The 248,440-nt window shown below is 33.7% G+C and overlaps 1 protein-coding gene across 11 annotated transcripts; it reads left to right on the top strand.

The window, feature by feature from the left end:
• The first annotated feature begins 44,908 nt into the window (after window positions 1–44,908).
• TULP4 (TUB like protein 4) lies at window positions 44,909–241,725 on the top strand. 11 transcript variants are annotated; one of them, XM_074309424.1, is made up of 18 exons: window positions 45,050–45,166; window positions 58,908–59,011; window positions 81,609–81,678; window positions 82,678–82,796; window positions 83,440–85,066; window positions 150,841–150,969; window positions 153,134–153,295; window positions 172,120–172,300; window positions 175,620–175,754; window positions 179,395–179,561; window positions 211,205–211,429; window positions 212,485–212,719; window positions 218,386–218,530; window positions 220,726–220,870; window positions 221,652–221,745; window positions 227,273–227,416; window positions 232,358–234,939; window positions 238,034–241,725. In XM_074309424.1, the coding sequence occupies exons 5-18, from the start codon at window positions 84,815–84,817 to the stop codon at window positions 238,148–238,150; spliced, it is 4,713 nt and encodes a 1,570-aa protein (XP_074165525.1). In that variant the 5' UTR covers window positions 45,050–45,166; window positions 58,908–59,011; window positions 81,609–81,678; window positions 82,678–82,796; window positions 83,440–84,814; the 3' UTR covers window positions 238,151–241,725. The 11 variants fall into 11 exon arrangements, with proteins under 11 accessions (XP_074165521.1, XP_074165523.1, XP_074165524.1 ...); XM_074309425.1 differs by having other exon boundaries at window positions 81,609–81,702; XM_074309420.1 differs by lacking the exon at window positions 81,609–81,678 and having other exon boundaries at window positions 44,909–45,166; window positions 82,678–82,820.
• Window positions 241,726–248,440: the final 6,715 nt, after the last annotated feature.

The raw sequence follows: 248,440 nt of genomic DNA, 5'->3' as shown, positions 1-248,440 counted from the left end.
TAAATGAATTTATGTAAATAGGTTTTTTTCAAACTTGCCTTATCAGTACCTTTATGTGATTTATGAAAAATTGAAATAGAGGGTAGAACCAGATTGAGAGAAAAATACTAATGGAGTTAATTTTTTTAAAAGAATTTTTTTTTTAACTGCCTGAGCTTAAGAACTTTTAACACTAAAAGTAACAAATGGAAAACTTCCCTGTAGGAGCAAAAACATCATACAAACAGACGCTTGATTTAGACTATGCTTTGTGTAAAGATTAGCTATATTGAGAACCTGAATTCATATAGCAGAGTGACTTTGATAAAGATTGGAGGAGACTAACTGCATCCTCCAAACTCAGCTCCATGCAGTTTCTCTTTCCTAAGCAGAAGCATAATGGAACTGAATTGTCAGTTATTTTTAAAAGCCCTAAAAATTATGACGTTAGGAATGTCTTAAATTCCCTAGGAATAAATCACCCAACTAAGTAGAAATTTACATGCCTAGATACGAATAATTACACTGCTATGGTTGCTTTTAAAGTAGACTACCTTCTAAAATTTTGAGTTTCAAATTAAAATACATAAGAAGAAAATATCCTGAGTGGTAACTATGTAGTCTTCTAATAAATATTGTCAACAGATAAAATTTACATTTCAAGCAAGGGATTTATGGTAAAGCATACCACCAAGAAGTATATTTCTCTCAAAAAATGCATTTGTGGTTTATTTTAATTAATTGTATCAATAAATAGGGAATCATTAGTGGCTGTGGGCCAAGGCAATTGCATTAAATTCTTTTCAAAGGCTTGGGAATGAAATTTCTATTTGAAGCCATGATCTAAAACCAAGCTCTTACCAGGTTTCAGTCAGGGAAAAGAATGCTAGCTTTGTATTGGTATTTTAGGAATCCTGAATATGCATCATATTTGATGTAATAATGTGTTCTAAGAAATTAGCTTTAGATTGCTTGATGAATGCTGATGGTAGCCAAAATGTTAGGAAGTCTCACTTGCTAATAAAAGCAGAAATGTAACCAGCAGAAGGTGGAGAAGACCTCAGATAGTTGGGCAGGTCCTTGATAGTAGGGAGAGACATTATCTGGAGAAAGCCTGCATTTTGAAACTCAAGCTACTTCATGAGGTGAACAGAGAGCAGCGCTGATTATATTGACCTTTTGATCTTAATTGGGCCTTTTGTTACTTATAAGTGGACTTTTATTATAGTCCCACTCCTAGTTGGATTCTTTGTATTAACAAAATCATAACTCCACAGTTACTGGATCAATCAGGAGTAATTTAGTTTATTAGCAACTTCCAAGCCATAATGGCATCTTCTCCTAGTTAATTGTGAGTTCTGCTAAGAACTCTGCTAGTGAGTTCATCTTTCCCCTTGTTAATTGTTAAAAACCATACAGATTTAGCCTGCTCTTTTGGGATCCAACACTCCTTCACCCCAATATTTGGTAGCAAACACCATCATTTGGTCACCCATATGGGGAGTCCTGACTTCCAATATTGAGGTAGGCTTCAGCACTTCTGTACCCCCGAAAACCTCATCATCACTACTGCATATGATGGGAAGAAAACATCTATACATCTAGGACTTTAAAATTTTGTCAAGCATAGAATCTTCAAATAACTATGTAATATAGAGCTTAAGAAAGGACTGAAATTTAAGACTACCTTGAAAGATCAAGGTAAGCCAACTGAGTACATCTGCATATCCTAGAGATAGGATGGAAATTTTTATTTCAAAGTAAAATTACATCTTCTTGTAATTATATTTGAAGTATGTTTGCTTAGCTAGGAGAAATTATAATAAAACTATTAAAAAAGGTTTTGGATTAATTGATATGCCCAGTCCTTCTAGTGTTGAGAAAAGTGATATAAGTAAATTTACTTTACAGGTGGAAGAAGTGGATTCTTGGAGAGTGATTTGCTCAAGATCAAAAAGAAAAGAAGTAACTGAGTCTAGGTTTTTTATTCTAAAACCAGTGGCATTTTTATTGTATTGTTCTGCCTCAATCTTCCTGATGGCAACCCCCATTCCTGAACATTAGGACAGATATAATTAGAGCTGTGAACCCTCATCACTAACATTCCAAAGAATCATTAACTGGATGGTTAATTTCAAGATAGGTGGGCATATCTCCTATCTCAGACTTAGTGGCTCCTAGCCCTTCCAAAATGTAATGCTGGAAAAACTGAGGCAAGATAGAGGTTAGAGAGTTTTTAATATTTTATTTGAGGGAAAAATTGAAATAAAGCAGGATTCATGTTGACCCCAGTTGTCTGGATTGGATTTATGTCTCAAAGTATCCAGCGGGAGCAAGGGATTCCAGGGATTCTTAGAGGCTCCAGCAATCAGGGGAACAAAGGCAGGGTGGGTTTAGAACTCTGGTGAGTGGGAACTTACAGGAATGGATTATAAATTCGGTTCTGACAGTTTGGGGGCGAAGAAGGATCATAAAATCTGATATATTGGGAGGCTAGGAGCCACTGAGTCTGAGATAGGAGATATGCCCACCTGAAATTAACCACCTGCAGTTTATGACTCTTTGGAATGCTAGTGGTCATGGGTCCCAGGCCTAATTATATCAGTCCTAATGGTCAGGAAGAGGGGTTGCTATCAGGAAGATTGAGGCAGAACAATTCAAGGAAACTGTGGCATAACAGTATCACCTGGAAATGTTAAATCTCTTAAAGCTTGGCAACTTCTTCATTTACAACAAGAATTTTAAATGTTGTAAATTTGTAAATTGTTTCTAATACAATTTTCATATCAAACACCACAATTTTATTAGAAAATCAAATGGCTATAACAAGTACCCTACATTTGTAACTTCAATACTTCCATAGATCTGTGATTTTATCAACAGAGATCTTTTCAACAGCGTTACTTGCAACCCTTTTAACTTCATCCTGTGTTTCTTTTTGTTCACTTCCTACCATAAATATTCCATAGGGGATTTGTCCTAGTTCTGGAAGAGGACTAATGACATCACAAGGGTGAGGTCTTGACTTGTTGCACAGATTGGAGTTAAGTGAGACAGAGCTGCCCAAAGTCATCACCCTCTATTGAAGTCAAACTGCAAGTCAAAGGTCTAGATGACTAGCAATGACTCAGTGGGTGACCTTGTTCTTTCTAAATTAAGGTCTTTCATAGGTCTCAGTTTGTCTGAGGACATGCTCATCCACTGACTAAAGTTAAAATAAGAATTAAGACAGAAGATGGCTGAATTTACCATCACAAAGATACTATTCTGGGAGAGGAGGATCCCTAGAGTTTCTGACTTCACAGAAAACAATTTCCCTTTGCTCTGATTCTAAGCCATCAAAACCTAAACAATGTGCTGAGGCTTGGATTGAGGCTCTTTTTGACCTTTCAATGAAATCCACAGTAATTTGGTTTAAAGATACAGTTAAGCAATTTGATTTAAAACACAAAAGGCTTTTTAAAAGTCATTTTCAGAGCTATATTTCAAGAAATCAAAAAGTATCCAGAACAAAAAGTAAATTATCCCAGGTTTTTATAAAAATAAAAAGGAGGAGAAAGAAAAGGAAAAAGATAAGAAAAAATAATAGCAGGATTTCCCAACTTCTGCTTGAAATGGCAGGTTGAATCCCCTAAAGACAGTTTACTATTACTCTCAGTTAACATAGTAAAGACAGTTAATACAAAACATTCATAAAAACTTGGTTCACTCATTCCCATAAATATATAAAGCATCCTTGGAAGGAGTAAGCACTTAAACCATAATAGCAGTGAAGAACACATGTAAGAAATATTTGTGACAAAGTTTAACTCACATCTCCTGCTCTGGAAGTCAGTGAAGTATAAAACTTGAGCTATACGAATTCTAAGAATGATTCATGTTTTCAAATTAGGGGGATGAACAGTATAAATAAATGGAATCAAGAAAATATAGAGCTATTCTCCAATGATAGAAAGAAGTGAAAAGAAATAATAAGAAATAAAGTTGAAAAGTTGGTAAGGTGGTATTAGGTTGTAAACAGGCAAGCTCTTATGTTGTTCAGTTGTTTCAATTGTGTCTGACCCTCCAAGCAAAGTTACAAAAGTGGTTTTGCCATCTCCTTTTCCAGCTCATTTTATAGATGAAGGAACTGAGGCAGTTAAGTGACTTGTCCAGGGTCACATAGCTAGCAATTGTCTGAAAGATTTTAATTCCATAGGGGATCTTCTCAATGCTCTGGAAGCCTTCCTCTATTTGTTTTTCATACTCCACTTGTATTGTCCATCTGCTATCTTTTTCTCACTATACAACTGGGCTACTTTTACTTTCATTTTTCCTAGATGTCTTTTAGATAAATACATAACTTATAGTCATTTATTGGACATATTTATTTTCCCCCAAAATTTCCTTTTTACTGCAATGGAAAAAAATTCCAGATTTTTACATCTCTAAGTTAGAGACCACTACTCTTTACATTAGAGTGGTAGAGAAAGCATATAAGATATTTTTCTTTTTCTAATTTCAGCATTTCAGTAGCCTATTCCACTAGCACAGCTGTTCTCATTAACTGCCAAGAGAAGTGCTGAGCATGCCCAGCAAGAAGCCTGATTTGGGTAAAACTTGCTAATTAGAAGATAACTGATTTCCCCCAGTAGTAGCTCATGCTATTTATTGATGGTAGTTATCTCATTTTGGATCCTTTAAGTAGTCTGAGGGATATCCTGGTGTTTTTTTTTTGTTTTTTTTTTAAAGTAGAGATTTCACTGTGAGTTATTTAGATCCCAAATATTTCTTCCTGTGTACTGAGTATTTCATTACAGGAATAGATAATGGAAAAAAAAAAACACCCTGTATTTGTGACATTGTACTTATCATTTTTCTATAAATCTCATTTCTTCTGTTATACTAGAAGGAATGGAAAATGGATGATTAGTTTAGCCATCTCATTTAAGAATTAAGGGAAACTTGACCCAGAGAAGTCAGGTGATTTGCCTTATATTCATTTCAATCCAATCAGTATTTATTAATTTCCTTTTATGGGCTAAGCACCTGCTAATAGTATGGTAAAAAAATAAAATCTCTACCGTACACTAAAGGAGCTTCCATTCTGCTGTAGTGAGAGAATGTAGTATGCATACAGATAAGTAAATACAATATAAATACAAAGTAATTTTTCTCAGGAGAAGAATAATAGTCAACAAGGCTTAAGCAAGACTTTGAAAGAAACTAAGTATTTTGAAAAGATCTTGTTTAGGAAGAGAGCATTCTAGACCTATGGGATATCTTGTTCAAAAGAACAAAAGTAAGCCAGTGCCTATAGAACATAGGCTACATGAACAGGAGCAATATCTAATCAGCTTAGAAAGATAGGTTGGGATTGGATTGTGAAGAACTTTAAATCCCAATCGAATTTTATCCACTTAAGCTTCTTGATGCCCTTTAGGACAGAACTGTCCTTTAGGAATATTAGTTTGGTAGCTCTGTGAAAGATAAATTGGAGAGAACTGATTAGAGACTATATTTATAGTGAAAAGATGATCAAAACTTTAAGTAGGATGGTACAATGTGATTACAGTAAAGGGTCCTGATTAGAGAGACATTATGGAGCTAGAATTGACAATATCTAACAATTGATTCTGATTTAGTGAATAAGACTCCAACAAAAGACCAGGTCCCTGGTAATTAGGTGGGCCATAGTAACATCTACAGGAGAGGACTTTGGTTGAATTTAAGTGGGCCTTTGTTGAATTTCTTGCATTGACAAGACTATTTTGATCCCACAGTCACAATATACAACCAGGAGACCAAGTTACAGATGTCATTCCTTCCCCTACCCAACCCCTTCTCTGCTCAGGTTATTACTTTCTGAGGGCAAGCATATCTTGGTTTGTTTTTTCTCATATAAAGTTCTATCTTCCTCTTTGTTAATTGCAGAAGAATCTTTGTCTCTCTATATATGTATATATGTATTCATATTTATACATATCCTCATATAAGATATATATTACACATATAATATATGTGTATAAATACATTTATTTTTATAGACATTATATGTATGTGTGTGTATGTATGAAATCTCATTCTGTAGTCTGAGTCCTTTATCTCTCATTCCTTTGCCTTAGTGATTGCCATCGTCATTTGAAAGGAGGATTAGAGGAGTGAGGAAAAGAAGGGTTGTTGTTTTTTTTGCTGAGGCAGTTGGAGTTATATGACTTTCCCAGAGCCATACAGTTAGGAAGTCATCTAGTTGTTTCAAAAAGATTTTTAAGTAATAATAATAATAATAATATATATGCATATATTTAAGTTGAATGAGAAATGAGACAGCAGAGACAAAAATATAGAGAGGTTATTCTAGGAGTATGGCTATTAAAAAGGAAATAAAGGATAATAATTTGAGGATATGGTAAGATCAAACGAAGGATTTTAAATTTTACCTTTTATTAATAAACTTAATCATTAATAAACAAATATTTTAGAATATAAAAAAGATTATATATGAAACTGAATTATTATATATTCTTTAACCAACTACTAATAAGTTCTAAGGTCTTCTTCACTTTTTTGTATATTTAAGCAATATTTATGGATAGTCTTCTTTTTCATTTCTAATACTTCTACATATTAACCACCTTCCTCTAGATTTCCCCAATAGAAGTCCTCCTTTATAACAAATACTTATTGTCAAACAAAACAACTAACATATTGACTATATATGACAATGCATTTTTCATTCTTCTTTACCTGTACCTCATTTCTTCTCTATCAAGAAGTAGAAGGTATAAATAAAATCAGATTTAAATAATTGGAAAGACATTCAGTGCTCTTGGATAGGCCGAGCGAATATAATAAAGATGACAATACTCCCCAAACTAATCTATTTATTTAGTGCTATACCAATCAGACTCCCAAGAAACTATTTTAATGACCTAGAAAAAATAACAACAAAATTCATATGGAAGAATAAAAGGTCAAGAATTGCAAGGGAACTAATGAAAAAAAACTCAGAGGAAGGTGGTCTAAGTGTACCTGATCTAAAGCTATATTATATAGCAGCAGTCACCAAAACCATTTGGTATTGGCTAAGAAATAGACCGGTAGATCAGTGGAACAGATTAGATACAAAGGACAAAAAAGGGTACATCTATAGCAATCTAATCTTTGACAAACCCAAAGATTCCAACATTAGGGATAAAAATTCATTATTCGGAAAAAACTGTTGGGAAAACTGGAAATTAGTATGGCAGAAATTAGATATGGATCCACACTTAACACCATATACCAAGATAAGATCAAAATGGGTCCATGATTTAGGCATAAAGAGGGAGATAATAAATAGATTAGAGGAACAGAGGATAATCTACCTCTCAGACTTGTGGAGGAGGAAGGAATTTATGACCAGAGGAGAACTAGAGATCATTATTGATCACAAAATAGAAGATTTTGATTACATCAAACTAAAAAGTTTCTGTACAAATAATACTAATGCAAACAAGATTAGAAGGGAAGTAACAAATTGGGAAAATATTTTTAAAAACAAAGGTTCTGACAAAGGTCTCATTTCCAAAATATATAGAGAACTGACCATAATTTATAAGAAACCGAACCATTCTCCAATTGATAAATGGTCAAAGGATATGAACAGACAATTCTCAGAGGAAGAAATTGAAACTATATCCACTCACATGAAAGAGTGTTCCAAATCACTACTGATCAGAGAAATGCAAATTAAGACCACTCTGAGATACCACTACACACCTGTCAGATTGGCTAAGATGACAGGAACAAATAATGACAAATGTTGGAGGGGATGTGGGGAAATTGGGACACTAATACATTGCTGGTGGAGTTGTGAAAGAATCCAGCCATTCTGGAGAGCAATCTGGAATTATGCCCAAAAAGTTATCAAACTGTGCATACCCTTTGACCCAGCAGCGCTACTACTGGGATTATATCCCAAAGAAATACTAAAGAGCGGAAAGAAACATATATGTGCCAAAATGTTTGTGGCAGCTCTTTTTGTTGTAGCTAGAAACTGGAAGATGAATGGATGTCCATCAGTTGGAGAATGGTTGGGTAAATTGTGGTATATGAAGGTTATGGAATATTATTGCTCGGTAAGAAATGACCAGCAGGAGGAATATAGAGAGGCCTGGAGAGACTTAAATCAACTGATGCTGAGTGAAATGAGCAGAACCAGAAGATCACTGTACACTTCAACAACAATACTGTATGAGGATGTATTCTGATGGAAGTGGAAATCTTCAACATAAAGAAGATCCAACTCACTTCCAGTTGATCAATGATGGACAGAGGTAGCTACACCCAGAGAAGAAACACTGGGAGGTGAATGTAAATTGTTAGCACTAATATCTGTCTGCCCAGGTTGCATGTACCTTCGGATTCTAATGTTTATTGTGCAACAAGAAAATGATATTCACACACATGTATTGTACCTAGACTATATTGTAACACATGTAAAATGTATGGTATTGCCTGTCGTCGGGGGGAGGGAATAGAGGGAGGGGGGGTAATTTGGAAAAATGAATACAAGGGATAATATTATAAAATATATATATATATATATAATAAAAAAAATTTAAAAAATTAAAAAATAAAAATTTTTAATCTTTTAAAAAAAAAAAAAAAGTAGAAGGTATGTTTCATCATTACTCTTTTGAAGTAATAATTGTTACTATGATAGGAGTTCTAACTTTCTTCCAGATTGTTTCCTCTTAAATTATTATTGTGATAGTCACCTAGATTTTTCTTTTGGTTCTGTTCATTTCCTAATAGTTATTATAAATCTTTCTATATTTCTCTGAATCTACCACATTTATCTTTTATGGTACAATAAAATTCTTTTATACTTATAAAATTATTTAGCCATTCCTTAAAAGGTTTTATTTGTTTTTAAGGATTGGTGTGTATAAGAGGCTTGTAGGCAGTAGCAACCATTAGATAAAGAGAGCTTGAAAATTAAGGGAAAGTTCAAAGGGGTAAACTTTTAGAAAATACAGGAAAAGAATGGGCCCAAAGGCACAAATAGAGGAGTTGGTGTTATCATACAGGTCTACTTCTTCCTTAAAAACTGGTTCAAATTACAAAGATAGGTTATGCTGGGAAATCAGGTCTACTAAATTTAGTACAACAATCAAGGCAAATGATCCCTCACTATGGCAAGGGGATGATCCTTTGTCAACAAAGCTTATGCTCTCTTAAGTCCTGTAAATTTAGAGCTACTTCTAATGTGATTGGTAACAGGAAGTCTAACAAAATTTGGAAAAATTAATCACCAATAATTTGATTATGGGTTGCTGAACTATTTAGTCATCCCTCTTCTAGACTGCAAGCCCTTTGAGAGCAGGATCTGATGATCTTATTTATCTTTGAATCCCTGTCCTATTCCTCAGATAATTGTGGAAACTTAAACCAAGTTTGTTGAAGGAGGAATACATTGCATGACATACCATATTATACTATTCATTGCTGGAGTTGTTTGTCCATTGTTTTCAAAGAGGCAATGATTCCACAGGATGATGTCTTTACAATTGGATTTAAGTGAAGCAGAGTTGCCTAAAGTTGTCTCACTCTCTCTTCCAGAACCATTGAAGTCTAAAGGAAAGACAAAAGTCAAGATTACTGATGATGGCCCATAATACAGTGGATAGCTTTGCTATCTTTCCAGCTCTGCACGCTCCACAATGTTTGCTTCAACTATCTTCCTGATTGTTGCAACAAATTGTTCTATCATTCTGTCATTAGAAAGTTTTTATGTGCTTGGGGTAGACATTTTCCTAACTTTAGGGTTTTTGAGACCTGTTGGTTACCCTCAACTTAATTTAGCTTGATGGTTAAGTTGTGTGGCTTCTGCAAATAATACAGCTTCTTGGCATCATAGGTGAGAAATGACCAAGGAAGACACCAAAGATAGATGAGCATAAAGGTCTCAGCAAGCCTTTCTACCTGAAGTACTAGTCCTACTTGAATACCTGATATATCCTCATACCATTCACATAAAGGAATAACCTTTTCTAAATTTAGAAAAATCTTATTTTCATGGTCTGTATTATCCAAATTTTAAAACGAAAGAATATTTAGATGCATTATTATGACTTTCTTGATGATTGAGCTAGCAGAATATTTAATAGACTGGTATAGATATACTGAAAAGATTAAGGAGGAATGAAATGTTCCTTCTTTTCTTTTGGTACAATGTGTTCCTAACTTTATCCTTCTTAGTAATTTTATATTTAACAACTGATTCTTTATGCTCTATTTTACTATCCCTTGAAATGCCATAGTTAACATATGATATCTTCTACCCATTTGAATGAAGGTTAGGGATTGTAGAAGAAGCCACTCCTTCTTTAATACAAGATTATTCTCCAAGGAAATCATAGGATTAAAGTAAAAACTTTCCATTAGAGTCTGGGAGTAGGATACATGATTTAATACTATGGAAACTTAATAGTCAAGTGGAGTAAACTTAAGCGTGAGCTTCAAGGTTAGATTTCCTTCTTTATAAACCAACTCTTTTTTATTTTTATTTACCTTTTTTATTATAGCTTTTTATTTACAAGATATATGCATGGTTAATTTTTCAACATTGACAATTGCAAAATCTTTTGTTCCAATATTTCCCCTCCTTCCCTCCATCCCCTCCCCCAGATGGCAGGTAGATCGATACATGTTAAATATGTTAAAGTATATGTTAAATACAATTATGTATACATGTCCATACAATTATTTTGCTGCACAAGAAGAATCAGACTTTGAAATAGTGTACAATTAACCTGTGAAGGAAATCCAAAATGCAGGCAGACAAAAATAGAGGGATTGGGAATTCTAGGTAGTGGTTCATAGTCATCTCCCAGAGTTCTTTCACTGGGTGTAGCTGATTCAGTTCATTATTGCTCTATTAGAACTGATGTTGTTGAAGTATATAATGATCTCCTGGTCCTGCTCATTTCACTCAGCATCAGTTCATGTAAGTCTCTCCAGGACTTTCTGAAATTATCCTGCTGGTCATTTCTTACAGAACAATAATATTTCATAACATTCATATACCACAATTTATTCAGCCATTCTCCAATTGATGGGCATCCGCTCAGTTTCCAGCTTCTGGGCACTACAAAGAGGGCTGCCACAAATGTTTTTGCATATACAGATCTCTTTCCCTTCTTTAAGATCTCTTTGGGATATAAGCCCAGTAGTAACACTACAGGATCAAAGGATATGCAGTTTGATAATTTTTTGATCATTGTTCCAAATCACTCTCCAAAATGGCTGAATGTATTTACAATTCCACCAATAATGTAACAGTGTCCTAGCTTTCCCAAATCCCCTCCAACATTCTGCATTATCTTTTCCTGTCATTCTAGCCAATCTGAGATGTCTGTAGTAAGTTATCTTAATTTGCATTTCTCTGATTTATAATGGCTTGAAGCATCTTTTCATATGGCTAGAAATAATTTCAATTTCTTCAAAAATCGAATCTTTTTATTTATAAAGTTTGAGAAAGTATTTTCCTACTCATAAGTGGATGGTAAAGTATATCCTAGACTTTTTTCTAACACAAGATTTTGTTACCTGGTATGAGTGAAAGAGTAAGCAGGTCTCTATATTTGCCCTCTTAACACTTTTTCTTCCTACTTCTTCCTAGCCAATAAAATCATGACATTCCTGTGCTGTTTATCTTCATCTGTCAGAACTCCCTTTTAGCTTTTCTCTCCCTTTCCCCCATATTATTGACTTTTCTCTCTCTTTTTTTTTTTTTTTTCCTTTCTACTTGAAGTTATTAAGTTCATGTGGCCATGTTCAGGAAGGCCACCTGGGCCAAACATAAAGGTATTGGTCCATTACTTATTATGTGTAATTAGATCTATTATTAAATATTCTTTATTAGTAATTGTATATTTATATGATGATTGTTGAATTAATAGTTTATCTAATAGTTCATGTGCTTGCTTAGTAGACAAACTCATTGTAGATAGATACATTTATTACTGAGCTAACAAGTTGAAAGCCCCATTTAATTTCTCTTACAAGCAAGCTACAGTTATTTTATGAATTTTGCTTTGCAAGTATATTATGACCCAAGATCTAAAATGATCTCAGAATCTCAACACACCTGAAGGTGAAGCAGACTCCACTATTATGAATTCTTTATGAACAGATTTAAGGAAGTGAATCTAATCAGGAAAAGTTTGACCAATACAATCACAAATTTGTTTTGCTTACCCTTATTTGTTTTAAGAGATGACTTCCATTTGGTGAAGAGAGAGGATGGAGAGTTATAAAGAAGAGTAAAAGTTAGGGAAGAATGATTGTAAAAAAGAATATCAATGAATCATTAAAAATGCAAAGAAGAAAGCAGAATTTCAGAAAGGGACAAAGACAAACAAGATACTATTTGTTCTACCACATTAATGCAAGTAATATATTCCTGATTGCATATATAAGTCCTGGGCTTCTTTGAACATACAAATGTTCATATTTGTTGATGATTGTTTAGTTTGCAATTTTAAAAAATTAAAGATACCATTTCTCACAAAAGTCAACAGAAGGAGATGAGATGGAATGAGATCAATAACTAAATGACTAAGCTATATTGTTGAAAATACATGAAACACATTTGGAGAGCCTCCTCTGGGCTATGGAACCAGATATTTGGAATAAAAGAAGAGTGAAGTAGAATGAAGGGAGGAAAACTGAATAATTTATACTACAGAGCATCAATAAAAGAATAATGAACAATTTTGAAAGACTTAAGAACTCTGATCAACTAAGTGATCAGTCAGGATCTCATAAGATTTTTTAAAAAGAATACTGCTTACCTTAGGACAAATATGCAGAAATAAGAAAACACTTTTCTTTCTTCCTTCCTTCCTTCCTTTCTTTTTCTTCCTTCCTTCCTTCCTTCCTTCCTTCCTTCCTTCCTTCCTTCCTTCCTTCCTTCCTTCCTTCCTTCCTTCCTTCCTTCCTTCCTTCCTTCTTTCTTTCTTTCTTTTTTTCTTTCTTTCTTTCCTTCCTTCCTTCCTTCCTTCCTTCCTTCCTTCCTTCCTTCCTTCCTTCCTTCCTTCCTTCCTTCCTTCCTTCCTTCCTTCCTTCCTTCCTTCCTTCCTTCCTTCCTTCCTTCCTTCCTTCCTTCCTTCCTTCCTTCTTTCTTTTCTTCCTTCTTTCTTTCTTTCTTTTTTTAACTGAGGCAATTGAGATTGAATGACTTGCCCAGGGGCACACAGCCAGGAAGTATTAAATGTCTGAGGCCCGATTTGAAATCAGGTCCTCCTGATTTCAGGGCTGGTGCTCTACTCTCTATGCCAACTAGCTGCCCTTAAGAAAACATTTTTCAATGACACTACTGTGGGATTGTTTTGTCTTACTATGCTCATGTGACACATGAATTCTATAATTCTTTCTTCACTTCTTTCTTCCCTCCCTCCTTCCTCCTCTCCCTTCCTTTCTTTCTTTTTTTCTTTCTTTTTCAATCCTTCTGTTAATTTCCTCCTTTTTTTATTTTTCCTTTTTTCTCTATGCCTTACTCTTTCTATCTTTCTTTCTTCCATCCTCCTTTTCTTCCTTCCAAGAGGGAATTAGGAGGGAGAAAAAAAATGAATGCTTAATCATAGAAAAAATTAAATTTATAGAAGGGAAGCAACAAACTGGGAATACATTTTTACAGTTAAAGATTCTGATAAAGGCCTCATTTCCAAAATATATAGAGAATTGATTCTAATTTATAAGAAATCAAGCCATTCTCCAATTGATAAATGGTCAAAGGATATGAACAGACAATTTTCAGACAATGAAATTGAAACTATTTCCACTCACATGAAAGAGTGTTCCAAATCACTATTGATCAGAGAAATGCAAATTAAGACAACTCTGAGATATCATTACACACTTGTCACATTGGCTAAGATGACAGGAACAAATAATGATGAATGTTGGAGGGGATGTGGGAAAACTGGGACACTGATACATTGTTGGTGGAGTTGTGAACGAATCTAGCCATTCTGGAGAGCAATCTAGAATTATGCCCCAAAAGTTATCAAACTGTGCATACCTTTTGATCCAGCAGTGCTACTATGGGCCTATATCCCAAAGAAATACTAAAGAAGACAAAGGGACCTGTACATGCCAAAATGTTTGTGGCAGCCCTTTTTGTAGTGGCTAGAAACTGGAAAATGAATGGATGCCCATCAATTGGAGAATGGTTGGGTAAATTGTAGTGTATGAATGTTATGGAATATTATTGTTCTGTAAGAAATGGCCAGCAGGATGAATACAGAGAGGTTCGGAGAGACATATATGAACTGAACTGAGTGAAATGAGCAGAACCAGGAGATCATTATACACTTCAACAACAATATTATAAGAGGATGTATTCTGATGGAAGTGAATATCTTCGACAAAAACAATATCTAATTCAGTTCCAATTGATCAATGATGGACAGAATCAACTACACCCAGAGAAGGAACACTGGGAAATGAGTGTGGACTATTTGCATTTTTGTTTTTCTTCCCAGGTTATTTTTTTACTTTCTGAATCCAATTCTCCTTGTGCAACAAGAGAACTGTTCAGTCGTACACACATATATTGTATCTTGGATATACTATAATATATTTAACATGTATGGGAATGCTTGCCATCTAGGGGAGGGGGTGGAGGGAGGGAAAGGAAAAGTGAGTGCAACGGATAATGTTGTAAAAAATTACCCAAGCATATGTTCTGTCAATAAAAAGTTTAAAAAAAAAAGAAAAAATTAAATTTATTTCTTTTAGGAAGAGAAAGGTAGGTGAACCCCCCCATTTTTGTCTTGAGTCTGAATTAAGATCTCTCTTGACAGCAGCTATATCTGATATTGTTCTTATTCCTTAACCCCTTATATTTCCTACCTGTGACAAAGACCATTTATTCTTCCTCTACATCTTATATTCTTATCCTTTCTTCCTTTCCCCAGAATTAACAGATCAGGATAAATAAAAGGAATTAGGAATTTATGTACAATTCATAATTGTTAAGAATAATAATTAAGTAGAAGCTCCTAAAGTAAACATTGAGTGCTTAGGGTTTTGTCTAAAGCACAAACTTAAATTTTTTTCCCCACAATAGTATTTTATTTCTACAATTACGTGTAAAAACAGTTTTCAATATTCATCTTTGTAAGATTTTGAGTTCCAATTTTTTTTCTCTCTCCCTCCCTTACTTCCCCCTCTCCCCAAGACAGCAAGCAGTCATAAATAGACTATATATATATATATATATATATATATATATATATATATATATATATATATATATATAAAAATATATATATATATATACTTATATATGTGTGTATATATTTATATATATAAAATCATTTCAAACATATTCCCATATTAGATTGACTTGAATGCTTTTTCTTAATAGCTTTTTATTTTTCCAAATACATTCAAAGATAGTTTTCAACATTCACCTTTGCAAAACCTGTGTTCCACATTTTTTTTTCTTTCCTCCCCCAAACCTCTTCAATAGACAGCAAACAATCCAAATAGGTTAAAGAATTATTTTAAACATATTGCACTATTCATCATGTTGCAAAAAAAAAAAATAGATTGAAAGGTGACAGAAAAAAACAAACATGAGAAGAAAAAAACAAATAAACAGCCACAACAAAAAGTGAAAATACTATGTTTTGATCCACATGCAGGTTCCATATTTCTCTCTCTGGATGAGGATGGCTCTTTCCATTAAGAGCCTATTGGAATTGTCTTGAATCACTGCATTGTTGAAAAGAGCCAAGCCCATCACAATTGATAATCACATCATCATCTTGTTACTGTGTATAAATTTCTCTTGATTCTATTTTTTTTAAATTAGCATCAGTTCATGCAAGTCTTCCCAGACTTTTCTGAAATCACTATGCCTATCATTTCTTATAAAACATTATTATTCTATTACACTCATACATCTTAATTTATTCAGCCATTTCCCAACAGATGGGCATCCAGTCAATTTCCAGTTCCTTGTTATTGCAAAAAGGACTGCTACAAACATTTTTGCATATGTGGGTCCCTTTCCCTCCTTTAAGATCTCTGGGATTCAGACCTAATAAAAACACTGCTGGGTCAAAAGATATGCACAGTTTGATAATTCTTTTTCAAATTCAGTTCAAAATTGCTCTCCAGGATGGTTGGATCATTTCACAACTCCACCAAGAATGCATTAGTGTTTTTCCACATCCCTTCCAACATTTATCATCTTTTCTCTGATTTGAATTTTTAAAAAAGTTGTTAAAATTTTTTTTAGCAATACCTTTTGTTTTTATATGAAAATTATTTCTGCAAATATACTTTTCTACCACTTCCCAATTAAATTAAATTAAATTCTTAAAAAGTTCCCTTGTAACAAAGAAATATAATTAAGAAAAAATACCTCATACACAGACCAAGTTTGACAGTACATATAATATTGTGTCCTCATTGTCCTCTACCTTGCCGACAAGAAAAAAATATGCATCATCATTGCTTTTTAGTTGCTTGAAGTCTGGTTTCCTTTTGGAGATGTGTTTCTTTACATTGCTATTGTTATGAATATCATTCTTTTGATTCTTATTTCACTTCTTCTGTTAATACAAATTTTTTCATGTTTCTCCAAATTTCTCATGGTTACCATTTTTATCTGTATATATATTTATTATGTGTGTTTGTATATCTAATGTATACATTCCATCATATTAATATGCCATAGTTTCTTCAACAATTTCTGGAATCTAGTTATCACTTTTATTTTCAATTCTCTGCCACCTCAAAGAGGGCTGTTATGAATGTTTTGCTATTTGAAATTTTTTTTCTTTCTTTGACTTTCTTGGGGGTAGATACTCAGTGCCAGAATCATAGGATTAAAAGTTATGAACAGCTTAGACACTTTTATTGGATAATTCCAAATTGGCATCCTAAATGGTTTAACAGTACTAGCAATGTGATTGTGTGCCTGTCTTGCCAGATATCAGGATACTGAATTTAGAAGGCATTTCCTTTCAGTCATATAGAATAATAGAACTTAGGATGACAGGAAAAGAGAATGATGAATGTTGCAGGGGCTTATATCCCAAAGAGATCTTCAAGGAGGGAAAAGGAAACACATGTGCAAAAATGTTTGTAGTAGCCCTTTTTGTAGTGGCAAGAAACTGGAAATTGAATGGATGTCCATCAGTGGGAGAATGACTGAATAAGTTATGGTATATGAATGTTATGGAATATTATTGTTCTATAAGAAATGATCAGCAGGATAATTTTAGTGAGGCCTGAAGAAACATGAACTGATGCTGAGTGAAATGAGCAGAACCACATCATTGTACACAGCAACAACAAAATCAGTTCTGGTGGATGTGGCTTCAACAATGAGATGATTCAAACCAGTTCCAATTGTTCGATGGTGAAGAGAGCCATCTACATCAAGAAAGAAAACTGGGAACTGAGTGTGGATCACAACATAGCATTTTCATTCTTTTTGTTGTAGTTTGCTTGAATTTTGGTTTATTTTTCATTTTTTCCCTTTTGATCTGATTTTTCTCATGCAGCAACATAATTGCATAAATATGAATGCCTATATTGGATTTAACATATATATATATACATATATATATATATATATATATATATTTTTTTTTTTTTTTTTTTTTTTACCATGTTTAACATATATATTGGATTACTTACCATCTAGGGGAGGGGAGGGGGAGAAGAGAGCGAAATTGGAATATAGGGTTTTTCAAAGATCAATGTTGAAAAATCCTTGCATATGTTTTGAAAATAAAAACTTCAATAAAAATGCATGTAGATCTCAATTTAAAAATTAATAGAGTTTGGTATATAGTAAACAAGAAGAGTTAAAATAGAATGGTTCCAGATTGCAGATAACCTAAGCTTCTTCCAGCCTCTACTCTTGCACTGAAGCCTCCCCCAAAGTGAAGGTCTTTGTTTCCTGCACTTTTTTCTATCACAACTGATTTCTTACTGAAAGTGTGCTTGTTCTAAATACAAAAATTCCTAGTTTTACTATGTTGACCAGGTTCTAATCCCCAGTTATGTAAGGTTATATTATTATTGCTTTTGTTTTGTCTCACTTTTTATTTCATTGGTATGAGGAACTTTAGTGTGGAAACTCTCTTGCTGATGCAAGTCAAAAACTCATTTATAACTTGGAGAGTTGTTTGGAACACTGAAAATCACATGATTTTTCCACATTCACACAGCAAGTATTTACTAGAGGGGATACTTGATTTTTAAGCTAGCCCATCTACTGTGCCATACTTCCTCTTAGAACTGAGGTACTTCTGAAGTAGTTATATGTATTTAAATTCATTTTTTTTCTTTTTTTTTAATTTTTTATTTTATTTTATAATTATAACATTTTTTGACAGTACATATGCATGGGTAATTTTTTACAACATTATCCCTTGCACTTACTTCTATTCAGATTTTTTCCCTTCCTCCCCCAACCCCCTCCCCCAGATGGCAAGCAGTCTTATATATGTTAAATATATTACAGTATAATTTGGATACAATATATGTGTGTAGAACCGAATTTTTTGTTGCACAGGAAGAATTGGATTCAGAAGGTAAAAATAACAGTTTACACTCATTTCCCAGTGTTCCTTTTCTGGGTGTAGCTGGTTCTGTCCATCCTTAATCAATTGGAATTGGATTAGTTCTTCTCTATGTTGAAGAAATCCACTTCCATCAGCATACATCCTCGTACAGTATCATTGTTGAAGTGTATAATGATCTTCTGGTTCTGCTCGTTTCACTCAGCATCAGTTGATGTAAGTCTCTCCAAGCCTCTCTGTATTTCTCCTGTTGGTCATTTCTTATAGAACAATAATATTCCATAACATTCATATACCATAGTTTACCCAACCATTCTCCAATTGATGGACATCCATTCATCTTCCAGCTTCTAGCCACTATGAAAAGGGCTGCCACAAACATTTTGGCACATACAGGACCCTTTCCCTTCTCTAGTAGTTCCTTGGGGTATAAGCCCAGTAGTAGTATGGCTGGGTCAAAGGGTATGCACATTTTGATAACTTTTTGGGCATAATTCCAGATTGCTCTCCAGAATGGTTGGATTCTTTCACAACTCCACCAACAATGCATCAGTGTCCCAGTTTTCCCACAGCCCCTCCAACATTCATCGTTATTTGTTCCTGTCATCTTAGCCAATCTGACAGGTGTGTAATGATACCTCAGAGTTGTCTTAATTTGCATTTCTCTGATCAATAGTGATTTGTATGTATTTAAATTCATACTTTTCAAAATTATAATTATGTAAAAAATGACATCTGGTTCTAGCCAAGTAGAAATATCTGCTACAAATTCAAATAAAGCAATGACATCAGGGAATTTCTTATAAGTAATAAATCAAAAATTTAGTAGTTGTAAGTAAAAACATGTGGCCCTTTAGTCTATAATCTTTCTGGATTCATGAAAGGTATAAAGGTATACAATTTTTAAGTTTAAATTGATTCAATTTGTTATTATATTTTAAATTTTTCTTCCATTTGAGTTTTGTATTCTAAATTTGTGGCTATATGCAGGTTTATTATCACTTAGTACTTTATTTTAAAGAATAAAAATGAAACGTGCTTTTTCTGTAGGATGTTCTATGTGCATTTTTTTTTTATATCTTCCCCAGCAAGCTGGGAAAAGAGATTCCAGTTTCATGGGCTGTGAATGGTATCTTCCTTGAAAGCTGATGGCTATACTCTCCTTTACTTTTTGGCCAGAATCAGAATAATCACATTGTTCAATCTCTACATTTTGTTCTAATGTTTATTTTCTTCTAATTGCTCTGTTATCAAGGTACTGCTAGAGCTAGTTTTCTCTTCTGAAAGTGACTTCCTTTCAAATCGCTGTAAATAAAAAATTTATAATATATTATTATATTATTTAATATATACTACAAAATAATAATTTTATTATTTACAATATATAATAATAATGCATAATCATTGTTATATTGACTACTTTCATGAAGATCACTGTGAAGTTTTAGTATTTAAAACACAGATTTCCCACAAATTGATAATAGGACACCAGATTGAACATGATGACAGAAGCCAGAAAACCTAAAAATAAATTTTCCTACAACTAAAAATGACAAATAATATTGCTTTACCTTCCCTTAGCTCCTCTCAATCATTTTGGAAACATGTCTAGGAGACCATTATTTGGTATAGACTGAAAAAAAATTTACTGACTATATTCTTTATTTTATTGAATTTTAGTCTGATATCTAAAAAAGCCTTAACTAAAGCATTTGCCTTTGATTGGATATCAAAGGACAATGCCTCTTAGTTGTCACAGAAGAGATATCACAGTACTTTGGTTTGTTAGCAAATGGCATCCAACAAGAAACAGTGGGTTTTTAATTGCCCTGAAGCCTGGTGTCTACTCAGGCCTATTCCCTTTGTACTTACAAATTCTAGGCATATAGATTTGGGCAGTGATCACTCCAGGAAGTTTCTGGATTCATACATACTTCAGAGAATTCTCATCAAATGTAGACTCCCTTATGTAATTCTCAAGAAAGGGAACGAGTTTTTAGGACCCTAGAAATAATTTTATTAAGCTTAGGGAGATCTAGGGGCCATTAAAATATGAATAAAAATATTATTAAAAGACACATTGTCCAGCAATAGTTCATGTTGCCATAGACAATATTTATTCCTCTGTCATTAAATCTTTGTTGCATATAGAAATGCTAGCATAAAGAAAGGGGCAAGTGAGAGCTGAGTATTTTTGTTTGTTTTATTTTTAAGGATAGTCTGATCAAAAATTGACCTTTTTGCGATACCAACCTACTATGAATAGAGGAGTATCTAATTCCAGAAAATTGGAAGCAAACTAAGTGCCCATCATTTAGGACCTGGTTGAACCAATTATAATGTATGAGTGATATTCCACATTCCATATCATTGTTCCATAAGGAATAATGAATATAGAGGATTTAGAGAAACATAGGAATGTGTGAATTGATAACAACCAAAGAAGTGTCTGTGGCCAGATTTTAATTTAGATCTTCTTAACTCCAGGCTCAAGCCCCTATTCACTGTGCCATCTAACTGCCATTAAGATCACAACAGAGGGGAGGTCTCATTCTAACAGTTCCCTGTACTGATGAAATCAAAGGTCCATACTCTCTCTTTCATACTCAATCCCTCAAAATTCTCCCCAAAAATATTTATTCCAAAATTTACTGGAAAAGTCTTATTATGGCATAGAAATGACCCTGGATTCCTGAAGGCTATCCAAATGAAACATTAGTTCTTTCAGATCTTACTAGTCATAAAAACTTCAAGTATATCTAGACTCAGTGATGCTTGTTCTTAAGACCAACCTAGCTAAGTTCATCAAGAGAAGGCCACTGGATGATTAATATCTTTAGGTCCCAGAAATTTATGAGGACTGTCTTCTAAGAGGGTATGGTAGATGGATATCCACATTGATGATTTTGTTAGTTTTCTAAGTATTTGAATGTTACTATTCATTTTGGAACTGACATTGAAGATAATGTTCTTTGCCTTTCTAGTCACCATAGAGAAGCTCACAATGTATTCAAATACCAATAACTACCATTTCTTCCTTTCCCCCCTCTCCCAAGAATTGCTACCCTTGCTGAGTCAGATTAGACTGACCAAACCTTGGAAAACTATGTGTACCCAGCCTTTGCTATAGTACTGACTAGTCGTCAGTTTTTTCATTTGTAAATTAAGATCTCCCCTAGCTCTAAACCTATGACTAATTTGCTGTCACTAATATCTAATTGGAAAGACAAGTTTGACAGAGCAATTCAAGTGCAGGATCTTTTTAAGAAAACATTCTGAACAGCCCAACTTGGAAATGTGATGAATGGTCCTCAAGAAAAAAAACTATGTAAAATAAAGATATTCCTCATTTTGATGGCAGCAAGACCCTGAAAATGTCTCAAATCTTTATAAAGCCATGCAAGTAGTCTGATCTCAAACAACTCTGGTAGTAACAAAAGTACGTGGTTGTTGTTGTTGTTGTTGTTGTTGTTGTTGTTGTTGTTGTTGTTGTTGTTGTTGTTGTTGTTGTTGTTGTTGTTGTTGTTGTTGTTGTTTAATAATCTAAGGAGCTGCTAGATGGCTCAGTGGATAGAGCACCACCCCTAAAGTCAGGAGGACCTGAGTTCAAATGTGACCTCAGACATTTAACACTTCCTAGCTGTGTGACCCTGGGCAAGTCACTTAAATCCAATTGCTTCAGAAAAAAAAAAAAAATCTACTGAAATTCTTTTCCAATACCTTACTATAACATAGAAATTATGGGGAGCAGAAATAAACAAAAACCAGCCTCTTTCAGAGCTTTATATTTAGGATAATAATACTATTAAGCTATTGTAATTTTTACTTTTTGTTCTTTTGTGGGTTTTTTTTGTTTTTGTTTTTTATGATATTTTGTTTTAGAGTAGCAGATTTCAGAGAATTCAAAGAAAGAATAGAGAATTCTTGGATTCAAAATTCTCCGGGGAAAATAACTCAAGAGAAATGGTATACTCTTTTTAAAAAAAAATTTAATTATAGTTTTTATTTACCAGATATATGCATGGGTAATTTTATAGCATTGACAATTGCCAAACCTCCTGTTCCAATTTCCCCCCTCCTAACAGAACAATAACATTCCACAATATTCATATACCACAATTTATTCAGCCATTCTCCAATTGATGGGCATCCACGTAGTTTCCAGTTTTTGGCCACTACAAAGAGGGCTACCACAAACATTCTTGCACATAGAGGTCCCTTTCCCTTCTTTAAGATCTCTTTGAGATATAAGTCCAGTAGTAACACTGCTAGATGAAAGGATATGCACATTTTGATAACTTTTTGAGCATAGTTCCAAATTGCTCTCCAGAATGGCTGGATGTATTCACAATCCCACCAACAATGTATCAATGTCCCTATTTTCCCACATCCCCTCCAACACTTCGCATTATCTTTCCCTGTCATTCTAGCCAATCTGACAGGTATGTAGTGGTATCTAAGAGTTGTCTTAATTTGCATTCTCTGATTAATAATGACTTGGAGCCTCTTTTCATATAGCTAGAAATAGTTTCAATTTCTTCATCTGAGAATTGTCTGTTGATATCCTTTGACCGAAATGGTATACTCTTAAGATTATATTCCATATTATTATTCTATAAGAAATGATTTCAGAAAAGCCTGGAGAGATTTACATGAATTAATGCTAAATGAACTGAGTAAATTCGAGAGAACATGGACACAAGATTATGTGATGATCAACTGTGGTGGACTTTTCAACAATGAGGTGATTCAGACCATTTCCAATGGACTTGTGATGGAGAGAGCCATTTGCATCCAAAAAGAGGACTGTGGGGATTGAATGTGGATCACAGCATAGTATTTTCACCTTTTTTTATTTGCTGGATTTTTTTCCTTTATTTTTCCTTTTTCCCCCTTTTTTGAATCTGATTTTTTTTTTTTTTTGTGCAGCATGAAAATGTGGAAAAATGTAAAGAAGAATGGCACATGTTTAATATATATTGGATTACTTGCTGGCTAGGGAAGGGGATGGGGGGCAAGGGAGGGAGAAAAATTTGGAACACAAGGTTTTGCAAAGGCGAATGTTAAAAATTATCTTTGCATGTATTTTGAAAATAAAAAGCTATTGCTAAAAAAAAAATACATCCCAGCAAAACATGCAAGGGAAAGAAAAGAGAGCTCTATCTAGGGAGACAAATGTAGATACACAGGGAATTCATTGACCAACTTTGATTTTTAAAAGATATGAAATAAAGAACAGACCATGGGTAATAATTATAAAAGAATGGCATAGGCATGTAATAATAGAGTCAGGAAGAACAAGTTAAGTGGTGCAGTCGATAGAGCATTGGCCCTGGAATCAAAAGTATTTGAGTTCAAATTCAATCTCAGATACTAGCTGTGTGACCCTTAACCCCAATTGCCTAAAAAAAAAAGTTGGGAATATTAAGTCTCAGAATGTTAATGAACACTAAGGATACACTTATAATCACAGCTTAAAGGGATGAGGCTACTGCTTGACTTGGATGGGATAGTTATAATGGGAGAATTTTATTTTTTCTACTTAATTCAATTCAACAAATATATAAGTGATGAAGGATTCAAAGATCAAATGAAAAAGTCCATTGCTTCATGAAACTTTCAGCCTATTGAGGAGAAACAACATGTTTACAGAGAAGTAAATACAGAGTAATTTGGAGTTCTAACAATTAGGAGGACTCAGTCAAAGTTTTGCATAGGAGGGGATAACTTAGCTGACCCTTAAAGAAAATTAGAGATTCTAAGGAGCAGAGATAAAGAAGTGAATTCCAGGCAGAGGGGACAGTTTGCAGAGTTAGGTGACATGTCAAAAATCAGAGTATAACTAGTATCTGTAATTTGACTGGAATATATACACAAAGAGGTATAAGATGAAACGTTTAGAAAGATGAGAGCCACATTGTAGAGGACTTTAAATGTCAGGCTAAAAAGTTTGGATTTTAAGAGGTAAAGTATGTGTGTGTGTATGTGTGTGTGTGTGTGTGTGTATCCATAACAGGAAGGAAAAAACAAAAAATAGTTAATTGGAAATCAAAACCTAAGCTAAATGAGAAGAAACCAGCAAAGTTCCTAGGTGCCCTCAATGAATTTAAATGATCAGACCCAGAAAAAAAATTCATCATAGAATACAGAAAGAACTAATATCAAATGTCAGTGATTTTTCAAAATTTGGGAATGATGAAAGAATTACTTCTAAACTGGGGGAAATAATATTTTCTTTTTGTTTTTCAAAAAGGGGATAAAGATCAAAACTATCTAATAGTAGCAAAAAATAGAAAGGTAAAATCAGTGGAACAGAGGAGACAATACACAATAATAAATGATTATAATAACCATGTGTTTGACAAATGCAAAAATTTACACCTTGAGAATAAGCATATATTATTTGGTAAATTGTTTGAAAAACTGGGTATAGATCAATCTATCTTGTACCATTTACCAAATATAAAGTCAAAATAAATAGATGACCTAGATATAAAGGGAGATAGTATAAGAAAGCTAGAAGAATATGGAACATATTATCTATTAGACATATGGAAAGAAGAATTTGCAAATAAATAAGTTGAAAGTGAGATGTAAAATTGATAATTTTATTATAGTAAAAAGATTTTTGGACAAATAAAACCAATATAGCTAATAATAAAAGAAAGCTTAAAATTAGAAAAAAAATTACAGATAGTTTCTTGGATAAAGGTCTTATATCTCAAATATACAGAGAACTTTGTTAAATTTATAAGAATGAGTCATTCCCCAATTGATAAATGGTCAAAGGATATAAACAGGAAGTTTTTCAATGAAGAAATCAAAACTATATATAGTCATATGAAAAAATGCTTTAAATCATCATTAGAGAAATGTAAATTAAAGCAATTTTGAAATATCTCCTATCTGTCAGATTAACTAAAATGATAGGGAAAATGACAAATGTTGGACTGGGAGTGGAAAAATTGAGACATTGTGAACTGATTCAATCATTTTGGAGAGCGATCTGGAACTTTGTCCAAGGAATTATAAAACTGTATGCCTTTTGACCCAGAAATACCACTAGTAGTTCTATTTCCCAAGGAAAAGGAAAACAATCTATATGTTCTAGAATATCTATAGCAGTTCTTTTTTGTGGTGGTAAAGAACTGGAAGCTGAGGGGATGCCAATCAATTGAGGAATGGTTGAACAAGTCTCCATTTACTATCTGTATGGCCCTGGATAAGTCACTTAACCTCTGTTTCCCTTAGCTTCCTCATCTATAAAATGGGGATAACAATAACATCTACCTCCCAGGATAGTTGTGAGAATCAAATGGGATAATACTTGTAAAGTGCTTAGTACAGTGTCTGGCTCATAGAAAGTGTTGTATAAATGTTATTTATTATTATTATTAGGTACCAGACACAGAAGTAGGTATACCGACAAAATTTACTTCATTACCCTAACAATCCCAATGTTCTTATACCAGGGTATACCTTATTGCTGCTATAGATGCCCCTCATTGCCAAATTCTGCCCACTGGAGAACACTTTTCATTTTTGAGTAGGAAAGATTGAGTAGCACAGGTTAAGCAATCATAGAGACATCACAATTTGCATTGAGATTGTCATTACAATCTTTTCACCTCTTCTGAATTTCTCTATTGAGATTAACACCATCCTTCTAACTTTGACGTTCTCAATCTCTTCCTGCCCTTGAATTCTCACTCAACTGAAATTACTGTCTTTAGTGTGATCAATGATCTCTTAATTGTCAAATCTAATAGTCTTTTCTAGGTCTTCATTCTTGATCTCTCTGCAGTATTTCATAGAGATGATCATCTTTTCTTTCTGGAGACTTTTTTTTTTCTTCTCCAGGTGGCTGAAAATAATGTGTCACCTGGTTAAAAATCTCATATCTACACATTAAAACCCCACAAAACCTTGGAAACAAAGTTTTCTAGCCTGTTTAAAAATCATTCAAATGAAGAGTTTTAGTGGGTTCAAAAGCATTTGTTGAAAATATGAAAATGTAACACATTCCACTTAATTTTCAAGAACAAATGACTGAGGAGGAATGATGGAAATTTACTAACTGAATTTCACAAAAAACTTGGTACAACTGGTTGATAGTATTGGAGAAAAAAAAGAGTATCATGATTCTGTAAGTATAGCTAATAATGCACTTATTCCATTAGGATATCTACAACTTTATAAGGCATTTTTTTCATCCAAGACAGCCATTAAAACCAAATAAATTGAAGTTAGAATCAATCTTTTGAATTGCTGTCACATAGTATTAAACAATGATTTTTTTAAAAGAACCATATTTGATGCCCATCAATTGGAGAATGGTTGGGTAAATTGTGGCATATGAATGTTATGGAATATTATTGTTCTGTAAGAAATGACCAGCAGGATGAATACAGAGAGACTTGGAAAGACTTACATGAACTGATGCTGAATGAAATGAGCAGAACCAGGAGATACTTGTACATGGCAACAACAATACTGTATGAGGCTGTATTCTGATGGAAGTGGATATCTTCGACAAAAAGACGCTCTAGGGGGCAGCTAGGTGGTGCAGTGGATAGAGCACCAGCCTTGAGTTCAGGAGGACCTGAGTTCAAATCTGGTATCAGACACTTAACACTTCCTAGCTGTGTGACCCTGGCCAAGTCACTTACCCCCAGCCTCAAAAAAAAAAAAAAAAAAAAAAAAAAAAGAAGAAGAAGCTCTAATTCAGTTCCAATTGATCAATGATGGACAGATTTGGTTCTGCACACATATATTGTATCTAGGATATACTATAACATATTTAATATGTATAAAACTGCTTGCCATCTAGGGGAGGGGGGTGGAGGGAATGAAGGGAAAAGTAGGAACAGAAGTGAGTACAAGGGATAATGTAAAAAATTACCCATGCATATGTTCTGTCAATAAAAAGTTATAATAATAATAAAGAACCATATTTAATTATATTGCTCTCATAAAAAAATTGTCATTTGAAACTTAGTGAAAGCAAAAAAGGTTTTGTACTGATAACAAATATTTAAAATTTTTTCCATTCTTTTAAAAATGTGTATTTTTGTAATGTACATAATTATTCATATATCTGTGCATATATACAATTCAGAATTAAGTAAACCCATATATTAGGGGAGGCACATGCTCAAATTTATTTTTATGGATAATTTTGCATTTAGAGATCACTGTTCTAAAATGAAGTGGAACTTCTTGTAATTCTGAACTTTCATCATCCTAGTCATGTGGATATCATCTCAAATAATGTAGGTAAGATCAGAAGTGATGTGTGATGTGAAGAATTCTGGGTGTGGGATTAGACAAATCTTTTTCTGCTCAATGCAACCCCAGCTGTAGCCCCATTCCCAGCCCCAGCCCTGACTCCAGTAAAGTAAGACTCTTGCTTTAGCACATTAGACCTAATGCTATGGTGGGGTGGGGATACTCTGAGTGTTTATGAGGAGAAGAATGCCTTAAAAATCAAAATTGGACAATTGGGGAAGAAGATACAAAAGCTCACTGAGGAAAATAATTCATTAAAAATTAGAATTGAGCAAATGGAAGCTAATGACTTTATGAGAAATCGAAATACCATAAAGCAAAACAAAAAAGAATGAAAAAATAGGAAAAAAATGAACTATCTCACTGGAAAAACAACTGACCTGAAAATAGATCCAAGAGACATCATTTAAAAATTATTGGCCTACTTGAAAGTCATGATAAAAAAAAAGAGCCTGAACATCACCTACAAAGATATTATCAAGGAAAATATTATAGAATCAAAGTGCAAAATAGAATTGAAAGAATCCACCTATCTCTTTCAGATACCAAAATAGAAATTCCCAAGAATATTATAGGTAAATTCTGGAGATTAAGGAGAAAATATTGCAAACAAACAGAAAGAAACAATTCAAGTAGCCACCGTCAAGATAATACAAGATTTAGCAGCTTCTACACTAAAGGATTGGAGGGCTTGGAAGATGATATTCCAGAGAGCAATGGAGTGAGGATTACAAACAAAGATCACTTACTCAGCAAAACTGAGTATAATCTATCAGAGTAAAAGGTGGTTATTCAATGAAATAGAAGATTTTCAAGCATTTGTACACAAAACGACCAGAGCTGAATGAAAAATTTTATTTTCAAATATAGGGCTCTGGAGAAAGATAATGAAGGAATCAGGAAAATAATATCTTAAGGGACTTAATAAGGTTTATCTTTTTTACATCCCTATATACGAGGATGATACTTGTAACTCATTAGAACTTTCTCATCATTATTCCAGTTAGAAGTATATTTAGATAAAGGGAACAGGTGTGAGTTGAATATGAAGGGATAATATCTTTTAAAATGATGAAATTAAAGGGTGAAAGAGAAAGGGTGAAAGGAAAAAGAGAAAGAGAGAAGTGGAATGGTGTAAATTATCTATTATAAAAAAAAAGACACAAGAAAAAACTTTTATAGTGGAAGGGAAGAAGGGAAGGAGAGGGTGAGTTAGTGAACCTTATTCTTATCAGAATTGACTCAAAGAGGAAATAACCTGTACATACCTATGGGCACAGACACATATCTTACCCTGCAGGAAAATAGGAAGGGAATAAGACAAGGTGGGGGTGTGTGATAAAAGAGAGGGCATATTGGGGATGGAATGGTCAGTAGCAAAACAGTTTAAAGAGAGACAGGGTAAAAGAAGAGAGAATAAATGGAGGGAAATGAAATTAACTGTTAGGATTACTGGGTGAGAACTCAGGTTTTCTGGACGGTTACAAGGTGAGAACTCAGGTTGACTTGATAGAGGGGGCAAGCTCATTGGCTGGGGTGGTTCTTCCCAGAAGCCCTTGCATTATCCCACGCCCATTCTCTGGGAGAATAAAAGAGAGAGCACTGGGCGCAGAGAGCAGATCGGCCTGGAGAAGGATAAGAGCTGGAGGAGATTCAGAGCCAGGATTCAAGAAGAAAGACTCTGCATTGCATCAGGCTTGACGGGGCTCTCTGCAGGAAGGGAAGTCACTTCTAAGGACAAGAGTTAACAGCAACTGCCTGGAGACAACGGTTCGTTACAGGAAGAAGAATCTGTCTGAGAGATTTGAGTAGTAGACACAGCAGATCTCTTCCCAGAGAGCGATCCGGCAGCTTCTGGAGACGACAGCTCGTTACAATTAACAATTATAATTGTAAAAAATAATTTTGAAGCAATTTTCTCTGATAAAGCTTCATTTTTCAAACATAGAGGGAATTTTATAAAAAATAAGAATCATTTCCCAATTGATAAATTATCAAAAGATAAAATCTATGCGCAAAGGGTTATAAATTCATGCATATTCTTTGACCTAAAAACATCTCTATTAGGCATGAATACCAAGAGATTTTTTTTTACAAAAGGAAAATGAACTATATGTACAAAAATATTTATAGCAGCTCTTTCTCAGGGAAAAAAATTGGAAACTGAGGGGATGCCCATCAATTGGGGAATGGTTGAATAAACTGCGGTATATGTCTGTGATGGAATATAATTGTTCTATAGGAAATGATGAGAAGGATACTCTCAGAAAAAAAAATCTGAAAAGTCCTCCATAAACTCAAAGTGAAATGTACTATGTACTATGTAGCAATGTTCTGGGATGACCAACTGTGAATGACTTTGCTATTCTCAGCAATACAATGATCCACAACTACTCTGAAGGATTTATAATGAAAAATCCTATCCATACCTAGAGAAGGAACTAATTTTATATGAATACAGAATGAAACATACTTTCTCTCTTTCTTTCTCTGCCTTTTTCTCTCTTTCTTCAACTCACTCTCTTTCTCTCTCCCTTTGTCTTTCTTGAGGTTTTTTTTTTATTTTAGGGTGGGAAATTTATGTTTTCTTTCACAACATGACTATTATGGAAATGTTTTGCACAACTTCACATGGGTTTTCTTAATTGGGGGGTGGAGATAAGTGAGGGAATCTAGAACTAAAAAGTTTTAAAAACAAATGTAAAAAAATTAAAATATAACTGGAGAAAAATATTAAAAATAATTTTTATCATAACTTTTTATTGACAGAACATATGCCTGGGTAATTTTTTTTTACAACATTATCCCTTGCACTCACTTCTGTTCTGACTTTTCCCTTCCTTCCCTCCACCCCCCTCCCCTAGATGGCAAGCAGTCTTATACCTGTTAATTATGTTATGGTATATCCTAGATACAATATGTGTGTGCAGAACCGAACAGTTCTCTTGTTGCACAGGGAGAATTGGATTTAGAAGGTAAAAATAACCTGGGAAGAAAAAAGTGCAAACAGTTTACACTCATTTCACAGTATTCCTTTTCTGAGTGTGGCTGATTCTGTCATTGATCAATTGAATCTGAATTAGATCTTCTCTTTGTCGAAGATATCCACTTCCGTCAGAATACATCCTCATACAGTATCGTTGTTGAAATACACAATGATCTCCTGGTTCTGCTCATTTCACTCAGCATCAGTTGATGTAAGTCTCTCCAGGCCTTTCTGTATTCATCCTGCTGGTCATTTCTTACAGAACAATAATATTCCATAACATTCATATACCACAATTTACCCAACCATTTTCCAATTGATGGACATCCATTCATTTTTCAGTTTCTAGCCACTATGAAAAGGGCTGCCACAAACATTTTGGCACATACAGGTCCCTTTACCTTCTTTAGTATTTCTTTGAGATATAAGCCCAGTAGTAGCACTGCTGGATCAAACGGTATGCACAGTTTGATAACTTTTTGGGCATAATTCCAGATTGCTCTCCAGAATGGATGGATTTGTTCACAACTCCACCAACAATGCATCAGTGTCCCAATTTTCCCACATCTCTTCCAACATTCATCATTGTTTTTTCCTCTCATTTTAGCCAATCTGACAGGTGTGTAGTGGTATCTCAGAGTTGTCTTAATTTGCATTTCTCTGATCAATAGTGATTTGGAACACTCTTTCATATGACTGGAAATAGTATCGATTTCATTGTCTGAAAATTGTTCATATCCTTTGACTATTTATCAATTGGAGAATGGCTTGATTTCTTATAAATTAGAGTCAATTCTCTATATATTTTGAAAATGAGGCCTTTATCAGAACCTTTAACTGTAAAAATGTTTTTCCAGTTTATTGCTTCCCTTCTAATCTTGTCTGCATTTGTTTTATTTGTACAAAATCTTTTCAATTTGATATAATCAAAGTTTTCTATTTTGTGATCAATAATGATCTCTAGTAGAGTTCTTCTTTGGTTATAAATCCCTCCTCTTCCACAGGTCTAAGAGATAAACTATCCTATGTTCTTCTAATTTATTTATAATCTCATTCTTTATGCCTAGATCATGAACCCATTTTAACTTTATCTTAGTGTACAGTGTTAAGTGTGGGTCAATGCTTAGTTTCTGCCATACTAATTTCCAATTTTCCCAGCAGTTTTTGTCAAACAGTGAGTTCTTATCCCATAAGCTGGGATCTTTGAGTTTGTCAAACACTAGATTATTAAAGTTATTGACTTTGAACCTAACCTATTCCACTGATCAACTAGTCTTTTTCTTAGCCAATACCAAATGGTTTTGATGACTGCTGCTTTATAACATAATTTTAGATTTGGTACAGCTAGGCCACCTTCATTTGATTTTTTTTTATTAGTTCCTCAAGGAGTATTTTTTAAAGAAGTTTTCCAAGTTACTAATTCTTTTTCCATATCTTTCTTTTTCAATTCTTGCTTCTTTTCCCATTTTTTCTTCTAAAACTGTCAACTAATTTTTTAAAAATCTTTATATTTTTTTTGGGGGGGAAGTAAAGCTTTCTCTAACTCTTCAATAATTCTTTTTTTTTCTGAGGCAATTGGAGTTAACTGATTTGCTCAGGGTCACACAGCTAGGCAGTATTAAGTGCACTTTATGCACTGGATCCATAACCCCAAATTGGGTAAATAGTGACAAAGATGCCACATAGTACCCTACACTAGTTCAAGCAATCTATTGAGATATTTTTCTTTCTTCCTTTTTTAAAGTTCAAATCTTCATTTATTATGTGATTAATTTTTTTATAAAATAGATTTTTTTATTTTTCAAAATTCATGCAGATAGTTTTCAACATTCACTCTTACAAAACCTTTTGTTCCAAATTTTTCTCCTTCTCCCCTCTACACAGCAATCAATCCAATATAGGTTAAACATGTGCAATTCTTCTAAACATACTTCCATATTCATAATGCTGCACAAGAAAAATCAGATCAAAAGGGAAAAAATGATAAAGAAAAAAGCAAGCAAACAACAACAAAAGGTGAAAATGCTATGTTGTAATCTATATTCAGTTCTCATAGTCCTCTCTTTGGATGCAGATGGCTATTGCCATCACAAATCTATTGGAATTGACCTGAATCACCTCATTGTTGAAAAGAGCCAAGTCCATCACAGTTAATCATCACATAATCTTGTTGTTGACGTGTACAATGTTCTCTTGTTCCTACTCATTTCACTTTGCATCAGTTCATGTAAATCTCTCCAGACCTTTCTGAAATCATCCTACTGATCATTTCTTAGAGAACTGCAATATTCCATTATATTCATATATCATAACTTATTCAGACTTTCCCAATTAATGGGCAAGCACTCAATTTCCAATGCATGTGGTTTCTTTATAGTAGAATGTAAGCTCCATGAAGACAGAATACATTTCAAGAAGAAAGGTCATTGCATGGAGAAAATGGCTCCTTTATGAGAGGTTGACTTCTCTCAGATGTCAGGGTAATGCATCAAAACCAAATTTTATTTGAACTAGTTATAACTCTGATTTGAAATAACCCTTAAAATATATTTTAAAAGTGCATAAAACAAGATAGGGAAGAATTGAAAGATTATAAGTAAAACAAGTAATTGCTTTTTAAACACTGCTTGAAGATTCATATCAACATAGTCTAAGTTCTTCCAATTTTATTAACTATTTTTAAAATAGATATGCCAATTTATATTATTAATTTTTGCTCTTTCTAGCTTTAAGCTTATGATGTAAATAAATCACTTGCATCTAAAAATAGAGTAACACTAGCTACATGTTAGGAAAAATGAAATAAAAAAGGAAGGTGGTTCATGAACTTTTAAAATGAAAAAAATTATTAATTTATGAGAAATATTCTTCCCAAACAAGTATTAAAGGTTTGTATAAGTACTAAAGCTTTGTAAGAAAATTGTGAATTTCACATCAGGTAAATCTAAATAATGTGCTGTAATATATGAGGAATGCCAGTAGATGGAACTCTAACCCAAAATTTTAGAAATTTTAATATATTCTCTGGTATTTCAGTACGCATTTCTCCTGTAGCCTAGAGAGCTTACCATCCCTTCTTTTCTCCATTAAGCATTACAATCCTGATATATCTGATGGGGGTTGAGGTCCCTTTAAGATTCCTTTCTAATTGCCCAACCCATGGCCGACCTTGATTCACAAATCCTGGTCAAAGGCACCCTTTGAATATCCGGGCCCAGCCCCACTATCAGCTCAGCTTCCCCCAGTCCTCACCTGATCTAAGCTAACTGAAAAGCCCACCAAGAATTTAGGGGTACCGCCCATCTTCTTCTAGGTATAAAAGAAACGAGCCAGAATGCCCTCTTTTGCAGGAGCCCTCCCAGCCAACACATGGTATCCTTCCAGCCATGTAAGTGTTTCTGCCCGCCCAGCGGCCACCTTTGGCCCTGGTGTCTTTCTAACTGAACTTTATTTCCAAATTCCTACAATAAACCTTTTATTTATCAATCTAGTTTTTCGGGCTTGTAAATTCATTTACAGGGGACACTGCGCCTCATGGGATCTATGCGCCGAGAAATGGGGTTCCCCCCTTTCCTTTCCCTCATTATATCTATCACCTCTATGAAATCTATTGCTCCTACAAAAGATTTTTTTTCTTAAAACAATGTCCCCTGAAATAAATGCATTTCGTTTCAACAAATTTCTCTTATCTCTTGACTCTACTCTTGACTCCTCCATTTCCCAACAATTCCTCTTCCCTTATGGCTTTTTCTTCTCCCCAATACTGAGTTCCTTCTAGAATGTCCATTTTCAGAAAGTGATCAGACCAGCAATGCTTATTTTCTCTTTCATTCCCCACTTGCCTCCACTCTAAAAGTTTATCTTCTTCCCTTATTTCATTCTTCCCTCCCACTCCTACCTCTCCACTGCTTTTTGAGTCCCTTTTAATGTGTCATCTTTTGCCATTAGAATTTAAGTTCCTTGAGACAATGGAGTTATGTTTCTTTTTGTTTACATTTATATACTTGACAGCACATTGCCCAAAACATTGTTGTTTAGTTGTTTTTCCACTCTTAGTGACCCCATTTGGGGTTTTCTTGGCACATAGTGAATGCTGAATAAATATTTATTGATTTGACTTTAAAGATCAAACTTGATAGCTAATTGACTAAGAAGCGTGGTTTATGTTGAAATGAGACTTTTACCAATGCATAAAAACAAATCCACATTTCTTTTCTACTTTTTTTTGAGGCTATTTTTAAAGGTATACAAAAATTTTTGTTCCTCAAATATTTGCTCATCTCTCTTTATGTGTATTCCTCTTTTTACTTTAAAACAATTATAGAGATTACAAGATTCTCTCCTTTATTCACAAAAAGGGATTGAATCATCACAAAAGAAGCTGTATCTGAGGCCAAGCATAGGAAGTCCTTTGTGTCTCCAAAGATACATGGAGATTTAATACAGATGTGTGGTTACATCTAGGGCCAGGGGGTTTCTCTGTATTCTTCACTGTGAAGTGTGTGAAGCAAACCTTTGCTCAGAATAAAATAAAAACCAGCTTTTCTTCAAATGGTGACAAAGCCTATTTGAAAATTATAAACAAAAATAAACAAGATGTAAAGAGTAGGAAATGCCCGACGATAAGAGAAATCACTTTTGCAGGCTTTGGTCTGGTAGAGGAAAGGGAGAAAATTTACCTAGTCTTAGTACCTAGCAAATTCCTATCAGGAAGATCATCCCCTTAAGCAGTTTAGTAGACTAGGCTAGGTTCCAACTGCTTGTGAGTGCATTCAAATTTGAGGTAGTAGTGCCCTTCCTTTGCAATCAGCAAGTCATTGGCTGCTTCATTCATAGTACCCTGGGGATCCAAATTTCCCAGGAGTAATTGCTTTCTTCTCTTTTGCTCCTCAGCACTTCATGGCATCTGCTTTTAGTGATCATTCAGTCCCTATTTCCTGCTGGGAAATGCTATATTTTCCATTAGTCCCCCTGGAAAAAGAATTTAAGTTCCTCTATGTCTATTTCCGAATTTATCAATAAATGGCTTAATGCAATTTTCCATAGATGTAAAAACAGAGATTAGAGAGAGATTTTCTTTTCATATATAATTTCATTCCTAGAATAATGTTGTATTAATGTGAAATATCTTAGAATTATAGAATATTAGAACAGGGAAGGATCTTAGAAATAACTTAGTCCAATTGGCTCATTTTACTGAATAAGAAGCAGGTCCAGAAGTGAAATGAATGATTTATGGGCATACCAACCAGTAAGCAGCAGAACCAGGACTATGACCTAAGTCTCCTAAACCTTAGACCAGGTTTTTCTACTATACAGCACACATTTTCCACTTGTTCTTAGCTTTTTTGTTATTCAGCTGTGTTCAGTTGTGTTTTTGTGACCCCATTTGGGATTTTCTTGGCAAAGACAATGGAGTGGTTTGCCATTTTCCTCTTCAGTTCATTTTATAGAAGAACTGAAGCAAACAATGTTAAATGACTTGTCCAGAGTCACACAAAACTAGTCTGAGGTTAAATTTGAACTCAGAATTTTCCTGCTTTTAGGGTTGGCACGCTATTCACTGTGCCACTTAGTTGACCCCTCTTTTTAGTTCAATGATTGTGCTGAATTTTTAATATCTAGTCAATAATAGGGAATATAATCCACTATTTTGAGGTTGCCAAGCAACTATTCTGGTTCCTTTTTATACGGTTTCTATTATTCAAAGGGTGTAGTGGGGCTGGAAGAAGACTCATAACTTTTAGGGCAAATCTGCATTCTTTGCTAATCAGCTCAAAGAGTATGATTTTTTTTTAAATTCTATTTCATTATATTAGTGTGTTGTAACAGAAAAAAATACTGATGTTGGAGTGACAAGATCTGGGTTTTCTTCTTGGCTGTACTAGTTAATAGCCTTTAAGTCCCCTTCCTTTTTTTCTCAAAAACAAATATTGGATTAGATTATCTCAAATGGTCCTTCCAGCTTCATTTTTCTATTTGGCATGGATGTTTTATAGACTAGGTCCTGGGACAATTTTTTCCACCCTTGGGATTACATTTGTGAAATCTATGGTAGTTCACTTTTCAAAACCTAGCTTTAACAATACCTTCCAAGACTGCTAAATTAAACAAAATTTAATGTGTGGAAAAAAGGGTAGAAAATGCTTTTTTCCTCCTTTATTATGACAGGGAATTGAACAGGAAGCCCATTGAATTAGTCCATCTCTCTATCTTCCTTCCTGCTTGATTGTCTCTCTCTGTGTATTGGTATTATTGTACAAAATTGATTAAAGAGCAAGAGAGACCTAGATTGAATTTGTGAAATGGTCTAGCACTTGTGGCAATCCTAAACTTTTTTGATGCAAAATCTCATTGTTATAACAGCAATATTGTCTTTATAATGCTGTATGGTTGCAAATCATACAATGATAATGACATATTGTTCACTTCTTGACAGATCTAGGATGCAGAAATGAGTTTTATATTTTTTGAACACAGTTAATTAGGAATCGGTTTCACTTGGCTATGCATATTTGTTACAAGGAAATGTAACAAATTAGTAATCCTATATTTTTTTTAATGTAGGAGAGGATGGTAGGTAGAAAAATTATATGTCTTTTAATAAAAAAATTAACATGACTGTTTAAAGTTCTTTCATGTGATATTAAAAACTCAAACATTAATGAATATCATTTTATGTGTTACTAATACAATTTTACATTATATAATTTTTATGATCTCCTCATAGTAACCAATCTTATACCCAAAACAAAAAAAGTTAAATAAAATTGACCTATATAGCAATGAAGACAGTATGTGACATTCTGCACTCTTAATCCAAACATGAATGGATACTTTTATTTTTTTATATTTAACTTATTTTTTTTTAATTATAGCTTTTTATTGACAGAACACATGCATGGGTAATTTTTACAACATGATTCCTTGCACTCACTTCTGTTCCAACTTTTTCCTTCCCTCCCTCCACCCCCTCCCCTAGATGGCAGGGAATCCCATACATGTTAAACATGTTAAAATATATCCTAGATACAATATATATGTGCAGAGCCATATAGTTCTTTTGTTGCATAAGAAAAATCAGATTCAGAAGGTAAAAATAACCTGGGAAGAAAAACAAAGATGCAAGTAGTCCACATTCATTTCTCAGTGTTCCTTCTCTGAGCATAGCTGATTCTGTCCATCATTGACCAATTGGAACTGAATTAGATCTTCTCTTTGTTGAAGATATCCATTTGAATGGATAATTTTTAAGAATGAAAGTCATATATAAGCCAAGTTAAGGTATCAAATGTTAATATTTTTATAATTAAATTATTTTAGAATATTGATTTTTGAACTTTCTGTAAAATGATCTTTTACTCATTCCTGAATAAAAACTGTGTGACTTTGCATTCATGAATAAAGCCACTAAGTCTCTGAATAAAAGTTAGATATTCATAAAATACATGGTTTGCTTTCTAAGTAAAAAGTCAAAATACTTTTGTGCTCTTTATGTACAGCTCCCAAAGGCCTCAAACTTCTTTATTTATATTCAAGTGTTCTCAGAATAAAAGCATCACATAAACCCAGAGTATTATAATTTCCATTTGCAGATGCATACTACTAGAAGCAAAAGTTAAATGACTTGGTCCAAAATGTACAAAAGAAAAGGGAACTGAAGATTTTCTTCTTTTTGCTCTGTCCTGTGGGATACCATTGAGATACTATTCCTTTCTCTCACAGAGAAATCGGCATAATGCTAATATTACTCTATAACCTTTCACAAGAAGTCATTCACTCAATATATTGATTAACCACCCAGGGCATAGTGCTGGGTATTATGGGAAATACAAAGATAGTCCCTAATTCCCAGAAGCTAAACATATTGGCCTTAAAAAGAATTATTAAACTGTATATATTTAAAAATTATATATAAACTATATCTGTAACTACTCAAAAGATATCAACCTAATTATCTCTATAGGAAAAAAACTAGGTGAAAATGTATATTTTCTACACTTATAGGCAGTTGAATGGGTAGCCCTTGCATTGCATTTGATGAAGTTGGTTAAAAGAGCAAAAGAGGTCTGCACTGAAATTTGTGAAATGGTCTTGCACTTCTGGCTATCCTAATTTTTTCATGATATAAAATTTTCTGTTTTAAAAGACAATATTCTCCTAATTATGCTATATGGCTACAAATCATAGAAGGAAAATGAAACGTGTTATCAATAAGTAAATTGTATATTTTGGAAACATTTTTTGGGGTAAGATGATTATTAGTCAATCAACCAACACTCATTTATGAAGGACCCTATGCCAGGTGCTATATAAGCTGTTGGGAAAAAAGAAAACAAACAAAAAAAGAAACAGTCCTTTTCCTTAAATTTTCTATCAGGGAGACAATACACGTATAAATATGTGAACCTCATATGTGTATATATTCAGAATAAATAAATATATATAGGCATAAATATAACAAATGCAAGGCCATTTCAAAGGTAGAGAGGCACTAGGGAGAATGAAGAAAAACTTCACATAGAAATGGGTACTTGAGTAAAGCTATGAAGAGAGTTGGGGATTCTAGGAGGCAGATATGAGGATGAAGAATATTACAGGCATGGAGGATACCTAGGATAAAGGAGATATAAATGGGATGGAAAGAAAATCAAATAGTTTTCTTACTTTTTAAGTCAAAGTTTAGACAGAGAGATTCAGTTTTTGCCCCCATCCTTTCCCAAGTATAGCCCCAGCAGGAGGAAAGAAGTTCAAAAGACAAAGCCTGTTTTATTTTTTTATTTTTATTTTTTATTTTTGGCGAGGAGAGATAAGGGAGGAAGCTGGCTCAGTATAGTTTCAGTAGCCCCTGAGATGATGGTTACAGCCCCTGAGATGATGAGACCTGGTCGGTGAGGTAAGATCTGTATGGCAGCTGCAATTTAGCAGAAGACCAGATGATGGTGGAAGAGGGCTCAAAGAAGAGACATGGCAGTTGAAGACCAGCAAATGCCTGCAGAGAACAGCAGCAACCTTAGAGATAGGTGGTTAACCCAGAGGAATAAGAGCAGAAGCACCAAGCAGAAACCACCAAAGGATCAAAACTCAGTGGAAAAAAAGAGTAAGAGGAGGAAGAGGAGGAAGAGAAGGACCTAATGACATCACCGCAAGACATCAGTAGTTAGTGGGAGAAACAACCAACAGCCCTGAGGGTGGGAATTGTCACAGCCATATAGATCCTCTGGCTATCCATTGTGTCCCTTCATGCATGTTTCCTGCTACTTGTGCTCTCTAGCCAAACATAATTACATGTGTGAATCTTTTCTCCCACTGATAGCTGGTAAGAAGTATAAAATTGATGTAAAGAAAAATTTTTCTAGTCACTTATATTGCTATGCTATTTGATTAAATCTCTTTAGCTTTAATCCATTGAGTCATCTAATTGGTTGAGTAAAATAAACACATTGATAGGAGGGTTTTTTTTTTTTTTTGCCATGGTTTTGAGTGGACGATGAACCACAAAGTGCCCAGAATGTGGGCAATCTAAGAACCAATATGCAAGTGAGGGCAGCCTGGTTCTATATCAGGTTATATTATTAACCTTAAAAAAAAAGTTTTTATATCATTCAATCCATATTAAGCAGTGATAACCTTGGTAAGGAATTGTGGGAACAATAACCTGACTAAAATCATCTGTCCTTATCCCCTTTGCCAAATTTTTTTCAAAATGGCATATGTATACCTTTTCTTCTTCTTCCTGATGCCCTATGGTATGGTGTAAAGACAGAGGACAGTTGCTTCTGTACTCAGATAGCTTCTTTTGACAAATTCTTCTATGCCTCCTGCAGAAGTAGATAGAAGACAAAATTGAACACCTCACTTACAATCTATAAGTATTTTGATTGGGAGTTAAAATTATTCTTATATGGTAAACTGGAATGGCATTTTATGGAGGATGGAATTGAAGATATGTGTGGGAAACTCTAATAATAATCTTAGGGATTAACTCCTCCCTCCCCCAACATTCTGGATCAGATTAGTAAAAATAAACATTTGTATGGACATTCAGGCCTCATCATATGGTTTCCAAAGCCCTAACATAAATGTGATCAAGAAATTTAAATTTTGCTATTTTGATTTTAGGCTACTTATTCAGGTACAGGCCACCAAAAGATCTCCAATGAAATAATATATTTGAATTAATAGCATTTTGCATGCTTGGGCTTTTTTTTTTTGTATTTTAATTTCTTGGTTTTTTTTTTATCATTTTTTTCTCCTATTAGAACAGGGAAGAAAATCTTTACTTGCTGAAAATGTTTGGGATTCCATATGGCATTCTAGAGAATAGTATATTACTGCAAGTTTTAAAAAAATAAAGTCCCTGGCTACTACTACTCTTTGTACTTCTCTCACTTTTTATGAAGTCTGTATTGCATTTCTGGAGCATTATGGACTACTTGTGACATACTTTCATAATTATCATTTTGAAAGTGAATTTTACTTTTTTTTTTTTTAAACAGAGCACCACAAAAAGGGAATGCACTTAGACAAATCAAGAGAAACTCTAGGAATTAGGTTGGCAACTATTTTAAGAAACTGGTGCAGAGTACCAATCTCTTGAATATTACCCATGTGTCCTGAAATGCCCTCTTGCAACTCATAAAAGGAAAAAAAATTCACCAACAATCTAACAGTAATAGAGCAAGCTGTTATATTGAAGTTGTTAAACTATCTCAATTAGCTCATAATCAGTGAGGTCTATGTACACATTTTTAGATTTGGGTGAGCATCCATAGCAATATCATTTCAAGCTGTGAATCTCGTCACATATCAAAGGACAGAGTCTAAACTGGGGTGCAAAAGCCAGGGAGAAAATGTTTTCCTTCCTTCCTTCCTTCCTTCCTTCCTTCCTTCCTTCCTTCCTTCCTTCCTTCCTTCCTTCCTTCCTTCCTTCCTTCCTTCCTTCCTTCCTTCCTTCCTTCCTTCCTTCCTTCCTTCCTTCCTTCCTTTCTTTCTTTCTTTCTTCCTTCCTTTCTTTTAGAATATGCTTTTCATATTAATGTTTCATATAATTTTGTAAAGTTTTGAGTAGAGCATCATACATGTGCACATGACTTTGAAATTAAAACTAATCTTTTATGTATAGAGTTTAGTAATTAAAAAAAATTCTTTTTGGACCAGGACCATGATTTCACCTGTGTAGGGAGCTTTTTAAAACAAATACAGAACAGTAGTTTTTCTGCATATTAGTTTTAGAGAGTTGCCTAGAGGCACTGAGGGAAAAGGCAACTTGCCTATAGTCTTATAACCAGTATTTATCAGAGATAGGACTTGAATCAAAACTTATAAAAAGTTAATCAGATATATATTTAATATTTTATATATATATACATATATGTATATTTGTTATTTTGTTGCATGGTAATTAGATATAAATGTTAAATAGTTTGCACAAAGTTCTGATTAGTGCCAATAAAGAATCACCTGGAGTAATAATTACTTGAATTTGTACCATTTGAAACTATAAGTATGTACCATATTGTCATTGGCATATAAATATATGTATAATTAAGTAGCAATTGGTAATATGGTCCAATGTAAATATGCAGTGCAAACTTAGGCACAGAATCCATTATTTGTACTAATTAGAACCTCACATCAATCTTAATATATTTTTCTCCACCTATAGGCAGCATCACTGCTGACAACTTTTCATTGTACATCTAACATTTAATCATTGTTACATTAGCCATCATATACTGAATAGCAGAACTGTAGGGTCTTGGACCAGACATGCTAGGGAAAGGGACAAATCCTGCCCACAATGAGTTTATAGTATGGGAGAATAGTCTTCAGTTTGAAATAGATTTCAGTCCTCTTCCCAGTTAAACAAGCAAACTCAGAAATATAATAAGCTCTGCAAATAATGGCTATGGCCACAAATGAGAATATTCTACCAATGTATTCATGTCTGTGAATCAGTTCAAAATTTTGTTTAAAGCCGTATGCATGTTCATTTTCTTACAGTAAGAAATGGTATTTCTTTGAACATGTTGAAAACTGTATGAAGGCTATAACTATCCTGGGTCATTTGGGGATCTTCAAGCTACAGCTGCAATTTCTCTTCCAAATTACTTACAATTTTTTGTATCCTAATTATTTCTGCATTCTTATAAGTACAAAATTCCTATATGCTGTCTTTCGAGAATGTATAATGCCCTAGTTTTAGTATCTGCCAGTCTCAGGAGTCTGCCCCCCATTTAATAAGGGAATTGTTGAGGAATTCCTCCACCTGGAGCTCCTAAAATCTAGAGATTAATAAATCAAAAGGCAAGGCTGGAAGATCAAAAAGTTTAACTAGCACTTGCCAAGTGGAAAGCTAAAGGACAATGGAAGATACTTAGGGCTCTACGAAGCCTAGGGGAAACATTATAGGTGGCAAAAGGAGCCTATCAAGTGTGGCTGCTGTTATTTTCCTTATTTGGAAAGTTGAGTAATAGGGACATGATATCAAATGATCTGGGGGAGAATGTATTCATCTTGGAATTAGTGGGCTGTGGGGGGGTCTCAGGAGTTGCAAAAATTTAGGTTTGTTCCTGTGGAGATGAGCATCATTGCATACCCACATGGAACAGGAAGTTTCTAAGACAGTGGAGGGCTCTACTGGATAGAAGTCACGGGTTTATCCTACTGTGGATTAAAACATAGCCTAAGGGTCTATTTCTATTCCACCTTTTAAGGTTACTTTCTCTGGGGAGATATTTCCCCAAACTCTTCTACCTCCACCGGACAAAAGCAGTACATTTCTCCTTAAAAGCTAAATGAAAATTCACTATAAATTTCCTTTTCTAAATCCTTTCTCTTTTCCTTTACACAAAAGGGGTATTGTTTCGGAGATACATCATCAGGTGACTCATTGTTTTCTTGTGTCTGGCTGTGTGGCACAAGGCACTGGTGCTTGGTAGTGTTTTACATCTAGTTATTTCTAGTCTTAAAAAGGCTATAGCGCGGTTCTAACACATGACTAAGGAGATTCAGAGAATTCACATAATTAGCTAAAGGTGATGTAATCCGATGGCGAGTAGGAAAGTCCTGGGTTCAAGTTCCAACTCTGAAACTTTAGGGATCACAGGTAGGTCATTAATCCGAGAAACAAAGATTGTTTCTCATTTCTGAAAGGTACAATAGCTAACATTTCTCTATTTCTCATGTGCTAATAAAGTCATTTATGGTCTCATTTGATTCTCGCCACCCTAAGAGGTAGGTGCTATTATGATCCCCTTTTACAGATGGGGAAACAGAGGCAAAAGGATTACGTAACTTGGTCAAGATCATACGGCTAGTATTTGGGACAGAATAATAATCATAAACAATAACTTTACGTTATTAGTGTTTTCCTCATAACCCTCTGGGAGTAGGTAGATGAACTGTTAATATAGGTTACAAGAAAATTAATAATGCTGTAAGGTTTGCAAACTTTTCAATTAAAAAAAATTTTTACGTAACTATCTTTTGATGGTATTTGATCATTTAATAGTTACTTGAAAATGCTATTCAAATACCCGATGTGCCCCTCAGAACCCTTCCGGAGAGGGGGATGCCGGTACCCCTGTCTGACACTTGAGATAACTGAGGCGGCCTTGCCCGAGATCCCAGAGTCAGTGTGGACAGTTTGGCCGCGGGACTGGGAGAAGACGCGCTGCTCAGACCGGACAAATGTGGAGGGGGGAGGGGCGAGAAAGCGGCGGGACTTTTCCGGAATTATAGGCTAAGGCGGCCCGCGTTTCGCGGGGGTCTCGGCTGGGAGATGAGGGAGGGCACGAGAACTCGGCGCGGGCCGAGCGCCCAGGGAGGGACTGGTGGGAGGAGCGCGGAGAGCGAGCGGCCGGGGTGATAGGGGAGAGTTAGAGAGGCAGAGGCGAAGGCTGGGCGGGAGGAGAAGGGGACGGTCTCAGCGGCTACTTGGGGCTGCGGGTCCAGTCTCGCCCGGCCCTGAAGCCAGAATTGGAGCCGAACCGGGAGGAGGTTCGGGGTGGCGCTCGCTAAATGTGCAGGGTCATGTGACAGTCACGTGGCGCAGCAGTCAGGGCCCGGCGGCGGAGAGAGGCGGAGACTCAGACTGAGACCCAGGGAGGGAGGAGGTGGTGGAGGAGGAGAAGGAGGGAGGAGGGCGAGGAGGAGGAGGAGGAGGAGGTGGTGGTGGTGGTGAAGGAGGAGGAGGAGGAGAAGGAGAAGGAGGAGGCGGTGGTGGTGCTGCTGGCTGCCGCCGACGCCGAGCGAGTGGAGGAGACGAGACGAGACGAGACGAGACACCGAGTGGCCGACGGCGCCGTCGCCGCCGCCGCCCCCGGAGGAGGTGAGGCGAGGCGAGGCGAGGCGGGCGGTAGGGATGCGATGGGGGGCGGCTGTCACGGCCACGGCCGGGATGCTGTTGTTGCTGCTACTGCCCGGGGGGGGGGGATCCCCACTGGCCCCCCCGTCGAAGTCCCTTCCTCCTCCTCGTCTCGTCCAAACCCCAGGCTGGCTGGCCGTTTTCTCGCTCCCAGCCCGGGGCGCAGGGTGGGGAGGGGGCGCTCCGGCCCCGGCTGGGGCGGGGGGAGTGGAGCGAGGCTCTGCCCGCCCCGCGGGAGGAGGGCCCGCGCTTTGGTCCGCAGCCGAGGAGCGGCAACGGCCGCCAGGGGAGGCAGACAGACAGACAGACAGACAGACAGGGAGACCCACTGACGGACCCACACACCCAACGGGAAACGGAGGTCGGGAGTGCTTATGGTCTTTTGGGGGCTGGGAGGGAGGCTCCTCCGTGGCCGGAGTATGGGGACTTCAGTCTTAGAAAAAAAAAAATTAGGGGGGTGGGATGTGGGTGTCTGACCCTGGCAGGGCGGCGGTGGCTGCCGGTTTTGTGTTTTTTTTTTTTAAGCTATTTTGGCCTTTTGTTTCCACGCTGGAGAAAAGCGGGCAAAAGAGGAATCCGTTTTCCTCGGGAGTGTGGAGGAAAGGGGGGGGGGGGGGTGATGATGATCCGGAGGCGTTTGGCTTGGAGCCATTTTATTTCATTGTGGTGGCAGAAAATCCCTCAATTCCCCCCCCCCTCCCAGAGAAACTGGGGTTTGCACTCCTTTCCCCCGGTTGAGGGTTTCTCTTACTTGGAGCCCCCCCAACCTTCTCCTCCTGAATCCCGGCTCGTTTACCTCTTCCCTGCCCACCCCACCTTCAGCAAGACCCGGGGAGGCCGTCGGGAGCGGGGTGTCTGCAAAGCAGCGCCCAGTCACCTGTCGTGCCAGCTGCATGGAAATCCTGGCACTTCTGCTGTCTGGAGCCTGCCGCTTCCTCTGACAAACCGCACAGGCGCCGCTCGTGTTACCCACCCTTTCCTCCCAGCCCAAAGTACTGTGTCAGCCCCGAAGTTTGACCCCGCCGCTCTCGAGATCGGATAGACCCTCTCCAGGATAGAGTGGCGGCTAGGGCGATTTAAGGCTCTTTCAGCGTAGCTTTGCTTGATCACTAAGGTGAATGCCTCTCCTTTCCCTGTTTACTGCGAATGGGTATTTTCTGGGGAATGTGTATTATTTTTCTCTATTTGTTAGTTTATTTCCTGTACTTTTCAAAGAATCTTTCATAGAGGTGGGGCTTCCATCTGGTCACACAGGGAGAAATTTAAGTATTAAAATCTAAAGGTGGAAACTTTTCTTTAAGAAAATGAGAAGGTTCTCTTATTTTTCTTTTTATACGTCCATGATTTTGCCTTTATCTGTGGTTTCATTTTACCATGTGTAGGCAAATCCATTTTGTGGATGTTTTCTGCAGAACTCTTTAAGACATCAGTCACTAAGTATTGTAACTTTAAGTTTAAGGTTGTGAGGAATGTGAAATGACATAATTAAAACAACAACAACAAAACTTGCAGACTACAGAGTGACTTTAAATACTGTTCTTGCCTGCCTGGACAGGTTAGAAGCTAATTTCAGAAGTTTATGTATAATGGCATTCATATGCAGAACAAAATGAGATTTTCTGTCATTCCTAGTTTGATGGTTTGTTGATTTGGAGATATGAATGAAGCCTGAACATCCAAACTTAGTATTCAGCTTTTTAATTTAAATGGCAATTAACTTGTATAAAATTTGTAGAAAAGTTGATAATGGAAGCGAATCTAATAGCTTTGTGAAAGTTTTAGTAAGTCACAGAATTATCTTTGTATATCTTGAGGAGATTCTAAAAACTAGTCATTTCTCTTCCTCCCCAATGAAACCAGGGCTTTGAGAGGTTAAATAAAATTTTCATAGGTCTAGTAAGTCCTAGAACTGTGATTTGAGATCAGGACCTCCAGTTTCTGGTTCATTGGTCTTTGTGTCCAGTTGATGAATTAGAAACAATTTTTATTCTGCATGAAGATAAATAGATAATAAAGCCATTTATTGAATAATTTTAAACTATTGCCAGCTTTCACTCATGGGAGAAAAAGCAGAGAAAGGTCTCCTTTCTGGTTTTTTTTTTTTTTTTTTTTTTTGAGAAATGGTTTTGGGTCAATCCTAATATATTTGTTGGTCCTAATAAATCTTATGCTTTGCTTAGATGACATGAAATTTGTTTATTCTGGTGAAATGTGTAGATTTGATATTGAGTCATCCATTGCAACTTTTTACAAACTGTTGAACAATAATTTTTAAATTTAAAAATACAGCTTGTCCCAAAAGTCATTGTTCAGTTTTAACCTGTGAAAGAAAAAAACTGTGCATAGTTTGAATTTATTTTGAATATCTAACACAGAACCATAGGGAGTCTACAATAGGGCTGAAGGAGTTAAAAATAGGTTTTCTCTTTTGGCAACTGTGCTTTATGAACTTAGGTAGTTAGGAGACAAAGAGCTGGGATAGAAGTTAGACATCCATATTTTTCTAAAGATTCATTCAGTGACTAAGGTCAAAATAACATAGAATTTAAAAAAAATTATAATTTTTGATTTATTGTGCCACATTTTTATTATTATGATATGCATTGTCATGATATTTTATGAAAGACACTTTTAAAAAAATTTATTTATAATTTTTTTGACAGTATATATGCATGAGTAATTTTTTTTATAACATTATCCCTTGTATTCATTTTTCCAAATTATCCCCTTCCTCCCTCTACTCCCTCCCCTTGATGACAGGCAATCCCCTACATTTTACATGTGTTACAATATAACCTAGATAGAATATATGTATGTAAATCCAATTTTCTTGTTGCACATTAAGTATTAGCTTCCGAAGGTGTAAGTAACCTGGGTAGACAGACAGTAGTGCTAACAATTTACATTCACTTCCCAGTGTTCCTTCTCTGGGTGTAGTTGTTTCTGTCCATCATTGATCAACTGGAAGTGAGTTGGATCTTCTTTATGTTGAAGATATCCACTTCCATCAGAATACCTCTTCATACAACTTTGAAGTGTACAGTGATCTTCTGGTTCTATTCATTTATGAAAGACACCTTCAAAGGACCATAAAACTCAGTTATAATTTGCTTTGCTATTCTATAAATTGAGAGAGCTTACAGATTAAAAAATATATTTCTGTAGAACTGTGGTCTCCTTGCATCCATATCTCTCTATTTATGAAGATTGTAGTTTATCAATACACTCTAAGTTATGTAATTCTTATCTGTGTCATCATATAAATCCACCAAATAGTATCCATCTGGTGTACAATGGTCTTCTCTCAGTCTTTTAACATTGCATATGTACCATCAACACAAATTTATTGAAGCTTACTATAAGCTAGACTACAAATAAAATGAATTAAACTACCCTTCCTGCCAAAGTACTTGTATTCTAAGGAAGAAGACAACAAGTCTATCTGTTAACCATTGAAATAAGCCCTCCTAACTTAGTTTTATTATAAAGTTAACATAACAGGCTTATGTCCTTTTCCCATTCTACTTTTCAGGGAGTGATGCTATGTCTAAGTCAAAGTCTGTGTTTACTGAAGTCTGTTGCCTCTTTGTTACCTTTTAAGCTTCCAGAAATTTTTATTTTTTGGATACTGTTATAGTCTGTGATTTGCAACTATAACCATTAGTTGGCAGGCACTTATTAAATTCCTTCTTTTTGCCAAGCATTGTCCTAGGCATTTGGGATACAAAGACAAAAATTAAGTGCTTCTCACCTGGAAGTAGTTTGCAATCATATTGGTAGATGTCCATATATGCAAAATCTTGCATATATCCAGATAATCCAGATAATTCTGGAGGATAGATACAGAGAGCTGGGGAAAATCAGGAAAATTTTCATGTAGAAGTTGGTACTTGAGCTAAGGAAATGAGATTTTAAGAGACAAAAGGTGAGACTAGTGAGTGTATTCCAGATGTAGACAACCATTGCAAAAACCTAGAGAGAAGATAAATGGTCTTGTAAGAAGGTCAATTTGACCTGGTTTAATGTATTTGGGCATAATGTATTTGTGATCAGTTTAGAAAGGTATGTTGGTGATTGATTGTAAAGATCTTTAAATGCTAACGAGGGAATTTGTATTTGATCTAGGGAACCACGAATTTAGTAACATCATGGGAAGATGTTAAAAAGATGATGTTGATTATTGGCATATGTCAAAAAATAGCTTAAGATCTCTGAAAAGCACTGGGATTTTCTCAAATGCAATTCAGCCTTATATCTACTATTCAAGACCTATCTTATTGCCTCATGTGTGTAGAGGCAGTCCAAGATAAAAAGCTAACTTAGTGGCCTGTTTATAAAACTTATTGACATAACTTGGACAATAGGGTATTGTTCATCCATTTTGTTCTGCTATGTGGCTAAATCATGAAACAGTGTCATTTGTGGGACAAAGAGCAAAGTATTTTGGCTGGAGCTTGGAGTAGATAGAGAGATGGCAGAGTCAAATATACGAAAATCAAGTTAGGAAGTTGTAATGACATACGATTATGAAGACTTTGAATGCCAGAGATAGGAATTTTGATCTTTACTCAACAAGCAAGAGGAAGCCATTGATAATTTTTTTATTTTTTATTATATATTTTTCATAATATTATCCCTTGTATTCATTTTTCCAAATTATCCCCCCCCTCCCTCCACCCCCCTCCCCCCCCCCGATGACAGGCAATCCCATACATTTTTCATGTGTTACAATAGCCATTGATAATTTTTGAACAAAGAATGTGACTAATTTTGTGCACATGGATGACTATTTTGGCAATGGTATGAATATTTGGGATAGAGGAGAGTGGTGACTGGAAGATCTATGTGGAAATACTTATTTCAGTAGCTGGAGTGGGTCTTGATGAAGACTTATACTGTGGTTATTGTAATTGTGAAAATGGAGAGAAATTACAGAGATTGAATTAGCAAGATCTTGGTAAGTGATTACGTGGGGTTAAGCGAAGAGTCGAGGATAATTCCAGAGTTTTAAATAGGGGAGATTGAGTGAATTAGGTTGCTACACATGGAAAAAGTGATGTCAAGAGGAAGAGCAAGTTTTAAGGAAAATATGTCGGTTTTGGACATGCTTAAGGGTTATAGGACATTTAGGATGTCTTCTGTGCAGTTAGAATTATGTCCCTAAAGCGCAAAAGAGAGGTTTGGACAATGGCAGGAATATGAGGAGGAAGCTTGAATTGCTAAGCCTATTGTCAGATTTTCAGAATGGGCATTTTGTACCTCAAAGTTCTGCAAACTCTACAAATCAGGTCTTGATTTACTCCTTTGTTAATTGTCTAGAGTTAAGAAAGTAGTTAACAAAAAAATGTTAACTTAAAAGGGTCATTCATACCCTTCCCCACTTCATCAAAATAGTTGTTAAATATTTACCAGCATATCCCAGTACCAGAGGAAGGGATTGAAAGAGTCATCTTGTGATTGAAATCTTGGGGGTATGTCATATTGCTAAAGGAGAGAGTACAAAGAAAAGGAAGAAAGTAGGCTTTGGATAGATCTTTGCAGGAAAGAGCCACATTAATGAATTGGAAGAGAAGGACCCAGTGAAGAAGATAGGTGGGCTGGTGAGTAAGCATGTTATTAGAACTCAGCAAGAAGGATATGTCCACAACAGGATGATTTCAGAAAGGCCTGGAGAGACTTACATGAATTGATGCTGAGTGAAATGAGCCAGGACCAGGAGATCATTATATACTTCAACAACAATACTATATGATGATCAATTCTGATGGATGTGGCCATTTTCAATGATGAGATGAACCAAATCAGTTCCAATAGAGCACTAATGAACTGAACCAGCTACACCCAGCAAAAGAACTCTGAAAGATGACTATGAACCACTATATAGAATTCCCAATCCCTCTAATTTTGTCTGCCTGCATTTTGGATTTCATTCATAGGTTAATTGTACACTATTTCAAAGTCCAATTGCTTTTGTACAGCAACACAACTGTTTGGACCTGTATACATATATTGTAGTTAATTTATACTCCTAACATATTTAACATGTCAACCTGCCATGGGTGGGGGGGGGGAAGGAGGGGAAAAATTAGAACAAAAGGTTTGGCAATCGTCAGTGTTGTAAAATCACCCATCCATATATCTGGGAAATAAAAACTATTAAAATAAATAAAAAAAAAAAAAAAAAAAAAGGATGTGTCCAGAGGGAGGGAATAGTTAGTAGTTATGAAAGTTTCAAAAAGCTCAAGAAGGACGAAGATAGGAAAAAGGCCATTGGATTTGGTAAAATAGGAGGCTACTGGGGAACTTTAAAAGAGCATTTTCTTTTCTTTTTTTTTTTAATTTTATTATTATAGCTTTTTATTGACAAAACATATGCATGGGTAATTTTTCAACATTGATCCTTGCAAAAATTTCTCTTCCAAATTTTCCCCTTCCCATCACCCCTTTCCCAAGATGGCAGGTTGTCCCATACATGTTAAATATGTTAAAGTATATGTTAAATACAATATATGTATACATATTTATCTTGTTGCACAAGAAAAATCGGATTTAGAAAGAAGGTAAAAACAACCTGGGAAGAAAAACAAAAATGCAAGCAAACAATAACAGGAAGAGTGTAAACAATAAATAGAGAATGCTATGTTGTGGTCCACACTCATTTCCCAGTGTTCTTTCACTGGGTGTAGCTGGTTCTTTTCATTACTGATTAATTGGAACTGATTTGGATCCTCTCATTATTGAAGTTAGCCAATTCCATCAGAATTGATCCTCATATAGTATTATTGTTGAAGTGTATAATCTCCTGGTTCTGCTCATTTCACTTAGCATCAGTTCATGTAAGTGAAAGAGCATTTTGAATTGAGTATTGGGGACAGAAGTCTGATGGCAGTAAGAATGAGAAATCTCAAAATACTGGGTAGACACAGGTTTTTCAAGAATTTAATATTGTCATTGAGTAGAAATAATTACCAGTATCTTTAAGTTGTGTGAAACACAATCAATGTCATATTAAGCCTTAGATTGATAAATTGGTAGTGTTCACATGAAAAAGAATTTGTGGTGTAGTGGATTGTAAAACAAATCACTTGGAATTGAATTTAGCTATTGGGACAAATTAGCAAGAAATAGTAAGAATAATAGTGGGAATATTTAAAATACTATTCCTACTAATATTCCCACTAATTCCTACTAATAGTAGGAATAGTATGGTATGGTGAAAAGAACATTGGATCACGAGTGAGAAAATTAGAGTTCTAATCCTATTTTTGATACTACTACCTGTGTCATTATTAAGCAACCTATGTGATTGTTATCAAGTCACTAACCTCTGAAAAAGAGTAAAACTTGGTTGGCCCATTTCATTGTTTTAGGAGGTTCAAAAGTACTTTATTTGTGAAGTGCCATATAAATTTAAGATCTCTTATTTTATCAAAAGAACAATGTTAAACCTTACTTTGTCTAGCAGTACTTACTTATCTTTGGGCATTCTCTTTCAGTTTGGGAATGAGCATGTTATAACCATTACATCATGGAATCAGAAAACATGAATTTGAGTCTTGACTTCACTATTCACTAGTCATCTGTACTTTGGGCAAATTTACCTTTGAAGTTTAATTTCATCATATATTAAAGGGCCATAATAATACCTGTACTATCTAACTCCCATGGGGTTATTGTTAAAAAGTTGTTTTGAAAACTCTAAAGCATTATTTGTGTGAGGTTGTCATTATTAATGAATTCTTTTTTTTTTTTTTTTTTTTTTTTTTTTTAAAGAAGACAGCTTTTACTTTCAGGTTTCATTTATTGATTCATCTAGTTGGAAGACTTTATTGTAAACCTCTCTTGTATGTGCTTTTTAAGAACTATTGCTTAATACTTGAAAATTCCTCTTGAAATTTATAGGTGAACATGACTGAGTTCAGGATTTCTTCATCCTGCTAAATATTTCTCTTAATAATTTATTGACTGTGTCATGATTAAAAGTAGGTTAAACTTCTTGAAGCCTTTACTCTTCTGATGTATATTGTTTAATTTTCATTTCATAGGATCATAAGGGAACTTAGAGGCTGATGAATCTGACCTCCTCATTTTACAGATGTGGAAAGAGACACATAGTGGTTAAGTGACTTGCTTAGAGTTACACAGCTAATCAGGGTCAGAGACTGGATTTAAACCCACTCTTTAAACCTTATTAACTCCTCTCCTGGACTCTATCCAGTGTCAGTAATGCTAAATTAAAATCGAAATGCATCCCTTCCAGTGAACTGACTTCAAAAATCACAAATTAACATTATCTCTGTTGGATTATACTTTTATTTATTTAATTAAACAGTTTCCAATTACTAATTTGGGCAGCATTTAGGAATCATGTGTGAAACCCCTGTATTGCAAATCTTGCTGTATAAAGGTACAAGTAGTTCTACATTGTGGGAATAAAGAGCACAGAGCCCTGGAGCTCCAGAATATCTGTGTAAAAATTTATTGGCTCTTCCTTTGTATTTGAGAAATCTGAATTATGGTATTAAAAGATAAAACATGTTGATATTATACAATATTATGCACATATTATGCATTTCTTGAATTTTTTAAGCTTTTTTTTTTTTTTTTTTTTTGGTTATTGGCAGGCTTTTGTGTATCATCTGTGGTTTCTGTAAAAGTCTCAGAAATTCCCCTATATTTTCTTATTCCAAGCCACTGTATATCTGTGTTGTGATATGGAAGGCATAACCACTAGCTAAGCTTCATCTTTATCACTTAGTTCCCCTACCGTTTAGTTCCTCAGATCAACTTCCAAGATCAGAAGAAATTGGACATCTTCAAGTTAGTATCGTTGTAGACAAAAGTTCTTTGCAGAAGAAGTCATTATCAGAAAGATGTATTTTATAAGGGCTTAAATATCCCTTTTGGCCCAGTATCATATTAACTCTTTCCATATGCTGTTATTTCCTCATCTCTAGTTAGTAAAATTACCTTTCAGTTCCATGGAAAAAACTTCAGGTACATCATTGCTGTCTGTTACTGCTAGCTTTAGTAACAGCAATACTATTAGGATTCAAGTGGAAAATAGTGAATTTTTAGTGATGGTACATAACTATGGCTCTAGGAAGTTGATCAGCGCTGTTACTATCTGTTGAAAGAACTAAGAATTTATAGATAGTGGCAGTCAATTATCAACTTCCAGAGGTTGAGACAAATTCTTTTACTAACACAGTGAGCTGACACTTAAAAGATGCTTGTTGATTGAATGATCTTCCTTAAAGTTAACATGGAAATCCAGGTGACACAGAGCATTTAGTTTCAGTAATTGGGATAGCAAATACTGCTTGATAAAAAGTTGTGACTTGCGCTATTCAAATACTTTGGTTAGTCAAACTGTCTTTTAGGTTTTCAAAATAACTTAGAATAAGTAAATATTCAAGAAAGTTTAAAAACATTTGGCATTTGTCGATTAAAATTATATATAAATGCTAAAAATGGAAGTGTTTAAGCAATCTTACTACTTTCTGTATCAGAGAAAGTGAAGTATAGGAAGGGCATCAGAAAAAACAGATTTTTTTTTCCAAATAGTTTGAACTATTTTTTTCTTCTCTTTCCCTGAATCTCTTTGCCTCTTTCTTGCTTTTGTCAAAATTTCTAATGAAATGAGAAATGAAGAAGTGTCAAGTACATAAGGATTTTTCTTTATTTGGTTATAACTGATAAATGAAATAAATTCTGAAATACTTAAAATGCTTATGAATTAAATTTAACACTAACATCAAAGGGGAGAGATACAATTTGCACATATTATCTATTATATATTGTAATACTGAAACCCAACTAAGATAAAAAGTGACAAAAGTTTTGTTTTCTGTTCTTATACAAATTTATTTCTAAGATGCAGGGGAAAAAAATAAAGTAGCCTTGGCATGATGCTCAGAATCCACCTATAATAACTTAACAGTGATTTCCAACCTTTTTTAGAGTTTTGATTGTTGGATTGCATAGTAGGTCGGTTTTCTCTCTTCCTCTTCCATGTGCTATATGACATACATATTAATTTTTACATTTAAGTAAATTAAACTTTTTGAGATTTTTTCCTCCTGCCATAGAAGTGAAACCAAATGGAAATAATTATATGTTTATCGGCCTAACCATAGTGAATCAACACGTGTGCATCTTGAATCATTTATGTTCCTGAAGTGACAGAAATATTAAGCACATGTTATAGGTTCCTTATGTATTAAATGTATTTTCTTCCTCTTCCACACAGAAGAGTCGGACAGAAATAGTTATAAAATTCTTTGGAATTAGCTTTTTGAAAACATAGATAATTCAAGTGAAATACTTGATTAAGGAAATCCCAAAGCATAACAAAATATTGGAAATAACTTGAGGTGAGATAAAAGGGGAGACATAGTATGATCACTCTTTGCATCTTGAAATTGTTGGGGCATTATATGGCCTCCTCCAATCTTTCCAAATTAATATGGTCTCCTTATCACCAATATGTTGATGATAATGTTGTAAAACCAGATATCTCAGACTTTCTTGTTCCCTCACCAAGTTGAAAATTTTCTTTCTGTATATAAATAGTATCGGCTCTTTGTGCTCACATTTGGGGAAATTACACATCTAGTCTTATAGTAGACAGATAACTTTGTATTATCAATGGAGGGAGAAAAGAAAATTAATGCATGAAACGTATATGTAATCCCCATGCCTCAAATGTTTCTTTATTTAATATCTTATGGAGATTTAAAAAAACTTCTCCTTTTAAAATTTGTAACAGTTTTTCATTTTTCAAAATACATTCAAAGATAGTTTTAAACATTCACCCTTGCAAAATCCTGTGTTCCATATTTTTCTCCCTTTGCTACCTCCCTCTTCTCCTGGGCAGCAAGTAATCCAATATAGGTTAAACATGTTTATTTGTTTTAAAACCACTCCACTCCTTCCCCATAATAAAGAAAAAAAATCAAGCAAAACCAATTGTCATAGCATCCATGCCTCACAGCAAATGGAACATTTCCCACCAGTAATCTACTACTTTACCAAAATGAGGGATATAATTCTTTATCATTCCTTTAGAATTAGTTGTCTCAGGCTGCTGGTCTTTGTCTTGAACTCTCTTCTCTTTCTGTTCTTGTTGGTAATTTCATTAGCTTCCATGGATCTAATTATCATCTCTTTGTTGATGATTCTGTGAGTATACCTATCCTGCCCAAACCTCTGCTGACTTCCCAGTGTTTTATATAGTGTTTTATACTGGATGTTCAGTAGGCATCTCAAATTTAATATATCCAAAACTGAACTTCCCCTAAATCCATCTTCTTCCAAATTCTTTGAATACTATCAAAGGCATTATCATTCCTTTCAGTTTCCCTAGGTTTGCAACTTAGGTACTAACTTTGGTTGTTGTCTTTTTTGGGTTGTAAGCTCCTTAAAAGTCAAGGACTGTTTTCTGCTGGAACTCTATCTTCCCATAAATCAGCGGGAGTCAGGATCACTAAAAGTCTTTATTCTAGATCTTTACCGTCCCCTCCAACGCCAGGTCACGAGTACGAGAGAGCGTGAGTTCTACCACCCAAGTTTCTCCTACTCCTCCCACACAAGTCACTTCCCCCTCTTTGTCCCACCAATCAAGTCAGCACAGAACAGCTGGAGAGGGTCAACCTTCAAACAAGTTAATAGGGAACCGTCCAATTGGCAATTAGTCTCACGTGCTTCATTATCCAAGTGCATTGCTCAGTTCTAGCCCTTTACAGTTTTCTGCCTCTTATCACCAGCACTTATCATAGTGTCTGACACATAGGAGGTGTTGAATACATTCTTATTGATTGAATTTTGGTCAAATTTAACCAAATTTAGCCATTTTATTATGAGCCTTTAAAAAAATTAACACTATACATAAAGAAGTTGACTTTTGCAAGGAGACCAATAAGGGATCATGGTTGGAGATACAAAACATGAATGGTGATGTATTCCCTATTCCAGCTATCATTGAATCCTGAATATAATTTTAGCTAAGTCCAGGAAATTCTGTCATATTTCCTTTCTTAATCACTGACTCTGATCTTAGCTACTTCATACATGAATACTTTAGGGAAATGTCTAGGGGAGTAGGTTTTACTTTTTTGAATTCATCCAGAAAGGAAGGAATTGATCTGGTTGGATTAAATTTTGGAGCATAGGAGGTAATTTTAAACATGAGTGATGGAACAAAAGTAACAAACCCACAAGATAATAGCTTCATTTTGTGGGATTAAACATATGTGAAGAGTGGATAATAATAGAATGTATCATGAGATGAAGTGATTCCTATTTCATATGGCATAAGCAGAAAATTAATGTTAATATATTGACCTCTGACTTCATAACATTTCTCAGAGTAGCTGTTCCAAATCATTTCTTTCCCCACTACCTTTTGTCTCAGCAGAAGATTTCACTTTGTACTTTGGAAAAATTGAAGCTATCTGTGAGTTTCTTGAACACTCTTCTATTTTTTGAATCCTTTTCTGTGGTCATGAATCCTTTCTTCCTTCCTTCCTGTCTTAGAGGATGAACTAATCTTGTCAACACTAATCACTCTATCCGTGCTATTGAAACGATCCTTTTTTGTCTCCTTTAGGATCTTGCTCCATTTTGTTACACATTTTTAATCTCTTCCCTCTTTATTAGTCCTTTTTCCTTTGCCTATTAACATGTACAGGTTTCCTGTCTCCAAAAAACAAAAGAAAACCCAAACAAACCCCCAACTCCAAACCTTTTTCTTGTTTTTGTAGTTTTCTCCTCTTTCTCTTCCCCTTAATTGCTTGGGAAGAGTAGTTAATATTTTCTTGTAACTAATTGCAGTCTGGCTTTTATTTCCATTACTTTATTGAAACCATTTTTTCCATGGTTACCATATTCAGTGGTCTTTAAAGTTTGCAGTCTCTTTGAGCTTTGTGCTGCATTTGAGATTGAGTTTCTACTTCCTTAACTTCCTTGTCACATAGCCCTGTTCTGATTTTTGTACCTGTCTGATGGATATTTTTTTTTACCATCTTTCTCAATTCCTCTTTATATATCCAAAATCTTGGCATCTATCAAGACTTAGTCCTTTTCTATAGTCTTTGTTTTCCTTTGGTGATTTCATACATTTGAATGGTTTCATTTATCATCTATCTACATGTGAGTTTCAAATCTATAAGTGTAACCCCAAACTCTTAGTTCCAGTATTAATTGCTTATCTGTGAATATTTGTAGCTAGATAACCTTTTGATACCTTAAGTGCAAGTTCATTATTTTAACTAGGCATTCTGAGGGAATCTCAGGAGGCAGCATGTGCCAAATAAGTCAAACCATTTTATTGAAGACATGAGTTTTGTTACACAACTTTCTCAAGATTTTATTTTTGAATGTTTGTTTTTGAAAGATTTATGAATTTAAAATTTTAAAAATTGTTCATAGAAGCTTTTAAGATAGAAGAGAGAGAACATTTTTCAAATATTGCTTCATTCTGATTAGCCAAAACAACATTATAATTATGATGTAGAAGTATAACAATAGTCTTCCTTACACACTATGAAGTTATTGCTGTTTCTGCTTTAATTCTAAAATTTAAAAGTCATCAGAATTGTTCTGATACTTCATTTTGTGGAACACTGTGCTTTTATTTTTATCTGCCAAATTTTTTGGTAACTTATGGATGATTTATATGTTTTTGATTTGTATTTTTTTGCAGAGGCAGTTAAGTCTAGTAGAATATCAGACTGGGAATACTAGACTGCTCCACTGCCATTCACTTCATTTATCTGTATCCCTTTCTGAACTAATAACTGAGAAATGGTAAGTATATTCAAGTTCAATAAATATTTATTCTAGGTTCTGTACTGGGTTGTATATTTTACATTACAATGGCTGTTTTTGGATATTTTTGCTAGAATGAATTGTACGAAGAGATAGAAGGACTGAACTTAAGAATCTTTCGTATATAGATATTGTACTTTAAGTTGAAAACATATGATGAAAAACAGCAGATATCTCCCTACTCTGTGTAAAGATAGGAAAAAAAAAGTTTTGTTAAGATCAAATGACAAATTGCTAAGAGCCCCAACAGAATGGCAAGGTATCTAGCAAACTTAAGTTGTTAAATGTTTAGAGAAAATAGTGGTACATTGTGTTCATATAGTAGATGATGGCTATGATTTTTCGAGATATCTTCTAAAACCTCTAAAAGCAGTTTTTGTGAAGTTAATATAGGAACCTTTTTCACCATTGTGGAAAATGAGAAGGTTTTATTGAAACTTTTCTCTTTGGGTACTTCATCTAAATAAACACAAACTTTAAAATTTATTGGCAGGTGCCCAATGACATTTATATAAGTAGCTTGTCACATTTTTCAGGTTAGATAAATAAGAGTCCTAGTCTTTTTTCTATATCTAGGTTCTCAAAAATCTCTATTATCTTTTTATTATCTCATTACCACTGTAATGAACTGCTTAATGGTCTCATGAAAAATCAGCAAACTTCAGGTTTTTTTCTTGGGGGTCAGAAGGCAAAATTGATCACTAGATTGTGTTTGTGTTTATTACAAGGAAGGGAGAAGAGTCCAAAAAGACTTAGGCCCAGGGGAGCATTTTGTCTGTAAACCTGATAGAGTAAATTAGAATCTCCTTGTCTTTCTTACTCAGACTGTACACAAATTTAACTGTTTTGTGATTGATATTTTATATTTATGTTGTGTCCTGCTTTCTAGAGCCCCCAAGTTGGGGTGACAAAACTTACCGTGCTTTCTAGAGCCTCTAGCCCGGGGTGCCTTAGTGAAGTGATAAGGCAAGGTAGATATATAGTAGTCCCAAGGATGGTAGAAATATGGAGTACATTTATTCCCAATTCTTTCACCCTTATATCCCCTCATACCCTTATGTAACAAAAACAACACTGGACATGCGCTAAGTATATACTGGGTACGTGGGACCACAAAAACAACTTGCTATTGTATGTCGTTTTCCAGCTAGTACTTCCACCTAGTATCACTCTGCTTCAATTACAACATAGATTGTCACTGCCCTCTTGACTTCTCAGGAAGGCTGAGAGCCCTTAGGGGACATGGGGAGCCGAACCAGACATTGCCAGCAGGTTCCCTCTGGGCTGAAGGATCTTATACCTTTCCCAGAGTTCCCCCATTGTGTGTGACCCTCTACATATTTTGGTGTCATAATCTTAGTCTTTGGTTACTTAAGAAAAACATTTAAAGAATATATATGCATATCTCTGTAAAATCAGGAATAACTTTCATATTAAATAACTTTGTAATGTTTTAATGTCTTTGATTAAACTCCTAACATTTCCAAGTTTCTCCTGGATCAGTATAATAAGATCTTATTTCTGACCCTACATGCATAGGAAGCAAAACTTTATTACATCCCAGTATAATTATACAAAAAACACAGCATAGTACTCTGATGATTCCTGCTTGTTTTAATTAGTAGAGTTAGAATGAATTAATTTTTAACTTATAATTTAAGGAATCAGGACCAGGAGTTACATAGAATGATAGTTGTAATTTTTAACTTATAATTTAAGGAATCAGGACCAGGAGTTACATAGAATGATAGTTGTATTTAGAAGCTTTTTTTGAATTGAGATGGGTGGTATTGGTGTTTCAGGTAGCAGCAGGTGAGCATACTGCTAAAGTTACCATAATTGGAACAAGACTCTTCTGAGTTGCCATCTGTTCAAGAGCTGTTCAAAAATCAACAGTGTTTTTTGAGTAGTGTAGAATTATTCTGTTTATCTTGCAATATTTGAGAATTATTAATGGCAGGACAGAACTGATAAAGCATTAATAGTTTGGGGAAAATTAGTATGAATTGAAGGGAAATTATTAATTGTTTTTAAGGATCAAAACTATAACTTCTCTCTTTTCTGAACTCCCAGATGGTTACCCAGTTAGCTACAGTTCTGTATTTGTCAGGCATGGCAACTGAACATTATTTATGACTGTTATGTATGATATTGTATAGAGGATAGAGAATCAGAATCGTATAGTGGATAGAATAGTTGATTTTATCAAGGAGCCATTTTAAGGTTTTGCCTCAGATACATATTAACTGTGTGATCTTGGGCAAATTACTTAACCTCAAGGAACTTCAGCTTCTTTTGTAAGTTGGAATAATATCATTTGCTATTATAAATTTAGCTCTTTCATTTTATAATTCATACATACACATAGATATACAATGTCTAGTGTTATCATCATAAGCTTGTTCTTACCTTTTTTTGATGGGAGTTTATAGATAGATACAGTTTGAGGACAAGCTGCTATCCACTTATTCTTATAGTTATTGTTCTGACAACCATGGTGTAATTGCATAACATACCTCCTTTTTATGAAAGAGTAAGAGTATTAGGATCTAAGTCTCTTTTCTCAGGACTTATAAATTTGTGACAACTTGGGTAGATGACAGGAAATATGTATCTTGTCCCATTTGATTTTCATTCTTCTAGGTCTCTGTTTTGAGAATTTTTCATTCCTTAGTTTTTAGAGATTGAGAATTTGGTATATTAATATTATTGGCATTCTTACATCACTTTTTATGGCTCATTGTTTCAACTAGTAATTTGGGACAACAGTTCTTGTTAGGTTCTTACTAAGTGCTAATGAGATAATGAGATATTAGGTTTTTACTAAGTGCTAAGTTGATACTTACCAATTCTCTAGTTCTGGCCTTTACTGGGAGTTTTACTTGTGAACTCCTGGGGAGGAGCAAGTTCATTGGTTGAAGTAATTTTTCCCAGAAGCCCTTGCATTATCCCACGCCCATTCTCTGGGAGGATAGAAGAAGGCGAATCTCTGCTCTAGGCCAGACTTGAGGCGGCTCTCTGGAGGAAGAAGTCTCTCCTCTAAACCAGAGAGCAATCTGCAGTCTCTGGAGACTACATCACGGTACATATTGGCGTCCACAACGTGGGGCAAGGACTTTTGCTTATCCTGATAAGGACTTATTCTGAGGAGGAGCTAGCCCAGACCTTCACATTTAAGGACTTATTCTGAGCCCTTCAGAGGAGCTAGACTGGAGCATCGCAAGTTCTGTCTGTATTTACATGCTATTTCCAATACAATTTACTTGTTAAATTTTCAAGAGCATTTTGTAGTTTTTGTTTCTGGTATAGAAATTTGTTGTCCTTTCATTTATAAAAGATAGGGAGCTTGTGGTTTATAATTTTAGCCACTTGTTTTTGTCTTTTTAACTATGTAGTAATTGTTAAATTTTTATTTGCAGTTTTATATTCCAGTTTCTAATACTTAATTGCACGATCTACTTAGCCAATAAATCTAGATTTTTTTTTTTAAGGATAATCTTTTTTGGTTATTTCTGGACATAATAACTCAATCCTGAATAGCTACTATCTTACTATCATTTTCTGTTTTCCATAAACAGATCTGTATTACTTAGCCATTTATCACTATGATGTTGGTTGAGTTCATGTGAATGCTACCAATGTAGGACTTTTTTTTTTTTTTTTTGGAAAAATTAAGAAAATTTTATTTTAAAAATATTTTCTCCCAATTACATTTAAAGATAATTTTTAATAATCAAGTTCCAAATTTTTTCCTTCCTTCTTTCAATTCTCCTCCACCCCTAAGAAATTTGATATAGGTTTTATATGTGCTGTCATGTAAAACATTTTTCCTATGAGTCATAGAAAATAAAGTAAAAAATAATATGCTTCAATCTTCATTCAGACTCCATCATTTTTTGCTCTGAATGTGGATAGCATTTTTCTTCATGAGTCTTTTGGTATTGTCTTAGGTCGTTGTATTGCTGAGAATAGTTGTGCTTCACATTTGATCATCCTGCTGTTATGATGTACAGCAGTGGTCCTCAAACTTTTTAAATAGGGGGTCAGTTCACTGTCCCTCAGACTGTTGGAGGGCTGGACTATAGTAAAAACAAAAACTCACACTCTGTCTCCGCCTCTCAGCTCATTTGCCATAACCCGGTGGGCTGCTCTGGCCTGCGGGCTGTAGTTTGAGAACCCCTGGTGTACAGTATTCTCCTGGTTCTTATTGCTTTACTTTGTATCAGTTTGTGTAAGTCTTTCTAGATTTTCTGAAATCATTAGTATTTTATCATAGTCATTACCACAACTGTGTTCACCAATTCTCCAGTTGATGAATATCCCCTCAATTTCCAATTATTTTGCCACCACAAAAAGATTTTACAAATAGCACCTTTATTCCCCTCCTTTTTAAAAAATTTGGATCTCTTTGGAATTTAGACCTAGTAGTGTTATTGCTGGATCAGAAGATATGCAGTTTGGGACACTGATGCATTGTTGGTGGAGTTGTGAAAGAATCCAACCATTCTGGAAAGCAATCTGTAATTATGCCCAAAAAGTTATCAAACTGTGCATACCCTTTGATCCAGCAGTGCTACTACTACTGGGCTTATATCCCAAAGAAATACTAAATCAGGGAAAGGGACCTGTATGTGCCAAAATGTTTGTGGCAGCCCTTTTTGTAATGGCTAGAAACTGGAAAATGAATGGATGCCCATCAATTGGAGAATGGTTGGGTAAATTGTGAATGTTATGGAATATTATTGTTCTGTAAGAAATGACCAGCAGGATGAATACAGAGAGACTTGGAAAGACTTATATGAACTGATGCTGAGTGAAATGAGTAGAACCAGGAGATCATTATATGTAAAGTTCTGTTGTCTCCAGAAACTGCTGATGGCTTTCTGGGAGGAGATCTACTGTCTCCACTCAATCTCTCGGCCAGATTCTTCTTCCTATAGAGAGCTGCCAACTCTGACCTAGAGTAGACTCCTTTCCTCCAGAGTACCATCATCTTTTATCCTCCCAGAGAATGGGCATGGGATAACGCAAGGGCTTGTGGGAAGATTATTTCTACCAATGAACTTGCTCCTTTTAAACATTAAGCTCCTCCCCAGAAGTTCAAAGGGATAAAACTCCCTTTAAAGGCTGGAACTAGAGAATTGTTAAGTACCGACTTAGCATTTAGTAAGAACCTAATATCTCATTATCTCATTAGCATTTAGTAAGAACCTAACAATTTTACACTTCAACAATGATACTGCATGAGGATGTATTCTGATGGAAGTGGATATCTTCGACAAAGAGAAGATCTAATTCAGTTCCAATTGGTCAATGATGGACAGAATCAGCTACACCTAGAGAAGGAATACTGAAAAATGAATGTGGACTACTTGCATCTTTGTTTTTCTTCCCAGGTTATTTTTACCTTCTGAATGCAATTCTTCCTGTGCAACAAGAAATTCGCTTCTGCATGCATATATTGTATCTAGGATATACTATAACATATCTAACACGTATAAGACTGCCTGCCATCTAGGGGAAGGGGTGGAGGGAAGGAAGGGAAAAATTGGAACAGAAGTGAGTGCAAGGGATAATGTTGTAAGAAATTACCCATGCAATATGCTGTCAAAAAAAGTTATAATTATAAAAAAAGAGAAATACTATTATTAAAAACAAACAAACAAAAAAAGAAGATAGGAGCAGTTTGATTGTCCTTTGGGCATCATTCCAAATAGCTCTCCAGAATGGTTATATGAGTTCACAACTCAAGGGAGATCTTTTTTTTTTATTATTATATTTCAGCTTTTGAACTGATTTTTTAAAATGTTAAATAATTTTTATCATGAATAATAGAAGTATCAATTTTTACAAGTATGGAAAATACTTTTACATGTAAACAGTTAATCCACCAAACATGTCTTAAATGCCTACTATGTAGGCATATCAAGTAAAGTAATAAATAAAGTGATAAATACATACATTTTTGTTTGAAGAGGAAGAATTGAGCTCTAATAAGATGAAGAAAGTCTTTTATTAGTAGATCAACAGGAACTGTGGCTTGAGGGAACATGGGGATTCTAAGAAGTAGAGGTTAGGAGGAAGTGTATTCTTGGTGTGGGAAGACTTGTGCAAAGATGTTGAAGCAAAGATGGAAAGTTGTGCCTGGGAAATCACAGGTGGAACAGTTTGGCTAGAATGCAGAGTTTATGAAATTTATCAAGGTATAATGTGCCTATCTGGAGAGGCAGGCTGGAGACAGATTGAGAAGGGCTTTAAATATCAGTAGAACTGATATATAGTAAATAGTTTACTAGCTGTTCTTTTTATATCTTCTCTGATCTTATTAATCATATATATATATATGTACACGTATAAATATGTTTGTATATACATATGTGCCCACACTTGATTGTTTTGTGCAATTGTAGCAAAATGCATCCTGGGGTCAAGAGAGGAATACTTTTATCTACTTCTTTTATTGTATCATCTTAGTAAATGTTTCCTCATTCTATTTACATTGTAAATTTGTTCCTACACTTTCCATTTATGCCATATGTATTTGCGGAAGAATATATACCTCAGGTTTAGGGGAAGAATAGAATAGTTTTTTGCTACTGTTTTTTACTATGATTTCTTAGTAAATACTTTTGCCAACAACTAATAATATCTTCTGACTGAATGTTAGTGGGAAGCATACTGGATGGGACCTGAGCCTGCATATGCCATAACAATAAAGCCTTCTTGAGGTAGCTGCCTTCAGAAGATTTAATCCTTGCATATGAGTGCCAAGGTGGGAGCATAACTAGGTTAGTTGCTCCAGAATTATCATTTAATCTTAAAAATTGGAAGGAATAACATGTGCAAAAATGTTTGTAGCAGCCCTTTTTGTAATGGCAAGGAATTGGAAATTGAGTGAATGCCTGAATAAGTTATGATATATGAATGTAATGAAATATTGTTTTAGAAGAAATGATCAGGGGTAGCTAGGTGGTGCAGTGGATAGAACACCACCCCTGAAGTCAGGAGGATCTGAGTTCAAATGTGGTCTCAGACACTTAACACTTCCTAGCTGTGTGACCCTGGGCAAGTCATTTAACCTCTATTGCTTCAGGGGAAAAAAAAGGAAAGCAAGCAAGCAAGAAATAAAGAAAAAAAAAAGAAATGATTAGCAGGATGATTTCAGAAAGGCCTGGAATTCATCACGAACTGATGCTAAGTGAAGTGAGTAGAATCCAGAATATTGTACACAAGAAGATTATGTGAAGATCAATTGTGATAGACTTGACTCTTTTCATCAATGAGGTGATTCAGGCCAAGTCTAATAGACTTGTGATAAAAAGAGCCATATGCATCTAGAGGAAGGACTTTGAGGACTGAATATTTACTATTGGAAAACTGGAAATCTACTAGAAAACATTTAAAGTTTTTAAAATTTTATTGTGACTCTTTTTCATAATATTAGTAACTCCTCTTTCATTTATCTTGTGCATAGTAAAGAGTTTTCATATCAAATCTTCTTAAAGCCTACTGGTAGATTTTTTTTTTTTTAAGTTTATGTTATGATGACTTAGCATGATATGTGGTAGTAATCAATATACCTTAATGAATCAGAGCTCTATTAGTACTATGTTTCCTACAACCCAGCAGCTTATAAATCACAACATTGTTCAATTGATTCTAGAATATGTGACCCTCTATATTTAGCTAACTGCTACTTTTTGTGAAAATATACTCTTAGGAAAATTTGATTTATATTCTTCGGATTGTAGCATTTAGAATTAGAAAGGGAACCTATAGGGTGTGCATTTTAATTCTTTTATTTATGGAAATATCTTCATCCAGAGTAGTAACTTCCTTATTCCTAGAATTCACTATTCCTTTATTTTTGCCTCTTAGAGTCTCTATTATTCAAGACTTAGCTCAGATGTTACCTTTTGCACAAAATCTTTCTCAGGCCTGATATCTACTGGGGTTCTTCCCCTGCAAATATCTTGTATTTAATTTTTATATATAATGCTGTCTTTCCAGGTGGAAACTTTTTGAGGGCAAGAATTGTTTCATTTTTGAATTACTGGGATTTGTTCTAGTGCTTAGAATTTTATAGATTTTAATTAATAATGCTTTTTAATGGATTGATTTGGGAAATAGGGGTTTAAGTAAGCCCTGCTACTTACTGGCTTTATGTCATGCAAAATGTAATCTGCCTCAGTAAGTTTTAGTTTTCTCGCCAGTAAAATAAAGAGGTTTGAATAGATGCTCTCTTGCTTTAATAGAAGACCTAATGATCTGTTATTCTATGAAAACTTGGGCTCATGAAGATAAAAATTATTTGTGTGAAGTCTGATAGGTTACAAATAGATGAGAAATCCCATTTAGACCTAATAGGGAGCTCAGATGCTAAACATTTAGAGCTTTCTTTTTTACAGTTGAAGATGCTGATGCTCAGGGAGCTTGTGACTTGTTGAAAGTCACACAGGTTTTACAGATGGTATTAAATCCATAGGCCTTGATTGCAGAGCTAGTGCCTTTTCCCTGATAGTACTCCAGATCTGAGCACAGAATTTTTCATTCTAAGTCCCTTGTTTTTGTGGTCAAATAAATTAAATTCTATAAGCAAGCTTTGAGGATACATGATAAAAATGAAAACATCCCTTGTCCTTAAGGACTTTACATTCTAATTGGGAAAAGCATCATATGTGGAACACTGAAATATTTACTTATTCATCTATTGATTTATTCATGTTTTATTTGTGTTTTCTTTGCTTTAATAAGCCAAAATTTTCCTTATTTTCTCACTAATTAATTTTTTTTAAACAGGTACCAAATTTTCATGATTACTCTTTGTAGTAAACTACAGAGCTGCTTAAACTGTGGGTAACTACAGTTAATATGGGTTAACTAAATATGGGGGTTATTAAAAATATGGCAACACTAAAAGATTTTTGAATGCAATGACCAAAAATTAATTCAAAATCAAATGTGTAATGAATCTAGGGTGTTTCTGACAATGCTTACCTATGTTGCATCATGCAACTTCACTTCAGTTTTGGTTCTGAACATTCAACCTACAAACTTTGCACTGTACATGCATGAATGCTGCCAGAAACACCTTATCTAAGATTTGAGATGGATTTGTATAAAAATTGTGTGAAAAGGGATCATATATGAGAAAAGTTCAATCAACACTGGTATAGTTGGAAATTTGATGCTGTTAGGCCCTGGTTCTTTTCTACATATCTCTTGTTTCTCTAGATGATTTTTATACCTTTTTCTAATTGTATAAGGTAACTATGGTTAATAAGTAACCATTTATCAGTAAGGTACAAAGCATGTGATTTAGGTATTATTGTTTTTGTTATATTGACTTACTCTAGCCATAAGCAATTAATGTCTTCAATAATTTAAAGTCTTTAATTCTTTTAAATAAGTTTTTAGTTCTATTTATATGACGATGCCTCTGTCTTGGTTACTGGACTTCTAAAAATTTCTTACATTCTGTAATTATTGGTAAAGTAATTTCTATCTCTTCTTTCAGGCTTTTCCTTGATAATGTATTAAAAAGATTATTTGTATGGGGTTTTATTGTATATTCTGAAAATTTGCTGAATTTGTTGTTGTTAAATGAGTAAAGAAACTCATAGTCTAACTCATTATAGTCTAAAGAAAGACTGTCATCATTTATTTAAAAAATGATACTTTTGTTGCCTATACTTATTCTTTCAGATTTTTCATGTTTTATTACAATACTATTTCTAGCACTGTTAAATAGTTGTGGTAACAATAGATACCCTTGCTTTTACCTTAATTTTGATGAAAAATTTTTCATTGCATAGAATATTGCATTTTTGTTTTAGATGGATGCTATTTATTAAGCATATTAAATAAAAATCCATTTATTTCCCCACTTCCTAGTTCTTTTTTTTTTTTTTTTTTGATTTTATCAAAAGTATTTACAGCAGTGGTCAATATAATATTTTAACAATTGTTTTATTATAAATATGGTCTGTTTATAGTTTCCCATATATTGAACTAGCTTACATTTCTGGAATAAATTCAAGGCGGGAACAGTGGTTTAATGGATAGAATGCTAGGCTTAGAGTCAGGAAGACGAGTTCATAATCGGCCTCAAACATTTAATAATTGCGTGATGTTGGACAAGTCACTTAAACTCTGCCTTAATCTATTGAAGGAGAAAATGGCAAATTACTCTAGTATCTTTGCCAAGAAAATCCCATGGCCAGTATTGGGATGCTGTGCCTCGTGGGATCTTGAAGAGCCAGATATGACTGGACAACAACAATGTATATTCTCTTAATGTGTGCTTGTAAGCCTCTTTGCTAATAGTTTATTTAGCATTTTTGCATAGATATTTATAACATATTTACCTGTCATTTTAATAATAATAGCCAGCATTTATATAGCTTCTTAAGATTTCCAAAACTCTTTACAAACAATATTTAATTTTATCTTCACATCAGGTAGGCTAATATGATTCCCATTTTTACAGCTGGAAAAACTGAGCAAACAGCAGTAGTAATTTAGTGAGGTTCACACAACTAGTAAGCATCAGAGGCAGTATTTTAACTTAGGACTAATTTTCAGGTCCAGTACTCTATCCACTCTACCACCTTAGCTACTTAAGAAGGCCTGATCTAAGTTACCTATTTCTTGTTCTGTTAATCTGGGTGTTTTACATTTTGTAAATACTTACTCATTTATTAACTTAACAGTTTTTTGGCATATAACTGGGGAAAAGTTTCTAATAATTTCCCTTTTTTTCCCTTCATTATTTGTGAATTTTCCTTTTTCTTTTTTTAGTATTACCAATTTGATTTTCCTCTTTTAAAAACTACATTAGCTAATGATTTATCAATTTTTAAAAATGAGCTTTTAAAAGTTTTTTTAAAATTTGTTAGAAGGTTTTTAAAGCAATTCGATGCTTTTCCAATTTTATTTGGTTATGTATCAAGTTTTTCAAACTTTTTTCCCCTCATTTTTTGGTGAAAATATTTAGATAAATTTCTCTTTAAAGATTTCTTTGTTGTCATCCCAGTAGTTATATATGGTGGTTCATTGTTGAAATTTTCTATTGTTTCTATCACTTGTTCTTGTATTCACTGTTCTTTATCATTACATTATTTTGTTTCCATTTAAGGTTCATTCCTTTTCTTAAAGGCCCATTATTGGTTATAGTGTTTCTTGCATTGTAATTAGTAAAGAATATATTTAATATTTCTGGGGTTTTTTTTGTATTTGAGGTTTTATGCCTTAAGATTAATTTTTGTAAATATAACACACAGCTGAAAAATATGTAATAATAACAGTAGCTACTGTATGTATAGAATTATAAGTTTTATAAAGTACTTTACATGTATTATCTTATTTTGTCCTTAAAATAATACTGTGAAATAGGTACTATTTCACCATTTTTTTTTCAAATGAGGAAATAAGGGCTGAGGTTGAGTGATGTGCCCATGACCACCTACTTTCCCTTCTTCCTCATTTCTCTGCTTTCTTTTGTTTCTTTTCTTTTCTTTAAACTCTTAGTCATGTATACATATGTGTGTGTATGTATGTATATATATGATATATATATATATATATATATATATATATATATATGATAGAAAAATATATAAAAGATTAAATCCACCTCCAAACCATGTGCTTGTCTTATTTAACTGCTTTTTTTTTAAAACTCTTAATGATTTTGATGGGACATTTATCTCTTCTCTTCTTATTAAAACAAAACATTTCATCATTACTCAACCTCTTTCTGGTTTATTACAGTATTTTTTTTTAAACTGGAAGTTCTAGATCTTGGCTGTGGCATTCCTTAGAGCTTTTATTTTGAGGTTTCTTTCAGAGGATGACCAATGGATTCTTCCTTTTTCATTTTGCCCTCTGGTACTAATAAATCTTTGTAATTTATATTTATTTCTTAAAATATGGCATCCCAGCTTTTTTTTTTTTTGTCATTATTTTCAGGAATTCTAATAAATTTTAAATTATCTTTTCTCCATCTGCTTTCCAGGTCTGGTGTTTTAATAGTAAATATCTTTTGACATACCAGCCAAAGTGTGTGGGGGGGGGTAGGAAGAAGCAGTAAAGCCTCAATTTCCCTCATAGTTATTTCAGCAAAGACTAGGAAAGCATAATACACCAAGTCTTTGTCATGAAAACTAAGGGAAAAACTGTAATTTTTCTAGTCCAGATTAGTATAGAGTGATAGAGATAAGACTGTAGATATATGCCTGTTAAGTTTTAGCTAGGAAGGCACTGCACAGAGCTTTATAAGCGTGGGGACTGACTAGAGATCACAGGATCATGTACTAAGGCAAGAAATCTCAGAACTATGAGGGGCTGACCTAACATTGAACAGGAGGCAAATGGCAATCCTGTCATATTTTCTCTGGAGTTTAGTCTTAGATTCAGTGTATACTGAAGAGAGGGGATATAGGCTTAATAGTAGTAGACCAGGGCATGGATCAGTTGTGTTCTTTTGGCCATGGGTTAGAGTAGGGAGCAGGAACAGAAATGAACAGCAGCTGTGTGACTGAATATAGAGTAGGGTTTTGAATTCTGTTGCTCTGTGTCCAAAACAGGGAGCTCAGATCAAGAGGCTTCAATTTCTATCTTTCTGAACCTGCAAAACTTTTAAGACAAGTGGCAGAATCTGGGGCCAGCCCAACGTTCAGTTGTTCAGACTATGTAACTTGCAAAGTTTAGCCTAGCAATGTTGTGATGAGACTTCATCATAGAGCAGATTGTTTTGGGCATGATGAAACCTTTTAGTTCTCTAGCCTGAGTTCTCTAACCCCTGAAATCCATTTAAAAATACAGTATTTAATACTACTCTTAGAAAGCTTCAATACTACCTAAGAGAATGCAGAACAGTGTGAAGCAAGATCCAGATATTTCCTTTAGAATTTCACAGAGCCCAGCCCAGAATGAAGCCTTAAGGACAAACATGGCTTGAATATGATTTTTATTAGCAGCCATTGGTGGAAAGGAAGGAGAAAATGTGGAATGATACCAGAAAGCAATGAATATGGAGTTATAACAAAGAATAATTTGCCAAGTAAAACTGAGTACAAAATTGAGAAAGCTATGGAATTTTGAAGTGTAAACCACAGGAGTGAAAAGAAACATAAAAAGGTAAATCTGAACAAACAGTGATAAAGAGTCAAAAAAGGAACAAACTGCTTATTCAGATATGGGGAGATGATATGTATTTTTGGCTGCTTGCAGTGATTTTTCTTTTATTTGGAAACTCTCGATTTTGGCTATGATGGTTCTAGAAGCACTCATTTATAATTTTTTTTTTTTTTCAGGAGGTAAGTACTGGGTTCTTTTTCTTTCTACTCTATCCTCTGTTTCTAAAAGCTCTGGGCTGTTTTCTTTTAAGGTGTCTTAAAACATGATTCTTTTTTAAAAATATGGTTCTTTTTTATGATTTTAATGTTCTGATAGTTCTATGATTTTATTTTTCTTTGAACTTTTCCAGGTCAGTTGGCTTTTGCTATGAATTGCTCTATATTTTTTCTGTTTCTTTCCCTTCCCCCCCACCCAGCATTTTGACTTGTAGATGTTTTGAGGGTATTCTTTTTTTGTATTTGTGTCTCGAGCTTCTAATAGAATTTTTTGTTTCCTATTCTTCCAGCCTTCTTGCCACACTTCTGGAGGGAGATTCTAGGCTGGCCTTATTGCTGCTGGCCTGAGGGTTCCAAGTGTTTTTTATCCAGGTGAAGGTGGAATCTTTTTTAGAGAAACAAGCAGGAGTACAGTGTTAGTAGATCACAGGATATGTAGGTATAGAAGAACTGTAAGGTGTAAGAAGACTGGAAAGATGGATGGGGCAGGTTAGAAAGAGCATTGAGCACAAGAGGACTTTGACTTAATCCTGGAGTTGATAAGGAACCATTGAAGTTTATACTCTTTACTTGAGGGTATTCTCTAAGTATCTCAAATTCAACATGTCTAGGTGTGAGCTTATCCTTTTACTTATACCCCTTTCATATCTCTCTCTGCTGAGATCTTTCCATTTATCCAAGCTCAAAGTCTGTAGGAGTGATTCTTGATTCTTTTCATTTATCCTTCATATCCAAACAGTTGTCAGGTCTTGCATTTAAACCTCTTAAACATTTCTTTCTCTCTATTCATTATATAACCATCAGGTCATCGCCTCTATTTTGGACAATTGCAATAGCTTCTTTATCTTTATAAATTCTTTCTGTCCTCTCTTTAATATGTTCTCCTTATAGCAGTCAAATTAATTAGTTTTAAAGGAAGGTCTGAGCAGATGACTTCCCTACTCAAGAAGCTTCTAGTAGTTCAGTACCTTTACTACAAAATTTATAACAAACTTGTCTGTCTGACATTTTATTTGTTGCTTGCATTCATAAAGCTAAAGTTCAGTTGGAAGGAATTGAAAATAAAGAAATCATTATTTTCCTCTTTATCCTTCTTGCTCAGTCTGTTCTGTTTGCAAGATTCCTTTGTGTGTGATGAATACCCCTTAATTATTGTCTAATTATTTCATTTATATTGATATATTTGTCTCCTTATTATATTATGAGTTTCTTTGGCACAGGCACTATAAAGGAAGGTCCTTAACAGATACTTTTTTTTTTTTACTGATTAATTCAAAATGTCAGTATGTGAAATACACTGAGCCCTTGTTAGAAGAGAATACATTATTTCTTTTCTAAAATCTAAGGTTTATGAAATCTTATGTAAGAATGAGTGCACTACCACTACACACCTCTCAGATTGGCTAAGATGACAAGAAAACATAATGATGAATGTTGGAGGGGATGTGGGAAAACTGGGACACTAATACATTATTGGTGGAGTTGTGAACTGATTCAATCATTCTGAAGAACAATTTGGAACTATTCCCAAAGGGCTATCAAGCTGTGCAAACCCTTTGATCTAGCAGTGTTTCTATGGTCTTGTTACTCTAAAAAGAACATAAATGAGGGAAAGGGACCCACATGTGCAAAAATGTTTGTGGCAGCCCTTTTTTGTAGTGGCAAGAAACTGGAAACTGAGTGGATGCCCATCAATTGGAGAATGGCTGAATAAGCTATAGTATATGAACATTATTGTTCTATAAGAAATGATCAGCAGGATGATTTCAGAAAGGCCTGGAGAGACTTACATGAACTGATGATAAGTAAAATGAGCAGAACCAGGAGATCATTATACAATTCAACAACTATACTATATGATGAGCAATTCTGAAGGATGTGGCTCTCTTTAATAATGAGATGATTCAGGCCTCACACACTTAATACTTCCTAGCTGTGTGACCTTAGGCAAGTCACTTAACCCAATTGTCTCAACAAAAGGAAAAAAATCATGTCACAAAGATTTTTCCCCAATTACCTTCTGAAAGAACTCTCCTGTTACTTATTTGTTTTTGTTTTTTTTTTAAATGCCCAATGATTTATTTCATTGACACATGGATAGTTAAAGACTGAACACTCCTCCTTGGGTTTGCAATACATTCCATGTAATTAGAAGGGACTGTAGGGAGCTTAACTACTGTGCAGTTTGTAGAATAACATATTCAGTCCCTAATTTCCTGGGATATGAAACATTATTCACCTGAATCTGTCCCTGTTCTGACAATTGATTATCAAATAGCACTATACTAGAAGACCTAAGATGCACAGAAAGGATAATAATAATAATCATCCTTAGAATAAATCCAGAGTTGTTCAATAGGAAAAGCAATTAAGACAGCTATGTTATAGTATTTTATAGTTAAAGAACTGAATTTCTTATATGTATACTAACTTTTTTTTGGTACTCAGACTCTTTTTAAAAAATGATAATAACTTTTTATTTTCAAAATATATGCAAAGATAGTTTTCAGCATTCACCCCTGCAAAACCTTGTGTTCCAAATTTTTCTCCCTTCCTTCTCCTAATCTCCTTCCCTAAACAGCAAGTATTCCAATATATGTTAAACATATCCCTCAGATTTTTCAAAATTTAGAGAAAGTTTTGTAAAACTGTATAATCCTAACACATACATAGAAGAACTCCACTGACATTGGAAATATTTTTGTGAACAGATAGTATTTCAAAATGAAAACTCTTGCATTAAAATATAGAATGGCTATTTTGGGGCCAAGTGGAGATTTTTAATGACCCATTTCTTTCCCTTCCTCTTCTCCTATACAATTTGAAGATTTTATTCATAAGATACAGATTAAGTAGGTGAATCAGAAAAAGGGAGGAATTTGTTAGCCATTTCTTTAGTAATATGTAGTGTTTAAGTTGTATGAAAATAGGCTTCAAAAGATTTGAAACATCAAAGAGGAAAAAAATCAGAATTTATCCCACGTACCTATGGATTTTTTAACTATGGATTTTTTTTGGTGGAAGAGATAAAGTGTTGAGAATGGAGCAAAAGTTTGTTGTCCTAGCCTCATCTATAATTCATTAAGTTAGCAAAAATCCATTTTGATTAGAAATTTATTCACTCATGAGTAAGGTGAGGTTTCTTTATTACAAAACAACTTTATACTTCATTTTGTATCTTTGTTATGTCATTTAAGTGGCCCAGAGGTTTAAATGATGGGCTTGGAATCAGGAAGACCTGAGTTCAGTCTAGCCTCAGATATTTACTTCCTGTGTAATTCCTAGGCAAGTTCACTTAAAATATGGATAATAATAGTGTCTCTTTCCCAGGTTGCTGTGAGAATTAAATGAGACAATATTTTCAAAGCACTTATAGAATAGTATCTGGCACATGGAAGGTACTGAGTGAATAATTGTTCTCTTTCCTTCCTTTCATATATAGATGTTTGAGATTTTTACTAGTGTTTGTACAAAGACTGGAATAAATTGGTTGTATTAACTTATAGTGGTGAATTTTTTTTTGTAACAATACTCCCAACAACTCAACTAAATTCAATCTTATAATATTTATTAATATTGTTAGACATATTCTGTTACATAGTAGTGCCTATTCACCATTATCTAAAAATGAAGTATTTTACATAAGTGAATTTTTTATATTGGAGCATATTCCTTTAAATACCCAAACTTTTACTTAAATCATTTTTGTATGCATTCTTATTACCATATATATGTTTCCTTCTTAAATGGAGAACATATTCCATCTAACAAGCTTTATAAACTTTTTGTCTTAAATTGAAATGTTTTTTGTTCTCATGTCACATTTCTGAACATAACCATCCTCCTCATGAACTTTTTTTTTTTTTTTTTTTTTTTTTTTGGTAACAAGGAGAAACACAACCAGTTTAAATTAATGCGGCAATGTTCTAATCACCTAGATGTGGCAATATATATATATATATAGAATTATGCATCTATAATCTTCTACCTCAGAAATGAAAGGAGGGATGTGAGTTTTTTGAACTCTTCTCTGGTGTCGGACTTGGTTATTATAATTGTCCAGCATTCAGTTTCATTTTATTATTCTTGCAATTTATATTATTGTAGTGGTAGTATAAATTTTTTCTTGATTCCGCTTATGTCACTTCATATTAGTTTATGTAAATTTTCTGATATTTCCCTGAATTTCTCATATCTGAGTTTTTTCTTATAAGAACAGTAATATTTCAATTATGTTCTTATACTACAATTTATTTAGCCATTCTCTAATTGGCAGACAGTTACTTTGCTTCTAGTTCTTTTCTTCCACAAAAACATGTTATGAAAGCTAAATTGATATATTTGGAAACATTGTCTTTGATCTATTTGTAGGGAAGTATATGTATAGCAGAGGAATCTGGGTTCAAGAGGCACATTTCATTTATTCACTTAAGAAAAAGTTTAATTCCAAATTGCTTTCTGAATGGTTGAATAAGTTCTCATATTAGTTTGCTTGCATTCTTATAATTCCTCCAACATTGAGTATTTCCATCTTTTGTAATCTTTACCAATTCATATGCTTTTAATTGAAAAGTTAACATTTCTTCAATCTGTATTTCTCTTAATTTTTAGTTATTTGGAGCAAATTTTTAAAAAAATTATTATATTTGCAATTTTCTTTTGAGAATAGTTTGTTCATATCCTTTAATTATCTGTTGCTTAATGACCCTTGGTGTGTCTGTCTGTCTGTTTCTCTCTCTCTCTCTCTCTCTCTCTTTCTCTCTCTCTCTCTCTCTCTCTTTTTTTTTTTTGTGTGTAATTTAAACTTTTGTAAGAAAAAGAGTTTTCCTTTGCCCTAGAAGGAATTTTTCCTTAGTACTCTGGTTGAATTAATCAGCCCAAATTTTAATCATAAAATATAAAAAACAATAGGAATTTTTCCTGTTAACTCCAACAATCTGTGACTAAGACCTAAATCAACTTGAGATGATTATAAGCCCTTGGCCATTGGAAGAAGGCAACTGGTACTACAGAGAGAGAAAACATTTTGTGATTAGTTGAAACAAATGAGCCACAAGATAGTAGTGGGCAAAAGTGGTGTCTGCTTTTACCTATAGGACAAGCATGAAAAATGTTAAAGATTAGAATAAGTTGAGACTGACAATAGAAAAGTTTTTTAATTTTCTTAAATCTATATAGGTAGAAAAAGGAAAATCAAAGAAAGACTAGAACACTTGCTTAGGATGGATCAGGCAATAACTGACAACAGAGAATAGGCAGAATTAATTTCTTTTTGGTTTCTCTGTAAAGAATGATCCTTAATCTAGAAATGACAAAACAAAATGTTCAAGAGAGAATAAGAGATACTAAGAGAGTATGTAACTACCCTTAATGAATTTGAGTTAACCTATACAAGAAGAGTTCTGTTCTTGGATTCTGAAAGAATTGGCAGATAACAATTGCTTTACTATTTGTCAGACATTTTGATTTCAAAAGATGATATGGGAAAGATAGCACATTATTGGAGGGGAGGACAACTGTTTTTATTTTCAAAAAAAGGAAAAAATAGATTGAAAGCCATAGGCCTGTGAACTTGAATTCAAATTCCAGGAAAATTCTGGAACATATCATAGAAATATTTGGTGAATGTCTAGAAAGGGAAGTCGTAATTACAAAGAGCTCACATAGCTTTGATTAGATGTCATGCCAGGTTAGTCTTATTTCCTTTTCTTAAAGAATTACTAAACCATGCCAGGTTAGTCTTAATTCCTTTTCTTAAAGAATTACTAAACTGATACATGAGGGAAATTCTGCAAGACTTTTTAGTAAAGCTTTTGATTAAGTATTTCAAAAATGATGGAGAGGTGTAGATTAGACAATAATACAATTAAATGGATTCAGTATTTGGTTGATGGCAAAATTCAAAGAGTAATTGTTAAGTTCAATGCCACTATAGCAGAAGGTCTCTGGTATTGCTTCTGAGAGATCTGTGCTGGGCCCTGTTTAACTTTTTTTTAAATTAATAATTGGATGAAAATGTACTATGCTATTCATATTTGTAGATTATAAAGCTGAGAGGGATAGTGAATGGTTGATATTGGGATCCAAAATTATCTTTGGGCATTTGAACATTAGTTTAAATTTAATAAGATTAAATTCACTAAGGATAATTGTTAAGTGTTGCATTTAGATACCCCCCCCCAAAAAAAAAAAACCTCAAAAATATAAGATAATTGAGGTATAGATAGGCAGGAATTCTGACAAAATCTGGAGATTTTAGTAGATTTTAAAGCTCATTATGAGTCAGTAGTGTGCTGTAGAAGCCAAAAAATATAATGTGATCTTGGACTGCTTTAAGAATATCATAGCTTCCAGGAATGGGATGGTTATGGTATGGTCCCTTTTTTTTTTTTTTTTTTTTTTTTTTTTTTTTTAAGGCTAATGCTATAGAGTATTATTCTTAGTTCTGGGAGCCAAAGGTTTAAAAAAAATTGATAAGTTGGAGAGTGAGAACACAGAGGAGGGAAGGCAGGATGCTGAAAGGCCATGAGTCCAGTGATATGATGATCAGTTGAAAGAATGGGACATGTTTAACTTGAAGAAGACAAGAATCGGGAGGACCACGGGAAATGTCTTTTAGTATTTGAAGAGCTGACATGAGGAAGAGAGAGTATATCTAGACTTCTGTTTTGACTTCAAAGGATCACTGGGATTTGATATTAGGAAAAATGTAAGAGTGTATATTTCATGGCCAAGGACTCTTCTGATAGAGGAGAAAGTGTACTGTATTAAACTATGTTCTCTTTATAATGGAGAAAAGTAGCTGAAAAGAGGCATGTTTGTAATAAAAAAGTGGGATTTCATTCTTGTGAAAAGAGTATTTGAGTGTGTGCATGTTAAAGAAATCTGTGTTTTATTTTCACTTCAGCCACTTAATTTTATGTGGTTGTGATCTTTTCCGCTACATAGACATATATGCTTCCATGCAGTTTTTCTCTTTCATATGTAATATGTTGAAACATTTGTTCTTTTTTTCATATACTTCACTTTCCTTCATCTCACATATCCAATAAGATGTCTCTTATATCTTCTGTTTTCTTCATTACTGATGCAATCATGATCTAGTTCAGGCTTCTTCATTTTTCTTTTTTTATCTTCTGAATCGTTGAATAATCTCTTCATTGATATTTTTGTCTAAAGTATTTGTCCTTTTCAATACTCCATATAGTTGTCAGTGATTTTCCTAAAATGCAGGTCTTATTGTGTCAATTTCCCACTTATTAATAACCCTGGCCCCCTATTATTCTGGGATAAAATAAAAGCTTTCTTTAGCTTTAAAGTTTTTCATAGCCTGACCCAAGCTTACTTTCCCAACATTATTATATATTACTCCCATCCTTGCACTCTCCTGTCTACCTAAATTGATCATATTGTCACATACACATTAATCTCCATCTTCTCATTTCTACTCTTTTGTACTGTCTGTCTAACATGCCTGTAATGTACTCCTGTTTTATCTTCACCTTTTAGAATGCACTGTTTCTTTCAAATATCTTCTGGTAGATTGCCTTCTTAATAAAGTCTTTCCTGGACTCTTTAGGCTGTTGGTACCATTTTCTTCTACCCTTGACTTTATTTTATGTATATGCTTATTATTGTTTATGTTTCCCCTAATAGAATACAGGTTCCTTGAGGATTGGCACTTTTTTCCCCCTTTGTATCCATATAGTAAGCATTGTGTTCTCTGCTTGTCACCTAAACAGTTTTTGGAAAATGAATTTCTATATCATGCAAGAATTTTCAGAGTTTTAAAAGTAGTGATAGAATTGTAAATACCTATTTTTCGCCTAAAGAATACACCATATTAGATGTGTTTTAAATATAGGTATTTTTTTCCTTACTCCCAGATTCCTTCCTCCATTGAACCAAAAAAAAGGGGGAAAAAACCACAAAACTTTCATAACAAAATCTGCAAAGCAGATTTCCATATTAGCCATGTCTAGAACTGTATGTTTCATTCTGAATTTTGAGTCCATGCCTTCTCTGGGAGAAGTTGGGTAACATTTGATTTCTGTCTTCTGAAGTCATAGTTTCTATTGGATTGATCAGAATTCTGAAATCTTTCAGTGTTGTTTTTTCTTATAATGTTATTGTAGAAGTTTTTCTTTTGGTTAGGCTCTATATCAGTTTACACAAGGGTTTCTCTGAAAGGGTCCATTTTTTTTTTCATTTTTAGGGCACAATTATATTCTACTATAATAATATAATCATAATTTATGATACAGTGCACTATAGTACACGTTTATTAAGGCTTACTGTGTGCTAGGCACTATATTAAGCACTGGGGATACAAAGAAGAAAAATAAAGACAATCCTTTCCATCAAGAAACGTAAAATCTAATGAAGGAGCCAATCAGTCATCATTCATTAAGTGTCTTCTCTATGCCAGGAACTTTGTTATTAATGGGAATACAAAAAAAAGTGAGCAAACCAATCCTGCTCTGAAGGAATTTACAATTTGATGGAGAGGCACATGCAAACAAAGCAAGCTATATGCAGGATTAATAGGAAATAATCGGCAGAGGAGAGGCACTGGAATTAAGAGAAGTTAGATACATCATGTATAGAAGACAAGCAAAAAAAAGCTAAGACAGAATTAGCAGTGGGACAAGGAGGCACAAAGACATGGTGATAATATAGTTAAATCCAATGAAGAGTTGGTTGGACTTCTGAGTACTCTTTAAATGGAAGTTTTGGGAGGAGTTTTTTCCTAAGTCCTCTAATCAGAGCGGCAGAAATAGATGAGGCTCCTGATGGAAGGAAAATGTCAAATCTGATAAAAATTTCTGTGATGATGAGTCTTCTGGATATGAGCTTTTTTGGGGGGGAGGGAATGGGGATGGGAAGTGGTCTTGGGGAAGTTGATTGAACTGGAGGAAAAATTATTTCTCCATTCTCCAATAGATGCATTCTTTAATAGTTTACAGGTTTTTTGTGTGTTTTTTTTTTGCTATAAACTGTTGTTGCTACCAGCTGTTGTTGGTAGAAAACATTTCTTAACTTCATATTATAATTGATATATATCTTAAGAATGTTCTAAAAAGAAGGAATAGTAATTAGAAATGGGGTTAGAATGTGGAGGTAGGCACTTTTATTCTCAAAGCAAAATGACATTGACTGTGAATAAATGATCAGAAAGAAGGCTTCCAGAAAATTATAACAAGGAATTTTGCTATTCTCAGTTACATGCATGTTACTGTGGTGGAGCCAAGGAGTAAGTTATTGGAAAAGAAAAAGCTGAAGAACCAGAAGGTTAGAGTGATTCAGAGAGTATTGGTATGTGGGTTAAAGTCGTTCCTTCCCCCCCTCCCATAACAGCAGGATTTGGAGAGGAGAAAAAGACTGAGCCAGCCACTGATATCATTGAAGAAGAAGAAAGGAAAGTGTCTTAGAAGTCAATAGAAAACAGTCATTGAAATTTTGATTTGATGAAAATACTAGCTTTTTTTTGAAGTGCTTCAGTTAGCCTTTTGGCAAATTTTTAATTCATTTTAAACTTAAATACAAAATTAGAAAAGAAAAAAAAAAGCATTTTCATGTACACAGTAGAACACAAGAAAAATTTCAATAGAGAGGAATTTTCCAACTTGCCATAAATTCTTTAATAAACCATTGATAATGTTGTTTGTTGGCAATTAGCCCCATTAAAGAATGCATTGGGTTTATTTTATAGGTTTTCTTTCCTTTTCTATATGCCACAGTTTTTGAAATTTTTTATTTGATATATGGATATTTTCAATTTTTTTTTTAAATCCACAAACCCAACATGACTCACCTGAGTTACATTAACTCAGAAAAAATATTTACAAACTTTCATTTCTATGATAATGATTGAAATTCCTGAGTAAACCATATAGATTTCTGCTTAGAACCATAGAAGTACTTCTTAAACGATTTGGGTTGGAGAGTGAGCAAAATTTGGAAGTGGAATTCCAGAGAGAGAGATAATATTTAATAATTTTTAATAAAGAAAAATGTAGCAGGGAAAAATTTGCTTTATATCCAGCTGGCTTTTGGCAGATTTTGATAAAAGACTGATTTTTTGCTCCAAGCATAGCATCTAATTTGTCTTCTACTTGTCTCCTCTTAACCTATTTGATTATTATTCATTTAATAGATTAAATCTATATTAACCACATAAAGGGCTATAAGTATAAGTCTCAATTTGTTATTACTAACATGTAATTACAACTTCTGTTTTTCAGTATTTTAAGAAACTATGGCCTTTTTGTTTGCATTTTCTTTTTACAGATGTGGAAGGACCCTGGACTGAAAGCTGTGGTTACCAGTATGGATCCTTCAATGACATAACCCTTCATGGCAACTGACCGGAAAAACAGAGGCAACTTCAAGTGGCAGGCTGAAGAAGTGTGTGTATCTGTGTTTGTGTGCGCGTATGTATATTTAGTACTACATATAGCTAGACATATATTTATATATATATATACATAAGGACATATACATACGCACACATTTACAGTAACATGCACTCACTTTGGCCCCTTCTCAAAAGTTTTACAACTGATGAAAATAAATTTAAGAATCAGATGGGGCAACTTGGCAACACTGGGCTCAGGAGTCCAGGGAGAAAAACATATTGCTAAAGGTCAACTTTCCATATGGTCTTCATGGGTGAAGAAAGTTTGCAAAAAGAGGAAAAAAAAAATCCTTCACAGATCAAGTCCCCCAAATACCTCTACATTTAAAAGAATATGCTAAATGAGAATGTGACAGGGTTGGGAGGGGGGGATTTGTCTTTTAGTACCATGAGTTTGATCATGTGCTGTCCCTTGGTACTTTGTTTTTTCAGTGGGCTCAATGAATTGAACTCTTTTTTATTTCCTGAACTGCCTATTAACCATTACATTGTGGTTATGACTGGAAGAAAGTAAATTCAGGAGTGACGGAACAAGTTTTGGACATTGAACTGATTTGTTTGCTTTTTTCTTTCTTTTTGTTAAAAGCATTTGTGAAAATATAATTTATTTCCCCTTTCTCTTCCTGCATCTATAGGATAAATATCTTAAATTGTAATCTAAACCAATAATTAAAAAGCAGAGATGAAGAAAAACCAAACAGTAGCTTTCCTTTTTACTGGACTACAATTGTGGCATTTGGAGCACCCTTTCTGAATTTGAGCTGAAAGAATTCATCGGACAAGCTATGAGACATCATCAGGGCAACGTGGAAAAAAACAAATCTGATTTTTGTGTGTACACGCTTTTGTTTTAAGTAATCATTTTCCTCTCTTAAATCCTAAAAGACTTGCAGATGAGTGGGAGATTACTTATGTGCTTAATGCTGGGACTTGTTTTTATACCACATTGGGAAAAACACATGATCTTTGTAGCAGAATAGGGGGAAAAATAACTGGGGGAGTTTAAAGTGGGGGTAGAAGTGGGGGAAGACTCAAAACTGAAGTGTAGCCCTGTTTTTAAAAGAAAGTGAGGACTTATGCTTTACTGAAAGCAAATGCTTTTTACTTCATTAAAAGCTTGAAAGCATTTCTGATTCTGCTAAATGAAAGAGGGATTTTCTTTTTTTGTGCCTCTATGGCAGCAAGAAGTGAGAAAGCAGGCGGAAAAAACGTGATAAACAGTTCAGGGTATGTTAAGTTTCAGGTGGAAGCAAAGACTTGCCATGAATGCGGGACTGGCTTTGAATTACAAAAGCCATAGAATCTAGTGGGTTTCCTGGCTGTGAAGGGAGGAGGAAACACCCTTTCCCAAATTTGGACTGGTGTGCACCTACCTGCACAAGCTCTGGTCTGTTTTGCACGGTTTGTGTGCCTTTTTTTCCCTTTATGCAATCTTTTTCAGCTTTAGCAGCAGAAATTTGTCTAGTTCAGAAACATGCTAGAGGGTGGCTCAGAAACAGTGATTATATATATATATTCAATTTCTGCATTTGAACTCCTGAAGAGAAAATCCAACTAGAGGAATTCTTAAAGCCTTAAGTTACTTGAAATCTACACATTTGCAACCCTTTGTCTCTGGAATTGTATTACCCTAAACTGGAATCTCAGGCTGTAAAGATAAACAAGTTGAGCAAAAAGAAGACGCATCTGTTTCTTGATCACCACTTCTTAACCATGCTGTTTCTCCAAAGGATATGTGAACCCTCACTCTAAGGACTCGAAAATAAAAATGAACCTGAAGTTTTTTTTAAGTGTTACTTTTTCTTAGCAGACTGCCATCATCTTTTATAGAGGAATTTTTCACTATGCATTTGGTGGATATTTATAAAACACTGACCCTATGATGTGTGCCAGGTCAGTATTTATGTTTTAAAGGAGAAAAAAAAGCAAATCAAACCAACAAAAAAGAAATTGGTTTAAATTTTTTCTGCACTAAACATTAATTTTTTGTAAAAATATTAATAAAAAAGCATGTATGCAGCAGTGGAACATGGGCCTGTCCTTTGCAGCGATTCAAATATTCTATGCCTCTCCTGGAAAGGTAGAGTTCCTAAGAGTGAGAAGGAAAAGCCAGTGTGCAGGAGGCGGTATTATGAGGAAGGATGGCTGGCTACAGGCAATGGTCGAGGAGTTGTAGGGGTGACATTCACTTCAAGCCACTGTAGGAGGGATAGAAACACTCCTCAGAGAATAAACTTCAACTTAAGAGGCCATAACAGTGAGGTGAGTAAATCGTTTTATTTTTGCATTTAAAAACATATTCTGAAACTTTATAGTATAAGTGAGTCTACCTTGATTTAAACCAGACCCTTTTGATTCAAAGAATGTTATGATTTTGCTTTACTGAATCTATTATTAATAAGTAGTTTTCCAGCACCATTGGTTTTTCTAGATTCCAGCTGGAAAAGTTTTAGTGAGATTGTGTATTCTTATCTAGTTATGTCATATAACAAGTGAATTGTGTATTCTTATCTAGTTATGTCATATAACAAGTGTGCTCCCACTGTCCTTTTGTATTCCTCTCTAAAAATTATTCAACACTGATTCATTGGAAATATGAAAGGTGGCTAAATCTATCAGGGATATTGTAGATAATATTAAATGCATTGCATGGATGGTCAGAATAAATGACTTAAAGTTTTTTTTAATTAAAATTCTCTGATCCTTGATTCCTTACCTTTTTATCACTGCAAGGATTTACTATTTTCTAATAAGATAGAGAATTACTTAGCAAAAAATGGTATTTTTTTCTTTGTGAAGAAAATGTTATTTTCTTATAGAGATAGCTTATGTGCCTGTTTATCATTCCTTAGACTTGGAATAGAATTAGCTAATTTACTATGGAAGACAAAAGCCTTGCATAAAAGTTTAAATATCTAGGTTTGTAAAACTTAATAAAACTGGTTTATCGTGAATTTGAGAAACTACTCTGAGAATAAGAATATGTGAGTTGTTGGTGTCACTGACTCAGGGTTGGACCCTGATTAAAATAAATAAGGTAAATTAGCTATTTATAAAGAAAATTTTATTTTGAACTAGAAAATCATCGACCACCACAGTTTCACAAAGAAGGCAATAAATAGGATTACACATGGAATTGTAAATTTATGACGTATAGCTCAATCCTTTTAAGTAATAAATACACTTTAAATTTAATGTGATAGTACTAATTTTCCACTGCTTATCTGTGCACCTTCTAAACTTCTCTTAGATTTCCTCTCATTATTTTTAAAATGTATGAAAAATCCCCTCCCTTTTTAAAAACTTCACTCTCAGTATTCCTTGCTGTTCTTGTAACTTTCTTTTTGCAAATAAAAGCCCTTCCTTGTAACAAAAATATGATCAAGCAAAATAAATTTGTATTGTAAAATTGTGTCTGGAAATGTGTCTCAATCTGTACTTATAGTTCATCATTTCCTTAAGAAGTGAAAGCCATGCTTCTTCAGTATGATTGGTTGTAGAGTACTTAAGTTCTTTGGAGTTCTTTCCCCTTACAGTGTTGTAGTCATTATAGTAGTTTTGTTGATTCTTCTCACTTTATTATTTTTCAATTTATATTTGTATTTCCACATTTCTCTGAATTTATACCTTTCATAATTTCTTAGAGTGCAATAATACTCCATTACATTCATATACTATAATTTGTTCAGTGATATGCTATTTGATAAAACACTTAAGTATTTCTGGTTCTTTGCTACAATTGAAAGTACTACAGATGCACAGTACAGTATAAGTACAAATGCAAAAAGTATTTTTGTAGCATGTATCATTTTACTTTGTCTTTAATCTCCTAAGAGTAACTGAAGCACTTCAAAAAAAGCTAATATTTTTCACCAAATAAAAATTTCAGTGGCTGCTTTCTACTAACTTCCAAGATACTTTCCTTTCTTCTTCAATGAGTTCAGTGCCTGACTCAGTCTTTTTCTCCTCTCCAAATCCTACCCTTATGGGAGGGGGTGGGAGGAATGACTTTTATTCAATACTCTCTGATTCACTCCAACCTTCTAGTTCTTCAGTTTTTTCTTTTCCAGTAACTTACCCATTGACTTCACCACATTTGCATGAAGAAATAAGAATATCCTTGATCTTGCAATCACCCATAAATATTCATTTCTAGATTTATGAATTGTGAAAATTTATCGTCATTTTATCTCTGCCTTTACCTTTACCTTACAATTTCAACCTATTCTTTGTCCACGAGCTAATTGAATGACTGATTCACCATAAACTCTGATTTCTCTAATCTTCATTTCTTTCCCAGTCTATCACTGACTGTACTTTGAGAGCCCATTCAATTCTATATTGTTGTTTTCTTTAGCATTCTTTGCCACTATTGAAACTCCTATTCTGCCAAACTTCAACCTTGGATTACTCCTGCCATCTGCTAGCTCTTGTGATGTTGAAAAGAAGAGAACTGGAGAAAATTAGGAAACTGCTTAATTCCTCACACAATTGTAGCAAGGCAGTCCCTTTACACTTTCTAAACAATTCATTATCCCACTCATGACTTCTTCCAACCTTTTCATCATTCCTGAATTCTTCCAAAAGTCCCTTTCCCCTCCAGTCTTTAATCTGACAACCTTGTTAAATATTTCACTGAAAAAATTGAGAGTTCTTTGAGAGCTCTTCCTTCTTGCCCCTCTCTTATTTCACATCATTGAGATACCTTCAGCTACTATCTTCTTGCGTCACATGAAGAGGTGGCCTTTCTCTTTGCCAAAGCTAATCCCTCTATATGCGCAAGTGATCCTAGAATGCTGGATTACAATCCAATAGATTGTTTCCCTCATTCCTCAATCTCTTCCTGTGTACTGGTTGTTTTCCTTCTGCCTACAAATGTGCCAATGTATTTTCTGTCTTTTAAAAAGCCTTCATTTGAAATGTCCATCCCTGGTAGCTATCCTCCTATATATGTCTTCTCTCTGATGGCTAAATTTCTTGAGAAGACTCCCTTTAATTGGTACATCCACCTTTTTTCCTATTTTTCTTCTTAACTATAAGTACCTGACTTCCCATCTAATCATTCAACTGAAACTATTCCAATGAACTCTTGATTGGGAAGGACAGAACAATTAAATAATGCCTACTGTGCAACCGGATACTGTGCTAAGTACTTTGCAAATACCTCCTTTGATCCTCACAACAATCCTAGGTTCTTATCCTCATTTTATAGTTGAGGAAATTGAGTTAGTCAGAGATTAAATGACTTGTCCAGGATCACACAACTAGTAAGTGTCTGAAACTGGATTACAATTCAGTTTTTCCTTACTCCAGGCCTACTGCCTGCTCTATGGCATTACATAACTGCCTCCATAATTGCCAAAGATCTATAAAGATCTTTTTTCAATTCTAATCTTTCTTGATCTTTCTTTAGTCTTTGATGCTGATTCTCCTTGCTAAACTTTCATGATACCGTGCTCTACTTCTTCTCTTCCTGTCTCCCTGAATGAAAAAGGAGTGTCTCGTTTGCTGAATCTTCTTCTAAGTCATGCCCTCTAATAATCATGGATTTTTTTGTTTTGTTTTGCTCCTTCATACTGCCATTCTTCCATTAATACTTTGTGGATACTAGTTATTGAACACCACAACCTAGGAAGAATAAAAATTGTGATGGAAAGATACAGTGATTCTTTTAAATATATTTTACCACTTTGCCAGTTCTGACTTATATTTCATTTTTAATTAAAAAAATTTCAGTTTCAAATGCTTTCTCTTTTTATTCCTCTACATTCCCATTGAGAAGGCAAGAATTTTATGTGATGTTATACAAAACATTAATATTAGCCATCTTGTAAGGGAAGAAAGTCAAGAAAAATAAAGTGGAAAATGTTTCATTCTGCACCTGAAGTTCATCAGAGTTCTCTCTGGAAGTAAACAGCATTTTTCATCAGAAGTTCTTTGGAATTGTTAAGAATGATTGTATTAATTAGAGTTGTTAAGTATTTTTATAACTTAATAAATATTTAGTTTTTTAATATTCATTTTTCAGAATTTTGAGATTATCTTACCTTTTTCCAGCTCCTTCCTCACTGAGAATGCAAACAATATAATGTCCATTATACATGTGAAGTTCATATAAAACACGTTAATTATATTGCAGGGGGGAAGTAAGAAAAGTAAAGAAAGTGAAAATATGCTTCATTCTGCATTCATAGTTTATTAATTCTTTCTCTGGAGGAGGATAACATTTTTCATCAGTTTCCAAATTCTTTGCCACCATAGAAATTGGTGCTACAAATATTTTTGTACATATATGTGTTCTTTTCCTTTTTCTTGATCTCTGTGGGATATAGACCTATAAATAGTATTGCTGGATCAAAGGATATGCACAATTTTATAGCCCTTTGGTCAGAGTTCCAAATTGTTCCTAGAATGGTGATGCCATTTCTCAACTGCAGCGGTATATTTGTGTCCCTATTTTTCCCTATTTCCTCCAGCTTTTGTCATTTTCCTTTTTGGTTATATTAGTCTGTTTTATGGACATGTGGTGGTACCTCAGAGTTTTGCATTTGCCTTGTAGTGATTTAAAACATTTTTTCATATGACCATTGCTTGTTTTGATTTTTTCTTCTAAAAACTGCCTGTTCGTATCCTTTGACTATTTGTAAATTAGGAATTAGCTCATTTATATTTTAAAATATATTTTGCTTAATTTTGTATACTTTTGAGAAAAAGACCTTTATTAAAGAAATTAGTTGTAAAATTTTTTTTTTTTTACTCATTTCCTATTTTCCTTCTAAGTTTTGCTATGTTGGGTTTTTTTTATGCAAATCCTTTTTAGTTTTATATAATCAAAATTATACATTTTACTTTCTATGGATATTGTCTCTTGTTTGGTCATAAATTCTTATCCAAAAATATGATAGGGAATTTTTTCCATGTTTCCCCAATTTGCTGATGATATCATCTTTTATGTCCAAATGATTCTAAATATGAGATATTGGTCTATGTCTAGTTTCTGCTTTTCACTAATCTTCCCTTAACATCTATACACCCCAGATACTACTTAACATTTTAAGGAAAGTTGCATTTACTTTTGTACCTTCTGGTGTTTCTTAACAGGAATGGGTATTGTTTTATCAAAAGTTTTTTTCATCTTTTGAAATAATTATATGATTTTTGTTAGTTTTGTGTTATGGTCAATTCTATTTTTAGTTTTCCTAATACTTAAGGAGCCCTGCAGGAACATTTGCATTAGTATTCTTTGATGAAATTGGTATATAGTTTTCCCTCTCATAGTTTAGGTATCAAAACCATATTTGTCAGAAAAAGGAAATTTGGTAAGATTTTTTTCTTTATCATTTTTTCAAACAGTCTATATAATACTAGCATTAATTATTCTTTAAATGTATGGTAGAATTTCCTTCTAAATACATTTAATCTTGGATTTCCCCTCCTTATTTATGAAGAAAATTAAATGAGGGGACTTGTTTATCTCTTGTTCAAATTTTTTTTTTCCTAAGAAAGGGTTACTTAAGTATTCTATTCTCTCTCTCTTTTTTATCCAGGCAACTTAAATTTTTATAAATACTCTTTTTTTTTTTTTTTTAAAGAATATTAGTTTTATTGACATATAATTTGGCAAAATATTTCCTAATATTTATTTCATTTTCATTAATGGTAAATTAACCTTATTTTCAGTTTTCCCAGCAGTTTTTGTCAAAACGTGAATTCTTATCCCTAAAGCTGGGGTCTTTGGGTTTGTCAAATACTAGATTATTATAATTATTGACTATTTTGTCTTGTGAACCTAACCTATTCCACTGATCAACTAGTTTATTTCTTAGCCAATACCAGATGGTTTTAGTGACTGCTGCTTTATAATATAGTTTTAAATCTGGTACAGGTAGGCCACCTCTATTTTATTTTATTCTTTTTCCATTAGTTCCCTTGAAAGTCTTGACCTTTTGTTCTTCCAGATGAATTTGGTTGTTATTTTCTCCAGGTCATTAAAATAGTTTTTTGGGAGTCTGATTGGTATAGCACTAAATAAATAGATTAGTTAGGTAGTGTTGTCATCTTTTTTATATTCGCTGGACCTTTCCAAGAACACTTAATATTTTTCCAATTGGTTAAATCTGACTTTATTTGTGTGGAAAGTGTTTTGTAGTTTTGCTCATATAGTTCCTGACTTTCCCTTGGCATATAGATTCCCAAATATTTTATACTATCAGCAGTTATTTTAAATGGAATTTCTCTTTGTATCTCTTGCTGTTGGGTTTTTAAAGTGATATATAAGAATGCTGATGATTATGTGGATTTATTTTGTATCCTGCAAATTTGCTAAAGTTGTGGATTATTTCTAATAGCTTTTTAGTAGAATCTCTGGGGTTCTGCAAGTATACCATCATTTCATTTACAAAGAGTGATAATTCGGTTTTCTCATTACGTACTCTAATTCCTTTCATCGCTTTTTTTCTTTATTGCAAAAGCTAGCATTTCTAATACGATAATCAGTAGTAATGGTGGTAATTGGTAGAAATTCACATGTAAATCTATCTAGTCCTGGAGATTTTTCCTTAGGGAGTTGATTAATAGCTTGTTCTATTTCTTTTTCTAAAATGGAACTATTTAAGCAATTTACTTCTTCCTCTTTATTTTGGGCAGCCTATATTTTTGAGGTTATCAAATTTATTGGCAGAAGTTGAGCAAAGTAACTCCTAATTAATCCTTTGATATCCTCTTCATTAGTGGAGAGTTTTCCCTTTTCATTTTTAAGACTAACAATTTGATTTTCCTCTTTCCTTTTTCTAATCAAATTTACCAAAAGTTTATCTATTTTGTTGATTTTTTTCATAAAACCAACTCTTAGTTTTATTTATTAATTCAATAGTTTTTTAACTTTTACTTTTATTGATCTTTTATTTTTAGAATTTTGACTTTAGTATTTGGGGGGTTTTAATTTGTTATTTTTCTAGCTTTTTAAGTTGCAAGCCAAGTTCATTGATCTTTTTTTTCTCTATTCAAATAAGCCTCTAGAAATATAAAATTTCCTCTTATTACCGCTTTGGCTGCATCCCACAAATTTTCTTATGTTGTCTTATTATTATCATTCTCTTGGGTGAAATTATTAATTGTGTCTGTGATTTTCTGTTTCACCCATTCATTCTTTAGGATGAGATTATTTAGCTTCCAATTACTTTTTGGTCTATTTTCCCCTAGATTTTTGTTGAATGTAGTTTTTATTGCATCATGATCTGAAAAGAATGAATTTACTATTTCTGCCTTTCTGCATTTAATTTTGAGGTCTATGTCCTAATAAATGGTCAATTTTTGAATAGGTTCCATGAGTTGCTGAGAAGAAAGTGCACTCCTTTTTGTCTCCATTCAGTTTTCTCCAAAGATCTATCATACCTAACTTTTCTAATATTCTATTTACCTCTTTAACTTCTTTATTATTTATTTTGTGGTTTGATTTATCTAATTCTGAGAGTTCAAGGTTGAGATCTCCCACATTATAATTTTGCTGTCTATTTCTTCTTGTAACTCTCTTAATTTCTCATTCAGGAATTTAGAAGCTATACCACTTGGTGCATGTATGTTTATTATTGATATTGTTTCATTATCTATGCTATCCTTTAGCAAGATATAGTTTCCTTCCTTATCTCTTTTAATTTGATCAATTTTTGCTTTTGCTTGATCTGAGATAAGGATGACGATCCCTGCTTTTTTGACTTCACCTGAAGCATAATAGATTCTGCTTCAGTCTTTTACTTTTACTCTGTATGTAACCCTGCTTTAAATGTGTCCTGTAAAAAACATATTGTAGGATTCTGGCTTTTGATCCAGTCTGCTCTCTGCCTCTGCTTTATGGGAGGGTTCATCCCATTCACATTTACAGTTAAAACTACTAATTCTGTATTTCCTGCCATTTTATAACCCCAAGATTGTACTTTTCTTTTTCTTTTCCCCCTTCCTTCCCTCCCCAGTATTAAACTTATGGACACCACTTGCCTCACGCAGTTCTCTCTGTTTAAAATCCCTCCCTCCTCCTTAGAATACCTCCCCCTTTCTTATACCTTTCCCTTATTATTTCTGCATTCCCTTCTATTTAGCCTACTCTTTTCCTTTTCCCTTTTCCTCTCCCACTCTTTAATAAGATGAGAGAAGTTTCTCGGTAAACCAAATATGTCTAATATTTTCTCTTTGAGCAAATCTGATGAGAGTAAGATTCACACTATGTTCATCCCCCTGCCTTAATTCCCTCAGATGTGATAGGTTTCCTTTGCCTCTTCATGAGATGTAATTTCTCTTTTTACCTCCACTTTTCACTTTATCTATTACAATCACCTTTCCATTTTAAGTCCCTTTTTTATATTATAACAATAAAGTCAAATTATACATGTGCTCTTTATGTATATGCATAACAGAAATACAGTTTTCAAGAGTTCTTTTTATCTTTTTATGCTTCTCTTGATTCCTATATTTGGAGGTCAGTTTATTTATTTAGCTCTAGTTTTTCATTAGAAATAAACAGAATTCACCTGTTTCATCTTCTTCCCTGGAAGAAAATGATCAGCTTACCTGGGCAGTTTATTCTTGGCTGCATTCCAAGTTCTTTTTGCCTTTTGGAATATCAGATTCCAGGCCCCTTTGATCCTTTAATGTGGAAGCAGCTAGATCCTGAATGATCCTTATTGTGGTACCTCGGTATTTGAATTGTTTTTTTCTGGCTTTTTTTCCTTAGTCTGATAGTTCTGAAATTTAGCCACTATTCCTTGGAGTTTTTATTTTGGGGTCTCTTTCAGAAGGTATTCGATGAATTCTTTCAATGTTCCTTTTATCTTCTGATTCTATTACATCTGGGCAGTTCTCTTTGATAATTTCCTGAAAAATAGTGTTTAGACTCTTTTTTTCATCATGATTTTCAGGGATCCCAATAATCCTTAGATTATCTCTCCTAGATCTATTTTCTAGGTCTGTTGTTTTTCCAAAGATCTTTAACATTTTTAATTTCTTTTTGTATATGTCCAATTGAGTTTTTAAATGAGTTGTTTTGTTCTATGGAATTTTTTTCCATTTCACAATTTTTTTTATTGAGTTAATTTCTTTTTCCAGTTCACAAATCCTCCTTTCCTGGGATTCTTTATCTTTTCCAATTCACAAATTCTGTTTCCCTGGTAGTTCTTTACCCTTTCCATTTCACATTTCAGGAAGTTGTTTTCTTTTTCAAATATTTCTTTTAGTGAGTTATATGCCTTTTTCATAACTCTCTTGCCAAGCTTCCCTTTCCTTTCCCCATTTTTCTTCTAGCTCTCTTTTAAGATCCTTTTTAATTTCTTCTAGGAGAGCCTTGTGTGGTGGGAACCAGGTTATATCCCCTTTGAGGTTTTATCCAGAGACTGTCTGCTATTAGTCTCCTCAGGGTTGGAAATCTCTTCTCTTTTGCTTTTTATTTTTAATTCATTTAAAAAAAATTTTGGGGGGTCTTTCCTTGGGCTCTGTCTTTAGGGCAAGGAGGTTCTCAGCTTCCTCTACAGAACAGGAACAGACGAACACTGACTATTCTGTGAACAGGCTACAAAGAGCAGCCATGCTGTGGAAGAATGGCTGCCCTGGGAAGAGCTGTCACCCTGCAGAGTGCAGCTGTGGCCCTGCAGAGTGCAGCTGTGCTGTGATCATGCAACTGTGCTGTGATCATGCGACTGTGTTGTAATCATGTGACTACACTGTGATCATGCTGAGTCATTCCCGGTGCTGGGTGGGTATGCCAGTCCTGTGAAACTCTGGCGTTTTGGGGTATACTCTACCTTAAGTGTTTGTGTAACTTCTCTGCTGATCTATTGCTTTGCAACCAAAGCAGAGCTGCCAACCTGTGGTAGAGTCCTCCTAGCAAATTCTCCATCTGAGAAGACTGCACCTTGCCCCTGTCCACTCAACATGGGCTATACTCTGTGTTCTGCCTCCCTGCCTGTACTAGCCTCCTCCCACCGGATCAAGACAGACCTTTTCTGGCAATCTTCCAGATTATTTTCAGCTGGTAATTTGTTGTATTCCCAATATTTGTGGATTCTACCAATCAAGCACTATTTCAAAGGCTGAATTTGGTAATTAGTGGTGAGGATACTAGGGGAGCTCAGAATGAAGCATGTGTGCTCTCTGCCATCTTGACTCTGCCCTCAACAGGAGAATTTTTATCAATTTTTTTCAGGCATACAACTCAGAAATTATACTTTTATTCTTCTTAAAATGTATTAATAAAATTTTAGTTACTGACTCAGATTCAGTTTGAAAATTTAAATCCTTATTTGCATTTTATTTGTGCCATTCCAATTCTCTATGTCCCACAAATAAAAAGTTGTAATAAAATATTGCATTTTATCCCCTGGAGTGAAAAAGATGTAATTGAAGAATTTTTATATTTTTGTCAGGCTGAAATTTAGTCAATTTGCTGAAGGTTCCAGCTAGATAATTAAAACATCTTTCTCTTCTTGGTTTTTGCTCTTTCTAGTCATTCCATTCATCATCTTTAACAACACAACAGTATTCCATAACATTTAACTTCTTCAGATATTCCTTTATGATAGATTCCGCATCAATTTCAATTTTTTGCTACCATATAAAGAATATATGCATTTTTGAATATAAAAATTAGTGTGCATGTGGGCCCCTTTCCCATTTTTTGTTGTTTTTAGGGTGTAGACATGATAGGAGCTTTGCTATATCAAAGGTAGACACACAGTTTAAAGATTTTTGGGTATAGTTCAGAATTTGAGAAAACTGTTTTAAAACATGAGTTCAAAATACAAAAATTGATTAGTCCCTATTAGCAGTTTTGATGAACTTCAATATATTCTTTTAAGTGTCAGTGGTCCCCATTTTCTTTAATAATTTTGGTTCCATTTGATTTTTTAAAATTATTTTTACTTTATGTTCATGTCCATTTTCTTTCTATCATTATTCATTTTTGCAAGATTTTGAATTCCAAATTTTTTTCTCTTCCTCTTTTACTTCCCTTTTCCCCAGGATAGCAAGCAACCTGATATAACTTATACATGTACAATCATTTCTTTAAAACATATTTCCATATCAGTTATATTGGGAAATAAAAATCAGAAGAAATGGGAAATACCATAAGAAAGAAAAAAACAAACAAAATATAAGGTAAAAATAGTATGCTTTGATCTGCATTTAGTTTCCACAGTTCTCTGGATACATATGGCATTTTCCATCCCATGTTTGTTGGATTTGTCTTGGATAAGTATATTGCTGAGCAGAGCTAAGTCTATCATATTTCATCATTATATAATCTTCTTTTTACCTGTGTACAATATTTTCCTGGTTCTGCCCACTCCACTCAGCATAGTTCATATACATTTTACATGCTTTTTTGAAATCAACCCGGACATCATTTCTTATTGGAAAATAATATTTCATTACATTCATATACCATAGCTTATTCAATTATTCCTCAACTGATGGGCATCCACTCAATTTTCAATACCTTGCCACTACAAAAAGAGCTGGTCCAAACATTTTTGCACGTATTGGGTCCTTTGCCCTCTTTTTTGATCTCTTTGGGATTGAGACCCAGCAGTAACTGCTGAATAAAAGGTTGATAGCCCTTTGGGTATAGTTCCAAATTGCTTTGCAGAATGACTGAATCCATTCACAGCTCCTTAACGATTTGATTTATCTTTTATTTAAAAACAAAAGCTCCTGGTTATATTTATTAATTTTTTTTTTACTTTAACTTTTGTTATTCTCTCCTTTCATTTTTTAGGATTTCTATTTTGGTGTGTAATTAAAATCTTAAACTTATTCATTGTCCCTCCTATCACCCCAGGAAATTTAATGCCAAATCTGTTGATATGCTGGCCTTCTTTCTCTCTCTTGCTTTGATGAAATGACTTAGAGATAAAATTTTACACCAGTTCTTCTTTGACCACTTTGGTATGTTGTCTCATTGTTGTCCTTTGGTATGTTGTCATTATTATTATTATTTTTTAATTCATTGGGGTTTTTTTTTGTTTTTATTAAAGCTTTTTATTTACAAAACATATGCATGATTAATTTTTCAATATTGACTCTTGCAAAACCTTCTGTTTCAAAATTTCCCTTCCTTACCCCCACCTCCTCCCCTAGGTGGCATGTAGTCCAATACATGTTAAATATGTTAAAATATTTGTTAAATCCAATGTATGTATACATATTTATACAGTTATCTTGGTGCCCAAGAAAAATCAGATCAAGAAGGAAGAAAAAAAATTGCAAAAGAAAACAAAATGTAAGCAAACAACAATAGAGAGAGTGAGAATACTATGTTGTGGTCCACTCTCAATTCCCATGGTTCTCTCTCTGGGTGTAGATGGCTCTCTTCATCACTGCACAAGTGATCTCATCTCATTGTTGAAGAGAGCCACATCCATCAGAACTGATCGTTGTATAGTCTTCTTGTTGCCATGTACAATGGTCTCCTGGTTCTGCTCATTTCATTTAGCATCAGTTCATATAAGGCTCTCCAGGCCTCTCTGAAATCATCCTGCTTGTTGTTTCTTACAGAACAATAATGTTCCATAACATTCTTATGCCATAACTTATTCAGCCATTCTCCAAGTGATGGGCATCCACTCAGTTTCCAGTTTCTTGCCACTACAAAAGGGCTGCCACAAAAATTTTTGCACATGTGGGTCCCTTTCCTTCCGTTAAGATCTCTTTGGGATATAATCCCAGTAGAAACTCAGCTGGATCAAAAGGTATGTATAGTTTGATAACTTTTTGAGCATAGTTCCAAACTGCTCTCCAGAATGGCTGGATCCATTCACAACTCCACCAACAATTTGTCAGTGTCCCAGTTTTCCTACATCCCTTCCAATATTTGTCATTATCTTTTCCTGTCATCTTAGCCAATCTGATGTGTGTAGTGGTATCTAATTTGCATTTCTCTGATCAATAATGATTTATTTTTAATAAAATTATTGCTTGTTCCTATATTATGTTTTTTGACCAAGTAACCTAATTAAAATTTAATTTTTGCTTCAAAGACCCTTTGTTGAATATAATTTTGTTTCATTATTGTCCACAAAGGATACATTTAATATTTCTGCTTTTCTGAATCTGTTTTTTTTTAATGTTCTAGCACAGTTGTATATGCCATGCACAGCTGAAGATAGGAATATTCTTTTCTATTCCTATTCATTAGTCTCCTGGTTTCTATCAATTCTAATTTTCCTAAAATTTTATTCAAATCCTTTGTGTTCTTTTAATTTATTTTGTAATTAGATTTATCTAGCTTTGAGAGGCCCCATTATAGTTTAACTCTATTTCTCCCAACTCATTTAACTTTTCCATTAAGAATTCAGTTTCTATGCTACTTGATGTGCGTGTATTTGTATGTATATGAATGTATATATGTATATTTGTGTGCATGCATACATATACATAGTGTTGATATTGATTCATTGCTTATAGTATTTTCCAGCAAAATTTAGTTTATTTTTTCAAATTAGGTTTATTTTTGCTATCGCTCTGAGATTAATACTATCCTTCTGTTTTTTTTTTCTTAACTTCAACTGAAGCATAATGGATTTTGCTCCTCCTTATTTTAACTCTTGTGAGCATTGTTTTGCATTAAGTATGCTTCTTGTATACAACATATTGTTTGATTCTTGTTTCTAATCCATTTTGGTATTCTCTTTCATTTATGAGCAAGTACATCCTATTCACATTCAGTGCTATGACTATTATGTATTACTCTACATCCTGTTCTTATACTTTTCTAGTCCTTTGATTCCTCCTCTCTTTAAGAAGGTTTTCTTCTGTTCTCTTATTTCTTTCTTTTCTTTGAGCCTTTTCAACTCCTTTTCCCCACTTGAGTTCATCTCTGTATGTATGGGGTGTGGGAAATTTTGGAGAACCTTCATTTCTGTATATATTCTTCCCTCTTGTGGCCAGTTAAAGATAAGAGTGAAGTTCAAGTGTGTCTCAATCCCCTTTCTTTTCAGTTATATAAACTTTTCTTTTCCATTTCAATTATATGAGATATTATCCCTCATCCTTCCTTTCCCTTTCCCCTTGGTGCATCTTTAGGAAGCATTTGTGCTAGGCTTTTGTTCTTCTTGGGCCTTTTGATTTCTTTCTTGGGGTATTGATTTTTGTGTCATTTTAGAATTTCAGGAACATCTCAGGCCAGATGCCTGAATATTTTTAGTGTTCCCTAAGTTGTGTAATCTGGAAAAAGTCTGTTCAGTACACCCATCGTTTGAGCTCTGCAACTTCCTTGCTTAAGTTTGGATCTAAACAATATACTGAGGGATATATCTTTAGTTGGAAGTTCAACTAGACTGAAGCTAGACTTAAGCTATTCTTAGCCAGCTGGATAGCTCTGAAGATGGAGTGACAAAACTATAGGTTCACTCTTTTGTTGTCTGATTCTTGCAAGTTCCTTTCTGTGGGTATGGATAGTATTTCTTATCATAAGTCCTTCAGAGACCTCTTGGATCATTGTATCACTGAGAATAGCAAAGTCATTCATAAGTGATCATTCTATAACATTGGTATTTGTACACAATATATATTTCACTTTGCTTGAGCTCAGGGAGGACTTTCCAGGGTTTTTTGTGTGCATCCTATTCATCATTTCTTACTATCTTTATATCATTTATTATCTTTTATTGTCATTTATTATTTTATTATCATTGTCACATACCAAATTTATTTAGCCATTCCCCAAGTGATGGACATCATTTCCAGTCCTTTTCCCCATGAAAAGAGCTGCTATGAATATTTTTGTACATATAGGTCCTTTTTCTTTTTTTTTTTTAAATCTCTTTTGGGATGCATGCCTAATAATAGTATTGTTAGATCAAAGGATATGTGTGGTTTTATATCTATTTCAGCATAGTTCATATCTTTGATCATTTATCAGTTGTGGGATGGCTAAAAAAATAAATTTTATAGCTCCCTATGCATTTGAGAAATAAGACTTTCTATCAGAGACACTTGCTTCAAAACTCTTTTAATAAATATTGTTGTTAACTGTTTTTCTCCTCCTCCCCTGTGTTTATTGTATTCTCTCTCTCCTTTTACCTTATCCTTCCTCAAAAGTGTTGAGCTTTTGACTCTTCTCTACTCCAATATGCCTTCTTTTCTATCACCTTCCCCACTTCCCATATTCCCTTCCCCTTCTACTTTCTTGCAGGGCAAGATAGATTTCTGTATTCATAGTGAGAGTGTATATTATTTCCTCTTTGAGCCAATTCTAATCTGAGTAAGATTGACTCACTTCCCCCCCCCCCTTCCTTTTCTTCCCTTTCACTGTAAAAGCTTTTTTTTTTTTTTTTTTTTTTTTTTTTTGCTTTCTTTATGGAAGATCATTTATACCATTCTCTTTCCCATTCTTCTAGTACATTTCTCTCTCACCCCTTAATTTTACTTTTTTAGATATTATCCCTTCACTCACATCTGTGTCTTCTTTCTAGAATTACTCCTTTTAATGCCATAATCATGAGAAAGTTATTATGAATTACAAGTATTATCCTTTCTTGTAGGGGTGTAAACAGATAATGTTATTAATTAAGTTCCTTATGATTTCTTCTTCCTGATTACCTTCTTATGCTTCTCCCGAGTCCTATATTTTAAAATCAAATTTTTTTATTTAGCTCTGTTTTTTTTTTTAATACAAATGCTTGAAAGTCCTCTATTTCATTAAATATCCACATTTTGTCCTGAAGAATTATATCATTTTTGTTGAATAGGTGATTCTTGATTGTAATTCTACCTCCATTGCTCTTCTGAATATTATATTCCAAACCGTCCAATCCTTTAATGTAGAAACTGCTAAATCTTGTCTTACCTGACTGTTGCTCCACTATACTTGGTATTGTTTCTTTCTTACAATATTTTCTCCTTGACCTGGGAGTTCTGGAATTTGGCTATAATATTCCTGGGAGTTTTCATTTTAGGATTTATTTCAGGAGGTAATTGGTGTATTCTTTCAATGATTATTTTCTCCTCCAGTTCTAGAATTTCAAGATAGCTTTCCATGATAATTAATTTTTTTTTCCCCAAATATGATTTGTCTTATTTTCTCAATAGAAAATTTTCTCTTAGAATAATTTTGGAAATCTCCTTCCTCTCTCATTTCCTCATTCTTCCTTCCTTCCTTTTTTCTTTTTTTAAATTAATTTTATGATTATAACTTTTTTTTTTTGACAATACATATATATGCATGGGTAATTTTTATCCCTTGCACTCAACTTCTGTTCGGAATTTTCCCTTCCTTCGCTCGATCTCCTCCCCTAGATGGAAGGCAGTGCCATACATGTTAAATATGTTGTAGTATATCCTAGATACAATATATATGTGCAGAAACGAATTTCTTGTTGCATAGGAAGAATTGGATTCAGAAGGTAAAGATAACCTGGGATGAAAAACAAAAATGCAAACAGTTTACACTCATTACCCAGTGTTCCTTCTCTGGATGTAGCTGATTCTGTCCATCATTGATCAATTGGAACTGAATTAGATCTTCTCTTTGTTGAAGATATCCAATTCCATCAGAATATATCCTCATACAATATTGTTGTTGAAGTGTATAATGATCTCCTAGTTCTGCTCATTTCACTCAGCATCAGTTCATGTAAGTCTCTCTAAGCCTCTCTGTATTCATCCTGTTGGGCATTTCTTATAGAACAGTAATATTCTATAACATTCATATACCATAATTTACCCAACCATTTTCCATATGATGGGCATCCATTTGTTTTCCAGTTTCTAGCCACTACAAAAAGGGCTGCCACAAAAATTTGGGCATATACAGGTCCCTTTCCCTTCTTTAGTATTTCTGTGGGATATAAGCCCAGTAGTAGCACTGCTGGATCAAAGGATATGCACCATTTGATAACTTTTTGGGCGTAATTCCAGATTGCTCTTCAGAATGGTTGGATTCTTTCACAACTCCACCAACAATGCATCAGTGTCCCATTTTCCCACATCCCCTCCAACATTCATCCATGATAATTTCTTGAAAGAGCATGTGTAGGCTCTTTTTTGTGATCATGGCTTTCAGGTAGACTAATATTTTAAAAATTATCTCTCCTGGATCTATTTCCAAGATCAATTGTTTTTTCATTGAGCACATTGATCTCTATTTTTTTCATTCTTTTGATTTTATATTATTGTTTCTTGATTTCTCATGAAGTTATTAGCTTCCATTTGCTCAATTCTGATTTTTAAGGATTTATTTTCTTCAATCTTTTGGTACTTCCTTACACATTTGGCCAGTTTGGGTTTTAGAGCATTAAATTTTTGTATTTCTTTTTGCACTCTCATTTCTCCTCCCAATTTTTCCTCTGTCTCTCTTGCTTGATTTTCAAAATCCTTTTTTGAGCTCTTCCATGGTCTGAGACCAATTCTTATTTTTTTTGGTGGCTTTGGATGTAGTAGCTTTGACTTTGTTATTTTCTTCTGTGTGTATATTTTGAACTTTTTTGTCACTATACTAAATTTCTGAGTCAGAATCTTTTTCTGTTGTTTGCTGATTTTTCCCACCCTATTACTTGGCTTCTAACTCTTTGTTAAAGTGGGGCTTTATTTCCAGGGTGGAGAGTTCAATGTCCCAAACTTAAAGGGTTTTGTGCAGCTGTTTTCAGAGATCCTTTTTAGAATTCTGTACTGTGAATTAGCACTACTACCCAGATCTGAGGATGGGAAAAGCAACAATGCTGCACCAATGCAAAGGAGTCCCCTCAATCTGTAGCCATTTGCTGCCCTCGCCGTGCAAGCTGAAGTCTCTGAAAGTCTCTGTTGCTTCATTCCTGCTGCTGCTGACATTGCCAAAAAACTATGGCTCCCAAAGCTTGCTCCTGGCTTGTAGGGGCTCCCCTCACACCCTAGTGCAACAAACCTTTCCTGCTGTCCTTCCAGGTTTTCCTTGGCATCTCTGGTCTGAAAGGTCTAAATCTTCCTTACTGCTGGTTCAAAGGCCCAAGGCTGCTCCTAGTTTTCTGGGCCCCCACTGTGCTCCAGTCCTACTTTGGTACAACACACCTTTCCTGCCAAACTTCCAAGTTGTCATTATCTGGAAATTGTTCCACTCTGCCTTCTTGTGGATTCTGATGCTCTAAAATTTGTTTAGATACATTATGTAGAGGTATTTGGAGGGATTTGGGGGAGAACTCAGGTGAGCCCCTACCTTCTTTCTGCCATATTGGCTTTTTCACCTCTGTAATCTAGATTTAAAGAATCATAGAGTAATGTGTTTGTGAACTTTGCTATAGAATTAAAATCAGTATTTAGTGATTTCAGTTTTAAAAAATCACCTGCTACTAAGTTACTTAAGTATTTTGTTTATTTGATTTTAATAGTATGATTGGGAGTATTGAGATTTTAATCTCTTCTGCTTAGTCCTTTCCTTCCATACTCAGAAATAGTTAATTATCTTCTATGTTTTGTATTGTAGGAAGGCCTCCTATTAATATGGATTTGGTTTAAGGAATTTAAGGAATTTTAGTTCTCTGTTACTCATATAGAAGCTAAACTGCAGGGTCTTAACAAGAATAATTGTTGACTTCAGGTTTTGGCTTAATTTAACTATTAGATTTTAATGTTTCATCTAGTATTGTTTATTGTCAGTTTAAGTGGGTAGATACAAATGAATTTGAGAGGCCTATAGAGAAAAGGAACATGGAAAGATAAATCAGAGAACTATAGATTTAAAGATAATACTAGAGATCATCTAATTATACTACATTGTTCAGGTAATAAACCTGAGAAAAAATGAATTCCTTAAGATCATACAGTTAAAGGCAAGCATTGGGGTTAAAGCCAAGCTCTCCTGACTCTTAATATAGGTAATCTGGTTAAAATGAACTATAATATACATTTTAGATTTATGGCATTTAATTACATTAACAAGAAGTTACTATATTATTATTAGAATTGTGCACTCATTAGTGTTAGAATACAGAAGATAATTATGCAGGACATGGTGTCTTCCTCCTTTTGATTAATTTCAGTTTATCCTGTATATATCTTGCTCATACATGCTTATTTTTCATATTAGACTGAGCTTTTTGAGTACAGGGACTATTTTTGTGCTTTTCTTTGTACTCATTGACTGATAATAAGTTTGTAATATATTCATGGTTGACAATATTAATAGAAAAATAAGTCATATAAGACACTAAAGTATTTGTTGCTAAAATATGTAATACGCATTCTAAAGGCTGTTTAATTTTAAAAGACAATTTCATGGAGGAGGATAGGCTTGAACTGGGCTTTGAGGGAATAGAAGAATTTAAACAGAGGGAAGAGAGGAATACATTCTAGGCAAGGGTGGGGGGAACAACATGAGCAGAGTCATAGAGAAAATAATGAATTTTATGTATTTGTGGTACAGCAAAGAATCTGAACATAACTGAAATGGAGGGGGTAGTATATATTATAAAGTAGTGGAAACTAGATAGATAGGTACAGCCAGTAAATGACAAAAAGATATAGTTTTTCAATAATCAGGCATTTGTTAAATGTTTTCTATATGTCAGATATTGTACTAGTAACTAGAGATAACCAGTACAAAAATAAAACATTCCCTATATAAATATTTTTACATTTTGTCATTGGAACCAATATGTACACATAATAAAGAAATATAAAATACATACACCCAGAGTAAATAACAATGTCATGGATAAGTGACAGCCTATGAAACAGCAAAGGTACAAGGGCAGGATGTTGGGAATGAAAAATAAGCAAGTAGGACAGTATATACATATATATATATGTACATAATATACTAGGAAAGGTAGTCTAAAGCTAGGTTTTGAAGGACTTGGTGTTGAATAGAGGAATTAGATTTTTTTTTCTTTAGATGTAAGAGAGTTTCTTAAAGCTTGCCTAAAGCAGCATCTTCTTTTTTTTTTTTTTTTTTCCTGAGGCAATTGGGGTTCAATGACTTGACCTGATCATAGCATTTCAGGAAGGTTGCCTTAAGTTTGATGAACTTAAACCTAAGAATGGATGAATAAGGTATCATTTTGTGTTCTACTGACTTAAAGTATATGTATCCTTATTCACAATTATGATCTCTGTTAATTATATGACTGCATTCCATTGTCATTCTTGGACTTTCCACACCTATTTTACATCTTCAATGTCTGCTTAGCCTACTCCCTCACATATAATATGAACAGTTGCCACCAGTGTTCCTGATCTGAAATGGCACTTATGATTGTTGACTGTCAAGAGCCTGGAATCTGAGGCATGAAGTGGGTGGGATTATAGGGCCAGGATAGTAATTAGTACATATCTGAATTAAGGGAGAATGAGGATATTTGAATATCTGGGATAGTTACCTGGTATATCATGGGTGTGAGTTGTAGAGCATTGTCAGTTATCTGCATATTAGATTAACTTCCTTATCTATATGCTATTTTATCTAGGTTTCTTGCACAATCCACTTTGTTGCCATTTACTTTTAACTAAATAAGTTGAGTTTTGACAGATCTATTCAATGTGAATATACATGGCTTCATCAATAGAGTTCTGGTTCACTGAGTTGGGTCCATAAGTGGTACACTTCTTACAGCAGGACTTTGTTGAGTAATTAATTAAAATAATTCTAATAGGTTGTAAGAGAAGTTAAGAGTGGGGAAGCATTGAAAGAAAAGAGAAATGGAAAGCCAGCCTGCACTAAGCAACAACAGTTCGTATTTCTAATTGGATCCACCCACTCATTTGGCTCTGAGATTCTAAAACAAACATGTCTGTGCCTTTCACTGAGCATTATGCTGCTGTGAGTTTTTATTGTACATTCTGGCAACCTACATTGGTTTCTTTTCCTTATTGTTGCTGTTTTACGGAATTCTTACAGACTTTTGTTGTTTTTTCCACTTGGCCTACTTAGATATTGTCTATTTGAATGCAGAGCCTAGTTCTACCAGGTCATCTTTTTTTCTTAATGCCTACAGCCAGGTTCCTTACCTGTAGCATAGTGAGTGCTTTAAAAAATGCTTATTGATGATTTGAGTCTTCCTAATCAACTTTGGCCCACTCACTTTCTTAGTCTCTATATACATAGTCATAATTCTATATTCAAATGAAAAAATAATGCTGAGCTCTTAATATCCTGCCTCATCGAATTTTTTTTTCTATTGCTTTTAAGTTTTAGAGGAAAATTATAGTGTTTAGAATTGGAAGAAGATCTTAATGACCTAGAAACCATCATTATAAGAGGCAGCTAGAAGGCTTAATAGACAGAACCCTTCTGGGCTTAGAGTCAGGAAAATCTGAGTTCTAATGTGACCTCAGACACTAATTGAACAAGTTACTTAATTTCTTTGTCTTAATCCACTGGAGAAGGAAATGGTAAACCACTACATTATTTTTACCAAGAAAACTCCATATGGGATCACAAAGAGTAGGATTGACTAAACAACAACAAACCATCGTCCAAGCATGCCACTTAAAAAGCACAGGTCCTAGAATCAGACCTGAGTTCCAATCCTACTTCAGGCACTTACTAGCTGTGTGACACTGGGCAAATCATTTATTCTCTTTGTGACTCAGTTTCCTCATCTCTGTAATGGAGTTAATAATGGCACCTATCTTCCAGGATTGTTGTGGAGTCAAATATATTAACATGTGAAATGCTTCATAAAATGTCAAAATACTATACAAATGCTATTACAAATAGTACTGCTATTGCTGTTGTTATTAAGAAAACATAAAGGTCTAAAAAGCATTTGTTACATGTTTCTACACAAGTTTACATTTTTTTTTCTCCCTTTAGGAAATTTATTATAAATGTCATTTATGGCTTCTTAGGAAAATACATGATAGATATGCCATGATAATTATTCTAGTCTTAAAACACTTTGAAGAAAAATAATCACTCCTTTCCTTATGCGTAAAACAGTTACAAAAATCTTCTTATAGATCTTTTTTTTCCACTATTGAAATTGCTGAAGAATATTTGATTCCTGTCTCTTCCAATAGTGGTGAAATTTTTATTCAAAAGACTGAAATTCCTAATTGGGGGGGCATTGATAGTAACTAAAGTTACTGGGGGTTTTTTTGTTTGTTTTTTGAGTAGTATGGCATAATTTAAAATTTGCCTCCACCAAGTTTGTTTTATTTTATACTTGCTGAGCTTCTTTTTATTTACAAATCTTTAAAAACTTGATAAATACTAAATAGGCATTGTTAGGTCTTTTTTTGTCAAGTAATTTTCTGATATAGTCTGAAGAAGAAAGAAATTATTTCAAGTTAGGAATGCCTTCTGCTTTTCTATCTAGTGTCCTACCTTTTAAACTTTTTTCCTTTTTTCATCTCAAAACTCTTTGACATTTTCCCCCACCCCACCCCTCTCTAAACTCTGATAACCCGCACTTTTTTTTCCTTGCTGAAGACAATTCTACAAGGCTCCATCTCCTTTTTTTCTTTAGCATTTTGTCTTTTTCACTGTATTTTTTTTTAAACTTTAATCTCTTAATTAACTTCTTTCCTTGATACTTTAAAAACATACCCATCTCCACCATCTGTGAAAAACGTTCACTTTCACTAACTAGGTATAGTAATAGTGGTACATGCCTATAATTCCTGCTTCTAGGAAGACTAATAAGCTGGTCATCACTTGAATTTAAAATTCTAATTTAGACTGGGTTTAACTGATTGGGTGTGTAAGCCCTCTAGGGCAGCCTGTAATAAGCTGCCTATTATAAATGAGTGAACTAATCCAGGTCAGAAAAAGAGCAATTAAAAATTCTTATGCTGATTAATAGTTGTGTTGGGTCAATGAGTTATACTTCCAAGCTTGATGAAATAGGAAAAGACAGTCTCAAAACAAACAAAAACTCTCTTCACACCATTATTCCATATCTGTTACCTTTTTTTAGCCAGACTCCTAGTAGGAGCAGAACCTAACACTACATTCTTGATCTCTGTTCATTCCCACTGTCTTCAAATGGCAGAAATTTACCGAGGTTGAGATGAACTATGGCAGGGGTTGGTGAGATTCATCCAGATAACTGAGAAACAGAGAAAAGGGGTATAAATGTGGTGATATAGTATTCCACTAAGCCAGAGAGATGATGCCCAGCATCTAGATGAAGCTGAAGTGATTTTGGTCCTCCCAAAATCACTTGGGACAGAGTACAAAGTTAATGAATTGATTCCCTACTTGTGAGAGGAGGCTTAAGTGACTTTGTGATCCAGTCCCTTGGGAAATCATCCTGGAGGAGGGAATTAGAAAATGAGCAATAGAGGAAAATGAAGAAAAAAGACTGAACTGACCAAAAATCTAAGAGGAAAATTAAAGATTTTAAACATAAGCAATTAAACCAACAGGGAAGATATTAATAGCAACAGGCAATATTGCCTCCAGATCAGTGGAAGAATTGAGGAATTTATGAATAAATATTGCAAGATAAAGGGGAATGAATCAACATCTGATGAGGCAGAGGACCCTTTATATCCCCTAGAGAACATGAGACCATAGCAGGATATTCAATTGTATAAAAGAGAGATAAGAATTGTTGAAGCAGAATTTATGGATTTACACAGCAGAAATAATTGGCAGAATAGAAAAATTTGAATTCACAGCAAATATTAACCAAAGAAACAATGAAGAAGATAACTGATTGGTAATGGAAATACATGAAAGTGAAAGATTAGCCAGAAGAAAAATATAAACTACCCAAATTGATGGCCAAACCAAAAACGATCTTAAATCTTCCTTCTCAGAAGGGGCAGGGTGAAGGGAGAACCATCTTTTGGTCCTGATGGGTTCACAAGAGAATTCTTCAAAAGTTAAGTAGTACCCATATTTAAGAAATTATTCTCAAAAATTGTGAAAGCAGTCTATGAGATTCATTTTATGAGACTAAGGTACTCTTCATACCTAAACCTCAGAAGGCTACAAGACAGGAGAATTTTAGACCAATAGCATTAATGAATGTTGATTTAAAAATTTTAAATAAGTTCTTGTCAAATAAAATATAGATTTATCCAAGAAATCATTTATTATGATCAAATTGGATGCGGAGTATGTAAATATGATTTAACATTTAGAAAATAACATAATCATAGTAAAAACAAGATTCAAACCATAAGATTATCTCAATTGATGTGGGAAAAGCTTTAATAAAGTACACTACTCTTTACTTTGGATTGTATAGTCATATACTTTAAAAAAATTTCACAAAAGTTATCTAAAACCAAAAGCAAATGTCATATGCAATAAGGGATACACCAGAATCTTTCTCAGTAAATACAGGATTAAAACATAAATGCTTGTTCTTGCCACTATTATTTGATATAGTTCTTAAAATGTGAACAATAACAAGATAATTGAAATATATTGAAGGTATAAAGATAAAGAGATGATATTGTTATTCCTGTTTACAGATATAGCACCTACTATCTGTTAGGAAAATCACAAAATAAAAAATACAAAGAGACATTATATATTTTTCACAGCTTTGAAATATATCCTTAACAAAATTAAGGTATTGTGGCAATTGCACAGACAAAATTAATGTCTCTAGAATATGAAGAGAAGTATTTGATTATGAAATAATTTAGTGTCAAGTATGTCTGATAAGAATTTGGTCCAGATACATAAATCACATATATACATATGTGTGTGTGTGTGTGTGTGCGTGATTTATGTATCTATTTGTCTACACATCTGTGTACATATATATGTGTGTGTGTATATATATATATAAAGTATAGATTTAGATATGTAAAATCAGAAGCTATTGTCTGATAAGTAGTCAAAGGCTATGAACAACCAGTTCTTAAAAAAAACAAACCCTAAATTCTATTTTAATTTTTCCCCAGTTACATGTCAAGGAAATATTTAGCATTCATTTTTACAAGATTTTGAGTTCAAATTTTTTCTCCCTTCCTTCCTTTTCTCTTTTCCAAAGATGATAGACAGTTTGATAGTTTATACATGTGCTGTCATGTAAAACATATTTCCATATTAGTCACAGTTGTGAAAGAAGTAGAAGGAAAAAAAAAAAAACTAGGAGAAAGAATAAGGTAAGTGAAAAAAGTATGCTTCAACCTGCATTCAGAGTCCCATCAGTGTCTGGATGTAGATAGCATTTTCTTTTCTGAGTCTTTGTGCTTGTCTTTGACCCTTGTGTTGATGAGAAGAGCTGAGTCATTCATGTGAATAAGCAGTTTTCAAAAGAATTGCGAAGTATGAACCACTATTCTCTTTTTGAAGAGAACCAATGACATCATGAGGTGTGAACGAATTAGATTTAAGTGAGGCAGAGTTGCACCGTCAGCATCACTCTCTTTGGCACAATCATTGGCATCCAGTGGAAGACAAAAGCTGGGACAAATGGTAATGTCCTGGAATGCACTGGATGGCTTTGGTGTCTTTGATGTTTGAAGAGTCCATAATACTTGCTCCATCTGTCTTCATGGCCATTGGAACAAATTGTCCTTATCTGCTCATTCTGCCTCTGAAAGTCTTCATATGAGTTGTTATACCTTTATCTCACTGATAGGTTTGAGGCCTGTGCTTTAAGTAATGCACCAAATCATTATAAGAGAAATGGAATTCAAAACAACCCTTACTTCAAACCCAGAAAATTAGCAAAAATGATAGAAATTGGAACATTCTATGCAGGAAGGAATTATGATTAGGTAGACATAGTCATATGTTGTAGCTTTCAATATGAATTGGTACAACTGTTTCGGAAATAATTTGGAATTATAACAATAAAGTGCATCAAGTATGCATATTCTTTTTTGTGATCAACTATTTCATTACTGAGCTCATAATTCAAGGAGGTGATTGAGAAGAAGAAAGTCACCTTATATATCAGAATTTATGGTGGCAGGATAGTAGAGAATTGGAAACAAAGGAGATACTCTTTGATTTGAGACTGGCTAAGCAAATTGCAATTCATGAATATTATGGAATATTACTGTGATGTGTAAGAAATGATTGTGATAAATACAGAAAATCATGGAAAGATTTCCCTGAATTCAAACAGAATAAAATAAGCAAAGCCAAAGCCAAGAATAATGCAGACATGAACAACTATATATGCAAAAAGTTAAAAGTGAATGTTACAAAATTATTAAAAAACCAGGTATGACCGAAAAGATATGACCTGAGAAGACATTCCCAACCCACCTTTTTCATTGATGGAAATTCACAAATTCTGTATATTTGCATATATTTTCAGAGTTTTTTGATGTTTGATGAATTATGTGTATTTCCCTCCTTTTTTTTTTTAATCTTAAAAATTTTATTTGTTATTTGGGATGACTTTTGTCAGAAGAGGAGATATATTGGGGAAAAGTGTAAAAAAATCAGTAAACATTTTTAAAAAAGCATTCATTGAGCCCTTACTCTGAAATAAAAATGGATTTTTATACTTGGAATCTCTATGTTGGAGAGCTTTCTTTTTCTCATTTTAGAAGTATATACTTATTTGAACATCTTGTTTTCAAAATTGTCTTTATCTTATTTCTTGTAATTTGTTCTATGAATTTATTTTCCTTTTCTCTTTTTAGGGCATTGTTATTAGTTTTCTTATTCTCTCCAATTCTCCCCCAACCCCCATTAAAAAACAAACAAAAATCTTGTAAAAAATAATTATGGTCAAGAATATAAATCCTCAAAGTGATCATGTCTGAAAAAGCTAGTTCTTGGGAGCTATCTCCATTTTGTGATAAGTCATTTCTGCTTTGGCCAGAAACTCTGAAGGACTTTCCCTACTAATTCACTCATTAATTTACTTATTTAATAAATTTTTGGACTAGGTAAAAAAGGAGATTTTTTTGCCTCAATTGCTACCTGGCCTTAGTCACTGAATGGGTACAGGCTTAGTCAAACTGAGACCTGTGGAAGACCTTCGTTAAAAAGGCCAAGGTCTCCCATTTCATCCAGGACCATCTCCAGTGCCCTGATCTGTATCTGGCCTTTGGACCCAGATGGCTCTGGAGGGGAAAGTGAGACAGGGACTTTGCACAGCCTTCACACAGTCTTCCCGCCCTTACATCCAATTCATTTGCATACCCTGGCATCTTCTCCCTGATGTTGTGGTCCTCTTCAATAATGACAAACAACAACCACAATGATAGTTCAGCTCTACTGGGTTATGCTTTGCTATAGGATGTTTTGGATATTACTGGTTCTATGATAATTCTTTATAATGATTAGTGTCTTGTGTTCATTTTTACTAACTTCAGTTTTGTACTAGGGCTTTGTGCCAAGGTGGCTGTATTTTTGGGTGAGGTGGTTGAACATGCTTAATTTTATTCTTGGTTATCTTGTTTCCTAGTTTGAACACTCAGGTGGAGGACTGGAAGATTGTGAGCCATGCTCTTTTTTCCTTTGAGATTAAGTATACTGAATATTCATGGGGTTTTTTTTGGCAGCCAGAAGATCCAATCTAGTTGTGTCCTGATCTGAAAGCTTTGCCCAGATTAGTGGTTTTTAAGGGTAGAACTTTGCATGCAATGTATCTCAGACTTTGGCCCAACTCTGGGTCTGCTGGGTGACTTCTTCTTAATTTGCCTTCATTGGCAGTAGCTTTTCTGGCAAGCCTCTTTTCCTATTGCCCATAGGCTTCTGACTAACTTCTTGTGCAGTTCTAGTTGGAAAAGGTCACTTTAAGTAGTTTCTACTTGGATTTCTTGATTGTTATTTTGTCTGGTAATGTTTTAGGTTTCTGCTTGAATAAGTTAGTGAAAGCTTGTTCAGTCATCTGAGTGGTAGAAATGTCATGATTTTTTTTTAGGCTTATAGCAGACTTTTCTGTTCATCTTTTCTCATCTTACTTTATGTCTATTTTTGTACTTTTATACATTTTTTTAAACATCTAAATTAATGAGTGACTTTTTGGTGAATCCTATATGTAGCTTGCCTCTTTTTCTTTACTCTAAAAACTCAAAAACTTAGAGGTCTCACTTTCTTCCTCACCACCCAATCCTACAGTAAAGAATTATTATTCCCTTTTCTCAAGGCATCATCATTTGTGTGTGTGTGTGTGTGTGTGTGTGTGTGTGTGTGTGTGTGTGTGTGTGTGTGTGTGTGTGTGTGTGAGAGAGAGAGAGAGAGAGAGAGAGAGAGAGAGAGAGAGAGAGAGAGAGAGAGAGAGAGAGAGAGAGATGGAGGGGAGGGGAAAGGAAGAAGTGCGTTTCCTTGTATGGGTATGCTTAATATAGACTTATCTTTAACCTGTTTCGTTATCCTGTTTCTTTGAACTTTGTCTCTGTGATAAGGTCAGTTTTGTCACCTTGCTTTAAGTCTTCATTGTCTTAATTTGTATATTTGTGTAGAGAATTTTGAGTATATGGGTTTTTTTTACTGTCTTCCTTGGATTTTTCCTGCAATCTGGGATTTTGACTCCATGTCCTCTGACTTGGGATCCAGGGTACGTTCCACTGCAATATGAGTTTCTACGATAGTTTTTTTGGATGAGAATATAATATATAAATAGAATCTGATGGAAGAACATAGTACTAAAACCAAATAAAATCGATATAGATTAATGCACTGAATTAAGTGTTTGATAATATAGCTATCTAAATTAATATAGTAAATGCAGTATTTGAAAGGCATTGTTTCAAGGTGTTTTTTTTTTCAAAAAATTGGAAAAAAAAAGAAACAGGGAAATTACTATTCTTCTGACTATGCATATCATACTGAAGGAATTACATTCATGTTGGTCATAAAACTGTATGCCTTCTCTGATTAATACCCTCTGGTCACTTTTGCTGTCTGACTTTTTCCTATTTGTATATTAAATTTGTATTATTCTGTTTCATTTTTTTATATTGCTTTTTCTTCTCTTTTAAAAATTCTTTCCTTTCATTTGCTAAGGTTTTGAAGACTAGAACCCTAATTTATATTTAAATTCACAATCTTTACACATTGTATGTGTAAAGTAGATGCTATTTGAGTCACTGAAATGATAAAGATCCATTCAGATTTCAAGACTTATGCATACTAAAAATCATGAATCCATGTCACAAGAAATGTTTAGAAAACTTATTCTTTTTGTTTGCATAAAGTAAGGCATTTTAGAATATATAAAGGTAAAGAATCGCTCACAGATTCATATTGAATTCAGAATTATGATTTAGGGTTTTTTTTCAGTTATTTGTCATGTCTGATTCTTCAAAGATATTGGAATGGTTTGTCATTTTCTTTTTCAGCTCATGATAAATAAGAGAACTGAAGCAATAACATTAAGTGACTTGCTCAAGATTTTATAGCTAGTAAATTTTAAATTTGAAGCTTGATTTGATTCCAGGTCTCCTGATTTCAGGAGTGATAACTCTCTCTACTATGCCACCCAGATGTCCATAATTTATTTAGGCAGTAATTATAAATTTTTCTACTGAATTTATTTCAAATAATATTTAACTTTTATTATAAAATAGAACTATTAAGTTACTGAAATTTTAAGCAATCTAGAATCATTGAGTTTTTGACAGTTTATAAGAAGCGAGAACAAACAAAAAGAATACATCATTAACACTTATTTTATACGTATTCATAGTTCTGAGAAGTGAAGAATTCTAGATCAGCTTATATCTTCTTTCACATATTAGTTTAAAAAATTTTGTGTATGTTGATAAATAGACTAATTTATTTCACCTTGTGAGGAAGAGGGAATAATGCCAAGTACATCCTATTCAATAGGTGTTTGAAGGTGGAGTCATACAAAAACTAGTGAAAGAAGAAATGGCATTCTTTGGCTAAATACCTCAAAATGCTTAAAAGTTTGGGGTTATTTGAAAGCCTTTTTCAAGATCAAATTCCAAAGGCATTACTGTTTATTTTGTAAGCCAGTCAAAAGCTTTAACAGTGATATTATCACTTTGCATTTTTCCTTTTCTACAGGCATTTCGCCTATATTTGCTTTCCATTTCAGGATTAAAGAGATTGTCTGCTGTTATAACTTGATGAATGGTAAAATTCTTCACATTTCTTAATAAAACACTATATTTTATTTTTGAACTAATCAGAAACACAGGAAGTTTGGTTTATTTAATCAGATGTAGTGATTGAGGAAATTGTGAGAATTACAATAGTTCTTGATTAAAACCCAGAAGTTTTTTTCAAAATTTTTTTCAGCTTGTGCTTTTTGAATATTTTTAAGATCTTTATTATTATTTAAGATTTATTATTATTATTTATTTACTATTATTATTATTTAAGATCTTTATTATTATTTGAATATTTTTAAGATCTTTAGCTAAGCATAAGAGTTTCATTCTTGGAGTATTATTGTTCTTTAAGAAATGATCAACACGATGCTTTCAGAGAGTCATGGAGAGACTTACATGAATGATGCTGAGTGAAATGAGCAGGACCAGGAGATCATTGTATACTTATACAATAATATATGATAATCAATTCTGATGTATGTGGCCATTTTCAACAATGAGATGAATCAAATCAGTTCCAATAGAGCAGTAATGAACTGAACCAGCTACACCTAGCAAAAGAACTCTGGGAGATGACTATGAACCACTATATAGAATTCCCAATCCCTCTAATTTTGTCTGCCTGCATTTTGGATTTCCTTCACAGGCTAATTGTACACTGTTTCAAATTCTGATTCATTTTATCATTTTATTTATTCCATTTTTTCCCCTAATGCTTTTTGAGGACAGATACTTCAGTACAAGTTCTTACATGTTTCAATGTTTTTGCTTTTCAGAATGTATATTTTTGGAGACTGTTCAAATATGTTCATAGGTTGAGAGGAAAGTGTTTTGTAAACATTATAGCATTATGTATATGTCAATTAATAATATAAAAATTGTTTAATCTATATGCTTGCATATTCTCTTATATTTTTCTATCTTGATCTCTAATATTGCTTTTTCTTTTGATAAATTACCTAATTAGTTCTATAGGAATAATATCATAGATTTAAAATTAGAAGAGATCCTAGTGATCACATAGTCCAACATTTACGTTTTGTTTATTTTGAAACTTTTTATTGATGCCTTTTATTTTTACATTAGTCTTTGCTGAATATGCCTTTTCTCCCTTTTTTTTTGGTAAAAACATCAACAAAAATTAAGCACAATCATTATTATGCCAACCATATTAGACAGGTTTATCAACATTCCACACCATTGTGCCAACTTAAGATTTTCCTCCCACTTCTACTTCCAATGAAATAAGGCTGATGCATTTCCATATCTTTTATCTTAGGCCAATTTAACCTCCTCCTTTTAGATATATTAAAAAAACTTAGGCCCAGGGAGAATATATGACTTGCTTGCTTGTAGCAAGCACTAGAGCCACACTTTATATAATTTCTGTCTACACATCTTGTGTTATTTTCACTTCATCATAGTGTTGTCCTTTTATTACTTGAGAAGATGATTTAGTTAATAATAAATTTTATTAAATACTTGTTATTTATTAAATACCTACAGAGCCAGGCCAGGAATTGTGCTAAAGTTCTGAGGATATAATTTTTAAAATTCAGTCCTTGCACTTGAGAAACTTACAATTTAATGGCAGAAGGCAGTGCTCAAAAGGAAACTGAAAGGAGGGAGAAACGCCAGAGGGTACCCAATACTAGACTATGGTGTTAGAATCAAAAGCAAGTAGAGCAGCTGACAGCAAGTGAAATTATCTGGAAGAGTCTGAGCCCTCCATAAAGGAAACCTTAGGAGGACCTGATTGCTCTGTCCTCTATTCTACCTATCAAGGGAGAGTCAACTAGAGTTGCAGAAGTGGTACTGAGTATCAAAGCTGAATCAGACTTCAGGTTGACGAGATTTTAGGAGATGAACCTCAACCTAGGGGAGAGAAGATGTTTGTGGGGTTGAAACCAACAAGAACATCTGATGGTAAATGAAATAAATTTGATTATAATAAATGTAAACTAGTACTATGAAATGATGAATTTGATTAGAAACAGTCTTGTTTGGAATGACTATATACTCTTTAGATTGTCGTTTGTAGAATGCAAGAATTATTGAATACAGAGGATAATAAGTTTTGTTCTGTTAACTGACAATTCAGTTGTTTCATTAGAATCTGACTCTTCATTCTTCATGACCCCATTTGGGTGTTTTCTTGGCAAAGATAGTTGAGTAGTTTGCCATTTCCTTCTCCAACTCACTTGACAGATAAAACTGAGGCAGAGTTAAGTGACATGCACAGAGTCTGGTAAATGTTAGAAAATGGATTTTGAACTTGGGTCTTCCTAACTCAAGGCCTGGCAATGATGGGGTTCGGGGATGAACCCCAAGATATATTAAGATTATTGCAAAATAATTTGTAGGTTTAGACTAACTTCAAATCAAGTCAAAGATTTTACTATTATTCCATTGGTTAGCTAGCTAAGTTCTAAAAGGGAATTAGTGATTAACAAGAGAAAAGACTCCTTAAGGCAAGCTAAATTCCTAATGACCTATATCCATTATAAGACTGGCAGTTCCTAATGAATCTGCTGTTGTGATGTTCAGGAACCAAGCTAAGTTCTTTAAAAAAAATTAGGGAGTAGGTTTTTTTATAGGAGAAAAATAACTATAGAGGTTGACATCTATAGGTTGACCTCTGATTAGATACCATAACTATGAGGTCATGATAATTTTGTCAATGCAAAGAATTCAACAAGGGCCTCTTGCAATCAAGGCCCACTTACAGTCAAGATAAGCCTGTCAATGTTCCCCCTGCTTGCTTCAGGGAATACATTGAAAAAAATTAAATATATATAAAAATAACTCAGATTTCATCTCATACTCAAGTAACTGAAAAAGATGACAAAAGAGACGACTCAATGTCAGTTAAAACAAGACTTAGAACTAATATTAGTTTCTTATTGCAAAATTTAGACAAAATGAAGCAAGCAGAGAAATTTATCAGACTATATATAGGTATGATGTAAATATCTTTTATGAGTATGAAATGAAAGTGATAAATAGATTGAAGGGATTAGATCTGGTAGCTAGAGTGGCTGAAAAACTGTGGATAAGAGATAGCAACAAAGAAAAAATAAAGGAAAAGAAGTACAAGAAAGTAAAATGAATGTCTGACGAAACAGCTTTACAAATAGCTGAGGAAAGAAGGAAAGCAAAAAGTTAAGGAAAAACCCAATCAAATTTCAGAATTCCAGATAATAATGAGGAATAAGAGGTTTTTCTTAAGTGAGAAAGGCAAAGAAATTTTTAAAAAAGCATTAGAATGGGAAAGACAAGGAAAAGTTTTATGCAAAAACAAACATGATAAAAGATAAAAATTGTTAAGGATCTAATAGAAGTAGAAGAGATTAAGAAGTGGCAAGAATACACAGGAGTACTACATAAGAAAGATCTTAACATCACCAATAACTAAGTCAGTATGATTATTGATCTAGAGCCATATATCCTGAAGAATTAAGTCAAGTGAGCCTTAGGAATCATTGCTAACAGTAGAACTAGTAGAAGTAATGAATTCCAGCTGAGAATTGAGAAAAATCCAAAAAGATAATGCTTTGCCATTTACAGCCTAAGCTTCTGGTGATGAGCATCCTTTTAGCTAATACATGTAAGGCACAGATAACAGAGACAGTCTTTTCTCTGGGCCTCTCCTTTATTTAAGCCTTTTCTGCTTTGTAAACTATAGAGTCAACTTTGAAATTGATTATGTAATGTGAGAAACACTTGACACAGGACTATACAGCATGGTATACTCTCAACAAAGAAGGTGCTAAGTTCTATGAGAAAAACAGAATTAATGTAGCTCAAAAGAAATGTGAGATGAAACACACTGAAAAAATTCACCCCAAATATTCACATGGATTTTTTTTTATTATTAAAGCCTTTTATTTTCAAAATGTGCATGGACAATTTTTCAACATTGACCTTTGCAAAACCTTGTGTTCCAATCCTTCCCTTCTTTCTACCCCTACCAATTGGCAAGTAATCTATTATATGTTAAACATGGTAAAAATCTGTGCTAAATATAATATATGCATACATATATATGTAATTATCTTGCTGTACAAGAAAAATCAGATCAAAAAGGAAAAATAGTGAGAAAGAAAATAAAATGCAAGCAAACGATAACAAAAGTGAAAATGCTAGAGATGGCTCTCATCATCCCAAGATCATTGGAACTAGCCTGAATCATCTCATTATTGAAAAGAGCCATGTCTGTCTTAATTTTAGTTCTGCATTGAATTTATCTCCCCTCCCCCCCCAGGCAATTGGGGTTAATTGACTTGCCCAAGGTCACACAGTTAGAAGTGTTAAGTGAGATCAAATTTGAACTCAGGTCCTCCTGACTTCAGGCTGGTACTCTATTCACTGTGCCACCTAGCTGCCCCAGCATTGAATTTAACTTGTTAAAACAAGAATTAGGGGAAAGTGATCTCTGACACAAATATGCTCACACAAATAGCTGTTTTGGCTGAGAGTGAGAAATTTTTTGAAATCTAAGCCAACTAACCAACCAACAAAAATGAATAGGTGGTTACAGTATAATATAGTTATTTTTCTGCTGGCTTATAACAAGTAATGTATTTAATAAATATATTTAAAGTTTACTTACATATATTTCTTTTAAAGCTATATATAAAAATATATATGTATGTATACACACCCTTAAAAACCTTTGCAGGGAAAGAATCCTTTCACTTCAAAAAATCAAAGAGTCATTCCATTTCAATTCAGGGTGACTTTCTTTTTTGCCCTTGACTTAGTGGTTCGCTCACATAAGAAACTACCAAATGACTGACTGCTGTTTCCAACCAGTTCATGTGAAAATCTGCAGATTTTTAGTAGTAAAATTGAGTAAAATGTTCAGTAGTATTATTATGTTGATTTTGAGATTGTTTTTAACACTCATATTCAGCAATCATGATTTTCAAATAGACTGACGTTGCACTCTAAGAATGCAAATGTTCATAACATTTTGATTACATGATTACATAGCTGATGATTTACTATTATTGAATTGTAAGGGGAACTATTCTGGCGCAGTGCATGTGCATGCCTCTGACTTTTTGTTGGGAATTAGTTTGTCCTCAGAGGTTGTTTTTTGCTCAAATGTTGAAATTTTATGGTTGTTTGGAAACATTTTGATAACCTGATTAAGAAACTACAAAAACATACTATAATCAGTGAGGAGTTTGATATAATTGCTGCATGAATACCAAAATTGTGTTCATTGTCATGACATTTCAATTGTAAAAACAAGCCTATAGTTCCTCAATACTTATATACTTGTCATGAAAGAGGAAAATTATGTTTGTAATATAATTGGGAAATCAGAGTATAAGGATCTATTAAAGAATTTGTAGTTTAGCCCCTTGTACCATCATCACAGTCTCTCAAGGAGTTTGAACTACTAAATGGGCATCTCTGAAGTAGTTCAATACCCACTTTTTATGTTTGAATAAAATAAAGACCAAGGTTGTTGTGATTTGCCCAACAGTGCACAGGTAGTAAATAACAGAAATGGGATTCAACCCAGGCCATTTTACTTTAGTTCAGATTTTCACTCTACCATATTACAGATGAGTATGCTTTTACCTCAGCATAGCACCCATTCCTTGGAATATGCCATAAAAACATTTTCTCTTTCATACTGTCATTTCCTTCTAAATGATGTAGTATTTTAAAATAGCTTTCCATATTGTACTTCTCATTAAAACACAATACCTGACTCCTGGAGAAATAATTTTGCCATTTTGCTTATGGTAGTTCTTAAAATTATTGTTATTGTTATTTTTGTTTTTATTTTTTGTTTTATTTTGTTGATATTTATTTTTGGATTAGGTTTATGTTTTCACTGATATAGACAGCTCTCAGTGAAAAGGCATTGCAGATAAATAGCTTTCCAATTTTTAGTCCTTTTTAAAAATTTTTTAAAATTAATTTTTATAATTATAACATTTTCTTTGACAGTACATATGCATAGGTAATTTTTTTTTACAGCATTATCTCTTGTACTCCCTTCTGTTCCGAGTTTTTCCCCTCCTTCCCTCTACCCCCTCCCCTAGATGGCAGGCATTCCCATACATATTAAATATCTTATAGTATATCCTAGGTACAATATATATGTGCAGAATCGAATTTTGTTATTGTTGTTGCAAAGGAAGGATTGTATTTGCAAGATAAAAATAATCTGGGAAGAGAAACAAAACAAAACAAAAACCAATGCTCTCAGTTTATACTCATTTCCCAGTGTCCCTTTTCTGGGTGTAGCTGATTCTGTCCATCATTGATCAATTGGAATTGGATTAGCTCTTCTCTATGTTGAAGATATCCACTTCCATCAGAATACATCCTCATACAGTATCATTGTTGAAGTGTATAATGATCTTCTGGTTCTGCTCATTTCACTCAGCATCAGTTGGTGTAAGTCTCTCCAAGCCTCTCTGTATTCATCCTGCTGGTCATTTCTTACAGAGCAATAATATTCCATAACTTTCATATACCGTAATTTACCCAACCATTCTCCAATTGATGGACATCCATTCATCTTCCAGTTTCTAGCTACAACAAAAAGAGCTGCCACAAACATTTTGGCACATATATGACTCTTTCCGCTCTTTAGTATTTCTTTGGGATATAATCCCAGTAGTAGCGCTGCTGGGTCAAAGGGTATGCACAGTTTGATAACTTTTTGGGCATAATTCCAGATTGCTCTCCAGAATGGTTGGATTCTTTCACAACTCCACCAACAATGCATCAGTGTCCCAGTTTTCCCACATCCCCCTCCAACATTCATCATTATCTTTCCCTGTCACTTTAGCCGATCTGACAGGTGTGTAATGTTATCTCAGAGTTGTCTTAATTTTCATTTCTCTGATCAATAGTGATTTGGAACACTCTTTCATATGAGTGGAAATAGTTTTAATTTCATCATCTGAAAATTGTCTGTTCATATCCTTTGACCATTTATCAATTGGAGAATGGCTTGATTTCTTATAAATTAGGATCAATTCTCTATATATTTTGGAATGAGACCTTTATGAGAACCTTTAACTATAAAAATATTTTCCCACTTTTGTTACTTCCCTTCTAATCTTGTTTGAATTAGTATTGTTTGTACAAAAAATTTTAGTTTGATGTAATCAAAATCTTATATTTTGTGATCAATAATGGTCTCTAGTTCTCTCTTGGACACAAACTCCTTCCTCCTCCACAAGTCTGAGAGGTAAACCATCCCATGTTCCTCCAATTTATTTATGATCTTGTTCTTTATGCCTAAATCTTGGACCCATTTTGATCTTATCTTAGTATGTGGTGTTAAGTGTGGGTCTATGCCTAGTTTCTGCCATACTAATTTCCAGTTTTCCCAGCAGTTTTTGTCAAATAATGAATTCTTATTCCAAGATTTGGCATCTTTGGGTTTATAAAACACTAGATTGCTATTTTTATTCACTATCTTGCCCTGTGAACCTAACCTATGCCGCTGATGAACTAGTCTATTTCTTAGCCAATACCAAATGGTTTTGGTGACTGTTGCTTTATAATACAGTTCTAGATCAGGTACAGCTAGACCACCTTCATTTAATTTTTTTTTCATTACTTCCCTTGAAATTCTCGACCTTTTGTTCTTCCACATTAATTCTGTTGTTATTTTTTCTAGGTCATTAAAATAGTTTCTTGGGAGTCTGATTGGTATAGCACTAAATAAACAGATTAGTTTAGGGAGTATTGTCATCTTTATTATATTCACTCGGCCTATCCAAGACCCCTGAATGTCTTTCCAATTATTTAAATCTGACTTTATTTTTGTGGCAAGTGTTTTGTAATTTTGCTCCTATAATTCCTGACTCTCCTTTGATAGATATATTCCCAAATATTTTATACTATCAACCATTATTTTGAATGGAATTTCTCTTTGTATCTCTTGCTGTTGGATTGTGTTGGTAATGTATAAAAATGCTGAGGAGTTATGTGGATTTATTTTGTATCCTGCAACTTTGCTAAAACTCTGAATTATTTCTAATAGCTTTTTAGCAGAGTCTTTGGGGTTCTCGAAGTATACCATCATGTCATCTGCAAAGAGTGATAATTTGATTTCCTCTTTTCCTACTCTAATTCCTTGAATCTCTTTCTCGGCTCTTATTGCCGAGGCTAGAGTTTCTAGTACTATATTGAATAATAATGGTGATAGTGGGCAACCTTGTTTCACTCCTGATCTTACAGGGAAAAGTTCTAGTTTATCGCCATTACATATGATGTTTACTGAAGGTTTTAAATATATGCTTGTTATTATTTTAAGGAATAGTTCATTTATTCCTATACTCTCAAGCATTTTTAGTAGGAATGGATGTTGGATTTTATCAAATGCTTTTTCTGCATCTATTGAGATGATCATATGGTTTTTATTAATTTGATTATTAAAATGGTCAATTATACTAATAGTTTTCCTAATATTAAACCAGCCCTGCATTCCTGGTATAAATCCCACTTGGTCATAGTGTATTATCCTGGGGATGATTTTCTGAAGTCTTTTTGCTAATATCTTATTTAATATTTTAGCATCAATGTTCATTAAGGAAATTGATCTATAGTTTTCTTTCTCAGTTTTCAATCTACCTGGTTTAAGTATCAGTATCATGTCTGTGTCATAAAAGGAATTTGGTAGGACTCCTTCAATCCCTATTTTTTCAAATAGTTTATATAGCATTGGAGTTAGTTGTTCTTTAAATGTTTGGTAGAATTCACATGTAAATCCATCTGGTCCTGGGGATTTTTTCTTAGGAAGTTGGTTAATAGCTTGTTCTATTTCTTTTTCTGAGATGGGACTATTTAGACTACTTACTTCTTCCTCTGTTAATCTGGGCAAGCTATATTTTTGAAGGTATTCTTCCATTTCATTTAAGTTATCGAATTGATTGGCATAAAGTTGAGCAAAGTAGCTCCTAACTATTGTTCTAATTTCCTCTTCATTAGTGGTGAGTTCTCCCTTTTCTTTTACAAGACTAACAATTTGCTTTTTCTCTTTCCTTTTTTTAATCAGGTTTACTAAGGGTTTGTCTATTTTGTTGGTTTTTTCATAGAACCAACTCTTAGTTTTATAAATTAATTCAATAGTTTTTTTTTACTTTCAATTTTATTAATCTCACCTTTTATTTTTTGAATTTCAAGTTTTGTGTTTGGGGGTTTTTAATTTGTTCCTTTTCTAGTAATTTTAGTTGTAAGACCAATTCATTGGCCCTCTCTTTCTCTATTTTATGCAAGTAGGCCTGTAGAGATATAAAACTTCCCCTTATTACTGCTTTGGCTGTATTCCACACATTTTGGTATGATGTCTCATTATTGTCATTTTCTTGGGTGAAGTTATTAATTATGTCTATGATTTGCTGTTTTACCCAATCATTCTTTAGTATAAGATTATTTAGTTTCCAATTATTTTTTTGGTCTATTTTCCCCTGGCTTTTTGTTAAATGTAATTTTGATTTCATTGTGGTCTGAAAAGGATGCATTTACTATTTCTGCATTACTGCATTTGATTTTGAGGTTTTTATGCCCTAGTATATGATCAATTTTTGTATAGGTTCCATGAACTGCTGAGAAGAAAGTATACTCCTTTCTGTCTCCATTTAGCTTTCGCCAAAGATCTATCATATCAAACTTTTCTAGTATTCTATTTACCTCTTTGACTTCTTTCTTATTTATTTTGTGGTTTGATTTATCTAATTCTGAGAGTGCAAGGTTGAGATCTCCCACTATTATAGTTTTGCTGTCTATTTTTTCTTGCAGCTTTCTTAATTTCTCTTTTAAGAATTTAGATGCTGCACCACTTGGTGCATATATGTTTAATATTGCTACTGCTTCATTATTGATGCTACCCTTTAGCAGAATATAATGCCCTTCCTTATCTCTTTTAATTATATCAATTTTTGTTTTTGCTTGATCTGAGAGGATGGCTACCCCTGCTTTTTTGGCTTTTCCTGAAGCATAGTAGATTCTGCTCCACCCTTTTACTTTTAGTTTAAATGTATCACCCTGGTTCAGGTGTGTTTCCTGTAAACAACATATAGTAGAATTCTGACTTTTAATCCAGTTTGCTAACTGCTTCCTCTTTATGAGGCAGTTTGCCCCATTCACATTTATGGTTAGAATGATTAATTCTATATTGCTTGCCATCCTATTAACCCCTGCTTATGCTTTTCCCCTTTCCTTCCCTCTTACCCCCCTACCCAGTATTAAACTTGTGAACACCACTTGCTTTTCACAGCCCTCCCTTTTTAGTATCCCTCCCTCACCTTAAAGTTTCTCCCCTTATTTTACCCCTTTTCCTCACAATTTCTGTATTCCCTTCCCCTTAGCTTACTCCTTCCCTCTCACTTTTCAATGAAGTGGAAGAAGTTTCACTATAAATCGAATATGTCTATTGATTCACACTATGTTCATCTCCCTCTTTTCTTTCTCTCAGATATAATAGGTTACCTTTGCCTCTTCATGAGATGTAGTATCACCACTTTACACTTTTTTATGATATAATTTCCTTTCCACCTCTAGTTTCTAGGACAAATTATACATATGTTCTTTACATATATTTATGGCAGAAGTATAGTTCTCAAGATTTCTTTTTACCTTTTTAGCAATCTCTTGAGTTCTGTATTTGAAGATCAAACATTTTATGTAGGTCTGGTTTTTTCATCAAAAATAGATGGAATTCATTTATTTCGTTAAATGTCCATCTTCTTCCCTGGAAAACGATGCTCATTTTTGCTGGGTAAGTTATTCTTGGCTGCATACCAAGTTCCTTAGCCTTTCAGAATATCATGTTCCAGGCCCTTCGTTCTTTTAATGTGGATGCTGCTAGATCCTGGGTTATCCTTATTGTGGATCCTCCATATCTGAATTGCTTTTTTCTAGCAGCTTCCAATATCTTTTCCTTTGTCTGATGGTTCTTGAACTTGGCCACTATATTTCTTGGTTTTGATTTTAGGGTCCCTTTCAGTAGGTGATCGATGAATTTTTTCAATGTCTATTTTACCCTCTGTTTCCAAAACGTCTGGGCAGTTCTCTTTGATAATTTCCTCGAAAATAGTGTCCAAGCTCTTTTTTTCCTCACATTTTTCAGAGAGTCCGATTATTCTCAAATTGTCTCTCTAGGATCTGTTTTCCAGGTCTGTTGTCTTTCTAATAAGGTACTTGACATTCTTTTCAATTGTTTCATTTCTCTGGTTTTGCTTGACTACCTCTTGGTTTCTCCTTGAGTCATTCATTTCTACTTGTTTGAGTCTAATTTTCAATGATGTATTTTCTTCACTCACTTTTTTTATATCTTTTTGTAATTGTCCAATTGTGTTTTTATCTTCTATGGAATTTTTTTCCCATTTTATCCATTTTATTTTTTAGAGAGCTGATTTCTTTATCCAGCTCACTAATCCTGTTTTCCTTAGAGTTGTTTGCCTTTTCTAATTCACTAATTTTGTTTCTCAATGATTTGATCTCTTTATCCACTCTGGATGACTTTTCCAGGCTCTCTTTCCAAGCTTCCCTTTCCTTTTCCCATTTCTCTTCTAGCTCTCTTGTGAGAGCCTTTTTGATTTCCTCTATGAGGTTCTTTTGTATTGAGGAGCAGATCATATCCCCCTTAGGGGATTCCTCTGGGGACAGTCTGTTTTTAGTCTCCTCAGTATTTGAAGTCTGCTCTCTCTCCATACAGAAGCTGTCAATGGTTAGAGCCCTTTTGAATTTTTTGTTCATTTTGTCAAGAGTGGAATGGAAGAAAACAAATTGACAAGAGAAACAATTGGTCTGTTTTGGGGGATGGGGCTGATGGTGTTAATGGACTTCCTCTACAGACTGAGGGGGAGGGCAGCAGAGATCCACTAATAGACCAGCGATGGCTGCGCTGCGCCTGCACTCTGAGGCTCTGAGAACGCGCTGAGTCACTCCAGGTGGGGGTGGGGGTGGCCGGTTCCGAGAGACGCTAGCTTTCCGGGGTTTTATTTTTTAAGTCCAGTGTTTACACCTTCTCTGCTGCTCCTAGCTTGCTGCCAAGACGGAGTATCCACACTGGGGTAAAAGTCTTTTTGCAGAAACGGCAGAGATCGTACCCCTCCCCCTCCGGTCTGAGCTGTGTGAGCTGTCTGTCTCATTCTGACTGCCTGCCCTCAGTCTGCGCCCAGTCTGTTTGACCCTCCCCCGAGCAAATACAGACCTTTTCTGGTGAATTTCAAGGATGTCTTCTCTTGGTGATTATTTGTGGGTTTCTTTTCTGGTCAAGCATTAACTTTGAGGCTTGTCATGAAGTAAGTCCTGGGAGAAAACACGGAGCTCAAGCAGCTGTCTGCCTCCACACTGCCATCTTGGCCCCCAATTTTTAGTCTTAGAGACTGAGCGGCAGAGAGATTAAGTGACTTGCCTAACCTGTATGTTAGAAGTAGAACCTTAAACCTACATTTTCTTGACTCCAGTGTTAATTCACTAATCCAAAAATTCTTAAACTATGGATTGTGACCCCTTATGGGGTCATGTAATTGAATGTGCGGGTCATGAAAAATTTGACAACAGTAAAAGTTAAGTATTCCACCAAGATTTAATTCTTTATGCACATCCATCTCATTAGTATGCAAATTTGCTTTTGTCTTTAATAAATGATAAAATTATATGTATACCAAAAGATTTTTTAAAAATAACTTTCTAGATGATTATCAGTAAATGTTTGATTTGCATTCTTATTTTACATACCTGTATACCCATAGTCACATAAAAATTTCTTTGTTGAAAATGGGTCATGAATGAAAAAACTGCACTAATCCATGCTGCTTTTATTTTTTGTTCTTATTGTCATATCAAATGATTTTGGGGTGTATTTTATGGAAAAAGCAAGCAAAAGACAAAAATTTAAATTTAAAGTGACTATTTTTGTAGAATTAATAATACCAAACAAAAGGTCTTTGGCCTGCAACTTTTTCAATGAATTTCTTAAGTTTGAATATTTGGTCTGTTTCATAATGAGAAGGAGAAGACATTGAATGTTTTCTAGATTACTTTGCTTCAAGGAGGAAATAATCATTAACTTTGTTTAATTTATAAACAACTGCTACTGTACTTTGGCTTTCCATGCCCATGTTTTGTGTGTCCTTTCTGCCTAGTAAATGTCTCCAATATTTAAGAGTTAATTTGTCCAAAGATGAATTATATCCTTATTCCAACATTGTCTCCTATAGAGAGAAGCTTTTTTAGTTAGTGCTTACCCATTTTGCTTCAGAAAAATTCATGAGCTTTGTTTTCCAAATTTCTCCCATTTGCTAAGCTGGTTTCAGATTATTTTTGCTCAATTTCTCTAAAGAAGATTCTGCGACTATTTCATTAAAATAGCTATATTATGCAAAGGTACTGAAATATATAAAATTAGTTGTTTAATATCACTTATTACCCAGGGATCTGCCCCACACTCTGCAAGTTATTTGTACTGCTAGTACATGGCCATGAACAGTCTCTTTCAGCATCACAAAATGATAAACCCTTGTTCCATTGAGGCATTATATTTCTTTTAGCCACTGATCAAGTGACCTGCCTAACACAAGAGACTAGAATTGGAACTTGTCTACATCTAACTTAACTTCTGATGAGAAATTTTTATAGTGATATAAATACTTCTTTTAAATCCTTATTATCTAGGGCTGAGAATTTCATTGAATCTGTGGTTTATTACCTCCCCCCCCCAAAAAAAAAAAAAAGAAAAGGAAAAAAAAAACTGTAGCACTGGTCTAACTTGTTTTTCTTTTTTTGGCTCTAGCATATACATATATTTATATTTAATAATTTCTAATTTTTGATTAACTTGGTGCATTTGAAATTTTTTCTATCCCTTCAGTTTTATTTTATGTATGTCTTTATTTTTTAAATGTGTTTCTTGTAGGTAACATTATGGGATTTTGTTTTCTTAGTATTATTCTTTTTCATTTTATTTGATTGTTTAATCAGTTTACATTTAAAGGTAGAAATTAGGTTTATGCTCTTCTTCATCTATCTCTTAATATTAGTTTTTTTCCTTCCCAAGTTATAGTTTTTTTCTCCCTTCTTCTGGTGTAAACCCAGTGTTATAGTCTTTTGGGTATTTTAATCTTTTGTTAAAAGTGGCCCTGTTCCCACTGGCTCTTTTTCCTTATGTATAGGGCTGCAGATAGTGGGGGGAACTTTGGGTAAGGAATAAGACTCTTTAACCCAGAGGAAACCCTCTGACAATATCTGGTTTGGCTCCCTATTTCCCTTGGTGTTCACATCTTTTTCTGAGAAGTCAAGGAGGGTGTGACAACCTGTGTTCTACTTGAAGCAAGGGTACTTACAGCATTGTGTTTACTCAGTGTGATTGATGAGATAATGGTTCTCTAGTTCACATATACTTAGTGTGATATAGTGATGTAATAGTTCTACAGTTGGCACATGCTCAATGTGTTGTAGTGATGTAATCCGTACTAAGGTATTTAAGGGCTGAGAAGACTGGAGAGGAGGGTGTGCATGTGCTCATTTTATCTCAGACTCCAGACTCCATCCTTCACCATTCTCGTGGTAGCTCTCCTGCCTTCTTCACTTCTCCACCTAAGACCAAGGCCCATCCAGAGATTCTCCAGAAAGGTAGTCTGGACACTACACACCTTGTTCCTGATATTTTCTTCCTTTTTTTTTTTTTTTTCTTTTTCATTTTCAATTCTTCTCCTCCCTTCTTAAATTTAAGGGAGATCTCAGAAGTCACCTTGTCACCAATGCTCTCCCTTGATTTGCTCCCTCTTGTTTCCCCTTCTCCTGTTTTACATGTCCTCCCATGTTGTAATATAATCCCACCCAAAAAATCAAAACAGAAGATTAATTTACCTGTAGGCAGGATGTTGACAGGTTCTGCCTGTAATGTGCCATCTGCCTCTTCACTGTTATTGTCTCTACCAGATTTCTACCTTCATCTTTGTCTTCTTATTTACATGTAAAGAAGAAGTCATTATAGATTCTAATCCTGTCACTTTTGTCACTACTGCTGTTTTTGGCTGATGTACTTAACTCCTACATTCTGTTATTGGATGTTTTTGAGAAAGTCTCTTCAGTTCTAGTTTTCTTTCTAAAAATATTTTATTCCAATTATTATATATCCATCTTTTTTTCAAATTTTTCAATTCTTCTTTTTATTTATGTAGTGAAACTTGACCTGCCAGATTCTAGTTTTTTCTGTTCTACCTATAATTTTTACTATGTAGGCCATAACTTCTGTTCTCATACCTCTCATTTCTCTTGAACCACTCAGGAACAGTATATTGTATACCATTGTTGTTCTCAAATTTCCCAGATCCTCTTTCTCATAAAATGTTGCAGGATTTTTGTTTGTTTGTTTTGTAGTTTTTATTCATAGATTCCTAGACTTGCTTACTAGATTTGAAGACCTTATTTCCTACTGTTGATATTGCTCTGTTGAATTATCTGTTTATATTCAAGGTCTTTTCCCTGTAAACTTTGGTAATTTCAGTTCTTCCTGTGTCTGAAGTAACTGTTTGTCACCCTCTGGACCCCACACCTCCTATCCCTGCTTTCTTATTTTTTCAAATTGCTCACTTTCTGACTATTCTGATTGTAGTTTCCTTAGGGATTGGATCTCAAAGCTTCTCAGTCTCCTCCCATGCTGGGCAAGTCGTTCTCTAGTCTAAGTCTGCCCCAGGTGACATTTGGGTGGTCAGAATTGGCTGTGGCCCGCAGGTTTAATGTAATGTTGCACAGTATTTACCCTCCCCTTCTGCATCACACAATGTGCCCCATCCTGATGTCCTGTTTCCCTCTTTCTACTACTTATTCTTTTGGCTTAAAATCCACAGTTAAGAGCTTTGTAAATGCTGGTGCTACAGGATTATCTTCCCCTGCCCTGCTGGTGCTACAGAGTTGTCTGTCCCTACACTGGCAATTCATAGCTTTGCAGTATGTGTACAACAGGACTGTGGCCTGAAGCCAATTTTTGGTGCTGAGGGGCTATGCCATCTGGCTGCCTGTTGCAGTCAGACCAGAATTCTACAATCCTCAAAACATTGCAAAGAAGAGGGCAATATTGGAATATGGGGGTGGGGTGTTTTTTTTGTTTTTTGGGTTTTTTTTGTAAACTTGTGTTTTATGTTCCTGGATATCCTAAACCTGAATATGTTTTTTTTTTTTTTTCCCTTACACAATTTCTGCTTTAGAAAAGTTGGAGAAGTCAAGATAAAAAAAAAATAAATTTCTGAACCACTGAAGTTTATTAAATAAAATTATTTTTATTTATGTTAATTTGATGCATATCTTTGGTATTATACATAGATAGTTAATGTTAACATTTTTCTCACTTAGTATACTCTCTTTTATCTTTTAAGCATTGATTTTGTTGACATAAACATGTTTTAATCTTATGCAGTTGAAATAACATTTCTTTTTTGAGTACATTTCTCTTGTTTGGTTAAGAAATCTTCCTCAAGCTCTAGTAATTAAGGGCAACATTTTTTTTTATTATTAATTATTAAGTAGTAGTCATATTTTGCATACCTATTCTGAACTTTTTGTAGCATAAGGTATAATAACTGCTAAAATACTTTCCAGTTTTCCTTGATTTCTTTCTTTCTTTCTTTTTCTTTTTTTTCTGAGGCAATTGGGGTTAAATGACTTGCCCAGAGTCACACAGCTAGGAGGTCAAATTTGAACTCAGGTCCTCCTGACATCAGGATTGGTACTCTTATCTACTGCGCCACCTACTGCCCTCTAGTTTTCTTTTCAAATATGGAGTCCTTCAATTAATTGATGTTTTTAAGTTTATTAGACAATGAACTGCTAAGATTAATTTTCTCTGATTATTTTGCTTAGTCTTTTTTATTGATTTTTATTCTATTCTTTTTATCCATTAACAAACACTTCTGATTGTTAATGCTTTTCAATCTTTTGATTTTATTGTTTCTTATTATCTTGTGCAGTTGTTGCTTTCTGTTTGGCCCATTCTGAGTTTCAGGTAGTTCAGTATTTGGGTAAGAGTCTGATTAAAGCTGTTGGTTTTCTTGGCCATTCCTTTCTCTCTAGTTATAATTAATATTATATTTTGTATCTGCTGTTTCCTTTATTTAAAGTACTTGTGGTTTTTGTGGTCAGGGCTTTTTTCTTACAGGCTCTATTTGGATTAATAATAACTACAGTATTCATTTGAAGCAGTAATTCTTTCTCATCAAAATCAAATGACTGAGAATTGGGCGTGAAAGCCTTTTCATATTTAGATAGAAAAAAAATCACTGATAACACAGCGGAAAATGTGCTAATTCATTATTATAATAACCAGAAATTCTGAATTGATTTGTACTCATTGAAGCTACAGAATTTTTGCTGTACCTTTGAGAAACATTTCATTCTTCCTAAAAATGCTCACAAGGCCTTAATTGCACCTATAACAACTTATTTTGTGAATTAGAATTTTCGATTTTTTTCAAAATCAAATCAAAAAACAAGAAACAAATTGAAGTCTGAACATGATACACAGGTATCTTTCAAAATCTTATCTAGAACAAAATTATTGGTTGATAAGAAACAAATTCAAGGGACTCACCCAATTTGTTTGGCTGCATTCTTACAGATATTTCATAACTTTATGATACTAAAAATATGATGTACCAACAGAGTTTCAAGAAAAAAGCTAATTTATTTTCTTATTTAGTAAACTATAGTTTTTGTGTGTTTTTTTTTTAAATTTTGAAAGAGGTACAAGATGGTTTATTGAAAGCAATGGATCAATGCGGACTCAAAAAATTATGAAATAAGTGGACTAAATTGACCATTCTTATAGGGCAGAAAGTATGTATTAAATTTTGGGAACCACAGTGCTTAATTTAGAAGCTCTGATTATATAACTGTAATGGCACTAAATTGTGTAGAAAATGTTGAATTAGGGAGTACTTAAATGTGACTATGGTGACATTTAGTGATATTAAGAAACTGCTCATGGCATACTTACTATTTTTTACCATAAAATTTTCTAACAAGTAATGCTCTCATGAGGATTCCTTTGCCAGAGATGGTTATAGATGTAGTTTAGCCATTAGGTAATTTCCTTTTTAAGTAATTGCCTCTAAGAAATTGAATTAAATTAATTTAAAATGACACTTTTGGTGTTTACCTATCACCTGACTCTCACCTGTAGCTCTAGGAGTTGTAGAAAGTGTTGTGGCTGCACCATAGAAAAAATATCTTGGCAGACAAGCTTCACCAGATTGAGGGTAACCAACTTGAGGGTAACCAACAGGCCTCAAATCTATCATGTACCCATTTTGACCCAATTTTAGTATGGGATGTGAGAGGTCTATGTTGAGTTTTTGACATTATTTTCCAGTTTTCCCAGCAATTTTTGTGAAATAGTGAGTTCTTATCCTAGGGTCTGGGGACTTTGTGTTGATAAAATATTAAATTATGATAGCTTTAGCAAATTTGTGGGATATAAAATAAACCCATTCAAGTCATCAGCATTTTTACTGATACATTACTGATAAAGCCCAGTAGCAAAAAATAGAGAGATTACACTTTAAATAACTGTAGAAAAATTCTGCCTAAATTGGTTTACTTGTTCAGTGCCATACCAAACTGCCAAAAATTATCTTATAGAATCAGAAAAAATAATAATTCATCTGCAAGAACAAAAGGACAAGAATATCAAGGGAATTAGTGGGAAAAATACAAAGAATAGTGGCTTAGCAGTATCAAATCTAAAACTATATTACAAAGCAGCAGTCTCAAAGCCATTTGATACTGGCTAAGAAAACTAGCAGTGGAAGAGATTAGATATGTGTGACACAATAATCAAGGCCTATAGTAATCTAGTATTTGATAAACCCCCAAACTCCAACTTTTGGAATAAGAACCCACCATTTGACAAAAATTGCTGGGGAAACTGGAAAAATAATATGTCATAAACACAACATGGACCTACATCTCACACCCCACACCAAAATTGGATCAAAATGGGCATAAAGGATGATACACAAACAAATTAGGAAAGCAAGGGATAATTGATCTATCAGATCTTTGGAGAAGGAAGGAATTTATGGCCAAAGAAGAACTAGAAAACATTACGAAAAGCAAAATGAACAATTTTGATTACATTAAATTAAAAAGATTTTGCACAAACCAAACCAATACAAACAAGATTAAAAGGGAAGTACAAAGCTGGGAAGATTTTTGCCAATGTTTTTGATAAAGGTCTCATTTCTAAAATATATAAAGAACTGGGTCAAATTTATAAGAAAACAAGTCATTCCCCAATTGGTAAATGATCTAAGGTTATGAAGACAAATTTCAGATGACAAAATTAAAGCCATCTATATATAGTCATATTAAAAAAATGCTCTAAGTCACTATTGATTAGAGAAATGAAAATTAAAGCAACTCTGAAATACCACCTCATACCTCTCAGATTGGCTAAGATGATTGGAAAAGATATTAAGTATTGGAGGGGCAAGAATGTGTGATGATCAGCTATAAATGTCACTCTTAAGAGAATAAATTAGGATGAAAGGAAAGAGTAAAGAGAATTTTTAAAATAATTTTGAAATTTTTGTTAATTGTCTTTTTGGGGTTTTTATACCGCAATTATTTCCATATATTTCCACTTTTATTAAACCCTCATTTTTAAACAAGTCAAATGATTACACAAGACCAGCTGACATAGTAACCACGTTCAATTTAACATTTGCTATGTTGTATACCCAGAATCTCCCATTTCTCTTGCAAAAAGGCAGGTGTTTCAACCTCTTTTTCAAGTCTAAGGTTTGTCATTTTATTGAATCAGAGATTGGCTGCCTTTCTGTTTACATTATGGTGCATATGTTTTTCTGTTTACTTCATTCAATAGCATTTCATGTAGATTGTCCCATATTACTCTGAATTCCTCATATCCATAGTTTCTTTAAGATAGAATTTCATTAAAGTTGCTAGGTATATTCTTTTTTATTAGAAAGAGGGTTTTTAATTAATATTCTTTTAACAGATTAAAAAACAAATGCAACAATGAAACAAGCCCCTTTCCAATGCACTTTATACATTATTAGACACTACCATTTGCAGTTACTTTTAGGTACAATTAGAATCAATTGTCATCTTATTTTGAATTCAGATAATATGGTGCACACTGAACTAAACTCTTTCACGATATAAGGCCTGATCACATGATCATACTTAGTAAATATAACACAAGAAACCAAAAAACCCCACAGATAAAGCCATGTATAGATGAATATGATCTAGTTTCCAGAAGTATATTTCATGTACACCTGATCACATGATCATACTTAGTAAATATAACACAAGAAACCAAAAAACCCCACAGATAAAACCATGTATAGATGAATATGATCTAGTTTCCAGAAGTATATTTCATGTACACATAACTGTGTCATGTCACTAGTCTGTACATAAGAACTTAGTTACTTCCAATTCTATTTCATACATGTTTATTTAAATAGGTCTCTGCACAATATTCACATCTGCAATGATAATGAAAAATTAGAATCCAAGCAAATGGTAATTAAGACAGGATAATGTGTGAAATGTTTTCATTACAGAATACCATTCATCAGGTTTAAGTTTGGAAATGCTAAATTAATGACATTTAATTTTGTGGGTGATAATATTTGTGGTTTAATAACCAAAATGCATATAAAATTCACTGTAGTCACACAGACTACAATTATCAAAGTGTATGATAATAATCTGTTCTTTACTCAAGGAAAAAGAAACATCTTTTTGACAGGTTGAAAGAAATACAATTAGGTTTACAAATCTCCAAACTGTACAATTATTTTATATTATTATATTATTATTATATTATATTATTTTATAATCACCTCTTTTAGGTTGGTAAATGTATTCTTATTTAAAACCATGTTCTTATATAAGTGTAAAATCTCCTTGTTCAATTCTTGGCCTAATATTTTGCCCATTTGAACTCTTTCATATGTAGAGAAATGGAGAGAGAAACTCCATACTCCATAGGAGATCCGTTCAAGTACATGTTATCAGCTGGATAATAGGCATTCTTCATGTCCAATATCTAGTGCAGCTAGGTGGACCATGGATAAAGTACTGGAACCAGAGGAAGAAAGACTTGACAGTGGAAAGGATAAAAAAAAATTAGAGAATTATAGTAAAATATCAAGAAATTTAGTTTGAGGCAGAGTAATGGGATATAGTCTATGGGAGGAAACTGGGATCATGTAAAAGTAAGCAATCTCAGGGACCAACTTGAGAGGAAAAAAGAAATAAACACCAAAAGAATAAAACACTAAAACAATTGTAATCTTACATATGAATGGATTGAACTTACCAGTAAAATGAAAGAGAATGAACAAAAATCTCAAACTCAACAGATATTTAAAACAAGCATATGCAATATGACAATGAGGGGCTAGGACAAACTTTACAGTAATTCATATGGTTCCAAAACCGGAAGTTTGAGATTATAATCGCAGAGAAGGCAACAAGAAAAATACATAGTACTCAGAGAGATAATAAAGAACCTATACAATGTTTAAAGATCCTATACTAAAATACATTAGTGAATAATAATTTGAGTTTCCTCAAATGGTTTCAATCACAACCCATCCAAGCCTGCTTTTTGTGTACTTCATTTCATCATCTTCTAGGAATTTATCACATAGAAATCACTTAACACAGTAGGCTTTTTCCTGACATTGTGAGGGAGTTAGTGGATCACTCTACTTCTCCACTTGTCCTCTCTTTTTTGTCAGTACCACCTATTTCCTCTTCCTGTAATACAGTTCTTTGATAACATATTTCCATTCTTCTTTGTTGTTCCTCATTGGTTATAAGTTAAAACCTGCTTACTTGTATTGTACACTTCTCTCTTGCCTTGTAAGTGATACTTATTTTTAATTCTTCAAAAGCAGTTTTATTTCATGCTTTATTGTCATGTTGCACTACCAATATAATCTTAATATTGAAAAGATGAGCTTTTGTTTTCAAGAAGCTTGGGAATGGTAAACTGCTTTCTCTTTTCTTTAAAGCAGTTCATTCTACTCTTGTTTAGTTTTTGGCCTAATTCATTACCATTTGAAGTCTGGTATGGTAGAGAAATGGAGAGACAACCTTCATAGGGAATCCATCCAAATTCATGCTATCAGCTGGGAAATAGACATTCTTCATGTTTATTATCTATATCTATAATGCAGCTAGGTGGCAGAATGGATAAAATATTAGACCCAGAGTCAGAAAGTTGGTAATATGTAAGTCCAGGTTTCTCCACATGTAAAATGTGGCCTAAGAAACTTGCTTGTCATGTAACTGCTATCTGCCTCAGTTTTCCCCTTTATAAAATGGGAGTGATAATTACACCTATAAAGATATATTTACAAAGCTCTTTGTAAACCTTAAAGCACTATTTATTAAATACTAGCTATTCATTAATTCATTCAGTTCTTTCTTGATATAATCAATACTGTTTCATCTATATTTTGGAGGACCTCATTATCCACAAGGAATTTTTCCTTGATCTGGATTCCATATTAACTTTCCTCCGTCACATTTGAGAAAATCTTTGAAAAGTATCTCTGTTTTATGCCTCATCTTCTATTTGTTATTAGTGGATTACTGAACAGGATTGCTTGTATTGTTATATCTTTAAAAAATCTTGAATAATTTTGATGGATGGATGAGAAAAACCTCGCATCAAATCTTATAAAGTATCATTTTACTATACCAAATCAAAGTTTTTTTTCAAAATCAGTTAAAAGTACATTATAGTCTCTTATTCTCAACATTTTACTATTAGATATGGAAAATTTTTTTCCCTGTTTTTGATTATCACTTGTAAAGTTGCCTTATTTTCCTACTAATATCTTATCCTATTATGTATAGATGAGTTTCATTTTGTATACATAGGAATATAACTATATAGGTCTGTAATGGTTATGTTTTTTGAATATTAATAAGGTTCCAGGTTTTTTCCTCTTCTTTAATCTTGTGTATTATTCTCTCAATACCCTCACATCTGAATTGTCTTTAGCATAGATCTCCTCTGAATGTATTTGATTTATTCTGTCCATTTTTCCTCTCTTTGTTCTTTGTAGTGCCATTTCTATTTCCTCTATAAGCACATTGAGGATGCTATAAAATTCAAATGTGTTGGCTCAACTGTTAGTGGTGGGGGAAAAAAAGTTTGTTTTAAATGATTATTACAACAAACTTCTTAACTGAATACCCAAGCAAGTTTCTTGTCTTCTTATAATCCTTATAAAAAACTTTCACAAAGTAATCTCATCAAAAGATAACTTTTCATGCATATTTCCTCACATTAAAAAAATTAAAATTAAAAAATCTTTAAAGGAGGTTGACATTACACACACACACACACACACACACACACACACACACCAGATCAATATCTCAATCTGAATTACCCCTCTTCCTCCCTATGATTTGGTATAGCCAATAATTGAAACAAAATGGCTTATTGGTTCAATGGAGTAAGAATCAGAAATAATATTATTAAAAACATTTTTTTTGGTAATATGTAAGTCCAGGTTTCTCCACATGTAAATTCATTATAAAGATTTAATCTCTTCTTTTTAGGTATGAGTTTGTATTGTTTTTAGAGTGTTTATTTAACCTTTATGTTTTTATTTTCATTTAAGTCTTATTCTGATGGCTTGTTAGGACATCATGGATTATTCCCAGGGTTCTTAAAAGCTATGCCAAATGAAGCTCAAGGCTTTGGCAATTGCTCCCAAGCTGGAAATCTAGTATATATCCACTGCTGTATTTTAGCTGTATTTGGACCAACCTAGATGCCTATCTCCAAGCTGATGTCAGCTTGATGAATTTTTCAGACACAGCAGTTCCTAAAGATTGTTTCTTGAAGGTTGAAATCCACATCATTGGAGGAAGTATCTGCACCAACCACATTTATTTTTTAATAGATTTATTAAGTGCATACTTAATGCTAAGCACCAGGGATACAAAAAGAGGCAAAAGACAGTCCTTGCCCTCAAGGGAGTGTCTAATCTAATTGGAGAGACAATATGCAAACAAATACATACAAAGCAAACTATATACAGGATAAATAGTATGAAATAATAGTGGGAAGATATTGGAATCAATAGGCTTGCTCTAGAAGGTGGAATTTTAGTTGGAACTATAGGGAACCCAGACGGGTTAGTAGTGATGCAGGCATAGCCCCCCTTTAAGATTCCTTGTACCTTTGATTTACAAGATCTGTATCTGAGCCAGTTTGGGCTGTTCCCAGCCCCCAGCTGGCTTGGGTTTCAGCCCCCATTCTAATGATCTGAAATTTCTTTCTGGGGAGAGACTGAAGGAGATAATAATAGAGAATTTTTGTATTATTTACAATAATAAGAAAATTCCTGTCTTATTTACAACAATAGAGAATTCCTTGTATTATTGACAAATATCTCCGGAACCTCTTGGATAACATCTCTGTGCAAACATTGTTTTGATGACTCTAGTTATGTATATAAAGAAGGTTGAAAAAATGAAATCTTTGCATTTAGTGTATACCAGCCAATGTCCGTCAACTGACGTCCCCTTGCAGGCAGTTTGGGTCTTCCTGAAGGCCTAATGCCTGTCTATCCCTTTACTATCAATACTTTGTTTCCATACAGCATTAAGTAGCAAATTCATTTGCTGCCCACCCCGCCTTTGGTTACTTTGGGGAAGGAAGGAGAGAGAGAAAAGGAACCTGACCCATCTCGATTTATACCTCAGTTTATTCCTCATCATTTGGTGGCCCGATCTTTCGAGGTAATTTATTGGGACTCAGCCTTTCTATAAATAGAATAAAGGAGAATAAAGGAGGGATCCTGGGTGGAGGTGGAAGAGGATGGGTGATAGTAATAGCAAGGCAAGCTAGTAGATAGAAGGAAAGTAGAAGAGGTAAGGTGTGAAGTTACTTCATCATGTGAAACAGGGTGAAGGAAAAGAGTATGACAGAAGGCATCTGAGTGATGAAATATGCGGAAAAGGGGAGAAGAGAAGAGTTCATTTGTTCTGTAAGATATGAGATAAGTTCTCTGCTGAGAGAGTAGGGGGAGAAGGGAAACCAAACTATGGGAGACTTGAGAAGGGATAAAAGGGTTTGGAAGAAGCAATGTGGAGAATAGGATATTAAGTTGATGAAGGAGATAAAGTAAGGTGCTTAGTAGTAAGAGCTCAGTTAAGGTTATGTAACAAATTTTTAGTAGACTCAAATAGAACAGTTATATGATTTTCTCTACTTTCTTTTAGGAGCATATTTGTAAGAGACAAGGCAATGATTGTGGGGAGTGATCTGAAGCTGAGGCTTGAGTCCCAATAAAATTATGTCGGTTTGAAGTTTGTATCTTCTTGATCAGTTAGTAGAATTTCTATCACTGATCAAATATATTAGTTTTATTTGGTCAGTCCTCTATTTTAGGCTAAGAATGTGTTTAAAAACAAAGCAAAACAAAAACCTAACTAGAAAGTTGCAGTTGATTCTATTTGAAATTTCAGCATTCCTAAATGTAGTAGTTCATTATTCCCCCTTCTATCCTTAAGGATCATGATCTAATGAAAAAGAATAACAAAGATTATAAGAACTTCAGCTATGCACTTATTTCATGTCAAACATAAAATAATGTGTTGATTTAAATACCAGACAGTAGTCTGATCCAGCAAATTTTTGCAATGTATTTTTAGCATGCCATTGTTGCAAAATCAGACTGTCCACTTGGAACATTTCCTATAATAGTGTTTTAGAAGTTCTGAATTCAAATACCAAAGCCTATTTCCCTATGTTAACACAAGTTGTGACAGAAATACTTTTAAGTGAAGACAACAGCTTTTTCCTAAAAAACGTAGAGATAACCTCAGAAAAGCAATTGAGAATATCTGTATTTCTTTAAACAAAGTATTGGGGGCATTTGGTTGCTATAAGTAAATTATAATAGCATCTGATTGCTATAATCTAGGTTATATGTTTTCTTTTTTACAGCTATAGAAAAAAGTATACCCCTCGCTAGTCAAAATAAAATAAATTATTTATTTTAAAACAACTTAAAAAATTAATAAAACCATGAGGATAAATGTTGTTTAAATGTTCTTTAACAGAAGAATCATTCCAGGTTCATTTTGCCTCACTTTCCATTGAAGGTGTACACTAATTGGTGTTTTACATGATGCAGTTAGTGTATAGTGCCTTTGTTTACCTGTTATACCATAATCTAGGTATATCCTAGATCATTATTGTAACTGAAAACTGTAACTGGATAGAATATTTGTAGAATAGGTATACCACAAAATTTTAAACTAAATTTAAATTAAAGCTATGTGATGTAGATTTTATTATATCAGAAAAAGTCCATGAATAATTTTTCATTGTCTTAGTTATGAAGTCAAATGGAGTCCAAGTCTTAATGTTCCAGGTACTCTAGAATGCAGAAAAAGGCACTGCTTTCAATAAAATTGAAATGGGGGAGACAACAGGCAAATAACTATGTACAAACTATATATGTGTGTGTATTCACATACTTATATAATAAAGGAGATCATCTCAAAGTAAAGGAACTACCAATTAATGGGAACTGGAAAAAAAATGACACTTTGACTGAGACTTGAAGGAAGCTAGGAGGTAAGAGATGTGGGAAAAGAATACTCAAGAATACTCAATACACAGAGGACAGCCAATTAAAATACAGAGCCCAGAGATGAAGTATCTTTTGTAAGGTATAGCAAGAACTTTAAAAGCTGAAGAGAATTGTTATTTAATCCTGGAAGCAATAGGGAACTACCAGAGTTTATTGAGTAGGGAAATGACATATCTATGGGGATATAAAGTTTGAGGTGTCCAATAGATATTTGGAGATGTGAAACTAGAGGTCATTAATGGTTAGAATAAATATGTTAAATGGTTAGAATGGTTAGATAAATATATCTGAGAACCATCCAGAAAGATGATATTGAATCAATGGGGAAAAAGAGATCACCAAGCAAAATTATAATATAGAGGAAGAACTGAATCTTGGGTGACGTTCATAGTAACCAAGTATGAACTAGATGAAGATTCAGCAACAAGGCCTGAGAAGCAGTAGTCAGAAAAAAAGGAGGAGAATCAGTAGTGTCATAAAAAAAATAAAAAAATTAATCAAGTCAAAGGCTTCAGGGATGTCAAGAAAGATGAACATGATGAAAATCCACAGTTATAAGCATTTGTTATGTGCCAAGTACTGTATTAAGCACTACAGATACAAAGAAAGGCAAAAAAACAAAACAAACAAAAAAAAAAACAACAAAGCTTGATCTCAAAGTAACATACCAAAAACAATGTACAAAAAGAGAAAAAAATAGCATAAATTGGAGAGAGTCTTAAAGGAAAAATATTAAGATTAGCAGGAAGAAGGAATATGAAAAACTTTTTGCATTAGGTGGAATTTTAGCCAGAACTTGAAGGGAACTGAGGATATCCAGTGGTTGAAGATAAGGAGCAAGTAAAATCCAAGCAAAGGGGAAATTCTGTAGAAATATGCAGAATCCAGACTTGAATGTCATGTTCTAGGAACAATTATTTATGAATTCTAGCAGGCAGTCAAGTATAAGAGGACTGAAAAGGTAGGAAGGAGCTAGATGATGAAGAACTGTTTAAAATGAGACCAAAGACTTTATATTTGATCCTAGAGCTAATAGGGAACCAATGGAATTTATTAAATAGGAGATAACATGAGCAAATATGACATGAGTGAAAACTGGACCACAGATGAACTAGCAAGACTAACTAGCAAGAACTAACAGAAGTAAAGATGTAAAGTAAAGAGCCTGTATAAGAGATTAAACCTCATAAGCCATTCTTTAGGTGGGTCTATAAATGAATTTTATAGAACCATTATTGTAATGTTCTCTTCTCTAAAATATAATGTTCTCTGAGAGCAGGTTTCTTGGGGAGCTTCTGGAAGGAGCCTTCCTTTCAGTTCTGTTCAGTAATCCCAAATGCAGCCAGGAGTTAAAAGTCCAGATCCTTTATTTTCTCCTTCAAAGTCTTGTTTCTTCTCTTGGGCCCAGTTAGCTTTCTTAGAGGCCTATCTCTCTCCTTGGTTCTGAGAGCTCTCTCTGAATGTCTCCAGCCAGCACAAAGATGGAAGTTGGAATGAATCTAACTCCGCCTCCAAGAGTGGGATTGTGGGTTTCTGTGGGTTTGTGAATCTCCTGGAAGTCCAAGAGTGCTCCTTATGTAGACATTGAAGTGATTCATAATTCTACCCTTTGATCAGATGCCGTCCATGAATTATAAGTTAACTAGGCTGATTGTATCCTGCAATTTGTCTCCTGAGATTTACCAATGAAGAGATTCCTGAGGGTGAGAGGTGGAGGAGTCAAAGAATTCCATCATTAGTAGAGCCTTGGGAAAAACAGTACTTTTAGCCAAGGTCTATAGCAATCATCTCAGGAAGATGTAGATTGATACTTGTTCCTTCAAGTGCTACTGCCACATCTTTTAAAGGCCCAGAAAAGAAACTTCTTGTCAATATCAAATGACTCAACATTAGAAACTGATAAAATTTTATTTTCAAAAGAAATAATGATGATAGTAGTGGTGATAATATAAGCACATAAAATTTGCAAAGTGCTTTAAAGACATAAGTTCATAATCCCTTTTAAAAGTTTGATCCTTACACTATCTGGCAGGTTCTGTGATTTTGTCCCCATTTTACAAATTATGAAACTGAGATAGAAGGATTAAATGGCCCAGGCTCACACAATTAGTAAGTATCTGAAGCATTATTTGAATTCTGATCTTCCTGATACCAAGTTCAATCCTGTGTATATTTTTCTACCCTAGAGGTGGTGTAGATTTAATGAGGATGATGGAGTCTAATTTAGAATTACTGATTTGAAGTACTTGTGAGACTTCCAAGTGGAGATTTTTTTAGAGTTGGCCAGTGATGCAGAATTTAAAAAGAGATTAGGGCTGGACATCAGTCTTTGGGAGTCATCAGTTTAAAAGACTGAATCCGGTGAAGCTGATATATTGAGGGAGAGAGGTTAGAGAGAAGGGGAGAAGCCCTAGAGCAAAGCTTTGGAGAATTGATCCTGCATTGGTACAAAACATTCTGTATTAGTGGATACATAAAAAGATATACATTGTGTTGAAATATGCCTTTCAATTGATAGGAAAAATGCCTATGGGATTTATTTCTATTTAAAAGCTTTTTAAATAGTTCCAATTAAAACAATTAAAAATGGTCCCAGGGGCTTTTTTTTTCCTTTCTTTTTTATCTTCATGTATTGTATATATTTGGTTTTCTCTTAAGCAAACTTTCAAAATCTATGAAAAATTGCCTGCACCTACTTTTAATTCTGTGATCTGATCTGAACACAGCTGGAAGTACTATGGCTGCAGGTTTTATATACCAGTTGAAACCTGTTAGCTTCTAATAGTTGATATAATTTTGAAACATTAGGGTGTTTTTGCTCAGCAGGGAATAGATTGACTGATAAGATAAATTATAGGTGGAAACTGACCACAAAGTTGAGTGTCACCTCCTATTAAGTCCTGTGGGGGATAGTGTTTCTAGAAGAGAAATTAAGGAAAGTGTAGTATATATTCAAAAACACACTATACATACTGATATATATGTGCAAGTGTCTGTCTTTTTCCCTGTGCATAGAATTATGCACATGTGATATTTTTATAGTTTATACAAATAATTTATATGGTGGTATAGTTCAGTCATGTCATACTATTCGTGATCCTATCTGAGGTTTTTTTTTTTTTTTTTTAGCAAAGATATGGGATGGTTTGCCATTTCCTTCTTCAGAGGATTAAGTCAAAGAAAGTCAAACAGCTGGTGAATGTCTGTTGGAAATAAAAATAAAATTTAAACTTTTAATACATTCCTGCAGGAAGAGGGTGTGAAATTCAAAATGAGGTCTCATACACTTTACAGAGGCAAGATCAGAGTCTTTTATTATTTCTCCTGGCTGCAAAGTCCTTCTCCCATCTCCCTAGTGGCTGGGGTGATGAGGCTAACATTCTTTCCCGATTCTCCTACAACATACACTCTTTATTATGCCCCCCCTCCCACTATATACATTTTATGACCATTATAATGAGCTTTTAGCTCTTCCTGGGGAAGGAGAAGTTAATATTTCTGAAAGAATTAAGCCTGTGTACTCTAGCTAACATCGATACTTTTAGCTTTTTCATTACACAACTAATTCTGTTCAGTTTTACCTGGTTTCAACTGGTTTCAGGAGTTTCCCTGCTCTCCTCCTCTGGACTGTTTCCAGTTCCAGACTATTGGTTTTCCTCCACTATGGGAACATAACTGTTTATTGTTTTTTTACAGGGTGAAGCCAGATTTGAATTTAGGTCTTCCTGACTCCAGGCCCAATGCTTTGTCCACTGAGAAATCTAGTTGCCTCAAAAGGCCAGACTAATATTAATTGTATCACCCTATTAAGTCAGAGTTATCTTCTCACTTATCTCAAAGCTCAAAGAAAGCAATTCTCTAAAACTAGACAAAGTTGTATATTTGTTCACATTCATAAAAGGAGTTTGGACACTTGGAGTTCTCTTTTTATTTTTTTTTTATTAACTGGTTTATTTTTTCTGTTTATACATGTACATTAACTTTTTAAATGCACATTTCTTTATGAGTCATGTTGAGAGAGAAAAATCAGAACAAAAGGGAAAAACCATGACAAAAGAAAAAAAACCCAGAAAAAAAAAAGTGAACATAGCATATGTTGACTTACATTCAGTATCCATAGTTCTTTCTCTGCATGGATATGGCATTTTTATCCAAAGTTTACTGGGAATTGCCTTGAATCACTGAAGCACTGAGAAAAACCAAGTCTTTTATAGTTAATCATCATACAATCTTGCTGTTACTATGTACAATGTATTCCTGGTTCTGCTTATTTTTTGCTCAACATCAGTTCATGAAAAATCTTTACAGGCCTTTCTGAAATCAGCTTATTCAACATTTTTTGTGGAACAATAATATTCCATTACTTTAATATACCACAACTTATTCAGCCCTTCCCCAACTGATGGGCATCCACTCAGTTTCTAGATTCTTGCTACTACAAAAAGGGTTACCACAAACATTTTTATACATTTGGGTCCTTTCCCTCCTTTATTATTTCCTTGGGATATAGACTCAGTAGGGCACTGCTGAGTGAAAGGATATGCACATTTGATTGCCCTTTGGGCATAATTCCATATTGCTCTCCAGAATAGTTGGATCATTTCACAATTCCACCAACAATGCATTAGTGTCACAGTTCTCTCACATCCCCTCCAACATTCATCATTATCTTTTCCTTGTCATCCTAGCCAATCTGAGAGGTGTGTAATGGTATCTCAGAGTTGGCTTAATTTGCATTTCTGCTCAATAGTGATTTGGGGCACCTTTTCATATGACTAGAAATATTTTCAATTTCTTCATCTGAAAATTGTCTGTTTGTATCCTTTGACCATTTATTAATTGGAGAATGACTTGATCAAAAACAGTACATTTCTACATTTTTCTGATTTGTGTTTAATCCCTTTCCCCACGCTCACTATTTCATTCCCAAACATTTTATTAAGAACCTACTTACTATGAGCACTTTTCTAATGAAGAACTGATTGCTAATGGAATGGGGAAAACATAGAGGAACATCTGATGCCCATTCATTTCAGCCTTCTCCAGGGTAAGTCTAGTAGAATCCTGTTCTTTTCAGAAGTACTCAAGAAATAAATTATGTTCTATTTCCTGAGTAAGAGATGGTAGCTAGATGGTGTCAACTAATATGGGAGGTACAAAGGTAACAATATATCATTAGATAAGCATTGTAGAATCAAAAGGTATTCAACTTTCGGATGAAGTTTAAAATGCTTCCTCTTATGGGACATGCTATGTTCTAGGTTGGTCCTCAGAGCAATATTAAAGGAAAGAATTAAGGTTACCTTTGCTTTTGCCAGGGTTTTTAGTATTATCCTAACATGGAGTCTCTTTTTGTCAAGTAATATAAATTGTTTAGATAGTTAGATATAAAGTTTTGAAGAATTTATCTTTATATCAGTTTTTCATCTACTGAATTATAACTACAAAGTATTTTATAGTTTGGTACTATTTTTTATAATTATCTTTTACTACCTTCCTTTCCTTCCATTTTTTTTCTGTCTTTTTCTCTCTGCATATAGAATAGCCACTTTCTTCATCATAAAACAGATGTTTAAAACACCAAAGCATATTAGGAATTCATTTTCATATTTAAAACATGAAATTCTGAAGTCTCTATTATATTGTTCTCAAAGATTTATTTGTGTTTTAAGACACAAAATATGAAATACTTTGTTGGACCTTTAAACAGATATTTTCACTTTCATTTCTCTCTCATTATCCAAGAACCTTAGATGCCTGATCAGACTAGGGCTTCACTTAGATTTTCTTAGATCTTTTATTTTAGTATCTACCTTGTGGTGATAAGCTTCTTAACTGAGAAGTTGTTGAGAACTCCTCCTTCATTGAATTCCAATTGTTAATAAATTTTTATATGTAGACAGAGATAGCAATCATAAAATAAATATTTACTGCTAAGAAGACAGCAATTAATTGAAGTAGAGACTTGATAATTTATGAAAAAGATTACAAGATTATTCATTTAAAGTATCACAAAATACTATAGTTATATAGACTGAAAACTTGGGTCTTCTGAGTTCTTCAGTCACACTCACCACACCTTGCCATTCTAAGCCAAGTTTCACCTGTTCTACTCCACAGATGTAGTTCTGCCCGTATCATATGCAGTACCTCTGGCTCCCTTTTAATTCAAGAGTCAAATAAAAGAATCTTGTTTGGCTAAAGTTTTTCACTACCTGGATCTTTCCTACTTTTTTGGTTTTATACTTTACTTTCCTCCCTATATGCTATGATCTAGTCGTACAGGCCTTCTTGCTGTTCTTTGTACTCTTATCTCTGATTTCTTTGTCTTTTCAGTTGCTATTTTTCAGTACTTTTCTTCCATTCCTTTATTTTCTGATTTCCCTGAAGATCCAATTCAAATCCCACCTTGTGGAAAAGACCTTTCCCATTCTCTATCACTGCTGGTGCCTTTCCTCTGAGATTATTTTCCTTTTACCATATATACATTTTTATATGTACTTACTTATATATTGCCTTTCAGTAGACTGTGAGCTCTTTCTGGGCAGAGACTCTAGCATCTAGCACAGTGGCCAACCTATATTAAATGCTTAATAAAGATGTTTTTGTTTATTTTGATAAATGCTGACTTTTTTGTAGTTACCTGAATTATTGCTTCCAAGATATTCTTAAATAAATTTTTCACTCAATTGAATTTAAGCCTAGTGCTAAGTTGCTGTCATCAGGTGAGAAAAGCTATGAAGTATGTCATAGTTTTGGGCAAATACAGTTTTGGGACTGATAACATTAACTCTCCTAGTAATGTTTCAATAAATAAATGAAACCTTATTTATTAACATTTTATTATGTACTAGACACTGTGCTGTAGTGCTACCCATATAAACTTTCAATTTTGTGATGCTATACAGTAATACTTAAGTGGTTTTCATTATGGAATGCTTTACTTACTCATATTTTTGGGAATGCATAAATATTCTTTAACCAATATTCTTAAATAATTTTTAAAAAAGATCTAAACAAAATCTTTATTATTTAAAGTGACACATTGGAATCAAGATTACACGTGGAAATAATACTAATAGTTAATATTTATATCACATTTACTATATGTTCCAGGTACCATGCTTAGTGCTTTACTTTTATTATTATCTCATTTGATCCTCACAACAGCCTGGGGATCTAGGTGCTATTATTATTATATCCATTGTATAGAAGAGGAAACTGAGATAAACAATGGTTAAGTGATTTGCCCAGTGTCACACAGTAAGTATCTGAGGCTGGATTTGAACTTAACAGAGAAGTTTTGCTCTCTGACATTTAGCTGTGAAAGTAAAATAAAAGTAAAGTTACATATAGAATCTGTCTCATCATCGTTACTTTGTATGTCACTCAGTCTCAGCAAGTCATTTACTTTTTATTTATTTTTATCTTCCAATGTGTTTTATTGATCAAGAAGTATTTTGTGATACTTTAAATGAATAATCTTGTAATCTTTTTCATAAATTATCAAGTCTCTACTTCAATTAATTGCTGTCTTCTTAGCAGTAAATATTTATTTTGTGATTGCTATCTCTGTCTACATATAAAAATTTATTAACAATTGGAATTCAATGAAGACACAAACATGCAAACTGTTTACAAGATTTTGAGAATGACCAATCTCTGAGCCCACATTATCAACTCTCCAATTAATTAATTCCTCTTCACTTGTAGAAACTCAGTTTTTCTGTTCACTCCAGGCTTCAAAGAATGTTTCTAATATTGATCCTAAAGATTAATATTTTTTCCTTGTGTTTTTATGTTAATAATCATAGGAAATTGTTTTTTCTAGGATATTCTGCTAACTAGTTCCTCACATTTTCTTCATTGAATTCTTATAACTCTAGTTACAAGAAATGGTTCCAAAGGAACTCTAGTTACAAAGAAATGGTTCCAAAAAGGAAGAAGGACCTTCTCATTTGTCTTCACAGAGTCTTTATAGATCCTCATGGATCAGGGATAAAACATTACTCCCTTCCTGGCTCCACAGTGAGAAATAGGTCACATTAAGATATTTTTCATTGTTTCCTTCAAAACTACTTTTCTTAGAAAGTTCCATTTGATTTCTGTATTTTTAAAGGGATTCATTAGTCGCTGTATTCTTTGTGAAATAGTTATTTGGGTTTCATTGGTTTCTAAGAAAGGACCAGATGTTTTTATGCTTTTTAATATAGGAACTCTGCGTAAAGATGATCTGTAAGTGATGTCTCCACTTCCTTTGCTTCTCATTCTCATATTAACTCTATAGTTATCCTTTAACTAAAATTGTTCTTCCCAATGTTACCAATAGTCTCTGAATTGTCGAATCTATTGGCTTTTTCTCCATCTTCATCCTCAATCTCTCTATAGATTTTCACATTGTCAATTGCATGTTTCTCTTTATACTTACTGTTTTCTCTGTGCTTTCATGATATTGAGGTAACGGGTATATGTTGCGGTGTTATCCTGAAAGAATTCAGGCCCAGATAGTTTCCAAATCAAAGTATTTATTTGAGGTAACATACCCAGAAGACTTCTCTCCTGAATAAAGCAGCAGCCTTGCTGGATAGGGGTAGAGTTTTTATATAGGAAAACTGCTGTGCTGATAGGAAGATGAGATAATCTTAGGAATGTTAACAAAGGATGAAGAACAAACCCTGCATGCAGCACTCCAGAATGTACTTGGATTTCCCACCAAGAGGAGCCAAACCACACCGCAGATTATCTACAAATAATTTCTAAGTTTCTATAAGTTAAACTAGAGTAAATGTTGTCCAGGTATTTAGGAAAGAGTCCCTTTGTGGTTTTGTGGTCTAACTAGGGACTAGAGTGTGATAGGTCAATTTAGGAGCTTTATTGAGAGGACTTGGATGCTATCCAAGGACAGTTCTCCTCTGGCTCTCCTCTAACCTTATTGACCACTTTTTCCTCAGTCTCTTTTGCTGGATTTTCATTCAGGTCATGCCCATGAGTTATGGATATCTCTCAAGGTTCTTTCCTGGATCCTCATTTCTTTTTTCCTCTATTCTTTTTGATTTGGTGTTCTCATCATCTTTATTAGGCATTTATTATAGGTTGGCCACTGTGCTAGATGCTAGAGTCTCTGTCCAGAAAGAGCTCACAGTCTACTGAAAGGCAATATATAAATAAGTACATATAAAAATGTATATATGGTAAAAGGAAATTCTTTATTTAGTTGCATTTATCAAAAAGCCTTTAAAATCTACTATAATTAAATAGTTATACTAACAATAATTTATCTTATCAAAGAGGTACTTAATCTACTCTATAGTTCTCTCTTCTATTTCTCCCACATGCCAAATCAATACTTTGCTTTTGTTCATATGGTTTTATTTTACCGTAAGTTGTATAATTATTAGTGTATTTGATGTCTGGAAATAATCAGAAATTACAGGAATAATAAGTTTTCATTTGTTGGTTATTTTATAGGTTGTATTAGTAAGGTGGAATGAACCATTCCAGAAATTGGCTACCTGTGATTCAGATGGAGGAATATTTGTGTGGATTCAGTATGAAGGCAGGTGGTCTGTAGAACTGGTGAATGATAGAGGAGCACAGGTGAGTAAGAAAGTCTTTTTTTTTTCTTTTTTTTTTTTTTTTGAGGCTGGGGTTAAGTGACTTGCCCAGGGTCACACAGCTAGGAAGTGTTAAGTGTCTGAGACCAGATTTGAACTCGGGTCCTCCCGAATTCAGGGCTGGTGCTCTAGAGTAAGAAAGTCTTACTGATAAAAGAATGGTGAAAAAAAGCCAGTTGAAATGTTCCTGAGCCATTTATTAGCATTTTGCTTTTTGTTTCTCATCATAGTTATACCTAGAGAAGGTAGAAAATCACAACTTTTCAGCTAAATTGCTGTCATGGGAAATTTCTAAGTTTTCATATTAAATTAAATTAATTTAATTAATTAAAATAATTTAATTAATTATCTGAATTGTGATTGCTTGTTAAATTCAGATTTTCTAAGCATTCTTATTAACATACCACTTTGGGGATCTTTTTAGTTTTTGTCTTTTGTCACATCTTTTGTGTTTATGCAAAGAAGCTCTATGCCTTTCTTTACAGCTTATTCTTTGACCAAAGATTTACAACACTGTCTTCAATAACAGTTTCCATAAATCTGGATACTAGTCACTTATTGCCATTTATTAGTTTTCCTCTTTCAGTACTGTTATGACTTGATATACTCATTCCTAAAAATCATTGTGCTGTATACAACTGCACAATAAAAGCCATAAAGCTTATGGAGGAAAATGGAGTTAGGGCACAATACTAAAAAACTTCATTAGTGACTCATGAAAAAGAATTAGGAAAGAACCTAAGAAAAATGGAACCATTTTTTATACATATTAAATAGTTAAGAAATATATAGGTACTACAGTAAGTATGGCAGTGTCTACAGCTTAAAGTTGTTGCTCAGCTTGGATTGCTAAAAATCAAATCGTTTGTAACTGGTCTCATTGTGCCTCAATTCAGGGGATCAAAAGGATTGCCATCATAGGGCAGTAGAAGGGCAAACCAGTCCTTGGAAACCCACAGTTCCTATTGCACCAAAAGATATAAAGTAAATATGGCACTTTACCTTGAAAAAAGACAGGGTTTGCTTGTGGAAGTAGAAAGAGTTGCAGCTTGTGAGTTTATTGTGTAATGAAATAGTTTTCTGTGTCCTCTTGATACTTGTTGGTGTTAAAATCACAGAAAAACAAACACAAAATTCATATTATTCTCAAATCATTTCTTAATATATCAATCATATTGGAACAAATCTGCAATTTCAAAATGAGCATTTTAGCAGCACTGCATGTATTTCTCTCTACTCACATAGAAGATAACTTCATATGTATTTGATTGCCATGCTAATACTCATTTAACATGTGTCAGAGCATGTACATGTCTGTGGAACAGTTTTCATTCCATAAAATTAGTAAGAATATGACAGTTTATCTAATAACCTATATTGAACGTTTTTAGTGAAGAATGTCCTTTACCTATGTCATTATGTTTTAATTAGTTTCTTAAGCCACTCTTTCTCTTAATTTCTAATACTTATTATATTGCTAGAATCTACAAAGTTTATTCCATAGCCCTACCAGGTTTTGGTATGTCCCCAAATGTTAATTATCTAAGTGTGTGGAAATAGGCTGAAATTCCACCCTCTCTTACAGTGGGCTAATTGAAGGTCTTGTTGGTGCCACAAACATACAGTACACTTTACTCATTATCACCCAGTAACACTCCTTCCTCCATATCTTCCAGTGCTTGTGCAAGGTCTGAATGTCTTTTGTGACAGGAGTAAATATTTCTGGATGATTATAACTTATCTGGGACCTGGGCATCGGCACTAGCATCTGTTCAGGTGGAATTTGGAATATTTCCTCCACCTAATCTTATCCATACCCTCTACCCCAGGTCCATTTGTGGTTACAGATCTTGTGGATTATGGAGTATGTTAAGATTAAAAAGATTGGAAATGGATAGATGATGAAGATCTTTAAATATCTTTGATCTTTTGCAATTAAGTATTGTGAGCAAGACTGAAGCAACATTAAGGAAAACCTGTTATAAGAACATTTTAGTAACTTTGATAAGCATTATTTGGGCATCACTATTATTAATTTAATAGCTTTTCACCATAATCTGTATGTTTTAAGCTTTTTTGTGTTTTTACAGAAGTATTTCCCATTGATATATATTTTTAACCTCTTTTTAAAAAATGTGTATCTCAAGGTCAGTGATTTCACATGGAGTCATGATGGGACTCAAGCTCTTATCTCATATCGAGATGGATTTGTGTTGGTTGGTTCTGTCAGTGGACAAAGACATTGGTCATCAGAGATTAATTTGGAAAGTCAGATTACATGTGGCATATGGACTCCAGATGACCAACAGGTAAAGTTTTCTTTTAAAATGTATTTGTAAAATTTTCAACATATATAAACTATCATTCATGAAATATAAAAAGTTGTTTGCCGAGTTTAGTAGAATCAATAGGAAATTTTTAAAAAATGTAATTTTACAAAGCATGAACAAAAGAATGCTAATGTAATTATCTTACATTTGGGGATTACTTCTTGATTTTTGGATAATTTTTGTCAGATCCTTTAGCAGTGCAATTTGAATATATTCAAAAGTATTTATAGATTAAATTGGAAGGACAAAGAACAAAAGCTGAAAAATAGAATAAATGTGCTAGAATTTCTTTAGTTATCTATTTTTCATATGAATGACACAAGAGCACTACCACATTTGGAACTGAAATACTTTTGTACCTTGTGAGTTATATAAGGAATATGAAATAATGCTTAATATAATGAAGTCATGAATGTCAACTGAACAGAGCTGAGTAAACAAAATTAATCTGTTAGAAGTGATACAATTTTGAAAGTATTAAGATCAATTTTTCAGAAATGGGAAGATGTTAAATGATGGGAAAAATAATATTAATTGCACAAAAATGATCATGGGGATATTAATAATTACCAATTTATATCTTCTTTCTAATTTTTATTAAATGTTTAGGTAAATGATACAGATATATATTGAGGATAGCTGATGTTTGATTAAAAAATATGATAAAGGAATAGGCAGGCTTTCATTTTCTTATAGCAAACCAAATCTTTATAATCAGATAGAGTACTAAGTGCTCAATTGGATCTGTGTATGTTGTTCCCTATAGTGATGCAGATCACATCTCATCTACTGCTTTGAATCATGTGTGTGTGTGACTCTGGGTGATGTGTTTGGATAATTTAATAACAGAACCAACCTAGCTCTTCCTTGTGTATCCTTTCCTTGCCTTCAGAAGGAGCTCTGAGACTTTTTTTTTGTCTTTCCTCACTCTCAACATGTCTTTTCAGCAGACATTTCCCTGATGAGCTTTTTTTTTTAAACTTCTGTTCTTCTTTGACCCTTCCTCATTGATTATATATTGAAGCTTGCATAAAGCCTCCATGTACCCCTTTCATTGCCTTTTCTATATTTACTTTCAATTATTTAAACACTTTAAAATGTCTTCTAATCATAGAGGAACATTTGTAATTTTATTGGTACTAAAATGAAGGGTTTTTGTTTCTGAAGAAAACATGAAGTCATTGTTATTTCTTGAACATGATATAACTGTTGTTCTCTTGGTTTTCAGTTTTGGGCCCCATTTGTTGTCCATCTGCTTTGTCTGAACCTGATAGATATATTTAGGTATAAGTAGGTTATCCATCTCATTGAATTTTATAATAATCTGGACAGTAGATTTTTAAAATCTGTTTTGTCTTATATAGACAAATCAAGATAAACATTTTTGAATGAAGCCCTGCAGTTTACCCTAAATGAAACTAGCATTAACTACAAATTAGAGCACTTGGAGGACCTTGCCATTTAGATGGACTCTCTCCAACTTCTAGATCTTCTCCATTAAAACAATAAAATTTTGTTGAGCATACATCTTTATGCTATACTTCATATAATATTTATGAGTAGAGGGAGATCATTGACCATGATATTTTCTTTTATTTTTCAAGAAATCTTGAAAGTCTTAAATATAAACAGGAATTAGCTTATTTGAAGAGATTATTTATAGCAGAATTTTCTTTTAATGGTTCAAATGTGGGCTTTTGTTTTTTGTGGAGGCTTTTTGTTTGGTGGTGGTGTCAATAAACCATATATTTAAGAGAATCTCTACATCATTCTTGGAATCTCCAGTACCCCAGAGTATGTAGAAGGAGTTAAATAATACATACGTCATAGTATATATGACATAGTATGTTTTAATGCTCTTTAAAAAAAAAGAAAGAAAAGAAAAGATAAAGAAGAAAAGGAGAGAAAAGATGAAGTGTGACTTCTTTAGCATATAGAATAGAATTATTCTAGAATTACCTAAGTAATGTTTGGTGAGCATTACTTTCACCTAAATTGGTCCAAGAAGGGTAGGAAAAATATATAATATAGTGAGTTGGGTTCAGAAATGTATTTCACCCAGCTTGGAAATAAGAGAGAAAGGAAGAGAGAAAAATAAGAGGGAAGGAAAATTAAGGGAAAGCTTAAGAGAGATTAAAAAAAAGAAGAAGAACTGATAAGAATCTGTGATGAGGAATAGTTTGAGGAGAAGACATTCAGGGAAATATGATTTTATCCATTGAATAAAACATAAAACACTGGTGCTGAGTACACTCCTTTCTTCGTGCTCTCTTCTTTGTAAACAGGGGACTGAATATGAGAATTTGTTTTACTTGATTTAACATGTTTATAACAGGAATTTTGTTTTACTTTTTCAATGGTGGAGAGAATTGGAAGAGAGAGATCATATTTTTGTTGATTGAAAAATGAAATATACATATAAGAAGCAAAGATATAATAAAATAAAATAAAATAACAAAAATATAAGAGAATAGAATGGAGGGAAATGAATAACACTCATAACTTTTAATGGATGAGCTCACCTATAATATGGAATAAGGTAGCAGGCTAACTTTAAGACTAAAATTAATAATATGTTGTTCTTTTGGTTATTTGATTTGACTTTTGGGATCCAGCTAATATATCAATCCTTGGTGGAAAATTTGTATTTATAAACATTTTCATCATCAAAAGAGATCAGCAGAACAGATCAGTGAATTAGGCATGCAACAAAACACTAGGAAACCCACAAAAATTTAAAAATAAAATACTAAAGTACAAATTCTGAAAATGAACAACCTTGATAAATTTGGAAGAAAAATCCATTAAATTAATTCATAATTAAAAATTAGGAACTTCTTTTTAAGGAAAATAAAAGCAAAAAGCTAACCAAAAGACATCAGTCCTTACCTAATTGACTAAGAAAACCTAATTATCAGTGTCAGAAATTTAAAAAAATTTCACAGCAAATGAATATGAAATTAAAGAAATTATTAAGGACATAAGAAATAATTGTAATTAGTTCATAATAAACTTATTATAGTCATACATCAATAACATTAATATCTTGGTGATATCATTGATTTCTAATGATTCAATCCTGATCTATTTGCAAATGACACTAGGTCTAAACACACAGACCTGTTTTTTCCCCCTTAAATCCACTCCTACATTACCAATTGCAAATTAGACATTTCTAAATGTATTACCATGTAGGCATCTCAAAATCTTTATGTCCAGAACAATTCCACACAGCTCCTTGCACACCCCAAAATTTGCTTCTGTTATTAAGTTCCCTGTTTCTATTGAGTGAATACCCAGATCTGCAATCTCTGATTTATATTTCTCTAATCCTTACCCTATTTTCTAATCAGTTGTCAAATATTATTGATTTTATCTCCATAGTCTCTCCTTTCTGTACTTTCCCCCTGTACTTATATAGTCATCAACCTGATTCAGCCCCTCTTTACCTCATGTACTTTTAAATTGCTTCCTGTTTGGTTTCCACTCAGCTTTTTGTTTGATATTCCTAGCTAAGTTCTTACTATGTCATTTTCCTTTTTTGTTAAAGCCTCTTATTTCTGAGATAAAATACAAATTTATTTGTTTGGCATTTAAAGCCCTTCAAAATATGGCAAAATCCTGTGTTTCCAGTTTTATTATGTGTTACTCTCTTCCATGTACTCAACATTCCAGTCAAACTGGCTTTTTTACCATTGCCTGGATAGTATGTTCCTTTTTCTTCTACTGGTCCTTTGCATGAGCTATTGCCATGGCTACAATATGTTTAATTACTTTGACTCTATAGACTTCTTAGTTCCTTGAAAGCACAGCTCAAGTACTCCCTCCTATGCCAAGTTCAACCTGTTCTGTTCTTCTCTCTAGATGTCATTTTATATTTTCTTGACAAAGAGTTTGTACTTATCTGTGCATATGTTATGTCCCTTAATAGCATGTTAGTTTCTTGAGGGCAGGGACTATTTCATTTTTATCTTTACATGGCAAAACACCTAGCTCAGTATCTAGCATACAATAGATACTAAATGCTTGTTGAATACATCTGAGTATTTCTGCAGCAACTGATTCTATACTTGTTTATTTTTAAAATATTAAACCTATTTCTGCCTTGCTCCTTATTTTCCCAGGTCAAAAAGTAAAAGTATTCTTCTTTAGTCTAATAGATCTTCTCATACTTGAAGACAGTTATCATTTCTATTCTTTACTCATCCCAAAGTTAAATATTACCTTTTTCTTTCACTGAGTATCATCTGTCACAGTAATTCCATCACCATTCTCAATGCCTTTCCTAGTCTAATAGTGGAAATTATAACTGAAGGCAGTACCTCTGATGTGGTTCTGTCCTGAGCTAAATAGAATGAACTATCACTTACCTCATTCTGGACACTTAATGCAGTTTAAAATTGTACTTACTTTTTAAGGAGTGGTTGTCATCTCACAATGTTGTCTCTTCATGGCTCCTCATTTTTATTTTATTTGTGAAACTAAATTTTCAAATGTAAATGCAAGACAGATCAGTTGAGTCTATTTAGACTTGTAAAAGATTCTTTTTTTTATTCAATTAAAGAGGGTTGATGTCAGATTAGAGCAAATAGAAGTTACTTTTTGAAAAATTCACCTGAAATGCAGAGAAATATATTAAGACTCTAACTCTTTTATTTTTATTCCTTATACTTATATTGAATATTCAGTATTATTTTTTAAAATATTGCATGTTAATACATTTGCTTATGATCCTTAGTTACTGTTTTCTTATAGATGGAGAAATGAATAGATGAAAAAGTATTTATTAACTGCTTATTATGTATCAAATGCTCTGAAGGACTGGAAATATAAATACAAAAACTAAATAGTTCCTTTCCTTAAGGATAAAACAACCACTGATATGGAGTAATGGTCAGAGAAGGGAAGATCTAGGTAGACAGTGGGATCGTGACTAATAGTACTTTCTTTCTGGAGCCAGTGGTAGTATTGATTTTATTATAACTTTCTGTAGTTACTGTGCTGATATTAATGTCTTTGAAAGTTTTAGATGTTATTCAAAATAGCCGAGAAAAAAACACGGTGGAGTTCTTTTATGAATATAAGAAAAAAATGAGTGTACAGTGATTTATTACTCTTGACCCAAAACAGTTAAAATCACTTTACAGGAAATAGACACAGGTACAATGCTTGTATTCATATGTAAAGGAATAGGAGTTATACAAATGACAGTTAAAAACCCATTTTGAAAAAAAATTTTTTTTTAGACTTGGAAAGATCTCAAGTTTGGTCACCTCGTCCAACCTTCTAACCAAGGTATGAATCCCTTTTGTGACTTTTTCAATAAGTACATTCAGCCCTTAAATGATAAGGAATTCATTATTTCAAAAGAAAGCTTATTCTTTTTTTGAATTACTCTTATTATTACAATGATTTTTTCCTTACATTTATCTGAAATCTGCCAATTTAGTTGCCTTCCCAGTACATTCTCCAAAAAGTCTTTCTTCTGAGATTATCTCCAATTTATTCTGTTTGTCTATCATTTGTTCATAGATGTTAACATGTCTTCTCTTCCATTAGATTGTGAGCTCATAGAAGGAGAGTTTTAGGCTTTCTTTATCCCCTGCACTTAGCAGAGTGTCTTAGCACATATTAAAAATTTAGTAAGTGCTGTTTAACTTGATATGACATCTTTTCATTCTAATTTTCTCCTTTGGAACAAAGAGGAAAAAGTTTAATGAATCCCTTACATTTGATAACCAACCCTTTATTATTTAGATAGTTATCTTCTCCTCTCTGATTTATCTAAGCAAAATTCCATCAGTCAAGGGAAAGGTTGGAACGAATACTGAAAATTAATACAGGATACATAAGAATTTCCTTTTGCCCTGCCTAATTAGCATTATATAAATTTTGAAGTTAATTTTTAGGTGTTTGGGGATTTTTTTTGTTTTTGAGTGTGCGTGCTACTTCTATTGAGGTATGAAACAACTTCAATAACACAATTGTAAACAACTAGAATTTTTTTTTCTTTTCTCACAAAGTAATTTTTTCTTTTCTCTCTCCTTCATTTACATATACACATGCAATTGGGCACATATATATATACAATATAAAGTATAAAGGAACATCAAATATTCAAGTCATTTTGCTGAAATTGTAGGGTTTTTTTTTAAAGCATTATGGGGACTCGATTATCTGTAGATCTTCATATTGAAATTGAATGTACAGATTGTAGACTATTTCAGGAAAATTAAATACAAAAACATCTTAAATCATCTCTTTCTTAAAATTAATATTCCCTTCATTCTACTAATTTTAGGAAAAAATTATGAGAAATTCCTAAAGCATATGATTTGCTATTATGTTTAAGTATATATTGCTAGACAATCTTTTGAATCCAAATCCATTGATATTTCGTTTAACTTTCAGTTGTCCAAAATAGATTTATCTTGATTAATATAATGACATTGTGGCAAAGTTTCTAACCCAGAACCTTTACTTGAATGCTAATATTTGGCCAGATGGCTGAATTACATAAACAGAGCTTTCACAGCTTCTCATGCAATTTTCTGGAATTGGATACTGCGATTTTGACAAGGTACCTGTACTCAACATTTAATTTCCTAGGTGAGGAGGAAGCGAAATTTGTACTGTTTTACACATTTGTGTTATTGCCAAAGTAAATAAAATGGTCACCTTCATGTCACCACTACATCTTGATAACTCTTTGTCATTTAGAAGAGTTCTAATCACTTGGAAATTTTTAAATTTTATTTTTAGTTCTGTTATAGAAGAAATGTTGCTAGCAGAAATAATGGCATTTTCATATTATTTAGAATAATAAAGTTTTAGATCTGGATGGAACTTTGGAGGTAATTTGGTTCAATTTCTTTACTTTACAACTGAACAAATTGAAGTCCAGAAAGATAAAGTGATTTGTCTCATACCATGTTAATGGCATGATCAAGGTTAGAGCTCAGGGCTTTTGACTTCCAGTCTAGACTTCTACCCAGAGGATATGTCTCTTGAATAAGGTTGAACTATTGTTTTGAATAGAAAAAAACAAAATACATTCTTGATTTTCACTTGAAAGAAGTGAGAATGAACTAACAGTTGATCCTTAGAGAAGGACCAAAAGTTGTTTAATACCGAATTACCTATGAAATAGGTATATAATCACCTTCTTTGAAGAGCTCTAAAAATAGGATACATTCTCATCTTAAAGTAAATTTAAATTTAATCCATCTTACAGATAAAAGATGACTTCCAAAATATCCCTTCACAGTCAAAGATTCAGTCATTATGATTTTGATATTTCTTTATTATAGTCATTTGAAGTCAACTTCCATACCTGTCATTTTTACTTCAGATTTTGAGAAGCAAAAATTTAGTAAGTCCTTTCTAACTTATTCTAAGCACTGGTGACACAAAGATAAATATGAAACAGTCCTCCCCTTCAAGAAGTTTATACTATACAGGGGAGGTAATGTATACATAAATAAGTATATATAAAATAAAATGTAAACTGGTGGGAGGACATTAGTCATTGAATCAGGAAAGACTTCATGTATAAGGAACTGCTCTGGTAAAATTTTGAAAGAAACAAGAGATTCTTTTTTAAAAATAAAAATATTTATTTTAGTGTCTTATGCAGAAAAGTCTCCATTCATAAAATGATAGTACAATTCGCTGAATAATGTGCAAATGCACATTTTTTAAAAAAAAGACTTTTGAAACAAAAATTATTATACTGTTCTTGGATATGCTTCATGAATATGATTAAGGAGCTATTTCAATGCATAAATGTTATTTCAACTTAGAAATTTTATGCCTGAACACAAACATCTTTCATGATATTTATTGAATTTTATATAATTTAAAATTAATAATAGAGTTTAATGAGAAAAACATGTCAATATTCTAAAATATTATGCCTGGCACACATCATGGCACATATCTGTGATCCCTGCTACAGGGAAGGTTAATCATTTGAGTTTGGGAGTTCTTAATTAATAAGACTAAGTCTACCATTAATATAGCCAACCACTAGGTGAGGGTGCTATCAGGCCACTGAAGGAGAGGCAAATTGACCCAAATTGGAAATGAAGCAGGTCAAAATGTCTGTGTTGATCACTAAGGGGATTGGCATCATAAATAGCCACTTCATCTCCAGCCTGAGTTGAGATAAAGAAACCCATCCAGTTTTACTTCCAATCTCACAAATTAGTATTTCCAGAATTATTTTGCTAAAATGTTAATCAGTAATTTGCTAAAGTCACTTTTTCTTTTTTAAACTGATAAGATTTCATCCTTCTAATTTAGAACAATCTATGAACAATATGAATTACCCAGACATTTATCTTTCTTAACAATACTTGAAACATCATTCTAAAGCAGTAGAAAAAGTGATCTTCTTGAAATTTAATTATATGCCTTTTTTTGCTTCATTATTTTAAAAAGACAAAAGTTCATGACTTATCACAACCTATTCTTGTAGGTACTACTTCATCTCTCTTTTTCCATTCCTCTCCAGGAATAAGCTGCCTAGTTTAATATATCTATCTCCTCTATTTGGACATTTTTATTCTTGACCTCTTTAATAACATAGCTTCCATTTTTACCACTTTTTAAAAATTTTCTTGGCAAGAGCAATCATTTCCACATGGCCAAATTTCAATCCAGTCTGGCAGATATCCATTTTCTTCAGACTTCAGCATTAAATACTGATGATAACTGTTTACTATTCTATATTTACTCTTTTGTTTTGTGACTCTGAAAAAAATCTTACTACTTTCCATTCTCCCTGCCTACCATCTACCATGTCTTTAATGAGAGGTTACAAATATTCATCCTTTGCGAGGCTAAATTATCTCTTACCCTTCATAATATCTATTGTCTACTAAATCTTACTTTTAATCTAAATCCTAACTCCTGTTTTGGAGTATTGCTTTAGAATAATGATCCACTCTCTTCAGAACTTCTCTAATAGAATGTCCTTTCACCATTTCAAAATCCAAATGACTAAGAAAAAACTTATTTACATTCTCAGAAAGCCTACTTTGTTGTATTATAATTATGGTCACCAATGTCATGATCATGATTCTATAGAATCTAAAAAAAGAAGTGATTCAAAGAGACAAAAGTTAGGTGGGAGTATAAATCAGATATGGTCAAGAACCCTTTTGAATATATGAAAATGAAATATCAGTTGTGTGTGAAGAACCTCAGGGAGCCACTTTGGAGAAATAAATTGGAAGAATAGAAAACCCTATATTTAAGACATGAAAAGAAATATACTACTGTTGATTTGAGCAAGAGACTGATGTGGTTACACCTGTACTTTTAAGGGAATAACTTTAAGAGAATCACTTAGCAACTATCTGAAGGATAGTTTGGAAAGGGGAGATAATATTAAAAGATAGGAGTAGTAGGAGTGGGAGCCTTGAGGCGGGAGATCAGTTAGGAGTCTTGCAGTTGTCCAGATGAGAAGTAATGAGGGCCTAGCTTAGCTAGGTTTTTGGCCAAATTAGGAGAGAGAGAAGAGTATTTTATACAAGAGAAACTGTGGAAGTAGAATTAGTATGGTTTATCAATTTTTTTGTATATTTGAAGTTAAGAAGAATTTGAAGAGTCAGGATAACATAGATTATGAAGCTATGTGAATGTAAGGATAATAGTGCCCTTAACAGAAGGAAAACAAAAAAAGGCAATAGAGAAGTTTGGGAAGGGGGTTGAATTTATTGGGAAAGATAACGTGTTCAATTTTGGATACATTGGGTTCAGGATTCCTTTTAAAAAGGTCATCCTGTTTGAAATATTTATTAAGCAGTTGGAGAGTTTCATTTGGAATCCAGAGGAAAAAAATTGATCTGTAATCTCATATGTCCTTTTAGAAATTGTTTCATCAACTGTGAGATTTTAAAAATTCGTCTTTTTGACCTCCCAGAAAAATTCTGATATTTAGTTGTATGATAGTTTGGGTTATATGTGTGTGGTTTTTGTTTTTACTTTTGTTTTTTTTTGTTTGTTTGTTTTTTGGCAGATGTTTGTTTCTTGGTGGCTCTGTACTGTTTAATGCAAAATATACACAGCTAATCTTGATATTAACACCTGAGTTTTAAATTAAGGTTCTTTAAATCCCATCAGGAAATATTTTAAAAATAATTTTAAGACTCAGATATTCAGAGAATTTCACTATAATATCAGAGAAGTGTGAATGTCAATTGCCAAAATAACCTAGTAGCAATTGGCAATGTGTTGTTTTGTTTTAAGGTTTCAAGGAAGTCAGTGAGGAAATTACAACTTGCTTACAAATTAACAACAACACCTCTAATTCTGCTGTAGCTAGAATAAGCATTTGAGCATTTACAATAATATCTATTTTGATAATGGGAAATTCCCACTACAATAATTTTTCAAATGTTCATATGAATAAGTATTTTGAGATTTTGTGGTTCTGTTTAATCTGTAATGGTGGTATTTGTGCTGGCTCTTAAAATTATAATCCACAAAAAATGTCATGGAGTAAGAAATATTGAATTGAAGATGACTCAGGATGTTGAACCTTGATCATTATCTTCAACATAGAGAAGAGCTAATCCAATTCCAATTGATCAATGATGGACAGAATCAGCTACACCCAGAAAAGGAACATTGGGAAATGAGTGTAAATTTAGCATTTTTTGGTTTTCTCCCTAGATTATTTTTACCTTCCGAATCCAATTCTTGCAACAACAACAACAACTAAATTTGGTTCTGCACATATATATTGTACCTAGGATATACTATAACATATTTAATATCTATGGGAATGCCTGCCATCTAGGGGAGGGAGTGGAGGGAAGGAGGGGGAAAATTCGGAACAGAAGGGAGTACAAGGGATAATGTTGTAAAAAATTACCTAATCATATGTACTGTCAAAAAATGTAATTATAAAATTAATTTAAAAAAATAAAAATAAATTTGAATTTAAAAAAAGAACATTGATAATGGTATAAAATAAATTTGAAGATACAGAGGAAATCACTCAACTCATATTAACTGAACATATACAGCGCAGAGTAATATATTAGGTGATTTTTATCTATACGGAAGAATAAATACAGTTTTTGTCTCAGGAATCTAAAAGGAAAGATGGAACACAAAGTACTTCTAATCAAAATAAATTTATAAAACCAGTGCAAAAGTTGAGAATTTTGTAGTAGGTTTGAAAGTTGATTAGGTTAATGAGAAAGTATTCCTCATAGAAAATGGACACAAGTTTTGACTTATATAAAATGAAAGCAAAGAAGTCATTACTATTTATGTAAAAAACATTGGGCAAGAGCCTAGAGTGTTGAAAAGTAGGGAAGAGTTAATGAACACTAAAAAAGAAATAAAACAGAGTAGAGCTGAAAGTAGACAACACTAACTTAGGACAATGAAAGTTAGGAAAAGAAGTAGTTGACTATAAATTGAAATGAATCACAGAATATCAGCGTTGGGAGAACCCTCAGAGTCCATCTTGTCCAATGTATACTTGAACAAGGATTCCGTTATAGCATTTGTATACTCAGCTAGCCCCTTCTTTTTTTGTTTTTCTTTATTCATTCATTTATTTATTTTTTATTTTTTAATTACAAGATATATGCATGGGTAATTTTTCAGCATTGGCAATTGCAAAACCTTTTGTTCCAATTTTCCCCTTCTTTCCCCCTCTACTCCTCCCCCAGATGGCAAGTAGACCAATACATGTTAAATATGTTAAAGTATAAATTAAATACAATATATGTATACATGTCCATACAGTTATTTTGCTGCAGAAAAAGAATCGGACTTCAAAATAGTGTACAATTAACCTGTGAAGGAAATCAAAAATGCAAGCAGACAAAAATAGAGGGAATTCTATGTAGTGGTTCATACCCATTTCCTAGAGTTTTTTCGCTGGGTGTTGCTGGTTCAATTCATTACTGCTCTATTCGAACTGATTTGGTTCATCTCATTGTTGAAGAGAGCCACATCCATCAGAATTGATCATCATATAGTATTGTTGTTGAAATATATAGTGATCTCCTGGTCCTGCTCATTTCACTCAGCATCAGTTCATGTAAGTCTCTCCAGGCCTTTCTGAAATCATCCTGTTGGTCATTTCTTACAGAACAATAATATTCCATAATATTCATATGCCATAATTTATTCAGCCATTCTCCAATTCATGGGCATCCACTCAGTTTCCAGTTTCTGGCCACTACAAAGAGGGCTGCCACAAATATTCTTGCACATACAGGTCCCTTTCCCTTCTTTAAGATCTCTTTGGGATATAAGCCCAGTAGTAACACTGCTGGATCAAGGGTATGCACAGTTAGATAACTTTTTGAGCATAGTTGCAAATCGCTCTCCAGAATGGCTGGATGTATTCACAATTCCACCAATAATGTATCAGTGTCCCAGTTTTCCCACATCCCTTCCAACATTCCACATTATCTTTCCCTGTCATTCTAGCCAATCTGACAGGTGTGTAATGGTATCTCAGAGTTGTCTTAATTTGGATTTCTCTGATTAATAATGATTTCTCTGATTAATAATAATATGTCAGCCAGCCCTTTTTGAAGATCTCTAATGACCAGGACTAAACTATCTTTATATACAATCCATTCTATTTTTGGATGCCTCTACTTGTTAAGGAAGCACTTATATTAAACCTAAGATTTCTTATTTGCAACCTTTAATCATTGCTCCTAGTTCTTTTCTTGGCATCCAGGCAGAACAAACCCAAATCCTTTTTTTGGGGAGCTCTTTAAGTATTTAATTAACTAACTTTTTAGCACACATTGCTTTATGAATCATGTGGTAGAGGACAAATCAGAGCAAAAGGGGGAAGCCATGGGAGAGATAAAAAATAGAAAAAAAGAAGTGAACATAGCATGTGTTGATTTACATACAGTCTCCTTAGTTCTTTTTCTGGATGCAGATGGCATTTTCTATCCAAAGTCTATTGGGATTGCTTTGGATCACTGAATCAAGTCTTTCATAGTTGATCATTGTACATTCTTGCTGTTATTGTGTACAATGTATTTCTGGTTCTGCTTGTTTCTCTCAGCATCAATTCATGTAAATGTTTTCAGGCCTTTCTAAAATCAGCCTGTTCATCATTTTTAATAGAACAATAATTCCATTACCTTCATGTACTACAACTTGTTAGACCATTCCCAACTGATGGGCATCTACTCATTTTCTAATTCTTTGCTACCACAAAAAAAAAAAAAAAAAAAGTTGCTACAAACATTTTTGCACACGTGTGTCCTTTTCTGTCCTTTATGATTTCTTTAGGAGACAGACCTAGTAATGTTACTTCTGAATCAAAGGGTATGCACAGTTTTATAACCCTTTAGCCCTTCAAGTTCTTCATCATAACTTTTGTGTCTTCTCTAGATTTTCTGTGCTCCAGGTTGGCCATCCCTTCTGTCTTCTACCTTGTAATCAGTACTATTCAAGCCACTCTCTATATTTAACAAAAGAGTAAGACTTAGTCACAAGTTGAATATAGACTGAACTGATGTTTAGTCTTGGCAGCAGATAGTTTACTTTGTCAGTCAGCCAGTCAACATTTATTAAATGCCTATTATGTACCAGGTACTGTGTTAAGTGCTGGGGATGTGATAAGAAGCAAATGCAGTCTCAACCTTTGAGGAGATCTCAGTCTAATAGAAAGAAAACAAGCAAACAAATATGCATAAAGTATATACTGGAAGTAATTAAGAGAAGGAAGACATTAGAGTTAAGAGAGGTTGAGAAAACTTTTCCCTAGATTATATTAGGTAACATTTTGTTGTTAGTACTCTCAGTCAGTAAACAAACACTTATTAAGCAAACACATATGTACCAACAAGTTATTTGTAAGATAAATAGGAAATAATTTCAAAAACAAGTGTAAAGTTAGGAAGGAGTGAAAAAGACTTCCTTCTTTCCTTGAAAATCAGAGTGAAAGGGAAAAATCATAGGAGAGATAAAAAACAGATCACATATTTATTTGATTATTAGTTTTATAAAGGTAAGGGAGGTTTGGTATAGTTGGGCAAATTCCATCCAGAATTGTACTTTGAAGAATGGGCAGGACTTGGATAATGAAAAAGTGAGAGAAAGAATAAACAGAAGTTGGAGTGTATGAAAGTAATATTCACAAGACATTGGGGTCAGCCCTATTACAACAGAGGTCATGTTAGATAGAGATGGAAAATAAGGTTAAATAAGAAAAACTGGGAGTAGAAAATGAAAAACCTTAGATCCAGGCAGGTGAGATTGAATGATGTAGAAACTAGGGAGTCATTGAAGATATTTAAAAGAAGGGCAAGACAAAAGTCAGACAGCTAAGTGCATTGGTGGATAGAATACTGGTCATGGAGTCAGGAACGCCTGAGTTCAGACCTGGTCTTGGACACTTATTATCTGTGTGATCAGGAAAGTTATTTAACCTCTGATTGCCTTAATTCATTAGAGAAGGAAGTGGCAAAGCACTCCAATATTTTTCCCAAGAAAATCCCATGGATAGTATTGGTATGCTTTGGTCTGTGGGCTCAGGGCTCAGGAAGAATCAAACACAGTTTGTATAACAGAACAACAAAAACAAGGATAAAAACTGTAAATTAGGAAAATTAGTTTACTAGTAAAATGTAGGAAAACATACAAATGAAATTTTGAAGGAAAGATTCAGAGAACTTTTGACCAAGATGAATGGGTAATGAGGATAGTGGTGAGTTAAGTTTTTTCCTAAATAGGAAAGTGAAGAGAGAAAAATGGATTTTTGTTGCCTCTTTCCATTCCTCCAACTACTTAGTGGTTGTGTGAATCACTCTGGTATAACTTACTTGTTTCACCTATAATATAGAGAGAATTCTTTATTTGCTTAAAGACAGAATTTTTTAATGTTCCTTCTAAAATCTCTTCTATGAAATTCTTGTAACATTTGAGAAATAAATCACTGATTCAAGTGACAGAATGGCACTCCACGTGCATCCTTAGAAATGCAGATTTAAGAGTCATCAGTAAAGAGGCTGATAAAATAAATAATGCAGTTAGGAGAAAAATCAGAGAAGAAATTACTGAATGAATCTTGAAAATTAAAAGGTGGAAGGAGGAAGAGGATATCCAGCAAAGAAATCAAAAGAACAGAGAAAAGAAGGCTTCTGTAGATTCAAAGAAAACTTAATTATTGACACTGTTTAGGATAAATTGTTAAGGTTATAATGAAGAACATCACTGGAAAGATAAATTTTATCAGTGATTAAGGACCTTATGTGATAAGCTTTTCTAAAAAGTTCTTTTCCTAGATATACACTATCAATGGATAGTTGTAAGAAATGTTTTTTGTTCCGTTGATAGTTTAAATAATCTGCTGTTCATTTTTGTCAGTTTATTCAACTCAAAATGGTTAGATTTGAAGAGAACAAAAATTCTGGAAATAGTAGAAAACTTGAATTTAGACTTAATGACAACCAGTTATCTTTTAAATTATACCTGCCATTCCCAAGTACCTTTTATACCTTATTTGCAAAGTTTCTTATATTTCTAATGTTTTTGTCTATCTTATATTTCTTCTACCCTTAACTTTGATACTCAAGTATGTTAGAATAAGAAAAACAAATTGAAATATATAATACTTGGTTTCCTTCAAGATTTGGCTCAAAATGTAGAAGTATTTTCCCATTCTTCTTTTTTTAGTGCTCTTATGATTGCTTTGTATTTATAGATATTTTATCCTTATTTACCTATATATTCATTTTCTCGTCAATGAAGAATATTTTTGGCTTTTTCTTTTATATCTCCAGAGCCTGGCATATAGGAGGGTGCTTAATGCACATTTAATAGAGATTTGAAAACGGACTTTTTGGCATTTTTTTAGTCCAGGAGGATAAATATTCTTTTGTAGCCCTGAGAACAATTTTGTTTATCAAGTCTATGTATCAAAAGGAGAACTTGAGTTATGTCTGGGAGTTTTTAAAAGGGACTCAAAATTTTTTATAGAGCAAAAAGAGGTAGAAGTAAGAACACAGCATTCTCGGTCTTACCTCAAACTTTAATGTGTTCAAATTTGGAACTAAGCCCAAAAGGCTATCAAATTGTGCAAACTATTTGATCTAGTAGTGTCACTACTGGGTCTATATCCCAAAGATATCATAAAAGACAGAAAAGGATCCACATGTGCAAAAACATTTGTGGCATTTTTTTGTAGTGCCAAGGAACTGGAAATTGAGTGGATGCCCATCAATTGGGAAATGGCTGAATAAATTATGGTATATGAACATAATGGAATATTATTCTATAAAAAATAATGAGCAGGCTGGTTTCAGAAAAGCATGGAAAAACTTAATACCAATAGATGCTGAGTGAAGTGAGCAGAATCAGGAGAATATTGGACATAGCAATATTGTGGCATGGTCAATTGTTTTGTACTTAACTCTGTTCTCAGCAGTGTGGTGATCACAATTCCAATAGACTTGAGATGGAAGATACCATCCATTTCTAGGAAAGAACCATAGAGAGGGAATGTGAATTGAAGCATAGTATTTTCACCTTTTGTTTTGTCTGTTTGCTTTTTCTTTCTCGTGAATTTTTTTCCATTTGGTCTGATGTTTCTTGCACAACATGACAAAGATAGAAATATGTTTAAAAGGATTGTACAAGCATAATTTGTATTAGATTGTCTGCTGTGTTGAGGAGGGAGGAAAATTTGGAACACAAAATCTTAGAAAAATGAATGTTGAAAACCATTTTTACATGTATATTTGGAAAAATAAAATACTATTGAGGGGGGGGAACTTAATATGCTCAGCTGGAAAGAATGAAATGTGGCTGTACTCAGCACTTTATGACTGATAGGAAGTTGTAAAAGTAAATTTACTCTTTGCATTTCAAAATACAGAATGAGAAATAAATTTTTGAATATTGACAATGTGGGGATTTGTTTTGCTTATCTCTGTATTTTAACAAAGCTATTGTTTTTCCTCCCCCCCCCCTTTTTTTTTTTAGTGGAGGGGAAGTAGAAGGGAGATAAATTAATGTCTGTTTAATTGAAAAAATAAAATAAAAAAAATCACCACCATGAGTGTTTTTAAAAATTGTTGGGGCAGCTACGTGGCGCAGTGGATAGAGCACCAGTCCTGAAGTCAGGAAAACCTGAGTTCAGATTTTATCTCAGACACTTAACACTTCCTGGCTGTGTAACCCTGGGCAAGTAACTTAATCCCAATTGCCTCAACCCCCCCTCCCAAATTGTTATTTTACACATGGTTTTCTTGTGTGTGTGTGTGTGTGTGTGTGTGTGTGTGTGTGTGTATGAAAACTATTCATGAGACAACATAATTATCTGTAGACACACACGCATACACATCCAACTCTGATTGCTGCTCCAAATTAATTTTCTTGTGCTATTTTTAACTTTTCTGTATAGTCCATTAGATTCTAAATTGTTGAAAGTTCAAATTTATTTCTTCAAGCATGAATACTAAGACTATATCACTAGAAATTCTATTACTGTCCATAGTAGAAGGGACCACACCATACCAAGGGCTAGTTTGTATTTTTACCAATTTCATGGGACAAAATGGACAATAATTTCATTATCTAGTTGTCAAACTTATAGTAATGATCTATCCATGTTTAATTATTCTAGTTCTCAGCAGGCTCAATCTGTCACTGGGATTGTACACAAAGTTCTGTAAGTTTGCTAGAATTTATGCTTCACTAATAATAGCCTTCAAAATTTCAGCATCTCATGATCCATATAGGCATTAAAAGGAAAGTTCACATGGCTTAATAAAAAGTCATTTATGGACAAAGAATATTTTAAACCTTGAATACAAAGAGAACTTTTTTTCAGACTTTATATATTAGCTCTGAACATTTGTGTATCACAGTTGAAGATCAAATTCCTTTGCTATGTATTCTTGAGCCTTTGAATTCTTTCATGTATTGCTCTGGGTCCCCTCTGAAGTAGTATTGCCTCTTAATGAAGTGAATTTCTTATTATGTGCCTGGAACATAATACTTAATAGATATTTGTTGACTTATTATTTGAAGTAATTTTTCTGCCCCTGGCTTTCATCACATCCCCAAACGTAAATTTCTAATTTTCTTTGCACAATTGCCAGATCAACTTCCTTTGCTATTTCTTTCAGTCTTTTACTCTCCAATCATTCCTGCTCTCCCATCTTTTAACATGCACAGAACTTTTCTATCTTGGAAAACACCTTTTGTCTCTTTTTTATCCTATCTAGTTGCATATCTACTTCTTTCTTTTTACTGACTAACTTTAAGAGTATTTGCTGCCTTATTTTTTCCTTGTTACTTGTAATGACACTGAAACAAAGCCTATTTTCAGTTTTTTATCTTTAAAAATATGTAGATTATACTCAGAGAAATATTTTGTAAACTTATGTTACTAAACCATGCCTAGAGATAGTGTGGCATAGTAAATATATTGATAGACTTTCTGTAAAGAATGCTTAAATTCAAATCTCAACACAATATTATCTTACTCCAAAATGGTTATAAAGATCTACTGATATAATGTATGTAAAACTATTATTATTTTCCTCATTTTACAAGTGAGAAATAGACCTAGAGAGATTAAATGATTTACCCAGCTCACTCTGTAATAGTTGTGAAATTTAAATCTGGGGCTTTTGATTCCATTTCCAGCACTTAAACCATTTACTGTATTTCCTCAAACATTCTGATGCTTTGCCAAATGAGCTATACTCATTTATACTTGAGCTGAGACAGTTACATTTGCTAGAAGTTCCCTTTCTCCTCCTTCAGTAACTATTTAGTAATTTTGTTTTCAGGTACTATTTGGCACTGCTGATGGGCAAGTGATTGTTATGGACTGCCATGGCAGGATGTTGGCCCATGTTCTCCTTCATGAGTCAGATGGAATCCTGAGCATGTCCTGGAACTATCCCAGTTTCCTGGTAGAAGATAGCAGTGAAAGTGACACAGATTCTGATGACTATTCCCCACCTCAAGGTAGAAGCTGATTTCATTTTCTTTATTATTTTTTAAAGTAAATACATGCCTACAATTGATAGTAACTTTAAAATATTTCAGCTGACCTGGAAAAACTTATAGAATCAAACCCTCCAAAAAGAAGTCCCCAGATTTTTATCCTTGGTTTCTCTTTTCTGTCTCTGACTCAGATTCCTGGCCTAGTTGATTAGTCTCCCTTAGTATAAATTCCCCTGACTATATAATGAGGATTGTGAAATATTTCAGTGATCTTTGTAAGGCTTAGCTGGTTAATAGATGTAAAGAGGTCAATGAAGAAATTATCTATTAATATAGCAAATGATTTGATAGATTAAAATCCCTATTGGTTTTAAGATCAGTAACTTAAATCTCATCAGGAACGATTAGTTTTGCTTACACTTAAAGACAGTTCTATCATTACAACAAGATATATGTGTGTGTGTCCTGTCACTTTGTTATTATTACTTATAAGAGTTATTAAGATTTATCCATTTAAGAAGAGAATCTAGCTCTTCTCTATAATTACTATTATAATAGTTTTTGCCTGGAACAAAGAATTTTTCCCTTATTGTTTTTTCTATGTTACTGACAAGTGCTACATTTTTAAGTAAGACTAAACTGTATAAGTAGGCTTTAGAAAATATTCTTTAGTCTTTATTACCACAACTCTTTTTTAAAGGACAGATATCTAGGGAAATAAGAGTAGGGATGATATTTTGAGAAGATGAGAACAAAGACATTTCAAAACATCAACATATTGGTAGGTCTTTTCTAACTCTCTATTTCTGTGCAGATCATCCATTATTGATAAATATCTTGAGTACATCTCTTTCTTGGTGCTGCCAAAATATTAAGGTGCAAATGAATTTATGCCACCTCCTTTCTTTTAAGCTGCCTCCTCAACATCTAATATGCTTACTGTTCTTGTGCTGTTTTTTTTTTTTTCATATACCTATGGAAGAAAACATTGTCATAAATTCACTCTCAGACATATTAGGATTTTAATGTAATACTTCCATCTGGTGTGTTTGTGTTTAAAAAAAGACTGTAGGGAGCGGTTGATGTATTTTTGCATGTAAATATATCAGTAAATACTTTACTGATATCAGTGAATTTTGCTATTCTCAAGGGTACACATCTTTAAAAATCTAAATCTAGTATATTCTTAAGGAATAAGATTAAGAAATGAGTAGTAATGTCTAATGTAACTATGAGTAGGGTATTTTTGGAAGATGTCTTCTAACATCTCTCTTGGAATTAGGAAAATAAAATGTTAATATGTGATACTTTGTCCTGGACATTCAGCACATTTCTTAATTCCTTTGATGTAGGTAGAGGAAAGAATAGTACATAGAATTTGGAGCTAAAAGTAAAATTAAAGATAATTAAGTCCAGTGTCCTCAAAGTACATAGAAGTTAAAGTACTTATTTACAATTAAAGTAATAATGGGATAATTAGCAGATCTCATTTTCATGACTCTTAACCAGTGGTGTTTGTGACATACAATGCCACAAATGATTTCCATTTTACAGTTTGTTGAAAGACTTATGCAAAGGTGACCCAAAATGATTTATGTTCATCAAATTGTAGAAGAAGTTCAGTAATAAATCTAAAAGGATTTTAAACTGTTGCTCTTATTGAATTACTCAATTCATTCTCAAAAGCATTGGAGTATGTTAAAAAAAAAAAAAAAGCAGAATAAACAACAGAGTCTTGGCATCATGGGGTAGTGCGTTTAAAAGAATAATATAATGTAATCAAAACATCTTTAAAGTGCCACAAAGAACAGTAGTTAATACTTTTATAGATCCCTGAATCATCTCTGAGTGGGTGAATTCTATGTAGGCCTTCTTATAGCTAGTTCACAATGAATATGGTCTGTTGGATTAAGCTTTATGAGTATGTTAGAAACTGTTAATGGTTATATCCCTGACTCATACAACCATGTAGGAGGGCTTTAATGATTTTTCTAAACACATGAACAACATTTCTTTTAAATCATCATTTACATATTCTGGGATTAAATCATCCTTCAAATCTGTTTGTAGCCCCTGTGAGTATTTGAAACTATTTTACCCCCTCTGACAGTCTTACACGAAGCATCATGTTTTGGGCTAGGAACCAATGTCTTGGGATCCAAGTGTAGTTCTATTTATAATCTATATGTCATATGTTGAAAATCATTAGAGAAATAATGGCTACAGCTGCTGCTATATAGGCTAATATCTAGTAAATTAATCATTATGTTAAAGTTATAAGACAACTTTCATACAGAATGATTAAATAAATTATTTATCTTGGTTCTGTTGTCTTTCTTATATTAAAGGATTGAAATAATCACTTTTTTCATTTAATTAGAAACAGAGATATCATAAAGTAGGCTTTTTTGAATTCTCAGACCCTTCCTGATGCCTAAGAATTCTCTTTATTTCTTAAAGTCAAAATATATAATTTGAGAAATTAATATGAAAGTGAGAGATTTCCAGAATAATGAAGGCAATATATTTCAATTCGTATGTGGAGAGTTACAGCTTCTTTGTGGTCATGGGATTGAAATAGCTGTAGGTAAGCATTTCAGTTGGAGCCCTCCTGTGTAGTAGTTAGCTTGTTTCTTGTATTTGTGCTTTTGATGCCATTCTGATATTCTCACTTTCTTCCTTTGGGGGAACAGTCCTAACAAGAATAAAAAAAATTTTCTTCATGGGAGAAACTATACATTATAAAACTATTTCTTGTTAATATGAGGTTCTTAAATTTTCATAATTTCTAAGAAGTTCTTTGTATAAATTCTTTGGGTTTTGCTTACAAAAATGCAATATTATTTTGAGATTCCCCTGGGCTTCTGAAATAGTCCTCTATATTTTATGCCAAAAGGACTTATATTACTAAAGTCCTTAGTGTTGCCTGTGCTCCAAAAGCTAGGTACTTGAGGAGACTATAAAACCTCTCCAGGAGTTTGAATGTAGACTGGCAGATATCTAATTCAAGGCTTTTATCTAGAAAAGCTTCTAAGTTGAATTGGTTTTAGGGTTAGTAGAAATAAGAGCAGCTTTCCTCTCTCTAAGCAACCCTAACATATCTCATTATATCACCTCCTTTTCCCTTGCAGTTTAGTTTTTAGTGAAAGGCAGTATGCATTTATACTAAATGAGGAATGCCAAAATATATTAAACTTGCCTCATAAAAACAGCTTGAGTCAGAGCTCATTCTAAGATTCTAATTTTTTCTGTGGATCCATACTAAATTATAGCACTGTGAATTTGGATTTGTGTCATATAATCGTCACCTTTTCCTTACTCTGTACTCTTTTTCCTGTAGATGGTCCAGCAGCATATCCCATACCGGTGCAGAATATCAAACCACTGCTTACTGTCAGTTTCACGTCGGGAGACATTAGCTTAATGAGCAACTATGATGATTTGTCTCCTACTGTCATCCGCTCGGGGTTGAAAGGTACAAAAGAATGAACTTACCTCCATTATTGTATTACCCACACACCTCACAAATCACGTATATGCTTACTTTCCTAAAAGTGTCTTAGATCCAATATTTATTGATTCCTGTCATTTGGTGTTACTTGTTTGTTTTTTTTTTCCTTAAGCTAAATAAATATCATAATGAATTAGTAATGGTTTCATTTTCTAGAAATGTTTCTGATAATCAGATATTAATGTCATTCATTCCTCCTCTCATCTAATGAAAGAATATTAAAATATTCGTCTCTTGAGTGTACAAATCTTTTTCTCTTTTTCTGTACCTGGCTTACTTGTATTTGTACCAGCACTTGGCACTGGCTTGTCATTGCTTTATAACTACAAATAGTAAGGAACATACGATTTTTTAAATCAAATGCAAAAATGAGAAATGTATTGTAGCTCACATATAAGCCTGCATTCTTCTTTATTAACAATCTACTCATTATATAAGGAGAAAACCTGACACAGAAGCCTCTGAGAGGTCATTTAATCTTAGTAAATTACAGCTCTGTATTTCAGCCTTTTTGGACTTTGGTCCATTTAGGAACTTTTCTATAATACCAAATCTTTTTCACAACTTCTCTGTTAGTTCACGTTACTGTCCTGTGGGAGAAAATCGTTTTCTTTTCGGTTTTCTTCTTTTTTAAAAATAGTATTTTATTTCCCCAAATACTTGTAAAGATAGTTTTTAATATTCATTTACGTAGAACTTAGAATTTTTAATTTTAGAATTAATTTTTAATAAATTACTTGGTAATTTTAAGGTTATAGTTGATGTTTTTAAAAGGGAAAAAAATGATGCTATTATAAAGTAGCCTTGAAATGCTTGTGGAAATTTTATTTTGTTTATCTATTACCAGACTATCACTGATGAGAAAGTAGTGTAGCCCTCGAAAATAAACTTTTAAAATATACTATTGCTTCAAGAATAAATCAGTCACAAAAATATTTCAGTTAAAATATTTTTCATTTTGAGATTTGTTACTACTGGAAGTACACTGCATGATCTTTGGAAGATAATTCTTTCTGTTTAATGGGAGGGTATAACTACATGATACTCTCAATGGGGTGAAGGAATGTTAAAAATATTGTGTACCTGTCCTCAGCCTCAATTGTCTCTGGAAAATCAAGATCCATATTAGATTTTGATAGAGGCTAGAACCATACATGTCCTTTCTTAGCTTGTTGTCATGTAGTTGTGTTCTTAACTCCTTACACTGTAATATTACAGTTTGTTACAAATATTACTGTCTTTCTTCTTTGGCAGAAATACATCACAGCATCTTTTAACAATTAAAAAAAAACAACTTAATAAACTCTGTTGATCAGTAAACACTTAAAAAGCACTGTACCAAGTTCTTGGCACACAAAAGTGAAAGAAAAAAAAAACTTTATTTTAGCATCACTCTTAGATATCTCATTCCAGTGTAAAACTTATTTTTGAAGAATTCTTTATTTGATAATAAACTCCTAAAATCCAGAAAGAGATCAATAAATATTTTTACCATGGTAGACCTATTATCCTTTATCTTTCTCTTTGATAAGCTCAATACTACATATTTTCTTTTCAGTGGAAAGGATGGAAGTAGAAATGGTATACAAATGATCATCTCTGGTCAACTCATAATATAGTATATTAAAGGATAATTTAAGTTCATTTTCTCTTCTCATAAATTTAATTTTAAAATGTTTTAGTAATCACTAATAATATATGTCTAGCCTTCACCACAGCACTTCATACATGGTAGGTAATTGGTTGGTCAGTACATGTTGAGCTCAGTCGATTTGAGGTTCTCCACAGAAATCCAGGGTCTGAATTTTGTCCAGGTTTGGCAGTGCTGAGTAGAACGTACTACTTGTGTTTTATACTTGTATTTTCCCAAGATTATTATGTATATCATGCTCCATTATTTTCCTTATTTGTTTACATACCTTGGGTCTCTTGTATATTTTGTTTTTTGCTCTATTTTAAAATAACAGCTTTTTTCCAGTTCATTTTTTTCTCTTTGCACTGGTGTCTGGCTAATTTCATTAAACCTCATTTGAACTGTCATGGATATATGGAACTATATTAAGTGCTTAAATAAAAATAAAGATAATTTTATTGATTATGCTGTCATTTTCTTTCAGGAAATTACAATTCTAAGCTAGATGCCATTTAAGGATTAAGAAAGAAAATAATAAATAACAATAGTTTGCAAAGTGCTTTACAATCATTTCATATTTGAGCCTCACAACAACACTATGAAGTGGGTGCTGTAAATAATGTTCCCATTTTTCAGATGAAAAAGTTGATTTTTGATTAATTGATTTGCCCATAGTAATACAGCTCATAGAAATCAGAGAAACCCAGATTATCCTATCTCTAAGTTTGGTATGTGGCTGTTATTGCTGCTTCAGCCTTTCCTGTAGACAAAGCTACCTTAAAACATTTTTCCAGATAAATAACAAATATGAATTTCATATCAGTCTTTGTTTCTGAATTTTCTCAACTGTTACAATTTATTAGTCACTTAGCAAACATTTATTAATCATCTACTATGTATCAGACACTGTGCTAAGCACTGAATTACAAAAATGACAATATATTTGTTACTAAAATCACAGCTAGCTACTGAGACCTTTTTTCAGTCTAGAATTAGCTGCATACTTAACATTCTTTTGCAAATGTTTTGTGAAAAATTTAAACATTTAGTCCAGGGCCAGATCTTTTACAACATGGCTTATGTGGCCATAGGTTAATACAAAATTATTAATAGTTGTACTTTTATTTATTTATTTATTTTTAGCATTGAACTCCTCCTGCTTTACAAATAGCCATTGGGGCCATATTTTGCCTTGTTCATTGATGACTATGTCACATGAATTAGAATTTCCACAAATTGGCAGGTCTGCTATAACTTAAGATGGTAGAGAGTTGCCTTGGACCCAGAGAGATTAAGTGATTATGCACATGATCAAACATAGTGGCCCTATGTCTACTATACCATTCCTTTTCGTAGCCCATTCTTATGTGGTATTAATTATGACTTCTAAATGTCTCTCTTAAAAAGGTGAGAAAATTATTCTGTAACCTCTATAATTCACAATGTGTCTTGCTATTTTCTAATTATTGTCAAAGTCCCTATCTAAAAAATATAATGGAGCTCCTGAAACATACTACTGAAAGATAAAGAACCACAGTGACATAGACTAACTATGTTAAATCAGATTTTTGCCCTTTATAGTTATTTTTTCAGAGGTATAATTTAACATAGAGTCTCCATATTGACTAAAAGATATTTTGCACAGGATTCTAATATTAATGAAAATTATCTCGAGTATATGATTGATAAAATCATGATCTTTCTTCTTTCACTCTTCCCTCTTTTCTTCCACACATTTTCTTTTGTCTTTCCTTTCTCCCTTCCTTCTTTCCTTCATTGCCTTCTCCTTTATTCCCCTTCTTTCTTCTCCTCTTTCATCCTCTTTTCCTTCCTCTTCTTTTTCTCCTCCCCCCATTTCCTCCATAGATTCTTCATTTTAAAAAAAATACTTATAACTCTTTTTTGTATGCAAGTTCAGGGTGAATCAATTTTCTGTTCTTGATTCAATTGTATATGTTTTTGTGATTTCAGAAGTGGTTGTCCAGTGGTGCACACAGGGAGATTTGCTTGCAGTAGCTGGTATGGAGAAACAGAATCAACTAGTTGAAATTGCCAATGGAACCTTTCTGAAGAGTGCTCTGGTCAAATTTTATAATGTTCGTGGAGAACACATCTTCACTCTGGATACGCCTGTGCAAGTAAGGAAATGTATAACAAGAGGATGCTGTTGTCAATGCCATTGTCTTCCAATTATTTGTCATAGTAGAAAAAATAAGCCTACAAAATGTCTCACAACTGTATAGTGTTTTATGATTAATAAAATTTAACTCTATAAATATCAGTTGGTAGATTACCTACATTATGACATATCTTATATGTAATTTCTTTTTTTCTTTAGAAAAATTCTAGAAAAATCAGTTCACTCCTTTACCTGTCACATTCTGGTTTCCATTTCACCACTGTGCTGAAATTGTTTTTCCTAAGGGTCTTAATGACTTTCTTACTTCAAAATCCAAAGTGTTTTTTTTTTAAGTTCTTATTTATTAGTTGACTTTTTTTACAGCATCTAATCTTTTTGTCTACCCTTTTCCATCTTTAAATTTATCCTTCCTCAATTCAGTAACATTATAATCTTATAGTTTTCTTCCAAATTTTCTTGCCTGTTTCTTGTCTTATTTTTTAGCTATTCATTTTTCTCACACTACATAAATTTGGGGGTCTTTCATTTAATCCTCTTATTTTTCTGTGTTTTTTCTCTCTTTTAGGGTAAATTCATCAACTCTTCTATTGTCATTTATCATATCTAAGTAGGTGACTCCAAATTTTTTCTCTAAATTTCCTTCTTTTCTTTAGAATGCCAGTTCCATATGTCCAACTTCCTAGTGGGCATCACCACTTAGATGCCCAATTATACTTGTAAATCTGTTCAAAAGATTTGCCCTCCCCCAAACCTTTGTTTCTGTTTGTGTCAACACCATCCTTCACAACTATCTTCTAACATGTCTCATGTTACCCCAGAGTCATTTTTTGATCTTTTCATTCTTTCTCTATCCAATTATTTGTCTACCTAATTATTTGTCAAATAATGTAGATTTTGCCTGTCAATATCTTTCTCATCATTTCTTTCATTTTTTATACCAGATCCATCATTATTAAGTTTCTTTTCACATCTTTTCTGGTTTGCTCTAATGATCTTTTTAATGTTCTTCTTTAACTGTTAATCTTTCTTCATTCATCATAAGAATTTATTCTGCATTTAGCATATATATGACATTATGCCAGATGCTTGGAAGATTCATACTCAAATGAATTTGTGACCTTGTCAGTGTGAATATTTCTTCCAGTATTGCATATTTTAACCCATCCTTCCTTACTCATGATGTGCATCTCTTCTTTGTGTTCTCTCATAATTTTGTCCCTGGAAACCTTACTCTTCTGACAATATGAGGATATCATAGGAACATGCACAGTTTATTCTTCAGTCTTGACTTATGACCAGACATTGCTTCTTGTTGATAATACTTTTCCATGATGACATCCCTCTTCGTTTTCTTCTTTGTAATTCCAATATGTTATATGTTGCAGCTTGTTCCCAGGTACTTTTATTATCACCTCAGTAATTTTGAATTTTGTTTCTTCAGAAACAATAATCTTATATGACCCATAGATATACAAAATGACCAGGAGACTAGTGCTATTAAAAATATGGGCTTGAGGCCTATGAATCTGAAAGACTGTAGGTAATATCAGACTTTGGATATGTTCATTAGTTTTGCTGAGTTTTTTTTCCCATTTTAAAATTTTTTGTTATAAAGGATAGTTCTCTATATAGGAAAGTAGCAATTTATTGTGAAAATAAATATTTTAAAAGACATAAATAAAAATTTAATTTTTAAAAAAAGATAGGCTTTATAATTAGAGAGAAACTTGAAATCATCACATGAGCTCTCACTAATTTTTGAAAGTCCTTCCAATCTCTTTCTTCCTGTTTAATTACAGGTAGAATTTGTTCATTTGTAATTTTTGTCCAACAGTACCTATTAATGGTGGGCAGGTTTCTCAAGCATTGTTCTAGAACCTAGATTCTAGATGAAAATCATGGTCTGGACAAATAGGGTTTGTTAATTGGTTTGTATAGTATGGATCTTATCCAGGAGTCTCTGCACTGTCTTGGGCTTTGATACAACCAATTATGAATCTTTTATAAAATAAAAACATTGGTGAACCTCAGCATCCATAGAAAACCCCCTTTTAATTTAACTTCGGCATGGGATCTTTTCTGTAACAGGGTCCATCATCTTTGGGGAGCATGTATCTATCTTATTCGCCTATTGATAACAGTAATTAAGGAAGTTCATCTTTCAGGTCATTCAAATAATAATTTTAATACATGCATGTGAGACAGTTTTTAAAGGTTCCTTTTAATGTATGAAACAAAAGCTTTTTAGAGTAATCAATTGTAAGTAACAGACAAGGTTGTCTTGTATGTTTTATTTTAATATTTTAATATTAGTGTTTTAATAATTAATTGTAAAAATATGGTCCCTTATGGAATATCATTTGCAGAAAAAACCTGCTTGTTCTCTACTAATATCTTCATCGAGAATGCCCTTGATGTGTATATAAATTATCTTCATAAAAATTTTAGATAGATGATGTACCAGGTTGCAAGTTTGGGATTGAAACAAAATGATACTCAATAGGTCATTCTGTTTTTAACAAAAAATTCACTTGCTAAACCATATAAAAGAAATTCCATGAAGAAATATTTACCTGTGTAATCTAGCCCATAGGGCAAGGAATTCTTAGACAATTGTGTTCTTAACACAGATGGGAAAGTGGGGATATAGGTTAATAGTATTTGTTTTTCTTTCAGTTGCTCCCCCCCTTTTTTGCTAGTAATACAGTCACCTCTCTGGAATATAAATCTGTATGATCCTGGGCAATTCACTTGACCTATCAGTATTCTAGACCAGTTGCAAACTTAGTTAGATACAAACGAGGTACAGTATATATTAGTAAGTGTAATATTCTAGTTGATTTTCTGGAGGTTTCTGGACCAGTCTTCATTTTAGCTGAGTAATTATCACAAGAATAGCCAGGGATAAAGTTCAAATTCTTTATTATCTCCTTCACAATCTAGTTTCCTTGCCTGGAGCCCAGGCCAGCTTTCTTTTCTTTTTTTTTTTTTTTTTTTTTTTTTTTTTTTTTGGTAATTTAATTTTTTTTATTAATTTTATAATTATAATTTTTTGACAGTACATATGCATGAGTAATTTTTTTTTTACAACATTATCTCTTGTATCCATTTTTCCAAATTTTCCCCTCCCTCCCTCTACTCCCTCCCCTAGATGACAGGCAATCCTATACATATTAAATGTGTTACAGTATAACTTAGATACAATATATGTGTGTAAATCCAATTTTCTTGTTGCAGGGTAAGAATTGGATTCCAAAGGTATAAGTAACCTGGGTAGAAAGACAGTAGTGCAAACAGTTTACATTCAATTCCCAGTGTTCCTTCTCAGGATGTAGCCGTTTCTGTCCATCATTGATTAACTGGAAGTGAATTGGATCTTCTTTATGTTGAAGATATCCATTTCAATCAGAATATATCTTCATACAGTATTGTTGTTGAAGTATATAATGATCTCCTAGTTCTGCTCATTTCACTCAGCATCAGTTGGTGTAAGTCTCTCCAAGCCTCTCTGTATTCATCCTGCTGGTCATTTCTTACAGAGCAATAATATTCCATAACTTTCATATACCGTAATTTACCCAACCATTCTCCAATTGATGGACATCCATTCATTTTCCAGTTTCTAGCCACTACAAAAAGGGCTGCCACAAACATTTTGGCACATACAGGCCCCTTTCCCATCTTTAGTATTTCTTTGGGATATAAGCCCAGTAGTAACACTGCTGGATCAAAGGGTATGCACAGTTTGATAACTTTTTGGCATAGTTCCAAATTGCTCTCCAGAATGGTTGGATTCTTTCACAACTCCACCAACAGTGCATCAGTGTCCCAGTTTTCCCACATCCCCTCCAACATTCATCATTATTTTTTCCTGTCATCTTAGCCAATCTGACAGGTGTGTAGTGGTATCTCAGAGTTGCCTTAATTTGCATTTTTCTGATCAGGAGTGATTTGGAACACTCTTTCATATGAGTGGATATAGTTTCAATTTCATCATCTGAAAATTGTCTGTTCATATCCTTTGACTATTTATCAATTGGAGAATGGTTTGATTTCTTATAAATTAGAATCAATTCTCTATATATTTTGGAAATGAGGCCTTTATCAGAACCTTTAATTGTAAAAATATTTTTCCAATTTGTTACTTCCCTTCTAATCTTGTTTGCATTAGTTTTGTTTGTACAAAAGCTTTTTAATTTGATGTAATCAAAATCTTCTATTTCGTGATCAATAATGATCTCTAATTCTCCTTTGGTCATAAATTCCTTCCTCCTCCACAGGTCTGAGAGGTAGACTATCTCTCTGTTCCTCTAATCAATTTATGGTCTCATTCTTTATGCCTAAATCCTGGACCCATTTTGATCTTATTTTGGTATATGGTGTTAAGTGTGGGTCCATATCTAATTTCCGCCAGGCCAGCTTTCTTGAGATCCTCTGGAATGTGTCTTGGTTTCTGTGGGGGAGGCAGGAGGACCACCACAACGGTCTCTATCTTGAAGTCTGTCTCCATCCGGCTTGTGCTCTAGACTCCAGCCACCACAAAGGTGGGAGATGAAATGAATCTGTCTGGCTGAGTTTATCCCAGTTTATATGCAGAATTCTGGGTATAAACCAATATTGAAATCCTCCCTCCTCCCCTTTCCCCCACAACCGGAGCATGTGGGACAACAAGCCTGCCATGACTTTGTCTTCATGAAGAAGGACCAGCAGCAAAAGAGATCCAGGCATTCCTGTTCTCCTGCCTCTTCTCCTTGCTGCATCCTCCCCACTCCCTCTCCAGCTTTAGCAGCTTTCCCTCCAGGAAGGGAAATGAGGCCAGGTATTAAAAATGTGCTGCTTATAGCTCGTGCACTAGTGGAAGAAACTACTACCACCTCCTTTCCCCAAATGGGAGGAGGGTACAGCTTTGCCAAGAGACCTGCTCCAAATTGCTCCCCTCGGTAATCTGTGCCCCCAAGGGAGGTAGTAGCCCTGTTGATATAATGATATCACCAGGAAACCATTATTTGTTGTAAGATTAAATCAATGATACTGAACTAGAGAACTACCATTGTCTCATCAATTCCACTGACTAAATACCTTTTAAGAATCCTTGTTTCAAGTACAGAGTTCTGGCCCATAACAAGTAGGTTTTCCTCATTTGTAAATTTTCTATGCCAATGAAATAGGGCAGCTAGCTAAGTGGCACAGTGGAAGGCTTCTAGAGCATTGAAGGTCCCTTCTTTTTCTATCTTTTATTGTCTTCTTGAGCTCCTCCCTTAATGACATTCCTTCATTGGCTCTCTCACCAAATCTTTAAACTATTCTTTCTTGCTACCGTTTTTCAATTCTTTGTGGGGGGTAGCACTGCTCATAATTATGTGTACGTTCATACACATATACAAATTTATGTGTCTGTATATATATATATATATATATATATATATATATATATATATATATATACATGTATATATGTATATATATATGTATGGAGAAAGAGAGAAATAGAATATGTGCTAGCATGTATAGAGTACTTCAAGATTTACAGAGTGCTTTACAGTTAATAATTCATTTAATCCTCACAAACACTCTGGAAAGTAGGTGTTATTCCCACTTTACAAAGGAAAAAACTGAATCAGAAAAACATGCCTATTGCCTAACTTGCCAAGGTTTTAACTCCAGTCCTCTTGACTTCAGGCTTAGCATTCAATCCACTATACCACCTAGCAGTTTGCACAAGATTTTACAAATTAATATATATTCTAAACTGATTATTTCAATTGATTGTTGGGTGTATCTGCCTAAAAAGAAGGTCGAGTCTTTGCTTTTAAGAGTCTTTTGATAGTTCTATTATGGCATTTGGTTTACATTGTTTGAACTTATGTATGAAAGTAAGATAACCAGTTTCTCATTCTTTTGGGGACAGCTAGGTAGCATACTCAATAGAGTGCTAGGTCCAGATCCAGGAAGGCCTGAATTCAAATCTGAAGTCTGATAGTTTCTAGTGATATGACTTTGGGCAATCACTTAGCCTCTGTTTGCCTCAATTTCCTTATTTCTTGAATGGGGAAAATAATAGTGCATACCTCTTAGAATTGTTGTTAGGATCAAATTACTTAATTATTATTGCAAAGTGCGTAATACAAGATCTAATACATAGTAAATGCTGTATAAAGTTTGCTATTACTTTTTATTATTATTTTGAATATATCCCATTTTTCATCTCTCTCTCTTTTTTTTTTTTTTTTTGTAAATAGATTATGTAGGTTACTATTTGGTTTGTTGTACAAGAGATTTTCCAGTTCCATTGACTTCAATAAACATTACCTGCTTCATTTCTACAGGTCATTCTTCTAGCCTCTTGGAATACAAAAACCTACCTCCATTAATGGTACCACCATCTTTCTAGTTACTTAGGTTCATAATCTTGGAGGAATCTTAACCTTTTATTTTGGTTCAGCTTCAATATGTAATTAATCAGTTTCCAAATGTTACTGTTCATACCTCCATATTTCTCTTATCTTCCCCCTTATTTATACTAAGCCATCCTGCTAGTTATAGCTTACATTTCTTCTCATGGACTACTTCAGGAGTCTTCTGATTGGCTTACTTGTCTCTATTCTATTTTATTCTCTCACCAACCCAACCTCCAAAAAAGCTGACCCTGATCTTTCTAAAACATAGTTCTGACCCTTATTACTTCCATACTCAGAAATCTTTGGTGTCTCATGTTTTTAAACTTATAGCAGGATTTCTTTCTTTCTTTTTTTTTTTTTATTCATTTTTCCAAATTATCCCCTCCCTCCCTCCACTCCCTCCCCCCGATGGCAGGTAATCCCATACATTTTACATGTGTTACAATATAATCTAGATACAATATATGTGTGTAAATACCTTTTTCTTGTTGCACATTAATTATTAGCTTCCGAAGGTATAAGTAACCTGGGTAGATAGACAGTAGTGCTAACAATTTACATTCGCTTCCCAGTATTCCTTCTCTGGGTATAGTTATTTCTGTCCATCATTGATCAACTGGAAGTGAGTTGGATCTTCTTTATGTTGAAGATTTCCACTTCCATCAGAATACATCCTCATACAGTTTTGTTGTTGAAGTGTATAGTGATCTTCTGGTTCTGCTCATTTCACTCAGCAACAGTTGATTTAAGTCTCTCCAAGCCTCTCTGTATTCCTCCTATAGCAGGATTTCTTGACCTTTTTGGTAGTTAGACAATGTCTCTGTAGTTTTTTGGGATAGTTTTTTTTAAATACACAAAATTAAATATATAACATTACAATAAAAACCAATTATATTGAAATACTGTTATCAAAATGCTTTTTTTTTAAGTACAAATCTTAGGTTTAGAATCCCTGATCAAAAGGATGAAATACATAATTCTGAGCTTCAGCTATAAAAAAAAGCCACATGCAATCACCTTTCTGTCCTAATTTCTGACTGTTCCCCTCCAAATCAGGGTTAGAGGCAAACTGAATTTTGAACTTTTCTCCATACAAGCCTACCATTCCTTTCCACTGTGCCTCTCCTTTTCACCTGCTGATATTATCCCTAGTTTCCTTTAAAATAGCCAAGATATCAACTCCTTCAAGAGGCACTTCCTAATTACTCTCTCTTCTCACCCCTCTCCAATTAGCAGTTTCTCCCTCTTGAAATTAAGTTATTAAATTGTACATACTTTGTATTTACTTCTGTACATGTCTCCTTTATCTAATGTTAGCTGCTTAAAGATATGGACTCTTATTTTTGTCTTTTTCTCTCCAAAGGCTGTCATGCCTTGCATATGGTAGATATTATCTAAATATTCAGTTGATTTAAACAAAGTTAATTTGCTTTCTGACTAATTGTTAATGGCTTGCTTCTTTAATGATACTAAAGTCTTGATACTAAAGATACTAACATCTATGGGCAACTAGGTAGTACTGGATCTGATGCCAGGAAAATTCATCTTCCTGAGTTCAAATGTGGCCTGGATACTTAGTGCTTTGGGCAAGTCACTTAACTTGGTTTATCTCGGTTTCCTCATCTATAAAATGATCTAGAAAAGGAAATGGCAAAGCACTTCAGAATCTTTGCCCAAAAAAACCCAAATGTGGTCACAAAGAGTTGGATCCAGTTGAATTTACTGAACAAAAAAATTTAGAAACGTATCACAGTGGTGGTATGCGGCCTTTGTTATGGCAGGAAGAAAGGTAATTTAATGTCTTATTTAGAAAAAACATATTGCAGTTTAGAGAATATTTTTTACATCAAATTACTGCGTACAAACTGAAGCTTGGCACAAACTTGTGGCACTATATACTTGAAAACTGATCCCTTGATTTACTCATAACAGTGATACCTATGGCTAAAGCTTTCCTTAAGGATTAGACAGTAATTTATTCCTTGCCACCCTGTGACATAATGTGTTCTATATTATATGTGGTTATCATCCATTAATCTCTTACCAACAGTATACAATTACATCGAGATAATATATTATATTTTAGAGTTAATACATCTAAGAGAAATGTAATATATATCTTGGCTCTGTATTTATATATATACTAGTAGATTGGGTCTTACTGGCTACATCTCTTCTCCTGGTTCTAGGTTCACATAGCTATTAGATGAGAGTAATTTCCTTACTTGCAGTACAAGGTATGTCTGCTGCCAGACTGATTCACTGCTCAGGTGGGTCAAGCATGTCACTTCTCAAGGTTGGTTCTTGACTCAGGTTGGCTGCTTTGGGTACAAGAAGATTGATGTGGATTTACTACATATATACCAATCCCTGGTCCATATGGCAATCCTTTAAATATCTAAAGCTTGAGAATAAACCTCAGTAGATGCAGTTAAAGAATATGAACAAGTAGTTTTCAAAAGAAGAAAATTAAGCCGTCAACCATTATATAAAAAAATCTTCTGAATCACTAAGAATAAGAAAAGTGAAAATTAAAAATGAATCTGACATTTCATAGCCATTACTTTGGCTATTAGAGTTGCTGCCGGAATTCAAACACTCTAATGTGCATTGTTGATAGATTTTTGATTTGGTCCAGCTATTCTGGAAAACAGCCTGAAATTAAACTAAAAATGTGACTAAACTAAAAGTATCCTTTGACAAATACTCCTTTCAAATATCTACCGAAAAGAGGTCAAACACAGAGGAAAAGGACTCAAATATACTTTTAAAAGCAACACAGATTGTGCTACTTCGGGTGAAGCTTTAAAAAAAAAGAGTATGGGCAAAATGTAACAACCTGGTCTTTACCCAAACTTTTATTTTCATCTCGCTTTGAATGACAATGAGAATATTTAGATACTGTACACTGAGGATATTTGTATACTGTATACAATCTTTATTTTGCTGCAATAAGATGTAAGAAAAATAAAGGACTTCAGGATCTCTACACCCTGTTCACAATCCTCACAAAAACATTTAAAGAGTAGGTTTATACAATTCAATAAATAGAATTCTGATGATTCACCAAAATGAGAAGTTGGTCATTTTAGTTTCATCTAATCCATTTTTGGTCTTCATTGTTTTTTAGAATTATATTTTTAAAAAATATTTTTAAATGTATTTTTATTTATTTCATTAAATATTTCTCAATTACATGTAAAATTTTTTAACAATCACTTAAAAAAATTGAATTTGAAATTCTTTTTCTTACCCCCCTTGAGAAAGAAAGCAATTTGAAATCAAATATACATATAAAGTCATGCAAAGCATATTTCCATATTAGCCATATTGTAAAAGAAAAATTTCAAAAGTTTTTAAAAAAAAGAATGTGACAGTTTTCATTCAGAGTTCATTCATTCTGAAGGTAAATAGTATTTTTCATCCTGGGTGCTGCAGAATTATCTTCAGTCATTGTCTGATCTAAGTAGCTAGGTCACATACAGTTGATCATTTTTACACTATTTCTGTTACTGTGTACCGTGTTCTGCTTTTGTTCACTTTGCTTTATATAGTTTTCAATATTTTCTAAGCATCATGAAATAGGAGAAAAGAAAGGATCTAAAAATTGAGAACAGAATTTATTTTGCATTATGTGGGAATGACCGCTACAAGTTATAAATATTTGTAAAGATCAAAGAGAATGCAGAATAATTGATCTGAAGAACTGGGCGGAATTTGGAAATATCCTTTAGTTGAATCTGCTAATTTTGTAGAAAAAAAATTGAAGCTCTGAGAGATAAAAATTACTTGTTTCCAGGTCAGATGAATAATTATTGTCAGATACTTCAAGTCTTAGAAATCAAATATCATGATTCCCAATTCAGTACCTTAATCATTACTCCATAGTGAGTAATCTCAAAGAAACCCAGAATTAGAAAGGATCCCTAAATTATCATCCAAATCGCTGATTGGGGCATGTAGATAGAGATCAGGCAGTTTTTGCTTAAGCTCAAATGACAGGGTACTCACTATTTTCCTAATATGTTCTATTGAAGAAAAACATTAGCCTTTGAAAGATTGGTTTATATTTTAACACTTGTCTCTTTTAGCTTCTACTATTGCATCTAATTCTGATCTGAGGTATTCAGAATAAAATTTATCCTAAATTTGAAGTATACATGCAAGATGACAATCTGGTTTTCATAGTATAGCTCTATGGATCAACAAGTTTACAACATTCAAATACCATTCTAATGCAGGCAAATCCTACATATGGTGTTTTATTTTCTTCTTTAACACAGAATGTGGGAAAATGTCACTCTGATCTACTAAAGGGTTATATAAGAGAACTGAATAAAAAAAAAAGCCAGCATGCTACTTGGAAACAATTTAAAACAATAAAGAAAAACATAGGTAATAGTGGTGCTCTTTAACTTTTGATGAAGCTATAAAAACTAGAATTTCTATAGTTAGCTGCCATAACTAAATTCTGCAACAGTCTCATCACTGTCATATTTATTGAATCAGTTAGCATTTGTTAAGCATTTAATATGTGGTAAGATTAGAAATATAAAGGCAGAAGTACCTGTTTTCAAGGAATCTACATTCTTAAGGTGTAAGTAATATAAAGAAAATTAATAAAAAAGCTTATAAGAGGGAGGGGGACTAGCATTTTAATGGACCAACAAAGGCTTCATATAGAAGTTGACACTTAAGTTGAGTCTTAGAGGAAACCAGGATTCTCAAGAGATAGGGTTGAAGGGTTGAAAAGGTAATGCATTTCATGTGTGAGGGAAAACCAAATGGAAAAGCATGGAGATGGGAGATAGAATGTCCTGTGTGCAGATTGAGTAGAGATGGATTGTAGAACAATAAAATGTAAGAAGATTGGAAAGTTAGGAAGAAGCCAAGTTGTGAAGAGCACTGAGTGCAAAAAAGAAGAGTCCATGTCTGATTCTAGGGAAAAAAAATAGAAGCTATTAGAGTTTATTGAGCAAGTGAATTACATGATCAGAGTTTCCTTTTAGGAGAATTACTTTATTGGTTATATGACAGGGAAGATCTGAAGCAGAGATCAATCAGATGTTTGTTGTAATAGTCCAAATGAGAAGTAATGAAAGGTAGAAAAGATAAAGATGTATTAGGATCTAAAGGACCCCAAATCCTCTTACAGACAACTTGGTAAATTCTAAAATTGCAGGAATAAACAGTGATAAAAACTAAAGAAAGTAATTTTTAAAAACCTATTTCATCCAAGACTACACAAACAAAAAAATGCCAGAGTCCTGAAGAAACCCTAAACAAATGCAAGCCAGGGTAGTTGGAAGGTATAGTATAAAGCAACTCAGGTCTGCAGTCAAGGCATCCACAGATTACCCAGCAAGAGAAAGGTTTTTAAGAGCACCGCCCTGCTAGCTCATGGATGTCTCAAAGCTCCCTCCAAGAAAAGGGTTGCAAGTAGCATTCAAACATCCTATATTTGATATGTGTGTCCAGAGGGAGCCTAAAACACCAAGAGACAAAAGATGGACAAGACTACCAAAATTAGGACCAAAAAGAATCACACATTCAGTTAATATAAAAACAGAGTTTGACCAAAATATAAGAATCTGGTCTAAAAAGGCAGGTGATATCAAAAAACAGAAATGCTAAACACAGTGAAAAAGTTCCTTGGGATGAGAGAATGTCAAAGGGCAAATCTAGAAGAAGAAAGAAACTCTACAGCAAATATAAATATAGCCTTAAAGAGAAAAAAATGTCATGACCACAAAAATTGCAAAAATATGTGAAAGAAGTGAGATACGAAATGTGCAAAGGAAGAAAGAATGGCAAGGAGAATTGATATCTTAGAACAGACAGAAATTTGCATGAGCTAAATTGCCCTGAAAATTAGAATGGACCAAAGAGACAACAATGACTTAAGTGATACAGCAAGAAATAGTAAAAACAAAATTAAAAGATTGACAAAAAAGAAAAAATGTAAGGAATTTTCTACTAAAAAAAAAAAAAAAAGTAACCCTGAAGTCAGATCAAAGAGAAGTAGTCTAAGAATTGAAAAGACTACCTGAAATTATGACCAAAAAAAACTCAGTATCTTGAAAGGGATCATTGAAAGAGGTAAAAAAGACAGAAAACCTGCAAGTTTTTTTTCTTGTTTTGATCATCTCCATAAAAAAATGGAAATGATATATGTGGATTTCTACCCTGAAGAAGAGGAGAAAGGGAAGCAAAATCATTATCTCATAAGGATGCATGGAGTTAAAGAGTATTTGGACATGGAGGGTGTGTTTGTGTGTACATTTCATGAACTTCATATTCATCTCAACCACACAATAGAAAATTGAATAAATATACAGAGACAAGGATTGTGGCATAGAAACACATTAAATTCAATAGGGAAATAGAAAAGGACAGTGAGGGGGGAAGAGGAAAGGCAGGCAGATAATGAATTAGTCATAAGCAAAACAAACTCCAACCTCATTGTGTAGAAGTTGAGAGGTTTAAAAGAAAAAATAAATATGAGTGAACCTGTGACCAGGGTGAGGCAAAGAAAAAGGACAATGGAGCTGAAGCAGGTGCTTGTTTATAGAATAAAAGAGTTAGGCAAAACTCTTACTTTTTTTTTTTTTTAAGAAGGCATAGAGCTGAAGCAGTGCTTGTTTGTAGAATAAAAGAGGCAAAACTCTTACTTTTTTTTTTTTAAAGAAGGCATGGGAGACAGAAGAAAAAGTTAAAAAACAAAACAGAACACAATGGAGGGAAATGTAAAATTAATGGCAATGATTTTGATATGAATGAAATGAACTCATCCCTAAAATGAAAGATGTTTGAATTTTAAGTCATCATCCATTAATACATTTTTACAAGAAACACACTTGAAACATATTCTTTTTTTTATTATAGCTTTTGATTAACAAAACACATACATGGGTAATTTTTCAATATTGACCCTTGCAAAAACTTCTGTTCCAACTTTTCCCCTCCTTCCCCCCACTCCCTCCCATAGATGGCAGGTAGTCCCATACATGTTAAATATATTAAAATATATGTTAAATAAAATATATGTATGCATATTTATACACTTAGCTTGCACAAGAAAAATTGGTTTAGAAAGAAGGTAAAAATAACCTGGGAAGAAAAACAAAAATGCAAGAACAATAACAAAGAATGTAAATGCTAGAAATATAAAGAGACTTAAAATCTAGCACTAGAATTATGCTTTTAGTAAATTTTTTTTAAAAGAGAAGCAATTATAATTTCAGATAAAGCTTTGGCAAATATAGACATGATAAAACAAGATAAGCAGAAAAAAATACATTATGCCTGAAGCTATCATATAACAAATCAATATTCTATGTATACACCCATAAACTCACAAATGATACAGAATCTATATAGTTAACCAAAAAGTTAATTAAAATTCAAGGAAAAAAACAGTGAAACTGACTTTAGTTTATTCCTTTCAGAGAGACACCTTCAACAAAAAATATTACAAGTTAAAGACCTAAGTGGAACTTAGTAGATATTATTAGATACAGTAGATTATGGTGATTACTGAATGAAAAGAGAAAGAGTTTAAATACTTTCTATGACATAAAAATTTCCAAAAAAATGGAAAAAATTAATTTCATATTTTACTGATTACAATGTGATAAAATTATAGTCAATGAAAAATCTTTGAAGAAAGAATTAATTTGAGATTAAATAACAAGCTTAAAGAAGCGATAACTGAGGAACAAATCTTAGAAACAAAAGAAAACTTCATGAAATAAAGTTATAATAGTGAGATAATATGGGCTGCAGCTGAAACTCCTTAGAGTGGTAGTGTCAAATTCAAAAAGAAACAGATCCCTTGTGGGTTTATATTGACTTGGAAAACCACAAATTAACATTACTTCTACTATATTTAATTTTTACTTTGTTAAATATTTCTATTACACTTTAATATGGTTCTGGGTGACACTGCTACCTTAGAGGACATCTCTATCTCTAAAAACTAATTAACAAAACAAAAAGAAGAGCAAATAACGCAGATGAGTGTACTTTTGAAAAATAGAGAAACAAGTCTTTCCCCACTTCAGGCCATCTTTTATTCAGCTATCATCTCCAGACATTTTCACTGGCTCTCTCTCATGCCTAGTGTGCACTCCCTCCATCATATATGAATCATGAATATTATCTATTTTATTGTAAATATTTTAATACTGGTGACATTGTACATATTAATGAATATCAGGTAACATTGTATTTATTGAGCTAAGATGATATTATTAACATTTTATATCTAATGCCATTTTCATAGCTCTAATTGCTTAGATGAATCATCTACTAATAAGCTTCGAATTCCCTAGCTCTGCAGGTAATTTGTATGGGAGAGATTTTCAATCTATTTAATTGTCCAAATTTCAAAATTCTGAGAAATAATAAAAGCGGAGTAGGAGTGACTTGTAAGTATTTTGATAGCTCTCTTAAAACACAAACTCTCTCCCATTCCTAATTATTAATGAAAATATAGCTTGCTTTATAAAAAAATCTAATATATCTTGCTTTAAAGATTTCTCATTGTCCCCACAGATCCTTTTAAAAATAGCAAAAAATATGTAAGGTCCAGTTAAACACTTAACTAAAATGTAGTTCATCTTGTAAGGTTTTTTCCTTGCATTTAATGTGTTTTCAATGTATTTTGATTATTATCTTACCTGGTCACCCAGAAGCTTGCATATTTTCAGCTTCATAGATTCAAATATCAGTTCTGAAAATAGAAACTTTGTGTGATTTGAGGAAAAGAGTATTTCAAAATTTATAGCTAAATTTTTCCCTATCAGGCAGCAGCTGTCCAAACACAAACACTAATTCCTTATTATTGTACTACAGAGTTGATTGAAATTCAATAGTTGGTACTTTTCCTTTTAAGTAAATGGTAATCTTACTATGGAGAATTTCCTAGGAATCTAAGTTTGGATTAAGTTTAATGATGAGTCAGCACTTGATAAGTACTCTTAATAGTTGATCCTGGGTAATTGAATAAAATAAAATATAAAAGATTAAAAAGTAAAATATGAGCCTTTGTTCTCTTTAGTCTTTTGGTTTCTGTCTACAATCCTTATGATATAAAACTCATATCCTTTTTTAAAACCATGAGCACACAGTATTTGAAAGCTCTGTCAAATTGTGAACTCCATAAGGTGATCCAATTGGGTTAGCAAATGAATAACCCAAGAAAATTATAGCCAACAATGAAATGTAAATAAATGAAAAAAATCTGGATAGCCTGTTATATGATGAATTTCATTCAGTATGAAATCATAAGATTAAAAGAAATCTTATATGAACCCCTGTTCACCGAGCCATTGGATAGTGAATAAAGTGCTTATTATCAGGAAGATATGGGTTCAAATCCTTCATCTGATGTTTACTAGCCACATGAACTTGAACAAGTCACTTCCTTCTGGGCCTCAATTTCTTCATCTGTAAAATGAAGTTGGATTATTCCCAAATTAGTGATCCTTTTGTCTACACAGTATATTAGTTTATCAATATTGAATTTTCAGAAGCTTCTAGAGACAGTAATCTTAACCAACTGGAGGTTCTTCCTTATAATTATAAAGAATTATGAAAAATGTTTTCTCTACCATTTTTGCTAGCTTACCTTTTTCTGTGGAGATTCATTCCAAAGAGAAACAAATTAAATGAGCCTTTGTTTCCCTTGTTCTAGTATATCCATGTATAAATGGGCAATTGGGATGCCCAAAATTAATTTAAAATTCCCAGTAATGTGTCTTAGTAGGGACCTCATTCACTGGAAATAGCACTAACTTTGGATTCAGAAGAGTCTGGGTTAAAATTTCTTTGCTGTTTGCTTAACAATTGCTTACCAAATAATTTAAGTATAAAGATGGAGGGAAACTGGTACCTAACTTCTTAATCCTGTATGCTTTATTGTATATATTTAAAACACTTGTGAGAATTAGTCTGTGGTTTTTCTATACTTCCTCAAAAGGCTATGACAAAAAAAAATAAAAGATTAAGAATTTCTGCTCTATATATTTATTTCTTTAAAACTGATAAGTGTTTTTACAGCCTTCATTTCTTCAGCCTAAATTCTTTTTTACTCAGTTCATCTTGTACTTGTTAAACAACTGTATGCAAAGCATATCAGACATTGTGGATAAATTTAAATAAACTCTCACGAGGAGTTTACTTCATTTAGGAAGATAAGTAAGTACAAGGTAATCATAACTTCCTCTCCTACAGTGCCAAGAGTTTTAAAAGGGATCTGAGAAAGGAATGAACTCCAAGGATGAGGAATTTTTTATACAAAAATACGAAGATAGAAAATGGAACACAAAGTTCAGGGAACAGAAAAAAAGGCAGTTTGACAAAAATAGAATATATATAAAAAGATGGATTAATGTGAAATAGATGAGGAAGAGTATCCTGGAGACAGACAGTAAATGGCTTTAAAAATGAAATGGGGAAATGTATTTTATTAGCAAGACACTGAACATTCTTGAGCCAAAGAAGATTGTTTTGGCGGTTTGAAAAATAAATACTAATAATTTAACTTGTAGTAGTTCATACAAAAATTAAAGAGGTCCTAAAGTAGTATGAACAGAGAGATAGTAGATATATAGTGTAGATATTACAGAGGTAGAAGTGACAAGACTTATCAGTAGATTAGATATTGGAGTGAGTGGTATGTCAAAGATGACTAAGATTATGAAGTCAGCTTACTAATGATATTGCCTTCAGGAGAAATAGGGAAGTTTGGATGATAGTGAATTTGGGAAAGAAGACAGTGTGTTCTATTTTGGACATGTTGAATTTAAGATTTTAATGGAAGATTGTGGTGTAGATGTCTGGCAGGTGGGTAGCATGTTTCATCATTAATCCTTTGGTATCGTGGTTGTTCAGTGTATTATTCAGAGTTCCTAATTCTTTCAGAGTTGTCTTTATCATATTGTTGTCATTATATAAATTGTTCTGGTTCTGTTCACTTTACTTTTAATCAATTCTCACAAGTCTTCTCAGGTTTCTCTGAAATCATCCTCTTCATTTCTTATAGCACAATAATATTATATTACATTTATATATCACTTGTAGGGAATGACTTATTCAGTAATTCTCTACTTTATAGGCATTCCCTTCATATTCCTATTCTTTTCACTTAAAAAAGAGCTATTTTCATACATCTTTATTTAGAATTTATTTTAGGTAGGATTCAGTCCCTCAATCTACCTTTGTTCTAATTTCCCTTTTCTATTCTCCCTTTTGCTTTCTATTTAACCGTTAAATGAAATGTATTTTTGTATAAAACTCTGTATATGTGTGTGTTTGTGTGTAAAGGGCTAGAACTGAGCACTTGGATAATGAAGCACGTGAGACTAATTGCCAATTGGACGGTTCCCTATTAACTTGTTTGAAGGTTGACGCTCCCCAGCTGTTCTGTGCTGACTTGATTGGTGGAACAAAGAGGGGGAAGTGACTTGTGTGGGAGGAGTAAGAAGAACTTGGGTGGTGGAACTCACGCTCACTCGCACTGGTGACCTGGCGTTGGAGGCGATGGTAAAGATCTAGAATAAAGACATTTAGTGATCCTGACTCCTGCTGATTTCTGGAAAGATAGAGTTCCAGCATTTGTGTATTTTTTCTCCTTTGACCAGTTTTGATGAGAATAAGGATCAAGTGTCAGCTGTTCCCACCCAACCTCCTCCTCCTTGTTCATAGGAGCACTCAGATCGTATAATTTTCCTTCCAGTGTTATCCTATTCTCTCCATTCTTAAGATCATAAGTCATAACAGAACTACTTCTCGACCTTTAGTCTCCCTCTGTGGCCCATTGTAAAGGTTAAATTAACTTATAAGGAGATTTGAGGTTGGGTTGGGGTTTTGTTTGTTTGTTTTTTTGATGTTTTGTTTTTTATGAGGGTAGTTCAGAAATTAGAAATAACATTGAAGACAGATTTATCATGTATTACATCTAATTACAAATTGCTGTATAATACAATTTCCATGTTGGAAACTTCACAAATTGATGCTCTCCATTTATGAATTAGATAACCCAAAGACTTAGTAATGATTTATGTAATGAAATAAAAAGATGTTTTCTTAAATTTTATATTCTGTTTACAAGTTACTAGCAGGATTAGTTGATATAGGGAACTCTTTGGAGATATGTTCATCCCTGCATTTTTTTTGTTGTTATTTGACATAGAAGTGTTATATAGCATACACTTCTTAATCATCATTCATTTATATCACATGCTCTAGGGCCACTCTAGGCTTGAGGCCTTTGAACATGACTGGTATACTACTCCATCACTATGCTTTCAGAATAACTAAGAAGTTTTAGAGAGGTTATTGAATAGTCTAAGTTATGTATCCCTACAAGTGATTTCTTCCCTTACCAATTAATAAGTTTAATTAATAAGTTATTAATAATAAGTTTGGCTAGTCAGCCAAACTTAATTACATTTTTAAAATGTCTGTCATATACTCTCCCACAAGAGAGAATCCTGGGGGAAATGGACTCAAGACTAGAAAACTCATATGACTCAGAGATAACTCATACCTCCTAGTTGCTGACAGTACTTTTCTTTGTGAGATATTAATAAAGGTCCTTTAATATTGTATATCTTCTCTGTTGGGATTCTTCTAATGTTTTATAGCTAGCTTATTTCATTTGTTTAGTTTGTCCTTGGTTCCCAACACAAACACTGTAACTTGTTCCAGTTGGATAGAATGTTGATGGAAAGTTCAAAAATTCCAGGCTCTGTAAATGTTATAAGACTCTCTTTTGGTCAAAGGAGAAGAAATGAAGGTCAAGACCAGAATTCTCTCTTTCTCATTCCCAGAAGTTTGTCAAGAGGCTTCCTTTATGCTGGCAGACACTTAATTCTGAAGTGCTTTACTATTCTATTTATTTATCCATTCATTTATATATCAATTTATGTACTTATTTTATAAAAGAATAGGGCATGACTAAGTTTCCTTAGTCAAGCTGAATGTACTTTCTGTGAGAGATCATTTCACTTCATCTAATGGCTATGATGGATTTTGAAATTTTCGAGGATTTTTCAAGCTTGGTTAAAACCATGATGATTGATTAATACTAACTGGTTTACAGCTAGGTCATACTTTTCACTTAGTCTTAATTTTAAAAGGTATCAGAGGTATAACATTTTGTCACTTATTTTAGGAGAGGTGGAATAATTTATGGACTTAGGAATATAAAATGTCATGACCATTAGGATGGAGGACTGGGCATTTTCTCTGATCCTCATGACCTCCCTCCCATATTTCTCCAATTTCTCTTGAAATTATGCACAAGAAGCGAAACTATTTCAACTGTCTCAATGATCTAAACTACCAAAATATTGATGTAAATCAGTGAACTAATTGTAGAAAACGCTAATCCCTAACCCCTAATACATCCATTCAGCAACCCCTTCCCCACTCACCAAGAAATGGACAGGGATTCACAAGTCTGCCTATGATTGCAACAGAACATAATGTTCTGCTTCCCAATTCTGGGACAAATTTAAAAGCAGAAACTCACTCATACTGTGACAGCAGCAAAGCTGCATTCTTAATGGAACAATGCTTGGTCAAAAAGCTGAAAAACTGGAAACTGAAATAGCACACTTATATACTGTATTAAAATCAATAGAAAGAGTAAAAATTGTTAAAGAACTCAAGAGGAAGAAAAGCCAATTAAAGATTTTGGTCATAAGCAGATTAGGTAACTTGGAAGATACTAATAACAAAAGAAAATATGATTTCCAGGTAACCTAAAAGAGTACAGTCATCATTGAATAAATAATATAACACAAATAAGTGAATCAACACATGATAAGGCAAAGGATCCTGTGACATCCTAACCTATCATGGAACCACTACAGGATGTTCCTGAATGGTTTTAAAAAGAAATAAGAATTCTGAAAATAGAATTTATTTTATTTTATTTTTACTATAGCTTTTTATTTACAAGATATATACATGGGTAATTTTATAGCATTGACAGTTGCCAAGCCTTTTGTTCCAATTTTTCCCCTCCTTCCTTCCATCCCCCCTCCACTAGATGGCAGGTTGACCAATACATGTTATATATGTTAAAGTTTAAATTAAATACAATATATGTATACATGTTATTTTGCTGTACAAAAAGAATTAGACTTTGAAATAGTGTACAATTAGCCTGTGAAGGAACTCCAAAATGCAGGTGGACAAAAATAGGGGTATTGGGAATTCTATGTGGTGGTTCATAGTCATCTCCCAGAGTTCTTTTGCTGGGTGTAGCTGGTTCAGTTCATTACTGCTCTATTGGAACTGATTTGGTTCGTCTCATTGTTGAAGAGGGCCACGACCATCAGAACTGATCACCATATAGTATTGTTGTTAAAGTATATAATGATCTTCTGGTCCTGCTCATTTCACTCAGCATCAGTTCATGTAAGTCTCTCCAGGCCTTTCTGAAATCATCCTGTTGGTCATTTCTTACAGAACAATAATATTCCATAATATTCATATACCACACTTTATTCAGCCATTCTCCAATTGATGGGAATCCACTCAGTTTCCAGTTTCTGGCCACTACAAAGAGGGCTGCCACAAACATTCTTGCACATACAGGTCTCTTTCCATTTTTTAAGATCTCTTTGGGATATAAGAAAATAGAATTTGTGAACCTTAGCAACAGAATAGAAAAATTTGAATACATAGAAGCAAATCTTCTTCAAAGAAACAAAAAGAATAACTGAATTCAGATTCATAGAAGTGAAAGACATTAGGGAAGAAAAAAGCAAAAAATCAATAAAAGAAAAAAAAGGTACCCATAGAAATAAAATATACTGATCTGTAAAATAGGATGCAGAAACAAATTAAGAATTACAGATCTCCCAGAAGAACACAAATCAGAAAACCTATTATAATACAAAAAAGTTCTCCAGAGCTTCTGAATGCAGAGAACATAGTGCCAATCAATCAAATGAGATTTGTAAATCTTTGTAAAATTCTTAGCATAGTTCCTGGTACATAGAAAGTACTTAATAAATGTCTGTTCTCCCTCTGTCATCTGTTTTATCATTTTGAAAGAATCCATAATTGTCTTCCAGGAATACATACACACTGCAAATTTCAAGGTAGTGTTAAATATGAGATTTCCATTAACAACAAATTAATCAAGCAACCAAAAGAAAGAATTTCAAATATAATAAGAAAAGGAAATTATAAAGGAAAGGAAATTTGAGTAATTCAAGATTATTATGAAATCACCAGAAATCATAGGAGGAAATGTAATGAGTTCCAAAGAGCAAAGAAATTCATGAGGCAGTCTAGCATGAGCTATCCTGCTAACTTGAACCTGAGAACTAATTTTTTAAAAGAAAAGTAAAGAAACATTCAAGTAAAGAAAAAAGTAAAAAAGTAAAGAAACATTCAAAATATTTCTGGGGAGGGGAACAGACCTAAGCAAAATTATTTGTTTCTGAATCACTCCTATATAACAGAAGTAACCTTATGTCATCCGACCTCTAAATTTGCATGCATATATATGACTAAACTAGAAAAGGGGGAGAGAGCACATTCATGAGGAGAGGGGACTATGTGAAATACCCTAATAAAGTCAAAGGGTAGCAGTAAAGTAAAGCAGGAATATATATACATATATGTATATATATATATATGTAATTTTTTCAGGAAGAAGAGGGCCTCTAGAATATGTGGGGAGACAAAAGGAAGGATTGAAACAAGAACAAAAGTAGAAATTTTGTTTTGGTGGTGAGAGGAAATTGTTAAGCTTAATTATGTTCAACTCTTTATAACCTCTTTTTCTTGGCAAAGATACTAGAATATTTTTCTGTTTCTTTCTCCAGCTCATTTTATAGATGAGGAAAATAAGGCAAATAAGATAAAATGTCTTGTTCAGGATCCCTCAGCCAGTAAGAGTTTGAGGCCAAATTTGAACCCAGGTCTTACTGAGTCCAGGCCAAGCACTGTATCCATTGTACCACTTACCTGCCCAGAAGATAGTTACGAAATGGTACCTTTGATTAGTGTTTCCATAAGGGATGAGAGATGTTCTATATGGATATAATCTTCAAGAATGTTTAGAAGGATTACTTATCATGCCTTAGGACAAGGAGAATTAGAGGTCCTGGGGCAACCAACACCCAGAAGAGCATGAGGGCATGGATGGGAATGGAGTAGGGGGTAGATTGCATGGCAGATAGGGAAAAATAACCATGGAGAGGGAAAAGGTTAATAATGAGGCACAACAAAGTAGAGACCAGAATAGCTACTTTAAAACATTAATTCCATGATAAATATTGACAATAAAGGAAGGAATAAATAAGTACAAGAACCAGGAATTGAAGAATAAAACTATATAATAGAAAGTGATGATGGGGAAGGCAATCTGATACAGGTTATACACGTACAATCATTAAAATATATTTCCACATTAGTCATGTTATGAAAGAAGAATCAGAACAAAAGAGGAAAAGCCTTGAGAAAGAAACCCAAAAAAGTGAAAACAGTATGCTTCAATCTGCATTCAGAATGTAGTTCTTTCTTTGTAGATAACATTTTCCATCATGCGTATTTTAGAATTGTCTTAGAACACTGTCTTGAAAAGAACAGTCTAACAAAGTTGATCATCTGCACAGTGTTACTATAACTGTGAATAATATTCTTCTAGTTCTTCTCACTTCACTCAGCATCAGTTCTTGTAAAGTCTTTCCAGGTTTTCCCAAAACCATCTTGCCCATTTCTTATACATTCATGTACATTATTATATTCATATAACCACTGCTTGTTCAGCCATTCTCTAATTGATGGGTATGCCCTCTATTTCAGTTCTTTGCCACCACAAAGAGAGCTGATATAAACATTTTTTAACGTGTTTTGTACATAATTTCATTTTTTATGATCTCTTCGGGATACAAACTTATTGGAGGTGATGCAGAGTCAAAGAGTGTATACAATTTTATAGCCTTTGGGGCGCAGTTCTAAATTGTTTTCCAGAATGGTTGAATTAATTCACAACTCTTAACAATGTGTTACTATTCCAGTTTTCACTCATTCTCTCTGACATTTATTATTTTCCTTTTCTATCATGTTAGCCAACCTGGTAGTTATGAAATGATACTTCAGATTTGTTTTAATTTGCATTTCTCTAATAAATTGCAATTTGGAACATTTTTTCATTTTTAATTATCTGAAAACTACCTGTTCATATCCTGTGATTATCATTTGGGGAATGACTTGTATTCTTATCAGTTTGATTCAGTTCTCCATATATTTTAGAAATGAGGCTTTAATCAGAAAAATGAGTTGTAAAAGTTGTTTCCCAGCTTTCTACTTTCCTTCTAATCATTGGGTTTGTACAAAAACTTTTAAATGTAATATAATCAAAATTACTCGTCTTGCATTTCAAAATGTTCTCTATCTCTTAATTGGTTACGAACTTTTCCTTTCTTCATTGATTAATAGATAAACTATTCCTTGATCTCCTAATTTGCTATTGTACTATCTTTTATATCTTGGTATTTTGACCTTATCTTGGTTTAGGGTATAACATATTTGTCAGTGCCTAGTTTCTGCCATACTATTTTTCAGTTTTCTTAGTAATTTTTGTCAATAGTGAGTTCATCCCAGAAGGTGGAATCTTTGAATTTATCAATAGTAGATTACTATAGCCATTGACTATTGTTCTTGTGAATGGCCTATTCCAGTGATACACCATTCTATTTCTTAGCCAGTCAACTAGTTTTTTTTAATGATTATCACTTTATAATATAGTTTTTAGATCTGGTACAGCTAGGCACTCTTTTTCCAATTCCCCCCCATGTCTTCCCTTGATATTTTTGACCTTTTGTTGTTTCAGATGAATTTTGTTGGTTATTTTTTCTAGCTCTATACAATAATTTTTTGGAAACTTGATTTGTGTGGCACTAAATAAGTAAATTAATTTAGATAAAACTGTTGCTCTTCTTATATTAGCTCAGCCTACCCATGAGCAATTGATATTTTTCTAATTATTTAGATCTAACTTTATTTTTGTGAAGACTGTTTTGTAATCATGTTTATATAGTTCCTGGGTTTATCTTGGCAGGTAAACTCCCAAATATTTTATATGCAAAATAAATCCTTAAAAATGAAGAACACTTCAGTATAATGACTGGATCACAAAGGCAATAATAGAAAGGGAAATCCTATTCCAAATAACTTTGCAAACTGGGGAATCATTCTACCAAAGCACCCAAAAGACTTATATGAGTTCAAGTATGAATAGCTCCTTAAAGAAATAATAATCCATTTAAGTAGCTAGAAGTTATTCAGTGCTTGTAGCAGAACTTGCTCAAATAATAAAAATGACAACTGTACAAAGTTGATTTTAATACTCTATCAAAGTTTATTTTATAGAATTCAATAAAACAATAACAATTTATTTGAAAAAAGAAAAGATTTTGATATCAAAGAAAATTATGCGAACAGGTAGGGATGAAAGGGGGGATAGTACTTCAAGTCATTAGACTATATTATAATGCAAGAATCATTAAAGGCATTTGGTATGGTTTAAAAAATAGAGGGGTAGATTGGAATCAGAGCCAATAGGCATTTATTAAGTGGCTACTATATGCCAGGCAGTGTCAAGAATTAGGTACAATTAGGTATAATAGTTACAATTAGGCATAATACTTAGGTACAAAGAAAAGGGTAAGAGAGTTACTGCCCTCAGGTAACTCACATTTCTAATGGAGAAATACAATATATAAAAAACTGAAAAGGAAGAAAAGATTACCCAACTTGGGGACAATATGAAATCCTGCAGCCAGGGTAGGAGATGTTCTGAGGAGGTTAGAGTTTCAAAATTTATTTAATTTTGCAGAACCAATTAGACCAATATGATTAATACCACTACAATTAATATCATATTCCATACTATGTTCTAATAAATATGTTATTAAAAATTAGAAAAGCAAGAGGTCATATATCTCATAGCTATGGGTAGAAGATGTATCCTAAACAAATGAGAGTATAGAGTCAATTATAAAAGATAAAGTAGATAACTTTGATAACATGAAAGTGAAAAGCTTTTGCCCAAACAAATTAATGTATCTGGTATATAAAAAAAGAAATTGTTAAAAGGGGAAAAAATCTTTGATATCTAAGATATGCAGACAATGTGAAACCAAAGGACATTCCCAAATTTATTAGTGATCAAAGGATATGAATAATCACTTCTCATAAGAAGAGTTGCAAACTGTTAGCAACCTTATGAAAGAATGCCCTGTGTCACAAATAACAAAAAAGAATGAAAATCCAAATTACTCTGAGATTTCATGTCATCCTGCAAATTGACAAAATGATAAAAAATGAAAGTGATCAATGTTGGAGATTGAGTAAAATAGATTCACTAATATATTGTTGCTGGAGCTATGAAACAGGAAAGCTATTTTGAAAGGCATTTTGAAATGATGCAAATAAAGTGATTAAAATGTGTATAACCTTGACCTAAAGAGTCCTTTCCTGGGTTTATAACTCAGTTAAGCCTAGTAAGAAGAAAGTCCCCAATCCACCAAAATCTTTGTAATAGCATTTTGGGGTAATAATAAAAAATTGCAAACAAAGTAGATATTCATCAGTTGGGGAATGGATTATAATGTAAGAAATTATACATATGATAAATATGCATGGAAATTTTTACAGGAACTGATTTTACAGTGAATTAAGCAGCACCAGGAAAACAACATACACAATGACTATAGCTAAGTGAGCAAAAAGAACAACCATGAAAAGATATCAAAAGTTCAGTGTTTCAATATTATTAAAAAAAAAAAAAAAAGCATAGGTGGAAAGAAAAGATATGAGAAGATAGCCTAACCCTATCCTTTTGCATAAGTGTTATTCATTACATACATGTGGTTTTTTGGGGAGAAAATCTATCAGTTATGCTGATCTTTTGTCTTTAAAAAATTATCCTATGAGAATGGTTCTGTACAAGGGGGAATAGGAAGTATACTAGAGGAAATTATGGTGATGTGAAAAATCAAAGGACAACAATAAAAACTTAATTTAAAAATATGTGGTGTCCAGTTTCTGATCTTTGAGCCCCATTCAGGACTTAGTGAAGTTAGAACTCCATAGGCTAGGATGAGAATTAATAAATTATCCTATATTTTCTTCACATTATGCTTTCTCTGGATTAATCTTATCAGATATTAACTTTGAGCTTCGGATTTTCTTATAAGAAACAGTCTTGATTTTTATAGGAATCATAGATTTTCTTGACCCTGTGAATCTTCCCTCCCATCTGTGGCCACATTGTCAGTGGTTGTAAAGAAGAAACAGAAGATAGTAAGTGAAACATTAGAAACTGATCCCCATAGAAGACTTCTAGGAGCCAAGATGGCAGAGTAAGCAGTGAATTGCTGTAATTCTCCCATGTTCATCTCTGGGAAACCATAAAGTAGCACTACAAGATAGATCCTAGAGTGGTGGAACCAACAAAGAAAGAAGGTGAAACAAGATGTTAGCCCAGGAAGCTTAGAGAATACGCAGGAGGGGTCTTTTTCATTTGACAAGGAACAGGCACAGTCCAGGAAAAGCAACTTCGTCATGAGCCAGCAGCCAGCCCCACTTCCTGAGCTCCTATGTGGTAGAGGGGATGACCACCAGCACCAGGATTCCTTGCATCCCTTGGTATGGCCAGGGAACCACCCTGGGCTATCAGGTAACCCTGGGGTAGGCATGCCTCTTTTAGAGGCTCAGCTACCTCGAGGATATGGCATCACTCTGGGTAGGTGGGCATCCAATAGCAGCCAGGCTTCCACATGCTTTGACGAGGCCTTGAGTGAGTGTCTTTAGATGCCAGACCACCATGTTCTTTGGCACATCTAAGGGCAGGTGAGCATCCTCCAGCTGCTGGACCACCACAGGCTTCAGTGTAACTCCAGAGAAGCACATGAAACACTGCAATAGGCTTAGCATATGCCAGTTAGGTTCTCAGCTTAGTAACAAGTAAACTGCCAGACTTCTATAGCCTTCACCAAAGCCAGCCAGCCTCCATTCCAGCCTCTCAGTACAGTATCAAACTTGTTGAAGGCCCCTCTTATGCCTTAGGGCAATATCAGAGCAGCACCAGGTAAATAGCCAAGCCACTGGCACAAGTTTAAGACAATACTCCTGCCATGGGAGCAAAGCTCAAATTTAAAAGTAAAAGGTCAAAAAATTAAAAATTGTTAAAGATAAGGAAAAGGAATCTGACCATAGAAAGTTATTATGGTAACTGGGAAGACCAAACAAACTCAGAACAAGATAACAATGTCAAAACATCAATGGGTAAAATCCCAAAGCAAAATGGGAAGTACACAAGCCCAGAAAGAACTCATGGGAGAGTCCAAAAAGGAGCTTTAAAATCATATAAAAGAAGAAAAAAATTGGGAAAAGAAATGAGTTATGCAAGAGAATTATGGGGAAAAAAGAGTCAACAGCTTGGAAAAATGCTTAAAAAGTAAAAAATGGCTATATAGAGAGATTTTTTTAAATCCACTAAAGAAAACAATTCCTTAAAGAGTACAATGGACCAAATGGCAAAGAAAGTACAAAAGCTACTTAAGAAAAACAACAACTAGTAGTACTTGGTCAAGTAGTAGCTAATAACTCATTAAAAATCATCAACATTCTTCATCAAGAATCAATTAAACAATTCAAAAGAATGAAAAAAAATGGAAGAAAATATAGAATATCTCATGGGAAAAACAACTGACCTGGAAAATAGATCCAGGAGAGGCAATATCAGAATCATTGGAGTACTTGAAAGCCATAATCAAAAGGAGGATCTGGACAGCATCTTTTTAAAAATTATCAGGAAAAACTGTCCTGATATCCTGGAACCAGAGCAAAGAATAACATTGAAAGAATCCACTAATCATCTAAGGAAAGAGATTCCCCCAAAACACCAAGAAACATTATTTCAAAATTTCAGAACTATCAGCTCAGGAGAAAAAATACTACAAGTAGCCAGAAAGAAAAAAATCAGATATCAGGGAGTGGCAATCAGGATTCCACAGGACTTGGCAGCTGCAACTTTAAAGGGCTAAAGATCATGGATTATAGGACTTAAACTACAACAACAAGCAAAATTAAAAATAATGTGTCAATGGGAAAATGGTCATTCAATGAAATAGAACCGTTTCAAGCTTTCAAAAGGAGAAGACCAGAACTAAACCAAAAAATTGACTTCTAATATCAGGACCCCAAGAAAAGCATAAACAGATAAAAATGGAAAAGAAATGTAAGAAATTCAGAAGAGCTACATTGTTTATATCTGTACAGGAAGATGATATTTATAATTCTTAAAAATTGTATCACTGATAGTACAGCTAGAAGGAATACACATAGGGTATATGGGTATAAGGTGAAGTTGAATGAATAGCATCAAAACAAAAGGATGAGAAATAAGAGCACACTGAAGTAAGGAAGAGATAGAATGAGGTAAATTATTTCACATGAAGAAGCTGCAAGACCTATTACAGTAAAGGGGAAGATGGAAGGGTAAACAATGAGCATCACTTGAACCATACTCTCATCAATGTTGACTTGAAAAGAGAATAATATACACAAACAGTTGAATATATACATATATCTTTTTTATTATAGCTTTCTATTTATCAAATATATTCATGGGTAATTTTATAACATTGACAATTGCCAAACCTTTTGTTCCAGTTTTACTCCTCCTTCCCTCCCACCGCCTCCCCCAGATGGCAGGTTGACCAATATACATTAACTATATTAAAGTTATATACATCTATCTTACCCACCAAGGAAGTAGGAAGAGAAAAGATTAAAGGGAGTATAGGGTGAGTACTAACAGAAAGGAAATGATGAAAGGAAAGAGAGAACAAACAAGAGGAAGAATAAGAGTGGCAAGAAATACACAAGTAGCAATCTTAACTGTGAATGTGAATGGAATGAACTCTCCTCAAAAGCAGAAGTAGATAGCAGAAGGGATCAAAAGCCATAATCCTACACTATGTTTTTACAGGAAACATACTTGAAGCAGAAAGACTAAAAATAAGGGCTAGAGCAGAATCCATTATGCTTCAGCTGAAATTAAAAAAAAAAAAAAAAAAAAAAAAAAAAAAAAAAAGCAGGGGCAGCAATCATGATATCAGATAAAGTAAAAACAAAAATAGATGTAATTAAAAGAAGTAAGGAAGGAAACTACATCTTACTAAAAGTTATTATAGACAGTACTAAACCTGTATGTCCTAAGTGGAATATCATCCAGATTTTTAAAGCAGAAGTTGAGTAAATTATAGAAAGAAATAGACATCAAAATTATACTAGTAAGGAATCTCACTGTTCCCTCTCAGAACTCAATGAATCCAATCCACAAAATAGACAAGAAACTGAGGAGGTAAATAGACTATTAGGTACCATAAGTAATTTAGAAGAGCAAAGAATAGTTTCTCTGTCAGATCTATGGGAAAAATAAAAATTCATGACTAAGCAAGAGCTCAAGAATATTACAAAATACAAAATAGATAATTTTGACTATATTAAATTAAAAAGGTTTTATATGAACAAAACTAATGTAACCAAAATTAGAAGAGAAACAAAAAGGTTGGAAACAATCTTAATGGTAAGGCTTCATTTCTCAAATAGAAAACTGAGGCAAATTTATAAGAATACAAGGCATTCGCTCCTTGATAAATGGCCAAAAAAATATGAACAGGCAGTTTTCCGATAAAGAAATCAAACCTCTCTATAGGCATATGAAGAAGTGCTCTGAATCACTTTTGATTAGAGAAGTTCAAATTAAAACAACTCTGGGGTACCACTTCACACCTATCAGGTTAGCTAATGTGACAAAAAAGGAAAGTGACAAATGTTGAGAGGATGTGGGAAAATTGAGACACTAATGCATTATTGGTGGAGTTGTGAATCTGTCCAACTATTCTGGAGATCAATTTGGAACTTTGCCCAAAGGACAAGCAACCCTTTGATTGTGCAGTATTTCTGCTAACTAAGTCTGTAATCCTAAAAAGGAGATCATGAAAAGTTTTCCCTTTTTATGGGAAAAACATTATGTGCAAAAACATTATTTTTAGGAACCACTTTTCATGGTGGCAAAATATCAGAAATTGAGGGGATGCCCATTAATTGGGAAATAGCTGACTAAACAGTGATATGTGAATGCAATGGAATGCTCTTGTGCAATAAGAAACGAATAGATAAAATTAAAATAAAAACCTAGAAAAACTTGTATAAACTGATGCAAAATGAGATGAGCAGAACCAGGAAAATTGTATTCAATATCAGCAACATTATGAGATGATCAACTATGACTAGGATATTCTCAGTAACACAATGATCCGGGACAAATACAAAGAATTCACAAAGAAAAATGCTATCCACTTCCAGATAAAGATGGGATCTGAATACAGATCAAAGAATATTTTTTCATTGATTTTGTTCTTTTTTTGTGTTTTTTCCTTTTAACTGGTTTTTTTTTTCCACAACTGTGATTAGTATGGAAATATGTTTCACATGATAGCACATGTATAAACTACATCAAAATGCCTACCATCTTCTGACAAGGCAAAGAAGAGAGAGAGGGAAAAAAAATCGAAACTCAAAAATTTGTATGCTAAAATCAAAGCTAACAGTTTTATAAAAAAATAAATTTTTTCTTGACATCTAACAGGGAAGAAATTAAAGCACTATTTATAAATAAATAGGTAAATTAATTAATTTATAGCAAGCAAATGAACAAAAGAAATTGCTTCTAACTCTTCCCCTTCCATTTCAGTAAAAAGAAAGAAAATATCTATCCTTTCTCACTTCCTTGCCTTTCCCTCCCTGGGCCCTTCCCCAGGGAACAGAAGCTAGTACCCATGAAACTATGATAACTCTACTTTTGCTGTTGGGGCTCTGGAGTAAATATATGTGCACACATAACACACATACACATGTACATGTACCTAGGATGTACATGTATCAGGTATGTACCAAGCACTGAGGTAGACCAAAGTTTAAAATCTCTTAATTCCTGACCTAAGATGCACCCATTCTCTTATTTATTGTTGTCAACGAATAGATATTCTTGGGACCAAATTTTAAATTATAAATATACTGGGCCATAACACTGTTTAGATACATTATTGATTAAATAAGGTTTTATGAAAAGATCTGGGAAACTGACCCCTTTGCTTAATAAAATAATGAACTTTATAATATCTTCTTTCTATAGCGTCCCATAATCTCAATTTGTTGGGGCCACCGAGACTCACGACTACTAATGGCATCTGGACCTGCCTTGTATGTGGTTCGTGTAGAACACCGGGTCTCTAGTCTTCAACTCCTGTGCCAGCAAGCTATTTCCAGCTCCATTAGGGATGACAAGGATATCAGCAAGTTAACCCTGCCACCAAGGCTGTGCTCATACCTCACTACTGCCTTCATTCCAACAATTAAGGTAAAGCAAACTTTTTTTTTTTTTTTTTTTTTTTAATCCTGAGGCTGGGGTTAAGTGACTTGCCCAGGGTCACACAGCTAGGAAGTGTTAAGTGTCTGAGAGCAGATTTGAACTCTCGGGTCCTCCTCAATTCAAGGCTGGTGCTCTATCCACTGTGCCACCTAGCTGCTCCTAGGTAAAGCAAACTTAACACCTCACTCCTCTGGGCACACATACTTTGTTCCCCTCTCCAGTAAATGACAGGAATACTGATGGAACAAAGAAAGTAGATCTACCTGCTGAGGTCAACAAGGAAAGTGCATATTAAAAATGGAAAGCCAGGGGCAAAGGCACAGTAACAAAATCCTATTGTGTTTCATTGCTTACTACATTTAATATCAATATTGATCCTTATTTCTAATGAAATTAGCAGGGTTTCACAGTAAATAAATTGCTGGAGTTGGAGTCAAGAAAACTTAAGTTCAAATCCTGCACTTAATATCTGTGTCCCTGGGAAAGTGATTTAATTTCTCTCTGTCTCAAATTCCTATCTTTAAAGTGAAGATAATAAGAACATCTTCCTTACAGTTATTGTGAGGATCAAATGGTGAAATAGGAAGTATAAAGGATATCCTCATTCTATAAAAGAGGAAACTGAGACCCAGCTAGAAACTATAGGAGTTAGAATTCTCCTCAGTGGAAGGACTGTAATGAAAATATGCACCCTATCTCCTCTTAGATGCCTGATGTCCTTAAAGTATACACAGAGAAGTGCATATCCCCTATGGGAATTTGTTTTGTTTGTGCTAAGTTGTTATGAGGATTTTATTTTTCCTTTTTTAATCATACAATTCGGGTTTGTAGGAAAGTAAGGGAAAACAATTTTGTTTGTCACCTGGGGAAAAAAGAAAGGGTTGGAACTGATATTTAAACTCCTGATTAAAAATCTAGCACCTTTTCTTCTTTTCCATGTTGGCTCTTTTAGGTTATACCTACAAGTTAACATTCACAACCTAGCTGCCATTGTATCTCCCTTCACTGAAGTAATACCTATTCTTAACTATGTTCACCTTTAGCCCCCTATTCCAGACCCCAACAATATGAGAGACTTTGTCAGCTACCCAACTGCCGGTAATGAAAGACTCCATTGTACCATGAAGCGGACAGAAGATGATCCAGAAGTAGGGGGGCCTTGTTATACTCTCTACTTGGAATATCTTGGTGGATTAGTACCCATTCTGAAAGGGCGTCGTATAAGCAAGCTTCGACCAGAATTTGTCATCATGGATCCAAAAACAGATGGCAAAACAGGTGGGATGCCTTTTTGGGAGAAAGGTGTTGTTAGGAACTTTAAAGAGTTATATAACATATGTGGAAAATGCTATTCTAATAAAGGGTCAGAAGAAATTACTCTGTTAAGAATCTTATTAATGTAAAAGTATTTATTCACAACAGTTATGCTCTTAAAGGATAAGGACAAAAAAAATCCTTAAAGCTAGATCATAAATCATAGCATCAAAATGTAATATATAGTCTCTGATCAAGAATTTCTTTGGATGTACTTTCAGAAAATTAGAGTTTGATATATCCTCTTTTTTATCAGGTTTACATTTTTGCATTCCCTTTGAGTATATTTTAATTATTGAAGTATTATGCCTATTCAGCATTGCCTTTGATAATAGATAGAAACTGTTCCTCTCTAAGAATTATTACCACAATTTGGCTAGAATGATTTAATATAATTTTCCTTATAAACTTGATTTTCAGATTCTTTGTACACTATAATTTTTAAAGTTCAATTGGAGAATATTCATTTTTAAAATTAGCTGTTCAATCATTTGGTTGTATCTAACTCTTCATGACCCCGTGGACCATATTATCCATAGGATTTTCTTTATAAGGATACTGGAATAAAAAGTTTGCCATTTCCTACTCTAGTGGATTAAGGAAAACAGAGGTTGTGACTTGCATAGGATCCTACAACTAGTGTCAAAGGTCTAATTTTAATTTAAGTCTTCCTGACTCCAGGCCTAATTCTCCCTTTGCTGAGCCATCTTGCTGCCTTTAATTTAGTACCAATATGTAAATTCCTCAGTTCTTCTATTTTATTCAAACTTGGGTAGACTTTTTTTTTAAGATCTTTTAAAATGAAGGTAGAGTCTAAGGAATAACAACATGTAACATGCTTAGTGGCTTTTGCAGTTGCGTGAATTTTCTGATGAAGGAAGACTACAGTGTACAATAAGAAGAAAAATGATGATGATTTGTATTTGAAATTTCACTTCAGATAATTAATTGTCTTTAGAAATTTGAACCTCCAAATCCTTATTTATTTTTATGTGTTCCTATAAAAAGCTTCTTTAGAATGCAAATTTATTCTCCATGTGTAAGTACAGAGCTTTTTTCTCTCTCAACTTTCTCCTCCTCAGTAAGTTCATCAACTTACATGTGTTCAGCTCTTATTTTTACACACCTGACTTCCAGATCTATTATTTATCCAGCTCTTTCTCTTGAGCATCAGTTCCACATCACTACCTGACCTTTGGATGTTTCCAAGTAGATATTTCAAATCCATTGTATCTAAATAGAAGAAATTATCTTCCCTACTCCTTTCTCTCCCTCCTACTCCCACCCCAAATCTTCCCTTCTTCTTGGGCCTGTTTTGCAGCATCTTTCCAATCTCCCAGGTTTGCAGCCTCAAATTCATTCTTGCTTCTTTCTCCTTCCTCATTTTCTTATCCTGTCATTTGCCAAACAAGATCTTTCATATTCATTACATGACAATCATGTTTATTCCAGGCCCTTATCATTTTTTTGCCTGGAACACATAAAAGGGAAAGGAATCCCTGAGACCATTAATCTTTTCTGAGATGGTTATGGCACTGGTAGTCATGACTTGGCCATGGGAGAAATATAAGCATACATTCAGTACATCATTATAGAATTCTCCCTCTTGTTTTGGAAATTGAGAACCTTAGTCTTTACCTTGCTAGAGAATTGCTGTGACTAATCACTTATGGATTTCTTTAACTTTTGACTTAATTTTCCTTCTCAACTTGTCAGCACTTCATTAACAGTTTGACAGCCACATCTAGCCTCCTTTTCCTTTTTTCACTCATTAAAAAAAATTAATTAATTTTTAAACAATAGTTTTTTATTTTTTTAATTTTCTTTTTCTTTAATTATAGCTTTTTATTTACAAGATATATGCCTGGGTAATTTTTCATCATTGACCCTTGTACAACTCTCTTTTTCAGCTTTTCCCCTCCTTTCCCCCATCGCCCCCTAGATCCAGGCAGACCCATACATGTTAAATATGTTAAAGTATATGTTAAATACAATATATGTATACATATCCATACAGTTATTTTGAATAGCTTTTTATTTTCAAAATACATGCAGAGATAGTTTTCAACATTCACCCTTGCAAAACCTTGTTTCATTCACTTCTTACCTTCTCTTACAACTGTTCTTGGAGGAATATTTTCCTGAATTTGTGTGATAGGTTACTGCTATCGAATAAATCTATCATAACACAGAAGGCATAGAGAAACACACTTAGGTTTTATTATATTTGTGGACAAGTTCAGAATTCAGAATAACAACCCTGGTCAAAGATTAAGATTTTAAGAAGCCTTTTTAAAGACAAAAATAATAATAATACATTAAAAAGAAAGAAAAATAATATTTGTCATACAGCAACTTCATATATCTTCTTAGGTGGTAAAAGTTGAATAAAGTTAAACAGGATCATAATTTCATACTTCCTCTGAGGAAACAGATCTACTTAAATAGTCTGTAGTTAACTAAGATTATAGATTAAAATACACTTGGAGGGTTAACTGTGGGCCACTTGAGGGGTGAGATTTGGATGTCTCAGAGTAGCTACTATTGGAGAGAATTGCTATCCTCAAATGAGGTGGGTTTTGACTTCCCCTTTGGCTTCTTTTCTGAGAAATGTTTAAGGCCTTAAATAGACCTCAGCCGCAGTCAAGTACTTTAAACTTTTCCCACTTACTATCCCTTTTGGCCCAAGAAATTTTTATGTGCTCTTGTCTATGTAGGTATACAAATTAAACATTTACTGATAAATAAATCATTAATTTTACCACCCGCACATTCAGTTGTGAGACCTCACATGGGCTTGCGACTCAAAATTTAAGAAGTTGGGCTTCAAGTTAATTCTGTTCAGCCAATTCTAAATCACCTTGCCAGATGGTTAACTTCATAATAAAAATTAATAAAAGGAAATTTAAAGATTCTAATAACATATTTATCTCTCCTGTTTAGAGTTCTTCATCCTTCTCCCTTAGCTAAAGACCTCTTAGTCCTATTCCTCTTCTTCCTTTTCATATCTTCTGCATTAGTATTTCACCATTTCCCTAGCACTTTTCAGTTACACTTCCTTTTATTTCTTTAATTCTAACCCTTTTTTTTCATTTGGATTCCTACTTTACATTTTTCTTCAATTTCTGTTCAATTCTCCTGAATTTTCCCTTCCTATATCCAGTCTCTGTTCTTTAAAATTTTAACCCTTCCTATATACTTCAGCTTTCTTCTCCTTTTATTACTTTTCCCATGGAAGCTGGAATGTGTGCTTAAGACTCAGAAAGCTTAGACAACTCTGAGATACCACTACACACCTGTCAGATTGGCTAAAATGACAGGAACAAATAATGATGAATGTTGGAGGGGATGTGGGAAAACTGGGACACTGATACATTGTTGGTGGAGTTGTGAAAGAATCCAGCCATTCTGGAGAGCAATTTGGAATTATGCCCAAAAAGTTGTCAAACTGTGCATACTCTTTGACCCAGCATTGCTGTTATTGGGATTATATCCCAAAGAAATACTAAAGAGTGGAAAGGGACCTGTATGTGCCAAAATGTTTGTGGCAGCTCTTTTTGTTGTAGCTAGAAACTGGAAGATGAATGGATGTCCATCAATTGGAGAATGGTTGGGTAAATTATGGTATATGAAGGTTATGGAATATTATTGCTCTGTAAGAAATGACCAGCAGGAGGAATACAGAGAGGCTTGGAGAGACTTAAATCAACTGTTGCTGAGTGAAATGAGCAGAACCAGAAGATCACAATACACTTCAACAACAAAACTGTATGAGGATGTATTCTGATGGAAGTGGAAATCTTCAACATAAAGAAGATCCAACTCACTTCCAGTTGATCAATGATGGACAGAAATAACTATACCCAGAGAAGGAACACTGGGAAGCGAATGTAAATTGTTAGCACTACTGCCTATCTACCCAGGTTACTTATACCTTCGGAAGCTAATAATTAATGTGCAACAAGAAAAAGGTATTTACACACATATATTGTATCTAGGTTATATTGTAACACATGTAAAATGTATGGGATTACCTGCCATCGGGAGGGAGGGAGTGGAGGGAGGGAGGGGATAATTTGGAAAAATGAATTTAAAAAATTAAAAAAAAAAGACTCAGAAAGCTTATGAATTTTTGCATCTTGTCTATTGAAAATATACAAAATCTAAATCAGGTAATTTCTGATTCAGTGATGAATTTGATTTGAGCAGTGTTTCAACCTTTTCAAAGTTATATAACAAATTGCAAAGCCTTATTTGGATTTTTGGGGAAGAAAGAAAATTTGGGTTAAACAAAGGTTACCTGAAAGTCCTTGGCCTTAGTAACTACCCTTCCCTCTAATTTTTTGTAAAATTCTTTTGAGCATCATGGAGGGATTCAAATTCAAATGTCCCAATAAACCTTTCAGTCATTTGAATCTTAGTGTGAATAATCCACTTTTTGTTTTCTTTTCCTTCTAAGGCTGTTCTAAGATTATTGTCTTTGAGATAATGGTAATCTTAATTACAGGGGAATTCTTAGGACAATGACCAACCTGAGTAAGCTGCAAAAATGAAGTAGATGGCTTTGGACAGTACTGGAGATCTGGAGATAAGAGTAAAAAGTGCAGAAAAGGTGGTACAAAGGATACTAAATATAGTTTTAAAACTATGTAACTTTGCTCACAGCTGCTTCCACTGAAAATCATTTTGCTCTGCTGTCTTTGCCTCAGTAGTATGTTTCTTAGATTAAGGTTAGCCACCTGGCAAAATGATTTGGAATTGGCTAAGCAGAATTACTTTGAAGCCCACTTTCTTAAATTGTGAGTCGCAAGCCCATGTGAAGTCTCACAACTGAATGTGAGGGTGGTAAAAGTGTGGTTTATTATCAGTAAATGTTTAATTTGTATACCTTTAGATCCAAGATCACATAAAAAATTCTTGGGCAAAAATTCACTTGGGCAGGTGGAAAAAGTTTAAGATGTATTTGACTTCTGCTGCTGCTGTGGTTTATTTAAGCGTTCTGTACAAATATCCCACTACAGTTAGTATAGATTGGATCTACTACTATCCCAGCTTCATTATCAACAAATAGTTTCATTGTTATTTTCATAATTAGTGATGTTAACTTAGTGATGTTACACTTCATCTTCAGATTCAAACACATCTTCAGATCGAGAAATTCAGGATTGAGAATCCCTGAATTTGACTTTTTTTTTCTTTTGCATCACTAGCATGCTTTAGAACTAAGCAAATCTCCCACAATATTTAACAAGAGAGCAAGCTTTCTAGGGCAAATTCTGAAGGCTTCATTGGTCCTAGAATTAGCACAAATTCCAGGGAAATGTCTAAGAGCCAGGTGTGAACTCAATTGAATTTCCCTTCTAAACGCTTGAGTTACAATAGACAGTTCATCCCCTTTGGTTCCAGTAGTTAAAAGAATAAAAACTGCTATACTGTTTTGCACATTCTATGAGGCATTAAATTGAAATCATCACCCTCATTACCCAAAGGATACACTCTTCTCTACATCCAGCCTTAGTAAGTAAAAGGACTTACCCTGTAGAGATAATCTGTTAGATGCTTAATACATGTTTTTGAATAGAGTATGATCCTAACATTAACATAATATCACTTAAATTTGATCTTCCTAGATGAAATCTATGGAAACAGTTTGCTTTCTACCATGATTGACAGCTGCAACTGTTCAGACTCCAGTGACATTGAGCTGAGTGATGATTGGGCTGCCAAAAAATCTCCCAAAATCTCTAGGGCTAGCAAATCACCTAAACTTCCCAGGTAATCTCAGCTTTATATAACCTTTTGTATGTGTCATTTTATAAATATCTCTGTGTACATTTATATATGTGCAACCATTGTTACTTGTCATTGTGATTGTCTCTTGTTGTGGTTGTTACAGCAATTACAAGAAAGAGTGGATAAGAGCTAGGGTAGAGAAAGATTTTATAAGATCGTTCATTAGAAAGATTTTACCAGTTTTGGGTTGTTTTCTTTTTTCTTTAAACAGAGGAGTCACTCAGGAAACCTATCTAGCCCTTAAAACTCTACTCTATTCAGTAGGAATACTCCTCTAAATCACTTATTCTATCTTAAATTAGAAATAAAAATAGGTCATGATTTATTCAGAGTTATGGAGAATATTTAGATGAAATACTTATAACCCTCTAATTGAAAGAAATATAATTTTTTAAAAAAGTTTAATAGTGGCTGGCTACCTAAGGAATTATCTTAAAGACTAATAAAAGCATTATGGGAATAAGTGCTGTTAGTGGAAAGAGCAAAGCAGTAGAAGTCAGGAGCCCTGAGCTTTAGTTCCAACTTTGTTTCTAACTAGTTGTTTGATAGTGAGCAACAAATTAATTATCTTCCCTGGGTTTTAGTTTACTCATTTGTTAACACAAGAAGCTTGTACTAGAGGATCACAACAATCCTTTCCTGTTTTAAAATGCTCTAATACCATCAGTATAAGTCTTGGTCTCAACACTAATGGGTATGCCTTTTTTGTAAGCCTTCATTACCTGGTAATTTGATTTCAAGAACACCAGATGTAGTAGATAGAGTGCTAGAATTTGGAGTCAGGAGATCAGGATTCAAAGGCTTGCTCAGAAACTCACTAGCTGTATGATAATGAACTAGTTACTTAGCCTCTTGGAACCTCAGTTTCTCCACCTGTAAAATGGGGTAGTATTGGCATAACCTACTTCATGGGACTGTTATGAGGAAAAGGACTTTCCTTTTCTTAAAGCATCATGTATTGAATTGTTATAACTGTCAAAAAATTTAGAAAAGTGGCTTCTCCTGTTGTGTTCTTTTGGTGGTGGTTGTTTTTTTTTTTTTTGTTTTTGTTTTTTTAATTAGCCCAGAGTCACACAGCTATGTCTCATATAGCTATGTGACAAATAATGTGTCAAGAGTCTGAAGCCATCCTGGCTTCACCTATCAGTCTCTCCTTATTGTATTTTGTAGTTATTAATTTTAAACTTTATAACATTTTTTTATAGAAAGATTCACATTAATTACTATTATCTTCATGTTTTAATGAAGAAATTGGCCCTTAGGGATTTGCTCAACTGCCTTCAGATAGTAGAATAATTTAAGGCTTGTTGCTTAAAATGTTGCTAGTAGTAAACACTATTAATTCAGTCTGTTGAAATCAAGATGTAAATAAAGCATCAGTGTAACAATGAAGGACATAAAGTTTTGCCTTTTTTTTTCTATATTGAGTAAATGTCTTCTTCCCACATTCTTCCTCATCTTCTTCAATTTTGTTTTTATGTGATATTTGCAATAAAGGTCACATGCATGCATGAATACACATGTGCATCAGCAACTACAATGTGTCCAGCCTTATGCAAATTGTACAAATATGTGTCCAGTCCTTTGAAAATTGATGAGATAATAATAACAACAGTAATAATTTAGCATTTAGTATGTGCCAAACACTGTGCTAAGTGCTTTAGAATTCTTAATTTATTTTATCCTTGTAACAATTCTGGGAGGTGGACAGTATTATTACCCCCATTTTATAGGTAAGGAAACTAAGGCAAATAAAGGTTAAATGATTTGCCCAGGATCACACAGTAAGTATCTGAGATCAGATTTTAACTCTTTCAATTTCAGATTTTAACTGGATCTTTCAGGTCCAGTGCTCTATCCACTGTATCAATGAATAACAAAACATTTGAAAAGAATTGTTGATGTCATTTATTTGAATAAATTCAACCATTGATTTCTTTTCTTCATAAAAACAAAGGAAATAGGATATCATGCCACTGATATATTTTTGCTAAATTGACAGCCTAGCCTTTATGACTATCCATAGATGAGAAAAATAAATGATTATTTAACATGGGAAGAAGGTAGTAAAAGTCACATTTTATAGGTGTTTGAGATAAATATTTGATAAGTGATTTTGTATTTTAAATATTTCTACCTGTGAGCATCTAATCATATTTAACCCCGCTTTCTGGCAGAATCAACATTGAAGCCCGAAAATCTCCAAAATTAACCCGAGCTGCTCAAGAGATATCCAGGTCCCCACGGTTACCAATTAGGAAACCATCAATTGGCTCACCAAGCCTAACTCGGAGAGAGTTTCCACTAGAAGATATCACTCAGGTAATGTTAGCTCTCCAGGCTCACATTGTCTTTTCGTATCTACAACACCTGTCTGGTTTTTATAAACTCTACAACATCTTTTAGTTTGCTTTTGGGTTTTTTTTTCCTTGATGACTGCTGGTGGGATAGAGAGAGGTAATTTATGAAATGGACAAAGATAAAATGTGTTTAGAGAGAAAAATGCTTTCTTCTAGTCCTTCCATTTCCAGTTTGCAAACGAAATGCAATTTCCAGGTGACAAGTATTGATGTTAAATGTTCTTTGAAAATCTAGCTGATAATTACATATGTAGACTGGCTCCGAGATTGGCCGTGGCAGTTACAAGATAACTATTCTGAGAATATTAACAGTATAATATTTGTGTTGATATTTAGTAACCATGTAGATTTACTAATAAAGATGTATTATGTAATGGTAAATTTAAGTAGTTTTCTCAAGGGAATAGTCTCAAAAGTCATAATACATTTCTTGGCTGGTTTTTCAGATAGTATTTTGGTGGCCAGCTAAGGGAAACTTGGGGAAGACAATACAAAAAAGATTAAAAACACATTCCCACATAGAGTATTTTTCTATTTGCTCCAGAGGAAGAGGACATTTTTCTGTGACACCTAACACACTAGACAAGAGCTCCCTCAAAGGAGAAGCTTGTAAAAGAAAATATTTTAGTTGATATTTGTTCTGAGAAATACTTTGCTTTTAAGATTGATTATAGTATTCAATGCTCCTGGCAAATAAGAAAATAATAAATAGGTTTGTGATTCTTCTTTTCTTTTCTTCACAGCACAACTATCTTGCTCAGGTTACATCTAATATCTGGGGAACCAAATTTAAGATTGTAGGTTTGGCTACTTTCCTGCCAACTAACCTTGGTGCAGGTAAAATTTTGTTTGATGTTCTCTATTTGTTAATGTGCACATCTGGTTTTGAAATGGAAAATGGATTGCTGTTGTTCTGTAGTCTTATTTTTTCCTTCCATCTTGAGCTGGTGATACAAGAGATAGAAGGCAGGAACGGGAGTCAAGAAGACTTGAATTCACAATCTGGCCTCAGACAATTACTGACTCTGATGCTGTGCAAGTCACTTAACTTTTTGCCTCAGTTTTGTCTCCCGTAAAATGAGGATAATATGAGTACTTACTTCAAAATGCCTGGCACAAAACAGGCATTGCATGCCTATCCCTTCCCTTTTAGATAATAGAGTTTCTCAAAACTCTCATGTTATAAAGGAAAATTATGTAAATTAATTTTAGAAAGGGCATTTTGGGGGTTATTAGTGTTTTATTTTTTGATACTTGATTATGATTAAAATTATAGAAACAATATCCACAAGAAACTCCTAGGATTTTTTTTTGAACCTTTGTTTTTGATATTCTTTGTGGTATTAATATCTCCAAGCTTGTAAGTCAAAAGAAGCCCAGTACCAAAAAAGTAAGAAAGAAAACTTGGTACTAAAGAGAAAACAGTAATAGAAGATTGTGTAACCAAATAGTATGGTGATGGCTCTTAACAAATATAATTTTGAGCTTAGTAATTAATCTTCTCAAGGAGAAGTTTTATTATCTTTACCTTAGATGTGGTAAGAGAAAGATTGAAAACATATCCAAGAGTTATTGAACAAAAATTGGAGTGGAGAACAGAGAGGCAATTGGGGTGAAGTGACTTGCCCAGGGTCACACAGCCAGGAAGTGTTAAGTGTCTGAGGCCAGATTTGAACTCAGGTCCTCCTGACTTCAGGGCTGGTACTCTATCCACTGTACCAACTAGCTGTATCAAGCATATTGTTTTTTAATCAACACTGTCTTGATTGATTGCTTCATTAATAATAATAAATAGATATGTACATTAAATATAAAAATTTATGCCAAGGATCATTTTTTAAGGGCAGTTTAATCCTAACATAGAGCTAGGTGGTGTAGTGGATAGAGTGCTAAGTCTGGAGTCAGGAAAATCTGACTTCCAATGTGGCCTTAGTCATTTCCAAGCTGTGTGGCCCTGGACAACTTACTTAACCCTATTTGCCTCAGTCCTTCTTCCTTAAAATGAGCTGAAGAAGGAAATGGCAAACCATTCTAGTATCTTTGCCAAGAAATACCCAAATGGAGTCACCAAGAAGCAGATGTGACTGAAACAACTGAACAAAACAACAAATTCTAACACAGGGTCTCTGTGTTATATTGCTTTATTATTCTTAATTGATTCTCTCAAGAGTATGTAGGTCTTCAACAAAGTGTAGCATGACACCATTTACCACAGTTCTCAAATAGAAGACTTGACTCCTATTATGGTCTTAATAAGCTTTCTATAACTTTATTTTAAAATGTTTTATTGATGCTTTTTTAATTTTAATTTTAGATATTTTCCTATATCTCCTATAGAACTTTCTTATTTAACAAATAAAATGACTTAAGTAAAACAAATCTTATAGCACTTGCATCTGATGATGTATATAATGCAGTTTGTATTCTTAGTCTTTGGTATTATCTTGATGAGGGAAGTATGAAGCCATAGCTTCTAGAGACTATTATATTATCCAAATTGTGTTGTCATTTAAAAGTTGTTTTTATTCACAATATTGGCTCATTATTTTTATCATTCTTGGTGTTTTGCTTTCTTCATTTCTTATTAGTTTTGTTCAGTGTGATTTTCAAATCTTGAGTCTATCTAAGGAAAGCTATCTTCCAGAATAATTAAAACCTATAAGATAATTTTCATATATCAGTCTCTCTGCAATCATCTCAATATGTTAGGCATTATTTCTTATTTATGGACAGTTGAAGCACAAGAAAAGAAAGAATAAAGGAAATAATTGGAAATTACTTTGCACAATAGCACCAATAAATTTCATAAATAAGATGAAATGGTATTTACAGAAATATAAATTACCCAAATTTAAAAATAGATAACACATATAGCCCAGTCTTTAAAAAAAAAGATAAAGTAAGTTATAGATAAATTTTTTTGTAAAGAATCTCATGAAAAGTCATTTGCAAATGAATTCTGTCAAATGTGCAAAGGAATATTATATAAAATGTCTGTAAAAATAAGGAAAGCCATTACACTACCAAAACCCTTCTTTGAGATAAACACAGTGCTCCTGATATTTAAACCAGGAAGCAATAAGTTAGAAAAAGAAAGTGTAGATCATTATCTCTAATGAATATTTATTGGAAAATATTGAATAAAAATTGAAAGAATTTAAAATATTAGCAGAGAGGCTACAATAACACATTTTTTCAGGATTACATTTATGCCAAGAATATAAGATTGGTTCAGTATTAGGAAAATTATAAATGAAATAAACAGTATTAATAATAAACACTCAAAATCATATGAGTATAATGATAATAGATTCATAAAAAGCTTTTAACAAAATGTAACTCATTTATGTTAAAAAAAATACTAGAAGATATTGAAGTGAATAAGTGGACTTTTCCTAAATAAACAGCATTATCATTGCTGGAAAATTGCCAAGAGATCTTTGCAATTAGATTGGAGTAAAGTAAGAATAGTTGTTATTCCGGCTATTACTTGAAATGATTTTATAAATTCTATTTATATCAGCAAGGCAGTTAAGAGAAATAAGAAAGTACATATATAGAAGAAACAATAATCACTTTTTGGCAGGTGATATGATTTTACTTAGAAAATCTTAAAAATTCAATTAAAAATCAGCAGAAATAAATGTTAATGAAGTAGCTGATATAAAATAATCCCACAGACCTCTTTAGCCTTTCTTATACTACCAACAAAATCTAGATATGAAATAAAAAGACATTTTATTCAAAATAACCATAAAATGGAAGGAATATTTGAAAGTCTACTCATCAAAACATGCACTGAAATTACATAAATACAAGTATGAAACATTCTTTATGGAAATAAATATTTAAATAATTGGAGAATAATTAATTGTTTTGGTTATGCCATAACCAGAATGTAATAAAAATGGCATTACTACATATATTAATTTACAGATTCAATGCAATTCCTATAATGTACTAATTGATTTCTTTATGCAAGATAAAATTATAATAGAATTTTTCTGAAGGTGACAAAAGATCAAGAATCTTACTAGAAAGAATTTTTATGTGGGAAGAAAGGTTCTAGATCTCAAATAATAGTAATACAGTGCCATAATCATCAAAATAACATGTTAATCATTAAAATATGTACATATTTTAAGTGCATAGGTGAAACAGATTAAGTATACAAGTTCTCAAAGCTAATAACATAGTGTTTATTTTTTTAAAACTGAAGAAAACTTAACTACTGGAATGAGGATGCATTATTTGACAAAAATTACTGGAAAAATTAAAAAGCTTTCTGGGAAAAGAGACTGGGAAAAGTAACATTTCACATAACTTCAAATGAATGAATGACCTAATTATAAAAGATTATGTCATAAATTAAAGGATCAGACACCTTTCACAAGTATGGTTAAAAGGAGAAATTCTTAACCCAACAAGGGATAATAAAGCTCTTAGGAGATAAAATTAAAATTTTTGATTATACAACACTGAAAGTTTATGTGCAAATTGAATCAATATAATTAATATTAGAAGAGGAAAAAGTATTTGTAGCAAATTTTTGAAATCCAAGATATGTGTAGTCTTCTACAAATATAGAAAATAAGATTCATTCCTTAGTAAACTAATAACTTAGTAAACTTAGATACACATAGCCAGGCTGTAAAAGAAGAAATGCAAACTATGATTTAACATAGGAAGAAAATGTACCAAATACTAATAATAAGATAAATGCAAATTAAAACAATTTTAAAGTTCTATTTCATTCCCATCATATTTATAAAGATGGTCTTTCTTTTGATGATAGTGATATGTGTTATATCAGGTCTGAGTCTTTGAATAATAGACAAACTTTGCTGATTTTTCTCCTATGTTTAATTCTATTACATTATTTCTATTTCACAGTCTGAGTGAAATTTCAGTTTCAAATGGACAATTTGTGGAACATGAATTAAATCCTTCATAGAGTATAAGAAGTATGTCCTGGGGTCATCCACATAGAAGTTATCCTTTTCAAAAGAGAGAAATCAATTGATGTTCAGCAAAATCTTGCTACCACCTTAGAATGCCACTTGTCTAATGCTTCCTGCTGTTTCTAGGACTCATTCATCATTGAGATGTGCCACTAAGAACCATTATTTTGTCTTCAAAATATTATTTGACACTTCCAGTAAGCAATCTACCAACATTTTTCCCTTTTTGGAAGGTTGCTGATAGAGCACATCAGAAAGAATTGTTAGTATCTTCTAATTTACATTAGATAGAAGTATTCAAAACATCAAGATAAAATAGTTATTACCTTAGGCCTTCTGACTCCAAGTCTATACTCTCCCTTCTATTAGAAAATGTTGCCACTCTAAGCTTTTTCATATCTAGCCTTATTAATCTGAAAATTTGAAAGGAAAAAATATGTAGATCTCTACTGTATAATAATTATGCACAAGAATCCCATTTGGGCAGTGGGGAACTAGACCTTTCATTAGTACTTGGAAATTCTAGTGCAAAAACTCCTTCCACCAATGTAGTCCAGTGCCTGCTCTAGGTCTACAAATACTTTTCCCTCTTCTAATATTAATTATATTGATTCAATTTGTACATAAACTTTCAGTGTTGTATAATCAAAAATTTTGATTTTATCTCCTAAGATATAAGAAGATATTACATATCTTCTAATTTACATTAGATAGAAGTGTTCAAAGCATCAAGATAAAATACACACGTAGCAACTATGATACTAATGATTTCCATCCATGTAATTTTCATGGTTTCCAATCTTTGTTAAGCATCAGAATACACAATTATACTGCTTAGTTATTTTATTCTCTTACATCATTCTTATCAAATTTCCTCTTGGATCTGTACCTTTTAAAGTTTTGAATATTTTACCTCAGCTTTGTGGCTTCTTGTAAATGTTTTTTTAAAAATATTCTAAACTTGGAGGCAGCTAGGTAGTACAATGAATAGAGCACCAGCCCTGAGGTCAGGAGGACCTGAGTTCAAATCTATTTTCAGACACTTAATACTTCCTAGCCTTGGGCAAGTCACTTAATCCCAATTGCCTCAGCAAAAAAAAAAAAAAAAAAGAAAAAAAGAAAGAAAGAAAGAAAAAAGAAAATTATTCTAAACTTGTGGTTTTGTATAAAACTACTAGCTAAATGATAACTAGAACCACAATTTTAAATTTGAATTTAGAGATTTAGTTTATTATTGTCTTAAGTCCCATCTAGTATCAGAACCAAGATTAGAAATTTTGCAGTTCCTTGGTATGCATTGGTTTAGAACCAACAACCTTTCTCTTCGCATTTTCACGAATGGTCTGATACTTGGAATCTGCTCATATATGTCTGCTAATCACTATATTCTTTCTTCCCATTAGTAATCTATAAAACCAGCCTACTGCATCTTCAACCTAGACAGATGACCATATATCTCCCAGAAGTACGCAAGATTTCCATGGATTATATTAATTTACCTGTCTTCAACCCTAATGTTTTCAGTGAAGATGAAGATGATTTGCCAGGTATGCAGAATGTGGTAGTTTCTATATAGTTGTATAGGTCTTTGGTATGGGCATGTATTTATAATTGTCTTTACTCCATTCTCTCATTTACCAAAGACACATTTTCTTTCTTAATAACAGAATACCAAATAGGAAACATTACTCAAGGATTTTTAAAAGAGGGGAAAATAATACAACACAGGGTAAATAGCAGCATCTACTAATGTCATGATAGATTTATAGTATTCTAGAAAACCATAAGCTGCTCCACAGTTGTAGCAAGGATGCAGGCCATTCCAGTCTCCAGTAGGTGTCACACAATGTTGTGTCTACCATAAAGAAGAGAAATTGTTACAAGATGATGATGAACGATATAGAAATCATGATAATGATACTTTACATTGCATAGGACTTGACCTTCCACACCTTATATTTATATAATGTTTTAATAGTTTATAAATTCTTTCCTCACAGCATCTTTTTTTTTTCCTGAGGCAATTGAATTAAATGACTTGCCCAGGTCACACAACCAAGAAGTATTAAGTGTTTGAGGTCAGATTTGAACTCAGGTCCTCCTGACTTCAGGGCTGGGGTTTTCACAGCTACTTTTTGAGATCGAGATTGCAAATAACTTCACAGACTCAGGAGGTTAAGTGATTTATTCAAAGAACTGATAAAAGATAGAGCTAGGCTTTGGCCTTAGGCCTTCTGACTCCAAGTCTACTCTCCCTTCTATTAGAAAATGTTGCCACTCTAAGCTTTTTCATATTTAGCCTTATTAATCTGAAAATTTGAAAGGAAAAATATGTAGATCTCTACTGTATAATAATTATGCACAAGAATCTCATTTGGGCAGTGGGGAACTAGACCTTTCATTAGTACTTGGAAATTCTAGTGCAAAAACTCCTTTCACCAGTGTAGTCCAGTGCCTTCTCTAGGGCTTATGACCTACCTTCAGGATTGAGAAGCTCCAGACTCACTAGTTGCATATATCAGAGATAAGGGCTGAATAAATTTCTTCCTGACATCAAGGCCACCTTAAAACACTACATAAAATTACTTTATCAAAAATATACTTACTATTGATATTTTGTCTCCATTCTGATAATCATTTCCTCCCTAATTTCTTTCTTCATTTATGCAATTTTGATATTAAGGACCAAAGCCATCACTAATTTCATTTTCTAAGAATGTGAACAGCTATAGACATTCCTTACCTTATCTGTGTGGCTTTTGTAATTCAGTGTGGTTTCTGTAATTCAATTACAGCCTTTCCTAATGTCTTAACTACCAATCCGGGTAGTGGTAGCAGTTGTAATATCACCCACCCATTTGACCATTGTCCTGTCCTCCCTTTTTTCCTCACTTGTCAGGAGATTTCTGCTTTGTCCTTTTTTAGGGTAAGAAGAAAGAAAGACTGAATCTTTTGTTCAACACAGTCATAGTTCTTCTAGTCCATGGATTGGACTTCATTTAAGATTTCTGCCTTGCCATATAGGCATCCTTTCCCAGCTACCTTTCAGTTCCTTGGGTAAAATGATGCTTCAAGGGAAGAATCATTTTATTATTTTAAGTATTATAATACATCATTAGAATTAGGTAAACTGTATTGACTAGTATAGGGTTCCTTAAATGATCTGTCTTTAGAAATATAAATATAGGGAGTACAAAGACAAATTTGTTTTTGTATTATTGGATATGAAGAAGAAACTGTTAAAGTACCTTGGTGAACTTAAATGCACCAAATTTACAAAATATTCGCTTAAGGATTCTCAAAGTATGAAATAATAGTTTTGTTCCTAGAAATATTTCATGTATCTCTTTATGGGGGCCTTGTTAATTTCAAATTTAAGCTTTAGATGAATTAGTGGAGAGACATAACTTTCTCTTGAAGTAGGTCTCTCCAGTGATTTAAAGATTTATTCAAAGGGCAGGTAGATGGCACAGTGGATAGAGCACTTGCCCTGTAATTAGAAGGACCTGAGTTCAAATCTTGCCTCAGACAATTGATACTAGATGTATGACCCCTCGGGCAAGTCCCTTAACCCCTCATAAAGTCTCTCAAACAAGCCTCTCAAAAAAAACAAAACCAAAAATAATTTAGAAATAAAAGATTTGTTAAATAATTCTCTTCCAGTTAAACAAATGTACCTCACTCTCTGGGTAACCCTGGGCAAATCATGTAATCCTGTTTGCCTAAATTTCCTCATCTGTAAAATGAATTGCTGAAGGATATGCAGCACTCCAATATCTTTACCAAGAAAACCCCACATGGTATCATAAAAAGGAGAAACAACTAAAACTACTGGATAGTAACAACAATGTCACTTAAGCAACATTAATCTCTGCAAACCCAGGTTGATTCACCATTTTATTTTTTTAAATAACAGCTTCCCAAATACAGTTAAACAATTAAATTTGCAAAAATGGAATTTATCCAGTATTTTCAGGGATATGTCTACTTTATAAAAGCATTAAGCACTTCCTATGTACCAGTCACTGTGCTTAGCACTAGGCATGCAAATACAAGGAAAAAGAAAAAGAGTCCCTCTCCTTAAGGAGCTTACATTCTGACAGAAGAAGGCAGTCCACAAAGGAGAGCTAAAAAGTAAGGAAAGAAGTACTTACATGAGAGCCTAGTGTCAAAGTCTAGAAAGTAAGAGGCAGAGTGGGAAAGCCAGTCTGAATCCCTCCACAAAAGGGAAGTCACTGGAGGAATTCACCAACAAAAGAAGAGATCTAGTCTGGTGGACAGGTGTTCCAGGATGAACAGGCTATAGGAGTTGGATATTCCAAGTTAAGAAGATCCTCACAAAATAAACTTTACCTATAAATTAATTGATCCTAAATGATAAAATCCTCAGGAATTCTCATGAATCAGAATTACATTGTAGAGTCTAAATCCATCACTTTTCATTGTAGATATAGTTATCAATGCAGCTTTTGCAGCAAAACAATTTTCATGCAATGCTTACTCCTATAAATTTTATCTACTATAATTAACAGGTGAACTATTCAACTAGAAGAGTTGTGGCCTTACATTTGGTCTTTTCTATTACATTTCTATATTGTTGCTCTGTAATGATTTTCTGAAAGAACCCCCATGCAATTTCATGTATATGTATGTATGTGTATATATACACACACACACATATATATACATACATACATACACACACACATATATGCACACATACATACAGAAATATCTCTACACACAGGTGAGCCCTTACACATATATACTCTGGGGAAATTGAAGACTAGGAAGAAAAATGACTGACTTGTTTAAAGTTACAGGCTAAACGATCCTTAGAGCTCCAAATATATGATGACTACTTTTTTCAAGCTCTTTGGCTGCTAATAAAATTGGAGCTGATTTGATGGTATAATAATCATTGTACTCTGCATGACATATATAACCCACTCTCTTAATTTTCCCCTCTTTTCTTTGCTATCCATTTAGTAAGTTATGAAGATCTGTTCTACTGTGAAGCATTAGATATTATTTCCTGATGTGATCAGATGTTTGGAAAGATCAGGCAAATAACTTCATCTTTTAAGGGAAATTCATTATTCTTGTTGACATCATATAATTAAAAATACAGTTCTTAGAATATACATAACTACACAAAATCTATTCTTGCATTTTTTTTAAAAAATGTCATATATTCCCTTTAAAATGAAAAATCTCAAAATTAGGCTTTGACAGAGATCATGGATGGAGTTGTAATAATTCTTTCTGTTAATAGGTGTATAGAATTGCCTAAAATCTGAAATGACAGTATTGTTTATAAAAATTATTCTTTGTTTCAGAGGAAAGTATACATTTTCAAAGCTCTTTTTGTCCTATATGAAAAACAGAAGGGGAAAGGAATAGGTAACATAAATATCAATCTGTACTTCAAACGCATTTCACTTCAAAAATCCAGAAACTTGTTTCAGCTATGAAGTGTTACTTATCTCTGTGCTGGATGCATTTGCACTTCTGCCTTGAGACAAAATTGCCTTCATGTTCCCCAAGTCTTGTTCATATAACCAATATCAGACTTTCATATGGAAGTAGCTTGTAGTTGGAAATAGCTTCTATTTCATAGCATTCTGAAGCTGTCCAGTACTTTTCATACCAATCAGCAAACATTTATGAAGCTCCTTTTACATGCCAGACTTCAAGAAAACTAAGAATCCCAGAATAGAAGCAGAACAATCCCTGTCCTAACAGAGCTTACCTTCCAGTGAAGAAAACAAGGCAGACATTATCTAATTTGGTCTTCCCAGAATCCTTTTGAGGTGGCTTGTCCACAATTAAGGAAATAGCCTCAGAGAGGCCATATAATCTGCTCAGGGTCACACAGCAAACACACACTAGCACCAGCACTAGAATACCAGCTTCTACTCTGACTCCAGGGAGCTTTCTGTTATGTCTCCCTGATCTTCATTCTTTGACTACTAATTGCCTGTTGGCATTTAAAGTAAAGTCAAAGGGGCACAGTGTCTGACACTCTATAAATGCTTATTCTTTTCCCCCTTTTCATCTAGTACTCTTCTTTCTTGTGGCACATAGTCAACCACTACTGGCCCCAATTGACTCTTCTTTTCCTGAAACAACAAAGGTTTTTAGCTAACAAGACTAAACTTGCATGCTTCTTTTTTTCAGAGGAGGTCTGGAGTGAAAAGATGCATTCATGAAATTAATGTCTTCCCTATGTAGAGTTTGAACATAGCATTCCTTTATTGAGGGGCTTATAATCACAAAGAAGGCAGCTTCCTTATATTTCCTAATGGGCCATTCTAACACAGAAAAATAGGGCTGTCATTCACAGAGAATTCATCTTGTGTTAAGATCCTAAGTATCAAGTCATGATGATTTTCTGTAATTTAAAGAAAAAAAATTTTGCCCTTCTGAACTAATTTCATTTCACTGTTTTGTAAGCAGGTTTTTTTTTTTTTTACTCTTTCTTGTAGTTACTGGAGCATCTGGAGTACCTGAGAACAATCCCCCTTGCACCGTGAACATTCCCATTGCTCCTATTCACAGCTCAGCACAAGCTATGTCCCCCACACAGAGCATAGGGTTGGTGCAGTCCCTCCTTGCGAACCAGAATGTGCAGTTGGATGTCCTAACCAATCAAACAACATCTGTGGGAACAGCCGACCATGTAAGCGATAGCACTATCCAATACCCAGTCCCCAACAGATATTCTAGTCCGGGACAGGTGATTTTCGGAGGAGTAGAAATGGGACGGATGATTCAGGCACCTCCTCCACTTTCCCTGCCACCACAGGGGGCAATCCAGCTGTCTATGGGCGATCATGGAGACAGAGAACACGAACACCTCCAGAAGGCAACAAAGGCCCTAAGGCCAGTACAGCAGTTAGCAGCAGAAGGGGATGCTGTGGTCTTCAACACTACCCAAGAGATCCAGATGAATAAATTGAACCCACCACCCCCTTACCCAGGGACAATCCCAGCTGCTCCCACCACCGCAGCCCCTCCTCCCCCTCTGCCTCCACCTCAGCCTCCTGTGGATGTTTGTTTGAAAAAGGGAGACTTCTCTCTTTTCCCCTCTTCAGGACATTACCAAACCCCTCTTGGCTATGAGAGGATCACCACCTTTGACAGCAGTGGTAATGTGGAGGAAGTGTGTCGGCCTCGGACTAGGATTCTGTGTGCCCAGAACACTTATACCCTTCCCGGTCCTGGAAGCTCAGCCACTTTGAGGATCACAGCCACTCAAAAGAAGGCCCCACAGCCCTGTTCTAGTGCGACCCTCAACCGGTTAACTGTTCCCCGCTACTCCATCCCATCTGGGGATCCACCTCCTTATCCAGAAATTGCTAATCAGCTGGCACAGGGGCGAGGAGCTGCCCAGAGATTAGACAGCACCCTTATCCATGCAACTCTGCGTAGAAACAACCGAGAGGTGGCTCAAAAGATGGCTCAACTGGCAGACAGTCAGCGGGCTACCTTGCAGCACCCACCAAAACCTAAGAGTAGTGTAGTGACTGCCCAATACCAGCCAAGGCCACCCGCTGCTCTGTACACCTGCAGCCAGTGCAGTGGCAGTGGGGCGAACAGTGGTGGAGGGAATGTGGGTGGCGCCAGCTCCAACAGCAGTACCTCCGGCCTCAGTGGCGGTGTGCGTCCTGATCTGAGCTCCGTGGGCAGCTCCCAGCACAGCTCGGTCATTGCACACTCGGTCAGCACTTCACCCTTGACCTCCCAGTCTTCATACAATTTGCTGAGCCCACCTGACAACTCTCGTGATCGGACAGACTATGTCAACTCTGCCTTCACAGAGGATGAGGCTCTATCCCAGCACTGTCAGGTAGAAAAGTCTGTAAGGCATGCTGCGCTAGCTGAGGCAACCCTGGGAGTGAAACGGCCACCCCCTTATCAGTGGGACCCTATATTGGGAGAGGATATTTGGGTTCCTCAGGAAAGGACAGCACAGAGTTCAGTGCCCAACCCCCTGAAACCTCCGCCTCTGATGATTGGTCAGGCTCAGCACCTGGATGTGTCCCGAGTGCCCTTTGTTTCCCCCAAGTCTCCAACCAGCCCTACTGCCACTTTCCAAACAGGCTATGGGATGGGAGTACCTTTTCCAGGAAGCTATAATAATCCCCCTTTGCAGGGAATGCAGGCTCCCTGCTCCCCTAAAGAAGCCTTGTCCCCCACACAATTTGCACAACAGGAGCCCACTGTAGTACTTCAGCCAGGGTACTCATCCAACCTTTCCTATTGCCCCTTGCCACCCATGTACCCAGGAAGCAGCACATGTTCTAGTTTACAGCTGCCACCCATTGCCTTGCATCCTTGGAATTCTTACAGTGCGTGCCCACCTGTGCAGAACTCCCAGGGCACTCTTCCTCCCAAATCACACTTGGTTGTGGAAAAGCCTATTGTATCCCCACCTCCAGCTGAGCACCAAGGCCACCTGGGTACAGAAGTGATGGTGGAGACTGCAGACAATTTCCAGGAAGTCCTTTCCTTGACAGAAAGTCCTATCCCACAGCGGACAGATAAATTTGGGAAGAAGAATCGTAAGCACTTGGACAACCGTCCTGAAGAGGGGAACGTCCAGGCCATCACAGAGGGCAAGGGGAAGAAGGAGGCCAGGACTCTAAGTGATTTCAACTCCCTCATCTCCAGCCCCCGACTTGGGAGAGAAAAAAAGAAAGTGAAAAGCCAGAAGGATCAGTTGAAGTCTAAGAAGCTCAATAAAACAAATGAATTTCAGGACAGCTCAGAGAGTGAGCCAGAACTGTTTATCAGTGGGGATGAGCTAATGAACCAGAGCCAAGGTAGCAAAAAGGGGTGGAAAACCAAAAGGAGTTTGAGGACAGCCAGTGAGCTGGAGGAATTCAAGTGCCGGAAAGCTAATGAAAAGGAGGATGGGAGGTTGGGGAGTCAGGGATTTGTGTATGTGATGGCTAATAAGCAGCCTTTGTGGAATGAGGCAACACAGGTGTACCAACTGGACTTCGGAGGGCGGGTGACTCAAGAATCAGCAAAAAACTTCCAGATTGAGTTGGAAGGGAGACAGGTAAGAATGCTTTAAAAGTGGTAGATAATTTATTTTGAAAAACCACATCCCAGAAATCATCTTGCCTCACTTTTTAATTTTAATTAACAAAAAAGTTATTTTCTCTCCTTTCTCCTTCTACCTACTAAGAAAAAAAAAGAAAAGAAAGAATCCTTATAACCCCAAAGTATAGTCAGGCAAAAAAATTCCTAGTATACCCCATTACTTCTCTATTAAGTAATTTGTCCTCCCCACCCTTTCTTCTTCTTTACCTTCCTTTCTTTCTTCCTTTCTTCCCTTTCCATCACTCTCCTAAGTTAGAAATGCAGCAGCCACTCATGGGACCCAATCCATTGTTGACTGGCACAAAAACTTTGACCTGCTAATGTAGGCCAACTCCCTTTTCCTTTGGCAACCTCATGGACTATTCCCAGAGGTTCTCTACATCGGTGTAAAACCTTGTTCAGCTTTAGCTTTGTTACAGTTCAGAACTTCTAAACTCTAGTGATCCATCAACTTCACCTTATTTGGTGATCACAGGCATCTGCCACCACACCTACCTTGGATTCACTTTAAACCAGAAATGTTTTACTTTTTAATTTTAAAAAATCCTTATGCACAGTGGCTTAAAAACTAACATTACAAAATATGAATTCAAAATAAATATATAATAATGAAAAATCAGTACATATTTTTATACTAATGTCAGCAATGAAAAGGCTTTAGTGTATTCATTATTTTTAGTAATACTGACAGTTCATAAAACTTTGTACAAAAGCAAACCCCAAGAATTTTGTTCTACATGCCAATAATTGAACCATTAATTAAATAGGGCCCAAAGGAGACTGGTAATATAAAAATATCTATAGCTTTCTGAATAACTATCTTTCATCTGGCAGAATTCCTTTCCACCCTGACTTTGACTGAATGTGGTCAAACTCAAATGGTCTGTGGCAGTGAGATTTTACTTTGACATTCATGAATCTGTATGTTAAACCTCAAATTAAAAAAACATCCTTTTTTCTACCTTTTTAACAGCCTTCTTATCCAATTAAACTTTTTATATTAGATTCTATATTACTAGATTGAAAAAATGAGTCTGCTTTTAAATTTTTTTGTTTCTAGGAAATTCTGTTAAGACTGTTAGCAGACGGATAGAACTAAAGCTTCTTTGAACACTGCATGATTCAGAGTAGAAAAGTTTTCCAGGATATACCAATAAGCAAAAATGAAAGCTTGTCAAACTATCATCAGAAATGTATTTTGAGCTCTGAAAGTTTCAGCTGCTTTTGTTTTCCTCATTCAGCTTTCATTTCTGCCCTGCTTTGCACTTTTAGGTTTGAAAAGGGAATAGAAATGTTAATTTATTATAAATGAGCTACTTCCATCAAAATTTGGAATTTCTTAGATTGATTTTATAGGTCAGAAATTGGATGAGCTCTGTTAAAAGTACTTTCTCTCCAAGTGATTTGTCTATTTCAAAGTTCTGAACCTTTTCAGTTCCTTGATTGGGTTGAAAGAATATTGGGCTTTAAGGGACAGATTTTCACAAAGGTTCCATAAAATTTTCACAGCAGGTAATTGTTCCTTGACTGACTAGGAGTTATCTTTTAGAGAAAGGAAAATAATTATACCCATTAGAAATAAAGTTAGCTTATGATAATTGCCTCCTCTATTAGAGAGGAAACAAAATGGGCATATAATTAATGAGCATCCTGGAAATCAAGAGTACAGAGGTTCACATCTCAACTAACTCACCTGTGGCCTGCCTGACTAGGAAAAATCACCTGACTTCTCTGGACCTCTTTCTTGATCATTAAAATACTCTTATCCAGATGATCACTGTTTCTTTCTTGCTCTAACTCCTATCATTCTATATGTTGATTTGTTTAGCTTGTAAGTTTCTCAGAAATACTATGAAATTTTCCTAGATAAGGAGAGTAGTGAGGAAAGAGAAAGAGACCCCTTTTCCATATAACTGAATCTTATCATTGTTCAAGCTTAGGGGAAATAAAACCCTAATTGTTACTGTTAAATATTTACTGGTATCTAATTGCTGAATTGAATTTTTCAATTATTTTTCATATCACTTCAAATTTTGAATTAATTCGTAACTTCCTCTAAATTCTTTTCCTTTTTACATAGTCTTTATAAGAGATTTACAGTAAGAATATCTTTGGTGGAATGTTGACTATTAAGAGTTCCTCTGAACCTATCTTTTTGAGTTGCCATATTTTCTAGAGGCACTGGATTCACACTTAGCCACGCAGGAAGTCCTCAATGCATCAAAGATGATTAGTGTTTTACCCCTTCCTTTTTCCCCTTTCCAGCTGACATAAATTGTTATTTGCATCACAAAATGATTCCCTGTGAATTAAGACAGGTGTTGTCTAGGCTTATGCTACTAGGCCCTTGTAGATAAGGGAGGCCATCAAGTCTGTATGATCTAGCAGTTCCTAAGGCTTTTCTATCTTGCCTTGCCTTATTGCTTTGCTTTTCCAACCTTTGCAATCTTTACTGTACCTTTCCTCCCCCATGTCAAGCCCTATTAAGTAATGATTCCGATATCTCTTCCTTTCTTTGTCTTGCTGTCATAAATATGTAAACTTTTATAAGAATTGTGAACTTCTTGGGTTCTATATATATGTTCATTTCTCTTGCAATAAACCTAGTTTTTATATCAGTTTCATGAAGTTGTGATTGCCTGTTGACAAATGTAAAATGACATTATAATTGAGCAATTATTATAAACCATTATAATTATAATCATCATGATCGAGTTAGTCCTATTGTTTACCAAAATCATAGTTCCTGATCCTTCATTTTAAAAGAAAAAAATTTGCAATTATTGCAATAGCATGAAGTAGAAACCTGCTAGGGAGTATGAAAAGCAATAGCTATGTAAACTTTCATTCTCAGTTTTTCATAAGGACAAAGTACTGAATATATCAAACCAGAAAGTTTTGGTGATAGGCACAACTGGAAAAGCACTCAAGACTAGAACTATTCTCCCCCTCCCCCATAGATCACATAATTTGCATATCTAATTTTGAAATTCTTTTATGTTGAATTCTTTTTCTTATTTTGTTTCTTCTTCCCCTCTAACCTATTATAGGTAATGCAGTTTGGAAGAATTGATGGCAATGCTTACATTTTGGACTTTCAATATCCCTTTTCTGCTGTCCAGGCATTTGCGGTTGCTCTGGCTAATGTGACTCAGCGCCTCAAATGAAAAAAAAAATGATTCAAAGGAAAAAGAAACACAAACCTTTTCAAAGAAGTCCAATCCAGAAAATGCTGACAGACCCAATGTTGGGTATAACAGAGGTGCCTGCATGGACCAAAAGACAACAGCAAACTGGAAAAGTCTATTAGGCCCCCTAGAGAGGCCACTGAACTGTAATTGTTTTTGTTTATTTGGGTTTTTAGTATCCTTTTTTTTTTTTAAAGAACAAAAGCAAAATATAGTGCTGGTGTTTGAGAGCAAAGGGCTGGAACCATTCAGTGTTATTTTGGAAAGTGTAGCTTTGGCTTGTGGTGATGGTTCTATTGTGTTTGCTGATGTAAAGCTAGTGGGGAAGGGGGAGGGCTGGGAAGTGGGGTGGGGTGGGAGAACAGGACAACTGTCCTTTTTGGATAGACTGCCTTGTATCATGCTATTCTTTTAAAAATAAGGAACATACATGTAAGTTTTCATTCCCTCATTGCATCTACCTTTTATTATTACCCCCAACATTGACAATGGTGTAAAAAGAAAAGCCAAAAAAAGAAAATTCAAACTCTCACAGAAAATACTTTAAAATTCAGGTTCTGTTCATTGGCACCTGAATAATGCAGGCACCTTTTTTGGAATGGATAGAACAAACTGTGATTTCTAAATTCTAGGTTGTTACTACCAAGAGAATAATTGATTGCCAATAGACATTTTGGTAATAATCTCTGTGAGAGAAATCTGCTTCTGAAAGATAAATATTATTTGCTCTGTGATGAAATATGAAGAGGAAATGGACTGCAATTTTCTAATGTTGTTAATAGTATTGTTTGTACATGTAAGTGAGAGGCCTGTTGAGTCTTGGTGTAGATGAAGTGGAAGGGCTATACTCCTCTTTGAGTGATGAATGTTTAAGGTGAGTGATTTTAGGAGTTGCATAATATGAAAGTTTCTTAAAGCAATGCCAATTGTTTGTCATGATTGACTGAAAGAAGGTAAAGAGGCTGAACTTAAGAAATCTAGTTACTGCTCCCTCCCTCCTCTCCCCCCCCATGTTATTCTGGGAATACTTTGAACAGGAGGGTTGGATTAGATGACTCCTGAGATCCCTCCCAACTATGTTATTCTGGGATTCTGTAGTTAGAAAAGAGTGATTGATTGTTCTCCAGTCAGTAGTTGTAATTCCTGTGAGAACCAACAACAGTCTCCTGGAAGGTAGGACAGGGTTATGGAGGGGATGTTACTGTATGATTTGTATTTCCTCATCCTCAAAATATCTCTTCACTGCTCTCTCTTAAAGAGAAAAATGTTCCTAAATAATTTTTTCTTTGAGAGTATGCTTTACTATTCTCTGCTACATAAAAATTTTTAAATCCTTGAAGTGATTTTCCATTAGAATGGAAACTGTTAACTCATGTATTTATAAGGGCATATTAAGCAGGGTAGTAAAAGATATCAGTTTCACCAAGTTTTGAAAGTTGTCCTGTTGTTCCCCATGAATAAAGTTACTTATTTAATAGTACAGAGTATTTTGCAGAGGAATAAAGCCTTTACAAAAATCAACAACACTTTGAGGGCCTTAGGAATTACTATCAACAATTTGCTTAAATTTTTTTCAATGGATTTCTATTCCACTAGTTTGCTGCTATTAAGAAAGCTATTACACCCATCCCCGGGTTTATTTGTACATTCACTTGAATGAAAGCTTCTTAAATGAAAGGAGGATAGAATGATGACTGTGTGAAATACAAAACAGATCCATCACTAATGCTTCTTTTAAATATGATTTTGAATATCTGGGCATTCCATTTGTACCACTGGTATAAATGTCATTTTTGGTCTTCCTCCTTTAACTTAAAATCAAGATGGCTCTCCATAGCAGAGTGCTCCTTTTTTTTTTTTTTTTTTTTAAATCACCTTCATTCTGTACCTCTTTCTACCACCAAGTGAAAGAACGATTTCTTGGGCAATGTTTGGGCTCTGAAATCAAGATCTTAATTGATTTTTCTGAATACACAAGTTCGATATTGCTAAACAGTGTTCCTGAGAACATGCAAAATTTTAGTTTTAACTTGTCTACTAGTTTAGGGTCTTGTATTTGGATTTTGTTTGGAGACAGACAAGTGGAAAATGTTATAAAAAAAGTTAAAATAAATAAGTTCAAGACAAACATTTATTGTTAAATTCCCTGTTTGGTTTTATTAAAAAATAAAACAGCATCTAGGCATAAAAATCAGAAACAAAAACTGACTTATCCATTGCTCAGAGCAAGAGATTGTCAGTAGCCATTCTCTTCAGGCCCTTAAAAAAACATCAATATGATTTTAAGACATTATAAAGTTACTGTTTGCCAGCCAAAACTGAGATAACATTTTATATTTAAACGTTAAAAACCAGTTTTTTGGTAGATAAGTTCTTCTAGGAAGAATTTAGCAATGTGTCCAGAATTATCTAATTCTTTTATACATTAGTTTTCTGTAGCCTGATGATGGCTTTTCAATGCTTATTTTTAGTTGTGCAATAATTGTTACAGCCTAGTTTTTTAAATAATTTAAATGCAAATTCTTATTGTCCTAGAGACAAATTATTTATCTTGCTTAATGGAAAAAATGTTTTTAGGGATTATTTTATTACTATGTACTGGTGAGTTATACCCACTTTCTTATTTATATAAAAAGAGCATCCTTGTAACTAATTATTTGATAGCAGTACATTTTGCTGCAAGAATTGCAGAATGTGTATAGAAAGATTTTGTTTTTGCTGGACAATTTGCAACTTTTTATAATTTAAGGAAAGAAATGTTATTAATTAGGCAATTAAAAAAACAACAACAACAATATCTTTGAGTGTAATCCATTAAAACTACAGTCTCCATGTGATGATGTAATTTACCTAGATGTTTTCCTTTTGTGCTGAACTTTCTTTTTAAATAAAAATAGAATATTATGAGGTAAAGATGAGAGAGTAGGAATATCAGTAGGAAGGGAATTTTAAGTAATTTGCTTCAGATTCTTAAAAGCTCTGTTTAATTTTTGAAATGTGACATAAAAAGATAATATATAGATTATGTAATAAAAGATTTTCTAAATGAAGGTCAATACACAAGAGAATTTTTTGGAATCTTTATGTCAGATAAGTATGTAAATTATGTTTCAAAGATAATTAGCCTCTTAGCAAATTCTCAATCTGCTCCCCAAAAGACAAATATGCTCTGCCCCAAATCACTTTGTGTACTTTTTAGTACTTTATCTTCATTTGGGACCTCTGCAGTTCAGTGTCTAAGTACCAAACAACATGCACCTAGCATTTACCACCTATCATTTGCTCTATGAAGTATAGGGGCAGAATAACCTGGTACCAAAATAGAGCAGAAATTTATGTCTATAGTAACTCAACCTAGGGTGTTTTTAGATTAACAGTAATCCTTTTACTCATAAGAGAATTGTTTTTATCAGAGACCTAATTACTTTGTTGTTATGAAGTTTATATGTGTGTATATACAGTATACATAGATACATGCACACATATATAAGAAAATTCCTAATGGGAACTCTAAATTAAAAAAAAAAACTATTAATATTATAAGATAAAAATATGATGTAAGAAGGCGCATATAATTGACCTAGGAACCAATTTTGAGTTTGTTTTACCCTAACATTGTCAAAGAAAAATAAGATTTTCTGTGCAAACACACACCTTAAATGTAGGCCATGATGATATTGAGAACAATAAAGTAAACATTTTTCTGAGTTTTGATTGTAATATAAACCAAAATGGTTTTCAGGTTAATTCTATTAATAGTTAATTCACTATTGTTAATTTTAGTCCTACTGAATGAACTATAAATAAAAATTTGTGTGGTTATTGTTTTATGATGTGATGCAAAGAGCACTAAACTGTGAGCCAATTTCTAATGGCTTCTGATGCTGGCTTTATTCTTTTTCTAGCTTGGCTTCTCTGAAACTTAATTTTTTCAGTATAAAAAAAAGATAAATCCCTTCTAGCTTTAACAGAGTCTCTTGTTTCAAGTGGTATAATTTTAAGGTTCTACTTAGGTGATTTGAAATAGAGGTTTATTCAAGAGAAATATCTTTCTCCAGGATTGTTAATGAGCTATCTGTGGAATCCAACCATTTTCTTTTTAAGAAGTAATCCCTTTAAACAATTTGTCACTAGACAAGAATTGATTTGAAATATTGTTTCTTTTCTAAAAATTCTCCAGGAACTTGAACCAAAGAGGATGTCACAGGAGTCTCCTTCTAATTATCTCCTGTGTAGCTAACTTCCCTGCCTGAAAGGCAGTTAAATCAACATTCCTTATTTGCCTCATTTCCATTGAAAAATAGTGTGTTGTAGAATGGGGGGGGGAATATATATATATATATATATATATATATATATATATATATATATATATATATATATATATATATATATATATATATATATATATATATGTATATATATGTATATATATATACATATATATATATATATATATATATACCACACACATATGTATGTGTATATATATGTGTGTTTGCATGTATCTATCTCCAAGAAGATCTGGAATTCCTGAAATGTTCTCTCCATTGTTACACTGGCTTATAAGAGGATTCTTTCCTCACACAGAAGCTTTGAAGAATGAAGTTTTTCATTTGGCCATGTAAATGTTCGTTAAAAAGCTAGTCAAAATAATTTAAAATTTTTTAATTGTAAAGAAAATTTTTTCATATAATTAATAATATTTGAGTTCATAAAATTTCATAATAGCACACAGTTCATAACTTTGTCTCCATTATGTATTTGTGTCTCTACTTTATAAAACTTTAAAGATTTTCTTTTTCTAAAAATATATATGTACATATATATGTGCATATATTTAAATTTTGTGTTCACTTTCAATTATATTTTCCCCGGTTTTTTCTTGTAACTTCTGTTTGGGGGTGGGATAGGGCTTTAAGATCTTGTTGTTTGTTGTAGATAAAAATATATATAGTGTTGTGGAATAGCATGGGTATGCATTTGACTGAAAAAGGCACTATTGTTTACCAAAAGGGATATTCTTTGCATTTGTTTATAAATGCATTACTTTGGTACTGTAACTTTGTACATTATTTCTGAGTTTATTACAACTATTTTCGTCTTTCTTCCTTTTTTCTTTCAAATTAAGTGTGCAGTTATGAAGGTGCATAAGTCCCAAACAAAACAAGACCAGCATGCTATTTTCATTCCTTTGGGAAAAAGAGGACACCTATGCTGTGTGCTCTTCCATAATTATATAGCATTATATTTTAGTTGACTGCCTTGCTTTCTTTTACTTCCTGAACCAAGAGCTGTTCAGATCCTGCTTTACATTGTGATAACTCACCCTAATCTGCCTCTCCTTATGTATTTTGTGTATTAGATTGTGAAGGAGGATGTATCCTAGAAAGTATTAATGGTTTCCATTTTAAAAGATGTGGTTTGTCTAAATTCTTTACTGTCTTATTATTGAGATGGATCAATTGTCCTATTTTTTTTCCTTAATGATTTGGAGTTGTAAGAGTTGTCCAGCTGTTGCTTAATAAAATTTTGCAGAATAGAAAACTCAATAACTACAGAATTGAAATGTTTTTTAATGTCTCAAATCCTTTTAAAATAGATCAATATTTTCATTGAAATTTCTTGGATATCTCATAACTTTTACTTACTATATCTACTATATTTTGTGATTACAATCAAAAACATTTGGAAATATATGTGTCATGGGACTTTAAAACTCTTGCCATTAGGATGCAAATTCTTAGAAAAAAAGAACCATGTTATGTTTGAGGTTTGGGTAGAAAGATTTGGGGAAGTGAGGCTGGGAGGATAAAGAGAAGATTTTCTGGTTTAAAGAGCATCTAATATTGCTTTTTTAACCTTTATTGTTTCATAGGTCCCTTTCACAGTTTGATGAAATATATATACATTTCTCAGAATAACATCAAGAGTCTTTGGTCAAACATAAATAGCAAAATAACAAACATAAATAACAAGAAATACTTAAATTGGTACATTTTTGTAGATTTTCAGTTAGTCAAAATCATTTATATTCTCTTTCTAACTCAAGCAATTATTAAAATCTATCTTTCCTTCCCTATAATTCTTTTAGACTAATAATTTGATAACTAGTAATAGGACTGAAATGAGATATATTTTTCCAGCATCTGTTTATGTTTTAAAGATATTCCTATTTTGACCATAAAGGATAAGATTAATCTTTATTTTAGGAAACAGAGAGAATATAACTTATTGTATTCTCCTAATTGTAAACAAATTTCTTTTGTGCATAACACATACAACATAATCATTTACACCTCAGAAATAGACGCTACAACCAAGGGATTTATTGTTGATTGTCTACTCCTAAGAAAATGATGGAAATGTTGATAAATTGTAGTTTAAGCTTAAAAAAATGCATCATTTACATTTTAGAGAGGAGGGCCAGTTGTTAAATATTTATATGCATATGCCTGAATCATACTCCTTTGGGAGCACTGAAAGCTTGCAGATTCCCAGTCTGAGCTGTGCTTGTCAGTCTGAAATAACTCAACAATACCCCTAAGAAAGTAGCAACCGGACAAGTCCAGATCTTCCCTCCAGAAGTGTTGAGAGTCTGTTCCTAACATCAAATCCCTATTGGAAGAATGAACATACAATAACAGAGTTCCACCACAAAAAAAAAGCAGTTTTTTAGTGTGACAGGGATATGCAAAGACATAAACCTAGAAAAACTTAATTCTAAAACATTTACAATATTTTCAAAGAAAAATACAATCTGGGCTCAAATTCAACTAGAATTCCTGGGAGAGATGATGCCAGTTTTTTTTTTTAAGTTTTTATAAACTAAGAGTATTTTTAAAAGGGTAAAGATGCATATATTGATGTATTTGATGCATTTTTATTACAATACATAATTTAGAAGCAATTAGAACCTACTTTAATAGAGACCTGTAAGTCCATCAGTAAAAGTTACTATCTACCAGTTATTTTCACTCCCTGTTTGTTACAATGACCTCTTTTCATGTTTTCCCTGAATCAGGAAATTCTCCCACTAACTTCCTAGGAGCATTGTTTTCATAACATAAGTTATGATGGTTACATTAATCATATTTCTTTCTTTAACTACCAGTGAGAGAGATTCATTATGCCCAACTTCTGGAATCAGGATTAGGAGTGTTTATATGCTGAGTGTGAAAATTAATCTTGTTTTCTTCAGACACCTGCATGCTTCAGTACACACTGAAGTTCCATGTATGGCTTTGAAATCTCCCTTCAAATATCTTCAGAAATCATTAGTCTCCCCAAACTCTTCAGCCTATAAAATTTACATTTCCTTCCACACCATTTGCTCATTTCTTTCTAGCCCTTCAAGAATTTATTATTGGGTTAGTTAAAGGAACAAAATCATCTTCCTCCAGGAAACTTGAATGGCATTTCAAATAGAAATACCTAACAAAAGTAGATGATGTGGGAATAGAAATACACACAAGATGATGATAAAACTTTGTACCCTCTTACTCTCTAGGCCTACTGTCAGATTTCTAGGACTCCCTGATTTATTTTAGTCTCTTATTTACAACTAGATTTCTATATCAAGGGGACAAGTTATAACATTCAATCAGTCAATTAAAGAATATTTTTTTGGTATTTGTTATTGTGCTCAGTTCTAGGATTTAGAAGAAATAGGAGATGTAGTTTCTAGCATAGTTACCCTCGTAGGTAAGCAAAGTAGATTTGATAAATGTGATTTGAAAAACAGTGTCAAGAAGGCACTTGACTAAGCAAAGTATTTCATGTGAGTTTGTATCTCACACACACACACACACTTGTTAGCTGCCTTCTGAAATTTCATCATTAGATATTCTTTTAGGTTAAAAAGCATAAAGTGCAACTAGCCCATGAATTATCAACTCATTGTACTATTAGCCATTCACAGTGTAATTTGGATTAACTAAATGTTTCCTATCAATATCAAGCTGAGATAATTATATTTAAGGAATAAGGATTTGGGTGGTTAAGAAGAGAGAAGGATATCTTTAGTGCATGGGACACCCACTGCCTAGGGAGACCAAGTGAGTGGAGGTCAGTAGTGGCGAGACTACATAGATGGAAGTGGGAGCTAGGAGTTTACCAAAGACAAACTCCTGCTTAATATTTTTTCTAGGTATCCCCTATCCATGCTTTCAAGGTGCTTTATTACCTAGTTGAAAAGATGATACATGTGAAATAGTTAATGCAAAACAGCACATAATGCACTTTCAATTCAACAAACATTAAGCAACTACTATATGAAAGGAGGTGAAGATAAAAATATTTTTTAAATGACATCTTTCCTTCAAGAAGTTTACATTCTAATGTGGGGTAGGTGAAAATAGTACACACATGGAAGAGATGTATTTCCTAATACACATATACACATATATGCATATATATAAATATACACAAACATATAGATGAGAATAATGTAAACTAGTAGGAAAGATACCTAGACAAAGTTCTCTAGGAAAATATTTTTTGGAGAGAAAAGAGGATACATTCAGCTACTTAAATTGTATAGTACTATCTGGAAGAAAGGGCAGATAGGTGGTACAGTGGATAGAGCAGGCCCAGAATCAGGAAGACCTTAGTTCAAATCTGGCCTTAGAAACATACTAGCTGTCATCCTGGACAAGTCATTTAATCAGTTTTCTCATCTGTAAAATGAACTGGAGAAGAAAATGGCAAACCACTGTCTGCCAAGAAAACTTCAAATGGGGTCACAAAGAACTAGTCACCACTGAAACTACTAAACAACGATCTCAAAAGTAGTGTTAAACTTGAGAGATGAACACTTGGAGATCATCTAGTTCAAAACCTTAATGAAAGAAAAATAGGGATCAGAGAAGTGAAACAATTTGGTCCAAATCACACAAATAAGTAGAGGATGAATTAAGTATAAACCTCAGATCTTCCAACTATTATACTTGAGTACCAGGTTGTCATTACTAGGATTGTAAAAAATGGAAAGGTAAATTTAGGCTTCATTATCCAGGAAAGGCTATAAGAAAGATTTTAAATATGCTACAATATATTTCTGTACTTGAATGAGAAGCTACAAAGTAGATATTATTAGTGAACTTAGTATGTCAAAACCTGAAACAATACATTCACTCTAAACAGTTTCATTCAAGAAAACAAATCTGCATGTTTGTTCATGTTCAAATGGTAGCTCTTAACTGCTCTCAACATCTTTTGGATAGTGTCAGTTCCAATCTCCATTTTCAACCCTCCTGGAGTATAAATGCTCATGTTAATAATTCAAATCTAAAAATTATAACTCAAAACAATCAGAAATTATGGGAAATTTAGCAAAAAAAAAGGGGGAAAAATAATGTAGGCTCTCTTACAGTAAATAGGAACTTATTCTGAATATGTTGGGAAGCAAGAAATAAAACATGAAGGCCACCATGAATAGGCAAGAATAATGATACCGAGTGATGTACATAATAAAATATCTTCTGATTGCTCAGTCTTTTCATCCACACTGCCCATCCAAATGGGAATCCATGAAGAACTTTGATTCAACTGCCTCCTTACTCTTTTCTGAAAGTGGAAACAAAAACATACTATTTCAAAACTTGTTGATAATGCATCCCAATGAAGACATTTGAAGATGTTTTTGGTTTTTTAAATATTTAGAGATAAAAAGCTCTAAGACCATAGTTTTTAAAACTAGAACTCAATTCCCTCTTTTAAAGAGGGAAAATTAAGATAGAAAAAGGTGCTTTCAAAAAAGAAGGCACCTAAGATCACAGAACTAGAAAGGATAAGGATATCAGGATAGATCTGAACTCAGGATTTGTGTTCTTTTCATTATGCTTTAAAATCATGGATCTTGAATTGACAAACTTTAGTGGCCATCTTGTCACCCAATGTCATTTCATAGATGAGGAAATTAAGGCCTAGAGCGATAAAGCAATTCACCCAAAGTCACAGATAATAAAGGCGTATTTGAGATTTGAACCCAGATTCTCTGGCCCCCAAACCCACCATCTTCCCACTACCCCATGCTTTACAAAATACAGCTCTATAGAGATGTATTTGTGTCTTTTGTAATTACAACAATTGTTTAAAGGTGCAATCTAGTAACATGGTGCATCTTATGCCTCTTTCCCTGTTTTCCCCATAAGTCTGGGTTTATAGGCAGCATTTGGGATATTTTGTTAAGAGACTCACTTCTAAGTACTGTTTATTCTCCTTAGTATTCTATTTTCCTTTACTATTCTCCTTTATTTTAAAATGGCA

This window comes from Sminthopsis crassicaudata, chromosome 4 (genome assembly GCF_048593235.1).
Source record: "Sminthopsis crassicaudata isolate SCR6 chromosome 4, ASM4859323v1, whole genome shotgun sequence".
Lineage (NCBI taxonomy): Eukaryota > Metazoa > Chordata > Mammalia > Dasyuromorphia > Dasyuridae > Sminthopsis > Sminthopsis crassicaudata.
Note: the sequence above shows the minus strand (reverse complement) of the source record. Positions and strands in the feature narration are given on the sequence as shown.

Excerpts from the sequence above, each read along its gene's own strand:
- TULP4 (XM_074309420.1), top strand. The coding sequence starts at position 84,815 with ATGTATGCAGCAGTGGAACATGGGCCTGTCCTTTGCAGCGATTCAAAT. Across the intron at positions 179,562-211,204 it reads CTCTGGATACGCCTGTGCAA|CGTCCCATAATCTCAATTTG; the intron begins GTAAGGAAATGT and ends TTCTTTCTATAG. Across the intron at positions 211,430-212,484 it reads CCTTCATTCCAACAATTAAG|CCCCCTATTCCAGACCCCAA; the intron begins GTAAAGCAAACT and ends GTTCACCTTTAG.